Below are 288358 nucleotides of genomic sequence, written 5' to 3'. Positions count from 1 at the left end.
CTAGAGAGCCTTTTTTTCTGAGAAGAAGTATCAGAGTATTTCCGGAGATGTTAGTAGGAACTTAGCAAATGATCCCAAGGAATTCAAGGACATTCAGCAAAACGGTACACTTGGGTGAAGAATGCCATTTTTAATCATCTCAATGGCCTGTTCTTTGTCCATGACAAACACAGTCTTATGTTGCTCAAAAGGAAAGAAGCAAAATGCTAATTCAAAGATAATTTCCTTAGTCTGTTTCTCTGCTCTTTTCACATCTCTGTAACCTTCTACATGCTCCCTCTCCTCTTTCTCACGAAAGGTAGTTATTTATACAACAATACAAAAGCTTACATCAAGACCGTGGTTGCGTATACTTTTCCTCTTATCTCATCTCCTTTAGTCTTAGAAGGTCAATTCTTACATTCATTCAGGACAGTAAGGCCAGCTTGGGATCTCTGTAAATACACACAAAACTACTTTCGTGTTCCCCTTTAAATTCCTCTTTAAAACCCTCCTTTGCATTGATGCCTACATCACCACTCATTTGTCAGTGTTGATCTCACATTTCTACTGTGTTTATAGGCACTGCCTTCAGAAGTTGCCAACATTTTTTCTGTATTTATACAGTATTTAAACAGTCAGTATTGATCTGTCACTAGTGTTCCTCAGCTGCATGCTATGAAAGTAATCAGTAATAAGTTTGTTAATCTAGTTCCAGAAGTTTGGAGGAGCGTCAGCATTTGAGAGGATTTGAGAATTTGAGCAGGCTGATGGTGCCCAGCTGAGAGAAGACCACCTAAACTTGATATAATATCCAGAGGAGGGAACAGAAAATATGGCTGAAGAGGTTGGTGACAATCAGAAATTGCTACAAGGAGCTATTTCCTTCTAGCCTATTACTTCTCTTATTTATGAGTGCTATTATCTAAGACAGTAAGGGGCAGAGACTGCCAAGATTTATACCCTGAAGTAGAGCTGCATACACGCAGTCCCATGAACATCAAATATCTTAGTTACTTAAAATATACAAAAAAAGAAAACAATTACGTTCATGCAGTCAAAATGTCCCTTTCATATGCACTTAGAATTGTTTTATTTTTCAATTATTAGAAAACAAAACTAAATAGAATGAAATGACAGCAACTTATTTACAGGTTAATTTATGATCTAATGGTTTCTGGGAATGTCTTCACATTATGCTCCAGATGGGTTTTGTCTTAAGTGAGGGCTCAGAAACTAAACACAGAAAAGTACACTTAACGTAGAGTATTTAGCTGTGGCTGCATATCTGACCCACAGCATTTGCCATTCCAGGCAGTGAAATTTTATGGATCAGATTCTCATAAAGCTCTATTCTATACCTTGTTCACTTGTGATGACAATTAATTTATTCTTTCAAAGACAAAATCTTGATACACTAATGAACAACATGTGACTTTAATAAAATACTGTGGGTTTTTTTTCTCATCACGGCTAATTAGATTGGGCAGAACCTCACACTGAGGTGTCCAAGCAGTTTTGAATTGCATCCCATCACTGGGGAACATCTGTTTGCACTTGACCATGTGAGGTTGTGTGATCAAGCTAACTGTGGAACCAGGAACCAGTGTCAGACCCTGTAAGATGCTGTAAGCAGCTGATTTTTTCTAATTAGAAATTTTTCTAATTTCTACAAATGTAGAATACACATGTTAGAAATAACCCAAGCTTACATCTTTTGAGGGGGTTCATATTTATTTGAAAAACTGAAAACAAACTCAGATTAATACCACCTTCACTTGGTTTCTCTTATGGCTCAGCACTATGCAATTTTACACATCTTTCAAGTGTTATTTGTCTGTGATCAGGTTAATCCAGCACTGAAACATTTTTTTTTTCCTAATTAATTCCTTTCCTACTGAAAAAACCCTTCCTCTAGACTTGATATCACTAGCACGGGTGATAATCCGCCATTGTTACCAAGTTGTTCATTTCTGTCCCAGACAGAACATGATCATATCCTGACAGATAAACAATTTCAGATGGGGGGGGGAAGTTCTTCCTAGGAATGGGAGATATTGAATTAGCATATTGCCTATTTACCATTCAACTTTTTACTATTACTTCTGAAATTGATGATGGAATGATTCCTTTTCATTAATCAAATAATTTAGTTATAATTAAGTTCAACAATTCAAATTAATCTATCTGTGCTTTTTTACACAGATTTTCTACATGACCAGCAGGTGAAGTAGGCATGTTCAAGACTAGGAACAATCATTTAAATTGGGTCTACCAGTACAAAAATTATTTTGCATGTATTATAAAGAATTTCTGGCCAGAATATCCCAGTTGACAACTAACCATAACTTATCTACTAAAGAAAAGCAATTAATCCACGTTTATTGATATTGTTATATTTTTAAAAATGAGAATTTTCTTAACCACAAGAAGTGAAAGAGTGATAATCAGAAGACTTCTCAAATACCATAAGGCATTCCAAATTCATTTAACAGAATTTGTTATATGTCCTTTAAAAAGGACAGAAGAGGAAGAGTGGACCTTTAAGTATGTACATATAGCTTCTCTTCATGTTTATCTTGGTGCTACAACAAGCAGTCATAGAATCATAGAATGGTTTGGGTTGGAAGGGACCTTAGAGATCACCTAGTTCCAAGCCCCCTGCCATGGGCAGGGACGCCGTCCACTAGACCACATTGCCCAAAGGCCCACCCAAACTGGCCTTGAACACTTCCAGGGAGGGGGCATCCACAGCTTCTCTGGGCAACCTGTTCCAGTGCCTCACCACCCTCACAGTGAAGAATTTCTTTCTCATATCTAATCTAAGTCTACCCTCCTGCAGTTTAAAGCCATTAGCCCTCGCCCCGTCAGTACATGCCCTTGTAAACAGTCCCTCTCCAGCTTTCCTGTAGGCCCCCTTCAGGTACTGGAAGGCTGCTCTAAGGTCTCCCCGGAGCCTTCTCTTCTGCAGGCTGAACAACCCCAACTCTCCCAGCTGGTCTTCATAGGAGAGGGGCTTCAGCCCTCTGACCGTCTTTGTGTCCCTCCTCTGGACTCGCTCCAACAGCTCCATGTCTCTCTTGTACTGGGGCCCCCAGAGCTGGATGCAGTACTCCAGGTGGGGATCTCAGTCATGCTTGTATGTCATGTTCAAAGTACACTAAATAAGAACCCATTATGGGAAATACACAAGCAAACAATATTGTGACCTGCTTGTGTTGCAGCATCAACAGTAGTCGAGATCCAAGAGGAGTAGTGAGAGCCAAGAGGTCTCTGTGATGATTCTGTAGCCTAAGGGTGTGAAATCCATGCCTTTGGAAGCATTGAATTACCTTGATTCAACACAGAAGAGTTTACAAAACAAGGAAAGATTTGCTCCCTTTCAGATTTGGATCCTGTATACTCTGCTTCCAGAGACAAAATGTTAGATACTGGTTTTAGTCTAATATCGTCCAAAAATTATTCTTAAATCAGTGTGATTTTGTGTGCTCCTGAAATCTGTTACATAAATAGATTTGCATAAGTTCTCTTTCTTTCAGTGGAGTAGGGGTCCTGTAAATCTTATTTCACATCTAATTCTTAAGAATAAAATCCTGGCAATATAAACCATAAGTTTCCTTTTAATGTATTCTCAATTTTACAGGAAAGTTTCATCTTTTTAAATGTTGCCTTTGCATATAAATACATGTCTTCTTTACTAAATAGGTCCATTTAGTAGAACCCTGCATTGACATGTTCTTTTTACAATAAAATATTTTGAACTACCTTTTGCATTTATAAATTTTGAATACACTGTACAAAGGAAACTGCGACTTTTAGAGGGAGAATCTACTGAATAGCTCACTAGGGTAATTTACAGTTGATTGATATCTGATATCATACCAAAAAAGTGCAATATTATGCCTTATCTACTGAGAAATACAGCCCTGCTTTGGGCTGACCACTATTTTCATGTCATAAAGATCTGGGCCTTTACTGACAGCATGGGATTTGTTATTCAGAGTTTTCTGTGACCATTCTGGTTAATCTCATTCTCCAAACACAACAGCTTCCCTATATAAACACTAAAATGTGCATTTAATTTATGACTACTTGCAGACTTGGAATTTATTGGATTTATGGAAGAGAAGAATAAAGCCTGTTGTCATCCATCTGGATCAAAGCATTTCTTTGTTAGTAGGATGTGCACAAAGAGCACTGCTGAGGACAAAATTGTGTCTTCAGAGCTAGCACTGTAAAGATTTAAAGCTGGAGTAGTGTTCAGAGGTGACCAAAAAGGGCATGGCAGAAATAAAAACCAATAAGATGGTTTAACTTTTTAAGGATAGACTACATTGAAGTAGAAGAGATTCTGTTTTCTTTTGTAGCAATTTCATACTGACAGCTGTACTTGTTTTCATGTTTCCTGAATATACAGTCCATGTTGCCAAGAGCTCCATATCCAAAGTAAATTTAATGTGAGATATTTCTGTATTAGATTTTGCTCAAGACACTCATATGAGTACAATAAAACAATACATACAGCAGGTATTCAGGTTTAATTTATTTCAATGGGATTTGTACCTGGACCTCAGTGAAATTAGTTCTTTAATTTCTGTTTCTACTTTTTTTTGTATGCAGTGTGATTCACTACAAAATAGCTAGTGGACTCTTTAAAATACCACCAATATGCAGCTGTTGCGCAACACATAAATACAGGGTCTAAAAGTGACTCTGCCTAGAAAGTCCTCTTGCCTAGAGGACCGATTTTGATGGGATTTTCTTTAAAATCTACTCCTATATTTTCAAAGTGACAGGAAGAATTCAGGGTTTTACTTTTCAAAGGTACTATTAGTGCTAATAATACTAAAGGTACTATTTTCAAAGGAATAACTGAAAAATCACAAGAATATCAAGAAAATTGTTGCAGTTTTTGTCTCCTCATGAGAACCTTACTACAGCATGTTCCCTGTATACTTGTGCAAAGCCTACAGATGTCTACATTTTATAATACAGAGATATTTTTAGCCAATCCATCATCTGCACCTTACTGCACAAAGTAGCTCAACACAGGCTACCACTTGCAGGAAACCTTTAAGAAATCTAACACCTGAATCCTCACAAGTGTTAATATTTACATTCACAACCTCATTTGCCTTCAGGGCCTTGCAGATACTACTGCTAAAATGTAGGATATCCAAAGATGACACATTAGCACTGAAAAAAAGTTACAACAAGCGAAGATATTATTTGTGAAGTTTATTAGAGGATTTGTTTAAGTACTGCAAGACAGAACTGCATGAAGACATCAAATCTAACTCTAAAAACACACTGTCACAAAGAGGAAATGGCACAGTCGTACTACTGTGATATTCTGCCTTGGCCATGGCATGTCATTTCTCAGCCAAACTAATTTCTTTGGATGCAATTCCATAGAGATGTGAGCAGCTTTCTAGCACTGACTGAGTTTGACTGCTTTGTGCTAGCCTGGATTGTCTCTGTGATGTTCTGCTTTGCTGTGTAGACTGACACAGGAGAGGAATTTTGAGGGTTTCGTCCACTGCTTGACTTTTTGACGGGACATGACAATTCACAGCTTTTACATGAACTAGCAAGGAGACTAATTATGCAACTACGAAAATCAAGAACTTGACAGCCCTAAGGTCACAGAGGATGAGAATGTCAAAGGATTTTTGTGGCAACAGTTTTGGGATTCTTTTCGAACAACCCAGAGTATATGAGGAATACTAAATTTATATATGAGAAACTAAATAGAACTGTGCAGATGAATTTGAGACCCTCTATCATGGGATTAAGAGACGATTAATATGGCAAGCTGAAAAGCTAAGTAAAAGGTTTATTTCCTTTAATTGGTCTAGCTGTATTTGAACAGAGGAGAAAGTACGACCTTACACAATTAAAAGGCGGATGACATGCTAATCCTTACCAAAGGGTTGATCTATCATGGATCTGTTTTACTTAAGGGGTCTCCTCCCTCTAAAGGATGCTTACTGAGCTACTCAGATATCGAGGGAGTGTCAAAATTGTCCTAGAATGACTACAAGGGGCAATTTTTATGTGAGGCTTGTAGTACGCTTTAAGAATCACTGCAGTTTTCCTTCTTAACTAAAAGTACATGAATGCAAAACCAGATAAGTGAAATCATCTATAACGGCTTTTAAACCTCAAGTTTATGTAGAGATATGGATTAGACACATTTCCTCTTAACAGTGACTTAAAGGACTTTAAAATGCACAAGATTTGTAGAAGCCCTAAAGAACTGCAAAGATTGAGGTGTGGATAAAGAGGATGCCACAAGAAAATCTAGGACTAGGGAGAAGTTCATTTATCCTATCTAACCAGGCTACTGAAAGAGAAAACGTGTTTTGACCTGGAATTCTGCCTTGGGGGTGGGGAGGAGAAGAAGTTATGTTTTAGGAAATAGTTTTGACTAGTAGGTAACTCGAAAAATACAAGCTGCTGCTTTCTGCGATTCCCAAAAGGACATAAAGAGTTTTGGGGGGGGCGAGAAAAGAAAAGAGTGTCCTCTTTTCAGTTCTCTTTCTCCAATATCCTGATTTTGATGAGAAATTATGTTGAGGACATCATTTTCTGTCTTTTCAGCCTGCACTTACTAGATCCCCCTTTAATCCTTATGGTGGGCTGACCTTGGCTTGGCTGCTCTACCACTCCCCCTCCTCAGCAGGACAAGGAGGGAGGAAATAAGATGAAAAAGAACTTGTGGGTTGAGATAAAAGCAGTTTAATAAAGAAAAAGCAAAGGCCATGCACAGAAGCAAAGGAAAACAAAAAGATTTTATTCTCTGCTTCCCATCAGCGGGCTATGGGAAGCCAGTTCTCAGCCACTTCCTGGGAAGCAGGGCTTCAGTATGCGTAGCAGCTTTTATTGCTGAGCATGATGTCATATGATATGGAACATCCCTTTGGTCAGTTTGGATCAGCTGTTCTGGCTATGTCCTCTTCCAACCTTTAGCCCACCCCCAGCCTACTGGCCTTTGGAGGGGGGATGGTTTGGAGAGGCAGCCTTGATGCCGTGCCAGCACTGCTCAGCAGTAGCCAAATCACCGGTGTGTTGTCAACACCATTCTAGCCACAAATACAAAGCACAGCACTATGAGGGCTGTTATGGGGAAAGTTAACTCCATCCCAGCCAGAACCAGTACACCCCTGCATAATTTGAAGAGCATTCAAAATTTACAAATTTACTTCCAGAAGAATATCATGTGTGTATATATATATGTATCTCCACAGCATGAGAATTGCAGCATAATATCACCTCAAGCAAAATGCCAGCTCCTTCTTCCCCAGATTAGGTAATTTTTTAATTTTACTTACTGTTTCAGCTATTCACTTTTTATTTCTTTATTTTTTTAAGGCTAAGAGACATCAAAATTTTCTCAGATGCAAAATAGTTCAATACATCTGCTGATGAATATGTGGCAACTACTATTTCCAACTCAACAACCAGCCCTCAAGACAGCCCTATAATCCCCAAAAGAAAAGCACTTCCTCTAGTCCTGACAGCTAAACCAGGGTCTGAAATCATCATCCTGCTGGAGAACTAGAAGAGAACAGTGGATTAATCTCTTCCATAAATCTTAAAAGGGGTGGGGATAAAACGCATGTATCCTTTCTTGTTGGCAATCCCCATAAAATAAGTTCTCAAGTTTTTCAAATTGTGAATGCTTATGGGGAGCCTATTAGTGTATAAAGCCTGTGTAATTTAATGCATGCCATGTCTATGGTGTTTAACTGCATATTATCCATGTAGACAAGCTATTAAACAAGTATGGGTATATGCACAAAATCTTATCATCCCAGAGTTGGACCAGTTACACAGGCAACAGGATAACTAATGTTACTTTTTCTAATATGGTTTAAGGAAATATCAATCCGTCTGAACAAACACAAAAGTAGATTTATGATTAAACCCTTAAAAGGTAGGTCAGATTTCAGGCTTCTGGAAGAGTTACATAGCCTGCCATAGAAAATAAATGAAAATGTTTATGAACGCACACAGTGTCTCATTACAAAGTAATGTACATATATATATGTGTATATATAAAACAAAATTATATTGCATTACTTAAACTATCTTAAACTGCTACACATTTGCATTGGATTGCAAAAGTACTCTGGAATTACATGACAATGGATGGTAAGGAACTCAAGGAAACTGCACACTGCAAACCTTCCTGCGTTTTTTTACAGTTGTTGCGCAGCCTGGTAAAATGCATGCTACCACATCCATCAGCCATTATCAAACCACAGCCACCACATGTTCCCTAACCTCTGGCACTAGGCAGCTTTCTCTGCACATCTTGCCTTCACAATCTGCCCCATCTGACCCACAAGTTCCGCAAACTCAAGTTTTCTTTGTCTGCTCTGATTTTATCAGGCTTAGCTCCTGTTATGACAAACGTGGGCAATTTTCTCATTAGTGATACTGAAGACACAAGTAACATGTGGTAGCCTCTCACAATATTTCAATGTGAAAACAATGGTTTCTTAATATCTCATTTTTTTCAATATGCAAGTTTCACACGTGAACTGTAAAACATGTCACAGGAAACTAAAACAGATTAATTTTTTTACGCTATTCAGAAGTCTAACTGCCTATTAAATTGCTAAGTTGAATGTAAATTAAATTATTCCATGTAATATTTTACTCACTGATTAGAATTCTCAGTTGTCTTTTTGGGCTAGGATAGAAATGGCAAGAAAATGTTACAGTATTTTTTAGATGTCAGAAACAACTTTTGATGTTGTGTGGCTTTAGACCTAATTTGTTTGGTTTTCCTGCTGTTCTTCCTCAAATTTTCCACATCTTATTGTAATAACATGAAACATTTAATACCTCAAAGTATACATATCACTGGGTTTTTTTGGCTTTCCCTGTGCAAATTCCATCCCATAGGTTTCTATTAGTGCTGGTTCTTGTGAGGTTTTCTAGGCTACAAATAAAAAGGATTTGGGCATACTATGGGACTCTAATCCCCATCTTCAGGTCAAACCAATTAATCTTATTATAGCCTTGTATGATTTTGACCAATTCTTACATAAGACATGAATAGTAAATACTTGTTCCGATAAACTTTTCTGGATCTAAATAGTGCTGCTTCATCAGCCAGAGGTTTTTTTTTTGCCTTGGATGCAATCCTCAAAAAGTCAATACATAAAAATATTTTGCAAGGGTGTCGATAATGTGTTTACACAGTAATTTTTACAGGGAACAAAGCAACCATCAGGGACCACGGATGTGTATCCTGTGTTTGGCCATTTTCCAGACTTCCTAGTCACATTAGAAACTTACGAAATATCTGGATGACTGCCCTTTCATTTTATTTTATTTGTATGTTATTCATTTAGACTTATTACTTAACTATGTCCTGACTTCATCTTCAGTTAGATCTCTTATGCTTTGTTTCCCACAAAAAAATTTGCAATTACAGGAACACAGCCAGATTTCACCTTTCTTTATGAATAGTTGAAGGATGCTCTAAATGTAAATTCTGTACCATATCCTTTTATCCTTACTTTGATAGAATAAAAAAAAGCATGTTTGCACAGATGTTCCTACAGTTTCTCTCAGGTTAAATGAACTGACAAAAATAAGTAGGGATTAGCAGTGCTCATCTTTGCTGCAAGTAACATTTGTACTCAGATCAAATACAACAGTTTGTCCTTTAGTTTTACATATCCCAAAATGCTGTATATCAGAATATGGGAAAACTTCTAAGTCTTCAAGTTTCCATTTTTGTGTTTCAGCCTGGCAGCATAATGATTTAGGGAAGTCGTGTTCAATAGTTCTGCAAAATATTCTGTATTTGACTGTATCTATCCATATTGTTAAGTGGGAAAGAAATGTTTGATTGAATAGCTTAACAAGTCTGTATCTCAGATGAAAATTCCACATTTTGTTCTATGATAGCTTGCAAAAAACAGAGACTTCCTTCAGCTCAAGCATTTTTTCCTGGGCTGCTCTGTTAGTACATCACTAAGCCATAATATAGTCTTCTCATCAGACAGAGGCTTATTAAAGGTCTGCTGCATGTCTTTTTCTACTAACAGAAGACCCTAGCAAGGAGGAGGCTACAGTCAAATGCTTCATTTGGTTATAAATAAAGGATTCAAAAAGCAGTTCTCCATTCTTGACAGATCCATTGATTTCCTGAATTTTTGGCAGATTTGTTATGGCAGATGTGTTCAGTAGAACTGTAGGGTATGCTTATAGCTACTTACAGATTTTTGGAAGCTGCTGTTTCTGCTAAGTTATTCAGTTTAGAACTGGAAACCCACATTTTATAATAGAACTTGATGACATCTGTCACAGCTTGATTACTTATGTTGCAGTAGTACCTTAAGTCCCTTAGTATGAATAAATAACAGTGTGATAGTTTATGTGTAATGCTGCCATCTATCCAAAGACTAAAATCAGTTTTCTATCAAATCATGAAACAAAAAAGGCTCCAAATAGATATAAGAGGAAACCTTTTCACCACGAGGACAGTCAAGCATTTCCCAGAGAAGTTTGTCCAGTCCCGTTATTGGTGATTTTCAACCATGACTGGTAAAAGCCCTGAACAATGTTGTCTGACTCTGCTTTGGAGATCTCTTGAGGTGCCTTCCAACCTGAATTTTCCTATGATTCTGTAAGAACTGTTTTGTTCTTGTTAGAACAATTGGTGTATTATTTTTGCTTCATGGAAATTCTACGTTAACTACACATCATCTTAGTTAGATAATAGTTAATATGGCACATCCAATGAACACCTCTATAATTTATCTGTCAAAGTCCTATTTTTTATATTTAATATCAGAAGAAACTTAAAAATTCAAATTAAAAGTTGGGATTACTTCCCTCTCTAGTCTGTAATTCTTAAACTTTGGTAACAGATACATCAGTAAAACTTTAATTGCTTGAAATATGATGAGGAAATACACTGAAATACCAGAGCTTTATTGATAATCTAGTTTCAGTCTACAACTTGATGGACTTTCCAATGCTATTCCAAAGGAACAATTACTTACTAGTCTGTTTATCGTAGTTAGTAATTCCATGTACTAAGAAGATAATCATAAAAAGATCACAGTGTAAGAGCAGCCATGACTACAAAACAACATCCACAAACTTGAGATATCTCCAGAAACAAGACTGATATGCAGACACAGTGCAATAACAGACAAGGGAGAAGAAATATTGTTTTTCTTGAATAACATTTTTAGTAGCAACTGTGTTAGACATTCCTGAACTGAAATTCCAAACCATACTATATTACTGTGTAATCTAAAAGGAAGGGAATTAAAAAAAAAAAAAAAAAAAAAAAGTTGTAGTTCTTCAGAGAGAGAAACTGTAGAGCACTACATATACCATAATTTGTAACAGTTCTGCTTTCATCTACCAGGTCTACCTGTAAATTGCCCAAAGCTATCATCTACCTAAGAATAAAACAGAACATTTCTAGAACTGGCACTGAAGGGCTAGGACTTCGGGTGGATTGTAGAAGTTCAAGTAACCTTGTAGTGTGAGAGAATCAAACACTAGTTTTGTATTCATCATGTGACTGAAAGTTCTCTCTAGGAGAGGAAAGTTCTCTCTTTAGGAGGAAATTACTTCAGTTCATGTGGAAAGTAAATTGGACTTATCCAAGATCTTTGTTTCTAATTAAGACAAAACAAAAGAGAAACATATACCAAGCATTCACAATGTTAATCTGTTTAATTTTTCATAGTTTAACTATGAAATAAAGAGGAATAAGGCAGTGATCATTATCTTTGGCTAGCTGGAAGCAAATTCTCTTTGTAATCCTAAAATTGAGTAACTTTGGAGTACTTCATGTAGAACTAAACTTGTTCTGCTGAATTAAAAATGATACTTTTAATGTCAGTAGTAATTTAGGATCTATTTATGGAAGTATTGTCATGTGGCCAATGCAGATAACTATCTAGTAGATTTTATAGGAGTCCTCAGGCACCTAATGTTCATTACAAACTCCATCTGTGAGTACCTGTTTGTTGTACTTAGCTGCCAGTAGATGCATCTAACATTAGCATGTAACAGTAACTTTCAGAAGTACTTACACACACACAAAAAAGAAAAAAAAGAAAAAAAAAGAAAAAAAAAGAAAATATCCAGTTTATATCAAATTATTCCCATTACTCTCAGTTTGGCAAATGTAATCATTTTTTCTGGGCAGTGGCCACAGATAGGCTACACCCAGGTACACTGGCCTTCAAGTTTTAAGTATAACACAACTAAATAAAACTACTAATTCTTCTCCTGAAAGGTGGTTAGCTGAGATGGAGCCAGGAACAAGGGCTAAAGCTTTCAATAGCCAAAGTCCCTACAAACTGCTTCATGTAACAGATGTATTCTAAAAGTGTAAGCGTGAAAAGTGTATTTCTGGTATCCTTTAAAAGAAAGCAGACAGCTTAACACAAACAGCCCGTATAGGAATGATTCAAATCAGAAGTATTACTTCTCTTAAAGCCCCTATTGATTTTTGGGGGCAACAGACAGTAAGGTAATGAATGCTAAGAACATAATTGCCTACAATCACTCTGAGAGAAATTATAAGGTGGGGCAAAAACACTGACTACAGTGTCCAGATGAACTGATCCATTTGCACTTGATCACCCCATGAAGGACTGGTGATATTTTAAACTATTGTGTTTTCTTAGGGAGTGCTATACACCAACAAGGCAACAATTGTTCTGTGGAAGTAGGTTATTTCCAGAGAGTAAAAAGGGTGTTCTCAGTCTGTGGATTTATGAAGACTGTCTGCACTGTGGGCTGCTGTGCCTCATGGTGCACCTTCAGTGCTGATGTGAGGGGCTCCTCTTGGAGCACACTGTGACTCCCACCCTACCACACACAGGGGGACTAGAGCTACCAGGTACACCTCAACCTGCACATCTCTATAGACTTGACCTGAGTTCAACTGGTACCAAGGGAGAAGGAAACATGTCAGTCTGCAGCAAGAATGACACAACAAAACCTGTGAGGCCACGGCTGGTTAGAAAACAAACTAGCTTCTCAGTTGGGAGGGCCTGAATTTTTAAGGTTTTAGGGAAAATGATGTGTGTCCTGGTTCTTCTCCTCTCTTTCCCCAGCAAGCTGGCTTTCTTTTTCTGCTGCAGGACTGGCCTCCGTTCCTCTCAGATAAGCCAGAATGCTGAGGCTGCCCTAAAATAATTCCTGATGCCAGTACTCCAACAAGAGAAAGCCATGAGTTGGCCCCTTTCCCCAAGTCATTGGATGAGTTGTAGATGAACTGGGCTAGACTGGGCTTCTCTACTGCTGCCTTTGAAGCTACTGGATCTGTGTCGGGTGTACTGCTCCCCCACTGGGAAAGCTCAGGTGGAGCAAAATCTTCAGTGCAGAACCTAGACCACAGGCATCGCTGTATCCTCTGGATCCAGGGATCACACTTGACACTGTCATTTGCTGGAGATAGATGTGCAGGGTAGGGTTCAATGTTGAGGTTAAGACATCTACATTTATGTGTATATGTACATGACTTAGGATTCTTCTGATCTGCGCTCTTCTTGCCAGTGGGGAGCTACTCACCCCAAAGGAAACACGAAGCAACTATCAGCTGTTTCACTGTATAAGCTCCTTTGGCTGTATGCCAAGATCTCCAGTCACTGTAATTGGAATTTAGAAGAGTATTGCACATCTGGATGTGTAAATGTAGGTGTCTCAAAATCGGATAGAATCCCACCCTCAGTTTTTGCAAATGAGCTTTTCTTCCAAAGCCGTTAGAGGTATAGAGGACATTTTCTGAAGAAATCACACAAGCAAAACAAACTATGGAACTATTCTGCACAGCATCCTACAAGATGGCCTAGTAGGTTTCTGAGTTCATTAGACAGCAATGATAGATTCATCCAATATGAAGATTTATAGACAGAACAGGAATCAGAAGTGCTGCACTTCTGCTGGTATTTTTAACTACGTACTTTCTGTACAGAAAAGTTGCTGTTACATTCCATCCCTGTTGAAGCTGCTGTTGCTCTGAATGGACTAGAGAGGCATGGTTTTACATGTGAGGTAGGTTAGAATGTCTCTAAGGGAAAAGGATAAAAAAACTAGTGGAATGATAGCCAACAAGGAAAGTCTATGACAGGTAGGTAAACATAAGTCATCTCCTATTCACTGTGTCTACTATTTTTAAACTATATTTGTGGTTTTTTTCTACAGTAAAGGACAGAGAACTATGGTTAGGTTCAATAAATACAGGCTTTCATAATTTTTCTCCAGATCTAATATGAGGCAGAGAGGAAGCAATCCTCTTTTAGACAGAAAAAGAGATCTCACAATGACTGGAAAGTTGAGAGATGTCCATATCATTGTTGGAGATGATCCCACTATGAAAATAACTACACCAATGTAGAAATCTTCCTTGAGGAAGATCGTAATAGGGATATCTACATTCTCTGGCACTCCATATGTCAGCATCACCCATGATGCTGTCAGAAGTAGCAAGCTTGAGACTATGCTTATCAGGACAAACAATTCTAGTATGTCTATAATTAAAAGAACTGCCATCAGGGGAGAAAAACTAGAGACTAACTTGCTGTTACTACTGCAAGATTATTCAGTTCAAAGTTGCTGTCAGTGAGCCAGGAATCTATATGTCAGCTCTAACAAACAGAGTCGTTGACTCTTGGCTCCCAGCAGAGGCTCTTAGGCTTCATCTGTATCACAACATTAAACAGCACCAAGCCATGGGCTCTAGCCCAGGTGGAAATCATCCATGCAGCACATCTCCTGGCATACTTGGGCCCATGCTAACAAGCACTCTGTGGTTCAGGTACTGTTCTCAGTTGGCAGCATGGATGAGGGCAAACTATTTTGCAGGAGGAGATGGATATGAACCTTTTCACGATACTTATTCTCCAGAAAAAGAAAGCACTCCTCGTCAGGGCCCTGAGGGCCCTGACGAACATCACCTGTGGCCTCCACTCACAGCCATGGACCTAGAAGTTCTATTTAAGTTCAGACCTAGGGCTGAGTTAGAGGAATGTTGGTCTCTAGTTCAGTCATAGTTATGGTTGGTGGTGGACCTTGTTGATTCAGACACCAACCTTCAGGCTGACTTCCTGGTTTTACCTTGGCCCTGCCTCATCATGATGGGTCTGCCAAGTGATTGCTGAACCTGATCCTCACCTGTAAGTTGGCTTCCAGGCTTGACTTTGGAACTACCTCACCACTGTGCTATAGATCTGGACTGACGGTTGGACCTGGCTGCCACCTATGCATCTGACCTGTTCCCTGGCTGCCCCACAGGAGCCTCTGCTGCTCGCAGACCTCATCTTGGAGGGATCAGCTGGCCTGTGCTGCTCCCTGACAACCTAGGCATATTTGATTTACTAGTGTGCATTAGGTCTGCAGTGCCTGCGCTGCCGGAGTGTCAGATGCCCAGCTTCAGCGCTGATGTTCAGAGTGGTTCCTCAGAGAAGCATTTCCCAAGCAGGGATCCTTGGGCAGTTCCTCTGCCGTGCTGTTAAACCAGATGGGGACATCAGCAGTTCCAGACTCTGGGCCAGAAACAATTTGGGAAAAGTGTTTTGAAAAATAGTTTTGCTGATGATTTTTTTTTTTTTTTGACACTGAGCATTTGTGAGGACTTTTGTCAATCTGTTCTGGATCAAAACTAAGTTTGAAAACGTTGCTTATCACGTTTCTGACAGATCTGGCCAATGTCAAGGCTGGATATGCAGTCTTTCCTTGAGCAGACTGTTTTTGACTCTCAGTGCTACCAGGGTTTAGTACACCTGCTAGTATTCCTGTAGTCACATTTAAGAAAATATTTCTGTGGCATAAGCAGAAACGTGAGGAAAAAAGATATGGTACAGTATAGAGGCATCAGCTGGAGCTTGCAGTGCATATGAACATATGCTGTCAGCCACTGCCACTATGTTTGACTAAAACTTTAACAGGTGATTTTCTAGTGCATTTCTGTAAGACAGCACAAGTTTGTTTGCCTGACAGTTATATTAAAAAATAAGCTTACAAATGCAAGTGTTGGCATGAATATGAAGTGCTAATTTATCTCTTATGTAACTCTACCATATATCACTTGCAGATCTGCCCAGACAAAACTTTTCTTTGTATAATAGGAATCTGCTTCAACAGTGGTCCATGACAGGCCCTCTGGGATTACTTGTTAATTACAGTAAAGGCTTCAGCATTAAATACATCCTAAAATAGCAAGCAAGATTTTGTATCATTTAAGATACTCTCTTCCAGTAACTACTTTTGCAATCCATAAGCAAATAACTTCTTTGATAATTCATCCGTAAACCTTTAGTGTAATTGGCTGTTTGCAAAGGGATAGATTTTACTGGAGATTGTAATTTGTGGATTTAAGCAGACCGACTTCGTGTGGCAAATTATGAAAATTGCGAACTTTGTGTCTGGTGCCTGTAAAATGAACAATTGTCTCTCCAGGAGATCAGACGACTGCAAATCGTCATGCTGTGGGGAAGCCCGTGTGGATTAATCTATTTATGTTCTGTTTTCCTTTTCCCTTTAAACAAAGTGCTGTCTTTCAAGCTGATTTATACTCCTGAGCGGGACATGTTAATTCAGTGGGTGTTAGGCCACCTCCTTTTTTTTTCTCTGATGACTAGATAGGACTTCAGATTGTTTATTAGTGACCCTAAAATCTGAACCGAGACCTTGTTCCTATGAAACAAAGCCTAGCAGCAGGCCTTCCATGATGACATTAAAGCCAAAGAAGTATTAATATGACTAGGAAGCCCTTTATCATCTTCAAAACAGTCACGCGCTAAAAAAAAAGGTCATCTTTTGTCACCAGGGGCTTTTATTTGGTAGGTCTGGACACCTCTGCCCTTTTAACACTTAATTATCTTCATTTTACTGTGTTAATTAAGAATGCAGAAAGATGGTGGCATTTCTTACTAGACTTGCTCTCTAGTGTGAAAATGGATTTATTTTTTTTCCATAGCACTCACACTATTGAGGTCAAGGAATTATTTTTTTTTAAGATATTTATAAATTAAATCACAGTTGTGATGGTATTGTCTTAACAGCAGCAGTGATTTTAGAGAAATATCTTCTAAATTGTTAACTTTTGTTCCTAGTTTGAGATTCTTAATGAAACTGACTGTAAATATGCATAATATAATTGGTTTCGAGGTATTTTAGGAGGTCAGCTGTGTACTGGGCAAGGAAGATGTTAAAACAAATAAATAAGATTCGAGTAGTAAGCCTCGGTCTCGCTGCAGATGATAAATGGTATCACTTGGAGCTTTGTGTCCTTTTTTTTTTTACGTCTCCTTTCTCCTCCACACTAGGTTTACTAAGACCGCTTTTTGCATAGAGAACCTAACACTGATTTATACATCATGTTATTTTCTAGTCAATGAGTGGTTCCATTTGAATCACTCACCAGCCATATAAATGTCTGGTTTGAGCTTTGGTCAGTATCAAAATACAACAAAATACCCTCCATAACAGTTTTTCTTGCAAACAAATAAAAAGATATTGCAGACACAGCCTTAGGCTGCAAATTCTTCAAAGCAAGGATTACGAGTTTGTTTTCATACCTCCTACAGCCCAATAATACATCTAAACACTAAGATGTTTTGATAAACTTGGAAACTAGTGCTAAGAGACACTTGCAGAAAGTCATAGTAAATAAGAGGGCTACTGTTTTATAACTAAGCAATGACAAAGTGATTTATCTTCATCTACTTAAGTAGATAATGATATTTTAATTTCTAGTGAATGTTACAAAAACAATCTGACAAGCATATTTTTATTTTCTTTTTTAATATTTCTCTTGTGGAGACAAAAAAGAAAGTGTTCGTCTTCTGGAAAATAAAAGAAATGTTTCTTCATGTGATGAGATGTAATTATGCAAAATAGAGAGACACACCTTAGATAAATTCCAATATTGTAAATACTGAGAAATAAGAAAAAATACTGTTTATTACAAATAAATACTAGTTACAGCATGTGAGCATCCAATCCCTTCTTGATCCTGTTAGTTCCAGGGTATTCAGCCACTATTGTATTTGGGGTCATAAAATACTGTTGCAAAACCCTATTAGAATGTGTTAATGAAACATACACACTAAGTGCTGGGTCCAGTTCTGGGTTCCCCAGTACAAAAAAAGTATGGACTTACTTACTAGAGTGAGTCCAGTGCAGGGCCATGAAGATGACTAAAGCATTGGAGCATCTGACGTACGAGGAAAGGCTGAGTTTGCTGGGAGTGGTGACCCAGGGGAAGAGAAGGCTCAAGGGGATCTTATCCATGGGTACAAATATGAGAGAAGAGAATAAAGAAGAGGGAGCCACTGGCTTCTCTCGGTGGTGCCCACTGACAGGACAAGAGGCAATGGGCACAGATTAAATCACATGAAATTCCATCTGAATATAGGAAAACATTTTTTTTTTTTTACTGTGCAGGTGGTCAAATGCTGGACCAGGTGTCCCAGAGAGGTTATGGTGACTCTATCAATGGAGATACTCAAAAAAAGACTGTACACGGTCCTGGGAAACCTGCTGTAGCTGCGCAGGGGGGTTAGACTTGATCTCCAGAGGTCCTTTCCAACCTCAACCATTCTGTGATTTCCAAAGCTAAATTATGTATGAGAATCAGCAAAGGTGAATACCGAAGTAATGTCCTACAAGTGTTTTGTAACAATTCCCACCAGGGCCTGCTTTAAGCCACCAAAGTACTCCCCATACTTTAGCAGAACTCTATAACCACAGCATGGTGTTTCAATGCATAACTACCCTTGCACTGAGAGTTCCGTTTCTGGTACTATAACAGTAAGACCAAAGAAAATTTAAGGCTCATCCTTGTGCCTCTTCCTCATCTTTGTGCCTCTCTCTTAAATTCACACACACACACACACACACGTCTTTGTGTCCTGTTTCTTCCCCATTCCGGCTTCCCAGGTCATTATTCCCACATGCAGCACGTTGAGGAAGGTGCTAGCAGGCACTTCTCCCCTAGTGAGTCAGCAGGAGACAGCTGGCATCTCCCTGGAGAGCTCCAGTGCCTAAGAACAAAAGGCCACATTTTTCATGACTGTGGTATGCTGTGTGTTACACAACTCAGCTCCTGAATCCTAAGAAATTAAACAATATGGCAGTCCCCTGAACACAACATTGTTTTTGGGAAATTACAGCTCAAGTGCAATGGAAACTCTGAAAAATTGAGAGAGTGAAAACAGTCTTTGAAAGCATTTAACAGCTGCAGACAGGCTCAGAGCATAATAGCTCTTTGATCTTGTGTATGATGGGAAGAGCACCACTGGGAGCTTAATGCCATCATTTTATGCAAATGTCACGGAAGGAGACTCCACACAGTTAAATTGTTCCATCTCAAGTACAACATTTATGAAAGTCATCACATCTTCATTATCATCCAGGTAGATACAATAGATCATTATATAATAGAAATTAAATCTAAACATTATCTTTGAGTTTGGAGAACTAGAAGATGCTTTGATGAGAAAGTGCCTGTGATATTTACAAGCCTGTTTGCAATAAGCTACTGTTGAGAAATGCTGACTGTAAGTAATAATGCAAACTCTACCATATCATAAGCAAAACCCCATATAAACTAGCAAATGAAAATGTACAAAGACAAAACCCAGTCATTTAAACAAAAAGAAAAATCTGGGATACAATTTCCATTTGCTTTGTGCAATCCTATTGTGGCTGAAATCAGCAGAGATTTTTTTCAAAATGGGCTCTGCAAATAAAATATTTTTGAAAACATTGTTACCAATGTTTTCAGACAATGCCTTTAAATTAAAGAATAGGATTTCTCCTACCTTATCCTGAAAAAAAAAAAAAAAAAAGTACTGACTTCTGACCCTGTTCTAAATTCAGTCTTTTTTTCAGGAGTTTCAAGGATGTTTTTATCTTCTTTATCTAAATAAAAAGGTGTGTGTTTGATTTTAACTTTCTGATCTTTCACAGGGTGAGTTAATTTTAAAACCCCATGAAAACAGACATGATCATCTGAGAAAACTCTGCATCTTTAACTTACAGCAAATGTTTCTAAAGTACATACTGAATGGGTTTCTTTATTGCACTAGAAAAAAGTATAGGAACAATATGCAGAACCTTTAATGTAAAGAATGCATCCAAAAATCACAGAACTAAGTGGTACATCCCTGTATAAACTTATTAAAAAAAAAAAAAAAAATCCAAGTCAGAATTAAAAATGGAAGTTAACTAGAGAGAAAGATAGACTATGAAATGTATCATGAGAAATTCTAGGACAAAAAGCTTAGAGGAAATTTACTTTAAATTGTTTGCTAGTAAAAATAAATTAATTAATTAAATCAAATTCTGCATAAGACCCCTTGCTTAAAAACAACTGAGATCATAACATTTTTGGTTCAATGCTACGCAGCCAAAAACCAAAGCCAATTAAAATATGAAAGTTAATGTTCAAGAAGGTTACTACATTTTTTTTCTCCTGCTTTCATTGTTAAAAGTTACTGGCTTTGACTTAAATTTTAAAAGTAAGAAAGACAGACGGTTATCACTGAAATGTCAGACTTCTGTTTTAAATGTATTTGACAGTTATAGACCGTAACTAACAGTTACTTCCAATACGGTCTGATCCTGTGGCTTTTATGACAGGCAGCATAGCAAATACAGGCAATTCAAAGACTAGGATCCACTTGGTACAGTAATAGCAGAATTTTAGACCATATTGCAGTTAACTAGTATTACCACTTCAGAAATCAAGTATCATTAGATTTGTTATACTGCTTTCTGTGGGAAGTCTACAGTTTTTATTTATTTACTCACTTATTTTTGTAGCAGCAGTAGTAGCACTATCAGTAGTAGTAAATTCTCCCTTTTGCGGTTATCTTACATTAACAAATACAGAAATGAGGAACTGCAGTAGGAAACAAGAATTTGTAAACTGAGCTCTGCTCCAGTGCGTCTATTAATGACCTACAAAGCCTTATTCCTATATGATTTATGATGTATACGTCAGTGTTCCGCTGACCACAAGAAGTAACCAGCTCTGCCCATGAGCCATTCTGCAGGACACACAACTCCTTCGCTGTGTTTCCCTCTTACGCTTTGAATTACCGCACGCTATCACTGGTGACACACATCCAGTTAGGCTGCTTGCTGCACGAACGCTGCTGTGCTGCAGTCATCTCTTTCGTCTCCTGTGCCAGAGCACATCAGAGCACAGTAAAACCCTTCCTTGGCTCTCCTTCAGAAACCTTTCCTAAAAAGGAAAGAAAAATAAATCTCTCATCTACCCAGCTTTAAATTTTTACAAAGCTTATAGGAACCTGGTAGAATTTTGATACCTCTGCCCCTTTGACAAATTTGGTTACAATTAGACAACAAGTTCAAGAACTATCGAGTAAATATTAGTAAGAGACAAATATGCCACCTCCATCATTTTTAGCCCAATGTTCTGAGGGCTTTTTTTTGCTTTTTTTTTTTTAATTACTTTGATTTCATGAATATTAATTGAAATTGTATCTTTCAAATTGAATGTATTGGGGAAAAATAGGCTGTATTGGGGGAAAAAAAATAATTGAATCATTTGTCACTTTTAAAAAATTTGTACTGGGGAATGTAATCGATTAATCAATAATGGCAAGGTTAAAAAAGAGAGATGAAAGACCAAGTAGGCTTCTTATGGAATAAGTAACAGGCAGCACACCTTTCTACTATTCACTACCTACTATTAGAAATGTTTGTAAAAAGCATGTAATTGTTTTTGCAACAGTATTCACTCAGGAATTTTTTTTTCATTTTTTCCCAAAATAAAAGATTTATCTATTACAGAAAGATCTGACTTGATTGCCTTTTTACATAATGCTGATGAGCACAGTATGTTTGCTAAGGTAGTGCCTAATAAAAATTCAGTTTGAGAGCCAATCTCTGGCAACGCTGGCACACTGCTACAGCAGATGTTTCTTACTTTAAGATAGCTGAAATGGCTCTTAACCATATCCTAGAACTGAAGAACACAAGGGGCAGAACTTGGCAAAAACAAGGCATTGTCATTCATAAAAAAATGGGCTTCATAGAAAGACTCCTACGAAAATGGAATTAGCTCAGGGAAGTCAATTGTCATGGACTTTGTTGTCTTGCTCTCATGAAAAAAAGCATTTTAGTGGGATTTACAGTAGTTTTTCTTACATCTTCTTTTAAATAATTAATCTCAATGATATTTCATAAACCAAGAATCTCTACTTCATGGTCTGCTGTCAAAAACATACAACTTGGTATGATGTTTGACCCTGAACCCTGCTCCAACAATGGGCTGAAACATCTACTGAGCCATGGATCAAGATTCAGATTTTTCCTCGTAAGTAATCCTGCTATCCATAGATGCAGCTTATCACTTCTGGGGGGGCTTGAGCCAGTAGTTCTGCACAGTCCCTCACTTTATCAGGAGGACGTATCCTACAGCTTTGAGCAACTCTAAGGTCTGATCTGGTGCACTGTTGAGCCCTGTACAGTTTTAGCTATCCCCTCTGAATTCCCATCTTTGAGGAATTCCTGGCATCCCTGTCAGGGCAGATGATGTCAGTTACTCCATTTCTATATTGCTTAGCACAATGGAGCTCTGTTCTTGGATGTCCCCAGGATGTCACCCTAATACAAACAATAGTATCCTTTTCTGCTCTCTAACTAACTTAATTTCTCCTAGAAATCCAGGAGAGCTGGATACTGATAGTATTACAGACAGAAAAGTTAAAACATTCTTTGAATTTTACTTCTTGACTTCCTTCTCAAAATTAAATTACTAGCTTAAATGGTGTGGGCCATGTCTACAAGTTATGCGTCTTACTGATTTTCACAGGGGTTTTTTTGCAGATCCACCAAGAACGAAAGTGTAGAGAAGATGCATTACAGCTTGCACTTTGTTTCTCTTTCAGTAAAAGGACGAGCAGTCATACAAGTAACTGCTGGCAAGTATTATCTTTCCTTTCTTACATTAAAATACCTTCCACCTACAATCTGAACAAGGTATGTCAAATTACTGCATAGTAAATAATGACTTTCCACTCATCACTCAAACTGATGCTTCCTCTGTTAGTCATTTATTTTCCTCATAAAAGGAATCAGTAACTGTCCGAGATGAAATACAGAGGTTGATGCAAGTTCTGAGCTGTTGCAAGTTCTAAGCTTTATGTGAACTTTGTATGTCCTCAAAACTTAGTAGCATTTCCTCTGGCTTTCTTCTTAATTTTCCTGAACTGAAATGCAAATAGTTGTAAGATTGAATAGTCAATGAGAACAGGCTTACTTTTTGATTTACAGAAGCCATATGTCAATCCCTTGAAATCACTAGATTTTCATACAGGTTGCTGTCCGTAGGCCCAAAACATAATTTTAAAACACATTTTAAAAGATAAATCTTTCTATGTCAGTTAAAGCACAGGAAAAACAGAAGTGTTCAGGTTTTTGCTCTGTTTTACAAGTACACTGTAGATGATTATTCCTAACTTGAGCAGATGTCCCTGTCACGTGTTCTTTCAAAAAAGGAACAATAGAATCAAAGGAAGGTGACTGCTGTGGACATAAGGTATGGCTGAATGTGACTATGCCCATATGCTGTGTCTACAAAGAAAGTGGAAAGAAGCAAGGAACTGCCACTGGGCCAAGAGGTCTGAGATGCTTAACCTTTTACCAAAAAAAGGTAGCTTGGGAAAGAAAAAGCATGAATTAGAAAGTAATTCTTGTTTTCTATATCCACAGCAGAATTCATAGCTCTCTGCATCCCCATGAACCAAGATGTTCCAACATCTGCTTAACAGGATTGATAACACCCACTGCTGTGGGAGGACATGTCCATCTCTAATCACAAAAGCACCTGACAGGTATAATTGCACTGGCAGAGATAAAGCTCAGGAGGTTTCAGACAGAAAGTAAATTGTAGGCATAACACTTGCTCATGGTCTCTTCAGCCCCACCATACTCATCAGAGTCCTGACACAGCTTGTGTTAGTGCTCTCTGAGCACAGGGACAGACAAGTGTCTAGGCGCTTCAGGAGATAAGTCCCAGGGCGATAGACAATCTTCCAGTCCCTATGAGGTCACGAACAACATTTTCTCAGGGATGAGGATCTGAAGACTATGCGGAGCCCAGAATGATCAGGAGTTTCCTGAGCTTAACAGACCTGGGGGGAGAAGCCATGAACAAGGTAGAGTTGGTTTAGTCCAGTAAGCATGGTATTTTACTATTATGATTAAAAGTCCACAGGCTTGGTGTTAACCTGGAGCTCCAGACTTGCCTGGGCTAGCCTATGGCCTATGCTGATTTTAGATTGTTTTAGCTACAATAGCTATTACCTAATAGGTTTGGTTTAAGTTAGCTTCAGTTTATAGTGAGAAAAAGTAATTATTCTTTGGAGAACTGTCTACGATCATAAAATAAAATATGGCTTGCAAAAGTGTAAACACAGAGTGGTACCAGAGATCCAGAACTAAACAAAAATTACAGTGGTCAGTCAGCAGACACCACAGGAATACAATCTTGTTAAACCAGTTTAGATGTACAAAGAAAACAGAAAACTAAGAAACTGAAATCATATGAAAATAACTGAGAACAAATTAAGAGAATACTCATGTATGCTTTAAGAAAATGGATATATGTAAACACAAGTGGACCCCAAAACAAGGACTAAGGAACCCCTTCCCTTTTGCCCAGAAGCATCAAACTCCTGCTGGTATAGAAGTGGGGACGCAGACAACTTGCTGGCACCTTTTCCTGTCTCTGCTTGAGAAAGACTGGTCAACAGCCTTAAGAACCTGGAGGGATACTGGAAAGTGAGCATAACACCAGAGAAAATAGAGACTATTTTTCTGTGTAATTAGCTGTATTACAGACACTTTCCCATATTAATTTGGACTGTGAATAGTAGTAATATTATTAAATGGTAGTATTGTGTTGGTATTATTATAACTCTTTGCTTTATTTTGATTAGACTATCAAATTAGACTTACCTAAAAATCATAGCTCCACAGGTACAGAATTAGTTTCCTTCTGGCAATAATAAGATTTGGAGTGTTACGCTGTGCACGCAGTTTCCAAGTTCATGCTTTATTAACAGCTGTCTCCTCTCTACTCACTCAGAATTTAGAAAACCTCCACAGCAGCAGAGCCCCACCACCAGCCACCAGGAAAGGGGAACACCATGTGGCTGCAGAGTGGCTTGAGCCAACACGAGAGGGGAAGAGGGAGCATGCAGCCAAGGGCAGAGAGAAGGAAACCATTGTTATTTTCCAGTGCTTTATCATATTATACCCTCACTGAACTTTTCCTTTCCTAAAGTATTGTACAAATACATGCATTTGAGTCATCGTCTGCAATTGTTAACAATGTGGACATCTGTCATGTACAATTTTTTAATTCCTTAATAAATATTGTAGGCCTATGAATATTATATCTAGAATTCATACCTCCTGTCAGTTTACCTGATTCATCAGACAAACAACCCAGAAAAACATAAAAATTCAGTGGAAGAAAGCTTGACTTCACCTAAAATCAAACAGATCAGAAAACAATAAAGATTAGTTACCATATGTAGTGCTGGAATGAGATCCTTTTATGTTCACTTGAATTATGGTAGCTTGATGTGTCCAGGTCTTGAATGTGAATGCAATGGGTCTCATAATCAGAGTGTTTCTCAAATAACAAAAAAAAGTATCATATTTATTGAAAAAAGATGCACTGCAAGTTCTGCCTCTGAGTTCCTCTTGCCTAAAATCTATTGGTGGCTCCAAAGCCACTAATGCTTAGCTTCAAACCCACCTCTCCATGGCCTACTGTAAAGCCTTCTAGCACACCCGCCTCTCCACTTCACATGCTGTACCTCAGCTCTCTTCCTGGGTAATCAAACGGCCAGCACAGCATCAACGGCATTTGGTGGGATCACAGATATTGTACCTACCTAATGAGAATTCTGGATTTAGGTTCTTCTTTCTACATCTGCTGTGCTGGCACACTTCAGGGCTTTGATGAAACAAAATAATTAATAGCTATAATTACTAGTTACATGCACACATAAAAAGAATTAGTCTTTTGAAGTAGTTCCTCACCTTTGTTTATTGTTTTGGAATCTTCAAGGAGTCTGACTTCTTCCTTTCAGGTGCTATCACCAGTTCGCATATCTAAAATACTATTTAAATCAGCTTAAATTAGGCTTATTAAGGAAGCAGTAAAGTTAGTATGACTAACTCTCTAGTCTCTCAGTACCTTTGTTGATCACGAGCTCTTGACTCTCAAGACGACAGTTTTCTTACTCATCCCTTGACACTGACACTGGAATGTAATTTTGGGATTTTTGTTTTGGTTTTATAATAGGCAAAATAAAGATTGCAGTTACAGATGTTTATAAAAGATCCATGTGAATATAAAAAGTAATGTCATATAAAAATAAATGTTCATTATTTCTTTCTCTCCACTTAAACACAGCTGGCTGTCCATGTGCATTTAACTGATGCAGCTCTCAGATAGTATAGAAAGCAAAAAGTTTTTCTCTATCAAACCACAGTAGTTTTCTAGGAATAATCTCATTTCCCTCTAGTGATCGCAGCCACATTCAATTCTTCCTACCCAAAGCTTATCACCTTTAACTTTTCTTGGAGGTCATTCTGGCAGTATCCTTCTGCTAAACAAGGGACAGTGTCACCTGTATGAAGATTCCAGTGTCCTTGCACTTGACTCGCCTACTAACGATTCCTTGAGTTAGGAGTTAAACTCCACCCTCTAGTCTATAGCCATCTACAATTCAGTATAAAATGCCTCCATCCATTGAAACTTATTATTTATTTCAATATCTAATATGAAGAATACCCTTCACACAAATGCGTGATTAGTGTTAAGTCATGTAGCTCTTTGTTGGCTCTTGATGGAGAATATTCGTGACGGTAATCACCTACTTTGTGTCGGATTCAAATGGCCTGGATCTCCTGAACTACTAGTGAGAAACACTGTAACTTTAAAAAAAAAATCTAGAAAATGTAATAATCAGGGAGGTAAAGTAATAAGAAAAATAGATCAGAAAAGACAGATACACATTGAAGGAAAGTAGATTTTTACTTGATGCCAATTTATCTCATCCTAATGGAGACAGATCAGACAAGAAATGTTTGCTTCCCTCCACTGGCTATAAGAGGGGACTGGGATAACTAGCAGAAATGCAGCAGTCTACAACGCAGGAGTCTAACATGAAGTAAGTTGACATGACCCTGGATATTTTACAAGAAGAGGCTTGTTATTTAAGCATTTGCATTTAAAACAGCACTGATTTTCCCCTTTTTTTTACACCATTGATAAAGGTTTAGAGAAGAGTAATTAACTTAAAATGGTAAAGATCTTCATTATCTTTTTGAAAATCAGATTTTAAGATCAAATCAGAAAGATACACTCAAGCGTAGGACTCTTGTGAAAGGTGATCAATACGTAAATAGGAAATACATCTGAATGAAACAAAACTTTTGTTCAGTGTTATTCTTCTATGCTGAGTGTGGCATGTGACATCTGCTCTTTGTGGCTTGTAAATTGAACAGATGAAATAATATCTGTAAAAATTGAATATGTAATCGAGTTTTTTCCTCTTCACTAGAAAAATGCTTTAGGGAAAACAAAAAGGAAACTTCCGTAAGTACCTTTTTGGAAAGCATTCTCTTTGTGACACCATCTTTATGAAAGTGGAGAAAATTATCCTACTTTAAGGAAAGCAGAAAAATTAAAAGGAACTTTTAAAAATTTAGAAGCTGTTCATAGTGAAGATGTTTCAATATAATGGGAAAAACGGAATTTGCAATGTTGTGTAGTCCAAACGTTAAACCAATACCAGAAGAAGCTCCATTTTTTAACTAGAATCTCATTCACAATAGAAAAAATACACTCAGGAATATTATTACTTGAAGAAATGTGTCAAAGGCAGGAAGAAAACATTGGTCATGAAAGAGTGCCTTGGTATTCAGTGAAGATGCAGTCAAGATGTGTTGTATATTTTGAGGTATCATATCAATAGGCTTCACCAATTAGCAAATTGTAATCTAAGTCAAATATAAAATGACATTTGACTGTATGCAGTGCGTGCACATTGATTTAGGAGCTGATGAAAAGTTGGTGGTTTATCATTGGAGATGGCAGAGGAGAACAACGAACTGTATGTATGGGTCAAACACAGATGATCATAAGCCAAACTGAGAAATGCAGTTTGACAGTATGCATAGATGGGTGTGAGATGCTCATTTCCTTGGAACAGGGAATCTCAAAATACAGCCTGCCCCCTTGGGTCGAGAAGTAAAGGTGCAATAAATCTGAGGGAAATGAAAACACTTTTTATGGTTTCTGTCCTTTCCCCTTTCTCTTTTCCTGCTCTTTTTCTCTGCAAAGTGTTGAATATATTTGTCCTAGCTTAAAGTAACCATGGCATATAAACATTACATTCTTTTGATTCTTGGCCACAGAGCAGAACAGAATAGCTATAATCATTTGTTATGAACCAAAGTTCATAACAGCTCAGACACATATAGCTGTTGTCACAAATGCAGTCTGTGATTCTTCCATTTTTTAGGCAAGGTTTAAATGCCCACGTAGTTAATGCCCACAGCTGACTTACTGTGTTTGCAAACCCTGGCAGTTAAACAGCTTCTCAGTCGGTTTTCTCTACTATTCAGGCAGGTCTATTAGCTAATCTGGTATTTCTTGCCTTTCTGTTATGTGCGCTCTCTAGACTAAAGAAGCCTTCAATATGTTGGCTGCAGTCAGATATGCCTCAGTTACTCCTTTCCAAAGACAACGGCACAAAGTATGGACAGGAGATAAAAGATTTACAGAAAAACGGAGCAGAGAACGCTGTCAGGTAAAGTGCTGACACAGTATAGAGCCAAACACACTGCCACAGGCTGCGTAAGGCACCCAGCTCCTATCATTTGCACTCAGATAGATATGCTGAAATACATAGTATTGAACTTCAGGCTACAAGAGATATTACTGTGAATATCAGTGGACTTTTCCAGGAGTCTGAAACGTGGGCAATAGCGGTGTTTTCAGTAGTCTTTATTCTTGCTTATATGGTCAGGAATCTACAGTAATATGAAACCCTGGGATTCCTGAGACAGTAGATCTCCCTAACACGTATGAAAAGGCAGCCAGGTATGAGTAGCACATTGATATTCACGATTTACCTCATTTCTTGGACAATGGCTTTTCCTCAGTTAAGTACAAAGCAGATTAGAAGTTTATGAGGTGGAAGAGGAATTCAACTGTGCTGCAGGAGCAGAAATAAATGTCCTAAGATAGACAGGGAGAGGAAGGAACTCCATCACCTGCCATTGCTATTGGAACTGCTGTGCTGGGGAAGCACCCTGTTGCTTTCATTTCCCTTACCCTCCACACCTCCTAAGTGAACTACAACTTACTGAGTTTCTGTGGCTCTGCACACATCCAGTTGTTTTCAACATCTTCATTTTTAGCCAAAAGCAGAAGTGCTTTTGGATTTATTTATTTCAAAAGAATCCATATTAGCTATATTTATTTATATATGTATGTATGTATATGTATATATATTTATATAGTCAATATACAGTCAATGCATTATAGGTGTGTAGGAATACTATAATTAAACACATACACATAATATACACATATTAAAATATATATATTTTATATATATATATGTAATGTTTATAGTGCATTGACTTTTTCAATTTGCCAGGAATCTTGCAAATAAAATAATCTACCTTTTCTGCCATGGGGTTCCCTTGATTTATTGAAAAGTACTAGAATTTTTAGCTGAAGGACTAGCTAGTCTGCAAAACTTCAAGCTAAATAAAAAAACAGTAGCACTTATTTAGCACTGACTTGTTTCCCCGCCAGAAATAAATGGTTATAACTTTCAGATTTATTAGTTTAATTCCAAAACAACTCAGGGGGCATGGGGGGCAGTGAACTTTCATAAGCTAGAATTAGTATGGAAAAAGCTCATTACTGCTAATGCTTTCTAAACCTCACACTATTAAAGTCTTTGAAAGCACTGTGAGATGCCAAGTTTGACAAGAATTTGCCTAGGTACATCTAAACAATCTAGATTGACTGAAAACTGTGTTGTTAATATAACATTTACACTTACATACCCTGTCAAAGTGTTTATTCAACAAAATTTACAAATATTTCAAAGAAATGCAAACAAATTCAAAGTGAATACCAAAAGTATAAATTTAAAGACAGAAGCAATTAAATATATTTCACTATCTGAATGAATATATCCTCTATCTTTGGAATAGTTCTTCTATTTACTACTTAAATATGTTTCTCACAAGTTTTGCTAACTAAATTTTAGCATCCGTTATTTCAAAGTAGCTACTCAGTCATTTTGACATTTCAGATTCCCAGTCTACAATTTATCCATATGATCTCTAACACAGCAGGAGAAGAGCTCATGTGGACAGAAAATGTTATTATCGGAAATGAAAATAGTTAGTTCTGCCTAAAAAGTAAGCCAGAGTGAGTAGTCATTCTGACAGATAATCCCTGAGGGCATGCACAGAAAGAAAAATATTACATAGTTAGAAATACTTTCTGGGATGTCATATACATGCATATCTTAATGTTATGGCTGACTTTTCTGACCTAAAATAAACCTGTTAATGAACACTTTATCCATTGTTTCCTGATGTGAATGCTCCAGAAGTCTCTTCCTGCTTCTGTGTAAGTGAAGAGATAAGAGAAGCAGCATCATACCAAAACCAGTTTGCAATGAACATTTATAAAAGCATTCCTCTTTGCTCTCTTTTGCAAAATTACATAATTACAGTCTTTCTTCCTGTAATGATTTTTCTACAGATTAATGAGAGACAAATTCAGGTGACTGTGTAAGCAGTTTGGGGCGGGGTGTGTGTGTGTGTGTGCATGATATCTCTAATGTGTAAGCCCCAGTGATGTGCCAGAGATGCGTAAGGAGTGTAAATGTTTACACATGATGTACATATATAATTTAAGCCAAAAGAGAAAAGAGTATCGTATAAAGATCTAACGATATAAAAGTTGGCCTCTTCCTTCCAAGTAACCATTTAAAATACAGCTTATTTTAGTTTTGCAAGTAACAGGCAATATATGACCAAAAAGCAACATATGACCAAGAAAACAAACAACGTTTGCTCAAATTGTGCAGTCACTATATTCTTACAACATTTTCTTTACATTATGGATCGTCTACTTAAAAAGAAACAATTGTCAAGCAAATCTTTTTCCTAATAAATAATGCAATATACACCATTAATTTTTCATAGCAGGAATTCAATTTTAACACAGACGATATGGAAGCGCATATTTATCCACAAAAACACATTACTGAGAAGGTCTCACAGTGCTCGCACAGGGATGGTTTGAATGGCAGGGCTGGCCCACTGTAAAACACCTGCAACCAAGCCCTAAGATCAAGCACATGGGAAGGAGGAGCTGCCTGGCTTAGTTAAATTTCATAAAGTTCTGCTTCATTTACTCTCTGACAATTGCAACATTTTAACAAAACACCAGTGTCTGCAACCCTGTCCCAGACATCCTGTCGCCAAAGCTAAGCTGCCTTAAAGATAGATTCCAATAGTACCTCTTCGCTTGCCAGGCTAGGATAGCACCAACAACAGTGAGCACTTACATAATACGGAGCTGTAAATACTTCTAAAATTGTTCAGTTAGCCTCTGAGATACCTTATTCTGGACTTGAAAAACTCCTTTGGTTATGAGTATTGCTGAGAGATGGCAAGGTCATTTGTTCTAACAGTACCATGTCCTGGGGCTTCCATGTTTTAAATTGATGTTTCTTCCCAGAAAAAAAGTGCAGAATAAATATTCCTTATCCTCACCAACTGAACATATAAAACATGTCGATGATTCCTTTCCATTATGCGTCCAGCTAGGGTGGATGTATAACAACTCCCTTAATGTTTCACAGTGTTTGGCAATCATTGATTCCTACCGTATGTATCACCTGTACCGTTCTTCTGCCATACAATACTTATATAGGGGTTTTTTTTGAAGTCTTATCTGTCCATTTTTATTTTTTTTTAATTCACAGTTCTTCTTGAATAACATGTCAGTGGTTGTTAGCATGTTAATGTGTGCTATTCCATAGCAACCATGCTAAATATGGATCAGTGTCTGCCTGCATTCTTTTTCAGTAGACATTTTATTAGGCTGATTATTTTTTCTCCCACCAGTGTAGGACACTGGGTTATAAGGACTAACAGTTACATATCTAAATCCATATTTCATTGTAAACTGGCTAAATCATGCCCACATCTCTCAACAGATAGACCCCTGTGAATGGTATGGTATTAACTGGAGTGCAAGGAACACCAGTTTTTCTTAAATAATTTAGGAATTGGTATTGGAGTCTGTCAAGTGAACCACTCCAGAGAGCTTTTGCATTCTTCTAGCTTGCACAGGGATCTGCTTGGAAGACTCCTATGGGATACAGTCCTGCAGAGAAGAGGGTTCCAGAGGAGCTAAGTGATTTTCAAGGATCACCTCCTACAAGCTCAAGAATAGTCCATCCTGAAGAGTAAGAAATCAAGTAAGGGTGGCAGGAGGTCGTCTTAGATAAGCAAGGAGCTCCTTAAAGAATTCAGACTTAAAAAGGAAACACACAAGAAGTGGAAGCAGGGTCAAGTCACACAGAAGGATTATAAAGACACCATCCAGTTGTGCAGGGATGGTGTTAGGAAATGCCCAGCAGGAGCTGAATCTGGTAAGGGACATGAAGGGCAACATGAAAGGCTTCTACAGATAGATAAGCAGCAAAAGTAAGACAAGGGAAAACACAGGCCCACAGCAGAAAGGGGCAGGACACCCAGTGACAAAGGACATAGAAAAGGCTGAGGTATGCAATGTCTTCTTCAGCTTAGTCTTTACTATTTAGGCTGACCTTCAGTAATCCGAGGTCCCTGAGACAAGTGAGAAAATCAGGAGCAAAGACAACTTACCCTTGGTGGAGGAACAACAGCTTAGGGAACACTTACACAAACTGCACATACCTAAGTCCATGGGGCCTGATGGGATGCACCCATGAGTCCTGTGGGAGGTAGCAGGTATCAATGCGAGGCCACTCTCCATTATCTTTGAAAGGTCATGACAACTGGGAGAGGTTCCTGAAGACTGAAAGAAAGCAAATGTTACTTCAGGAAGGACAAGAAGAGGGACTCCGGGAACTGTAGGCCGGTCAGCCTCACCTCAGTCCCTGCCTAGGAGCATGATGGAGGTAAATCCTCCTGGAAAGCATTTCCAGGCACATGAAGGACAAAAAGAGGATGGGGAGTATTCAGTACAGATTTATGAAAGGGAAATCATGTCTTACCTACCTGGTGGCCTTCTACAATGAGATGACTGACTTGGTAGGTGTAGACACAACAGTGGATGTTGTTTATCTTGACTTCATTAAGGCTTTCCACACTGTCCTGTAGTATCATTAATGACAAACAGATGAAGTATAGGTTAGGCAAAAGTACAGTGAGGTGGACTGAAAACTAGCAGAACTGCTGGGCTCAAAGTTTTGGGATCAGCAGCATGAAGTACAGTTGGATGACAGTCACTAGTGGAGCACCCCAGGAGATAATACTGGGACAAATTCTGTTTAACATCTTCATTCATGACCTGGACAATGGGGCAGAGTGTACCCTCAGCAAGTTTGCTGATGATACAAAACTGGGAGCAGTGGCTGATACACCAGAATGTTGTGCTACCATCCAGAGGCACCTGGACAAGCTGGAGAAATGAGCCAACAGGGACCTCATGAAGTTCAACAAAAGCAAATGCCACATCCCACACCTTGGGAGGAATAATCCCTGACACGAGTACAATTTGAGGGCCAACCAGCAGAAAGCACCTTTGCAGAGAAGGCCGAGGGGGTCCTGATGGACAAGAACTTGGACATGAGCCAGCAATGTACCCTTGTAGGAAAGAATGCCAAAAGCTTCCTGGGCTGCATTATGCAAATTATTGCCAGCAAGTCAAGGGAGGCGATACTTCCCCTCTGCTCAGCCCTGGTGAGGCCACACTTGGATGTCCAGTTCTGGGTTCCTAGTGCAAGAGACAGGGATTTTCTGGAGTGAGTCCTGTGCAGGGCCATGAATATAATTAAAGGATGGGAGCATGTGATGTATGAAGAGAGTCTGAGAGAGCAGGGACTGTTTAGCCTGGGGAAGAGAAGGCTCAAGAGGATCTTACCAATGTGTACAAATATTGGGAGTGAGGAGGGGTGATGAAGTCATACTTTTAGTCACAGTGTTAAAGGCCACAAAGTGAGATAGTGGAATTTCCACTTCAAAAGAAGGAAGGAGAAAATTTTCCACTGTGAGGGTGGTCAAACGCTGGACTTTGTACTTTGCTTAATTGCACTTTTCTAAAATTTTGTAAAGATTCTGTCCGCAACCTATGTTCATTTTCTATTCCATTTTAAACAGCAGCAGTAAGTGGTTTATAATCGGTTTCATCCAGTCTTAATTAAAGACATGAAACTTTCTTATATGCATCAAGTTATATGTTCAAACCAATTATATGGATCTTTATGTATTTGGAGGTACTGAAACAAGTTGGAGTAATATGACTAAATCCTAACAAGAAAAAGTAAGGAAGATGAATCAGGCCTGTTCTTTTCCATTTTCTCAAAGGCCAGGTTGTCCAACATAGATACAGCCATTTTCAATGCAGGTTTCAACGTATGGTAAGAAATATCTTGGGATGAATTTTACTTCAGTTTTTATTAGTGCTCAAAATACCTAAATCTCTAAATTTGATCTTACTTCTTTAGAACAGAACTGTATCCCTCCCTGGAAGTTCCTGTGGAAGACTAAATTTTGTACTTCAGTCTGACTGAGATTTTGAACTTTTGTAAGTTTTCATTTTCTCAGAGTCTTTATTTGCGTTGCATGTCCGTGGGGAAACACTGCTCAACAGCATTCACAAGATGCTGGGTTAAGCAACAAAACTGAATAAAAATTTCCAAGTGTAATCTGTCATTCCCATGGACGCTTTCCTCGCCAGTTAGGGCAGACAACTTGCTGGTGATCTCAGCTGTGATCTAAATGTACACGTCCTGTGTTAATGTCTTCCAGCTCCCTTTTGTTCTCTATTAAGGGTTCCTCTGTTCTCTGGGAGACATTTTTAAACAGCTTAATTGTTCTGGACCTCTGAACCCTCAATGAGGATATCCTCCTGACAATAGCACAAACCTTGGTGCATGGCCAGTCCAGTAACAGCAGCTCTTTTCCTTTGCATTACAATATATCACTTTAAAATTGTTATTCACCAATGTACATATTTCACATGCTCCTTTAGGAGGAATGTGCATCCTCCAGCCTCTATTGTTTTAATTTTTTAATATATCAATAGATCAAGCTCCTATGTCTCCTGTATTCATTCATTCATTATGATTTCCACGGTTTGAAAACTTCTATTTTTTTTTTATTTTTTTTTTTTTTAATTTTAGGGATTAATTCAAAATCTTCCAGTAATCCACCTCTCTCTAAATTTGTCTACAGTGCCAAGTGTCAACAATAACAAAACGAGGAGAAAGTAAGCTTCTCTGAGAGATATTCTGTATATAAAGGTGTGGTGATAATCTGTTGATATCTGCTTCACCGTGAACCTCCGTGGGCTGTAGGGGGACAACCTGTGTCACCATGGTCTTCACCACAGGCTGCAGGGGAATCTCTGCTCCGGCGCCTGGAGCACCATGTTCCTCTCCTTCTTCACTGACCTTGGCATCTGCAGAGTTGTTACTGTCACATATTCTCACTCCTCTCTCTCAGCTGTTGTTGTGCAGCATTTTTTTACCCTTTCTTAAATGTGTTATCACAGAGGTGTTAGCAACATCACTGATTGGCTCAGCCTTGGCCAGCGGTGGGTCTGTCTTGGAGCTGGGTGGAGCTGTTCTGTCCAATATGGGGGCAGCTTCTGGCGTCTTCTCACAGATGCCACCTCTACAGCCTCCCTCCCCTCCCCCCCCCCCCCCGAAAAAAAAACAACCCAACAACCCTGCCAACATAAACCCAATACATTTGGGCACAATCCAGCACCTACATGTCTAGACAGTCACTTCAGACTTCTGCTAGTGTATGCCGTGTTAATTCGCAAACAGTGGGTTCTACCTTGAAAATATCTGTACTTGGTCAGATTCAATTCATAATTTTGTCTTCCATAAGCCTTGGTCAATACTCCTTGTATTTGCCAAATCTATCATATTCAAACACATTTGTCTCTTCTGCCTGAGGTAACTGAAACTTTGTGAACTCAGCGTTTCAAGGTACATGACAGTCAACAATAAAGCTGCCTCTTTCCTTTCAACTGGCCAGCCATGATCTGTTGGCTCTCTCTTTCAGCTTTCAATAAAACCAGTGATGATGTTTAAGTCTTAGTGTGCCATGATTCATACAAACCACTCCCTTCTTTGTTCTTAAAAAAAAGTTACTATATCTATTTTTGCAGTTCACAAACACACGTACACTCACATAAATATGCACATGTATATATTTATATATATAAATAGATTATGCTTCACTAGGAGAAAATCTTTTACTCAAGAGAATTATATATGTGCTAAGGTTTTCTTTCTTGAATTAGTCCTTTTATAGCCTCAAGCTCTTTAGAAATGGAGTAATATTCTAGAGGAATAGTTAAAGTATATGTTTAAAGTATTAAATAAGTGTGTGAGTTAACTTGAACATCCCAGACAAATTCTAATTCAGCCAGTTATACCTTCTATTACACCTTCTGTTGCAGCTCCATCTTTTTATGTCTGACTGAATGATTATGTAAAGTGTAAAGAAATATTTGTAAAGGTAATTCTAAGCACATTTTTGGATTAAAGGTTAAAAATATAATTAAAAACTGAAAAGTACACAAGGGGGCCGGCATAATATTGCAGAGGCAAGTTTATTTCTGATATTTCCTAAGTTTTAAGAGCATCCCTTTGCAACCTAATAATGATATATGAACAGAGGTGCGTATAGGTGGATAAAATATAAGGTAAAGATGATCTTTTGATGGAGTCAGACATGAAAGTCCTACTTGTACTAGAATTCAAAATATTTTAATTCTCAGACCAGCTAAAATTGAAATTGGAAGTGATAATAGGGACATGCTTTGTGTTTAAACAACAAAGACAATGTTAACTTTTAGAACAGAGAACAAGGTACCGACTAAACTAACTGTGTCTTTAAAGATGCCAGACACAATTCTAGGAAGTTCATCAAAAGTATCCATTTTTAAAAACAATTAGGTATAGAACATCAAAGAAAAAGATCTTGCCAAGATTTTAATTAACTTCTGCAAATAATGAAACCTGTATTTCATTTAGGCATTTTTAATTTCCTTGTTGCCATGCTATTACACCTAACAAATATATTCACATACATACACTTGTCTCTGTAACTGCTTGTGCATAAGCAATGTAGCTATGGCATGTCTGTATGTATTTTCAAAATATAAGTCATACTATCTAAATTATTTGGATTAATTTTCACACGAAAGCTATACCTTCATTTCAGTTGTTCCATATGAAAAAAGTTGTCCTTTAAAGGGGAAACCATTAGACATTCTTCAATTTCTGCAATTACTCTATTTGCCATTCTCTGAAAATATCTGTTCTCTCACATTTACAGTAATGGGACCATGCTAACACAGCTTTTAGATAACTTCCTGAAAGAAAATTACTATCATCTTTGAAATAATAGTACTACTGCTTACTACAATATCATTATACTAAAAAAAAAAATGGCTGTGCTGTAAAGTTTTGTATTTTTCTGAGTAAAATAGAGCCTTAGTTTCATTACAGCCAGACCTAATAACCAAATTATAAACCAGTATAATAACTAACTACAGGTTAATAAAAGTATTAAATTGTTCAATATTTAATTAAATATTAATTCAATGTAATTAAGGTTTTGTAAGAAGAGGCTCAAATTTTAATGCCTAGGTAATAGTCATTAAAAATGAAATATTTTTGAAGGAGAAAAGATAAAGCATTAAGTAGCCCAGAAAAAGGGCTCTGCAATCTACCTTTGGCTCAACCTTGGCTAGATGACTTCATCCATCTATTCCTCTGTATAATCTCTCACAATAACACCTTAATGGAAGAAAGAAAAAAAAAAGAATAATCTTTAAGCCTACAAATTCTTTGTTTTCTAGTATCATATTGCCTTTGGTCTTCAGTAATCCCTAAGTGCTTTTTTTTTAAAAAAAAAAAAAAAAAGGACTTGCATTTTCTTCTCCTGGAAAACAAACAAACAAACAACAGAACTGTAATGCTGCTTCATTCTGAAAGATTTATTATTATAAAGGAAATGTCATGTTTTGGCAGAAAGCTTGATAAGGATCAGTGAGTGCAAGAGGTAAGAATTTAGCAATGTCAAGAATAATAATTAATGTCCTTCCTTACAAAATGAACCAATAATAAAAACAGTGAGTTTGGGTTTTTTTAATGATCTTTAAGTGATTTTTTTAATTGTAATAATTAGTCAAAATCCTGAAAAGAATTTTCCTTATATCTCTTCCTTCATATTTCCATCCCACCTTCTTTTATTCTGTTCTCATAATATTCAGTAAGCCAACATTTGAATGTGAAAAGTCTTTCTCTGCCTCTCATCTGTGCTGGTATCTGTGATTCCTTTTGTGTCATTTTGCTAACTAAAAACGATTATGTCAGAGTGTCTGATAAACATCATATGTCTTTGATATGTCTAAGAGAATGGAGTCCATGCAATAAGCAGTTCTAGCATTTTAAATTAGATTAAAATACTGTTCAGAAAGTATATTCTCAGCTTTTAAAAAGTATTATTAATTTACAGCATAGGTGTTTGTGAGTTTTTTTGAACCAGATATTGTCAGATTCAATTCTGATTAAATCCCTCCTATTTCATGTGATTACTTCTTTTCCCAACACATCCAGTCATCAGCACTTACAGACAGGCAGCAGGTAGGAAGATGGTGAAATACGTAGAAAATAAAAGGAAAAATAAAATCCCAGCACCCCAAAATAAGGATTTTTGTAGCTGTATTTAGTACAGTGTTTAAGACCAGAAATTTTAAACCCATTTTTATTTCAAAACTTGGATAAGCAAAATTTATCTTTCATTCTCTAAGAATAAAAAGAAACCACCATCTACCACATAATTAGCACGTAATGCAAAACAGTCTCAGCTCTGTTGTCAGTCTGCTCATCTCTGGAAGGTCATTATATGCAAGCACAACACAGTCTCCTGTGAGAATTTAGAGACTCAACATACGGGCAATACTGAAGCCCCTACATTTTCTTAGTAAACAAAACTATTAATCTGAAGTATCATTACGCAGCCACAATGCCAGCCATTGGCCTAGGTGACGTGCCCTGGCGTTGTGGCTGTGTCCCCAGAGGAGCCGAGATCCACCTGCAGGGACCAGGCCGGGTGGCACAGCCGTGGAGCCGAGGGCTCAGCTCCTCACCTCCAGCCTCCCGCAGGTGCGTCCCCTACAGCCATCTGCTTCCCGTCTGGAGGCACCTTCCTCCTTTCCTTCAGGCACCAAGGAAGTGGAGGAGACTAAACCGCTCTCTACGTCCGCTCCAAACTACCCTGAAGTGGAGCAGTAAGTTAAAGTGCTGCCAGAGCGACAGGCAGCTTTTCTCACGATGGACCTGTCTGTAAAGGCAATTAAGCACTGCAGTAGATAACCGAGGGAGGATGTATAACCCAACTACTCTGCATTTTTAAGCACGAATTGGAAAAACTGCTGCCAACAGCTGATATATTATTGGCTCTGCCCTAGGAAAAAGGACTACATAGTTACTGTTTCAGGAATCCTTAGAGAATACTTTCTCTGACTCTGTGTAACTCACATATCCTTAATGATTTCAAATGTGGTTATTTAAGTATTCCTGAAAAAACACTGTTCATTTGAGAAGTTACACTGAATAAAGAGTTCCAAACAAATCTTTTTTTCTTTTTAATTACTGTACATATCATGAAATAGATATACCTAAGATATGCAAAAAGACATAATCAAATATGTGAAATATATGTGGACGTCTGGTTTTCAGTGATTTTAATAATTAAATTCATAGAAATGATCAACTGCGTTCAGAAAAAATAAAAGGTAGCACTGATGTAGTGATGTAATTGGAACTGACATTCTTTTTGCTGGCCAACTATAGATTATACTTGTAGACTACAAGACATTATTCTGAGACAATCAAAAAGCTTTTGACAAACAAAACAAAATTAATTGAATTCAAATTATCAAACTGAAGTGAATGTCATCTGAAACTTCCTTCTACAGTTCCAGTAAAGGTTTTGGAATTCCAACGAGTTTCACTTTAAAATTTCAACAAAAACATAGAAAGCAAATTGGAATCTTAGAAACAAGAACTTGAAATTATAATTTGCAGCCTACCTGAAATTTTTCATTGTATTTCTTGGATGTCCCAAGTTCAGCATGTTCCCTGTATTGAGCATATCTGTAAACTTCCTGAAGTTAAAATAACTGTTTACATGCTTAGTTAATGAGGATTCCTACATACCTTCTTAAATTGTAGCCCAACAAGAAATAGCTCTCATTAGAACTATTTGCAGACTACTATTTTTGTGTTTATTGCAGGCCTAATTCATTATTCACTAAAATACACACTCCCTGATGAGTCTTCTAAGAATCAGATAAATTCCTGAGTCTTTTAGAACATAAAGTTTAGAGAAATCAGTAGTATTTGTAATACCATTTTCCCTTGAAATTTCTTAGAAACTAATTTATCCTAACAGTGTTAACACAGTTTGGTATTAATGTGCTGCATTAATGGAGTCCTCATTGAGAGGTATGAGTAAAATGTGATTTCTAATCCCTGCTCCAATGATTGCTTAGTATGAAATACTGAAGCATTCCTTGGAAGCAAACATAGGTCTACTTTGTGGTAAATTAATGTAGTAACCAACCAACTCACCATGATTCAATACTTTTTTGCAGGACAGGTAGAACAATGCTGCAAGAAATGTAGACTTTTTTTTTCCCTATCCCTTCTGTTCCCTCTGTTTTTAGGTCCTAATGTTTTAAATCTTGCAGGGTGGAAATTTAAGTTTTTTGGTGAAAGGGGAAAAGGCCATGACAGGTTAGAGAATAGTTTGAGTGAGGATGTCCACACATTGGCCACCGCACTAGAGCAGAGCAAGTCATCAAAAGAGCCTAGCTCTGTACCCAGCTGAGACTGGGGGAAATTAGAGATTTGCACCTCTTTATACCTTGTAGACAGACACAATCCTTGGAACATGACCTCAAAGTTAGTGTCTCAAACTAGTACCTGAGCAATATTTCGCATTGTTAGTACTTGAATGAGGATTTGTGTTCGTATGCTTCACACCAGATGCATGTGGAACACTGAATTCATCAACCCATTTCAACTTTTTTTGTTTGAACATTATCTTCAGATATCAGAAAATTATGCCTGCTGGCCTCTCATCATTAATCAAGATTTTACAAAGAATGTATTTTGTTTCCCTAAGAAAAATAAATTACCTTGTATACAATACTTGCCATGGTTAAAAGTGCCACAGAACAATGCCAGGAAAAATCAGGCAATTTAGATTTCTAGCAAGACTATGTATACAGTGGATGGCATTGAGAAAGTTGCCTAAACTCTATCTGCACTTTTTAGATCAGCAAAACAGACTTACCACATAAACATACCACAAAAACTAAGCAGATGAAATGCATAGTTGCTGCTACTGGTGTTAATTCCAGGGTTGCTTTTCAGTTAAAACTTCTGATCCATATTTCAGTCAGTGCACAGATTCTGTTAGCAGAACATTAGGAAATGCTTTATAATAACTGTAAATACTAACTTCGGATTCCGTTTAACATTGTTATCAAGTACATTGTTTGATTTGATGGCCTGTGCAGCAAGTTCACCTTATCTCAAAAGTCTACCAAATTCACTGTCTATTTTAAGTGGAAATTATTAGCTTGAGTCAACAATAATCAATAGGCTTTAGATCTGATGCAAAAGTTTTAAAACTGTAGAGAATACAGAGAACAGAATAGAAATCCAGCTGGTTGACTTTTGATGTTTGATATACTTAATTTCTTCAGTGCCCAACAACTAGATACATTACAATAAATGAGTTCAAAAATTTTGAAAAGTACTTCTGGAAGAAAAATCAGACCAGAACATTTAAGACAGAGGGAGAATTAAATGAAGGATACCACATGCAGAATCTGTAGAAAAGGCAAGATCTGAAAACAAAAAGTGGTGTATTTTCTCAAGTAAGATTTAGATCCACTTACAAAAAATGTAATGAAATTATAGTTAGTTAAAAGAGAAGGTTGCTCCATCCAAAGGTTGAAATAGGATAAGAACAGCCAAAGAAGTGGGTATGTTTCAAATTCATATAGCAAAACTAATGTTCTATCATTTCTGAATTTCTACTCAAAGAGGGTAGATAGACACGGTCCATAGTTACTCAGAAGATAAATATTTATCGAAGAAGAGCCTCATGTCCAAAACTTCGAATTTCACATCTGTTGGTAACTGAATCAAAACAAATCATGTCATGCAATGAGTGTTTCCTGTAAAAGTGCAGTATGAGCCAGGTTCTCTCTCTTACAAATATCATCTATATGCACTACGTATGGCTACACTGTGCTCTCAGGGTCTGCTATCAGTCAGACAGTGGCATAGAAAGAGGCATTCTGCTGGTAAGCACCACTTGTCCCCCAAATTAGTACAACTACATAGCCTAAAGAAAAAAAAAAAGAGAAAAAAAAGGCAGGCCATGCCAAAAAATAAAGCAGTGCCAGCTGGTCTGCTAAAAATATTTCCGGAAAACAGTTTGGGAGTTGAGACTACTGGGAGCAGGGCATTCACTCCTCACCTACACAGCTTTAAGGGATGCAACACAAAGACACGTAAGCTATACACACCTCTTAAGAACAGCTACTTTCTATTAAAAGAAAGGATAAAGTCTAAATAAATCCAAGTAAATTCAAACACACACACACAAAAGCCCCAAAGTCTTATTTATTACTTCTACGACATTTTATGAATGTCCAATTCTCAGAGCTCTTCCACCAGAAATTAGTTTCAGGACATGAGAACAAGAACTAATCCCATCTCCTGCAAATAAGAGAAGACCAAAATTTGTTTCTCCATAATCTATAGCAGGACTTGCCTAAGTGCAGCAATTAAAAAGCTTGCAGCATTGAAAGCTAACTTCAGTCTCATTTTAAAAAGTATTAATAGAAAAATTAGTTATACACCCTTAACAGCACTTAGTTGAACTCTGTGACACTAAGTAAGACTCAGTAAAGTTAGTATGTTCCAGATACTCCATTAAACTAAAGGCTGATTTTTTGGTACTGTATTATGACTTCTTTCCTCCTTTCAATTGCTTTGCTACTGCTTATAGCTTGCTAATGAAAACTGATCTCAGTGCTGAAAGTGCATAAGCTAAGATTGTGCAGTACAGTAAATTAGAAATCAGAAAGCATAAACAAAGATTCATTATTCTTCTTTTTCCATGGTCTCATCAAAGACGGAAGGTCTTTCTGGGACTTAGTTATACACCGATAATAGACTCAAATATTTTTCAGTTTTTCAAGACTGTAATAAGAATATACTGTGTTCTTGACTTCGGTTTTTTTAGTGCAAGATCCTCTACTGCAGAAAATAGTTTCGCTCTTTTGCAGTGGGAATTAATAAATCATCCTTAATGTCAATGTTTTAGCTATTTTTTGTTTCATTCCACAATTTTTCTGGTGTATTCTTTTAAGTCTGTTAGGATGTAATAGTAATTAAAACTTTGGACCAAATAGTAAATATATTTTTAATGTAAAAAATAAGAAAGTCTTCCTTTGATTTTTTTTTTTTTTAGTGGTAATCAATTATAGTACCTTATTATCTTCTGCTATTTGCACATAAAACACTAGTTTTCACATAAAAGAGGTAAAGGGCTTGTATTAGAATCATAGAATTGTCTGGCTTGGGTTGGAAGGAACCTTTAGGATCATCTAGTTCCAACCCCCCTGCCATGGGCAGGGACACCCTCCACTAGACCACGTTGCCCAAAGGCCCATCCAACCTGGCCTGGAACACTTCCAGGGATGGAGCATTGCCTCTCTGGGCAACCTGTTCCAGTGACTCACCACCCTCACAGTGAAGAATTTCTTCCTAACATCTAAATCTACCCTCTTTTAGCTTGAACCCATTACCCCTTGTCCTGTCACTACACTCCCTGATAAACAGTCCCTCACCATCTTTCCTGTAGGCCCCCTTTAGTTACCGGAAAGCCGCAATTAGATCTCCCGGGAGCCGCCTTTTCTCCAGGCTGAACAATCCCAACTCTCTCAGCCTGTCCCTATAGGAGAGGGGCTCCAGCCCTCTGATCAGCTTTGTGGCCCTCCTCTGGACTCGCTCCAACAGCTCCATGTCTCCCTTGTACTGGGGCCCCCAGAGCTGGACGCAGTACTCCAGGTGGGGTCTCACAAGAGCAGAGTAGAGGGGCAGAATCCCCTCCCTCGACCTGCTGGTCACGCTTCTTTTGATGCAGCCCAGGACACTTGTTGCTGAAAAGGAAAAAAAGTTGCTGAAATGGATTTTTTTTCCAAATAATTCTTAACTCTTACCAGTTACACAATTGACTAATTTTTCAGATTTGTATCATAATGCATCACTGTATTTTAATGCACATATATTTTCATAGCATACTTAAAATTGATTACTAAGTAAATCTTGTCAATGGGTCAAATCAGTGTAACTTCAAAACTCCAAGTTTCTGCTTTTGGGTTTTTTCAGGACTAATAGGCTTTAGAAGAAGAATGTAGCCCAAACTAGTGAACTTGTTACCAAAATAACAAGTATTTTTATCTGTAAGCAGAAGACGGACTTGCCATTACCAAGATATCGTGTGAAATACTGCAATCATACCTCTTTTACTGAATAGCTCTGAGAATCTAGCATGTGTGCCATCAAACTATGTTTCAGTTAAAACACCTTTAGAATTCGGATTTATGACTAAATGCTCGGTTTCAGTGAAGGTAAAAGATATTCACATATGGTATTTCTAATAAAGATATAAATCCCCTGAAAAATCAGGATTCTGCTGTGACAGAATTTGTTTACTTTTTGAAAGTACTTTCCAGTGAATTGGAAGATTTTGGCCCTGACTCTCCTCATATGTTCTTGGCTACTTCGCTGCTAAGAGAATTAGCAAATCTCCTAAGAAGATCATATTTACAAGGTCATTTACAAGGTCATTCACAAACTCAATTACCAGGTCATTACAAATTGGTGGCCATGCTGCTTCCAACAATGCAGCTTTTCTGAACATACTGTGCATCCACCAAAAATCCTGGCAGTTTTTCCCTATCCCAGTGAGACTCCTTGTGTTGACATCCCCCCAAATAAATTGAAACATGAAAAGTTCATTTAAACAAAACACAATAAAGCTTTATAAATTTACTTTTTTCAGCAATGCTTTAGTTAAGAATATTTATTACCCATTCTACTGTCAAATTACTCCCAATGTGAGTCTTAGAAATATCATAAATAATTTTCCTATGCCCTATGATATAATTAGCTCTCATTTTAAACATAAATTTTCTGAAGCATGGGATATTTGTTGCAATTGAGATGACTTATTTTTATTCACTGATTCTCCTAAGTGTTATCATCTACCACTTGTTGTACGACAGCAGTCGTCCAGTCAGAACGTTGTTGCCTTAGGTTCCAAACAAAATATTTTACCATCTGCCTTTGGAGTACATGCATAGCTGCTGTTCTCTGAGATATAAACCTACATCACTACCACCAAGAAAGAAAATGTGCTGACCTGATATGGCAAATGAAGAAATGGAAAATGTTGATCTAAAACTGGACTCAGCAGTAAAGAAGCAACATAATTAGCAAAGGAAATAATTTTGAAGGGTTCCCATTGCCATTTTAATATGCTTTGGTTAACAGTGCCATCCCATTCTCACAAATCAGACATGTCCATAAAGACTGCAAAATACATGTAGAAGCTCAGACTTGAGCATGCCCTTGGATGCATGAAGGGACTCATGCCTGAACATGTCCAACTGTTTGACATCTCGTGGCATGACTGGACAGGTTACAAGCATGGCAGCTGTACATGTAGGTGTATGTCCTTTCTTTGTACAGAAGTGTCCTGGGTTTTGGTGAGGATAGAGTTAATTTTCCCGAGAATCTGAGAGGGAACACAGCCAGGATAGCTGGCCCAAACTAGCCAAAGGGATATTCCATAGCATATGACATCATGCTCAGTATATAACCACGCCAGATACACCAGTCACGAACTCTGGATGCAGCATACAACAATCCAACAGCACACACCATCTCTCTTGCCCTGAAAGACTTATGACGGAGCCCAAAGTCATGAATTAAATGAGCTCAATGGACACTCTAGAGGGATGGCCCACAGAAAAAGGGAATGATATCTGTGTGTGTGTGTACATATATCAAAGACAGGAAGAGTGCTGGTGATTAATTGGAAAGTGTAGGATCTGGACATGGTATAGAATAAGAGGTGGATAATGTCCTGGGTTTCAGTGAGAATAGAGTTAATTTTCACAAGAAGCTAGGAGGGGACACAGCCAGGACAGCTGACCCAAACTAGCCAAAGGGATATTCCATACCATACAACATGATGCTCAGTATATAACTTGGGGGAAGCTGGCCAGAGAGGAGGGATCGCTGCTCAGGAACTGGCTGGGCATCAGGCTTCCAGGCAGTGAGCAAATTGCATTGTGTATCACCCGCTTTGTATATTCTATTATACGTACTGTTCTTATTTTCCTCTTCCTTTGCTGTTCTATTGAACTGTCCTTATCCCAACCCGTAAGTTTTACCTTTTTCTTTGGATTCTCCTCCTCATCCCACCAGGGGAGGGGGGAGGTGAGCAAGCAGCCACGTGGTGCTCAGCTGCTGGCTGGGGCTGAACCATGACAAGAAGGTTGAGGAAAAAGACCTGTCTTAAAGAGAAGTTTGGCAATAATGTTTACCCACCAAATTTTGCCTCATTCGTGTGAGATCTGATCACTTCTCAAATGACACCTGTCTGATACAGTTAGACTAGAAATGTTCATTGCTTAGACACATCTCAACAGCACATTGCTTCACAGAGTCAAGAGATCAGATCTACCATCTACCTCCCATACCAGCTTCCTGTTAAAAAAACCAAACTTCAGCAACATGCAGGGTTTCATCATTCTTTTTCTATAGCCTATAGGGGCAGAATACCTAAAACTGCCTAACATCCAGGACAAGTAACTCTGCTCCAGTGGCACAAGTGAATTGTCATAGGGTAAGATAGGTTCTCAGTCTACTCAGTTAAGGGACTATACTTGTCAGCTGACCTGAAATCCTGGGGTAGATTCCTCTAGGAGGTAGGACCTGATCTGGAGGCAAGACTCATTTCTATAATCACAATATTTTTTTTTTTTTTAAACATATCATCTTGTTTAACATTGAAAATGAAGAGCAGTACTTCCATAGCAAGATTCTTGACTGTGTTACTTGTCCTGAAAAGGACAAGATAAATAATATAATTATTGCTTTTCAGATTGTTTAAAGCAATACTGGCAGGCAGTAAGATACTATATCAGAGCTCCTATTTATAAGTAGACAGGAATATATACTCTTTTCTAAACTTAACATAAAAGAATTATGGAATATGGGGAAATGAAAGAAGAAATAAAACATGGATGTAGCCAAAATATTTGAAGGCTTAGAAATTTCACAAGCTGACATTTGACAAATGGTAACCAATACAGACAAAGCAGAGATTTGTTTGGAATTTCATTCATTGCTCCTTAAGTCCATCATGAGTAGAAAAATTCTATTTCTTAAAATAGAAAGTCACTGAAGGCAAAAGTCATAAAAACTTCTTTTTTTTTGTATAATTATTAAAGTCTTCAATGCAAGTTACATATATAATATGTACATGGAATTCAGTTTTGCTCAGCATAAAAGGACAATTTGGACTTCATTTAGTTCACTAGCTAGCATATCATGGATAAGTCTACTGGAAGAGATTCCACCAAAAATTTTTATGGAGTCCAGTTTTTCATAATAACTTTTTAACATATTTGACCTTAAAGCTAAGAATTTTCATTTTGGTCATGTAAAAGTGCAATAAGGGAGAAAACCGAAGGCCACATCTTCAGTGTTTGCTTCTGATCATCCAACAGAAGTCTGGTGTTTGTTCTAACAACCTGAGATCTTACAGACCTACTACAAAAATGGTCTGCTATATAATCAGAAGTGCTGACCTCTACAAATGCAGAATAAAAGTTGAATCTCCAGTAAGGTCAAATAAACAGGGGTTATAAAGATACTCTGAAGAGTAACTTTTTTCATACTGCTCTGAAATACGTAGTATTAGCAGCATTAATTATTAACAGGCTAACTGTAACAGATTATGAATCAGCATATTTTCAGGAGTCATCTTTCAGGTCTCTTTGCAAAGTATCCCTCAGATTCTCAGTCTGTTAGAAGGATTCATTTCTGAGATGTGCGTCTATATACACAGAAAACTATGTGTAATAGTATTAAAGTTTTTACAAATATTCTTTTTATATATTGCTGTCATCAAAGATCCCACCTGCTGAAGCTTAGCTCTACAGAATTTGTGCTTAGACTTGTCAAAATCATATTCCCCCCATCACCTTATGTTCCATATATAATAAAAATACAAATTTTTTTAAAATTTCATGCCAAATTTAATCTTTGGGCAGGATTTTATTTCAAAGTTAAATGAATTAATTGCTAACTCTAACTTACAAGCATTTGCATAGTCAGATCATTATAAACCCACATGAGCTTCTCTGGGAATAATGTGTTTTCATGTGTATAACTCATTAGAGATTAAAAAATCCAAACAAACACTGTGATTTCACAGCAGAACAGTTTATTTGCATGTGAGAGTTACGAAAGAGGAGATTTAATGCTAGGACGTCCTCTCCTTTCAAGTCCTCTTGCTCCAGATCCCACACAATTTGCTTCCTCATCTGATTTCACTTATTCTTCTGGGTGATAAGCTTACACAAGTTACCTGAAAATATTTGTGAAAATTCCTGTCATTAAAGGAGTGCTTCTATTTGGATAGCGTTCTTTCCAACTGTAATTACTCAAAAGGAAGAAAAGAGCAACCGAAGTGTAAGTAGAAACACAATTTCAATTTCAAATGTTTTCAGTTTGTTTACATAGTAAAAAATGAGGTATCTGTGAGAATAGCTGTCATTATGGCTTAAGAAATCTTTTTAGGAAATGCTATTTGAATGGGGAATACAGTGAAAAACCTACATTAGCTGTACAAAAATCCACTTAATCAAAGTAATCTCTTGCACAATGCTTACTCTACTCAAATATTATGACGATTAAAATTTTTTTAGTTTATTTTACTATTAATTTGAGTAACATGGCAGGTTGAGAAATACCATAACAAAACTTAGGACAAGTTACATGGCTCTTAGTCTCTCAGTGTGAGAGAAAAAGGCAGGTTATGAATCTGCAATGCATCATTTGATTGGAAACTGCCACCTTCAGCACAGTGTTCGATTCCTCTCATTTACTGTGGAATGAAAACATGGGCAAAAGCAATTATTGGGGTGCAGCTAATACATTGCAAAAAATCCATAACTTTCCTTACACTTCATTTTCTACTTTAGTCATACACTAGCTTATCCATGTGACCACTAGAAATCTTTCTGAAAATTTCAAAAACCTCCTCCTACTGGATCTGGTCCAATGTGCTTTTTGCCTTAAAAGAATGCAGAAAAGGGTGAAAAAGATAATTTAACAGTGCTATGAGAAAACAACAAACAGGGGCACAGACTCTCCTAAGAATCTCATTAAAATGTATGAATAACAATGTGGTAAGACAGCCAGAAAACTTTTATATACATATATTTTATATAACACATATATAATAACTACTAGACAATATTGTATATTATATATTAATATATAATAATATATGTGTGTACATATAAATATTGCATATACATATATAAAATATACATGTGTGTATATATATGTATAATATCCCCTCCTCCTAACTGCCCCCATGGGTTTTTTCATCATGTTAATTTTGAATTTCACTCCAATGACATTTTGGAAGAGAAACTGACTCAACAGATTTATGAGTTGCTGTTACTTATTTGCCCTATCAATGGTCATTGTACGTTGTATTACCTTTAAGTTAAATTGCTGCTAAGATCTTAATAAAATATTTTCAATGACTATGGCTGCCCATATCCAATCTAGATCATACTTTTTTTCCTACAACTATAGAAGAGTGCAAGATCTTTTTTATAAATTTTGATAAGTCTTTTCCTGGGTTAATTGTTTGAGTGTTCATGTCTTCTACATTAAGAGATAACTTATAAGCATTTACTTGAACAGACACTTTTCCCTAAAAGAAAATTAAACCAAAACAGCTTTCTTCACCAGATTCATATTGCAGGACAAAGAAACAAAAAACCTACTCTGGATTACTAGTTCACCAGAGGAGGAGGAAAACATTTTTTTCACATCTAGCCTCATCTATCCCACACTTGGGACAAATCTATTGAAGAACTTTTCCTTGTATCAAACATATCTGAGGCCTGAGTTCAAAACAGAATAATTAAGCACTTAGCTGTCGTAGGTCAAGATTCTGAGATATCTAAAAAGTAAAAACCTTATAATAATCTGTTAGATTGTTTAAAAACATTTTATTTCCTTTATAAAATAAATTGGTGCAGCCAGGAAAAAAAAAAAAAAAGGAAAAAAAAAAAAGAAAGAGAAAAAAAGAATATTCCACAGAAACAAGCTCTTCTCTGTGAATACAGGAGAGAATTAAATAAAAACAACGAAACTGTCATTTTCAATAAAGATGAGATAAAACAGATGAAAGATGATGCAAGTTCTCAGATATAATGTGAATGAGTCCAGTGTCAGGGGAATTCCCTGACTCCTAACAGCTTGGGTCCTAATGAAGATCTAAACTAAATCCCTGTTGCTCTCAACAGAATATTCTCACAAGGACAGTATGAGAAGTGTGCCTTCAAATGTAGCCCCTGTGCAGTCTGAGAGTAGTCTCGAATCAAGAGACTAGTTTAAAACCTAAAACTTCTGCACACAAAGCAAACCTGTAATAACAGATTCTTAGACACAAAACTAACCAACCAACCAACCAAACCAACAAAGCAACCCACAGAAAAAAAAAAAAAAAAAAAAAAAAGATTAAACCTCTTTTTCTTAATTTATGTTTTGTGCAAGGCTGGATCCTCCCAATGCATTTTAAGAATGGGAAAGGGAGTAAGTCTTCATAGGAACACAAGCTCAAGTGTGTCCATCTCCTGAAGGCTGAGAACTGAGCACTTTGGTGCCTTGATGACTTTGGGTGGCACGTGTGTGTAGTGATGGAAACTTAAGCCCCGTGAGATCTCAACAAACAGAAGCTGAGGGTGCTGTGGAAGTGAGTCCTGTGTACGCAAGGAAAGCCTCAGCACGAGATGACAGCTGAGCAGGGTTACTGAGGACCTGCACTTCAGCCTTACATCCCTCACACCGCAGCCAGACATTTAAGGTCTAGCATGTGCTGTTCAGAAACAGGTGAAATCGTACATCTTCTAGGAAGCAAAAGTTGTGAAGGCAGTCAAGCCTTTCTGGAAAGACTGCAGGCAAGAGAAGAACAAACCTCATGCTCTTTAAGGGAGGGAGGAAAAAAGTGGGGAAAGCTATAATGTCATAGAAAATAGAAAAAGCTTTTGTTCTGCTTTGATATTTAAATTAATTGTCTAGTAAATTCGCTTTGTTTAAGGTAAATTTGAGATAGAGCTCTATCTGTTTTTAACAGTTTGTTGAACAGGGATGGATGACAAGCTGCCTGTATCCTTTCTTTTGAAAACAGGAACGTGAGGATTGGGCTACCAGCACAGGGTGTAGAGCGCAGGGTGGCCAATGGGAAGTAAGCTCTGGAAAAGAAATGTTTCGACAGTGAGAAAGCACTGTGGGATGAGGATTAGGACACGCTCCTAGGTTTTGGGTTAAACCTCTGCTGCTCAGAAAGTAAGTTTTAAATTAGGCACAACCCTGCAGTGATTTATCCTGTATTCAGCCATCTCTGAGCAGCGGTGGAGGTAGTCAGGGCTGCCTGCACCTATTGTCTTTGTTATGTGCCATGGCATGTTTGTGAGTAAAGTCTTTAGCTTTGCAGTATCAAACCTTTACTACAATACAAACAGGAAATACTTCAAAATACGAATTGTCACCACCAAAATTTTAATAAAGATGATACAATACTGATTCAACACAAATACAAAAATGTGGTCATGTCTCTCGAGTGTTGGAAATTTCAAGATAGACCCTCAACTTGCACTTCAAATATATGACTTCTGCTGGAAGAACCTGTTAACAATGGGAAATAAAATGATAAATTATGATAATTACGTTTACATTTGGATCTTTTCTGAATTACACACTTATTATTCATTTTAACATAGAGCAATTACATTCCTTAGATCCTCATGCTCTCAGAAACAAAAGGGAGTTTGAATGAGGATCAGACCACATTTTCAAAAATGTGTTCAATAATTTCAAAGAAGAAAACCTGGAAACTCTAGGACCTCATTTTATTTTTAACTGTACATTCTCTAAGTTATTTGGTAATGTCATTGCTTCACTGTGATCTTAGAATTGCTTTCACTCCTCTTTTTTGAACATGTAAAAGATGAATCTGAAATATTTTTTCTTTTTCTTTAAATTTAACAAATTGTTTCAGCAACCACTTTTTCCATATTTCCAAAATAAATTAATAAAAAAAAAGTAGGTTCAACTTTTGTTCTGTATTTCTCTATTATCTTAATGGGTTACAATGTTTCTAGGAGACAATCCTGTGCCTATGGTTTACTTTTCACATACATATAAAGTCAGAACTATAAATCATATTAAAAACCAAGAATATGATCCCGTACCAAATAATTCATTTTCCATTTTTTTTATTTATAACCAGTTTTGCATTTTGACTATTATTATAATGTATAATAAATACTTTTTATTACAGATATGGTTGTAGCAAACTGTGTCATCTTGGCCTACAAGCTCGAGGCCATGCAAACAATAAAAGAAAGGGAGTTAGATTTTTCTCTAACTTCGTATTACCAACAATGTTGATTCACTCCAATGTTTTGTAAGGCTTTCACTACTATTTCAAATACATATAAAAAGGGAATACTTGCATCTTCATAAAAAATGAATTCTACTGCAAACTTTCAGTTACTTCATGTCCTCCCCCAGGAACTGCACCAGTAACTCAGCATACTTTGTCCATCAAGAGATTTGTCTTAAGATCATTGAATTCGCTCTTTAAAACTTCCTTTATTTAACTGATAGTGGGGGTTTCTTAATTCAAAGAAGTAAGAAGATGGTAAAATAGTTCAGGAAGAAAATAAATGTGTAAGTTTAGAGAACCGATTTTCACTGTTGTATTAGGATTTCAGTAAGATTATAACCACTGAAAACAGGCAATTTTAATCTGATCTAATTTTGCATTGTTCTATGCAGAAAGATTCCACATGCAAAACATGTCAGTTTGCAATAGACACTGCTACTTTCACAAGAGTACCTCAAATTTAAACATACACTGTGAAATAAACAGAAGATGGGATGGAAATTCCTAACATTTCTTAGCTCAGAGTGCTTTAAGGAAGCACAAAATTAGAATGAACCTCTTGGATCGCAAAGCTTAGTTCTTTACTATTACAGGTAGCATTTTATGCAATCACTTTCAAAAATGTCCATGGCCTTAGCTAAAATAACTTCCCCCCGTTCTCCTTGAAAGACAGTCCCAAAATAGACTACTGTTCCAGTAGTCGGGGCCTTTTGCCTCATTTCCAACCTGAACTTATTTACACGTGTTTTCTCCCTTTTTGTTCTTGTACAAACATTGGCTTTCAGCCTAAATGGCAATTTTTCTTCCAGTTTTCATCCTCCTACTGAATATTTGATAACCACATGTCCTTTTGACTTGTTAAGCCATGAATAACAAGCTCTAGCTCTTTGCAGAAGATAAGCCCCCTGCTTTCCTTATTCACCCAGCAGAGATTCTGTGTATTTGTTTTAGTTTGAATTTATTAATCTTGAACTTAGATAATCAAAACTGAGTATTCCAGATAAGCATCACCACTGTCTCTGTGGTGGGTTGACCCTGGCTGGGGGCCAGGTGCCCACCAGAGCCACTCTATCACTCCTCTCCTTCATTAGACAGGGGAGAAAAAGTATAACGAAAAGCTTGTGGGTTGAGATAAGGACAGGGAGAGATCACTCACTAATTATTGTCATGGGCAAAACAGACTGAACTTAGAGAGGGAATTTATCTAATTTATTACCAAGCAAAACAGAGTGGAGGAATGAGAAATAAAACCAAATCTTAAAACACCTGCCCCCATCCCTCCCACCTTCCTGGGCTCAACTTCACTCCTGGCTTCAACCTCTGCCCCCCTCAGCGGCACAGGGGGACGGGGAATGGGGGTTACGGTCAGTTCATGACACGTTGTTTCTGCTGCTTCTTCATCCTCAGGGGGAGGACTCCTCTCATCGTTCCCCTGCTCCAACATGGAGTCCCTCTCATGGGCTACAGTCCTTCACGAACTGCTCCAGCGTGGTCTCTTCCACGAGGTGCAGACCTTCAGGAGCAGACTGCTCCAGCGTGGGTCCTGCCAGCAAACCTGCTCTGGCGTGGGCTCCTCTCTGCATGGGTCCACAGGTCCTGCCAGGAGCTTCACCATGGTCTTCACCACGGGCTGCAGGGGGATCTCTGCTCCGGCACCTGGAGCACCTCCTGCCCCTCCTTCTGCACTGACCTTGGTGTCTGCAGAGTTTCTTACATCTTCTCACTCCTCTCCAGCTGCAAAAGCTCTAACTGTTTTTTTTTTCCTTCTTAAATATGTTATCACAGAGGCGCTGATGGGCTTGGCCTTGGCCAGCAGCGGGTCCGTCTTGGAGCCAGCTGGCATTGGCTCTATCAGACACAGGGGAAGTTCTAGCAGCTTCTCACAGAAGCCACCCCTGTAGACCCCCCCGCTACCAAAACCTTGCCTCACAAACCCAACACAGTCTTGTAGTAGAAACATCTCTATTTCTACTGGAGTTACCTTTTCAACAGTCATGTAATTCTCTGGCTAAACGACTTCTGTATTTTATAATCATGCTGTTACGTAGGACAGCCAAGTGTATTTCCACCTTAGTTCCTTGCAAACTCCTAGCTTTCAACAGAATTTTGATACCAGTATCAAGGTGCATCACCTTCTAGTATCTATTATTGAATTTCATCCCATTTCTACTAATCCAGTCCTAACAAGTGATTTTTATACAATACCCCACCCTGTATTGACAATGCTTACGATTTATATTGTTAACAGATACAATCAGCATTTTTACTGTATTTCTACCATGGACATTAATGACAATATTAGAGAAGTTCAGTGCCAAGTTCTTTTAGGAACATCACTAGTAATTACTGTGCTACCAGATAATGCAGGGCTGCCTATTGCTTTTTCCCTTTTGGATAGCTTTTATCCACCCTCCAGTAACTCCATTAATTCTTGTCATTTGTAGTTTAACTATTAGTTTCTCCAGAGCTGAATTTCAGTAAGATGGTATCAAGTGTTTTCTTCAACTGTTAAATCAACTATAAAATAGCATTGCAATCTGTGTAGAGAACTTTATGGTACTTTACTTCTACCTTTCACTATATTTAATTTATCCTTTTAATTGTCTTAGTACATCTATGTGTAAAAATCTGCCCTTTACAAAACCAGACTTCAATAACAGGCTTACTTATTTTTTCCATTTAATTTAAAATAAATTAGTTTGTACCTTTTTTCCCGCTAAACTGCTTTTTTACAGTCAGATCCTCTCAAATACCCCACTACTTATAAAAATTCATTTTAATTAATGTCACTTTTGCAGGTTCACAGCCTATCTAACAATTTTCTGGCCAGTATGCACACAAATATCCGGGCTTTACCATATTCCTAGCATTAGTTCTCTAGCCTTTATCTGCAAAGTTAAAAGTCCCATAACATTTATGTGCCCAAAAACATTACAGACAAGATCTTCATCTATATTTATATATACAAAATTGAGGTTATAACAGATAATTGTTTATTCTATGTTACTCCAGTCAAAACTTTTCTGCTTTTTTCTCTAATGATTTTGAAGTTAAGAATAATATTTCTTATGGCATAGGTCAGACCAAAAGTCCATTTCACTTGCTACGCATCTCTGTGTCTACAGCCAAATGCTTAGGCGAAGAGTTTAGGGACAAGTTTAGGAACAGGGCAAGTACAAGGTCTTTTTTTTTTCTCTTGATATATCCTACCAGGCTTTGGGAGTTTGCACACAAAGATCTTCCTGAATCAGAAGTTACATCTATTTCCTTGTGTTTAATGGTGTTTCATAGATCTTCACTTTCATCAATGTAGCTGTTTGGTTCTTGGGATCTTTTCTACCTCAGCGACCACAACATCTTGCAATGAACAATAAAATTTAATTATGTATTCTGTGAAGACATTCGTTTTACTGACAAAGTCCTAATTCATTTAAGTCTCCCAGCCTGGTACTAAGAGAAATAAAGAAAAGTAATTTCCTGTTCACCTTTACTATAAATTGCATGATTCTTCCCCGGATCTCTTCTCCCCTGGAAAACCCCTGCATAAGTAATGCATGACCTTTGCAATGCCTTTGCATCAATTTAGTTGCTGTTGTTCTTCTCTGTACCTTTTTCAATTCGACTGTTTATGCCTGGAGTTCACCCAGATGGTATCTGGCACGGCAAAATGACTCGCTCCAGCTCTGCTGAAGCGGTTGGCCAGTACAGTCCTGTTCTCACAGGGACGTGACTGCTGAAGAGCCTGAAGCAGGCAATACGCCAAAGGGGTGACGCGCCTCTGAATAGCGTGATCATCTGCAAATGGGAATGCTGAGAAGAATTACTTTCTTGCATTTAATTAGAATTTCCCCTGCTGCAACTTGTGGCCATTACCTTTTGCCATACGTCACTGAGGAGATTCTGGCTCCAGCTTCTGTGCAAATACCTAGAGAATTTAAGCTTGCAGTAAGAAGCCCCTATAGTCTTGTCTTCTCTAGGTAAAACAAAATCAGCTTCTTCAGCTTCTCTTCACACATCATATGTTACAGTCCCAGATCACCTTGGGTACACAGCAGAACTCCTTCTAAGAGCAGTCACACCAAATTATACCATAATCTACAAAAACCATTTTCAGTCTCTGAAAGTGAATGCTTAGAAAAAGAGAAGTGAAAAGCAAATTGGAAGTGATATTTCTCTGGTGTGTACTCAAGCACCCAATAATCTGAGTAAACACATCTTGGCACACTGACTGTATCTTTGCGTTCAAAAATCTTGGAATTTTTTTTTTTTTTCCCCCCTCTTAACTCTTTCCAGTCATGTTGTACCTGCAATATTCCAAACGTGGCCTTCACAGCACTTTCACTGTTTGGTGCAATTCTACATCCAGGGTTTTCAGGATGTATGCATGAATTAAAATTTAAAAATTGTGAGTATGGGATTTCACAGTAACATTTAAAAGCACATTACTATTTTTCCTCTAATTATGCACTCACAGAAAAGCTATGAATTCTTAAGAAGAAAACTACAGGCCCAGAGGGATGTTAACAAGTAGTATCATGAAGATCGTCATATTTCAGTAGAATTAAGAAGTTTTGTAACACCCTAGATGCTTTATTGCTAGTCCCCTATACATAGTGGAAATGCCATTTTTATTTATTTCTTAGTTTAGATCATCACATACTTCCATGATGATAAGCTTCTCAGGTCAGAGGCCACATCTTCCAGTGGTGTTATTCAGAGCACTGTAATTTATCCTGTCACATGGAGAACCTGGGTTAGATTGCTGCTTAAGATTTATATCGTTACTGGCCTAAACTGTACCAAAATTGCTACTAGGACTAGAGGGAAGGCTATCTGTAAATACCTAAATGCAGGACAGAAATACAGAACCATGCTAGGTAATTTCATCCTTATCTATAGACCAGCTGGTTTTTGGTATAACCATGATGATCTTGAAATCTTATTCTAGTTTAGCTTGTTGACTCTACCCTCTGCTCCTCCTTGTAACAAGATACTTACCAACAGGTCAAGTACAAAGACAACAGCCTTCACCTCTGAAGTCATAATGGACAGCAGATGAACAACAGCCTGAACAGTTGCTGCCCCTGGAAGCAGAAACTACATTCTCAAAACCCTGCCAGATCCCGAGCAGTAAATAAACCCAATCACAAGATATGACAGCAAAATTCAGTCACAGGGTGTTATGCGCTACATATTATACAACTCTCTAGATTTATTTATGTAAGTCTCTGCACTTAGCTGATCATTTGTGTGATTTATGCAACTGCTTCATACTAGGTAATAACCTGAAACAGTAACTTGGTCATCACTGCCTTTAGGTACTTCTCTGCATTGCTGTTCCAAATAGCAATAATAGTTTTCAATAATAAACCAAAATGAGCACTCTTCCAGTGAAATAATTGTGTTCCAGTTCTTTAGTAAAGACTTACATACGTGATTTTTATATATATATTATAAATATATATTTAAATCAGAAGCAAAAAGCAGAACACTGAAGATGCTTATTAGTAACACAAATATAAAGATTTAAAAACCTTCAGTTAGCTCCTCTGGTTTTTCTTTTCCCTCTTTACAGCCTTCTGTCCTGGAACACTGACAGCCCAGTACCACAGAAACAAAGGAACACACAAAAACAAAGGAAAGAGAACCCAAAAATATTCCAGAAATAACAGAGACTGTGCCACTGAAATTCAGTCTCACCTTCAATCCCTTTATACCATTTTGTCTAGAGCTGAAGAAGGAACAGTATACTAGGAAAAATAACCATATAATATTGCTTTTAAAGTCTGAAATGGAGATGGTCAGTAATTGATGAGTTAAAGTCCTCATCAGCCAGAAGGCTCTTAGGACACCCAGACACTAGTCTAAGATAACAGTGTTTGCTATTTTGTTATTAATTTTTAAAACAAAAAAACCCTAGATGTCTTCTTGCATTTCAGCTGGTTTCTGGTTTGGTTTTTGTTTTTGTTTGTTTATAATCACAATATGTTTTGTGCTTGTAAGCTAAAGGATCAACTGCCAATTTTGTACTTTGTATTTTGCAAAAAAAAAAAAAAAAGAAAAGAAAAAGCTCTTCTTTAGGGGAAAAGGTCTTACAGACAATGAGATAATCAAAAGGTAAAGAAAGTCAATAGAAAGAGGGTTCCTTTTGTTATTTTTATCACAAGATAATTGGAAAGTACTTGGAAAATCCTTATGCATCATTTTAATTTCCTAATCTTTGTAATTTCAGTCTTTCTTTTATCCTTGTGCAATCATATAGTTTTGTTCCTATATAAACTTTTTCGTGTGTATTTATCAGAAGGAAATTACTCCCAAAACTTAATTATGCTTCTTATTTTTGCTTTTCATGAATATTCCAGCAAAACAGTTCTTTTGCAATATCTGTAAAGACAGCTGAAGGAATATCACTGAAAAGGTAAATTTAAATCTAAGTATTTACACTAAAACCTTCACCCAACTAAGGGGCAGAAATACAGTATGACTCATCCAAATAATACTCATCATTACAGCTCATACCTTAACTTAATGCAAACCCACACATATAAATACATCTAGAGAAATACATCTACATTTCTAGAACTACAAGCCAGTCAGTCTCACCACTGTGAGAGCCCAGCAAGATCACGGAGCAGATCCTCCTGGAAACTATGCTAAGGTACATGGAAAATAAGGAGGTGAGTGGTGTCAGCCAACACAGCTTCACTAAGGGCAAATTGTGCCTGACAAATTTGGTGGCCTTCTATGATGAGGTTACAGCGTTGGTGGATAAGGGAAGTGCTACTGATGTCATCTACCTGGACTTGTGCAAGGTATTTGACACTGTCCCACACGACATCCTTGTCTCTGAATTGGAGAGACATGGATATGCCGGATGCACCACTCTGTGGCTAAGGAATTGGCTGGATGGTCGCACTCAAAGAGTTGCGGTCAACAGCTCGATGTCCAAGTGGAGACCAGTGACGAGTGGCATTCCTCAGGGGTCGGTGTTGGGACCAGCACTGTTTAACATCTTTGTCGGTGACATGGACAGTGGGATGGAGCACACCCTCAACAGGCTTGCCAATGACACCAAGCTGTGTGGTGCAGTTAACACGCCAGAGGGAAGGCATGCCATCCAGAGGGACCTTGGCAGGCTGGAGAGGTAGGCCCGTGCGAACCACATGAAGTTCCACAAGGCCAAGGGCAAGGTCCCACACACGGATCGGGGCAATCCCAAGCACAACTACAGGCGGGGCAGTGGAGAATGGATTCAGAGCAGCCCTGAGGAGGAGGACTTGGGGGTGTTGATCGATGAGAAGCTCAACAAGAGCCGGCGATGCGCACTTGCAGCCCAGAAAGCCAACTGTATCCTGGGCTGCATCAAAAGAGGTGTGACCAGCAGGTCGAGGGAGGTGATCCTGCCCCTCTACTCCGCTCTTGTGAGACCCCACCTGGAGTACTGCGTCCAGCTCTGGGGGCCCCAACATAAGCAGGACATGGAGCTGTTGGAGCAAGTCCAGAGGAAGGCCACAAAGCTGATCAGAGGGCTGGAGCACCTCTCCTATGGAGAGAGGCTGAGAGAAGTGGGATTATTCAGCCTAGAGAAGAGAAGGCTCCGGGGAGACCTTAGAGTAGCCTTCCAGTACCAGAAGGGGACCTACAGGAAAGCTGGAGAGGGACTGTTTACAAGGGCACATACTGACAGGTCAAGAAGTAACAGCTTTAAGCTGAAGGAGTGTAGATTTAGGATAGATATAAGGAAAAAATTCTTCCCTGTGAGGGTAGTGAGCCACTGGAACAGGTTGCCCAGTGAAGTTGTGGATGCCCCCTCCCTGGAAGCGTTCCAGGTCAGGTTCGACAGGGCTTTGGGCAACTGGGTCTAGCGGAGGGGTTGGAAGCAGATGATCCTTAAGGTCCCTTCCAATCCAAACCATTCTGTGATTCTATGAAGTACTACCCATTCAGCTTCTTTTATGTTTCTGCATAGTATTTGAATTTGATGACTTTTAAGCTTTCATAGACCTTTCATTGTCTCTATTTATTTGTTTGTAGTTATTTACACTGGAAAAGTAATAAATGCTTATGTATAGAACTGAAGAAAACCCAGCATTCCAGACCTTGTTCAAGAGGGTAGAAAAGGTGATGGGAAGCTCCTTGTAAACTTTTGTCAATTGTCTTTGTCTTTTTTAACTGAATAAGTCTTATCACATTTTTTGCATAACTTCAGAGCACAGCAGTTATTACATACCTTTTATCTTACCCGATTTCAATAACACTTAACATTTCTTATAATTTGGCTTCCCTCACTCATACCCTGCACAGCTTGCAGGTGTGCCCAGTATCATCATACTCTCTGTCTGCTAATGAGAAGGCACACATTTACAGAGAAATTACTGTATCTTGCAGACTGAGGTAGTCATACATAATGTCTGATATTTCTGTAGATGAAACAAGTAGTGTGCTCAAACAAGCATGCAAGCCTTGATTATTTAGCTTGAGGTTGAAGAGAGATAACAACTAATCTCCCTAAGCACCAGTTGTCATAATCTTGTTTGAGCTCTCTTCTGGATAGTTAGTGCTACAGCATCAAGCTCTAATGACAATCACGTACAACAAAAGCGTAAGACTGGCTTAACAATTGCAAATGAAATAAAGGTGAGTTGCATGTTCAAGATGGTATTTTTAAAAAAAAATCAAGATTTATGACTTCTACTTTTGGTAAGACATCCTGTAATTGTTGTATTTTCCTCCTCCACCTACTCTCATTGTGCATGGATGAATACGTGTATAATTAAAAATACCTTGCTATGTATATTTAAAAAAACAATACCCTGATAATTACATGTAAGGAACAAACATATATGCTGAATAGGTGTAGGAAATCTGAAAAATTTGCTTTATTTTAATGCTCACTTCTGTTCTACCTGGAATCATTCAAAGCTTCACATTCATAAGTTACAGCACAGAAAAAAGACACAGAGAATTCATAACCATGTACAAAGCTTGTAAGTTCTATCACCCTCCAAAACTTTATCAATACACCAATTTGTCTGCTATGTTGACCTACCAGTAACTGAAATTTTGGCAAGTATATATACTTGCTCTTTTTCCCCCAATGTCAGTGTGCAGTCTGGCATGGAAAGCCTCACAAACCCAAGCGTTTCTTTTCTTTCTCTGTTTCTGTCCACATCTGAAAAAGGCTGAGCTCACTCAAACAAGCATGGAACCTCTAAACTTACTGTAAAGAATGTTAGTGCCTCTGTATGGAACATTTAAGAAAAGACATTTACTGTTTTGGAAGCACCGGTGAAGACATCAGCTGAATAGAGGCTTTTTACTCACTTTTTTTTTTTTTTTTAATAGTATATTCCTTATAGTGGTAAAGATGTAGCAACTAACAGTTGTATTATGCTGGAGTCTATTATATTAATTTATTTTGTTTTAAACAGAATTTCTTAGTTCAGAGTATATGGTATCTATATAAAATCCAATTCTCTTTCTAGCAATCTTTGAAAGTATGACCAGTATGACTGTGCCAGGGAAGATTAAACGTGTTTTTCTGGAACTGTTTCCTAGCCCAAGAAAGTTATACAGCTTATTATGTTGTTCCCATCCCAAGATAATTATACAGAAGGTTGTGTGGTGGTTTTGTTTTGGGGTGTTTTATTTTGGCTTTGATTTTTTCTTTCGCATCATTGCTTTTTGTTTGAGAGACACTGATGTTTGTATACAAAATTTCTTCCATTTGCAAGAGAGATATATATGCCAGCATGCAGGACAGCACTAAATATTAGACTGCAGAAAGGAGTTTTTAAGTTTTCAAGGAATACTAGCTGCACTACCACTCACTGAATACTATAAAAATAACATGAAATCTATCAAAGATTATTAAAAAAAAAAACCCTACCATAGTAATATATGTAAAATAGTACGCTATGTTATTTTGACCCCAGACAGGAATGTCTTACCTTCTCTTAAGCTATGTTGGAGGTTTGGGGGATAGATTCTTCTTGATCAGTGTAAACACTATAGAAAGAGCATTACAGTTTTGTATGGAGGAATTGAGGTGAAGAATGGGTAGAAGGAGACATGTCTTCCAGCCTTTCCATTCTCAAGCTTTCTAAGTAAAGCAGGATGTCTAGGCTGAAAGTCAGAGCAGCACAATTTTGGTTTCATGGCAGCGGCTGAAGACAGACTTTACAGGAGTAGCAGGTTCACACTTTGCCAGAGGTGGATTATAGAGCCTCTGCAAGGAAAAGCCCAGCCACATGCACTCACCCAAACTGAGACTCTTCCTGGTGCTTTTCTGGGATGCCAACTTTGTATGAGCCTGGGGTAGGCTGCTAACTTCCCAGAATTGTTTTGATCTTATGTTAAGTCTTTCCAAGTAAACTTCAGGAAGGAACAAATCCTTGCACATTCAGCCCAAAGCTCCATACCCTGGAAGAAGGTATGCGAGCAGCTTTACAAGTTATAAGGCACAGCCAGATCTTGCAAAACCCTCATCTGACAATGAAGTGGCAGATGGCTGAACTCCTGTGCCTAAAGAGCTGCTCTCAGTGCTCCTTAGTCTTGGAACGCTCAACAGCTGTGAGGAAGGGAAAGCTGCTGAGATGTTGCGCTGGACAATCTACACGTACAGTACCAAAGTCTTTCAGCAGTTTCTGCTTTGGGAGAGAGTTTACTCCTCCATCAAAAAACTGGCATTTCTTGCAGGTCAGTGCTTTGCTCTGAAGTCCCATTAAACATGAGGTTGCCTATCCCTCAGGTCTGTGGTTCAGCTAGCTGTGGTGAAGACTGAGTAATAAAACATGTTGTCAGCAGTTTAAATCCATTTAGGAGGAACTCAGTAACTACACTGTCACACCTCCTGGAAAACAAAATGTGCATCCTTCACATCCCATGGGCACAGAACAAACCTGTGCCCCCTTCAGAGCAGGGGGATCTTCTGAGTGTGCCCACTTCATGCCAGAGCTAGCAGGGAATCTGGAGCTGGGTAAGTCTCTCTAGGTTTCAGAGCTACACCAGTATTATTTCACAGGTTGAAGTCAAGATCCACTTACCTAAGATTTCAGCATTTAATTTTCTTTTTAAATATACTGAAATTGCTGGTTTGTTCTGAAATAGGTGCAGTTCAGTAAGTGTCCACAACTGAGCAGAAAACTACATCTTCCAATTTCCTCCAGTCAAAGGCTCTGTCAGCACACGTGTTGCTTATTTTCTTGCTTTTTACATGAAACCCTCCATCCACAGCTAACCTTCCTGCATGTGAAGCTAGGAGTAAATTGTCTCTCTCCCAGTATTGCCTAATCAAGGTGCAAACTGCACTGGACATTGACAAGAATTTCTGTCCCACTTAATCCATTGTGACTCCAATCTCCAACACTTTCTACATGTCTGTTTGCAGGAAAGTGTTTCCTACTCTTCACAATACCCAACTATTTCCCTGACAGAGCTGATAAAAGCCAATACACTAGAAAAAAAAAAAATCAGATATGATCATGTTTTTACAAATACTACTACTTAGAAAATAAAGAACACTTGCAATACTTAGAAAATTTAGTCCTAGGATGTTTCATGTGCAAAACACATGAACTTTTATACTCAAAGATTAATCCACAATTGTACAAATTGTCCTCCCAGAGACGTGGTGGCGTCACTGTCCCTGGAGGTGTTCAAAAAACATGTAGATGTGGCGTTTTGGGACATGGTTTAGCAGACATGGTGGTGTTGGGCTGACAGTTGGACTTGATGATCTTAGAGGTCTTTTCCAACCTTAAAGATTCTATGATTACTTCTGCAACTGCACTAACCATAAGCATCCAGTTATTCTAACTATATATGCATGCATATCCAATTAATCCTTACAAGTATTTACTCTTTTTATGCATATAATCACTTGCGAAAGACCCAAAAATTAATCTGACAAATGCATGAGTCTGCACTGAAGTTATAAGTACAAATGTGTATAACAATACGCTTATTGCGGCTGTACATCTAAGGTTGAACAATTTGTGTTGTATGCAAAGATGATATAAGCTATCTCTTCAGGTTTTTTCAGCAACCACAGCAATTGCATTGTCTGAAAAGAGAGCTACAAATTATTGTAGTACATCTGTCCCATCCTTGGAAATTCCCAGTTCTTGTGTATTAGTGAAATTGGGAGCTCTGAAAAGGGATGACTTTTATGGTAATCTTGCACAAGGATAGCATGGAATGAAGAAAAGGCAGGTTGAACTGAAAGGGGAAAAGACACCTGTTGATTATTTTGTTCTATCTGCAAGGGAAGCCAAAATTATTCTGATAGTTTTTTTCTATGAGCAAATGCTATTTTATTTTTTCAGAAGCTGTGCCACTTCAATTTACTGAACCGTTTTTCTCATGAGAGTTTAATTTTAAAATGGTTGACACATCCTAACAGGCTAAATACAACTCAATGCACTGACATTAGTCAAAATACTTATTTTTACTGAAATTTCTTTGAGACAAAGTGGGCATAGTACCTGCTAACAGACTGAAAGATCTACCTCCAGCATCCTTCAGTTTACGTTAGCCTGATGATTTTAGTTAAACCCGATGGCACCTCTTAGCATCAATAAATCTAACAATCCTTGCTAGTCCATAAAAAGCAGCTACTTGGAGACAGAGGCTCAACTGCAGAAAATTGAGAATGTGCCTTTCCTCCCGTCTTCAGGTGCAAACCAAATGAAAGCAGTGTGGCAATGAGATTCTGGGAGATGTTGATATAAGAGAGAGGAGAATCTTGGCCTGCTCCATCAAAGAGAAAGTATCTTTTCTTACTACTTAGTTCCTTCCATTTTCAAATGAATGTTCCTTTGAATCACCCAGAACAATGAATAATTCTTTTGTAAAACAAAGGTTTGGAGGGAAGACTCAATATGCAAGTTACTGTTTCTATACAGGTCAACACACCAGCTATTTTAGCTACAAGTAATTGAGTTATTCCCAGACAAGATAAAACAGCAATTTTCAAGGTGTGGTCAATAGATTCCTGGGAGCACTTCACTACAAGCAGCACTTAAAACTTTTGTATGAAGAACAGCTGCACACCACATACCTGTTCCCGTCTGCAGCTTTTAAATCATGTTTTTTAAAGCCCACTTTTTTTCCCTTCTAGTTATTGCCATGCAAGCAATTGTTGTGGTAACATTACGAATTACACAGAAAAAAGAAAAGTTCTGTGCAAGGCCTTCAACAATTTAAGATCACTCCCATAGAGATAAATATTACATCTAACAGCTGGATTACCGCCCGGGGCAGAAAGCTGAGCAGTTACCGAAACGATTAATTTTAAATAGCAGAGTTGCTAAGGAATACTTATTTCTACATCATGAAATAAGACAAAACATGAAGAGTAAGATTTAATGATTAATTAAATTATCACTGAACTCAGCTCTTACACTTCTTTTTTTTCCTCATAATTATGGAAAACATTTGGTTTAGGTAATCTGTATTTAAACAAAAATACATGCACTGCACAAGGATAAAAGCAACACTGAAATTGCGAAGATTTTAATTTCATGTAAGAAGTTAAAATAATGCATTAGTGGAAAAGTGTAAGTGGGAATATTTTAGTAGTCAAAATAAATATTTAATAAAAAACACACCCCCAAGACAAAGTATCAAAACAACAGAACTTAGTATTTGGAAGGACACTATCTACACTTTCTTGTGCTAAACACTGCTAAATTCAGTGGCTTTATTATTATCACATTGCCTTCAGCAATCATTGCTTGTATTAGTGTTGTAAAAAGCAATGAGAATAGAAATACTGTTCCAATGACACAAATAGTAAAGCCAGTTTGCTATAAACAAGGAAGAATTTACTACACCAAGGAGTCAATCCACAGGCATTGATACAAAGTCAACAAGGACTACTGCATAGCATACTGGTTACTGTACCAAAAGTGCATTTATCAGCATTCAACGAACTGGGGGAAAAGTGAGAAAACCACCCTTTTCTATATATTTTTAAAAAACAACCAGATGATTGACAGTTGAAGAAAAACCTCACATTTCCTTTAAAAGTAAAAGCATAGTGTGAAGATCTTAAGAGCACCATAAAATTTCTATCAGATAAAACAGTACAAATCATTAGCATTGTAAGTAAAGAACAATTAAAAGGTTATTGTATCATTCCATATTTAGAATGTAACTGAAAAATTTAGTGTGTTGTTGCATCCTCCTATACTACAACCAGTAGCATTTTGATGATTTTTTTGTTAAGTTCTGGAAACAAATAATGCAAAGAAAAACTCTTTTTCATGTATAGCAGAGGTCTAGAAAGATGTAAACTGATGATGTGTAAACTGAAATGCAGACAATGTTAATACAAACAGATTTATATGGGGGAAAGCAGCAGTGTCTGGCTTATCCCATTAATTCTCCACTCAGTTCTTATACTGATTCTTTGAAAGTAGCATTACTGAATATCCCTGACTACCAATGATTTTCATGAGTGCTATTTTCTCACTATTAGGATTCTGCATTTCAGATTATTCTCAACCTTTTTTCCTTTGATTCCCACCCCATCTCCCACATCCTATTTAAAAGTTGCAGTTTTCTCACATAAACCATTGTAATGCCTTTTGCTGCTTGCTAAGTGATATGCAGTCAACATTATTTCTATTTTCAAAGTACTGAAACCACTTTCCAGTTGGATCACATATTAAACATTTAAAAATAGTATTCTCCTCTTATTCTATTGTGGCATAATAAAGGCTATTCACCATTTAATATACGTTCAATCTCTTCTAGTCTTTTCAAAGCAGCAACTCTCTTTTTCTCAATGTCTTTGATTTCTTTTGTAGATTTTTTGGGAGTCTCTTTCTCCATATTGTTTTTTTCTGTTTGTTTCTTATTTTTTGAGTGCCCTTTATTGTTATCAACTATTGTTTGGGTGGGTTTCTGCTCATTTTTTACTCCTTTCAAATTCTGAAATGAATTTTTTTTCTCTTCTGCAGCTGCAGTTGCAGTCCCATCTGCTGGAAGCAATGACTGTTCCGTAGCACTAAGTGATGCAATTTTACTTCTGACTATGTTTAAATGACGCTGAATATACTCTTCATGAGGTGCCAGTGCTAGTGTTTCAACCAAACATTTTTCCGCTTTTATTAAGTTTCGTTCTTCAAAGTAAACCACACAAAGATTATGTTTTCCTTGTACATTTTTGGGATCCAGTTCCAAAATTTTTTCAAAACACATTTTTGCTCCAACGATATCCTTCTTTTGGTTCATAAGGATATCTCCTTTCAAAATCAGACCTTTGGTATGATCTGGGTAGTATCTCAGTAGGTCTTCCAGGACAGGCAAAGCCATCAATTCTTTTGCTGTCTGCGAATAAAGCAGTGCCAAATTGAACAAAGCACTTCGGAAGTTTGGCTGTAAGCTTATAGCTTTCTTCATCCATGCCTCTGCTTCCATATCTTTTTTATCATCCATTGCCAGCATACCCAAATTGAAGTACCCATTTGCATCCTGTGGTTCTTCTTTCACATAATGTAATAGTCTTTGTTTAGCTTCGGGTCTAAGCCGAGCATCACCTAAATGACAGAAAAATTCTAGATTTACTCTGACGGATTTTTAGACCAGGCCTCTAAAATGCTAATTTTTATACAAATTAAACACAATTGTAAAAGGGAAACAGTTTAAAATGCTGCTTTTTATCATTGCTATGTAACCGTAAGAGACATCTACCTTCTTTACAGAATGAAACTGCTTACAGTTGACTCGTAGCCAAAGTCAGCATAGTTATTCTATTATCTGTTCAATTATATTTAGGTTTGGTATAACAGATACAAAAAGTGCCTCTAGAAGTTTAAGAGAAGTTATTTCCATGTACGGTTGAGCAGATGGAAGGCAAAGAAAACATCAGTTCTGACAAACCAGCTCTTACAGAGGGAAACTTGGAGTGGAAGATGCCATTTTGTTAAAGATAGATTCAAAGAGTTTAAAGTCAGAGATCACATAGGGTGACTTCAGATGTAGCCAGGCTAAACTATCTTCTAACACAAAACAATAAAATCTAACTCCCATATTTTAATTTGCATCAAAGTTTGGAAAAGATATACTAAAATATTCTTATCTGATAATACTAGGATTAGCTAGACTAGCCTGTAGTCTGTGCTATTTTTTTGAATATTCCAGTGAACATATTTTAGTAAGGAATTCCAGGCACAGACTTACTGAAGGATGGGCGAGCAGGGAGCTTATTTTAATTGCCTTCTTTCACCTCCTGAAACAGCACTGCACCTTCCCGCAGGAATAACTGAATACTAGATAGCTAATACTTCTGCTTGTTTGAAGTCCCTTGTGCTTTTACAGACAAGAAGCAAGGCATTTCTTGTACTACCTAACTTACAATGTGAGAAGAGATGGAGAAAATCCATTTGCATCAGCTCCAATCAACTCTGTATTATCTCTTTCTTAGGAGTAGTTAACCATCCCAACAAAAGGGAAACAAACCTTACTAGGTACTTGCCAAATACTCTGCAACAGCCTGAATTCACAAAAAGGCTTACACTTACCCATACAGCTAGAAAGCTATATATATAAAAAAAAAAAAGAGTCATGAAAATCCGATTTAATTCACCCTAATTAGCACTATTACAGAGGAACCTATGAAAATATTAACATTTCCTAGGGCTAGATTTAAAGCCCACAAAAGTCAGCTATATTTTTAGTCAATGAAAAATTAAATCAATCAATATAAATGTAAAACAGTTACTACACATATTTTACTAGATATGATTTTTCAATATTATATAGGCACAATTTTGAAAATGCTTGTGTAACACTATTCTTTATATAAAATGTTGTTTTGTAAAAGAGCACTTATATTAAAGATGGTGATCAGCTAAGGTACATGTACACTTTGCACAAATTCCATACACGACCAGTAAGTTAAAGCTATTACAATAAACAGTTTCTTCTTTCTAATGCTACAAACTTCTGCTTTCCAAAAATAAAAGTCCATTAAAAAAAATTAAATAGTATGGCTCCTATAAATGCAAATACACAGTATTTATAAGGGACAACTAACATACCAGATTCCTGCATTAGCAGCGCTGAGTTGAATAATGCTAGTTTATGCGCTGGGTTGAGTTCTAGTGCTCGGTTGAAATTCTTCAGTGCTTCTGTTGGATCTTTCAGTTCAATGTAAACAATTGCCAAGTTGTACCACAGGTCTGCATTGGTTCTGTCTAGTTCCAGAGCTCTAAGATAAGCTTCCTTAGCTTTCAGAGGTTTGTTCATTTTTAAAAGTAATTCTCCCCTGTTGAAAAATCAGATTTAACATTCAACTTTTATTCATACTAATATGAAAATAATTGGCAGGTTTTTTTAAAAAGTTTGCCTTCCTATAGACAGTAAACATGAGATAACAGTGTTTTACCTTTTTTTTTGTTCATTCGTTTGTTTTAAGCACAAAACAATACAGGACCTTCTTTACATCCCATTCCCAAAGCTTTCAGCTATCAAAAGTCTGTATACAACAAATGCATATGCAGGACAAAAACAAAAAAAGAAGTGATCACAGATTTCTGATGTGGGCTGTGTAATTGCACTGCAACAACTACAGTTTAGGCATCTTTGCACCTCCCTAAGTCCCAATGGGAATCACAACTAACAAAATAGCGAACAGAAGCCTCAATACCCACAGCCACATTACTTATATCTAGTTAGCTGACATTTATGTGCTTTTTTGTTAAGTATGGCATTTTCTGGACCGCCTTTAACAAAGAAGGATAAAGAAAGCTCCATGATTCAGACTAACCAAAAGCTTTTTAGTTCAAAACTAAACTAGGAGATTAGAAATTTCAGTTTGAGATTCATAAAGAAATCTAATGGAAGCATCTTGCTATACAATGTTTGAATACGCAGCCTCTGTGGAAACACATCACTTGAAGCAGGAATTTAAAAGAACAGAGACTTGTAATGAATAATTGATTACTGCCCCAAATCTTCATCTTCTCATTTGGAAATTAATCCATTCCAGCAGCTAATTCAACTGTACGAACTAAATACTGTTCATAGCACTGCAAATACATAAATGTTTATTCAAGAAAATGTATATAAAATTTAAAAAGATACCTGCTGATGTAAGCCTGCTTGAAATCTGGTCTCATACTAATTGCTTGTCGATATAATTGATCTGCTTCTTCAAGGCGAGATTCATTTGCTCTAATTAAGTTCGCAAGATTGATATAAACATTCAGATGGTTAGGAGCAACTCTTGCTGCATACTTTTTACCTGGAATAATCTGTCAAAAAGAATGTATGTATCAAACACATATGAGTAAAAATATGAAAGAAAATCAGTATAGATCTCCTCTTCACTCTGCTACATTTGTTTTAGGGTTTCACCCCTAAAAATATCAATTCTTCTTTCCCAGAAAATCATACGAAACTATAAACAGAGTATTTTTTTCTTCTTGAATTCTGTAAAGACATACATGACTTTTATATCTTATTTAAGAAGTCAGCTAATTAAGCTCTGGTACTACCTAATTGGGCTCATGCAGACAGCCATTAGAAAGCAACCAGACCTCGCAAAACTTTCCCCATTTAGACAAAGAATATTTCTTAAAGCTTAAATTGACGTTCTATCAGACATTTTCATTCCTTTTGTTAACCCTCCAGCCTAAGAGAAGTGTAAAAAATATTTTACCAGCCACTGATATAACAGATGAAAAGTAGTCATTAAAAATAAAAATGCTATGACATTGCAACTGTTGTACTGCTTATACTTTATCCATCTGGAATCTTCATACTGTTTCAGTATGAAAACATTTTAATGCCATACTTCTACTCAAGGGACTGCTGATTTTTGTTGTCAGTCTCATTTTAACCTCAGCTTTTGTTACCTTCATACGTTCTCCAAAATATTCCTCTCTTTCTCCTAAAGAGCTACAATAAGTAATATTTGCTAGGTATAAATATAACAAATAGTAAAGGTAACAAAACACGTATTTTCATAAGTATGTTCAGGCAGGGATTTTTTTTTGTTGCTGCTGCAGCTACCTTCTCCCACCTCCAATGCTGCATTTAAGCCTTCTCTTGAGGCCTCAGAAACTCAGTCATCATCACTGTATTAGCTGTAATTGAAAATAAACCCACTGTGACTAGAAACTGTAGGTGTACATTTAACTGCTGCTTTCTTTTATATCCTCAATTTCAGAAAAAAAAACCACAAAACCACAGCAGTATAAAATGTAACTTAAAATAGTTTTAACAAAGAAGTTCCAAGTTAGCAGTTTTAACAACCATGATTGTATACAACCTACTCTTTTAATAGGCAGGTTTTAAAAAAATACCTAACGACTTCAAAGTATACAGCAACACAGAGTTTCAGGAAAAATACAAAAAAACCTATCATGAATATAGGTCTGATAGAGTTCCCTCATGTGGTGGTAGGTAAAATAAAGTTACTAATTACCTGTGGCATCAATGATTTAGCAATCATGTATGATTCTTCGGCTTCTTTAGTTTTGTTCAGGTTTTTGTAAGTTCTTCCTACATTCATGTGGGCACCAATATCATCTTAATAAAAAAAAAAAAAAGAATGGTATTTCAAATACTTCCATGCATGAAAATAAATATCTATGCCTTCAGAGTAGCGTGAAATACAGGTACTGCATAAAGGCCAACAACAGAAAAAGCAATTCTATTTTTTATCTTAATTATGAAGCTAATAATTTAACCATGAACCAAAGATGGATTATAAAGTTACTTGGGAAATGGTAAAAAGTTGGAGGTCATACTTCCATGTATCTATCTTTAATCTCTTGCTATAGTAGAGGCACATAAATTGAAGGTTATTTGTTAGGCTTCTAAAAGGAAAAAGGAAAGGTCCTCCAGTACTACCTAGAACTTCTTTTGCAACAATATGTAAAATAGAGTAAATGTGCGCTTTGATACTATCTGGATTTTTAAATTTTTTTATATATCTCAGTTTTAAATAAGAAAATTAAATGATAATTATGTTTCATAAGAAATTACAGTTTAAGTTAATTCAGAAAGAATGTCATCCAGATAATAGTTTTAAATGGAAAGTCTGCATCTTTTTATAGATAGAAGCTTTTCTGGAGGACTTTTTTTGAGTTTATTTCTAAAAAACTATGGATCAACTAAGTATATGACATTGTTTCATGTTCAGTTGGAGGAAAACAGATCATTGAGAAAATTTTGTTAAGCAAGCTAAGTATCCTGAAATTCTAGCAGTGCAGAGACACCATTCAATGGGAACTACTCAAAGCTTTTACCTGGCTGCACTTGTGTGGCTTGTATAAAGAATTGCAGAGCTCTTTCAAAATTCTTTTCATTTTCTAACGCATGCCCCACATTGTTCCATAGTTTTGCATTGTTCTTATTTACCTAAAAACAGGAAAAAAGGTACCAATGCATATTAAGCTGAAATTACACAACTGATTTTTTTTTAACTATGTCTTACAGACATAAAAATGAACAGCACATGACAGATTTCATCAAGCTGCTATATGTAAAGAGTAACAAAACACTACATACAGTAGGATTACACTGAACTTGTTGCTTGACATCCATTTTAGTTATTTGCTCCTAGAAATACTAAACGTTAATACTAACTAATACTAATACTTAACTAATACTAACATTATAATTGTTATAGGATGTTGTACAAAGTATCCTATCGTGCCATATGCACATTGAAGAAATTATTCTATGCAAACTTTCTGTGGTTTTTGTACTGAAACATATTGTGCTTTCATCCAGATAGAGAATACATTCGACTGCTTTAACACAAGAAAAAATTATCATCTATTTCTTGCACGAGTTCCCATGTGTGCATCATACTGCTTTTAAAGCATTCCCAAAAGCAACTAATTAGATGTTAATACTGTCAAAGTAGAAATCAAAGTGGCAAAACAAGCATAATTTCTCTCCATTTTTATCATGCTCTACCGCAGCTTTTTAAGAACAGCAATACAAACTTTCCATCATCCTTTTCAAACAGAATACAGTACCTTTAAAGCTGACATAAACAATGTGTACTCTGACTCCCAATCCCAGTTTCTGTGCAGTGTTTTTAAGGCATGAGTGAATAGTACCACAGCCAAACAAACCCAAGAAATTTTTCTTAGCACACTATTAAAACAAACAAACAAAGACTTGTTATAAGCACACAATCAATTCTAATTTACACTAGAATAAGTATCTCATATACTAGGTGTCAAATAAGCTGAGGACTATATTTGTAAATGGTATATTCCAATTTATTTGCCTCATCAACAAATGGCATACTCCAAAATTTGAAAGAAAATAATGTCCAATTTCAAGTTAATTTTGTTATTTACCTGATGTTTTGTTATCACTGTGTAATTCACTTAAGAACAAAGGCAGTCCGCATAATGTAAACAAAAAATATATAAAAAATTATACTTCTATTAGAGGTTATCTGTAATTTAAGGCCATGAACATGATCACAATGTCACACAGTGAAGTTCTTCAAAACACTGTACAAAATGTTAAAAAATTAAAAAAAGCAACTAACATATCATCCCGTCCTTTCCACAATTCCACACAAATTCTTTACTGCATATATCACCAATCTTTCCCGCACTGTAAAACACATCTTAATAGAGAGATCTGCTGTGGAGACGACCCAATCTTCCATAAGCAACTAAAATAGTAGCGCCTCTGTAATATCTAAATAGGAGAAAGGTTTAGTGTCTTTGTAGCAACTTTATTTTTAAAGCTGCAAATTGGGGCAGAAGTCATTCTCTGTGACAAGCTTGTCAGGAATAATCATCTAAATTTTGTGCAGTTTATTTTTCTGTAGTTTAAACATGACTGACTTTTAACCACAACAGATACAAACAATATGCTTTAACACGCTGGTCATTTGGTCTCTGAATTCTAACTGAATTTGAAAAAACATGTTAAACATCCAGTAGCCTTCCTAAAATTATGAATATCATTTTGTTTTTAAATATCTCCTTCCTGAGCAGACTGTTCACCATTGCCAGCTAGTTCTTATACTTGACTCACATGACAGCTGTTCACACTGCTACATACTTCACCAGGGTTTGCTAAAAACTGAAAGGTTCCCCCCCCTCCATTTTTAAGACATACAAAATGCAGTGCAGACTTAGACTACTGTGCTTGGTTTTAAAAAATATTAAAAAAAAGTAGAACAGCAGAATTAAGAGAGAAATTCTAAAACATTAGCAAAGTGACCAGTGAGAACTGGCACATATAGTAATCTATATCCCCACCAGTCTTATAAAAAAGTTGGGATTTTTTCCACATATTTCTAAAGCTAGGAGCCTTCTAAGACTTTTTAGAGTGCTGGTTCCAGTATTTTTGCAAGAAATGAAACTGCTGCCCAATTCTTCCTCTCCAGCCATCTTCTTCTGGTTCCTTGCTTTCTTTCACATTACTTTTTTTACTGCCCTGTAGTAGGATTTGTGATAATACTTTCTGCTCACTTCCACAAGGTATCACTAATTTCTCATTATCCAGAGCTGTCAGCTTTGGCAGCATCAGTTAAGTTATACTGCAAGGCCTCACCTCTAATGATAGCCGACAACACAGACTGGGAATTGCTGCCTTTCCATTTGTCTGAACTAGCAATAGGATGCCACTGGGGTAACAAGGGTAAAGCATCCAGGTATGTGCAGATCAATGTAGAAGATAACAGAAAAAAAGAAAAGTGTGTGCAAAACATGCTTTTAGAGCAAAATTTCCTACAGAGAAACTGTTATCAAAAAAATTCTTTAGTTTAACAAATACTGAATGGCTCTAATACCCATTCCTAGCATGGCATGTCTGAAAATTTAATCAGTAAAAGATATTTTAATATGCTGCAGACTGATATACATGCATTATATAACCTTCAGACAGTAATCACCTTTGAATAAGTACAAATCAAATCTGGCCAAGAAACTTTTTTGCCTAATCCTTAAAAATACCTAGGATTTAAAGAGAAAATATTTATATTTCTTCACAGAAAAGAGATGGGTTATACTACTAAGGCTAATAGGTAAAGTCTATTTTGTAGCAATGTACAATGTAAGTTACATCACATTCTAAAAATGTTTGGTGCAGTCAGAGGGTTTATATATATATATGTGTATGTATGCTTATAAATATATATATTTTTATACATGCATATGTGTGTGTGTATATATATGTATATGCGTGTATATATTTTAAAGAAACAACTAACATCCTCAGAATAACCCACTGGTCTCCTAATAACTTTCTTCTTGTCATTTGTCCACGACTGCCAAATTGTTTCTTGGTCATTGCTCTGTGTTCATTAAGAACTTGAAACAGATTAAGAGCTATAACATACTGAATTCATAGAACCGTAGAACAGTTTGGGTTGGAAGGGACCTCAAAGATCATCTAGTTCCAACCCCCCCGCCATGGGCAGGGACACCCTCCACTAGACCGCGTTGCCCAAAGGCCCACCCAACCTGGCCTTGAACACTTCCAGGGAGGGGGCATCCACAGCTTCTCTGGGCAACCTGTTCCAGTGCCTCACCACCCTCACAGTGAAGAATTTCTTTCTCATATCTAATCTAACTCTTTTAGTTTAAACTCATTACCCCTCATAAACAGTCTCTCTCCATTTTTCCTGTAGGCCCTCTTCAGGTACTGGAATGCTGCTCTAAGGTCTCCCCAGAGCCTTCTCTTCTCCAGGCTGAAGAACCCCAACTCTCTCAGCCTGTCTTCATACTAGTAAAAGCTCTACTGGGAAAGCTTGCAGTTATAAATATGGTTATCTTTTAAGAAATTAAGAGAGGTAAGTTAAACCAGTTATAGGTACCACTTACACTACCTTACCTTTTATTTGATAATTTCTTCCACCCATGTGCTACTAAAATGCAGAATCCCATGCTAGGAACATACAACACTCGTTCTGCTACGACAAATCCAACAGGAAAAAAGAGGTTTGATGCAGGAATGAATGGTAGCACTATTAAGCAGAGTGCCTAGAAAGGAAATGCAAATGAATTAGTAATGAAGATTAGGCAGTGACAACTGTACCCAAGAAACAAATTACAAAATCACAAAAAAAAATAATCCCAGAAAAACAAACATACATAGTAGAACTTTGAGGGGTTTTTTTTGTTTGTTTGGGTTTTCTTTAAAACATTAAGATCTGTTTTACATTCAGACCACTCTGAAAATGGCAAGTTTTAACCTGCGAATGACATTATTCCTTACTTAAGGGCCTACAAATGTATTTACTTTTCTATACTACAGAAAACAGCAGCTGTATGACAAAACACTAGGATCAAAAGCTCAAATTCAAAACAATGTTTAATGAGAGTTCCACATACAAAAACATGACAGTCTGAGAACCTTGGACATTATTTTTTTATAACAATTAAAAATTTATACTAGCTTATATAACGCATAGAGGAGTTACTTTTACAATACACTGAAGTCCATTTTTAGTTTCTGTAAAAAATGTGAGTAACAAAAACCAGAATCAGCCACTGAATAAACATCGGTGTTTAGATAATACACTAAGGGGACCCTGAAATATCTAAAATGACAGTGAACCGCATAATTGCAGCTCTTATGTTGATGACAGACATCTTAACAACAGGTATGTTTATTAAAAGAAAGAGAAATCCATCTGCTGCAAAGGAAGGGGACATGACCATTCGCTTCAAGTTCCCAGGTGATAGTTAAGTAGCAGCTTTACGATCTCTGGTACCAGAAGAGACTTAAATAATTATTTCAAAATATCTGGCCTCCAGGTTACAAAACCCAAAATCCGTACAGAAATGGAATATTTCTTTGAAGAAAGAAAGAGAAATTTTCTAGAAATTTTCAATACAACTGGCTGTCACCTTCTGTCTATATTTAAGCGTAACTGCCTTTTCCACACTAAAATAATTAACACACCCAGTCTAAAAGTCAGTCTCAGATGTCATATATAAAAATGCTACGCTGATTTAAAACTTCAAGTAAGATTTTAGCTCATATTTCAAGGGAGCAAGAATATGCACATGGATCACTAACACAGCTCAGCTGATCCACAGCAATTCATTAAGCTACACAAAAATCAATACATAATTGAGCCTTGAAGAAATCACAAGCACAATATAGAGAATATGTTGATTACCTAGGGACAAGATTTAACACCATTTCACATTCCTCTCCCTTTCTCTTCTACATTTTTATAGTACATGCTCCTTATAGAACACCTACCGATCTGTAAAAGTAAAAGCCTCAACACAGATCTCTATTAAAATGCAGGATTCATTATGCTATCTGCAAGTCAGTCCTCAGTTTTTAATTTAGTTATAGTAAATGCCTTCACACTTTTGGGGGTGGATTAGGGGAAGTGAAGGTATCATTCTCTATTTCATTCTATTCTGAGAAGCCAAACGCATTTGTGAGTACAAAAGCACGTTCAAAGTGTGCTTTAGAAACAATGTGCTGTTTTGTAAATGTTTTTACTGCAATGTGAATAAACTGTACTTAGCTTTATAATCTAAAATATAACCTAAGCTTGTACATAGGCTTAAATGAATTATTTTATGAAATCTTCTGATAAACTGATTTGAAGTCACCTCTTAAAATCTTAAGAAGTTACTGGTTTATATCATTGCTTAAAAATGTAGGTTGTTTTAATATAGTAAGGACATCGGCCCCACAGCCCCATGAAGTCAACACATGTGTAGTGAAAGCCAATTCTTTCCAATGAGTTTGAACGGAAAGGATTCTGCAGCTGATACAGAAAGTGTTTGGTCTCCACCGAGCACTTATGATCTAGGCATCTAATAAAAAGGTTTTTGCATGTTCTGCTCTGTGCAAGTCCTCTGATGACAAACATTACACAACATTGTGCCGAACTTCTCTTTAGATCCTTTTGCCTCTCCTTAGTACACTGTCCTTCAAGAACAATTTCTTGGGCAACAGACTCAAAGCCCTGCTGCAGGTAAAAATGCATTCTCTTCTGTTCGTTTATGCTTTCTTTTTATCATAGTCTTTCAGCAGATGCAGAGGCTTTGTTCAAAAAATATCCTGGTCAAGACAACTGAGGGAAAAAAAAAAAAAAGAGACAAATGATTAAAATATGTACGAAGGAAAAAAAAAACATATGACACAACTCTAAAATATGACCATAAGCTATGAAGAGTATCTGAACTGCTAAGTAACCAGTCAAAAGTGCACAAGGCAACATTTCAAAGCCTGAGGTGTAAGCATAAATAGTAGAGAAGTAAATATTGCTAAATTTAGAAGTACTGATGTCTTGGCACAACACTTAAAATTTTGTGTTAAAAAACTTGCTCCAAGAAGCCTAAGGATACCTGCCTGTTCCTGACATTTGCACAGTAACAAGACACCAAAGTTTGCAGCTGAGTAGCATGGAGTGCGGTCTTATCAGAAGACAGGTAAAGCACCTTTGTTTGGGACACTTAGCAAATATCAAAAGATACTAAAAAGCTTTTATTAAATTTCGCCAGCCAACAAAGGAATATCTATACCCAAGAAATTTCATGACGAAATAAACAAGGGCCACAAGGGCCACGATCACCACTTGATTCTGAAACCTACTGAAAAGCCACCAAAGTAATTCTAGATCAGTATTGTTCTCAGTACTCAACATTTTCAATATGTAGAGCATAACCTATTTACAAAGGTCACTTAGTCTGACAGTCAAGTGACAGGGCTAAAGTAAACAGAAAATATAAGAGAATTTAACTGCTCATACATTGTTTCCAGGGCATGTCCTTTACTAATGTAAAAATAACTGATTACTTCAAACAGCATAATGACATCAACCTGCCAAAGCATGTGTTCCGATTTATAATATACAATACCATTTTTTGTTAGTTTAGTATTGTCAGTTGGTTAAAAAAAAAAGGCAATTTATCTGTTTTGTCCTCTCCTAGTTCTGTTATTTTGAAAAGACAATTTTAGAACCTATGGCAAAAATGAAAATATGACAAAATGAAATACAATGTACCCACTCACCAGAATTATTTTTCCTGGAGATGACTGGTACTAAACAGATGAAAACTGACTGATAATGAGTCCTTCAACTTTTGCATCTCCCAGTAATGAGTTCATCCTCTGAGACTGTACTTGGGGAGAACTGTGGAATTCTCTGAGAGAATTGTACTTGGGGAGAACTGTTCATCCTCTGAGAACTGGCACTTGAGGAAGTGGGAGAAGGAATCCCTTCTGTCTTGTCGTTCAAGCGGTACAGCACCAAATCCATATCCACATCAACAAATACAGAACGACATGCTTAGACATAATTGTCACTTCCCTTCTCTTCTTCATTTTGGATCCCTCCTTTCCATTTTTTTTTGCAAAGTCCAAATAAACATCTTTAATTCTGCAGCAGGTCTAAAGTTGTACATTTTCTGATCTCATAAACAAAAGTAACTTGAGACATTTCCCTTCAGATCAGGCTTCAGCATAACATCTCAGGGTCTCACTGAGCTAGTTAGTGGAAGAGCCAAAACATGCTAAAGATTTGTAATGGCAGAAGCTCTTTACAAAACCCTTTATTGCTCCTTTAGAGTGAGACTCATTAGCGTGAAACATCAAACAGTGCAGTACCAACTGCAATAAAGCCACCATTATACTAATACCATGTGGCATCCATATGGATAGTACGTAGAATTCATATCTGCCAGGGTAGTAGTTTATTTTGACCAGCACAAATTCAGGCCTTTACTGGCAGAACTGAGAACAAAGTGTGGAAAAAAGTTTTTTAAAACTAGTAATTCAACATAGCTGTCGGGAACGTTGCCATTATCTGTGTAAATTGGCATCATAAATAAAGATTCACTTTCTTCAAAGACACCCCTATGATTTGTCTAGGAAGTCAGATTGAGAAGCCATCAGAAAGAAATTGTTTTCTCCTCCTCTCCCTTGGCAGACTATCCAGTCTACAACAGGACATTAATGACTTACTGGAAGGCAGAAAAGGGGTTTGACCTACAGTGTTGTTGAATGTTATAGTATGTAACAATTAATTTTTAATATAAAATATTGCATTCCCATTTCCTAAGAAATTAGCTTCCAGGTACTTAGATATTACGTCTGAAAAAAACAATAAATCAGCATTGTACTGAAGGTTATATACACAACATAGGTACATATTAAAGGAAAACAACTTTCATTAAAGACAGATTATACTTTGTTAAGCAACACTGAGGCTCACATGCTGGAGTGAATAATCTCAGAAGACCCTTCCTATTAAAAAAACCACTTGGAATATCAAAACAAATATCAAAAAAACACCCTCAAACAAAACCTGATACAACCTTAGCAAAGAAATCCTTAGTCTTAAATTGTGCGTAAACATTCCCATCTATCTGAAACTTTTATTGGCTCAGTTACATATTAAAAAAGTGTATTTCTGAAGCAGACTAAGATCTATGGATGCAGGTTTGCTGTACACATAATTGCAGCACTGATTTAATAAAAACCATGGTATAAGGTAATTACTAATATTGTGAAAATTTGCAATGGAAATAATCAAAAAGATGACTGGATCTGGATGAAAAAAAAAACCTAGCTCATTTGCCGCTTTCCCTTTCCTCCAAAATATTCTTTTCTGTTAATCCATTTTAGTTTTAAGGTCATATAGTACTGAAAAACAGGAACTGATCTTACAGATTGACAAAAATAGTTTTTCCTTAGAATATGGAAAAGACTACAGAACAGTGTCTTTGTTAAAAGAACAACAAAAGAGGAAAACTTATACTCCTAAATACCAAAGTATGTCCTTTTATACCTAAGAGAGAAAATCAAGTCACTTGCTAAATATGCAGCATGACTACTGACATTTAAATGAGGTAGACAATTTGCAGGATTGAAATGCATTCCAATCCTTAAAACATATTCAAGTTCTATTGAAAACCCCCATTTGCTAGTTGAGTTCTGAATACCTGAGAAAGGCTGCAATACAGTTTGCAGAGGAGCACATTTATTCTCATCTTGTGCCTCTTCTTCTCCATCTCATCCCTGACAGTCACATACTTAATTGCAATTTAACAGTTTTGTTGCTACAATAATTTTCCTCTTTTCTTATGTGTTCGTTCTAGCCCAAAAGGAGATGCATACAGTATCTCCAGGTCACAGCAGATTACACATGTGATCAAGCAGCCTGAGCCACTTACACCCCTAAAAAAACCGACAAAAAAACCCGCATCCTTCATACCATCAATACAGTCTTGGAGGAATCCCCAGGATATCGGAGACTGAAGACAATCAAAGATCCCAGAAAGCAAAAGAAGGTAAGGGTGGCAACATTTCTAACATCCAACAAAGACTCCACAAGAGGAATAGTTCCCATTGTCCAGTCACAGCATAATTCTGAGGGGTTGAGAAGCAGCCAAGCATTTACAGGGAGGAGGTAGTTGAAAGTCAGCTGCCTTGCTGGGGATGGACTAACAGCAGCTGGGTTATCAAACCTAAAGTAAAAGAAAGGAGAAAAAGAAGCTTTTAATGAAAAGAAAAAAAAATATGGTCTTGATCCACTTTGTGCTCAGAAACCAGCTTTAGATTCATATCTAGAACAAGCAATTACAGACATGTACAATACCCTAATCTTCCTGCACTTGTCAGGTGTGTAACTTGAGAACCATGCACAATGATTCATCTTAGCACAGGACAGGGCCAGTTTAAGAAATTGGTTTGGGATATAATCAACATAAGTTTGAAGAAACAGAATGATTTACACCTAAAGCTGGGTTGAGTGGTCCTTGTTTATGTTTTTAATAGTTTGCCTCATTTTTCAGGGAAAATATTAGATTCTTGTATTTCTACATTGCTCACACACTTTTAAGATAAATTACAGTTTTTCAGTTCTAACATTATTCATACAAATTTATCCTCAGGCACCATATCCGAAAGTCAACCATGCTTTCTGCATAGTACATATCTAAAAATCAAAAAGTTATTTCCTATGTAGAAGAGGAAAAACTTATTAAGAGGTTTGGAGTATTCAGCCAAGGGTCAAACACATAGTCAATAAAAAATACTTTAGTAATGAAACAATTTCTTAATTACTAAGACAAACTAACAACTGTAAGTTTTTAAAAATTAATGCCTGCTCAGATATCTAAATATTTTGGACATTCTTGTAAACAGGCACTGAAATATACCATTTATCAATTTCACAAAAAAAAAAAAAAAAAAAGTAATATTGTACAGTCAGCACTTACCAATATTAAAATAAGTTCATAAACACTTAAGTTCATGTATCTTTGGCCATTTTATTCAGACCTCATTAAGCCACATCTTATTTATCAGTGTCTGTAAATAGGAGACACTTTACTATTACCTTGTAAACACTGGGAGTTGAGACTGGATAACCTGGACTCTGACAACTACAAGCAGCAGTGTACTGAACATTAGGACTATGAGCTTCAACAGTGTTTGGAGCATAGAGTAAGGAATACTGCCCTTCCCTCGAAGAATCTGTACAGCTGTGTCCAACAACACTGGCAAGGTATACTGCAAAGGAAAAAAGTGTTTATAACCAGTGTGCTCATTAATCTCTTAGATAAATATGAGCTACCTCATCTTTTGTTTCCTTGGTTTTCCCCAAATGCCTGCTCCCAATAGTTACTTAACTCAGCTTCTTAGAGCTTTCACGACAACTCCCCAAAAGAAGTCCACCATTCCAATAAAAAGTAACTCTATTCAAGTACTCTTGCTAACACTATCACACCTGAACTTGTATGCCTGTAGTTTTCTATATTTCGCACTGACAGATTAAAAAAATTGTACCATCTTCAGAGACTTCAATAAATCAAGTATAACCATGAAATAGATTTTTGAAGAGGAGAAATCACTATTTTTAGAATTATCAGCCCTTCTGAAAACTTGTCCTTATAAACAAAATATCTTAGGAATGGTAGAAATACTATTCACTTCCTGAATAGCCCTGGATTTCTATTTTATGCCTCTATTGCAGTTACTCATCTCTCCCTGTCTCATGAACATTACGATCTTGCACCCTTCCCCCTTACATACCCTAATTTCTTGCCTGTGTAGCTCTTTCATAATGTCTTCATGTCTTGTGCTGGGGATGATTTATTCCTCCACATATACTGGTTGGCTGAACTACAGCTACTGATAAGTTTTTGAGAACTGCTCTAAGTCTTAGTTCACACTACACCTGTGCCCTCAGAAGCAGCTTCAGTTTATCTTTTCTACTCAGTTGACTTACACAAACTTGTTAAAATTTCATGGAACTAAGGACCAGATCAAAAGTTACTAAAAGAAAGGAAGAGTGGATTGAAAAGTACGGTCACATACTGGTGATTTCCTCAGAAATCCAGTTTGAAAATTATATGCTTATTCACTAGACTTGCAAAGGCAATAGTTACAAGCACACATATTTCTGTAAGCACAAAAAAATGTGATTTTGATATTTTGGCCTTGAATACGTGTGGCCAAGACAGACAATCTTTCGGCTTTTACTGGTGCAGTTCTTGCAAAATATTCCTTCAAGTAATTGAAGAGTAAACTAAAAAATCTTCTTAGAATATACAATCGTACATTTTTAAATTGCATATGGTTTGACTACCAAAAAGTCAAAAATAATTTCAGTGCAGGAACACCTTGTTTCTCTAAACAAAACCAAAAGTTACTATTAACTTAAAGACTTATCAATTCTTAAGATGAAACCTATCAGATTAGATATTAAATTTAAAAGTATTCATAGAACAACAAATTTCATAAGAATATTATTGATTCAAATAAGACTACTCCAAAATGTCTGGTTATTCATTAGAATGTGATGAAATGCATTTATATATAATATGTTCTCTATTTTTACTACAGGAATTTAAAACAAATAATCCCCCATCTTTATGTACCTCAGACTTTAATCAGGACTGTTACATGCTAGTCTTTGTAAACCTCAATCAATTAAAACCTTAGGTTTCCATTAAGACATGTCAGTTCTTTATTGAGTGTATTTGATAACATCTCTGTATGGCATGTAAAGGACAAAATAGAAGTCACTGGATTTCCTCATCATGAACCATGTATGTTAAACATTAGTTCAGATGAAAAAAATCTGAAAAATGTAACGAACTATAGTTAGCTTGAACTCATAAAAGTCAGTGCTGAAATATGACACTTCAAAGTACTTAATGTCTCATTGCAGAATTCCTAAGAAATTAAATTTATTTTTCAACAGCTTACCCCTTGAGCAATAAACACTTCATACACACAGCATATCCCCACCACCGTTATTCCTTGTTCTTTACACAGTGTTGCAACAGCTACTAGAAACACAGTCACTGCAATTGGAGTCCACACTGCAAATAAAGAAGGCATTATTGAAAATGTTCCATCTTACAACAAACCCAAACATTTAGTAAAGTAAGTTAACCTAAAAAGTGAAGACTTTGGCTCTTTATGTTTGAAGATGCTATGTTCTATAAACTTATTCATTATGCCATTTGTTATTAAAGGGGAAGACTACCAGCTTTACTCTATAGACAATAGTATAGATGTATCCACTTTAAAACCCTCCCTTAACTTGAAAGAACCAAATTAAAGCCAAAGGACTGATCTATGATACAAAACCAAAAAAATCCAATCTTTTCTAATTCACCAGAACACTCTTTCAAATGGAATATTCCATAGGGAGTCATGAATTTTCACAAGGTCAACTTGACTTTGGAAAAGAGGCAAGTCTCTTACATTTCCATTGAAACTTTGCAGCTTACTTGTGACCATCTGAAGCGGCTCAGCATACTTCTATTTACTTGCATTAATAGAAGTCAGTGCAAGAGTCTCTTACTCTAGGTGTTACAAAACAACTGAAAAAGTGCTGAAGTCTTGAAGAAGAAAAAAGGCAATTTATAATGGAAAGTACTATTACATGGGTATCTTGGGGCTGAAGGTTTTTTGGTACACATTTGCTGAATAACCAGTACACCTATATTACCATTTTATGAGCTCTAGTATAAGTGATACAGAGTCAATTATTTACCTATGGTATTATCTGGCCCTTTAGATTTTGTATATGACAAAAAAGCAGCTAGAAAAAAGATAGATGATAAAAGCTCTGCTCTGCCCACAACTCCAGTTACCTGAAAAAGAAAAAAAAAAAAAAGATTATTCCTCTAGTGACTATTCTACTACTAAAATAGTACGAGTGATAGACTATCAGGATATGCACAAACAAGATCTGCAAACCAAGCAGAAAAGGCTAAGAAGAGTAAGGCTGCTTTCAGTTCACTCAGTATTGAATTCAATAACAGGATGATACAGGTGACTGGTGGCCACCTGTGGCCGATGTGCCCCTGAGTAGCACCATTAGCGAGACAACTGAGAAGCTGTACTTTTTTTATCTTTAGTAACACCAGCCACAAATACCATTTGAGGCAGAATTTGGGCACGATAACAACTGCTTTCGTCATAATATTTTGCAGAAACTAGCTTTCATCAATAGCTTTAAGCAAAGCCTGACAAGGACTGTTTTACAGATACATTCTGCAGACAGGTCACCATATTAACGGTTACTGCAGTAGCCATTGTGCTGACCACAGTACCATTTAGGACTGCCTTTCTTCCTCATTTGTCCTCTTCTGTAATGCCTCTGATTGCATCCAAATTTTTTTTGCAAGTAAGCTGGCTGAAAAATGGCATGCTATCCCAAGGTAAACAGCGATATTTAGCTAAGAAAACCTCATAGCTCACTATTTAATTATGACTGACTTTCAGCCACTGGGACCCAGCTCAAAGTTTTTATTGCTAGGTACATTCTTGGTCAAGCATGATTGATCCAGCACATCATAAAAAGAGTAACTCAATATTCAAGGTCACAGTGTAAAGAAAAGCATTCAAATCTGAATTTGAAATCATGCTCTGGTGCTTCCGTTGGGAGTAGCATACGTTTACCAAAGGACTCATTGAATCATGCACAGACAAAGCATGTTTCACAACTGAAAGTACATCAGATTTTATGTTAACATTTTGGATAGTATACAGGTGTTTGTTTCCAAAATGTCTTAATATGTTTCAAGGATTCTTCGTCTGGATTTCAAAATTGTCCAGCATTAAGACAGAAACTAAAGAGAACTTTGTCTATAGATCAGTTGAAAGAGACTGTGAGTAAAGCAAGTATATTGGTGTGCCTCCACAGTCCCCCGTCAACAAAACAGATTCTGTTTCTGGATACAAAGGTGACTTATGAGAGAAAATTCCAGCATTCACAAGGTTATTTGACATCCTGTAGCTGTAACAGTGGTCAACATACCTCTGGCCAGAACAGTAGCAAAGGTGCTAGAAAGACCAAACCGGAATTCCAAGACAAGGACAAATGAGATTATGATGCTGTTATTCAACTCGTTTCCTCAAAAATTATTCTGCAGAAAATTATGTATTACCACAACAAGAGCCCAGCTTCTCTCTGAAGTCAAGCAGAAAATTATTTTCTATTTATCCTGCTCTGCTGACTTCTCCAGGAAAAATCCATTTATCATAAGACAGGTAAAGATTTGAAGTGTTTATGTATTGCATCTGCTGTTTCTCCTCTTGCACAGAAGGAGTAGTAAGTAGGAGACTAATTTGGAGGAATTCAAATCAGATATATTTCAATTATCAAAAGATACAAAAAGTATCATCAAATTATATAAAGACTGGGAATGAGACCTGTTTTGGAGTTTTCACTAAAGTCTGAACAAGTTAAGTTGGCACTCAAGTCCCCAGTTCTCATTATTACCTCCTCTTTTCCATGTATGCAAACTTCCAGTTATTTTGCCTTTTACACACATGCACAAGTCTCACTTGTCAACTCTTATGAAACCTTTCTTGGTTCATGTTAGGCAGAATTCGCAATGCAAACACTTGAAAGGATAAAATGCACTATTTCTCAAAAGCAGAAAGCTTAAATTGAAAAAGGTGAAGAGAGGAGGAAGAAAACCCCTTAACTGATTCTTCACCGAGTACCTAAATACAACAGCAAGGGAATTCAACTACAATTGCACTTAAAAACACAGAGAGAGTCTCCAATTTCAATACCGCATCAAGTTCTACCAATCACAGTCTTAAAGTGCCCTCATGTGGCTAATATCAAGAATTACACACTTATTAGCAAATTGCTTCATAACTGTACTTCATAACTTGTAATACCTTGCCTTACACTATAAGCTTTCATTATACTGTTTTGTAGGATTGGTACCATACTTTTTGCTAACTGTTGCACAGTACTAAAAGCAACTGTGTTACTGTTATCTTATATGGAATCTGACAGTTCAAACATGATAAAGAATCATCATATTTGGAATGAAAGCGATAAAATTACATAGGATGATCTAAACCATGAACCACTAAGGTAAGTCACTAGCAACTTGCTAATAATGCTTTTGTAAAGATATTATCACATTTATCACAGAGAGGCAAAGCCAAACTTTGAAATTTAAAGCATGTTTTCTCAAAGAAACAGAAAACCAAATGAAACTAACAAATTATTGTTTAACCCATACTACACCCAAGATTTTAATGGGGGTTTGTGCTTTTAAGCACAAAAGCAGGCAAAAATTTTTAGGTGTTTAATGTTTACAATTTTAAACATGCCACTAACTACTTCTAGCAAGGACATATTAGTAGCTCAAATAGCAGCCATTTATAAACCCCATAAACATTTCTCAAAATACACAGATGCAGGCTACTGACAAACTCTTTACCCCCAAAAATTAGGACCAAAAAACCACCCAAACAACGTAAGAGCAAACCCTCCTTATTTTCTTAATATCAAGACGTCCCTCCCCCCCCCCCCAAATTACAAAAACCCAAAAATAAAAATGAGATAACACCTCCAAAGAAGCAAAAATTTTACAGATTTTCAGTTTTCTGAAAATCACCTAGTACTAGAAGATAAAAGTGACTGGGGATGCAGTCCCCAGCTTTGCAACCCGTGTAAACTGGAATCTAGGAAAGCCAATCTAAGCGGTGCAGAACAGCAGAAGTAACAGAATTCCACAGATCTGCTTTATCAGGGTTTCTGATGGAAACAAATCTAATGAATGGCAATCACAAAACTCCATTTACTCCACAACATTGCAAGCCTGGTTGAGCATTAAAAAGTATATAATCACACAGCTTCTATAAATAATGCTCTTCATAGCAGTGAAAAACTCCTTCAGAATCAAAGGGAAGGTAAATATGAGAGGCAAGAAATGTATTTCCTCTTATATCAGTTACGTTCAAAAATGGAAGGTTCAAACAGAATGGCCCTAAGCTGGATGTAGCATAGCAACAACAATCCTAGAAAAAGTCCTGCTGAGCTAGATACATTGACATAAGAGAAAATGGACAGAACAGACTTGGCAATTAGCTAGAGGGGAGTGCTTGGTGATTCTGGAAATGAATTAAGACATATTCATAATATTTGCGAAATATGACACTGGATGAATCATTACAGAACACAAGTATCTATGTAAGCTAAAGCAACCAACATCATAAAAGCCAACGCTCACAGCAGAGACCCAAGTTATTGAATAACTAAAATAATGTTTCTTATTTTTCAGTAGCTGCATAGAATACCAAACAACTCTGAGCATTAAAGTTTGTCACCTCCACCACTCGTTGCAAAGGGCAGAGTTAGTACAAGTAAAATCACACACTTTTTGGGAGTTACAATATATAAACAAATTAAAAAACCCATGAAATTTACGGTTAATTGATACAGCTTGAACAGATTAAGCACATCACAGCTATACCTACCGCTTCAGTATGTATTGGGTGCACTGCAAAGAGCAAGGATGCAACCACGCTGCTCCTGTTGTCCAGAAAAAGCTTACAGACCTTGAGGAAGACTACACAAACCACCACATGAAATACCAGATTTAGGAAGTGGTAAGAAACTGCATTTAACTCGCTGAACAAGTAGTTTAAGCGAAACGTAAGAACTGTGAGGGGACGATAAGATTTATGACTCCTCTCCTAAAAGGAAATAAATCAATCAGTCACTACCAACTTATAAAAGGACTTTTACCCCAAAGTATCTTTCTAAAAATCTATGCATACATGATTCCCCCCCCGCTATTCTTAGGAATGTACCTTCAAAATAAAGACCTTTAAATCAGTAACACTTAAAAAAAAAAATCTAGTCAATGAAATGAAAACTTGATTTACAATTAAAATAAGTTGTTAATCAGAGAAGTTAATTCTGACTATTTTTCCTACTTCCACATAGTTTTAATGTATTATTCAAATATTTTGATTACTCTGCCATTTCATGTTTTAGATCAGTATTTTATAAAATAAAAATTTGGTGCACTCAGCTAAACGTATAATCTACGTATTTTCAATATGTCTACCAGTCAATACGTCTATGGTGCCAGTTACTCCATCCATAAACGCTTTTAAAAACTATACTTAATACCATCTTCCTGTTCCAAAACACATTTGTCAACCCACAGCCTGTTGATCTTTTGCTGAATATGTCCATAAAACAAAAGAAGAAAATCTAAGAAAAAACTGGGGGGGCAGAGAGAGGAGAGAGGGAACTGAATTCCAGATACATAGAGACAAAAATACGAGAAGAAAAAATATTTTAAAAAGCCACGAACAATCAAATTAATCTGACTTCATTTAGTTAAAATTAACCTGGCTTTCAGTTGGTTTTAAGTGCAAAATCAACACTGAATGAAATGGCTTTCTCCTGCTCCAAGTGGCTAGGGGTTTTTTTTGGAGTAAAAACATTGAAAAATACTATTTGAAATTTTACAGGTACCCACTTACTCTCAATGACTACAGGCCTAGATGACATCTGAGAGAGTCTGGAAGCTTTCGTTACAGGGTTATACGAAAATTATGTATCAAAGTCTATTTGTAGAGCTAGCAATTAGTATCTCACAAGGAACTAACCCTGTATGTTACAGACATAACAGAAGATTACAAGGCAGAATGCCTTGATAGGCAAAACATCTGTGACTGACAGAGAATGTTTACTCATTTGCTCAGCAATGGCACCATGTGTAACTTTCTTTGCAGGAGAAAGGAAAATGGTCAGTTGTCCAATTTCAACATTGGAATCAGGTAACAAATAGCATCTTGAAGCATGATATGACTTAATTTTCTTACAAGTTCTTTACTGAACAAATGGAAAGAATATAAGCAACATCTGTTCCTGATCTTATAGTACAAAACACTAACACCACCAAATTCCATCAGAAACAAAATATTCTGTTAAAAACCCATTAGGGAAAAAAAGTCTAAAAACTCTCTGCAAGATTTTTTTCCCATTTCCTAAATGCCTCAAAGTGTTTCACCAATAGTTTACCTCAGACATTGGAGTGCCCCAGAAGTCATTCTGAAACAGATTTTTTAACGGAGTAGAAGGATGCAAATCTTTATTGTCCAAAATCGCTGAAACATCATCAAAAACAAAGCCACAAAAGAGACTGTTCCAGTAGCAGGCTGCCACCACACCAACGATTAGTGCTGCTTCCTTCAGGCTTACATCAGCCATCTTCTCTAAGAGTTTTCATGGACAAACACTGAAATACATGGACAGAAACTTGAGTAGTTTTACTGATTAAAAACTAAACTTGATAAAGTCAAATTAAGATATCCAATATTTTAGAAGTTAATTATACTACATGTCTAAAAATCAATATGATACAAAACTTTTCTCAAGTCTCATTCATCTTACAGAATTTAGTGTTTTAATTAAAAAATCTCACCCTTAAAAAGCCCTCACACAAGCTGGATACACTGCTACATTTCATGTTTTACTTAAAAAAAAAAAAAAAAAGATTGATGATAAGTTCTGATGCGGTTTTTAGCAGACAGCTATGCAGTTTAAGTGAATGCTGCAAAGTGGAGAACTATGAAAATTAAGTTCTCTTGAACGGTGAGTAAATTAACATACTGACAAAGAATACTAAGTTATCAAAAAGGCAGACAGTATATGGTTTTTAGGTTTAAAGGTGTTTCTCAAAATATTTCAAAAACAATTAAACCCAAATTTCACACATTCTGAAGAAGAAACAGGAAACTTATGAAGATTTTCATAAATATACGTGTTCACGAACAGGTAAAGAAGGATATTAGTAGTAATAAAAATTAAACTTACCATTGAAGCTCACACCTTGCTCATTTGCATTCTTCACAGAAGTTCATGAAAAAGTCATTTTTCCTCAACTCTGCCAATTTCTCTGATGTCACTGAACGTTCATGTCTAAAAAATAGCATGCAAAAAAGACACTACAAATGAACTTTGTCTTATATGATTTTCTCCAATCTTGCATAAACTTCCTAAACCCTAGAAATTATTGAACAGTAATTTTATGATTATTTAAAAAATATGAGTCACCTGATCAAAAAGTGAAATTACTATTTATTGGGTTGTTCAGAAACACTGTTCTGCCCTAGAAGAGTAAGAAGGTAACCACAGGTCAAAGGCATGCTTTTTGACCACTGGTTGACACAGCATGGATTACTGCCAAGTATTGGGACCAAAGGTACTGAAAAAGCTACAGATAGTTGAACACTGACTTAGTTTGGAGAAAAAGGAGAGATGACTGAACAAAAACATATCCCATTTCCCCTAAAACTAGAGAGGGGTAACATCAGTAAGGACACAAAACAGCTAATACTAGGTGGATAACGTGGATCCATAAACATGTAAAAACCTACCAGTCTTATGCTTATCAGGGTTCACACATTAAAGCTGATTAGTTATTTGGAAGCTATGGTCTGTTTTATTATCATAAGCCCTGAAATGCTGGTGATATTTTTGTTTGTTGTTTGGGGTTTTTTTTAATTGTGTTCTAGTTTAAGTATAGTATCCTCTAAAAAAAGGCCATAGAGATATCTCATCCAGATAGGTAATCTCAGTTGTGGTTTGCAGCCTGGGCCTGAGAGAACAACAATTGCCTATCACAACTAGGGGTAAAGGGGCACTGGTAGAGAAGGAATACATGTGCAGTAAGACGCAGGTGCAGTTAAACTGAAAAACAAGACAAACATCTTTTAAAAGGAATCAAACCAATTAATTCAGTGTTATTCACATAATGGCAGTGAAGAGTATTTTTTTCTTTTTTAGTACTTGGAGCACTGGCTATTGGTGTTACTAAGAGCAAGCCTTTTTTTCAAAGCTGCCACCACCTTTGTAATTAAAAAAAAAAAAGGGGGGGGGGGAGAAAACCCAATGTTAAAGGATGCTGCTACATCTTTTTGCCAGGCTGGATCAGAGTACTTTAAAACACTAAGCCAAGATTAAGTCTGAACATATTTATGGTTGTCTTGGCAGCCAGAGAAACCTTACTAAAAAAAGAAAGCAAAGCATACTGCAGGAATACATGAAAAGACAGCCCCCTTTTGAACTTCAACTCACCAAAGCCTTTTACTTTCTCCCTCAAAGAATGTGGGGAAGAAGAAACTGCTGTATCACACCCTGCTGGAAACAGAGTTTGAAATCCCTTGTTTGCAATAGCTTCTGGACAGTGTACTTCCTGCTTCTTGAAGCTCCCTAGTTCTACTGAAAAGCAGCAACATCTGAGAAGGACCTACAACAAACATGTAATGATTTTCCAACATACAACCCTATATTTTTTAAATACTGCATTCCAAAAGTTAATGGGACAAAATTATATTGCCATACAGAACCAACTGTAAAGTTTATTTAAAATCAGAAAAAGCATTGCAAGGTGAGTGGGTTTTTGGTGACTTGAGACTTCTTTCTTAACAATGTAAGTTTACTGTACTGGTCAAAGTAGCAAGCCCTTGCAGATACTGCCTTGAGCATCAAAAAGTACTCTGAAGTAATTCTTTAACAATCCTATTTCAGGAAGACCTCGTGCTACACAATAAATATAACAAAAGGATGCATTCCTAAGCATAGCCTCCTATCCAAAGGAAAAACCTTAACCAACCTTAATTGCTAGCTCCTCAACTACTTTTTGTAGGTTTTTACTTTTCTTTTTCCTAGAATATCTGTCTAGACAGGTAATTTACTTATCCCTTAATCCCAGGCAATTCTGATGTTTTCACAAGCCTTTCTTTTCACTCTCAATTTCTAGTATTTCTTCTAACCAGAAACCTTATTTTACAGCACTACTGACCATCCTGTTCCCTGAAAGAGCTACATATACCTACACGCCAACTACAGGGAAAATATTGTTTTCATTTGAATGAAAGGAACTCTTAGGCATAAATAAATCGATATTTTAGCTACACCCAAAGCCAGGCTTAAGTGGCTAGCCCACCACCAGAACAATCTGAGAACTCCAGAAAAAAAATTCACCTTTGACATCATCACAATATTTAAATTTGCATTTGTGCTCTCCTTTATATCCTCTACATCCTCTCCTGCTTCCAGGACAAGCACAAAGGAAAAAAAATGGGAAATGCAAAGCCACATACAACCTGTAGATCACACAAAACTGTAGCACAGATACTTTACTACTTCTGACTTGCACTCTGCCAGTGTAAGGTCTTATTTTCCTGAAATACACACTAAAGATAAATGAAGTTTGAAAAATTACTTTTTCCTCCTGGTCTGATTACAGGGCAATGTAGTGTTCTTGCTGAATTAAAACACAAATATGCAAAAGATATTTTTGCAGTCCTTTATGCTAGCATAACAAGGCAGATGTTGAGGAAGACTCACTATCAGAACCACTGCTTCCTCTCTGCTACTACAGGCAGGTCCACCACCAAACTCCAAGCTTCAAACCTGGAACGACATCAACATGTTGAGAATGCAAGACTAGAACAGAGGCAGTCTTACAAAAGTTCATCTGTACTTGGTAAGCCAGGAAAAAGTACACCTGCCATTAATCTCAGAGGAAAACAGCAATTGCTATTTGACAGCCAACACTCTTTTCACGCCAACTAATCTGTTACCAGTTTGATGTTGGAAATTAAGAAGCCACATAAGGAGTATGCAAAACTGAGAACCTCATAGATTACAGATCCACAACCTTGATATGACTGGGCCCCTCAAGTGAAATCATGGTGAGTGGATATCAACATCACATCTTGCTCAACAGATATGTTGAAATTTGCTATCAATTCAAGTACGGTCTTGCAAGTGCCAGTACTTCACCGTTCCCAGTGATAATTGATAAATACCTGTAAAACACACTGCCTAACAACTTGTTTGTTAATATAGGCTTGCTGTGCTGGAGAACCACATCACTGACTGCTCCAACACATTTGAACAGATTGACTGTCCCTCAAGTTATGTTTTCATCTCACCTACCCGCTACTTTCACAGATTGCAAGACTGTCCAACAGATACCTTAACCACCCTTTGTGCTATATGACTGCCAGTTCATGGTCTACGGAACAGCCACAGAGCCCCCATTTTACTGGATGAAATCAGAACAGACAAATGTTATTAAGAAGATCTACATTGGATGTTTTAATTTACAACAATATCTGACTATGTCATAAAGAATATACAGCTGAAAACAATAAGCAGCAAGACAAGACTTGTCAGAAACTGCATGATCATGCGAGTCAATTGTGGAAAGACAGAATGCCCAAGCTGTGCAAAACACCTGACTGTTGATCTAATTTTCTCAAGCTGTTTGGCACAGAAATCTGCATTTTGCACTGTACTACTTTCATGCACGTAAAGAGACATTACATGGAAAAGACAGACAAGAACCAGAGCTCTCAAGCAGGTTTAGCTTGTAAGGCATATAGTCTTCCTCTTCCAACTTGCTGAGAACCCTCTAGGAGCTCATCTAGTCTTCTCATTCAAGAATTACAGACAAGACTAAGCTGAAAAAAACCTCAACCTCCCCCTCCCAACCCAAAACAAAACATAAAAACTCCAAACAAACAAAAATAAAAAAACGCACCCAACTTTTAGAAAAGCAGGAAAACAAAATATTTCTCTACAATCACTACCAAATCCATGATACTACAGACAGCTCAGCACTGCATACTGCAAAATATAGTCGTCTGTACAAAAAAAATTCAACACAAATAAAAAATGCATAATGATGGTCTAAGAGTATTCTTGGTTGGGAGATTTTTGGAGTGTGGAAGCCATCTGCTGCCAAAATGAATTTAGGAAAAAATAAGAAGTATGTATTTAGACAGGATTACAGCTGCAATCCCTAAATATGCAACAGCTATTTAGCACTCCGTAATTACCTATCACCTAATAAACATGCTATCTGCCACAACAGACCCTTACAGGAGCAAATAAATTTCCGTTGATTAGACACATCTAACTTCAGAAACTTGAAACATAGATTTAAAATTTTTCTTTACTGAGTAATGGCACTTTTACACCCTGAAGGGCATTAATAACAACTTCTGCTCTAATGAAGCCTACTTCAAAGAATATGCTCTATGCAAGTCACTTTTTTATTCTTTGGAAAAAGACATGGGTAGTGGCAGTAATAGAGAATTTGAAAATCATGGCACTTTGGTACGGGGAAAAAGCTTGTACAATCCACCTAATCGTGCTCAGTTTCCACAGAAACTGACAGGAAATTAATCTCAAACAGATGTCCCAATTACAAAGTTTCAACCTGTTCCAGCTTTTGTATGAAAGCTCTTACTACTCCAGAAAATACTCGGCATAATTGACATACTATTGATATTTGCAGCTTTTGATAGAGTCAGTATCTGGAAGGTCAGTTCAAGCTGTCAGAAAACTTTTTTTAAAAATTCACCTTATTCACTGTCCATAACAGAACATTAGTTACTACAATCTAAAGATGGATTTTTTTAATCTCATATTTGGAAAATATTTTCTTTCACACTTTATTACATAGTTATAGACATTAAAAATACACCTGACACTTTTCAGTCATACCAAGATGTTAAGATTTTCAACCATAATCAAACTGCAACTGTTCTCTCGAGATGAGGTAACAGAGTCTAACTCCAGAGAGTCACTTTGATAAGCAGCACTTTGCACGTGCAATGTGAAGCATAATTATTATGTAAATCTCAAGGAACTTAATTTTCTGTTATATTAATTAGGTTGCTGGAAACAAAACCCAGACAATTTGCATACGGATCAGGCAGTTTCTTGAAAAGCTTTGAAAACAAACTAATAAGCATTTATGCATGTACCTAATCATAAAATGTAGGCTTCCCACTCCGCTGTTTGGAGTTCTAAAGACAGAGAAGAAATAGACATATGCAAAGGAGCTGCCAAAAAAAAAAAAAAATTATCGTGCATCTCTTTTACTCTGTAGGCATGTACATTGATAACCACTGAAGGTGCAGAACTATTTAAAATATTTACAGTTCACACAGAAAACTGTCAGATTCTCAAAGGTGGAAGAGAACAAAGAACTGTTAAAACCACTCCTAGATTTATTTTTAAACAGGTGAGCCACAAGTTAATCCAAAAGCTGGTGGCCGAGACGTTGAGTATCAGCACAGATACAATGGGTTACCAAACCCAGCAGAACAGTCACTTAAAAATGGCATTTTAATTCAGCTTCTGAGGCTCTGCTTTGCCTACTTTCTACCCTTTCATATTTTTATTTTTGGCTAACTTGAATATTCTTTCTGCTGACTTGATATGAGTGTTAATGACAGAAAGAGATCATAATTTTGTTTCTGTTGTCCCTTTCCAACATAGCCTTTAAATTTATCTTGTATTAAAAATGTCACTCCAAGGTACAACTCCAGTATGACACAACTTAGATGTGCAACTGAGATTTAAATGATTGTGCTTGAATCTCATATAGAAGGCAAGCAGTATTTGGGATGATGGGAGAGGTAAGAATGCAAAACATGCCTGGATTCCCCTTTCACCTTGCTGAGATCCCAGAGCAGAACGAATAAAACAAGAGAAGTTTTATTGTGGCAACCTTCCGCTGCAAATACTACAAGATCAAAAGGAATAAGACTAATCCGAAGTACTTTTCATTCCCCAACAAGGCAATGGCCCCCAGCCTTCTCTTCATACAGTTTTGAAGGATCAAACAGATTAGGAATGGTAGCTCTGACATGGAGTCAGAACACGCATTACAGGCCAGAGGAAAGATTTCCCAGGGGGCAATCAAGCAGCTGAACTAACACTCAGGACATTTTAGGGTACGCTGGTACAAACAAGGATCAAAACATAAAACAAATTAGAAATGGGTGAGATGAAGATACTGGTTTGGCTTCAATTTGTTCAATGCAACGGGTGCAACAATCAGTTGAAATACAAACCACAGAGGTATGGTTTGTATTTTAAAGTATTTTATAGCTAAAAATTATTAACTGGATTTCACATTTCAAAGTCAAACCCTTAGGGGGTTTTTGTTTGTTTTCTACATTCAAACAGCAACAAAATAATACCTTTTATATTTAGAAAAACTAGATAAAACATTATTTATTTCCTCATAGAACACTGATGCAAAAAATAGTGTCTCTAAAATAAAGCTGATGAACACTTTCAGTGTTCTAGAAACACAACAGCAGAAACGGCATGTTTGTTAAATCCAAAGAATAAACGAACAAAAGCTACATGGGTGGCATAAGCTGCAAAGACAGCCTTTAGACTCTGTTATGCATGTCCTTATTTAGTATGCTTGGACAGTATATGACTTCTTGTGGTATTTTTAATAATATTCCATGAGGTCTTTCATATTGCAGTTTTTGTATCAGGTCTTTGAAGTGGCATACTGTTATTAAAAGTTCTTGTTTAACATGGATGCCTAACTCTTCCAGCAGGGTAGGTCAAGCTGTGTACTATGGAGCTAAACTGTTTTTTGGCTCCAGAACTACAAGCATGTATTCCCACTAAAAGAAGATTCACTTATACAAAGTTTGTCACGCAATTAGATATGACACAGAAGAAAAACTAAATCACTTGCTCTAAGTCATTCTGTGTTTTATACCTTTTTTTCCTTTTGTGCGGGGTTAATATTTCAATTCTTTTCACTCTTTTTTCACTTTTGGAAGTTTTCATGCCCATCTCAAAATCTCTTTTAGTTCTGCATCAATTTTCTTTACTAGCTGCACTACACAATTATAACCTAGATGTGGTTTCACTGCATGTGTAAGGGTGTACTTTCTATTGATTCTGTAATAGAACAACACTCAAAAAATGCTGAAGCACATTAAATAGCTATACTGGCCTTAAGAGCTTGTTAACCTGATGTACAGGACTAATAAAGAGTTCCTATTCAGAAGGATCCTAACATTTATGTATTATTTTATTTTCTGTATCACAGGTGGATCCATTTCCTGAAAGCTCATCTTGTAGCAAGGCAGCATTCTCTGTGATACACATTCTCTGTGTATCACCTGCTCCACCTATAAGAGTTCCTCCTGCTAAGAAACTGTTTTACACTTAAACATAATGAATTTTATTTTCAGTAACATTTCCTATTCATGAAATATAATCAGGTCTCTTTCCCTTCCCTAACTACACCATTTGCTTTTCTTACCCAATATAGAGCTGTAATTAACCAATCTCTGGCTGAGGTATAAAAGCCTTCACTTTCAATCAAGAATTAAATTATGCCATGACTGGAACAAGTTACATAACTATAAGGAGTGCCAAGCACCTTGTGTCTTGTCAGCCTTCATTAAATATCAACGCTAATCAAGAGATAGCAAAGAAGAAAATTAATAATCCAGAAAAAGGCAAAAGTCCAAAGATGACATTAAATCAGCTTTCTCTTTCCATTAAGAACCAAAAAAAAAAAAAAAAAAATCCTTTTCAGCTCTCCACAGCAGTTGAATGAATAAAGATACAGACACGTCTCAAATAATTGCTGGGTTTTGGGGTTTATTATTTTAAAAGATGTGTTCAAACCCATTTAGCTAAAACACAGGATCCCAAACTTTTTGGGCCATCAGACCACTACCTACGCTAAGACTCCCTCACTGGCCACCGGTACTCAATAGATCCGAGTAGTCCATAGACGTGATCCTTTCCTGTACTGCTCTGCCAGCTCTCTTCCCGACCACGACATACCTGGACAATGCTGCAGCCCTCCAGCCAGCCGGTCACTCAGGAAAGAGCGCGTTGCCCGCAGCCCCGGGGCAAGGCAGGAACCGTAGTGCCAGTGCAGGGGGCGGAGGGGGGCGGACAAGCGGCCGCCGCCAGGAAGCCTGAGGGAGGGAGCCGGCCGAGCCAGGGCGCCGGCCTGCGCCTCGCTCAAGCGGCACGGAAGCGTGCCCAGGGACCGAGGCCGCACCGCAACCCGGCGCTCAGCAGGCGCGGAAGGCTCAGGGATGAGGCCCGACCGGGGGAAGAGGACCACCCGCTGCCGCAGAAAACTACCGCGGGCAGCAGCTACACCGGACTGAACCCTCCCGCCCCCCAAATCCCGTCTGTGGGGGAACAGCGAACAGCCGACAGCCCACCGCCACCCGCCCTACCTGAGGCCGCAGAGGAAGCGACTTCACCCCTACCGGCGCCGCCGCCCACAGCTCGCTCCGCCGTCGCCAGACACGGCGCATGAGCGCAACACCTCCCCCGCCACCCCCCTCCGGCCAGCACAGGCTGTCGGGAAGCCGCCCCCAGCACGGCCGGCCCCGAGGCATGCCGGGAGCCGCGCGGCACGCTGGGACACGCAGTCCGTTGCCAGCGGCGCGATATTGCGGCCCGGCGCCGCTGCTTGGTGAAACGGTTCGTCCGAGCGGGGCTGCGCTCTGCCGCGCCCGTCCCCCCGCTGTGTGGCCGAGCTGTACCTCGGGATTGGGAGCGCCCGACCGGCACCGTGCGGCCTGTCTTGCCGCGGGGGCGTTGACTTTTCCCCGCGCCCGCGAGTATCCGAGTCCCCGGGAGCGGAGCTGGCGGGAGTGTTTGATGGCGTCGCCTAGCAGCGCCCGCCACCGCCGTCCTCGGGAAGCGGTGAGGTCAAGGGGCGGGGGAGGCGGCCGCGAGTGGGCACGGCGCTGCTCTGAGGAAGGAGGCCAAAGCCGCTGCGCTCTGCCGCCGGCCGGGGCGGCCCGCGCTCCCCCGGGACCCCCGCGGAGAGCCGGCAGCCAGGCCGGGGGCGGGGCGGGCCCGGGGGTGCCAGGCAGGAGCGTCCGGGCTCGGGCATGGTCGCAGCGCGGTGCCCGGAGGAGTTCACAGCCCGCTGTGTCTGCTCTCGGCTGATGCCTCAGCAGTGCCCCGCGATGAAGGTGGACGCAAAATAAGGCAATTTGTTAATTCAGCAGTCAGATGAAACGGAGGCAGAATTGTCTCTCAGCAGCACCCTGGAGGGATCGTGGGCTGTCACTGTATCGTTCCTGGGGCTGGGATATACAAATGGGGAGAAAATAGGAACGCTGCACAAGATCCCATTTTGTTGTGGCTTTGTAGTTAAGATGTAGTGCTCTGCAGACCTAGCGGATGAGAGCTAGTCTGGGTAACGTCATTTGAAAATCAGAAGTAGCTTAAACAAGGTCAGTCCTGGTAAACTAATGTGGAGTTAGCAGAGCACATCTCCTGCATGACTGTGCTGCTGCTTGCTATTCCATCTTGCTCAAGTATATGCAACTCTGTGCTAAACATTAAACACTTATGCAAAAAGAGCAGCTATTCCTGCTGGAGCTTAACTTCACTGTGATGATAAGGTATCTGCAAGGTAGCTTAGGTGTCTCTTTACGTGGTTTCCTGTAGGCAGCACAGGACATTATTGTTGCTGTGACAGTACTTAAACATGCCCACCAGAACTCCTTTTCTATCTGCCCTTGCTGAGCTTTGTAACATCTGGCTATTTTATGTATGTTTGATTCCTTGAGTAAGTCAAGAAAATCTTGTGATAACTAATGTCAAATGCACATCTATGTCACGCTTTTTGTAGAGTCATGATCTCAGTGTCTCACCACACAGGTCATCTGTCAATTAAAAGCACAGGTTCTAGTTGAGGGCAAGGGATCAGCTAAATTTTATGATGAAAAATTCCTCAATTAAATAAGTTCTCTCTTATTGTGCTTTAGTATGTACATACCGTGGAACATGCTATATGCTTAGGTTGTGCCCCCCACACCTTACTATAGCTGGTCTCCCAACAAGTTGGATTATTTTATATAGCGATAGCTCTCCTTTTAGATCAAATTTTAGGACTGATATTTTCTTAAGACGTTATTTTATAAGTTAAGAGAAAAAGCAATTTGAAAGATGGAAGGTAGGAAAAGATTGGCAGTAATCAGGTTGTGTATTTGCTTTCAGAATAGTTTTGATTCTTGGGCATTTCATACCCATAATTCTTACATCTTAATGTTTAAGAAAATATGTTTTTTTAAAAAATAACACTTAAACAAGTATGTTAACGAAATCAAGTAGTATTCAATTAACTGAAGTAGGAGTGCCAAGATCAGTATACACCTGCAGGTGATTTTCTTGTATTTTCCTTTGCCATCTACAACAAAACAGAAAAGCAAAAATGTATATATGATGTCATGATTATGAAGTCATGGATTATATGGAATGCATGTTTTCTAAAACATTTAGCAAACACTGAAGAAATGGTAAATACAGGGAAGCTCTCAAGTAGTTCATATATTCTATAAAGATGAGGAAAGGTTGACTTTTATCCTCCCTTAAGCATTCAACTGGATTTCAAAGTCTTACAGCTCTTCTTTCAGACTGCTTAGACATTTTTGGGAGGAAAGTAAAACCAGTTCAGCCTTTCATTAAGGAAGGAAGTTTCACTTGTTGAGTCTTTAAACTGCTGAATGATGAACAGGGTGCACGATGGAACAGATCTCAAAATATCATACTCAGCATAAAGCATTGTTACATTTATTAATCGAGCTTGATTTTTTTCTATAAAATATATATCCCTGCTATATCATTAGTTTTTTATTAATAAAAAGGGTTTTTTATTATTAAACCAGTTATTTTTATTTCTTTCTTAATTTTTTTAACCATTTATACCATATTCATAATTTAGGGCAATAAGCTGATTTAAAAAAATGTTCTTTTGTTTAATCTTGAGAGAATCTAATTTTGGAAATATTGATAATAAAGGCTAGAGACAGCTCCAGAGAATAGAATAATCCAAGACCTCCAATCCCTTCTGCCTTTTCAGATACTGCATTGACTTTCAGGTATGTGAGAAGTCACTGTGGCCCACAGCAATCAGTAGGTAAGCAGTAGAACAAAACTTTGCACCAATTTCTGATCAGATTTTTCTCGGTTTCCAGATTGTTTACTGTCCTTTATCAATTCAAGTATTCTAATCAAAAGAAAAGGGTATTTAATACAAGAGCTCAATATCTTAGAAATTAATGTCAGGAAATGGATGCTCATAGTATCAAACTAAAGCAGGTGTTGGTTGGGTCTTAAATATTAGAAATAATGATTTTGTGACTGTAAGGAGATGTTTATCCTACAAGGGCTGTTTTAAAGGGCATCCAGTTGTGTTTGTTCATGAACATAAAAATACCGCATTGAGAGGTGGGGAGGAAAAGAAGGATATTAAAGTTACAATAGAGGTTTCGCATGTGTCTTGATCTTCACTGTTAGTGTCACAAATTCATTGAGTATGCATGATGTAATTTTTAACTTAGAGAAAAATTGGGTTTACTATAATCTCCTTGGTTGCTGTAGACCAAAATGTGAACACGATGTTAATAAGTGTTATGAAATCAATACAGTTACTAGAATCATCTTGTGTGGTTCAGTGGCCAGGCTCCTTTAAATCATTTGACATAAAATTGATTGGCACTGATATTTCTGATAATTATTATTTTAATTTTTGTTCCAGGAAAAATCATAAATTCAATATGGCACCCATTTTAGATTGGAAGAAGCTTATGAAAGTTGATCCAGATGCTCTGCCTCATCAAGAGGAACTAGCGGACAGATTGCTGGAGAACATATCCAAGGTACTCAAGGGGAAAACAGAATATAAGGGGTTTGGTATGCATTCTTGCCTAAACTTTCTCTGCTCTTTCACTTAAATAAAGGGTTTACTTTGTAGATTTCATTGATATTTGTATATAAGCCCTGTTGTCTCTTTTTGTAGGTTGATGGCAAAGACTTAAAAACTGAAACTCTGGAACAACTGATACACCTTTTTAAAATTACTCAGTCACTAATGAAGGTTTGCATTAATCCTCACTTTTTACAACTCTACAGATACATTTGGGTTTTTTTTGTTTAACTGAAAGCATCATTACTTTCTCTTTTTTTTTTTTTTTTTTTCTTGCATTGAACACACTGGTTACTCCTAAGAATTTCTTCTTGTAGCTGTTGGGGTTATAGCATGTAGCAGTGGGAAGTGAATAGTATTAACATGGTTATATAGTTAAGGAACCTTAGTTTTATAGATGGAAAATACAAACAAATATCTCAAAAAATTGGTTAGATATTGTAAGTTATTGGTAATGATTTTAACTTCAGTAGAAGTTTTTGTGGTAGGTTGATGGTTTAGAGTAAATAAAAGTCACATGAATGAATACAGCTGTCCTAAAACTGATCCTATAAATCTATCATCCTTTCTTGAATTTACTCATAAATGTACTGAAAGGAAGAAATAACAGCAGCATGGGTTAGCACATTGGTTTTAGAGAGACTTTTTTAGTGTTTTTAATTCTCACTAATATGCTTTTGAATGTTTACATAGCCCTGTAGAATAAATTACTAAAGAAGATATTTCAACAATCTGAACTTCTTGTCAAGAAATGGGAGTGGTGCTATGTTCTTTTGTAAATGTTTTCATCATTTTAAACATGAGGTCTATGGAACAATCTTTTAATTTATGTTAGCGGTAAATATTTCTTCTTTGCTTACTGTACATTTTTTTCCAGATGAAAACTCAAGAGGTAGAGCTGGCACTAGAAGAAGTCGAAAAAGCTGGGGAAGAGCAAGCCAGATGTGGTAAGTGAGCCTTTTTTATGCTGTTCCTGAAGGATTTGTTACAGGTATTTTTTCAGGGTTTTTTTGTGGGGGTTTTTTGTTTGGTTTTTTTTGAGTTCAGGGAAGTGAATAAACTACCAACTACTCTCAAGTCAATCACTTGAGTGAAGCCAGCTATTTAAAGACTAAGTTTAACCATTGTTTTATGTACTTTTTAGCTTGTTGAATAATTCACTGTATCTGTTCTATTTTAACAGAAAATCAATTTAAAACAAAGGTGATGAAACTTCAAAATGAATTAGAGGTATGTTTTAAAAAGTTTTCAGTTTATAGATTGCTCTTTGTTGGGGTTTTTTTAACGAGTTTTTTTAGGCTAGTATTTTAATCTGGTAAAGCGATGTAATAGCCCTACATTTTAGCTAGTACTTTTTATTGGCTTGAATAAATCCCATTTATTTTTAGAGATCTCTGGATTTTGTTGAAAGAAGCTAGTGAGCCCTTCCTGTTGCTTTTTCTGAACATTAGGAATGTTACTCTTAGCATCTGCTTTGTTTTTTTAGTTCTTTCTATTTTGAAGAACTGTGCTATATTTATAATGTTATTTTAATGCTCTTAAGATGGCACAAAGATCTGCTGGTGGTCGTGATACTCGGTTTTTGCGTGATGAGATCCACCAACTGGAAAAACAATTAGAACAAAAAGAGAGACAGTTAGCAGATCTAGAAAAAGAATTGGAAAAAGAGAAGAAAGTGAATGAACAGGTAAGGACTTCAGCTTGACACTTCTAAAAGCAGGTCTGGCACATCTTTTCAAAAGTGGATGTTCTGAAAAGAACCTCTGAAATTAAAAAAACACTGATGAAATAGGACCACTGTACTTTTGTTTTCTGTTTTGTTTCTGGAGTTCTTTGTTTTCGTAGTTTGTGGTGTTAGTGCTACATAATAAAGGTTTTCCGTCTTGTTCTAGCTTGCTCTTCGAAATGAAGATGCTGAAAATGAAAACATCAAATTAAGGAGAGAGGTTAGTAAGGAATTATTACCGATTTACTGTATTTTTAACTTTATTTATAAATATATTATTAACTTTCTGTATTTATAATCGTTGGTGTGGCATGATGTTTAATTCTGTTTTAGAACATTTCCTCGTTACTGGTACAAAGAGTATATGGAATTTTAATCACATTTAGCAAATATATGATATGTCTGCTCCAATGAAATTTAGTTAATGGAGGTCAGGAGGTGTCTACATTTGAATTTGCATAGTCCTACTGTGTATTAATTTTGTCTGGATTTTGTGTTTTGAATTTTTAGTGTTTTTCTTAAATACTACTGACAAATAGATTTGGTAGATATTAGACAGCATTTGGTTTATGCTTGCTGCTTTTGCTAAGATTGTCTGAAATAAAATTATAACAAGTCAAAAGTTAATATAATAATAAATGCAAAGGTAGAGTTAACATTCTTTATTACTGGAATTTTTTTTTAAATCATTCTCTTGAAACATTTTTTTCTAGCTATTTTTAGGGCGGGGGGGGGAAGCATGTTTTATAGCATTTAATACCTGTAATCTTGGCCCCTGAGAGAATAAAACAGACAGCCAAAGTTAAATTAATGTCCTGGGGGGGGAACCTTGAGAATCATTCATCAAAATGCCTTTTTACATGTGTGTGTATATATGTACATGCATGCACAGGTATATAGAAAACTATTTTATTTTGTCTCTGTGTTGATTCCTGTTGAGTCTTCCTAAAGCAAAGATAATTTCTAATATTTTTCATGCGTCGTTCTCATGATCTTGTTCTCTCCTTTTTAATCTGAAGAAAAAACGCATAAAGAAAAAGGTGAGGCTTCTCAGTTTTTTCAAAGCAGACTGTAGGAATTTAGATAGATTTGGACTGTCTTACCTCTTTATGTTAGCTTACTAGAAAAACAACTGCTTTATCTTCAACTCTTCGAAATAGGTTTAAGTTTGGCTTGCTTTCTGTGCAGAATGAACAATTGCGTCAGGATGTAGTTGACTATCAGAGGCAAATAGATTCTCAAAAAGAAGCAATTCTATTACGAAGAGGAGAGGATTCTGATTACAGATCACAGTTGTCCAAAAAGAACTTTGAGCTTGTCCAGTATTTGGATGAAATTCAGGTAAAACCTTTGCATGCTATTGAGTATTTATTAGACTCTTACTGACAATAGTGTTTTTCACAAAGCTATGTCAATTTACAGATCAAGTCATGTGGAGTAAGGGAATTCATAATGCAGTTGGGTTCTGTGATGCATATACTCTGCCTCTGTGAATCTGTCAGAGGTAATGAAGTTACTGGCAATGGGAGATGTGTCTTTTATTTGCTGTTAGGATTTGTGGAAATTGATGATCTAGAGGTGAAATACTGTCTTGTGTGCTAATTTCATGTAAGACTTTCAAGTCTGACATTTAAGGTAGCTGTCAGTTAGTGCTTATTAAGGTGTTAAGGTGTGCACTTTTTAAAAGCAAGTTTTTCTTTAATTTTGCAGAATTTGACTGAAGCTAACGAGAAGTTAGACATTCAAAACCAAGAGATGAGGAAGAATCTTGAGGAATCAGTGCAAGAAATGGAGAAGATGACTGATGAATACAACAAAATGAAACTAATTGTGCAACAATCTGATATTGTTATGGATCAGTTAAGAAAAGAGAAAGAACAGTACAAATTTCAAGTAAGAACTGACTCATGTTATTGAATGTATTTTTTTAAGTTTATACTATTTTTGTCTTTTAGCTTAAATTAAAAAACATTCAACATATCCAGTTAAAAACACACGCTCTGCTGAAATAACACTCTCTAAAAGTAGTGTGATCTTTAAATTTGGTGCAAATTTTAAAACTTGACTGCAGATCACAAGGTTTTTTTTGTGCAAAATGTTAGTCATACTCTGTTCTTAAGAGTCATGACCTTCCCTTGCTGCTGTAATGCTAATCTGTTAAATTGTATGTGCATGATGTAGTGTGTTTGGACATATACATTTGTTAAGCAAAACATTTTTGTGATATGATGTTCATCCAAATGGCATTTCTAGGTTCAGGAGCTTGCAGACCAGCTGAAAGCAAAGAATGAGGAAGACGATCCACTCATGGCAGCTGTAAATGCAAAAGTTGAGGAATGGAAGGTACTTTTTAATATTTTTTTATTATTTTTAGGGATTGTTTCAAGTGTCCTGATGATATTTTATCTTCTTTTCAGAAAATCTTATCTTCAAAAGATGATGAACTCCTACAGTGTCAGCAAATGTTGTTTAACTTGAAAGAGAAAATGAAAATGGCCCAACTTGATGTAGACAGAAACAGTATACTGGCCCTTCAGCAGGTACAGTCTATGTGAGAAATTACCCACATAGAAATTACCATTCACTAAATATGCTAGTGACCAAATAATTATTTAGTCTTTCATAGTTTGCAAATACCACAATATGTATTATGTACATTTGAGAAATATGAGGCAAGTTGATTCATTCCAGTACAAAGTTAGCTGAATAGACAATGCACAAAGGAAACTTTTCTCTTGCTCTGCGTGTGTGAACAGAGCTCTTGGTAGCTGGTTCTGTTACTTTCCTAGTTATGTCTTCTGACTATTGGCAGAGTGATTGCTTTAACATCTAAGCTTCCATAATTTAATGGTTTTTTAATTGTAGCGTAGTTTCTGTCCTCTAAGTTTGTTAGTTAAAGGAAGAGTCTTACCTGGCATTTAATTTTCCATTCCTTTCTGTCACCTGATACCATACTATTAAGTCTGTGGTTCAGCCCATGATAGAGCTAGCTGAAATTAAGTATCTCATATTCATGCAAAATTGCATAGTTCTTTATAATTTTGAATTTCCTCACTTTCTTGAAAAACGTAAAAAGAATAAAAAAATACATAACACAGCCCATTAGGAACCCTGAAATATACATTATGGAGAGCATACTGTATGATACCAGGATGATTTTCTGCCTTGCTTCAAGTTTTTTAAATAAATAATGTCATCACATTTGTGTTACATATTGGGGCCTTGTAGACTGAGCAGTATGGTGAGATATATTTATGCAGTCTTTCAAAACTAGGAACAGATAACTTCTCAGGAGGAAAAAACCTTAAGTACAAATCAGCCTTTGATGATCAGAAGAGGAAGGCAGCTGAAAGTAACTCTGATAAGCAGTTGAAGAGTTTGGTTTTAGTTGACTAGATGGCTGTAGAGGTTGCTTTTATGGATGACTGTCATTAACATGACATTTTGAACAGTTTTGTTGAAATAAGCATATTTTTAAAGCAGATACTTTAGAATTAAATCAAGTTGTTGCACTGAAAATGGACTGAGCATGTTATGATTCGGTGTATGTTTACATTCTAAAGGGTTATGTTTAGCTCCTTTCAACTTTGCTAACTCTTTAGCTTTGAAATGTGGTTATATTTGTCCTCTAAGAAAGTCTGAGCTTTTGTTTTTCGTAACATTAGTGTAAAGTAAGGTTGGCAACTCTTGAGATTTTTACATTATAATTTCTTTCTGTAACTTTTTTCCAAGTCTCTTTTTTAATCTTTGTCTTCATTTTTCATTTATCACAGAAAAAATAGCATTAAGCTCTCTGTGATATTTCTAAAGTTCATGTATAAGTGCAGAAAATAGTATAATATAAATAGAAGTCACTTTCAGAGTCTCTGTGTACTTATAGATGTATATGCATGCAAAACAAGGTGTAACATGGATTTTTAAAAGTTGGATGACTTACTGAAAGGCAGTCTGCAATACAGGTGTCATGTATGATGGATTGTTAGTCCTCCCAATCTTGAACTTTTATCTCTTGGTTTCCACTGGCAATTGTTTGAGGAAGCTGTAAAAAATCTGTATTGTCTGAAACTTTTCATCATACATTGGCTAACTCTTAGAGAACTGTTCCATTTAAAACTGATGTACTAAAATACTGCTTTTATTTTTTGTGTGCATTTGAATGCTTTATTTTTACTCTTTCTTTTATTTTTCCTGCTTTGCCTTTATATACCCAACTTCTAGATAATATCTGAACTCTATGTTGTAAGTATAGTATATTTGATGTTCTAGAAATTGTTTTGTATTAGCTACTTTTAATTTCTTCATTTACTTTGTGGTGGTCTGTATTGGTAGCTTGCCTGTCAGTAAAGAAAAATTCTTTAATGGAGTTTCTCTTTTTGGTGTGTGTAGGGTGTGCAAGAGCGAGATGCTCAGATAAGATTGCTTACTGAGCAAGTTGAACAGTATACCAAAGAAATGGAACAAAATGCATTTGTTATTGAGGAATTAAAAAATGATCTCCAAAAAGATAAAGGTAACATGACCATTTTATTTTAATATCTATGGAAAGGAAAATAAAAACCCACAAATTTACTGTGCATTCTTTATTCTCTAGAAATACAGAAAAAAAATATTTGCAGTATTTGAGTAATATTATTCTCTAATTTTCTTGTTTAATTCCATTTATAAAACAATCGTGAAGAGTTTAAATTTATTCACAGTAGTCCAGTGGGTTTTATAGGTATTACAGTGCCTAATAAAACTGTACGTGGTCTGTAAAGGTTACAGCATAACATGTAAGGTCTCAGCTTTGTCCAGAATTGCAAATGAGAAGTAGCGTGCAATTACAAATAAATTCTGATGTCCCTTATGCACACTTACTTCTTATAAATATTGTTTGAATGAACAATTAGGAAAAAAAAAAAAGCTCTCATATGTAGTCTTTTGCAATTAATTAAAAAGAGCAGAAAATCAAGATCTCCTTCATAACATCATCTGAAGTGTTTCTGTCTTGCTTAATGGCTGATAGCAAGAATTCGTAGTTGAACTGTAAACAGATCAAGGTTTTTCTTTCCAGGTCACTCATCTCTTGCTCAGCAGAATCGTATTGGCGATATGCAAGAAAAGTTAAAAGTGCTAGAAGAGAGAACTAAGGAGGCTGAGAAATCAGTGGAATTAGCAGAAGCAGATGCTAGAGAAAAGGACAAAGAGCTCGTTGAGGCTCTGAAACGAATGAGAGACTATGAAATGGTAAACAGTTTGTCAGAGTGGGCAGGGTATTTCATCATATTTTTAGGAGATCATTTTGTCCTTCTATTTTTTTATTGACTGTGTTCTAATTAGAAATTAAATTAATTACTTCTGACATCCTCTCCTCTCCTCAAACAACATTTAGTGGTCATTGACTGTATGCAGTTTGTTAGCCATACTTATTTTTTACAAGTTGTCGGTTTTAACATATTCATATGGACTTCTGAAGTCCATTGAACAGTAATTGAGCACTCAAGATATGATTCTTTGAAGGATCATGTAGTAAGAGGACTCAATTTTGAAATATACAGAGACTCCTCTGTAGTCAAAAGACAAATTTGTAGGATCTCGTTTTTATTCAGTAACTTTTTTCCCTAAACATAGTGCGGAAGAGTGACACAGGTTGGAAAACATTTTTTTCTTATCTGTGTAATGATGAAACTCAGATTCATCATTAATTTTCTTACATCTTCTGTTGGTTGGTTTTACTTTCCATTTGGGTTTTTACAGGGGATATATGGTTTGGAAGAGGCTGTTGCTGAAATAAAAGATTTAAAAAATCAAATCAAAATACGAGATCATGAGATTGAAACATTAGTTAAGGAAGTCAATAAACTTGAACTTAAAATAAATGATTTTCTTGATGAAAATGAAGAACTCCGAGAGCGATTAGGTATGCTATATCCATTATGTTTTCAATTATGTATTGTGTAAGAATTGAAATAACATTATATCATGGAAATCTTTTATTATACCAAGTAACTACTTGGAAATAATTTTGTATATTCTGCTAATATTTGCATATTCTGCAAATATTTTGTATATTCTGCTAATATTTGTTATTTAGGACAAACTGCATTAATGTGACTGAACATGAATGTACATGACTAAACTTGGCTTACAGGTTGCTTTGAGTGAAGGAGAATAGATTTTGTTGTGCTTTTTTGGTTTTGATTCCTCTTTGACTGTACACTGCTTAATTAATTTCATAATATGGTATTTGGAAACCATAACATACTGAAGTTGTAATGCTAGATTGGAAAACATAGAGAAAACTTTGGACAGGCTTATTTTTACATAGAAGATGCTAAACGTAAATATAGTTAATTTTAGGTGGCATTTTATTGCATTTTGGTTTTTGAGTAATGCAGTAAAATTATGCTTTCTTCTGGTGTTACTACATGGAGCATAAAATGTGTGTACATATATAGAAATATATATATTCAACTATCAACATATTTTAATTTTTTAATTCTATTTGACTAGTTATGTTCTGATTTAAATTAACTGCATTCTAATGATTGCTAACATTAATGTTCCTGCTTAACAAATAATTATACAGCATATACTGTGTTTTAGGTCTTGAGCCAAAGACAATGATTGACTTAAATGAATTCAGAAACAGCAAAGCACTGAAGAAGCAGCAATATAGAGTTGAAAACCAGATTCTTTTGCAAGAGGCAAGTGATAAATCCTATCTTTGTGTAAGTCCTACATAATAAAAATGTATTTGAACAAAATGAAATACTGATCTGTGAATAACAATATGCAGATTGAAAGACTTGAAGAGGAAAGGATTGAACTGAAAAAACAGGTTCGTAGGTTGGCTCAGGAGAAAGGAAGAAGAGTTGCAACAATAGGTGGGAATTTTTTTTCTATTATAAACTGTTATTTCAAAAACATAGTGTCTATACTTATTAATATAGCTATGTAATATTTACTCATTTGTTTACATTACAAGGCTAAACGCATTTCATTGAATGTAGGAAGAGGTTTTACATTTCCATGGTCTTACAGCCGAGTAGCTTTTCGACTTACAATGGCTAGAAATGCGTCACTGAGAATAGTGTCATTGGCTTGCAATTCTTAGACGCAGGATGATCTCGCCACGATTTTCGGTAAATCTGTATAATGTATGTCTTTCAAAAATGTTAAAATTTCAATTCTGTGTTAACCAGGGAAGCATAATGTGCTCAGATGGAAAGTTATACAGCTCCTTACTTTGCAGGTAGAAAACTAGAACTCAGACATACTAAATGAAATATATCCCCTTAGTTGGAGACCAATTAAAAATTGATAATAATTTATTACTTGTATGTTTACTGGCAATTAGGACTGGATGCTGATGATATGCAGATAACTGATAGCTTTTCTGAAGAGAAGGGAATGCATAAGAGGAAGTTGGATTTCTTGAACAGACATGATATTGCTGAACTAAAAGCAAAGGTAGGTTCGTAAAACAGATTCATAAACATTTATTATATTTCTCTTTCAAAATAAAAATAATGTTATTTTGTAAATGTTCAAATATTACTCTAGGTGCTTTTATTAACTGCTTTTAAAAATTAAAACAATAATTTGTAATATTTTAGAAGACTAATGAATATTCTATATTTTTTGTGAATATAGGCTAGCAGCTTGTGTAACATGGAAGGGAGAAACACACATGTAAATAGAGAAGCACCAGTTAGACTTCTGAAGTCAGAGAAAGATATAGCTGAAAACAGTAAGGCTGTGGGAAATCTACCTAGAAGAACTTCTGACATCCTTGAGAATTTAGATCACTTGGAAAAAAAATAGAAATACTTCTTCGGTTCATTTAGGTTCAAAACATGTGACAGAGTGGCATCTAGTTAATGACAACTGTAATTCTGAAGCTGTTAGTATAAAAGAGCTTTTTGTATCACCAGAGCTACAATTTACACAGACATCAGGGATAACAGATTATACAGACAACAGAGAGATGTCAAAAGACTTAAAATCAGACTATGCAAGTTCGTTTTCTGCTTGTCAGCGTGTCAGACCTCAGAGGTAAATAACCGAAATTACAGAAACAAACCATCTTTTCAGAATCAAGTGTCCGTAACTTCTAATTCAGACCAAACAGGTCAGGAAAATTTTCACCCAGGACTATCTCTCAGCAAAAACTCTCTGATTCCTTTTGCATCTGCTCTTGGAAAGCCAGTAATGCACAAAACACCAATAATGATATTGAAGAAGCAAGACTATTTGCAAGTAAAGCTTTCTGATTTAACTTCCTTTCAGGAAGACAGAGAAGGAAAGAAATACTTATCAGAATTGTTGCAAGTAAAAACTTTGGAAAGTGGACTTGAAAATGGGCAATCAGAACACTCAGGTCAGGTAGATCCTATTGAAAATCTCATAGAGCAATTGAGGAGAGAATTAGCCCCTCTTAGATCACAAGTGAGACACCTTTATACTATGTATATGTTTATTGCAGTTATTTAGAAGATAAATTCAAATAATAAAGATGTGTTAGTTTACTTTCATCTTTATTAATTAAAGCTATAGGATAGTTCTAATAGAATTGGGCATTTTTTCTTCTAGTAAAAAAAATGTCAAGTTATTAATTTGCAGTTTATTTGTTGACATAGGACTGAAAAATGTAGGCATATATTCTGTCAGTGGAAAAAGTTTACACAACACCTGTGCACATGCAGATAGATGGGTACAAAGAGAGAAGTTTTTATTCTAAGACTGTACAAATGTCTATGTAAATAAAGTACTCATCACTTTTCTTATTAGTGCATACAGCCTTGCATCTCATACAAATCAATTGTTGCAACTGTATTTTAAACAACATAGTTTGAGGATTATTTTTAAAAAATTTTTTAAATAAATACAGAGAAATACACATGGTATTTTACGAGTGTAATATACTGAATCAGTCCTTTGGTATGAAGGATAGAAGATGAAGATTTCTGTTAAAAGATGTAGATGTTATTTGTCTAGAGGAGGTCTCCTGCTTCCAGAGAGAATAGATGGTGTAAAGTTAGACTTTTGGAATGAGAAAGGCCTTTCCTTCTGGGAAACACCTAAGAAGTTCCTGAGGTGGTTCTTCTATCCTTTTATTCATTTCCCTGCCAACTGACAAAGACAATGTGTATCTGTTTTCAGAAAAAAAGATCTCCAATGACAAATTCCATTATTTATTAAAATTATCTCTAATGATAAAATCTTTTAGGTTCTCAAAAGGGTTTTTGCAGATTTTTTATAATCAGTGAAAGAACGAGTTGATTTACAAAAAATTATTCACTGGTAACTTCCTAAATTGGTACCTGATGTTGGTTTTCTGTATAGTGGAGGACATTGCTTTGGTTACTAGAAATATGTTTGGGGCATGGATCCAGCCAATCTCTCAGAGTCTCACAGACTTCTGATCTGTATAGCAGACTGTTCCAGCTGCTGCATGAGCCAAGAATACATGTTTACCCAAACAGCGTTATATGGGATATATCTTGTCTAATTCTTCCAGTGAATCCATCTCTGTTGCCATTGCATTTCAGGCAGGAGATTCATATGTGTACTGGGAAATTTTCATGAAGGCATGCTCCAAATTTGAAAAAAAGGCCGGGACTAGAACATTAGATTGCTAAAATTAGAATCTGTATATTTTTTGTCTGGGAGAAACCATCTAAGAATATGATAGGGAAACATCATGGTTACAATGTATAAGATAAGCAAATAGATCTTTCTTGTCTTTAGCTGAAATGTCTGGAACTGACAACATTTGTGTTGAACCCATTGAGCTATGTAATTGATCAATGGAAAGTATAAGTCTTATACATCAGGCTTTTTTCAATTATACAACATTTTTTTCCATGCTACAGGAGTATACTTTACTTTTGTGATTTCTCTTAAAATACCGTGTTAGCCAAGCTGTGGAATGAATAATGCCTATTAATTGCATTTTCAGTAGAAAAGAAATGGGTTTTTTATATTTTGGAAGATAAATCTTGGAAATACAATTTTTTGTATATAAGTGGAGATAGAATCCTATACTAATAACTTACTGTTACGGCCTTTTTAGAATGAGCAGGTATCCAGAGGTTTGTTGATCAAGAGTATGCTAAATAATTATACAGAATTAAATCTTGAAAGATGCAGAAGCCAGGCAGTGCAGGTAGTACAAGATTTAAAACAAAACCAACAAAAAACCCCAGGATAAATATTTATATAAAGTTTATTCATGGTTTAAGTATTCTTTTCCTGATAATTTTGTTGCTGTGAAGATGAGGCTATTTCTTTGATTGCTGCCTTCTGTATAACACCTCATTTTGGTTTACATACTATGTAGTTTCACTGTTGGATATATATGGATTAGCAGTATTTTCAAGCCTTTATTCTTATTTAACCACAGAGTCTTAAAGAAAATTCTAATACTAAAATTCCTACATGACAGGTTTTGAGTCTTCTTTGTTCTTTTCTTTAGAATGAGTATCTTGCCAATGAATTAAGTGTGAGAGAGAGAGATTTGGAGAAGAACAGGACTGTAATAGCCAAATTTCGATCTAAACGTAAGTTGCAACCTGTTTTAAAATGAGGGAATATTATCAGGTACCTGCAGATAATTTGCTTATTTAGTTGTTCTGGTTTTGTGGTTATGACCACAAATACCTGTCTTTACAGTTTCTGTTTTAAATGTGGTTTCATAATGATTGAATTAGTTGTGTACATAGAAGGTTATTATACAATTATTCTGGTATACTTCTCAACTGTGGAAATCATGGTTGTGAACTAGTCCAGGTGTGAACACAATGATTACAAAACAATGAATATAAATGGCATTTATTGAATTGGAATTTCTTTGAATTCTCATTAATGATTTTTATTAAAATTTTATGTTTCTATTAGTGTATATCTTTGTGTGTGTATAAATACACAGAGTGTTGCTAATTTTAAACTTAAATTAGTGATAGTACATGAAACATAGTTTATTCATACTATATACGTTAAAATAGGATCTCTCATGTTTTTCCTTCCTGAATCAGACCCAATAAGGGCTTTAAGTCTGTGAGTGATCCCAATTATAATAATTATACAATTTACTTGTGTAATTATAGTGCTTTCCTGGCTCCAAGGAAGTGTTGGGGAATTAAACCCACTTGTTGCTTACATATATATGTATGTTAGCTGAAGTGGACTGCTTGCAAACTCAGAAATAAAAATAATGCTAATTTCTATAGATGGGAATCTTAATTTTTTTGCAGACAATGCGAATTCTAAAAATTCTTCTTGACTTTTCAAAATAGACTTGGTGAAACTGCTCAAACTGCTCCAAATTTTCCAGTTCACTCCTGGATTTTCAGGACAGTTAGCCATATTGTTAAGATCAGAGAATGTCCTGACAGGTTTGTTGGTTTTTTTTAAAGTTTCCAGACTTCTTGCTCTGTGCTGGAAACTCTGGAATTCCACTGAGAGACTAATGGTGGCAGGAAAACTGTATGTCTTGAGACTCCTTATTATGGTCAAATAATTTAAATGTTCTTTTTTCTCAGTCTGCAGCAGGAATTCAGGCAATTCCTATATACTTCATTGTTACACCCAAACCCTTCCAAGATAGCCACATTTCTGGATTTATGAAAGCCAGTCAGACAGGCTATACTAACGAAGTGAAAAAAGTGGCAGGAGACATTTAAGACTGGGAGGTTCAAATAAGTCAAATGTGTTCCTATGAAGCATTTCATTATTGTTTTGTTGGTATTTCTCCAGCAAAATACGCTCTCAGGATGTTCCTAGCAGCTCTGCTTTTAACTTCCTAACTGGTTATGTCTGTATGTAATATGAACATGCTTTTTATATGTCAAATCAACAAGTATTATGATGAAATGTCCTAGGAAACCTTAACTCATTTTTTAAGTGCTTTTAGACACATTTACAATTTATATTACAGTAAAAGAATTATCAGAAGAGAATAAACAACTTGAACAAGGAATGAAAGAAATATTGCAAGCTGTCAAGGAAATGCAGAAGGATCCTAGTGGGAAGGGAGGAGAAACAGCCTTAATAATCCCTAGCCTGGATCGTTTAGTTAATGTAAGCTTTCTTTCTAAAGTATTATTTAGCTTTATAGGATTTATAGCCTTTTTTCCCCTCAATTATTGAGTTGTATAATTAAATAATAGCTTCCTTATACATATGCTTCCTTAGTTATGAGTACGTAGTTTGATATGTCTTTAAAAATGCAAATTAAAAATATACAACTACAAGAAATTGCCAATAAAAATTAAAAAAAAAAAATCTTCAGTCAGATAGTATAAAACTGTCTTTGGCAAGTTTATTGTCCCAGTCATAAAGCTTAGGTAGAAGTTTATTTGCATGTCTGTTATCTCTATGGAACCTGCAGGATATGTTTAAGAAAAGTTCTTTATTCAAACATCTTACCAAAGAAGTTAGGTTTTTTACAGGAAAATTTAACCATTGAAATGTAAACAGTCTATGGCAAATACAGCATCAGGAAACTGATCAGTAGATTTAAAATGTTAAATTTTCATGCTTTTTGCTAATTTCTTGTAGTCTAAACTTGAGGCCTGCATTTTATTATGAAAGAAAAAAACCTTTTCTGCACTTTTTTCTGTTTTGTTAAATGTTCACTGCATTAGGCAATGGAATCAAAGAATTCAGAAGGAATCTTTGATGCTAGTGTGCACTTGAAAGCTCAGGTTGACCAGCTTACAGGACGAAATGAAGAATTAAGACAGGAACTGAAAGAGACTCAGAAGGAGGCAACAAATTTCTCTAGTCAGCTGGCAAATGCAAATGAAAAGGTATACAATTTATTTTATACAATTTATTTTGTACTTGAAAAATGGCTGCTCTGATAATTTAGAACAAAACCACACAATGTATAAGATGCTCAATTTAGTCTATGTGAACAGTGTAATTATACAAATCTTAATTAAATTTATGTATTGGGTCTACCAATTTGTCCATTTTAAGTTCAAGTCTTACTTTTCTATAATGTTACTTTATCATTCAAATACCCTATCATGTTGAACACGAAGCATGCCTATCTTTTGGTGAGAGCTGTGCCCAAAAAACCTCGCAGATTTCTTTCTTCAAAAAGCCAGTAGTAGTCTTGCATTTGTTATTTATGAGTAACAGATTAAGTGTTCTAAAATGATGAATTGTTCTCTAAAATCCTGTATCTTGTTTTAAGTTTTACAGTTGGTTCTGAGGAGTGCTTCTTCCAGGTCAGGAATGAGGAATGGAATATTAGCTTACAAGAAGCCAAATTAAAATTTGCCTTTTAGAACAGCTTTAGTGATGCAAAAAGATTTGCTAGTAACTAATATTTTAGAAGAGTGATTTATGTACTGTTAGAGTAGAGAACCAGAGAGCTTTTAAGATGTTAAACGAAAAGGCAAAGATTTGTTTGGAATAAACCATCAAATAACCACTGCAGTAATTCTATCCAAAATTTCATCTTTTTAAATGGAATAGAAATGCACTGTGTTTTAAACCATTTGGAATAAACCTGTGGTGAATCCTCAGATATGTGAAGCTGCCCTGATTGTTGGAGTCATTTGATAAATTTGGCTTAAGATATGCATTTAATGACTTAGGGAATCACAGCATTTTTTAAAAGGTTAATTTAAAGAGTGTTTGAATGCATTAGAATATAAGTGGAAGTGAATTAGGTTGTTAATAACAACTGATGTAGCACAGGAAAACAATATATTTCCATTAGTGATTTTTTTTTTTAATTGAATAGCAAGAGCTACTTCTTTATGTTTTTGTTTCTTTTCTTTAGATTGCACAACTGAAAAATGAAATTTGCTTATTACGTCATTCAGAAGGTGCCAATACTGTCTTCCGAACAGTGAATCTTCCAGAAGGAATGGTTCCTTCCAGTGTTAATGTGATTAATTCTTTGAATGAATATTTAATACACCTTTTACAGGTAACTTATTTACTCCTTGATATCAAGAATATTTGTACCATATAGCTAATTCCTCCAAAATCTAGTATGATGCCATGTATGGACATGGGAGAACTCTCCAAAACTATTTTGAAGTTCTGACATCCAGTAAACTCTGTGGGCTGGTTTTTTTGTTGGTTTTTTTTAAGCTCTAAGTATTTTGCTGTGTTTTAAACCTGGAAGCTAATAATTAAGTTTTCGACAACAATTCAGATTTTTTTTTTGTTTAAATCTGAATTTTGATCTAAATATTTGCCCACTCTTCCTTCTACTTCCGCAGTTGCACTCTTTCTATGAGAAATTCTCTCTATACTGCTGTCTGGATTCCACACCTGGGTCTGCATGTGCAAATCCTACTCTGAACAGTTTTTCTCTATGCAGCAAAGGTCTCTATTTATTTACCATATGAATTTCCATTCCATTATTTGTCAAAAATATATCAACATTTGTAAAGAGGCATAAATACATTGAAACCAAAGCCAGTGATTTCCATGGGATGCATAGCAGACAAGCATATAAAGAAGAATCGATTCTTTGAGAATTGGAGTAAAAAGAACTTACCTTTTTATTATTATTAAATTATTTTTTTCTGTCTTTCTTCACTTTACTTTTGTTGATTAGAGAATATTTTTCAACTGTATATGATTATAAAGTAGAACAGTATTTGGGAACGTGAGAAGAAATCATCGTTTTCCAGTTAGATGTTCAATTAGTATTCTTTGTGGGCTAGCAACGTGTCATGGTGTTTTGAACTTTGAGGGCTGTAATCCACAGTGCAATTATGCACTATTTCACACCTATTAATATAAATGCTAAAGATTATTGGACTTTTTTCCATCTGTTGCTTCTAAGGAAAAGACACATTTCATATCTGCAGTTCACACAGTTTATGACAGAAGCATCTATCATAAAAGATGCAAGGGAGAACTGGCATTTTGATTGATCCTTTCATGTTTAAAGCCTATATTAATCACTTCAATATTTTTATTTGGAAAATAATTATTAGGAACTGGAAAATAAAGAACAGTTACTTAAACAACTAGAAGATGCAGTAGAGGACTACAAGCGAAAATTTGCAGTAATTCGTCATCAACAAGGCTTGCTGTATAAAGAATATCAAAGGTATTGTTCTCTTTTCTGAATTACGAAAGTTCAACTATCTAAATGTTTAATAATTTTGAATACAAGATTTGCTGCTCTGTTGAAGTAGTTCTTTGGTTAATGTAATAAATGCTGCTGCTGTTGGATGTGGACTCCATATATTTTCTTTAGTCCTGTAAAGATTCAGAAAACTCTGACAAAAACATTTTCTGCTGGACTCTTTTCATATTGCATACTTTATAATGAAGATTGAATTGTGCTTTCTACATCCAATATCTTGTATTTTTCTTAGAACCTGGTATTATGGACTCGTACAATCTCATTTTCTTTTGCTTTCAAGTATGGGTCCTAACAGTTTTTCTGAGGGGAGAAAAAAGAAACCTGTATCCAAATACAGAGATCTCTGTTTCAATATTTCATATTGTCAAGACTTCAGAGTTGGTTCACTTTCAGACTCTTAGTTCCTTTATATGCTTCATTGAATCTAATTTCTATAAAATTATTCTTATGGTCAAAAAAAATTATCACTTAGAAGCATAGGGATAAATCTGATGATTTTGGGTTCTTCAATTAACAGACTTTTAGTTATGTCCTCTCTGTCTTTGGATTGGAATGAACAGTCACTGGACAGGTTTTGGAATAATGGTGTTTTATCTTCTTTTAGGACCTTCTATTTGTTCTTCAATCAGTTAAGACTTCCCAGATAACATTATCTCTGAGGCATTAAAGCTATAGCTTTTTGAAAATATTAAAGGTTATAATATACTGTCTCATTTACTACTAGAGTAGGTATCTCCAATGACAGGGATAAAATGATGATTCAAGGCTCCTTCTCCATACTTGTTACAGATTGAAGTTAGGGGAGGCAATTCTTTGACATCCTGTAAAGACTCTCTTTAAGAGCATTTTTTTTCTTTTTCCTCCATTTTCATCCATTATGGAAGAAGCTAAGACATCTTCGAAGAGAAAATACTACTTCTGAAATACCCTTGGTTATTTGTTTAAACTAGCCTAAACTATCCTATACAGTCTATAGGAACTTACTTATTAGACATGTATAAACAGTTCATAATCTTTTTTGTTTCCAAATAAATAAATAAAAGTGGATAGAGGAGAGTAGTTTGGGCGAAAATGAAGCTGAATCTTTTTATGTTTTTGTTTGTTTTTCACTGAAGTAGAAAAATTAGGGTGGGAAATTAGGTCCTTTATGCATGTGAAATAAAATGAAGGTAATCGAAGGAAAGATTTGCAAAACCATTGAAAAAATTGAGTTAATATTACAACCATTGCCTGCCCTTTTGTTTAGAAGTCTGACCTCTAATACAGAATTTGAATATGGGAAACCTAAGCTTAATTCTGTCCACTTCCTGAGGGAAATTTGAACCAACTTTTTTTAAAGAAAAAGCCAACTACTGTGCTGTGGGGAATTCTCAGAAGATGAGCGAGTAATGTTTTCCTTACGATACTATACCATTCTGTATGATTAATTAAAAATACTTCACAATCAACTTAGGTTTCCTGTCTGTCAGGAACTGCGGAAGCCTTGTTCCCCTTGCAAGTTGTCCCTCTTAACTGATGAACGTGCAAGTACTTCATGCAAAAGAGACCGTTATAGAAAGAGTCATTGATTATTTGCCAAACCATTTTATCTACCTGTAAATCTCATCAGCCAAATTATTGGGCACAATTTTGAATACCTGTTGAAATCTGCTGGCCCTAGTCTCCTTAAAAAAAAAAAAAAAAGGCCCGTTTCCAGGCTTACAGCATGGTAATTGCCAGTAGTATGATTTTTATCTCCCTTCCTATAACAGGGAGACCTGGAGTTTCCAAGAGGTACTTAATGTGGAAATGTTTTTATTTGCAAAGTTTTAAACTTTGCCTATTTTTACGAAGACACGTGCAAGAAAGTAATTAATTTGAAATACAAGTGTGTGATTTAAAGCAGATTAAATCCCATGTGTGTATATTTTGGGGAGTAAAGCATTTCTATCTTTTGCACTGTAGTACACATGTGAAGAAGAGATAAGACACTTTATCTTAAGAATTATTTTCCTCATTAAGCCAGCTGCAGCCTAAACAGAGGGGATAGTTTTTCAGTAATGCATCTGCAATTTATAATGTCTTTTTCAAATTACGTTACTGCTAAAAATAAGTATCTTGGTTTGCAGTACTTCAGAGTTGCTGTTGTAGTTACAGTTTTAAAAATCATCAAGTCTTTCACGATTCTAAATGAAAGTACTTAATTACTGTTTTAGTCAAAAGGAAAGCTGGCAGAAAGAATCAGAAGATATGAAAGAGGAAAAGAAAAAGCTAGAAGAGCAAAAAGAACAGGATGCTACAAAAATAAAGGCATATTCTGTAAGTAATTTTGTTGCTTTAATTTTTCAAGAAGGCTTTAATACATAGAACAGAGGTTTTAATACAATACTGCAATTTGTTAGATTGGGAAAATGTTGCAGGGAAAAACTGCTCAGTTCAAATCAAATTAGAAGGGCAGTGGTTTATTGATTTATTACTGGAATGTAAATAACTGGCAATCAGTAAACTATACATTCAGAATCAGTATCAACAATACAAAAGGTAAATCACAATATTAAGACAAATAGAAAATGTTACTATAGACCTAAAAATCTCTAAGCATTATTCAGGAATTAATCTCAAATATTTCTCATCTCACACATCCACATTCACACAGTTAGATTCACTCCCTGGCCCCTTCAGGTTACCAGCACATACACCCTTTCCTGATGGTGCAAGTTCACTGTGTACACACACCGCTTACATTTACTCCAGGGTTCTGTGTACCCGTGGGTGTGATCTGGTGTTATGTGTACCCGTGCACCTCTCTGCAGCCTGCTAATCCATGCACTGGTGAGGAATCACCCCAGGAGGTCACATACACACACCCAAGTATGGGTCCCTATGTGTTGCACTTGTACTGCCAGTCCGTTAGCTGGAGTGCCAAGGCTCATGGTGTCCAGCAGGGAGGAAGCACTCACATCTCTACAGAGGATGCAGGGACAGTGGGCAAACTTCTGAAGCTGAACTAGGTTATGAGTGCCGCATTACAACTCTCTCTGCCCCCACTGTTAAACGTTTTCATGCTTTCATACTAATTTTCAAGGTCACTAATTCTTAATTTCAGGTCTCTAATTTTATGATTACTATTCAATCGGGTTGATGGCCATCTTCCTCTTTAACATTATCAGTTTTGAGCAAATGCCCTCTCAAGTCAGTCTCAGGTATTCTGTTCACACACACTATTAACACTCACACTGCTCTCTTAGCAGCAGTTGTTAACCAGGCTGTTTGATTGGGAGGAGGAGCTATGTAGGCACCTCCATGGAAAACACATTAATTCATGCTAAGAATTAAGGTTATTACTTTGAATTACATCTTATTTATATATACCTGTTAATAGATATGTATCAGTGTTTCACAAAAACAGGAAACAGAATTCATCATTCTATTTTGATTTACTTCCACCAAGACTGAATTTAATATTCTATTAAGAAAAGTGAATTAAAAAGGTGATATTTAAAAGTTCCTGGAATTTATGCAGGTGCCTAATTGCAGACACAGTACAATTTTAGATGGTTTTGGGTGTCTTTGGGCAGATACCAAAAACTGCTAAATACTACAGAAGACCTATGAGACACATATGTCCTTTTAGAGAAGCAGACACATGGCAAGGATATCACAAGGTGTTGAATCACAAGGTGATTGTGGATGCCTGAGTTTAGACAGCTGAGTTCTAACCCTTTTCTTCTGCTGAGGGGTGACTGTAGTAGTATGTGGTCCTGCTTATGATCATGTTCATAACTGTAATTGATTTTCAAAATCCTGAGACAACTAAGTCAAAATATGTGTCCTGAAAAGTGGAATTTAAATTGTTTTGCAGACGTTTCTACTAGTATTTTAAAAAAAAACAAGGAGGAGGGGGGAGAAGCACGGACCGTCTTAATTTGTTCAGTATCTCATTCTGCATTTCCAGAGTCACAGGAGTAGATTGTAGCGGCATTAAAATAATTCTGGGATTTGTTTTTTTAAATGTCTTTAAAATATAATGGATTTTTATGATGTTATAATAATAACTTTGATGCTATCAAAGTATTGCTGAGATCTTTTAAGAACTTACTATTTCCCAATAGTTTTTGTTTCCAAAAACACATCCAAAGATAAGAAATGTGTACTATTATTTAGTATTATTTTTTGTAAGTATGTAATTTTTATTAGAATTAGGTGAACATTTTCAGATCAAACATTTCTCTGAAATTAATTCACTTTGACTAATCAATGAAAATGTGTTGCTTGCTCTTAAAATCTTAAGAAAAACAGGCTTCTTGATCAGAAAAGATAAATCTTTGTCAGTTGTCACAGAACTAGATTTTTTTCATGGCTTCAGACTTCCAGGATTCAGGAGTATTTTCTAGCTAGCTGCTCACTCTTCTTCAGTAGACTTACAGGAATCTGGGATTTTACAGCTCCAATTTCTACTCCCTGTCTCCTTGGCAAGCTTGGCAACAGCAAAGCTAAAGCTCACGTGCCTTCTGCGACATGAGTCGCTGTAGTTGCCTCTCCCCATCTGCCCACCCACCTCAGATTTAGACGTGTGCAAACACATGCGTGTATGTGCATACATGCAGACACACAAATGTTTCCATAGGAGGCGTCCTGTGGTTATTTCACAAATACTGGTTTAGTCCTCAAAGTAGGACATTATTAATGTTTGTTAGGAACCACAGGAATTCTGTTTGATTTAGAAAATTGATCCAATACGTTTGTTTTGATTCTAGTAAAAGGAAGGAAGACTGATGACAGTGTATGCAGAGAACTATTTTTGTTCTAAGTTTTGAAAATGTCAGCATTAACTAAAATTCCAATTTGTCAGTCAGATGTATTTAGCTTATATTCCTCAGAAACTAATGATTTTCTTATAATAGAATATTGTGTGCTTACGCATGTGTTGAGTGTGTGTATATGTTTTATTAGCAAAAAGAAATTATTTCCAAGAGATTAATGGAATTTTTACACCTAGATTAAAAAATATGCAAGAAAGCTTGTCTACGTAGTGGATTTTTAACATATTTCTGTACAAAACTCTTGTTAAAAAAATTATTTTACAGAATTTACTCAACGCACTTCAACTGGATCCTGATGAAACAAAAAAAGCACTTGCAGAAAATAATAGAAAAATAACTGTTTTACGAGTTAATGAAAGGTCACTAACAAGGCAGTATACTACCTTACTTGAAACGGAACGGCATCTTAGAAAAGAAAATGAGAAACTAAAGGGTGAAATAACAAATATGGAGACTGCAGTTATGGGGAAGATTGGAAGCTTGCAACGATTCAAGGTATAGTTTATAGTAGTAATAGTACACATTTTTATTTTTACAATTTGGCCATAAATACACTTTTTTTTAAATGGAGACAGTAATAGTTTCTTGAATCACCCAAATTTTTGTTAAATGCTGCTATAAATTTTGTCAAAACATTCTTTGTATTTAAATAAGCATTATAATATGAAACTTGTCAGTGTTCCCTTCTGAAGTTGCTTCAACAAGTTCTTTTTATTCAAAGTGTCATATGAAACCAAATCTTACTGTTTGGCCTTGCAGGTTGCTAGGGCCTGTATTAACTCATCTTTATAAAATGTGTTTTTGATAGTGCGTTATGATTGAGAGGGAACTATTGATAAAATTACCCAGAGACTTGGAATACCAGAGAAATTTTGTCAATGTCTATTGCAAGCAATTTATAAAGATGGACAGTAATTTAGTAAAATAAACCAGTATCGTGTTCTAAAGCATTATATGAAGTGGTATTCTTTTTCCTTGGAGTAATTTTATTTTTTCTATTTAAAGATCTAGCAGACCTTAGTAACCCATTGTGTTGATTATTTTCATAGGAAATGGCTAGCTTTAAGATTGCAGCTCTGCAAAAAGTGTTGGACGGTAGCGTGCCTTTGTCTGAGCTAGAACTGGCTAATAAGCAGTATAATGCATTAACTGCTAAATACAGAGATATGTTACAAAAAGATAACTTGCTCGTCCAACGGACAACAAACATGGAACACATGGAGGTAATGTTTGCATTGTGTTTGAACCCTAAGGGAAAAAACGCTCTTTATATATTTGTTCTGCATTGTTTTTTGTTCTCATTTAATAGAAAGATAGAACAGAAGACCCAGTGCTAGCACTGCTGGTTGTAACAATTCCATAGTGGGTATGAGATGTTGGACCAAGTCTTACTGTTGGTATTTAATTTTAATTTGCTTACCTGGCATTTTTCAGTGGATTAAGAAACATACACAAAATCCCAGATTTTATTTCAGTAGGCATACATAAAAGCATCTTTGAAATTGTTTTAGTGGTTTTGGTTGGTTGTTTTTTCCCTTTGTTTGTTTGCTTTTTAAGTTAAGTTCTGGGTATGTTCCCTCACAAAGTATTTTTAGTTCCTTGATTTCTAAAACAAGGCTGCAGACGGAATATTTGCTATCATCTTCAGTTTTGGAGGTCATCGGGAAAGTAGAATGAGTGTAAACACTTTCAAAGCTTTCTCTCAAAGTAAGTGCTCTTACTAATTCCTGACTTACTGGAATGAAACATTCAGTTCCAAAGGTAGTTAAGCTTTGGAATTTTACTTCCATAAAAAAGGTAAATAACCAAAGGTTGTTCACAATGTGTTTGCAAAATGTCATAGGGACTGCAAATATATGACTATTCCTTTGAATTTTTATTCTCAAGTAGAAGAGAGTTTCTTTTCAAGTACTGTGAAGCTGGCTTCCAAGATACATTACTACCTCCCACTTTTCATTCATGACAGAAATAATAGCCCAAGAAAGTAGTAGTTTACACAGTAGTTAAAACTCTTTTCTGTTGGATTTCTGGGCTTGACAAGGTGGGTGGGTAAACTTAATGACCAATGTGGTGGGTAAACTTAGTGGACTATTAATATTAAATTTGTCTGCTTGGGAGCAGGTACATGCATTTGTGTTAGCTAAAGAACAAATGATTCCTTCTCTATTTTATGAAATTTCATGTATATGAAAACTCTCATTGCTTATTTCAGCAGTTTCACAGAGCTAGACAATAGTTTATCAATACCAAACTAAAATTGTGTTTAGAAAATTAGAAATTGAAAAATAAGATTAAGTACTCAATTTGCATTACTGGTTAATGTGGAAATTTGTGTTTCTATTTGGAGGAGTGAAGGAACATGTAGAAAACTAATGTTTGGCATCATATTAGATGCCTAAATGAGCTAAAAGAAGCGTATGATCTGTCTCGAACATGTATGTATTGTGCAAGATGGAGTATCCTGTGCAGGATGAAATATTCTCCAGAAGTACTTTCTTTCCAGCTGTTAATGGGGTGTTTAGTATGACAAGCATAGACTTCTTCATCTAATTCTTGACACTCTAGGAATCACAGTCACTGATGATGAATATTCACAGTAGTACTAGTTGAGAGTTAGATACAATATAGAGAGCAAAGACTAGCATTTTTACGCTTAGGAGGAAACTTAAGCTCTTCTGTTGCCATACAAGTAGGTTATGGGTTGTGCATGAATCTGTTAATTTAAAAGATTTTATAGATACTAAACATCAAGTCTGCTACAGTTAAATAGTTTGCTGTTATGTTGCAACTTTTTTGTCATACAGCATGAGAATAAATCCTTGAAAGCACAGATAAATTTATTGAATAAAGAACTGGAGATCACGAAAGAGAAACTTCACACTGTAGAACAGGCTTGGGAACAGATGACTAAACTTGGCAAGTATTAAAGTTATATTGCAACATTAAAAATCAAATGGGATGTCCTGTGTAAAAGTAATAGTTTAAAATGCTTTTAAATTTATGTTTCATAACCAAAAAAAAAGGTAAACACTTAAATTTTTTTTGTGAATTTTTTGTTTGTTTAATTTTACTTATCTATTTGACCATAACCAAGTTTGGTATCTTCCTCTGGAAACTGTTCAATGTTGACTTTTCTTGGGTTACTGGGTCAGTGTTTTAAAAGCTGGAACTTGTAAAGCAACATCACCTGATTATTTTTTTTTAATAAGGTGCAATATATTCTAACTTAATTGTCATAGTCAATTGTCATGTCAAAGTACTTCATAAGTTGTCAGAAAAATTACTTTTTTTTCCTGTTTCATGCTCTGTAAGAAAGTATTTTTTCTTGATAGCTGGGGCTTCTTTGTGGACAGTTTACATTGCCATTATTCCAGAACTCATCCACATCTATTCCTTTTACAGATTTTAAATTAAATTTCCTGAAGATTTACCTGCTGAATTAAGGATAAAGTGAAAGGCTACATTGAAAGTAGTTATCAGTCTCAATAACCATGGTCACAGATATACACATGTATAATTGATAATAATATTTTATTCAAATATGTAATAACAAACATGTAATAAGGCAAGATAACTATGCCTGCAGTTTAAAGAAATAATACAGGTGTTTTGATAAAGTTTATCTGACAGAGATAAAGCAAAAGTCATGTTCTGTTTCATGGTGCAAATAATTTTCATAGTTGAATCTGTTTGTGTATTCCCTAATTTAAATATTTTTTTAATACAGGAGATGACAATGCCTTGGACAAGGCCACAAAAGCTATAACTAACAGTGAGATTTTGTCCATTTCTAAGAAAATCACGATGTTGGAAATGAAGGAACTAAATGAAAGACAGAGAGCAGAACATTCACAACGAATGTATGAACACTTAAGGAACACTGTAAAGCAAATAGAAGAACGTAATTTTGAATTGGAAACAAAATTTGCTGAGGTAGATCTGTTGAAGTTTAACGACATAATCTAACACATCTTAAAAGCATATTTTTGAGCTTTTCAGAAAGAATCTGTTTTGTATCACGACTGGCAAATAAGCTTATGGTGCAAAATATAGCTGCCTTTAAGAGGTGCAATTTTGCATGCACAGGACATTTGTAAAAAATATAACTAATTTGTCAGTAGTTTATTTCAAACATTAGTTAATCTCTGTAAAATGCATGACAAGCATCTTAACACATAGTTCGCTAGTTTTTCAGCAGACTGCTAGAAAAAAGTCTGTTCTTGACCTGTTGTTTCTTGTATTTAATTCAAATGATCATTTTTCTGCTAATTTTCCCTTAATTACCAATGATTAAAAAAATGTTAGACCTTTGCATCCCTTTTGCAAATGATAGTGTCACAATTCTGTTACAGACTGGCTATGTTCTCTGTCACATGGCGAACATTACCTATAATACAGGAATAGAAGACAAGTCATGTGCCATTGAAGTGCCATCCTCAGTATTCCTGTCATATCAGTCTTAATCTTGATAAATTATTTTGTCCCGACTATTCATATTTGAAGTTTGTTCCATAAATTCATTATTTAATAGTAGGAGACCTTTTTATAATTTCCAGTCTAAATTTATTTATAGGCAGTTGTACATGTTTGTTCTTGTGCCAGTATTGGCCTATAATTTAAACACAAGGGAAGAAGAAGAATAGTTATGTTGACGGGAATGTTGACAGATTGCATTCATTTCCACCTCCTTGTGCTTTGCTAGACTTTAGCCTAACTGTTTAGATTGCTGTTTTCTGGAGTCCCCATTTCTCTGTTGTTTTAGTAATATTTGTCACACTGTTTTGATTTGAATTAATTTGGGACATGGAGTAGCTGAAAGTGTATAAAGCTTGTCAGCAGTGTATTGTTAAAGACTTTTTTGATGGCATGACTTCGTTTATTTCATTAAGAAATACCTCAGGTGATGCACCCTAGGATCACATTTCCCTTTTTCTCTTTTGCATATATTATTATCTGTCCTGTGATACATTTAGGTCTGATGGTCTTCCTTCACTTTGAGTTGATGAACTCCTAATGCCACAATTTTTTCATGTTAGTTCCTCCGTACATCCCTTTTTTCCTTATTTCTGTAGCTCTAGGACATATATTTTCTGTTTCATAAACTCCTGTTGTCAGTGCCTCCTAATCTGGCATCACTGCTTGTTTTATATGTATGTATATATATAACAAGATTGTGCTAAGGTAATCAAAGAAAATTGTGATACCAGTTTAAGAACTGATATATAGAAGTCTACTAGACATCTCCTCCTAAACTCATAAATCTACTTCAACATTACTGTTAGTTCTGCAGATAATATGGCTTACTCGGTAACATTGGTTACTCAGTATTTAATAATCGACTTGAAAAATCAGACTGCTTGAAAGAATATCCCTTAATTATGAAAGTTCTTTTTTTAGAAAGAACAAAAGAACTATACTGTCACAAGTCTTATGGCACTTATAACCTGTATTTGTGTTACAAATCCCTATATAGTAGACAGTATATAAATATATAAGTAAGACTGTTCATTTCCTGAAGCATTTAGAGACTTTTCCTGTTTATATGTTCCTATGTGTATGCAATGCTGCAAACAAAAAGACATTTAAGCAGAGAGGAAAGGAAATGTGGGGTTTTTTTAACACAGCTGAACAGTGTTTTGTAATGACTAAAAAGAAAAGATGCTTTTGGCACTGCTTTTTTCTTTGCAGGGTTGGGAGCAGTTGTGTGCTTAGGATTCCATTTTGTTTGTTTCTGGTTTTGTTTTTTTTAAGCTCACCAAAATCAACCTTGAGGCACAGAAAGTGGAACAGGAATTAAGAGATGAACTGTCAAAGAGTGTAAGTAAGGCAGTAAGCGATGCAGACAGACAACAAATCATGGACCTAGAGAAGCGTGAGATGGAACTCAAGCTTGAAGTATCAAAGTAAGTGTTGAAGTAACAGATTTCAAATGCAGTATATTCAGAAGCATGCAAAAATTAGGCTATATAGGTTTATGTAATACACTACTTACGTATTACTAATGGATAATTTTCAATGCCTAATTTTTTTGGCATTTATATATGCCAAATTTGGAATTGAAAATGTAGCATTTAATCCATGACCATAAAGAAAGTAATTTGCTTCATTTTGATTTGAACAAGGAGTTAAGTGGTTCCTGTGGTGCCCTGGATAGACATGAGTAAGTGTGCACTTAAATACTTATTACTAGTATTTTTAAACTAATTAATTAAGGTTTATGTTGTTCCTGTGCCACAATCTCCCTTAAATGGATGAAAATCTCATAAGTTGAAAAGCAATTCTTACTTTCAAAGAGTCATAGATATCTCGAAGATTAAACTGCAGTGAGGGTTTTTTTGCCATTTACTTAAGAGATTAACTTTGTATGCATAAATTGAAAAAATGACCTTTTCTGATATGTTGATATGGACATTTGCCTGACTAAATAATGTAATCCTGTCATATTCCTAAACCAGCAAAGTCTGTGGGGATATTTGCAGTGATTTTTGACACTGAAAATGAGTGATTAGACTTGGGGAAACAGAAAGGAATTCACAATGAAACTTCTTGAGCATTTATGTCCTGAGGTGGGAGAGAAATAGAGGACAGAGATGCTTAGTTCAGGTAAAAACCATGGCATTGTTTTCCTGGAGTTGGTTACTGCTAGCAAATTTCTGTATAACATACAGGAAAATGTCCTGTGAAAAAGTTGAGAGGCAATACGGAATAATTTTCATAAAAAGGACTCTGAGTAGTAGAGGAGAGTATGCTGAAAAGAACAAAGTCTTCAAATGTTTTGATATGAGGAAACATACTAAACATCTTTTTGTAGTATCTTCTGTGTAGAAAAACGTAATAGGTTATTCAGTGGTTTCAAGTGACACAATATTCTTGTTTTTCCTGCAAGGTTAAGAGAACTGTCAGATGTAGCAAAAACACAAGTTGAAGCTCTGGAGGCACGCCAGCAATACAGAGATAAAGAAGTGGAATCTCTTAGAATGCAAATTTTAGACTATCAGGTAAAATTCAGCCTTTACTAACACTGCAGTTTGGAATTTTTTCCCTGGAGTGAGAAGAAATGAAGTAATTTTACAGTGAATTAGGAACCTGCAAAAGCATTTCAGAAGGATCTTAGCAAGCTGGTCCTTGTAGTATACATATCCTTTCAAGATTTCTGTATTAATTATTCCCTTCTCCATTTTTCCATTTCTAGCTGTACAGCTATTACAGATCCTGAGCTTTTTTCCATGTTATTTAGGTAATATTTATTCCTATATGATTAGTAGCTCATGGTCGATATTTAGTATCAGGAAAGTTTGATCATTTTTTTATAAGACAGGCATGTTCTAGAAATGTTTGAATCCCTAAATACAGCACTTTTGTCAGCTTTTATGCTATCATATTATCTAAGTGTAGGAATACATTTTTACCTCATTTCCTGGTGTTTTGAAAAGATACAGTTTTTAAGATCAGTATCTGAAAATGTGTACTTTTAAAATTTGGCTGTAGAAACAATAGTGGAAAAAAAGCTGGATTTAGAGGCTAATTCTTGCTCTTATCTATGGAATAAAATACATGCAATATATAAAATATAAAAAACCCCCACCTTGTTTATATTTACATATACACTGCATTAACATATTCAAAATTAAAAATAAATTTGTTCTATATATTTTGTTCTTAGGCACAGTCAGATGAAAAATCAGTTATTGCAAAACTACATCAACATATCATAGCCCTTCAAGGTAGTGAATCTGTTGCTGTGGGCAAATTGGAGATGCTTAAATCGAAATTACAGAAGATGGAGATTCATAATCTACGTTTAGAGCAGAAGCTTGATGAGAGAGAACAAGCCTTGTATTTTGCCCGACTGGAAGGAAGAAATAGAGCCAAACATCTGCAACAGACAGTTCAGTCTTTGCGGCGACAGTTTAGTGGTGCTCTGCCTTTAGCACAGCAAGAAAAATTCTCTAAAACAATGATTCAGCTACAGAATGACAAACTGAAGATTCTGGAAGAAGTTCAGCATGCCCAGCAGGAGCGTCGAAGTGCAGAAAACAGAGCATTAGAGATGGACTTAAAACTGAAAAGTTTAGAAGAATTAGTAAGTGCATTGAAGGATACAAGAGGAGCTCAAAAGGTTTGCTATTTTGCAACTTTGAATAGCTTTGTTCATCTGATCTGCATTTGAATTACATTTCAATTCAGCTTGTTCCCTACGTCCGTTTTAATGTAGAACTTAATGATTTCAAAATACACTTTGTTAGAATATGACAGCTATCATTTTTTTGTTTCCTATTTTAAAAAAGTAATACATCATTAGTTATTTGTCCTGTAAAAGTCAGCACAATCAGATTTACTAATTTTCTTTTGTGCCCAGTTAAGTGGCATAGAAAGTAGAAGCTAACTATTAATTCAGTTATATTAAATTGAATTAAATTATGAATTAAGTTGAATTAAATGCAGAGTAGCATTCTGAAGTTCTGTTCCATGAGCTTGCACTTAAATCTTCATTACAAATCCACGTCATCTTAAATAAATCATAGAATCATAGAATGGTTTGGGTTGGAAGGGACCTCAAAGATCATCTAGTTCCAACCCCCCTGCCATGGGCAGGGACACCCTCCACTAGGCCACGTTGCCCAAAGCCTCATCCAACCTGGTCTTAAACACTTCCAGGGAGGGGGCATCCACAGCTTCTCTGGGCAACCTGTTGCAGTGCCTCACCACCCTCACAGTGAAGAATTTCTTCCTAACTTCTAATCTAAACTGACTCTCTTTCAGCTTAAACCCATTACCCATTGTCCTGTCACTACACTCCCTGATAAACAGTTCCCTCATCATCTTTCCTGTAGGCCCCCTTCAGGTACTGGTAAGCTGCAATTAGATCTCCCCAGAGCCTTCTTTTCTCCAGGCTGAACAATCCCAACTCTCTCAGCCTGTCTTCATAGGAGAGGTGCTCCAGCCCTCTGATCAGCTCTGTGGCCCTCCTCTGGACTCGCTCCAACAGCTCCATGTCTCTCCTGGGGCCCCCAGAGCTGGACGCAGTACTCCAGGTGGGGTCTCACAAGAGCAGAGTAGAGGGGCAGAATCCCTTCCCTCGACCTGCTGGTCACGCTTCTTTTGATGCAGCCCAGGATACGGTTGGCTTTCTGGGCTGCAAGCGCGCATCACTGGCTCTTGTTGAGCTTCTCTTTGATCAATACCTTCAAGTCCTTCTCCTTAGGGCTGCTCTCAATACATTCCTCACCCAGCCTATAGTTGTGTTTGGGATTGCCCCGACCCGTGTGCGGGACCTTGCCCTTGTGGAACTTCATGTGGTTCGCACGGGCCCACCTCTCCAGCCTGTCAAGGTCCCTCTGGATGGCATCCCTTTCCTCCAGCATGTCAACCACACCACACAGCTTGGTGTCGTCAGCAAACTTGCTGAGGGTGCACTCAATCCCACTGTCCATGTTGCCAACAAAGATGTTAAACAGCGTCGATCCCAGTACCAACCCCTGAGGAATGTCACTCGTCACTGGTCTCTGCTTGGACATGAAGCCATTGACCGCAACTCTTTGAGTGCAACCATCCAGCCAATTCCATATCCACGGAGTGGTGCATCCGGCATATCCATGTCTCTCCAATTCAGAGACAAGGATGTCGTGTGGGACAAGTCCAGGTAGATGATGTCAGTTGCCCTTCCCTTATCCACCGACACTGTAACCCCATCATAGAAGGCCACCAAATTTGTCAGGCATGATTTGCCATTAGTGAAGCCATGTTGGCTGTCACCTCCTTATTTTCCATGTGCCTGAGCATAATCTCCAGGAGGGTCTGTTCCATAATCTTGCCAGGCACGGAGGTGAGACTGACTGGCCTGTAGTTCCCTGGGTCTTCCTTTTTTTCCCTTCTTAAAATGGGGGTTATGTTTTCCGTTTTCCAGTCGGCAGGAACTTCACCGGACTGCCAGGACTTCTCAGATATGATGGAGAGTGGCCACATCTGCCAGTTCCCTCAAGACCTGCGGATGCATCTCATCAGGTCCCATGGACTTGTGCACCTTCAGGTTCCTTAGATGGTCTCGAACCTGATCTTCTCCTACAGTGGGCAGTTCTGCATTCTCCTAGTCCCTGCCTTCTGTGACCTGGGCAGTGTAGCTCAAGGATTTGCCAACGAAGGCTGAGGCAAAAAAGTCATTGAGTACCTCAGCCTTCTCCGTATCCTGGGTAACCAGGTCACCCATTTCATTCTGGAGGGGACCCACATTTTCCTTCGTCCTCCTTTTATCACTAACATACCTATAGAAGCTTTTCTTGTTGTCCTTAACATCCCTGGCCAGATTTAATTCTAACAGGGCTTTGGCTTTCCTAACTTGCTCCCTGGCTGCTCGGACACTTTGTCTGTTTTTCTCCCAGGCTACCTGCCCTTGCTTCCAGCCTCTGTTGGCTTCCTTTTTTTGTTTGACTTTCCGCAGGAGCTCCTTGTTCATCCATGGGGGCCTCTTGGTGTTTTTGCCTGACTTCCTCTTTGTTGGGATGCATTGCTTCTGAGCTTGGAGGAGGTGACCCTTGAATATTAGCCAGCTGTCTTGGGCCCCTCTTCCCTCCAGGGCTTTGTCCCATGGTATTCTACCAAGCAGGTCCCTGAAGAGGCCAGAGTCTGCTCTCCTGAAGTCCAGGGTAGTGAGCTTGCTGTGTGCCCTCCTCGCTGCCCTGAGGATCTTGAGTTCCACCATTTCGTGGTCACTGCAGCCAAGGCTGCCCTTGAGCTTCACATCCCTTACCAGGCCCTCCTTATTGGTGAGAATAAGGTCCAGCATGGCACCTCTCCTTGTGGGCTCCTCTGTCACTTGGAGGAGAAAGTTGTCATCAACACATTCCAGGAACTTCCTGGATTGCTTGTGCTCTACTGCATTGTCCCTCCAACAGATGTCAGGGTGGTTGAAGTCCTCCATAAGGACCAGGGCTTGTGAACATGAGGCTGCTCCAGTCTGCCTATAGAGGGCTTCATCTGCGCAGTCTCCCTGGTCAGGTGGCCTGTAGCAGACCCCTGCTATGACGGCCCCTGCCCCTGCCCTCCCTGTAATCCTGACCCGTAGGCTCTCGATGGGCTCCTCATCCATCCCCAGGTGGAGCTCCATGCACTCCAGCTGGTCATTGATACAGAGGGCAATGCCCCCTCCTCATCTGCCCTGCCTGCCCTTCCTAAAGAGCCTGTACCCTTCCATCTCAACACTCCAGTCATAGGAGCTATCCCACCATGTCTCCGTAATGCCAATAAGGTCATACCCTTGCAGGCACACACACGTCTCCAGCTCCTCTTGTTTGTTCCCCATGCTCCGTGTGTTTGCGTAGAGGCATTTCAGTTGTGCTCCCGATGAGGCTGACTTACTGGCTGGAGTGGCAGGAATTCTTTTGATGTATCTTCCCAGCGTTACCCTGTTGGTTCCTGTTGCATCAGGGGCCCCTGGTTCATCTCGTCTAGGTTTTGAGCGTGCTCAAATCCAGGGGCAATAATTTAGGCAGCATGGTCAGAAATGTTCTTATGTAATTCTACGTAATCGTATTTTGCTATTGTAAACAATGTTGCCTTGAAATTTGAATAAGGCTTTCTCACTTCTCTTTCAAATCACTGTGTATTACATAATATGGTTATATCTGTCATGACTAAAGATGTCTGCATGTAAGCAGTGCTTGTAGTGCTCTTGGAATGTTTTAGTTTTAAGCCAGTTTTCGAATATTTTTCTAGAGCATTTTGACAAAAACATGTTTGTTATTCCTAGTACATGTACATTTTTGAATACATACTGGTTTTAATTGTTTTAAAAATCTTTTGCTGATTTAGAAAAGGCAGCCAAACTTCTTGTATGCTTTTTTGTTCAGTCTTGACAGATGCATAGGGTATAACTTAGGTCATCTGAAAATTATTTGCAATGCACTTCTGTCAGTGTAGGGGAACCCTGTTGCCTTTCCAATTGTTTGCTGCACTTTTCAGTCATTCCTCCTGCCGTTTTATACTCTTGTCATGCCTCCTCACTCAAGAGAAGTGAAGAAGCTTAAAAAGGCAGAATGTCTTTCTTCCTGCTGGTTGGATAAGTGCCATACTGCCTCAAAATCAAAGAGTGTAGCTGCATCTTGTTGGCCTGTGGGCTTGGTAAATATAATAGTGTATCATTCGTTATTAGGTAATTGAATGGCATATGAAGATGGAGGAACTCCATCTGCAGGAACTTAAACTCAATCGAGAGTTAGTCAAGCAAAAGGAAGAGGTGAAGTATTTACGTAATATAATTTCTGAATATGAACGTACAATCAATAATCTGGAGGAAGAAATTGTACAGCAGAACAAGGTATGTATTTCTGTATGCTATTAGAAAAACAGCCTATTCCTTATTTCGCTCAGTGATTTTTAAAAAGGAAGATTCTTCTTACTAAGTTTTTAACACAGATGTTTGTATCTTGGTTCCATAATTCTTTTTAACAGAACATTTGAGTATTTTACATTTTGGTATCCCCCCCCCCCCTTTTTTTTTTGTGTTTAAGTTGGTCATAAAATTCCCATTGCCTTCAATAAATAGAATACCTTTATCAAACATTTGTTACAGTTTCATGAAGAAAGGCAAATGGCTTGGGACCAGAGGGAAGTAGAACTGCAGCGCCAATTAGACCTGTATGATCATCAACAAAATGAAATATTTAGTACAGCTCTAAAGGTAAATTTACTGAATTAACTAAAAATAGACTCATAAGCACGTTTTTCGGAGCTGTCAGATTACATGAATATGAATCTTTCTGTGCAGTTAGAAGAGGCTACAGGATCAGTTCCAGACCCTAGTTTGCCACTCCCACAACAACTTGAGTTGGCTTTGAGAAAGATTCAGGAGCATATTCGAACAATCCTGGAAACTAGAACAACCTGCAAATCACTGGAGGAGGTAATTAAATATATATATTATCATATAAAGGGACAACATCTGTATTTCTATGCCCTTTAATTTTTTTTATATACAATAAATATCCTTTTATAAATGTCACTCGAATGTGACCAATCGCTTAGAATTATTTAACACAGAGCAAATGTAAATAATATAATCACACCAATATTTTTCCGTGGGAACAAATTATTGGGGACATTTTTTGAATATTTTAGAATAATCATTTAGTAGGGTAAGATGCTTTTGCTAATCAAAATTCAGTTGACTATAGCTAGTTAAATTTAGCAAGCGTTACATTAAATTTAACAAGTAGCATAACAAAATCTTCTTATCTTTGGTTGCTAAACTGAAACTCTGTTACTGAAGATACTTTGTGGTTCTTCTTAATTTGGTATCACAAAATGAGTGTCTTGTGCGAAGCAAATAACAGATAAAGACACGGTAATGATATTCTGGGACTTTTTTTATCTAATAGTAATCCCATACAGCCAGAACTGAGTGCGAAATGTTTTCTGTTTGTAAGTCCATTTAGACAAATCTTTATGGTATGTTTTTTTAAAAAGTAAGATCTTTCTGCAGTGTTTGAATTTTGGAAATGCAACAATTGCCTTTCGTTGTAGAAATTAAAAGAAAAGGAAACTGCTCTGTGGAAAGCTGAACAAAATGTTTTATCAAGAGACAAAGTTATAAATGAACTAAGACTTCAATTACCTGCAACATCAGAAAGAGAGAAAATAATGGCTGAATTAAGCAAACAAGAAGATGATCCAGAGTACCATCGTGCCGTAAAAATTGCTCATCAAACCATCACAAATATGCAAGCAAGATTAAATCAAAAGGAGGAAGTGTTAAAAAAATACCAACATTTGCTTGCTAAAGCAAGAGAGGTAGTTAAAGTTTTTGCACAAAATTTCTTTCATTTTTAAGTTGTTTTATTTGATTCTTTGTTTATCTCATTGCTAGTGAAATCTTTAAAAGTGTCTGACCTCAGGTAACAGAACAGAGACAGTAATTGTTATGTAGAAAGTTCATGTGGAATTTTTTAACTTCTTAAAATAGGAGGCTTGCTCGGTCACAAGGTTATGTATATGATGTCTGTCTAGGAATTAAATTAGTGTGACAGGAAGAAAATTAAAATTCTGCTATGAGAAATGGTCTCAGTATATTGTATATTTATATGGGATTTTCCAGTACTTGCAACAATGATCTCTGTACTGCATCTTGTAGTGAATTTGGAAGGTACAGCAAAGATGCATTTATCAAAAATATGCTTCTTAAAGCATATTTTAAATTAAAGCATATTTTAAATTAAAGCATATTTTAAATTAAAGCATATTTTAAAGCATAAACCTTGTGTATAAGAGCTATTTCGAGACTAAACATGCATCAGTCTTAGTGTGTTTGAATCAGAAGCACATTTCCAAAGCGAACTTCTTATCATCTTCGCTTAGTGTGCTCTGGTTAACATGTGTAGCTTTTTCTTCTGCGAGAAATCAAGTTTTTTTGTTTGGAACTAAATCAGAAGATGCAGTCTAAAAATGAGCCTACTGTGCTCTGTCTGCCAGCAGACATTCATTTCACAGGATCACACTATAGTCCAAAGTAAACAGACCTGAAAACTATATAGTATGGATATCACTGTCCATATTGATAATCGTAGTTGGTGAGGACCAACACCAACTGTTTTGCTCTCCAGCTCCTGTCCTGGTGCACCATACTACTTCCTAAATAGCTTAAAACTGCAATAGTAGCTTTTTTTTCCAATAGTGTGCAAAAGGAAAAAAAAATCATTTATTATAGCAAGAAGAAAAGAATTTTTAAAACTGCCAGAATTAGAGAAAAATTTGGGGAGCAAAACTGAGCAATGAGTGAGAAATCAACATGAAGATACTGTAGTTTCATGACTTTCTGGAATAGTGTGCATCAGTAGAGTTATATTTTTATTTTGAACTAACAGGAACAAGAGGAAATGGCAAATAAGCATGAGGAAGACCTTAGAGTTCTACACCAGAAGTTAAATTTGCATACTGACAATTCCCTTAATAAATTCAAACAGACTGCTTTGGTGAGTAATGTGTATTTGTGGAATTATTTACATTGTTCCCAGATTTTTAAAATTGTTGCCCAAAAGAACAGTTTTGCAGTCAAAAGTAAGTAATAAATGATGACAGGATAAGCAAATGGGTGGTTGATACAGAATTATTGTATTCTTGAGAGAATTCGCAACAGATGGATTAGAAGTGAAATGTAAAAAAACCAAAGTTACCAGCTTATGAGCATTTTTTGTATCATCCTGATTTATGGAGATTTCTAGGAGAGAAAGGTGTATTTTGTTTTCTGTTCTTTTCATTCAGTCTGTGGTTATGTTCAGCTAACCCATTTCAGTACAAATTTTCTCTTGACACTTCAGGCTAAGGTGAAACCTGTATTTAACTGGTTATTCTGAGGATCATTAGATCCACAAAGCTCTCTTCAAACCAGTGTGGCTACTTTCTCTGTGGACTAATAATCCCATCTCAGTAAATAAACATGTTAGATATTAATACTTGGTTATATTCAGGATTTAGTTTAAAATGCATCACTAATGCTTATCTTTGATTTAAAGTTTAAAATATTTATCACGTGCATTTGTTCTGTTTTACAGGAGTTAGTGAAAAAGACTTCTTTATCACTTTCCAACAACAAATATTTTCTCCACTTGGCTGAAATGGAGCAAACTGTAGCAGAACAGGATAATTCTCTTGCTTCACTTGTTGGAAAATTAAAGAAAACATCATCTGATTTGGAGAAACAAAAACAAATTACTTTAATGAAAATCAAAGAGTTTGAGACTGTCAGAGCCCAGTAAGTTTTTTAGGCTGTTAACATAAGTCATAATTGGATTGAATCAAGTCAGTTATGTATTGCTGCTACAGGACTCGTCTATCAAATTGAACATGTTTTTGCTGAATTTAAGATTTGGCTAAAATACTAACTCAGAAGAGTTACTATGGTTGGAAATTGTAAATTATCTTTAATCTGTAGCCCTTCATCAAGGCTAATATAGCAAAACTGGCTATATTAGCTTGGAAAAATGCCTTTCAGTTGTTAGCTTTGTCCCATTCAGTGGAAAAGAAAATATTCAAGGAGCCTTGGTATGAGAGTTGTCTTTAAGCTACTGTGATACTTGCTGGTTTGTGTGTGCGTTGGGTTTTTTTCCCTGATACATCCATTTGGGCTTGCTGCCTAACAAGTTTAAAATCATGAAAATTCAACCTCTGTTTAAAAGGAAAAAAGCATGATGCTTTCTTTACCTGTTAGGACCAGGAATTAGAATGAACAATGCTCTAATCTCATTTTGCTAATCTTCTTCAGTAATTTTTCTATTAAATGGAAGCCATCTTTATTGAGTCAGTCTTTTTTTTGCTCTTTCCAAATCTATATGTCATTTGCTTTAACAATAATAAAAATATAACATTGTGCCTTTTGGTATTTATTTGGAGTTTGCTAACTTAATTATTGCAGTGTACCCTATTAATGCTTATTTTTTATTAGGCTTCAAGAAAAGCACACGGTTGATGTGGAACAACTGAAAGATGAAGCAAATGAATTGAGGAACATGTTATCTCAGATGGAGAAGGAGTTAGCAAATGTAAAAGCTGAACTAGAGGTTCAAAAAGAAGCAAATAATAGAGCACCCACAGCAACACTGAAAAACCTGGTGGAACACCTGAAGAGCCAGTTAGCCATAAAAGAGAAGCAACAGAAAGTTAGTCAACAAAAATTAATCCCTATGTCACATAAATGTTTTATGTTGCTTAGTGCTTAAGAATTCTATGTATAGTACAGCAGGAGGTAGAATATAATTGCATAATATAACATAGTAAAATATAATTGCCTTTTCTTGTAATCTTCATATTAGCAGCTTCTTCACTTAAAAGAACTTGAATTTATTATTTTCAGGCTTTGAGTAAAGCACTTCTAGAACTCCGAGCAGAAATGACTGCTAATGCTGAACAGCAGATTATTTCTGCTGCATCACAAAAAGAGGCATATATGAATGTCCAGGAGATTGTTGACAGACAAACAAAGGAGCTTATGGTGAGTACTAGGTAATATTGTATTGCAGTGTTGTATTGTTGATTATATTGATTTGGGGGGTTTGCTGGTTTGTTTGCTTGTTTGTTTGTTTTCTTCTAGACACAGATAGAGGAATTAAATAATCAGATCACAAAACTTACATATAACCTAAAAATAAGTAAAACTAGGGAAAGTTCTTTGTCTGATGAAAGGAATGAATTGAACCAAGAACTTCAGAGGAAAGAAAAAGCATTTGCTAAAATGTTAAGAGAAAAAAATGAAATCGAGAAAGAAAATGAAGAACTGAAGAAACGGATTAGGAGGCTAAGCAGTACCATTCAGGTAGAAGTGATTTTTAAGAATACATTCAATGTTGGTCAAGTTTCTGCATAGATGTGCTGAGAGGAAAGATTAAGTACTTTTGGCAGGCACTGAGACTTACACTATTTAAAAAGTTATGTTTGCTCATCAGCTGGGTTGCACGTGAGCTATTAGCTTTTGCTGTTGGAAGCATGCCTCAAATAAAAGGAAGAGATTGAAAAATACTTGCTCTCTGAAATATGTTTGCAAGAGTCTGAGGAATTGAACTGCTGCTTTCAAAGCTTCTTTGAAAAATGGATTTTTGTGATCTTCCTGGCTGTCATTATTTCCCTTTTCAGAAGAAAAGGGAAGGATTTACAGTAGAATTGTCTGATTTATTTTTTTGTAATTCAGCTACTTGCTGCTGATTATTCAGTTTAGAATGCAAAGTTATATTCAAATACTTTAATAATTTAAAGATACTTTTAAAAAGATCATTTAGGTCATAAACTAATTCTACCTATTGGAATTAAAGTCCTTATTTTTTGAGTGGAGGGAAATACTTAGGTAGTGTTCATTAAACTTTAAGTTTCTAAAAGTTTGTAATTTTTCAGAGCAAAGCTGATGAACAAAATCTGATTGATGCACTTCAGAAAAAAATTACAAAGTTGGAAAGTGAACTTGAGAAGAAGTGTGAAGAAACAGAAAAAAAAGGTGTAAGAGAAGACAAGGTATGTGATATTTAGATCATGGCTTAGAAAGGCACCATCAGCCTAGGTCTAGGCTGTTCAACTCTCCCTATTGCCTCTAAAAAACCCCAACCAACCAAGCAAACTTAATCAGAACAAAAGCAGTTTCATGACTGTAACTTCATGTTTCCCATGCTCTTTGTTACTGCTCTTGGTGCTTAGTACCAGTATATTAATGTTTTCCTGCCATTGTTGTAGAATTAAAGATCCCTTACAAATCTTAGAAAACTAAGATTTTATAGGTAGCAGTGAAATCGATTACGTAAGTGCTGTCAAATGTGCATTTGTGAACTCAATGCAATGATAAAACCATGAAGTACTTCAGAGCAAAAGTGTGAATCCTAAAAGGGATGATGTCTGTATAAGTGATTGTTCTCACAATAGTGATCTACACATAGAGGAGGTTCTGAGCGATTGGAGATATGTTTGTTTTACCAGTTGTTTTGTTTGGTTTTTTGCTTGTTATTTTACTACTTCAGTAACTAATTAGTGGCTTATCATAGTAATCATAAAGTATACTGGAATATTATAGCATGCTTGTATAATGACGTTCAGACTATTTATGATATCAAATATTATTCTAGGACTTCACTTATGCTTCCAATTAATTCGAGGCTTTTTAAATGCCTGTTGCTTAGTGTCTAGAGATATTTTTCTCAAACTTGGCATGTTTTCTTTTCCTTTTTCCAAGATTTTGCTGTCTGTCCCTTAGTAGCAGTAACTGTTTAGAATGAAGACAGAAAAGGAAGTACAGGGGCTAACTGGAGAAGGGAAAAGTCCATTTAAAATGAAACAAAAATTGCTTATTGGAATATTGACTAATTTTTCAGTAGCCATTTGTGATCACATAGGTACAGTTTTTAACTCAAGTATAATTTATCATTACTGAATTGTAACTTTAAGTAGAGACTCCATTTCTCATAGGAAAAATAAACTAAAATGACCAATTGTACAGCTGTGCAGCAGGGACATATAAACTGATGAGCTGCAGAAGACAGATCTGCTGTAAAGTGGCATAGAAAAACACTACTTCTTTTAATCTGTCTTCTTTACTAACATGTAATTCGAAGTGAAAGGATACATTGCACTAGCACCTCTAATTTCATAAAATGTGTCACTCCTTTTTTGTGAAATGAATATGAAAAGCTAAGGAAGAATTTGGTAATAGCATTAAACTGCATCAGCTTTATATATCAGTTGATACAGCATTCTTAAGGTATCCAGCTGGGCCTGCTATTTACCTTATGGCAAATAAGGTAGATAATACATGCCTGCTATAGGTACATGTCTTAAAGTGATAAAAGAAGAATATATAATTCTTGATTTTCTAACGTGTTTGCTTTTTTTTTTTTTCCCTGTTTCTTGTTTGTCTGCTTCACAGACCTCCAAGGAGGAAATAATTAGATGGGAAGAAGGTAAAAAATGGCAAATCAGACTGGAAGGATTGCGGAACAAACTAAGGGAAAAGGAAAAAGAAGCAGATGCTTTAGCCAAACAGTTGAATACATTGAAGGAAATTTATACCAAGTGAGTTGGTTTTAATAGATTCAGCTACAAAATGATGACATAAGGGAAATCCAAATATGTTTGCCACATAATAATTATAACAGTTTGTTATGTTTATAAGATTGATGTCTAGAATTTGGCATTGCTATTGAGATTAAAAAGATTAGTTAATTCTCAAGCAGAGAGCTATTCCTCTAATATCCTTTCCCTTCTAGAAGCTAACAACCTTTATTAGAAGAAACTGTCTCTGAATAAGACAAATTAAAGTCCTTTATTATGCTTCTTGTATATAGTATTCTGTTATTCCCATGAAACAAATAACAGCTTTATGAGGACAGGCTATTTTTCACTGCTGTGTTATTTAACCAGGGTTGCTAGGACTGGATGCTGTGCTACTGTTATGTGTAGTGCTACTGCAGTACTGATGGTTCTAGGATTATGAGATAGAAGCCTTTAAAAAAAACACATATGCAAACCCTCTGCAAATCTTACGGTTACTTCAGTATAGTCATGGCAGGGTTTTACTGATAAAAGATGCAGAAGAGAGAGGAAACTGTGATTGTGATTGTAGCTGCTGTTAGATTGTGATTTGAACCTGCTTCAAAATGGCATTTATTCTTAGCAAGACTTGCATGAAATTCACCTAAAACACAGGCAAGACCAGCAAGTGGTTTATGACATGCATGATACTGACTTAATGTTCATTGTTTTTTCCAGGCTTAGTTGTTTTTTGTTTGTTGGGTTTTTTTACAGTAAAGCTATACTGTCTATAAGATAACCTTATTAAACAGAAAAGGGAGTGTGGTTCAGTGAGCAAATAAATTGCAAATGTGAATTCTTTAAGACAGAAAATATTTTCTCCTAAAGAAAGCAAGTTAGGAAATAAAGTTTTAAATGTAAATTTACTGGATGTTGCAGGACTGAGAAAGACAAAATTGCTCTACAGAAGAAACTGAAAATTACTGGTGTCACTGTTGACCGTGTTGTTGGAGTAAGAGCCTCAGAGACTGAAAAAGAACTGGAAGAACTAAGAAAACGCAACCTAGATTTAGAAAATGAAATTGCTCACATGAGGTGAGAGGCATTTTAAAATAATCTATAAAGACTAAAAAATCTAAATGAGAAAAAAATCTGTGAAAAGAGAAAGATAGTCTCTATTAGACCAACTGATTCAATAAGGAAAAAAACAGGCAGGAATTTCAAAACTCCTTCTCCAAGTCTGTGATTAGCAAACTTAAAACTACTTCAGAGCAATTATGCATGTTCAGAGAAGATGCAGCATTGGTTCATTATTCTAAAAAGCTAAATAATATAAAAAACGTCTGGCTCCTATTGTGTAAAATTATAATTACAATTTAAAGTTGGTGAAAGTTACTGGAACTGCTAATTTGCAGTTAGGGAATGTATTCTTAATTAGTGTATCCACTATCACAGTGGATAGCGTACCTGAGTAGTGGAAGCTGTGCACGTCTCAAAAGAACAGATTCCTTTTGCCAACATACTTTCAATTCACAGGGATTATTTGAAATAGTGTATGTGGCTAACATTGGTTTAGAATAACTACCTCAGAAATACTAGAAGATCCAATCTAGTAATCCAGAAGTTCATGGGTTTTTAGCTTAAGGAATGTTTTTTCTGCATTAATAGCCATTTGTTTTGGCTTGATTAATTTTTTGATGTAGAACACAACAAGCAATCCCACGAGATTCTGTTGTAGAAGAATTACATTTCAAAAATCAATACCTCCAGGAAAAGCTTCATGCATTACAGAGACAGCGTTCAAGAGAGACATATTCTAGACCCTCGGTAAGTTAATAATGCAACCATATTACTTAGAAGAATCACACCTACTTAACAAAAATATTTGTTATCCCTTTAGTATTCTGTGTCATTTAGCTGGTTTTATTTCAAATTATAGTATTCTAGAACAGGATATGAAATACTCAGCTTTTAATGTTTTTTAAAAAACACAACAAAACAAACCCAAAAAAAACCCCTCAAAACCAAGATTTACGGTTTCTCTGTTTTACAGGTAGAAGCTGAAATATTCAGCATCCTAGCATATGTGGAGAAATAAAGGATATATATTTTTAAATATGTGACTCTGAAACTGAGAGACTACTTTTACATTCCATATTGATTGAAAAATTGGGATGCACAGAATTTGCAGAAATACTGAGCAGTTATTGTTGTGATTTTGGTGATTTTGTTGTGTTTTGATTTTTACAAGGTTTGTTGTATTGCAAATATTGCATTATTGGGTTATCTTAGTCTTTCAAGAAATAGATTTGACAGTACATTCTAGCTTTTCTTTATTTCCTGCTTTGTTTTACTGTCTTCTTTTCTTTCATGCTTCATTCTGTCTTCAATTTGAATCAGAGTACATGTGACCAAACTGAACTAACCAAGTCTGTTCCTATCGGTATTGGTAAACAAAAGTATTTGAATTCCCTTCAAAAGAAACCTATTTCAAATAGAGATGAAATCAAACATCAGACTAATCACAGCATTACTGATGGCAATGAAATAGATGAGGAAGCAGACAAGCAAACATGCATCATGCATGATGAAGGCCGTGAGGCTACTGCAGATGCAAGCACGGAAGTGTCTCCTGGACAGAATCCTGAAGATAGTGAGAAATGCAAGGACACACATATTGCTAGGGATGGATTGAAAAACAAAAATATAACTGAAGCTGATGAGGAGAACTGCATTGAAAAAGAAAATATAACCCAGCCTGAAAATGGAAAACTTCATGAGGAATTTGAAGAGGAGAGGAAGCAAGAAATACTCAAGCAATCAAATGTTGATGAAAGTGTAGAAGAGCCTTATAGTGACAGAATGAGCTGCAATCAGTCTGATCCAGGGGAACCTTCTAATCAAGCTGATGACTATGAAGCAGAAAAAATAAATGTGAATAATGAAATGAATCAACACACTGCAGAGGACAAACATCAGACTTACCAAAGTGATACAGAGGGGGTTGAAACAACCCCAGAATTTTGTGAAATGCCTAAGGTTTGATACTGTAGCAGTCCTCTAGCATTTCTTCTGTAGAAATGATGTAGAAATAGAATAGTTTGATCTTGATAGTGCAGTGGTTTCCTATGCATGGTCTGCAGGGATATTGAAGTAGTCACCAAGTGATCCATAAATCAAACCGTATACTTTCACGATAGGCATACTTGTCAGCTCACAAGTAAGCTACTATCAATTCTAAAATTGTGATCCAGGAAGTTTACAAATGATCACACTGATACGTGCAGCTAGTTGATGACTTTCATTCTTTGAGACATATGATGTGTTATTACTTACCTTAAGAAAAAATATACTTTATTGCTATCATTATTAGTGATGAATTAATGGATCGTATGGTTAATTTCATAATTACATAAGTAAAACCTGTTGATTATTATATAACCAACAGGTTTTACTCTTTACTAGTCAGGCTTAATAATTACTGTACACTTATGGTTTGAATTAGCAATATAAGGTATGCAAAGCACTCTGTATGTAATAGAAATTACTAGTCTCCATGGATAAAGACTTAAGATAGTAAGAACTAACAGACTGAGAACTAGAGTTATGTACTACTCTTCCTGACTTGCTCTGTGATCTGTTTGACTTCAGTGAATTTCCTTATCACCATATGTACTATTTAATAAACATGTCAGAATATGTCCCTAAAATTAGATGCTGTTCCCAGGTACAGTGTCACAGCTGACTACACTCAGCTTTTTTTGTCTTTTAGACTTTGAGATTTAGTTCTACCCAATAATTTGATAGTTAATTTTGGTTTGACAAAATTTTTACTGGGTTATACTGATTTGTAAACTTCCCTTAAAGGTTAAGCAAGTTTAGAAAATGTCAGAGGAGGAGTTAGAGCAGATTAGATCAAAACTGGTGATACAACTGTCATCTGTTTTATTTCTGTGAAAAATACTAATTCTCTGTTGCTTTTTATCAGTTACAACTGATACAATGACTAGTGTATTACCACTTAATAACAATTTTTTTCCCCTCTGTTTTCTCCAGACATCAGGAATAGGATCAGATGATCAATATCGAAGAGAACAAGAGGCTTTAAAGGAAAATTTAAGATTGTCAACTGAAAACATTGAGCTAAGATTCCAGCTAGAGCAGGCCAATAAAGATTTGCCAAGACTAAAGGTAACATCTTTCTACCTGTAGTCACCTTTACCCTTGCACAGGTTAGAGGATTGCTTGAAAGAGAAATGGATATCTTTTCTGTACATACTGTCAGTTTTTCATATTTTTATGGAAGATGAGAAGGTTGAATGGCTGGTAGAAATGATGAAAAATGTCATTGCAATGGGAAATTACTTTCTCCTTACATTTTTCAAAGTAAACCAACCGTAATTTTGTTACTGTTCACCTCAAATTGAAGTCTATACAAGTTGCTTATTACTTTGGTTTTGTAGGACCAAGTAGGTGACTTAAAAGAAATGTGTGAACTTCTCAAAAAAGAGAAAGCAGATGTTGAACGAAAGCTGGGCAGCATTAGAGGGGTGAGTATTGTAACAGCATTTTTCGTCATAATTAAATGAAATTGAAATAGAAAAAAAGCAATATTTTATTAAAGCCAAATTATGAATTATATGAAAAATGAAAATTATATTAATGTATTTATGTTAATGCATAATACAATTAAAACTTTATGATGTAAAAGATAGGATTTTGATTTGATGCAGATGTTAGAAAGTGTCAGTTAGTGAAGTTTTTTGTTTGTTGTGCTGCGCAAGATGAGACAGTTAAATTTTACCCTAGCTACTGTAAGCTACTTTAATAGAGCAGTATTTCAGAAGTTATATGGGAAAAAAGGCTTCAGCAGTGCCCAGTATCTGTCTTGCCAGTAACTTGTCAAACTATTTATGTGACCTTTTAAAGGAAACTGCTTTAATAAAAACTCTTAAGTGGCTTCATAGCTCTTTCAGTGTACAAGAAGAATGGGTTCTGCTTATGGGTACCTGGAAGAGATTGTATATTTCCCATTCTTTTACTTGTACCTTGCATGGAGTGTTTGTGTATCTGCCTGTCTCTTATGCAGTGACAGTTTTTGGATAAGGAAATAATGGATTGAGAGCAGCCTTGAAGAGAAGGACTTGGGGGTGTTAGTTGATGAAAAGCTCAACATGAGCCGGCAGTGTGTGCTTGCAGCCCAGAAAGCCAACCGTATCCTGGGCTGCATCAAAAGAAGTGTGACCAGCAGGTCGAGGGAGGGGATTCTGCCCCTCTACTTTGCTCTTGTGAGACCCCACCTGGAGTGCTGCATCCAGCTCTGGGGGGCCCAGTACAGGAGAGACGTGGAGCTGTTGGAGAGAGTCCAGAGGAGGGCCACGAAGATGGTCAGAGGGCTGGAGCACCTCTCCTATGAGGACAGGCTGAGAGGGTTGGGGTTGTTCAGCCTGGAGAAGGCTCCAGGGAGACCTTAGAGCAGCCTTCCAGTACCTGAAGGGGGCCTACAGGAAAGCTGGAGAGGGACTGTTTACAAGGGCATATACTGACAGGGCGAGGGCTAATGGCTTTAAACTGCAGGAGGGTAGACTTAGATTAGATATGAGAAAGAAATTCTTCACTGTGAGGGTGGTGAGGCACTGAAACAGGTTGCCCAGAGAAGCTGTGGATGCCCCCTCCCTGGAAGTGTTCAAGGCCAGGTTGGGTGGGGCTTTGGGCAACGTGGTCTAGTGGAGGGTGTCCCTGCCATAGGCAGGGGGGTTGGAACTAGATGATCTTTGAGGGTCCCTTCCAACCCAAACCGTCCTATGATTCTATACTTTTTTTTTTTTTTCTCTCAGACAGTATTATATTCAAGCAATTGCATAGTCTGTTGGATCAGGGAATTGCTCTATCAGAAAAGATAAAAAACCTCCAAAAAACAAACTAGTACTTTGATCTATTTTCCTGATGTTTCAGTTCAGTTCATAAAGTCCAGTAGATTTTGAGATTAACTGCAGCTTTCTTGGTAACATAGAAAATGAAGGAGCTTATATGTTGACTTTGGGAGTGAATATATCATTTTGGGGAGCTAAGTATGCAAGAAGCTTTAGGGTTCAAGTCACACCAATGTATAGCATCTTTTTTATAAATATAAATTGCAATGGGAAAAGAAGCAGTAAAGTAAGATTTGGAGTATCTCAAAATGTTAATATGACTTGTTTACTTCCTTTTATTTTTTTTTTTTCTTCCCTCTCTGTAGGCTGGTAGAAGTGGAAAGACAGTCCCAGAACTGGAAAAAACAATTGGTTTGATGAAAAAGGTTGTAGAGAGAGTCCAAAGAGAAAATGAAGATCTGAAAAAAGCTCCAGCTGTGGTTTCTAACGAGAAATTACTTGGTCTTGAACAGGAAAATGAGAGGCTAAAGGTACTGATTTATCTCCAATAACTGTAGATAGCTGTTTATATGCAAGTTAGTAGGAAAATGGAGCAGCAAGCCTGTTGTTGACATTGATTGGCACAAAAGTGCTTTAAAAATATGACATGTGAAACGTGCAGAACACAAAAGCAAAACTTCATTTTAGCATAACATACTGCATGATTTATTTAAAGATACTCTGTACCTTAATGATATATTTAAATCTGTGATGAAATGTTATGTTCACTATGCTAGGTAGCTGCAACTATGCTGTGCTTTAAAAATGGAAATCTGAAATTCTCTACTAAGCAATGTATATGTGTTTTAACAAACTGTTTGATATTTAGTCTGAAATGGAAAAAATGAAACTTCATGTGGGGGGTCAGCTGAGTATGCGTTATGAATCTAAAACCAAAGGAATGGAAAAAGTCATTTCTGAAAATGAGAGGCTGCGTAAAGAACTGAAAAAGGTACGACCATTGTAATGCATCGCTTTATTTCCATTAGTTACTGGTTGTGGCAAGTATCTTTAGGGTTTTTTTAATGGTTGGTATGGAATGGACACTGTTCTATACACTAATACGGCTATGACAAAATTTTTAATTATATATGTGGAGAGGAGACATCCAAGGAGCATCCCGAGACAGAATTCAGAAGTTGTAGTGCTAGTGATCTTGGATGCACTGTTTTCCTCTAAATCAGCACTGACTCTGCCTCACCATTGTGTTCGATAATCCTGTGCTTCACGTGAGGTTAAGTATTCCATAAACCTTGTTTTTGTTGAACAATAGGAAGCTGACAGTGGAGAGAAGCTACGAATAGCAAAGAATAACTTGGAGATATTAAATGAGAAGTTAACTGTACAGCTGGAGGAGACCGTTAAGAGGCTAAAATTGGCTGAGAGCCAGTTTGACGGAGCTGACGGCAAAAGCTGGAAGTCTGTTGTAGCAAGGTAGGAATTGAGAATGAAGTAAAGAAGGTAAACACAAGTGTGAATTCCTCTTTAAATATTAGCAAACAAATTAGACTTTAATTTTCATAATTTTTCTTTCTTCTTTTGAAGACAGTTTTATATTATCCGTATTTTTTTTCTGATTCTCTATTAGTACGTAGAATCAACATACAGGTTTCTGGATGAATCCAGAAGAGATCTAGTGTCCCCACATACTGGCCTTGTTAGCTCCTTCTGTACAGAAGCCAGTTACTTACTTACCTCCCTTCTTCAGATCAGCTGTAGACTTCAGGATAGTTCCAGAAAAGGAAGAACTTTGTGTTCCGTGCTGCTTAAATGTATTGTATTTGTGCTTTGTGGAATAATGTCAGCGTTTTTGCTGAACATAGAAAGGATTTCAGTACAATCTGAAACAAAAACTGGAAGCCAGCAACCTGCATTTTCCAGCTTGGCTGCATTCGAAACTACATTTGACCATGTGAATATGCAGAGAAAACTCACTGGGATTTCTATACTCCTTGGGACATGTAGGCATATAAAGATCCTTTATGTGTGTTCTGAAGGCTCTGAAAGCTAATGGCAGTCATCCAGTTGATTCTGTTATCTGTAGAAGAAGGGAGAAAAACTCGGGAGACTAGCACTGCATTATCTTTTCCAATACATAAAATGAAGTGTGGGAATTACCGTTTCCTAGATTTTTAGATAAAACTCAGACTTTGAAATCAGAATCAAAAATCATTTTTGGTTTAGTAGTAATAGTAAATGTCCTCAACTTTTTACCAATAAGTTACCTGAAAGTTACTGATCAGTTGTTTTAAAATTCAAAGATCACTTGCATCATTCAATGTGGAACAAACTAAAGAAAACAGTTTTATGACACCAATTTCTGCTTTGCAACTTAGGCATACATTTTTAATTTATCTGTACTTACGCACTTAGTTCGGGTGCTTTTTCTATGACAACCTACATACACAGTCTGGAGATCTTAACTCTACAGCCTGAACAACTTTAATTGCATTCATTTCTTTGCTAGAAGCAAGCTGTTTAGTTCTGTATTTTGTGGTTTGCTTACAGAAGTTATTTTGGCAGTCACCCCAAAACCATTGCCAGTCCAAAAAGCATTACTATTACACCCATTTTCAATAATGAGCTATGCACAAAGATGCTAGTCATACATCACACTAGCATGTTTAATAATGAACAGATTGATATAGAATATGTAGTTTGATGATACATTCACATGAAACATGCCTGCGATTCATCAAAGTGGATGAGGAAGGAGAATTTTACCCCTCTTGAGACAAGAGTTTTTAATTGGATATCATCTCTTGTGCTGCTGTATCTCAGAAAAGGACAAGAAAATGAAACAATGCTTATGTTATTAAAAGAAATAAACAGCCCGTGTTCTGCATAAGGATGGAACAGAGTAAATTCTTGGGAAGAAATACTTAGTCTTGGCTCCTGGATGACCTCAAGATGAAAAAAGATTACATGTTGCAAAAGTACTCTTTAATAAGTGTCAGCAGAGGTGGAAGGTATCTACAAAAACAACCTCTGACCGCAATCTTATTGAGGCAGAAAAATCAGCTGGTCAGGAGAGAGACTTGTCTGGTTCCATCTCAGGTCAGATCACTGTTGAACAGTCTGCCTGCTGATGTCCAAGATTTTACCCACTTCCCAGTCTTGCACTCCTACAGGATCCCTTGGGGTGTTCTGGTGCTTTTCTGACCTATTGCTGAGCTATTTAACTTCAGTGAGACCTCAGAAAGCCATTCATTTTAACCTTCCCTCTAACTATGTAGTGAGGTACAATGTCTTTATGCAAGGACCGATGACAGTCATATTTAGTGTAAGGAAGGAGGGCAAAACTAGCTGCCAGCTGGAGGAGGAGGACAGGAACATGCAGTGAACATGGTAGGCCCTTAACAGCTAGTATATCAGCTCAGTAGTTTGACTACAGTTTTTCAGTTCTCCACTTTTTTGAAAAACATTTCTACTTAGTTCTATTTAGTTGATATAGATAGGTAGTTGTGTATAGATAGATGGATATAAAATATATGGTTGCGCTTAATTGTACTTGCCTATTTCAACTGGTGTGAATAAAACCTTTTATTTCCATTTACTTTAATGTGATTTTAAAGTAAGTGAATAACATTAAGACATCACTAATTTAGAGGAGCTGACTGGGACACTTTCACATGCAAGCCAGCTCACCAGCACGTCTTCCAAAGCATCTACATGGTAAGAGAAAGTATTTGATCAGGCAGACAAAGGTGTCATCCAGGTGATCCTTGGGAAGGCTCTTCGGCAGGCAGCAAGGTGTTGGAGATTGTATTGCTATCTATCTGAAAACCCACTTCAGATGGGAGATGGGACTACATGATCTCCAGAGGTACCTTCCAACCAACATTTCAATGATTCTACAAAACCTTTTTGTAGCCTTGTATGGCTCAAAGCAAAACAGAATCCTCTTCAGACTGCTGTTTCTCCAAGGTAAACATAATTTCTTGCAGAACATTTTTGTCCTTGGAGCCTTCATCTTCTGTATCTGTATTAGCCCTTTTCTCAGTACCGTAATTTATTTTCCGTAAATTATTAAATCATAAGAAAAATACTGTCAGAGGTATGACACCGAAGTAAGACCTGAACAATGTGCAAACTGCATCAATGAGAGACATGCGTGTTTTTAGCAGGAAGTAGGTTGGGTTTTATGTGCAATACCTTAAAAAGATTCCAGCCCCCCTTTAATAAAGCATAGGCACAAAGTAAGATCCACAAAGGTGTAACATTTGGAAAAGCCTTTATTCTAAGATTAAAAATGTATTTTTCATTAAGCTTCTTTCAGCTCACTTATAAATAAAACCAGTGGTTATTCCAAGGCCAATACCGTAAACATATTTTAGAGTGTATTTTATGGTATTTAATATCCTAAAGATATTTTAATCTCTATTTCTGCAAAATTATTAGCTTTTGCTCTTATCTTTTTCTAAATAAAAATACTAACAGGATGCATGAAACTAAGATGAAGGAAATGGAAATGGATATTGCTAAAAAAACCCAAAGCATTACTGACCTTAAACGGCTACTTCAGGAAGCAACAGAACGTGAACACAATGCTGATAAAAACTTACAAGATCTAAAAGAACAAGTGAGTAAAATTTAGCCAAATAACTCTGAGAATAGATTGCTTAATATTAAATAATTTCTTTCTAATGTCTATATTGGCAGAGTATATTTTTTTTCTTAATCCTTGCTTGTATGGGTTTATTCAGTCCTAGTTGTAATTGTACATTTACATATTTTAGCCAATTAATGAGGTTTACCACATATTATTAATATATATTCTTGACTTCAAGTCTTAGAGTAATATGAATTTTTTCTACTGTATTCTTCTGTAGGGTTGTTTTTACTATAATTTCATTGATCACATGAAAGCCTGTACATATAAATGCTTCAAATGGCCTTAAAATTTTGGTAGCTTGTTCTGTGGAGTGAATTTGCTGCAGGGACTTCCCTCTTCCTTCCAGGTCATTTTTGGGGGATTCACTTTGCTATCCTAAAGGGGATCTTCATGCCTGTTTCCAATATGGCCTCTTACCTGCAGTCCCTAATAAGTCCTACAAATATTATTTCACACATGGAAGAGTTGATGAATTTTAAACTCAGGTACCTTTGAAAAGATACATCAATTTTGGTCTTTAAGTACTCCAGAGATGTAGAACTATTGACCTAGATTAGCTTCCATCTTCTTATTTATTAGTATGTGCATGGTTTTCTTCCCCAGACATCTTGTACTGGCCGTTCCCAGTGTAAGGTATCAAATACACACCTTTTGATACAGGAAGTCATATATATTATGTCAGTAAGTAAATGTGTTTAATAAATAGAACTTTGAATTCAGTCCTATAAAACAATTCTTTTTTTGTTAAGTTTTGCTTGTTTTCCTTTTTCTAAAGTCAGCATTATTAACATGAAGTGTGTACCAGCAGCAAAATTGAGAGAGAGATAAAGTGCTTTCATTATTACTCTGGAGCAACACACTTTCTAGTTTCTTTCATGTCTCAAATACTGATGAAGGGGTGTGGTCAAGGTTAACTACAGAGATTGAGTGTGAAAAACCCCAAATCCTTACCATTTTAGGTAGCAATAGAACAAAAGCCTGTCACTAACAGTAGCCTTGTGAGAGTTCATAAATTGTCACTGCATTCAAAAACCGTAAATACCCTCTATTAAGTGCCTTTCAGTAGAAGATGCAGGTACAAAAAATTAGTGTTTTAAATATGAGACTAACTCCCTCTCTGGCCAGGGACATGTTCTAACTTATGACTGCCGATCATTTCTAGTCAGCATACACTCATTTGGGGTTTCATTGCAAAATCACAGGCTTTTCATATGATGTTTAAAAAGGAACTTGGACACCTAGGTATGCAAATAAACACATCACTAGTATTTTTAAAGCACTTAAATGATTTAGGCGTATCACTTCCTTAAGCATATGTATAAATTATGTTAACGTAGCTTTGTGTCTAACTTTCTTTGTAAATCTAACTTTTGAATACTTCTTTCTTCACCCTTCATGAAATATGTAGCAATGATCTATACTAACTTTAAAAAGACTGTAGATAATTAGCTTTGTGGAAACTGTCACTAGATGAACACTATCACACTGGGTGATAACCCAGTACTTGGTTACATCTTTAGTATTATTTTCATTCATTCTGTAATCCTGCATCAAAGAGAACTCCATCTGAACTGCATTATCCATGGATACTGTTTTCAAGAGTAAAACTTTTAACTTTTGTTTTAAGATTGAGCTTCTCAAATGCTTTCCTGAAGGTGCAAGGACAGAGCAAAGCCTTATGAGGGAGCTTCAGCTATTAAGGTAATGTACTTTTAAATAACTAAATAAATACCTCAGCCAATATACAGGAAATAAGAACAAACAGGAAATGGCCATTGTAATTTTTAGTTATATATTTTACATACTAAAATATTTCAATTTTTTTAAGTTATTCTAAAATTGTTTTATGTTCCAGATTAACTAATAATCGATTAGAGAAAGAAAAAGCAGAACTAGCTTACCAGGTGGAGGATTATAAGCACCACATACATACATATACAAGTGAAGGTCCTGCAGCCGGTAATCATTTTCAATACCTAAAATAAAAATCTTCTTGTATTTTGGGCCTAAAACTATTTTTACTTAATATGTGTGTGCAAAATGGTAAAAAATCTACAGAATTATTTGAATTACATTAATGCCAGAGTAGTGTGAACTGGAGCAGACTACAGTCTTGGATTTTTGAGTACTTATACAAGCTTTTTACAGAGAAGTGTTAGTAAAAATCTCCATAATTAATTATATTGAACAAGAGGCTGTAACCTTTGTGAGATGTCCCTTTCCAAGAAGTGGTGTAGTTCATGCCACCATTTGCTCTATAACGCTCAAAAGATTGCTTGTCAGATGTCAGTCGTTCACTGAATGCTCTTGCCTACCCCTTTTGCCTTGGGTTCCAAGCTGCCAATTTCCCAATACCAGCTCTGCGAATGATTTAAGACTTCACTTAGCAGGCATCGGTCCCATGGGAAAAGTAGAGCACTGTAGAGCAGTACATTGCTATATAACTGGGGAAAAAAATAAAAAATTAACCCTCTTGAAATTACGAATACAATTAACAAGATCCTTATACTACATTATTTCCAAATTTCCTGCATTTAATTCAGAGAAACTGTACATGTCGTGTTTCTCAGAAGTATGCTGAGAGACTGGCCATGGGACTACTGCATTCAGTCACAGGAACTAGACACTGCCACTGAATTTGTACAAGAACTAAAGAAAAGCCCAGATTACTTGAATTCTTGGTGGTTGTTGATCCCATTTGGGTTTACATACTTAAACTGTTTCAGCTTTCAGGAGATGCAGAATTACTGTAACAAGATTATTCATGTCATTGATTTTCATTCCCTTAAGTTTCATAACAAATTATTATTTTTTACAGGACATGATGAAATTGTAGAAAAGGATAAAAATGACAAGTTAATGACAGAAGTGGCTGACCTCCAGACACAGCTGGAAGCCTCAGAGTTGGAAAACCAGCAATTAAAGGTGAGTTGCAAGGATCATCCTTGGCAAGATAATGACCAGAATTATGGTTACCTAGAAAGATCTGTTTAATATCTAAACTAATATTTAATGACAAAGTCAATTTCTAAACATTATATTTACAAAGTCTATTTTGCTGTTAGTGAATGTGCTGTCCATGGGTAGATTTTTGTGTCTGTAGAGACGTGCCTATTCTCTCATCATTTAGCCTCTTATGAAAAAGGCCAAAAAAGCTGCTGTTGATGTGTGTTCCTAGGTTCTGGATAAAGCTGGTACTCCATTCTTTTTAATAGGAAGAAACAAAAAAGCTGAGAAGAGAACTAGAAAACTTTGGCCCTTCCTTCTTTGAAGAAATTGAGGATCTGAAATATAACTACAATGAAGAAGTAAAAAAAAATATTATCTTAGAAGAGAAAATAAAGCAGCTTTCTGAAGAGTTTGGCATTCAAGTGGATAGTCCAGGCAACGTTTCTGTTGATTAGGCTAGTGTTTAGCATCCTCAGTATTGATACAGAAAATAAATTCTGGGGCAGTTACACAAGTCTATTAAAGTTACAATAGTCTGGCACATACAAGTGCAGAATTGGATTAGTCAACAGATTATGGTCAGTATTTATATACACCAGTCAAAATAAAAGTGAGTTTTACCTCTCCCACTATTCCACCTGATATTTACTTCTCCCAATATCCCACCTTTGCAATATTATATTTTAATTCAGAACAGTAATTTAGGTAATACACAGGTGTCAGGTGAAGTTGAAACTTTGGACTTATCTTAAAAGTTGAGAAACTCTTAAAATGTGCTAAGTATGCTAAGTTTCTGATCATTAAGAATATGTAATTTGTTCTTGCTGTCTTGTGCTGTCATACTTCTTAACTATGGACTCAGGGTCATTGTGCTGCATGTCTGTTCTTAGATCCCTGGTTATTTTTACCTCAATTTTAGAAAATCCAAGAAGAAAGAACTGAAAGTTACAGTATTTCAGCCAAACTAATGGTATTTTTGTAGATAAATGATTTTTCATTTTGTATATTTGATATAGCTGGATGTATAGTTTTATAGCACAGATAAAATACAGCCAACTCAAACCATTGTGCAGTCTCTTTATTATTTATATGCCATCTTACTTAATATGCCCTTGATGAAGTTTCGTAATTGAGATGCAGTCTGAAAATGGGTATTATTAAGCCAAGTCATGTCTCTCTCCAAATAGAACTGTTATACGTTCTACTATTTACTCTTTTTGTCCCAAAATAGTGGAAGTACCTGTAGGATATAGCTTAATTAGGTTTTCAAGTAATAGCATAATGCTGCAGCTTACCAGTTAAATAATACAGTGAAAAGTTTTTCTCCAAAAGAAATCATTAAAACTTTACCAAAAAAAACCCCCAACAAATTTCAGGACTAATTCTGGTCCCACCTGAAGTATGTCCTTTACTGTTAAGAAACAACTAGATCCTAAATCTGAATCCTACATGTAACACTGTCATCATAATTATATTTATAGAAGTGCAACCTATGGAACATTTACAGCTGATTGCATTCATTAGTTAAGCTATTAGGACCAGCCAGTGTTAGACAACATACTTTTTACACTTAATTTTAACAGTTTCCAGAAATGGGTTCAAAAGTTAAGGATTTTTCAGAACTGAAAATAAACATGCTGAAAGCTAGATCTCTGCTCTGGATGTCGGATCTCATTATATAAAAACAGTCATTTAGGAAAATCTTAAACTTGTACAGTACCTAGGCTGCTGCCTAAGCTAGAAGATTATTTGTGAAGAGTTCTGTGGTAGACACAAGAAGAGGAATGCAGCACATACGACAATTAACTTCAAAGAGAAAAATAATTTCAAGCATCAAACTTGATATCTTTGAGTCTGTCAAATCTTTGACCATCCAAGTTTGAAAAACGGTGAAACAAACTCTTTGGTTCAAAGTCACAGTCATACTTAGTTCTATTAAAAGAAATTACAACAGGCTGAGAATTCAAGTATGTCTCTGCAAGGGGCCAGCGTAAACCAAGATGATGGCGATGGAGCTAAAATAAAAAGAAAGAAAGGTCAGTTTAGTGATTTTGGTATTGTAGCCCAACAGTTACCAACCCAGGGGCTGTGGTGGTGTGTGCTTTAATTCTAGCATCCTCTGCATTAGGGGACTTAGAGCCATTAATCAGTTATCTGAATAACATGAGCAACAACGAAGCACAACAGGCAAACCAGACCCAAGGTGTCCTCCACAGCTTCAGAAATTACAATATAAACTTGCTAATTAATGAAAATAACTTCTTAACAATACTTGTTCTGTAAGTCATCATTACAAAAATGAATTTTTTAGGTAAAATAAGCTTTAAAGTGTTGAGTGATTTCTATGCAGAGAGGCAAGAAAATAGTATTTTATGTTCTCAATTACATTATTAGCATAATGTAAATAATGAAAAAGTTTCATATGTTGTCATTGTAGTGATTCACTGACTTGACTAATTCTATTGTCACCTGATTTGCTAGGAGAACATTTACTACTAAAGAATTTTGAAAACAAGCCAAAAAGTGAATACCTCACAATACTTCACATATTATGAATTATTATAGTGCTTTCCACATGTCCATCTATATATTTACCTTGATTAAACACCCATCATGGCAGTGCCACACAATTCCTTCAACTTTACCCTCGCTGCAGCCTTCAAACCAAGACAGTATGTCATGTTGTTTCAAAGCAGGTGGATTCTTTATTTCAAATGCTCCATGTGGTACAAGAAGATGTACAGGCTGCTTCTTGCTTCCTAACCCTACGTTAAAAGAAACAAAAATCTTCCTGCTAGTTACGTGTGATAAGATTTTCCTCACTTTTGTTATTAGGGCTATCTTAAAAGCACTCTATAAAGGAAGATTTCTATTAGGTACTACAACATTGTCCTGCCTTTAAGAGAACAGGTAAATATACTTTTAAGTATAAAATGTAGCTGTCTCCTCCTCATGTAACTTTATATACAATAAACATGACACAGAGATTTATACAGTTGTCTGCTTTGTCCTTGTGGTCACCTCCTCAGTAACAATAAAGCTACTAGTTAAATTCTTCATGCTTCAGATCATGATCAATAGCACAAACATCTTAGTTCCTGAAAATCTGGTGTATTTTCTTATGAATATGGATTTATACTTAAGCAAGGCTGTTAATAAATGCCTTGCCTCTTCACTGACTCTTCAGCATAAATCTTCATCTAAGAACGCAGCTATTAGATTTTTTTGTTGCAGTTCCTTTACATTCTGAGAAAATGCTTAGACCAGGTACTACTATTTTTCCTATCCATTCTTGCAAGTTATCCTAACAGCAAGGCTCAAGAGTTAGAACTCACTTGTGCTCATACCTAATTGGTTTTTTTTTTTGTTATAAGGCTTTTAAAGGGAGAAGCCACAACCAAAATTTAGTTTAAATTACATTTCTTTTAAAAAAATTCATAATGTTTCATAATTTAAAAATGCAACTTATGACTAACTCTAGAGACTCAAAAAAGTGGCTGAATAAAATTTTCTACTTTAATGGACTAAACAGTATAAAAAGAGCAAGTAAAAGCAAGAAAAGGCACCAACTAATAATCTTTAAAAAATATTTTAATATTTTAGTAGTAATATTTAAAACAACTTTTCCATTCAGAATATTTTTTGAAAGACTAAAACCAAAGCATTTTTATAGTAACTCTTAAATAACATGCAGGTGGAAAGAGGTTTAATATAAACAGTCTCAGGAAAATTCAGGTTTCTGAGGTGAGTTTTTTTGGGTGAGTATTCTTTGAGCTAGCCCTTTCTCTCCTTTGTAGAAAGGTTACGTTGCTACCGTTGAAGTTTTTTTAACTTAAACAAAGAAAATACATAATTTTCACTCAAAATATCAGTAAATAAGTATTTAAGTACAGACCGAACAAACTTACCATATGGATTTGCATTAATATTAGTCCCAATAAGCTCCAATGTTTGTTCTAAAATTTCTGATAATGGCACCGGACTGATTTCCAGAAGCCCTGGGTCAGCATGGTGTTTCAATACGAGTGCTATTTCAGCCTCATAATTTACAACAGATGAGTGCCAGCAATACTGCTTACTATTTTTCTCCACAGGCACCCAACCTACAAGACAACATTGCATTTTACCAAAGTAAATATGTGACGTTATCATATGCGTACTAGATCTGTACATGCATTAAAAAAACCCCACCCTTAACTACAGACAGAGTAGGAAGAAAAACTACGTTGTATCTCAGAGAAATGTCAGAGGAATGCAAATGTGACAACTATGCCTTCAGCTGAAGCCCTGAAAGACTGTAGAGCAAGCTGCAATTATTTTCAATGTCAGAAGAACAAAGCCTTTCTGAATAGTGAATGAATGACATTCCAATTGCTTTCTGAATATCTTTACTACTACTTTTAACTGTGGAACTAATTCTAATTCACTTAAAAAATGGATCCCCCCTATCATGTTACCTGTGCTGCATCATAGGTACCTGGCATATGTCCGTTTTCATCGGGCAAAGGATTGCCATTAGAGAACTCTATGTCCTTTGCTGGAATCCAATTATCTGGAACAGGCTTGAAATCCTCTTCAACATTCCAAACAAATTCTAGACACATAAACGTGACAGTTTTTGGCAAACTGTTCGCCAATTCTACGTGTTGCTCATCTTCCAATGCAAGTATTAAAATGCCATTGATCTAAACCTTGGTTTACAGTTACTTTGTACAAGCATCAACATCTGGCACACTCAAGCGGTAAACACTTAGGAGGGTTTAAAGAAGCATAGTAGCTTTTAAGTAGTTCAAAATTTCAGCACTAACATTAAAAAAAAATAGCTACCTAAATAGCCAACATTATATTTAAACTAGAGCAAGAGAAGTAGAATAGAATAAACTATTTCAGTTGGAAGGGACCTACAACAACCATCTAGCCCAGCTGTCTGACCACCTCAGGGCTGACCAAAAGTTGCAGCATGTTGGTAAGGGTACTGTCCAAACGCCTCTTAAACACTGACAGGCTTGGGGCATCGACCACCTCTCTAGGAAGCCTGTTCCAGTGTGTGACCACCCTCTCAGTAAAGAAATGCTTCCTAACACCCACTTTAAACCTCCTCTGTGCAGCTTTGAACCACTCCCATGTATCCTGTCACTGGATACCAGGGAGAAGAGCTCAGCACCTCCCTCCACTTCCCCTCCTCAGGAAGCTGCAGAGAGCAATGAGGTCACCCCTCAGCCTCCTCTTCTCCAAACTAGACAAGCCCAAAGTCCTTAGCCTCTCCTCAGAGGTCATTCCTTCCAGCCCTCTCACCAGCTTTGTTGCCCTCCTCTGAACACATTCAAGGACCTTCACATCCTGCTTAAATTGCGGGGCCCAGAACCGCACACACTACTCCAGGTGAGGCCACACCAACGCTGAATACAGGGGGATAATCCCCTTTTGACGGGCTGGTTACGCTGTGTTTGATGCACCCCAGGATGGGGTTTGCCCTCTGGGCTGCCAGGGCACACTGCTGACGCGTACTGATCTGCTACCAACCAGCACCCCCAGACCCCTTTCTGCAGGGCTGCTCTCCAGCCACTCCTCTCCCAGTTTATACATGTGTTCGGTATTTCTGTCCTAGGTGCAGAATTCGGCACTTGGACTTGTTAAATTTCATCCCGTTAATCATCGCCCAATGCTCCAATCTATCTAGGTCCATCTGCAAGGCCCTTTCTCCCTCAAGAGTCAACAGCACCTCTCAGTGCAAACTTGCTAAATGGTGCATTCAACTCCTGAATCCATATCACTGATAAATACATTGAATTGGCCCTAGAATTGAACCCTGAGGAATGCCGCTGGTGACCGGTCGCCAGCCAGATGTAGCCCCAACCCTTTGAGCTCTGCTCTTCAGCCCGTTATTCACCCAGCACACCATGAACCTGCTCATCCCACAGTTGGACAACTTGCCCAGCAGGATGCTGTGAAGGACAGTATCAAAGGCCTTAATGAAGTACAGAAAAACTACACTCACCACCTTCCCGTCATCCACTAGGCAGCTAACCTTCTCATAGAAGGTTAAGCAGGATCTTCCCTTGGTGAACCCGTGTTGACTGTGCCCGATGACTGCATTATTCTTGAAATGCCTTTCAACAGTACCCAGTATAATCTTCTCCATGGTTTTTCCAGGAACTGAGGTTAGACTAACAGGTCTGTAGTCCCCTGGGTATTCCTTCGTGCCCTTTTTGTAGATCGGAATAACATTGGCTAGCTACCAGTCAGCAGGGACCTCCCCAGACTCCCAAGACCTTTGGTAGATGATCGAGAGGGGTCCTGCCATAACATCTGCTAGCTCCTTCAGTGCTCTGGGAAGAATCCCATCAGGCCCTACGGACTTGTGAAGATTCAGGTGATACAGCTGGTCCCTTAGAATTTCAGTGTCCACAAATGGAAAGTCACTGTTCCCACACCTGTGGTCTTCTGACTCGGGGGACTGGGCAGCCCAAGGTCTACCAGTATTATTAAAGACTGAGGCAAAAAATGCACTGAATGCATCTGCTTCTTCTTCATCCCTATTAGTCACATGACCACCTTCAATAAGTATTGGTCCAGTGTTTTCTTTAGACCTTCTCTTGCTATCAACATACTTTAAAAAAGCCCTTCTTGTTATCTGAAACAACACTGACCAGTTTCAACTCTAATTGAGCTTTGGCCTGTCGTGTTTTCTCCATGGATATGTGAACCACAGCTCTGCAACCTTCCTGTGAAGACAGACCTCGCTTCCAGAGAGCGTACAATTTCTTTTGCCTCTTGAGCTCCACAAGGAGTTTCCTGTTCAGCCAAGCTGGTCTTCTGCCCTGCTTGCTTGATTGATTTACAACACAGTGGAACTGCCTGCTCCTGTGCTTCTAAAGGGTGGTTCTTAAAGACTGACCAGCACTCATGGACTCCTGAGCCCCCAAAAGCAGGTTCCGAGGGTACTCTGCTAAACAGCTCCCTCAATAGCTTCAAGTTTGCTCTCCTGAACTCCAGGGTAGCAACCCTGCTTGTCCTTTTTTCTCATTATACTGAAAATTTTAAACTCAAACATTTCATCATCACTGAGGCCAAGACAGCCATCTACCATCACATCCCCCACAAGTCCTCCTCTATTGACAAATAGCAAGCCCAACAGGGTGTTGTTCCTAGTCAGCTCACTGAGTACCTGTGACAAGTTATCTCCTACAAACTTCAAGAATTTCCAAGACCTCCTCGTCACAGCATGATGATAGTCTCAGTTGAAATCTCCCATAAAGACAAGGGCTACTGATACAGAACTTTCTCCTAATTGCCTATAGAATAACTCATCAGTGCTTACATCCTGGCTGGACGATTGGTAGTAGACAGCCACTACAACAACTCCTTTGTTTTCCATTCCCCTAACTCTCAACCACATCATCGCTAACTGCAAGGGCTGTGCAACCAAACCTCTCCCTTATGTATAGTGGGACACCTCCACCTGCCCTGCCTTTCCCCCCCAAACAGCCTGTAGCCTCCATCCCAGCACTCCAGTCGTGGGACTCATTCAACCAAGTCTCACTAGCACCAATGATACTGTAGCTCTGGGAGGTGACCAACACTTCCAGTTCATCCTGCTTGTTGCTCATACTGTGTGCACTGCTGTACAAGCATTTCAGATACACTCCCGAACCCTCCATGCACCCAGGAGCGGTGTCAATGTTCCCACTAGCATTGCCACCCCCCGGTGATGCCATGCCAACCCTTGGCTTACCTACTGCTATCCTGGTGGTATCCCCTTGCCCCATTGATTCTAGTTTAAAGCGCTCTCAAAGTGAAGTTAAGAGTGACATTGAAAAAAAATGGAGCAGGATCACTGACATTTCTTGTGTTAGACTAGAGCTGTTTTTCCAACTAGATGAATGACTGCCAAAAAGAAGAAAACAAATTGTCACAAACCTTTGCAATCTTCCAATGAATACAAGAATCGTTTAAACCTTTTTTCAGCTTGCTTGTTGGGTTTTCGATCCAGCCTGGCCCATAGATAAGGCTGCCCTAGAGTTTCCAGAAGGATAAAAACAGCACTTAACTGATGTAACCATACTCTGTAGAGTACTGAAATCAACTACATAAAAGGTAGTTTGAATATGAGTTCTCATTTGCCACTACAAATTTTATGTCCAGACACTATTTAAATTCATAAATTCATTACTGTATATGTATCTAAAAATCTATTTGTGGAATCCTGCCTAGTTAAATACAAAGTTTCCTTACAATTTCAGATGAAGTCAAGAACCCCAGTGATGCAATGAACCACAGTCTTCTCATTTCCTCCCACTCTCCACACTTCTTAATCCTCCCCAAAGAATTTACACGCTCTTTATTATACAAGTTCCAGTGTGCAAGGAAGACTTACTATTTTTAAAACTGGAGTAGTTCCTTGATTGGCACGTTCACTTAAACCATTCTTCATGTATTTTAGAGAGTAAAATCCATGACAACTTTATAAACACTTACTATCGTTATGGTAACTATTACTCTGTGGTCAAGTTGTTTAATGAGAGTTGAAGTCACAACAGCTGTAATCCAATAGATCACACAATAAAAGTGAAAACCAAGTAAAACAAGGCTTCTAGTCAGCATAAGAAACATGCATATGGATCTTCCTTATTACCTTTATAGGTAGTTACGTAACAGCAGGTTCCATCCACCTTTTCAGTAGGAATTGCATTGTATATATCTGCCTCTAACGCTTTTCCAGTTATAGTTTCAGTTGCCAAAACTTTAAATGGCTGAAAAGAAGACAGGTATTTTAAACCCTCATCTTGGCCATACTACTGCCTTGTTCTCATATTGATTCTTGCTCCTTACAGCTGGCCTCTGGAAGTCCAGTATTCTATTGCTGATTTCTAATACACTTGAAAGACATCATTTTTTTCTTCAAGACCTAACAGTTTGGAAAATGCTCTATGAAAAAAGAACTAAGGCAATCTATTTACAAACTTTCTTCTCCTTTTCTATTCTTGCTTATTATTTAGAGATGACTTTGCCTTCCACTTTAAATAGTGTGTTTAAACTAGAAGAGTTCCAGCCCAACGCTGCAAAATCTTGAGATGTGCATTCCTATATTACAATGGCAATAGAAATTTATCATGACTAGCTAGTCCCAACTTGTAGTTTGGAGTGAAAGTCTATAACACCACCATAGTGCAACACACAGAGCAGTGGAATGCAAGGTGGCAAAAGCATTCTGGTGTTAAATACTTAGCATCAGTCCTGCCAACTAAACACTCTTCTGCTTAAAAAGAGCAAAGAAAGAAGCGATCTGAGGCTCTGAAACAAATATCCAGCCACAACTAGTGCAAATTTCAAGGAGGGCTTCTATAGCTAGGACTTCTGTAACAGTTTCATTGCAAACATGTCATCGGTTGCGTTTGCATTCAAATACTTTCCTGTATAATCATCACCCTTGCCTCCTCTCTCTCTAGCCAACTTTACCTTGTAAGTGGGTCACCGTCTTTCTGCTAGCAAAACACAAAGCAAGTCCTTGTCTTGCAAAAGTCTCAAAACTGAATTGGGAATTCATAAAATAAGAGCCTTTGATGGGCTTTTGTTAGGTTACACGGCTGCTTTGTACTTTAGTCATTGTATTCCGAACCATAACATTCAGTGTATATGAAGGTTTTATGACAATGACATGAAAAGTAAATTTTCAGGGTAGTGAAAACACATACTCGTTGGATTTCTTACCACCAACCCACCGCTTCTTCCTTACTAGTCCCAAAACGCTGTATTACCCTTGCCTGTGCATTGATAAACAACAAAAAAATAGCATATACCAGTGGCAGGTCTAATGCCCTGCCAGCTTTTTCTATATGAAGCAACAACAATGTAGAGAGGTGCCCTTACATGACCACCATCAAGATGGCGCTGGTACTCAGAGCTGAACAATGAAGTTACTGACGTTTTGGCAATCGTCTCAGCTCTTCCATCCAGAACCCAAACACCCGGGGAGAAAGTCACCCAGCTGACAGCAGTAGCTGCTGCTACTAAAACCAGGAAACACGACTTGCAGGCCCACAGCCAGACAGGTGAATGCCACCCCAATCACGACAAAATAAAACTGTGAATGGGCACTATAACTTGCTACTTTCAACTTGCTAAGTATTGCACATCTTGCTGCCTCAGATGAATTCTTCTGTCACAAGCCAGATATTCCTTGGATCACCAAATAAAACAGGAGAAGAGGAGAGAGAAAGAAGAGGAGAGAGAAAGAAGAGGAGAGAGAAAGAAGAGGAGAGAGAAAGAAGAGGAGAGAGAAAGAAGAGGAGAGAGAAAGAAGAGGAGAGAGAAAGAAGAGGAGAGAGAAGAGGAGAAAGAGAGCGAAGCCTATTATTCCCCCACAAGGCTCACAAGCTCCCAGTGCCGTCATGTTGGAGCGGCCCCGTTCCTTGCCGTGGCTGTTCCCTACACTTGGAAAAAGCAAACGCAACCTCAGGGCCGACACCTGGGTGCACCTGGCAGGAAAGGAGCGGGACAGAGCTGAAACGGCCCCCAAACGACCTTCCTTTCCCGCATTCCAGGGGGGAGCCCTACGGAAACCTCTACCCTGCCTTTCGCTCCAGGCCTGCGGCGACACCTCCCGCCACCCGGGTGTCCCCCTCCCCGCAGCCGGGCCGGGCGGACCTGACACGGTCCGTGCTGCCGCCTGTCTCGGCCCCGCCGCCGGCACTGCGGCCCCGCCTGCCTGCCTCCCGCCCGGCCCCGTGCCGCCCCGGCCACCTGGCGCTCCCGCTTGGCCGACGGCTCCTCCTTCACCTCGGTCACGAACAGACACGGAACCTTCCGCTGCACCGCGCCCCGCCGGCTCATGGTCACAGAGAGCCGACCACTCCCGCACCCGGCCACCAAACGCCCACCTCCCAGCGACGAGGCGCAACTGCGCCTGCGCCGACCCGCACCCGCTCTGCGCAACGGGAAATGGAGTCCCCCGCCATCCAGCCCGCCCGCCGAGAGCCCCGCCACACGCTCGTGCGCCGGGGACGGCGGGGCGGGGCGGTCGCCTCTCTCCAGCAGCCCTCAGCGAGGCGCTGGCTTCGCCGCTCTCAGCCGCCCGGCGGGGCCCGGCCGCGGGCCTGCGGCTGCTCCGCTTTCTACAGCGGCGGCTGCCGCCGCGGCAGGGCCGCCCCGGCCCAGCTGTGCTCGGCGCCGGGCTGAGGCGGCCGCGTGGTGGCCCGGGGCGCGCCGCGGCGGCGGCCCTTAGCCGTTGGTGGTGCCGTTCCCCTGGCCGGGCAGCCTTTCCTCAGGCTGTCTTTACTGCTTGCTGGGGTGCCACGGGCCTGGGGCGTGGAGGCCCTGTCCCCAGGGTGGGTGCGGGGACCTCTCCGCGCCCGATTTGGCCTCCGTCAGGACAGCTGCCTCCTCTTGTTTGTTCCCCAGGCTCTCTGCCTCGGTACGCGGCCCTGGGCCCGTCTGTGGCGGGTTGACCCTGCCGGTGTAGCCAAAGAGATAGGCCTGTAACGAAGGCCTGCTTATATGACACATAATAAGAAAATGTAGCCAAGAAGAAAGGCCTGTAATGAAGGCCTACTTGTATTATATGTGATAAGAAACTATTCATTATTACTTTAGGTAGAAGGCTAACGATTCTTAGAATGAGCACCTGCTACACATCATGAGAAAAAGGAGGAGCTACAAGATGCTTCAAGGTCGTTATGTACATACCTTGCAGAAAGAGAGCATTGCCTCCAGCAGCATCCTTATCTTGCTGAGGCGTATAGCAACCAATTACCAACACCGAAATATTGAGAAACTAGGGGAAAGGTAATTTGGGCCAGGGTCCCCACGAGCACTGACCCATAAGCCCCCTACCCAGACTAGACCACCTACTCAAAAGATAGAGGTGGAGAAAGGAACTGAGCATGCATTCTAGTTTGCATACTAGGCAAAGAAATATGAACCAATTATTGTAACGGGGAGTGTACCACTTTGTAATCTTTGTAACATTTGTGTATAAATATGACAAGAGAACCAGCATTAGGTGTGCCTGGTTTGAGGAACTATCCTCCTGACACCCAGCGCTGCAATAAAGGAAATGCCTGCTTCTTAATGCCAAATTGGTGTTAATGAGGGTTCTCTCATTCCCAAATTTCGGTGACACCGGCACGCCAGGTGCCCACCAAAGCTGCTCTGTTGCTCCCCTCCTCATTTATGACCAAGTAAATCCCAGTGGGCTAATGAGAAATAAAACCAAAACCTCAAAACACCTTCCCCCGCTCCCCCTTCCTCCCGGGCTCAAGTTCCCACCTGCTTTTCCTCTATGTGCTCCCCGCGAGCGGCGCAAGGGGACGGGGAGTCGGGGTTGCGCTCAGTTCATCCCACGTTCTCTCTGCCGCCCCTTCCTCTTCACGCTCTTGCCCTGCTCCAGCGTGGAGTCCCTTCCACAGGGGACAGGCATAGAATCACAGCTTGTTTTGGGTTGGAAGATCATCTAGTTGCAAGCCCCCTGCCATGGGCAGGGACGCCCTCCACTAGACCACATTGCCCAAAGGCCCATCCAACCTGGCCTTGAACACTTCCAGGGAGGGGACATCCACAGCTTCTCTGGGCAACCTGTTCCAGCGCCTCACCACCCTCACAGTAAAGAATTTCTTTCTCATATCTAATCTAAGTCTACCCTCCTGCAGTTTAAAGCCATTAGCCCTCGCCCCGTCAGTACATGCCCTTGTAAACAGTCCCTTTCCAGCTTTCCTGTAGGCCCCTTCAGGTACTGGAAGGCTGCTCTAAGGTCTCCCTGGAGCCTTCTCTTCTCCAGGCTGAACAACCCCAACTCTCTCAGCCTGTCCTCATAGGAGAGGTGCTCCAGCCCTCTGACCATCTTCGTGGCCCTCCTCTGGACTCTCTCCAACAGCTCCATGCCTCTCTTGTACTGGGGCCCCCAGAGCTGGATGCAGTACTCCAGGTGGGGTCTCACGAGAGCAGAGTAGAGGGGCAGAATCCCCTCCCTCGACCTGCTGGTCACACTTCTTTTGATGCAGCCCAGGATACGGTTGGCTTTCTGGGCTCCAAGCGCGCATCGCTGGCTCTTGTTGAGCTTCTCATCAATCAACACCCCCAAGTCCTTCTCCTCAGGGCTGCTCTCAATCCATTCTCCGCTGCCTGGCCTGTAGTTGTGCCTTGGGATCGCCCCGACCCGTGTGCAGGACCTTGCCCTTGGCCTTGTGGAACTTCATGTGGTTCGCACGGGCCCACCTCTCCAGCCTGTCAAGGTCCCTCTGGATGGCCCAGAGCTCCTTGCTCAGCCATGCAGGCCTCCTGGCGTTTTTGCCTGACTTCCTCTTTGTTGGGACGCATCGCTCCTGAGCTTGGAGGAGGGGATCCTTGAATGCTAACCAGCTTTCTCGGGCCCCTCTTACTTCCAGGGCTTTGTCCCATGGTACGCTATGAAGCAGGTCCCTGAAGAGACCAAAGTCTGATCTCCTCAAGTGCAGGGTAGGGAGCTTGATCTGCGCCCTCCCCACTGCCCTGAGGATCTTGACCTCCACCCTTTCCTGGTCACTGCGGCCAAGGCTGCCCTTGAGCTTCACATCTAAGTCATCTAACAGTTTAGTAAAGAAAAAGGAATCAGCCAACTGTTTTCTCAAAATACCTTTGTCTGCTCCTGCATTAGGGGAATTTCTTGGCTCCTCAGAAATCCATTTCTGCTCCTACCTGTCTATAGAGGGCCTCATCTGCCCAGTCTTCCTGGTTGGGTGGCCTGTATCAGACCCCAGCTATAATGTCCCCTGTCCCAGCCCTCCCTTGAATGCTGACCCATAAGAGAGCACGAGCTCTCCACGGGGTCACAGCTGCTTTCGGGCATCCACCTTCTCCGGCATAGGGTCCTCCACGGGCTGCAGGTGGATGTCTGGTCCACCAACAACCTCCATGGGCTGTGGGGGGACAGCCTGCCTCACCGTGGTCCTCTCCATGGGCTGCAGGGGAATCTCTGCCCCAGCGCCCGGACCACCTCCTCCCCCTCCTTCCTCACTGACCTCGGTGCCTGCAGAGTTGCTCCTCTCACACATTCTCACTCCTCTCTCTGGCTGCCGTTGCCCCGCAGCCCTCTCCCCTCCTTAACAAAGTTCTCCCAGAGGTGCTACCACCGTCGCTGATGGGCTCGGCCTTGGCCAGCGGTGAGTCCGTCTCAGAGCCGGCTGCCATTTGCTGTAGTGGACATGGGGGCAGCTTCTAGCAGCTTCTCACAGAAGCCACCCCTCTAGCTCCCCGCTACCAAACCCTTGCCATGCAAAGCCAGGACAGAATGAATTCCTCCTGACCGTGCCTTCTTCTGTGCCTCACTGAGGCACAGCTACACAGCTAAGAAGAGCCCTGGTTTGGATAGCTGTGGTGGGTTGACCCTGGCTGAGGGCCAGGTGCCCACCAGAGCCGCTCTATCACTCCCCTCTTTCATTAGACAGGGGAGAAAAGGTACAATGAAAAAAAACTTACGGGTCGAGATAAGGACAGGGAGAGATCATTCTCTAATTATCATCATGAGCAAAACAGACCGAACTTAGAGAGGGAATTCATCTTATTTATTACTAAGCAAAACAGAGTAGAGGAATGAGAAATAAAACCAAATCTTAAAACACCTCCCCCCACCCCTCCCATCTTCCCGGGCTCAACTTCACTCCCGGCTTCAACCTCCGCCCCCCTCAGCGGCACAGGGGGACGGGGAGTGGGGGTTACGGTCAGTTCATCACGCGGTGTTTCTGTCGCTTCTTCATCCTCAGGGGGAGGACTCCTCTCATCATTCCCCTGCTCCAGCGTGGGGTCCCTCTCACGGGAGACAGTCCTTCACGGCCTTCTCCAACGTGAGTCTCCTCCACGGGGTGCAGACCTTCAGGAGCAAACTGCTCCAGCGTGGGTCCCCCACGGGGTCACAAGTCCTGTCAGCAAACCTGCCCTGGCGTGGGCTCCTCTCTCCACGGCTCCACAGGTCCTGCCAGGAGCTTGCTCCAGCGCGGGCTTCCCACGGGGTCACAGCCTCCTTCAGGTGTCTCCACCTGCTCCGGCGTGGGGTCCTCCACGGGCTGCAGGTGGAATCTCTACACCCCCTCATCCTCCCTCCATGGGCTGCAGGGGAACAGCCTGCTTCACCATGGTCTTCACCACGGGCTGCAGGGGGATCTTGCTCCGGTGCCTGGAGCACCTCCTCCCCCTCCTTCTTCACTGACCTTGGTGTCTGCAGATGTTCTTACATCTTCTCACTCCTCTCTCTGGCTGCAAAAGCGCTCTCTAACTGTTTTTCTCTTTCTTAAATATGTTATCACAGAGGCGCTGATTGGCTTGGCCTTGGCCAGCGGCGGGTCCATCTTGGAGCCGGCTGGCATTGGCTCTGTCAGACACAGGGGAAGCTTCTAGCAGCTTCTCACAGAAGCCACCCCTGTAGCCCCCCCCGCTGCCAAAACCTTGCCACACAAAACCAACACAATAGCTCTTGGCAGCGTTAACACTTTCTTACTCGGGCTGCTCCTGCCCACTGGCACTTCATTATTCATGGCCCTCGCCTGCTTTCCGGCATGTTCCTTCCCCTGTGTGCCCCAGTCAGCTGTAGGGCTTACGGACCTGTGGGAGCCCTTTCACATTGTTTCTCTCTTCACAGCTCTTCGGGCCATCTGCTGATACCTGAGTCACAACCAAATTGATCGGCTCCTCGAGAGACCTGAAAACTTCCAGTCTTTTCAATGTCTCCGTACTTCTCCCCCAGCTTGGGTGTAACCACCGCTGAGCCAGCCTCGTACCGTTTGTGCCCGTGGAGTCTCTGGCACCTGAAGTGTCATCTCCAAGTCATTGATGTCACTCAGGGTGGGAACCGTGACCCCATGTCCTGGGGATCACAGCCTGCCTGACCGCTTTCCAGGACTGAAGCTTCCTTTCCCCACCTAGATATTGTCTGTTCAGAGGCAGCCTCGGACGGGAACCAGAACAGAGGTGTTAATTAGGGACACAAGTGTACGCTGTTCTTTCTGCTTTAGCTGTGGCAGTGGACATCATGGAAGCAAGAAAAAGCAATGAACCCCAACAATGTCAGCCGTTAGCAGCTAGCAGTGTACTAACACAAAGCAGCAAGTTTCTCCATCCAAAGAAAGAGGTGCTGCAAGAAAAACACGGGCCAAAAGGGTTTTGGTGGAAAAACTAGTCAAAGGATAAGGTTTGTCTTTGTGGTATCAAAGATTTGTTTCTAAGACCACAGCTGCTACAGCAAGAAGTTGGGTATTCTTGTAGCCCTGCCAAATGGGTTTGTTCCGGTTTACGTTAAAGAAACACCAGAATGGGAGACCCTTTGAAATGGTCCGATTTTCCGTGCTTTACTCTGAAGCGATGGAGAGAGAGGAAGGTGTTCAAGCTGGACAGGCCACATAGCACCATCATGCTGATGTCACGAGCTGGAGGAGCAGTTGTAACATTTTATACTGGCTAGCAACTGCCTTCGTCGGTTCAACAAGCCTGGAGAAGGTAGCAGCTCCTTCGTTCAAGCGTCTTTCGCCGTCTGTTGGAGTTTTGTTTCCAAAAAGCAGCCGAGCTCAGGTCTGAAGGTCCAGGTTGGGAAAGAGAACTACTGCTTTCAGGACACGATTACGGTTTGCCTGAATGTTGAGAGCTGTAACGTTTTCAGGTATGTTCTGCCGGTACTAAGAGAGTGGAGGAGAAGCCCGAGAGCTGGAAATGGCCGCAGCTGGGAATGACCGCTCTTTCCATTTTTGTTCCCCCTACACACAGGTAAATGCTGTAGATTGTACAGTGGTTTGTATCCTTGATTTTCTTGACATATCCATCTTGAAAGGGAGGGTGGTTATGTAAAGTTAGACGTCGCTATGCCCCTCTGCGTGGGTCCTGGCCCCATCTGTAGGTCGAACAGCTGATTTTTCAGAAGCAGTGAGAAGAGCTCATGAACATCTAAACAATGGACAATTTCTCCCGTGAACTCGGCTCAGATACACTCAGAAGACGTCGGTTAATAATTGCCCACATAAAGATCTCCCATTGCTCTCTTACTGGCTCAACACAATATTGGTTGTGTTAATAAGTAGGCCACGTTTATAATTTCTGCTTATAGCGACTCCCTGAATTTCTGCAAAATCAGTTATTTAAAACAAAGTCCTTCAAAACGGGTTTGTCCTTCAAAGACATATTTCTCTTCCACCTGGTGCAAATCCAGGGGTGGGTGGAGGGCGCTTGCTTACTGCATGCATTCCAGCATCGGGGACTGAGGCGTTAATGCCACGAAGATGGGCTTTGGCTCCAGACCCCAGCATGTCTCGGGGGATGGCCCAGCTGTCCCGACGACAGTCCAAAAGTGGCGTGTTTTGGAGATGCTGCTCCGAGACCCAGCTGCTAATGTCTGGAACTGGGTGGAACTTCCCGCCACGTATTCAACTATTTTCAAGTGTGACTTTGATGTCCTTTAAAAAATGACACAGAAACTCATTAAGAAACCACTGGTACCCCGTGATACTGCACGCACTGCAGTACAGCAAGGAGACTGCTTTGCTCCTATTCTCATCTACCAACATCACAAAAGCTCCCTTGCCCTAGCTCAAGATAACTTTAGAGTTACCTGGAGCTTAAGATAACTTGACATGTTCTAAACTAGCAGCGCGTGGTCCCACAAAATCTTAGTCATGTGTTCACAGCAGTACGCTGTATATGAATCCATTTAGTCCAGTTTTGTTGCTGTATTTACAGTACCTGAAACCTGTTTTCTCCTGCAGCAGAAGTACAGCAACATCTCCTGTTTCTGGGAAACACAACCCTCAGGCTGTTTGAGGATCACTTGTGCCTTCCATCATAGCAAACCTTGTAGTATAAATGGACTTTTTTTGCCGCCGACTAACAGTGAGTAAAAATATTTTCTCAGCCGTGTGTCCAGTAGAGTAAGTAAATGCACAAAAACGTCCTTCCAGCGCTTACGTAGCATACGTGCAGGTCAAGAAATGTACCATGGCAAATCAATCAGGTATGATCCGCGATCCCGGCAAGTTGAAGGCAAAGAAAGGAATTGTATTGGCATTTGAAGAGGGTTGCCATATGACTTTTTTTAGCTGTCTTCTTCCGAATCTTTGTAACTATCGGTGACATGAAAGATGAAGTCACAAAAGGCAATTTAGGTTGCTAAGATCCATGGCATAAAAATGTTGCCTTCCTTGGGTATTTGCTAAATGAAATCTCTCCAGGAGTGAAAATGGTTAGTGGGCAGGTAAGCACTTAAGAGAAATGAAAAGCAGCGTGTGTGGTTGGAGGGAGGAGGTTGTTAGGGCCACCAGTAGCAGTATCTGTTGATAGAGCACAACATGTTACATGGGTGAGACACCCCTTGTATAGACAACATCAGATTAGAGTGCTGTGTGTGCAGATGTATTTCCAGTTTGTTGTTTGGAATAAATTAATAAATTAAATCAATAAATAAATTACTAATGAAATTAATAAATAAAGGCTCTACCAAGTTAAGCATTGTATCTTAATTTCTCTTGCATGAGATACAACAAATCTGGTCTGCAGGAGTGTTACTAAAGTGCCTTTAACATGATACGCATGCTGCTCGTGGGCAAGCAAGAGATGCACAAGCATCTAATTAAGCGTAAATTAATTTCATGAACTTCATATTCTTTCTCAAAATCTACACTTTTCACTTAGTAGAGAGAGTTGTGGTTCAGAAAATTGTGAGAGAAAAAAATTGTCGACAAGCTAAAAATCGGTACTCGTGTGCTTAGCATTGCTAAACTCTTCAAAATTGATGCCATGGCCTGCCTAGTATTCGGCATGTTTAAACAATTTTCACAGGTGGGGTTCTAAACTCATTGACTCATCTCAGCCCCTGTATTACTAATCACGTGTTGTCCCATGGTGTAAATATCTACCTGCTTTTTCAGACTTTCTGTACTTGGAAGATGCTCTTTTGTCGACCTCAGCAGAAGATTTTTCCGAAAAGGCATAATCCCTCTAGTTAATGACTCCTTCAGTATGGCAATGATGGCAATGATTTCAAGAAGATACCTGCTGGCCTGAACTTGGATTTGATCTTCCAGTTCCCTCCTAACAAACTGAATATAATGTTCTTTTCTGCAGCTGCCCCATTGCAACAAGGTGTCCAGGAAGGGATTCCACACCCAGCCCATGGTCAAGAGTCACTCAGACTCTTGAAGAATATTTTACTACCAACTCACCCCCCACTGGTTATAAACCTCAACGATGAAGACAATGATGAGGATGATGATGAAGAGGAGGAGAACAGTAAACAATTTTTTCTTTCTTTTACCAGGAGGTAGAAGGGGTTTTCCACTCTCGCAATGTACTTTGCAACTGATTTATTAGCATAGCCATCAAACCACCCTGTTTTGAGAAAAGAGATGTTGACGGGTTTTTGACATAATCTCCAAAATATTGGAACTGGTAGTCACTCTTCAAAATTACTCAAAATTTGGGGACGAAATGACAAATTCAGGAGGTACTTCTTTTCTGGGAAACAAACTTTTGAACAGGGGCTATACACACTCCTCACTGAAGGTGAAGTCACGGGTTGCTTTACAAAAGGTAGTTGTGTGACTTCTTCCCCTTAAATAATTTGTTCAGCTGATTTCCTAAACTCTGTAGGCGGTCTCATTTTACTACAGAAAGATATTTTTCAATCTAGCAAAGAGAATCCCCTCAAAATGAGTTTAACTGAATGCGTATGTGTATACATTTATTGATATATTAGATTTTATTTAGGTTTTGAAATGTAGTTAAACCCTTGACTGAGAGACTCATTGGGAAGGAATGAATTGTGCAGTCCCAGGGAGTGAAAGCGAGAGACCGACCTGCTGTCATGCGTGCACTCCGCAAATTCCTGTGCTAGTTCTCAGGCCGCCCCAAGCTGCTTTTCACTTTCCCCCTGCCCTTCAGGGCTGCCTGTTAGCACTTCCTAACTCGGTTTCAGTCCAAGCAAGCCACCTTAATTTAAACAATATAAAAAGTAGGGCTTTGCTGATCTTAGCGGCCTTAACTGAGACAGACAAGGAGCACTCCTTTCACCAGCTCTGCTGGCAGACATTGCAGCAGAGTAACTTTGGTCAGAGCTTGTTGTATACATGTTGCAACTGCAATTCCACTGCAGCTGGAAACTCCTGCTATTAAGGAATCATTTTTCTGTCCAGAATCAGGGGTTGCAGTCAGAAAAAAACAAACCCTAACCAAAATGAAACTCACGTTGGTATTTGACCATTAAGAATTGTGGAAGGTCTTTGTACAGATACCGCGTAACCTTTTAAAAATACTTCTTACAGGTGTTCCTGACTGGGTGCCTAAGACTGCTGCAGACATTGAAGAGGAAAGAGCAATAAAGGAAATATGCTATAAATTGGGTAAGTAGGAAATTAGTCACTCTTTCCTAAACAGCAATATAGTCACTCTTTCCTAAACAGCAATACTGCCGATACAGTAAACGTTGGGGTTTTTTTTTCTCCTCTTGGGGTACGTTTAGGAGAGTATTACGGGATTCAGTACCCTCAGGAACACCAATCAACAAAAACTCTGTCTTCACCTCGGGAAAATGAGCTATTACCCTTGGAAGCTACCGAGCGAGACTTGCAGAAAGACAAGTGCTTTTCATCTTCTTGGACAACGATTACCACTTTTTAAATTACTGTCACAGGGAGAAACTACTACATCGCTTGCCCCTCCTCCCCTCTTCTTTAATTTAGTGACAATGAAGGATAGCGTATTACAAAGAACGTCAAAAGATTTCACTACTTTTTCCCCATATACATGGGTAGTGTCACACACGTGGCGACTACCTGTGTCCACTGGCGAGGGAAAAGGTAGAAATGAGCTTAATTATTAAGCCTATGTCTACTTTCCTGAGACACACAAGAGAGGTCTTCCCTACAATTTTTCTTCACGATCAAGATTTCTATTGTCTAATTTGAACCATCCTGAGGTTAGGAATGTAGTTTCAATTTCTCATTGCAGCGCTCTCAGGTGTCTTATAAAGGATGGTAACAAAAGATTTCTATTTTGTTTTGAATGTTGGGCTTGATCCAACAGAATTAAGGTCAAAGAAATACAAATTAATAAATATTTACCTCCCGTGGTATGTTTCTCCTTCATTCTTGACCAAGTGGCATGACTGAAAAAAATCCACATTAGGTTTTTTTACTGAATAAGTAATAATACAGCTCCGTGTTAGGAGAGAGTTATGTTCTTACTGTAAGACGACACCAGAGCAATCAGTAAATCAGTCATCAAAAATTGCTGGGCAGAAATATGACCTGCTACTTTTACTAAAAAAGAATATTATTGTTTATTTTGTGTAAACTTCAGGGATAAAATCTTGATAATGCTGTTTCCAGTAGAACAGATTTGAGTAGGATGATGTGCTCATCAAAAATGGGAATGGAAAACTTGTCTCCGTTTCGAATAATGCCGTCATGCGAAGTCATGCTTTTTTGACTGACCGCTTTTGCCAGCCTCAATTGTTCAACAGAGGTGGGCAAAATGATTTCCTTCTCATTTCTACCTTTCAGATGTTTCTTATTAAACTAGTTTTGATAAGCCATTTCTGGCAAGTATTGAGATATATTTAGACTATCAACAAGGAAATCAGCAACAAACAGACGAATACAGGTTTTAATATAGGTCTTTCTTTAGAATTAGATACATTCCGAGAAAAGGATCGAGATGTTTCCCCAAAACATTTCTTCCAGACAGTTCTCTGAGGTTTTTGGTACCACGATGACATGCATCTTGAAAATACCAGAAATTCAGTCAGATAGGATCATTGATGAATATCATTCATGAAAAGTGAGAAGCTAAGGACCGAGCAGGTAATTTGTAGCTGGTTCCTTAGCTCTGGAACCACAGTCGTCTTTAACCTGTGCATTATGGAACTTTCTTAGACACCATGAGAGTTATTCATCAGGTGCTCCAGTTACACTAGACGGAATCCAAATACTTAGGAAAAGAGAAAGAAGAATATAAAATGAGAGGTTCAAGGAACTAGCACTGAACTAATCACGAGCTCATAGAGGTGGGAGGAAGAGAATGGCAGCGCCATTCCCTGTGCTTACACACAAGCAGCTAAACCACTCTTTCTGGTGCCCTTCCAGGCGACGGTGATACAATTCCTACAACGTTTAAGAACGCCAAAGGAGGACGAGAGAGTTCAGGAATGACAGTACCAGCAAAGAGTATTCCCGGAACAGATCGTGGATCCTTTGAAAATGGAGGTAATTAATACACTTTAGCATCAGCTTCTCATTGCTGAACATCATGTGCTAAGTAAAAAAAACCTGAACGTGCACGCATTGAGCTTCACCATTTTAGATCTGAGTTATTCTTTCTTTGTTATGTTCTAGAGACTCTTTCTCACGCTGCATCATTAACTATAACAATCAAAAACACTCTTTACCATTCTGCTTGGTTTAACATTATTCTAGGGAAAAAAAAAATCTTCTAGGCTGATTCCAATTGAATTTTTCCTGCTTAATTTTGGAAAAGAATTGGTTCTGTGAAGTTATAAAACAGACATGTCCGCAGTAGAATACCCTTACCACTAGGTACATTGACATCGGAGGTAAAGCCAATGTGACAAGGTTGAAGCTTTGGCCGTTCACTGGTAGTTCTGCAATGCTCCTTGTCACCACATCAGCAACAGCAGTTCAGCTGTTACAACTATGTGTGGGCCCATGCTGTAAACTGTATCACTGATGTGCCTCAGGATTAAACTTATATAGAGTTATAAACTGAAGTTATTTTGCATGCCACGTCATTTCAGTTGTTCAGCTCGCAGGACAACACGTAGCTGAACTGATGATGCAGCTGAGACAGAGGAAAAGCGTGCCTCGTGCAACACGTGAGAAATAAGCACCGGTAGGCAGGAACATGCCAATTAAGGTTCCTGGTTTGTTGCTAACGGAGTTACCTTGTAGCGACACGCAGATCAGGGTTGTCACCCCATGCTGTGGAGCCCCTTTGCATTGGGTTCCCATGTAGATGTTACACTTTGACTTTGGAAAAGGATTTGTTCCCCTCTGTGACACACATGTAAATTGCATGCGGCTTTTGGTTCGCAGTTATTACAAATGCGTATGTGGATTAAAGCCAACGTTTGTACTTTTAAACTGTAACCCCAACATACGGTATTCATGAAGATTTTCACACTCATAATGAGAAGCATTCTAAGCCAGAAGCGGTCAAAGACATTGAATGAGTCCAACATCTTTGTGTTTATAGTCAATTTTTGAGTTTCCTGTCAAGATTTTGCAACCGTGAACTCTTCTAGAGGAAACATAACCACTTGCGCTTTCCTTTTGAGGAACGACACTTTTAACATGTACAGCCCAAGAAGACCTGTGTATGAAGTGGGAGATCAGGTTGAAAAAACAAAACAAAACAAAACAACAAAAAACAACCAAACAAATAAAAACCCAAAAGCAATTTTGGAGGAGAAGATTGTGCCCACTTTTGCAAAAAGTAAATATGCGTTATTTTAATCCCTCAGGAACCAACCACATGGAGTGGGTAAAGACCTATCCCGGTAAAGAAGCAAAGGAGAAGAAATGGATTTCCAAGGAAGAAAGAAAGTCCCATAACACAGGAAGAGGAAAAGGTATTTTGAGAAAACAGTTTGCTTACTCCTTTTTGTTTACTAAACTCACAGATGACTTGGCAGGACCTAGTTAATTTCTGGTCTTAGTCCCAGATAGGGACACTCCATATTTGGATTGGACTAGCCACAAAGAGCATTTTCTTTATCTAGTCCTTCCTGCCTCCAGTCTCCTGCAACATGTCCAATTTTGCAGGAATAGCCCAGCATGTTGGTCTGAGTTTGCTGCTTCTCTTTTAGGAATTCACACTCCAGACCCCAAAGCAAACAAAGGGGTCAAAGTAAGGACGAGGAAACTGCTTCTGCTGTTCCTCCTGTGAGAGAAACTGGAAGAGAGACTTATTTCAATTCTTCAGAACCTCGAAGATCGGCATATGTAGTCTACCGTACTGCCACCGTCACCCAAGAAGCAAAGTGCAATGGACCGACAGGTGGGTTCCTGCTTACACAGGATCCTTAAACGTTAAGAAAGTGATTTCTTCTTGCCCGTTTCAGTCACCTCTCTTAAGCTGGGCTGAATCTCCACCTAGACGTGCCTCCCCCTCTTAATTTCCAATCAAAGGAACCTCCTTCAGACACAGTAACCCCCACTTTCAGACAAATGAAGTTAAGCAAAATGAATCCCAGCATCACTGCTTCGTCTCAGGGGCGAACAGTTGTGGGGTTTTTCTTTTTTTTTTTTTTCTGTTAATGTTTGCTTTGATTAAATGTGGACAGATTGGCATAGAGATTACAGAGAGAACATTTTTAATGCGAAGAATACGTCTTATCGAATTCCCAGGTTGAAAAAGGATAGAGCGTTTAAAAAAAATGAAAAAACCAACACCCCCAAAAACAGGCGATTAGCATTTTTGCCGTAAAAACAACCATTAGCACTTTCGCTACCTTTCTTTTCAGCAGTACCTGAGCCGTATGCTGGGAAACGCTCCAAACAAAAGAATCAGCTTGAGGCAAATAGACGATTTTGGACCCAAACCGAAAACTATGGTAAGACTGACATGCTGTGTGCAAAAGCAAAAATTTAGGACTATTGTGGAATTAGTAATCTGAATTAATAGAATTAATCTCGAATTAACAGAAAACCAGAGTATTCATAATAATGATTTCTAGGGGAGGTTTACAGAAAACTAGTCAGCCATTGGGCAGCATACTCTGATGCAAAATCAACCATCTGGTACAAAAACATAACACTGCCTTGCATCTAGTGCTTTCCCAGGCAGGGATAAAAAAGGAGACTGGATTGTGGATTAGTCTAATCTAAAAGCAACTGATGCCTTTGGGCAGGTTTTCTACACAGGAACATTCACATTGTCCAAGTCAAGGATGTCCGTGGCACAATCCGCCTCCTTTGGAAGATCCTGTGAGCCTGATGGAAACGCTGCGAGATTAGTGATGATCTTTAGAGCTCTAGAGGGAAAATCTATATTTAATACTACCTTGTATTTCAGAGGTGGTGTCTGAGTCACCCAATGTATTCATTGATACTTCAGCTAATGTAATATTTAATTCGCGTACCAGGCCAAGAGAGTCTTTCCCTAACCTGCAGCTGAAATTAAGAAACAGTGCCTGTCTTTTTTCTACAGACAAATATACTTCAGGCTCTTACAATGCACCAACTTGGACGAAAAGAAATCCACACGCTAAAACATTCTCAATGTTTAAAAAAAAACCATTCAGGTAACTGAGATTAGAACCTCCATCTTGCATCTTGTGTTGGAAGTTTAATTCTTAACACGTTTTGAACAGAGCATAGACTTTCCCTCTAATAAGTGATGCACAATATGTTCTGTCTATCTATTTTGACAACAGAGCCAAGAAGACATGGAAGTGAATAGGAAAGGAGAGCGATACATAGACAGCAGAAAGAGATGAAGCGAGTTCTTCAACTTACAAGAGAAATCGAAATTGAAATGCGGAAATTATCAACTGGAAAATCCAAAGCTGACACAATTGCAAATTCCAAAAATAAGATGCAGGAAGTACACTACAATGTTTCAAAACTGATTGAAAACATAAAATATACGTTCTGTGTGGTCACAGATTCACTAAGTTTAATTTGTTATGAAAATTTGACTGTTGAAATGACTTTTACAAACTATGGCTCTACACGACAAAATTGATTGTAAAAGATGCCCATAGAGAGCAAAAAATCCCTAAGCAGAGTCTTCCTGTACTTTGTTTTACAGATGGTTAAATAAAATCTATTAGGTTTAATTAGCAGTTTCAGAGGACTTTTAATGTGAGCAAAACCAGTAATGTATTCTAGAAAGTATCTCTTTTGGTGTGAAAGTCAGATTCTTGGATGGGTTGATTCAGTGTTTGCCAGATGCCTGAGGGCTCATTCTCAGTTTCCTCTTGAGAATTTGTCATTGTAGTAGGGCAGCAGAACTGTGTCATGAACTAAATGAGCTTTACCACAACAACACTATCAGAATTAACTGAAAAATGCATTTACAGACATTTTAAATTAAAGTAGAAAAGATTGGGTAAATACTGAGAGGTAGACTGGTATGAAGGATACTGTAATATTGCTTTCTGAAGAAACAAACTGCATTCTAGATTTTTATATATATTTAGCTTGGTATCTTTGTCTGAGATGTTTTCTCATTTTTGCATTTACCTGAGCTTTGGTAATTCTTTGAACATCATCAGTGTTGGAGAAGAGCCATTCAGACTTCTTTCTGTGACACTGGGATCCAGTAATTATCTCACTGCCACCCGTAACTGTGAGTACAAAAGCGTGTTGCTTCCTTGGAGCCTTTTCTTCATTGTGACTGTTTAGAGCATGAGTATGAGGATGGATCAGACACCTTCCAGGGTGCCTTCTAGGTGAAATGATGCTATCATTCTATGAGAAATACAGTCATACATTTCTTTATCCTACTTTATCGAGAATATCTTGCATGAACCTTGGGTGGTTTTTATTCTATATATGAATTTAAATTTCAATAATTTAAAATTAAAAAATGCTGTAGTGATTATAAACATTTATGCAGTTGGGAATCACTTTCCTTAACTGAGAGAAAAATAGAAATACCTGGAGTATCTGGTTTAGCTGAAAGTTACAAAATGTACAAAACAGACAAGAACCATCTTTTTAAAATCAAGGAGTAAATGTTTTGAAAATGTTTTCCCCTCTTCTAATTAGACATTTGAATTTCAAATTGTAGGACATGATGCCTTATGGCGACATTTTACATGTTGTCTGCCTGAGGCAATTTTAAATTTTAATTCAGAAGGATATTGTGTCCAGTTATGTAAGACCTCCTGCCTGGCCTTGCCTTTATCTAACAGTGCAGTGAGAAGAAGTTCTCATGGGAACATCCTTTTTGTTTGACAGTAGAAATGTGGAATAGAGTTGGCTTCTTTAGGAAAACCTTGGAAGAGCTCCAATGACTAAAATGGGGTACCGTTTCCATGGACAGATCTGCAGGGTGCCCTGGGCCGTGGTCAGAAGCCCATTTGATGCTGCACAACTTGGGGTTCCCAGCATCTGAAGGGTCATATGATTATCTGTACTATCCTCCTTTTCTTTTTAGTGTGATCTCAAAAACCCACCATCTGAAGAGATGCTTTAGAGAATCTGAGCGCCTTTCTGAGAGATGCTTTATAGAATCTGAACACCTTTCTGACTGGGATCATAAAGAACTAGCATCTCCTGGTGCAATTTAACCCACCTCTCTGCCCTGAAAAGCCAGCCCAACAAGCCAAAGCCAAAGGAAAATAATTTTCTAGCATCTTAACATGCCAATATTCTCAGCAGAGGATTGGGCTAAGTGGCAGGCCCACCTCAAGGGAAAGACAAAGAAATGCAGGAGAAGGATGTGGCCACGAGGGCAGTACTTGACTGATCCTGGATTGTTGTGGAACCACAACCTCAGTACATGATCTCTTCCATTTTCACTGGAGCTTCCTGTAGAGAAATTACAAATACTGTTCTCTTAGTCATCACTCGCTCAACCCAGCAAGTCACAGATACTAAGAAATACCTCATAAATAAATGGCTCAACGAGGTATTAACAGTTCCTGTGAAGTGTTACCTACTCTTGACTGACATCAGAGGAACAGAAAGTGATCAGTGCTTTGTGAGATCAAATCCTTATTGAAGATTTCCCTTTCACAGCTTCAAAGGCACTAAGATCCACGAAAACAAAAATACGTGTGTGTTTTCCAGATCACAGGTGCATACCTTATTATACTACTTCATCCCCTTCTGCCTGGTTGTCTCTGTCATTAGGGCCCCAAAGAGGACCCAAAGTAAATTGAGGATATTCAACATTTCATGCAGTGGGGCCCTGAAGATTGCATGTCTGTGTTTTCACATACTCACTGCATGACAGATCCCCACACTGGTTTAAACTAACAATACTTGAAAATAAGTCCTGAGATAATGAGCCAAAGATCAGAGGTAGAGGCCTACTGAAGGAGACCTGAACTTGCCCTAGTATTATGTATGCATATACATAATCTGCTGCTGAATTGAAAGGCCCAGGAGAAAGATACGCTTTGTTGCTTTCACCTTATACATGTTAAAATATGCTAATGTTTTTCCAGACAGTCCTTCTAAAAGCACATCAGACATCTAGTATAGGTGATTCTTATTAGATAGTAAACAAATTAACAGAGGTACGACCTGCATTTTATTAAAAGTTTGCAAAGCTTCCAGCCTGAGATCTTGCATTCCTGAACAAACTTACATGGCTGAATTAAAACCACAAACTCCCAGCATCTTAGCAGCACTGTTTTTTAAAATAAGCTGTTTATTAATTAAGGTAGCAAAGTTCATCTCAAGTCAACACATGAATGAGAAAAAAAGGTTGTTGTAAAATAAAAACTGAACAAAACTTCCCTGGGAATTGTAGAAATTTCTGAAAAAAGAAGTATTTTGACAATTTCCTCCTAATAAAGAAATTTGTTGATAAAAGCTCCCTTGTATAGCAATACTTTATGTAAATATACGTATTTATTTTAAAAAAAAGGGGGTCTGTAAATTATTTACCTGTATCTTCAGTCACTAGGGGTCAGTGCAGTCACAGGAATGGGCTTGAACAACGCCCAGGAGTGAAAATTCATTAGAGTGTGCTTGATTCCAGCTCTCCAGAGCTAAAGCCTCTTTGCAGTGTTCTGCAACGGCTTTAAATTAAGAGAAAAGGGCCCAATAGGCTTGTTATGCTTCCTAATGGCCAAGTCAGGGGAGAGGTACAACCACCTATACTCAAAATCACTAAATAGCTATTTTTTGTCTCTTAAAACACAGTGATGAGGTAACCCCACTTCTCCCTCATCCTACATGCTTTCCAAAAGGCATTTCTATTACCTTCTGACCTGGCAGACTTCACTGCAGTTTCTTCTCAGGGAAACAGTCTTTGAAAAGAGGTGTTCCCACACGGAGAGTCTCCTTTAACCTTCCCAGTCTGGAAATATTTTAGATAATTTTAAATGCCTTTACTTTTCCCATTCTGATTTTTTTTTTTACAGGTGAAAACAATTATAGAAACATATACTACTGTGATATGTAATATGAGGCCCCTGAGAGTATGCTTAAAATACAAGGGAAGTCCTGCTGCTTCTTTCCTCTTTTTATTTCCTTAGAAATAGTCAAGCAGAACTAAATACTAAAATTTACAGGATCTTTTGAGAAGGTAAGGTGAACATCCAAGACTTTTGTTTTGGTTTAAGGACACATATGAAAAAGACACTTTTGGGGTTTTTTATGACAGTTTGCTTCTCCTGGACAAAAGCAATGTCTTCCAAGATTGGTATCCTTGTTGTTGCTGTTCATACATGATGAAGGCTTATTAGTGAATTTCCACTGTAAGGATCAAATGTGCTTCTTACATCTTCACAGCTCCTTCTGGCCCCCAGAAGAATTTGCAGAGCAGATTTCGAAGATTATACTGCCGTACAGGAGTATGCACCAAGCACAACAAACTCTGACTTGACCCATGGTAATTCTATTGACTTCAGCACAATTATTCATATTCTTAAATTCAAGTGTATTTTGACTGATCACAGCAGAGAACTCAGTGGCTTCCAAGGTTTTCATTGCAGTATGCATTGCAGCCTGCCAAATTGATATTGCTCTTGGAGATGAATGAGGATGTAAAATCCAGCAAGACTTTAACTTCCAAAGCAAAATTTGCAAACTGGGCAAATAGAGTAGCGACTTGTAGGAGAAGCAATAAATTACAGAAATGTGACAATCATTTGCAAGTTAGATAAAACATGCCTCATACCAGCTCTTTCAGTCGGTCAATGCCGATCAAAACCTTTGTTCTGTTGGCACAGGGAGTCCCTAGTGGTGAGAGGAAGAGAGACGTCTTGAATAGCTTGTGTTCATAAGTACCAGACCATTATCATTCAGAAATGAAATATTTGTTTTGGGGGGTTGTTCAGTTTATTCCTTTAACTTTACTTTGTCAGGTCTTTCTCATAGGCCAATGTACATGTTGGCAGGAATAGTGCCAATATAGCTTGGACGGATGGACTGCTCAAGTAGACACTGATATGACTTCTCATGTCACTGCCAGCTGTCAGGAGAAGTCTCAAGGTTGTTAACGAACTAAAACTGAATAGTTTGTAGCTGTATTTTTGTGGCCAGTATAGGAATTGAAAAATATGATAACCAAAATATTTTGCAAATTACTTAAAATTGGATCTTTGGTAGAGGGAGTTTTTCAATGTGTTGTGAAGCGACAATCATGTATTCCTTAGTGAAAATGCCACATCACATCAGCACTGAGATTCCTGGAACGCTAACAGTAAAATTTCCTTCAGGTAAGGCAGCTGCAATGTTTCAAGTCTGGAAACTGGCAGATGTTTAGCATTTCTTACCTTGAGGCCACAGATACCTGCTGTTTGATTTAAGGCATTAGAAAAACTATCAGCATGGCTTGAGCTGAAGCTTCTGCAGAATAAATAGCTGCAGCAGTTGAACTCTCCTGATTTCCTACTGTTTTATTTGCCCTAGAGTGCACCGCACTATTTTAAAGTGACACACCTCAGGGATTCACAGCAAACCCTCCTCCCCTTATTCCAGCATGACTGATCCAACATTTGGTTTGCTGTTTTAAAAGCCATTATTTTAAAATCCCTAGGATGGTACACACTAATGTTATTTAAAACCCAAGGAATAGCAGTGCATAAGATCTACTCTAATAGACTAGCAACCACTTTTTATTTGGGAATTTGATGGAAACAGGTTTTAGCTTACCAGATCATATCATTCATTTCTCAAGAATTTGATATATGACTCTCATCAGAGCTGCTCTAGAGGAAACCGATCTCTTAATTCCTATGTAAACTCCAGGCAAACAGTACAAAAGAGCTAATACCCTGAAAAGGTTTCCTGGTTTATATATATATATATACACACACACACACACACATATTTTTAAAATGTACGCTATTTTACTGTTGCTAAAAGTACTATTTTCCATGTTACACAGCTTGTTTCAGTGACGTCCTTGTACTGTAAATTCATAACCTGTACCTCCTTTTTCTTAGAATCTGCAAGTTGCAATGCCTGCAATTTGTAGTCCCTGCATGCATAGAATATCTTTGCTGACTGAAATTCTACAGCATAATAAACTGTGATTTCTTCAGGCAGATTACCAGTCTAGATATCCCAATAACCTGTTGCCAAAAGTGACCAAAAGAAGGTGCTTCAGAGAAACTGCAAGCATTTCCAAAGCAGGGAAATAATGAGCAGTAGATGCATTGGAAAGTTTCTTTGTTTAGTAGTGATCTTATGGCTTGAACTGAGCCATTTTAATTTTCTTTCTAAATATATTTTCCTCCTGCCTAGTATAATTAGAATGGTGAGTTCCACAGCTTCTTTTTTTTTGTGATGTTCTAAATGTATTTTTTTTAAATCAGGTTTCAACTTGTTTACTTTCCTTTCCATTAAATGATGTGCGCTTGTTCTATAAACAAGTAACTACACTGAAGACAGACAATTGGTATTTTTATTCTGTTAAAAATTCTGACATTTCAGAAAGGTTATAATTCAATATTTCATTTTGTACGAGTTGTGTCATGTCCTCCCCTTGTCATTTTTGTGAAATTGGAGCAGTTTGCTATCTCAGTTCTTAGGAATTTTATAATGCCACTATGCTTGTGTTCCCCTGAATCCTGCAAGGACAATTTTTTTACAGGCTGTTGTCAGAGAACCGGGAAACTGTAAAAATTTCTTGGATTTAAGATTAAAGTAGGAAGTTTCGCAGATTATGGATAGAAAGTCATAACTGTGCATATTAGAGCGCTCTGGGGAAAAGATGCATTCCCAAGCACTCCCAAAGGACATTTTTTCCTACAAACTTTTGCCATCAGGACAGTGGGCCTCATGAGGATACACTACTGTGTCCTTTCGCCTGATTGCACATCACTGTCCCTGTGACGATCATTCTCAATGAAATGTGAATTCTGTTCCTGCTCATCCATTTCTAGCTTTCTTGCAGACAGCGTTGCAGTGCCTGGTGCCTGAATCGCTGCTGACCACTGCAAAGGCCCAGTGAAGGGTGAGGGAATGACAGGCTTGCTCACACAGCTGCAGCATACCTCTGAGAGGACACCTTGGTGGCCCGTTCCCAACCATCACAGATCAGGAATATAGGTTAATAACATCCTCAGAGTCTCTGCAGTTGCTCTGCCCCTTGTTGATCAGAGGCTGTATCTAGAGGATGAGGCAACACCCAGCTTGTGGCGCAATGTTGTCCTTAGGACGGGGACAACCAGCAATGGATGCACATCCCTTTGGATGTGGAGAGGCACAGTGGAGGCCTTCTGCCAAGAGCTAGAGCCGTGACTTTGTCATTGCTTAACAGCATTTCAGGAGATTTCAAGATGGTGGCTATCACCCTGCATGGCCTTGTTAGACCCCACCTGGCTACTCAGCAACTGGCCATTTTGAGGTAGGTAACTGCAAATGAAGAAAACAAAAGCTATCATCAAGGTATCTGAAGCCATTCTCCAACCCTGTTCCTATGGATACTGTTAATGGGAAACATGAATAAGATCATCCAAGCCTTTTCTCACTGGGAATGCCTGAACTATTTGGATTTTGCAGATATCATGCACTCCCAGTCCAGCACCTAAATCACAGAAGCAGACCTAAACTATGTGGTCTACCACTAAGTTGCTCTTTGGGCTTTGGAGGGCTATTGGTGTAGATTCACTGATGTCTTAGAAGGATTCTTGGGAAAGACACTGTGCCTCCACTCTTTGGTTCACCTTGGATTTTGGTCTGTGTGTGCCTACTCATTGCCTTTATGAAGAAGAGTAGCATAAATGAACAACAAAGGATGGTATGTGCTCAAGCTATACTTGTGAAATCTTGAGAGACTCAGGGGGATTTAAGATTTCCTGCCTTTCTACAAGCACAGTGCTATCAGATCCAAAGCTCCCAGAGCACTGGAAATTTTGAGTTTCAAATTCTTGGTTGTCTCTAGAGAGGCTTTGCCTTGGAGTTTTAAACCTCTTTAAATAATCGCTTGCCCTGTGTCTGGGGAGTCCCATGGCACAGATCTGCCACAGAAAGTTTGGATCCCAGGTAGCCTGCTTGGAGGAAATAAGGCATGTTTCTAATGGGAGAAAAGTCCTTGACAGGCAGAAACCTTGGCTTTGAAATATTTTTTAAAAAAATACATGCCCACAAAATACTTCTGTTTCAACAAATTCACATTTTCTGCTGGAACCAGATGGTTAGAAAATTCCCAGCTCTCCCTAAGTTCAATTTAGTGAATGTATTATTCATGGCACCCTAAATAGTACCTCTAAAAGCTGAACTGTCCCGGTCATTTCATTCTCCACAAAATCAATGTTTTCCTAAGCCTCTCTTCATTTTTGTTGTCTGTCTGTAAACCTCCTACCACATCCTTTTTTGATGAAGTGATCAGCACAGAACAGTGGTTCACAGGAAGATCTCTCATTGATTTATATGATGGTGTTCACTTTCAATATCATTTTCAACATCGCTCCGTTTGCATCCTAACATTCTGTTTGCTCTTTTGATCGATGCCGTATATTGAGCAGAGACTTATCGAGTTGTTCAGAGAAGTATCCGAGTCCTTTTTTCCCCTCTGTGGTTGCAGGTAATTTAGAGCCCTGTAAGGTGCATTAGTAGGTCAGATTATTCTTCCCAATGTCTACAATTATCTTTTGTTTCTGAGCCCTGTAAGGCAGGCAGGCAGTGGTACTGCAATCAGGCTTCCCCCAAAGGAGCACAGCTTGAAATTTGGTCTGGGACTCTGTGAGCACACTGCACCAGCAGCCATCCGGGAGAAGTGCAGAGATAATGTCTTCCCCGCAGAGACCTGTCCTCTTTGTCATCAGCGTGACCCCCTTTGCTCTCATAATTACACAGTCCAGCTGCAAGTTACCAGAGGAGCAAATACTAAGGAGAAGGCAACATGTCCTTAGTTTTCCTCAAAAAATTGTGCCTCAGAAGCCTAGGTTTTACTGCAGACTGTATGCTGTATGAAGAAATTATTTCATACTATTACCCTAAAAATCATCATGTACATTACTGGTCAGTGCTATGGCTTAAAAAAAGACATGGCAATATAACTTCATTTAAATTGTCCATCCCAATCTTATAAATCTGTCTCTGGCCTTTGGTTAAATGTTCTGTTTTTAAGGGGCCTGAAGGCTTCCTGAAAAAGTAACCACTTGGCTGCTGTGGAAATGCTCAATGTTTTGGGCTTTTGTTTTGTTTTGTTTGGGGCTTTTATGGTGTGCTTTTAATTGGGCTTTCTACCACCTGTCTGCAAACTATGCTGTGAGTTGAGCACACTAACCAAACAACACAGGCTGTTTCCTACAGGCAAATACAAAGAGCAAATAACACACTGGGAAAAAAAAGCAAATTACATTGTGACATGGAAAAATAATTTTTAAAGGTTTTTTGCCACACACACACACAAAAAGTTTAATATTAGAGTGTTCAGCACAGAAAGACATTTAAATGGATAAATGATCTAGATTTCATGTACGAAGATTTTCTCCATCCAGTAGGCAACTTCTGAGAGATCGGTTTAGCCTCTTGGGCTTTTGCAGCATAACAGTTTGCTGCTTGAAAACAAATAACATGGATTAAACTAGATTCATTTTTTCTGGCAGATTAAGCAGCTGTCTTCTGTCAGGTTCCCTGTTCAATCTTTCTTGCCAGTGCTTGTTCATAAAAGAAATTTGTCAGCTACTAAAGCATTGAAGTAGGAATGATTCTTTGCATACATTTATAGTTCAATAGCAATACAAGTTATATTTGCAATTTACCTTTCAATTACTTCCTGGAAGAGTACTGTCCAGGAGAGAGCCGCTCATCATAACTTTCTCAATCATGTCCTGGCAGTATGATTAAAAGCAAGTGTCAAAAGAAACTCTTCCTCCTAAAGGAGGGGCATTACAGATCCTATTGAATGTTGCTCTTACAATGGCATGAAATATGGTATAACTGAGTGTTATACATTAATAGTTGACCCACTAAAAAAAAAACCAACCCAAAACCTCCAGTCTTATGAGCTGCTAACACTAAAAAGTCAACCAGGCCTCCAGAAATATAAAAGTTTTGGTTTTATTTTTCTTTTGCAAGGAATGATCAATATTGAAAATGAGGAGGACTCAAATTAACTTCTCTATGTCTCCTGTGCAAACCCCACTATTCTGATTAATTTATTAACAGCACCTTGGCAAATGCTCAGGATTGCTGAGGTATTGCTGAGCCGGAGTTTAGCAGATAAGCTTCTTAATGAAGCATGAGAAGCAGCAGCATCCTGCTCAGTCTCTCTGCTGTGTTGGGGGGGAGTACATAAGCATTGCTTATTTTGCATAAGTTTTTGTTTGTTTTTTGTTTGGTTTTTTTTTGTGTGGTTTTTTTGTTTTGTTTGGGTGTTTGTTTGTTTTGGGGTTTTTTTGTTTGTTTGTTTGTAGCTGAATGGCATTTAAATGCAGAAGTGTGAGACCAATTGGGTAAATGGTGCCTTCCCTGTAAGGTGAGACTTCCATTATCCTTAGGTGAAATAGTGCTTTTCTGTTCACTGATTTCTCCCCTCTTGCCTGCCCCCAGGATTTTCACTTACAACCAAATGTAGAATGGCTACACCATTCTCAGGGGCATCAGGGAGGACAGTTGGTTTGGTCCAGGTCTTAAGGAGAGCTTTCTTTGCAGTGTGAGCTGTAAATTAGACAAAGAGAAAACTCTAGGTAGCCTAAAAGGCTGCAGTGGTTTACAGTCATTCTCCAAGGCGTGATCTGGGCACCAGGGTGCAGAGGTACCCCACAGGTGAGAAGTGATGAAGATTTAGCCTCATTCTGGAATAGAAAACCAAGGTGTAACCAAGATAACCAAAGTGCTAGGTGTGGGTCAGGTAGACAAAGCATGAATCACAGAAATTATTTCAGAGATGTTGGAGGCAAAATAGCTAAGGAAAACTCATATTGGGAGAAAAAAATCCACAGGATAACTCAAATGATGTACTACCTGACCCTTTGGCAACTTCTGCCTTATACAGTCCCTAACCATGAATATGCACCTGGGCTGCCAGGTAGATATAGTGAAAATGCTCTGGGAAAAGTCTTCAGGAGCAGCTGGATGGGAAGCTGGTCAGGCAGGAAATGTGAGAAAAGCAGCAGAGCTTCTGTGCCTTTTAGAGTAGTTGGAGGTACCTCCTGAGATTGAGGACTTCTGTGGGTTCTTTGATATTTAATAATGATTGAGTACTTACTGTGACTTGGGAAGAGGTGGCAGAATTAGGCCAAGAGGAGGTTTGCTTTTTGGTTTTCTCCTTGTAATTGGCTGCCTACTTTTTTGTAGCATTTATGGGAACTTTGATATTTTGTTATACTCTTGTTCTTTTGTTCTACAAGTTTCTTGGCAGTCAAAAACATTATTTTGCATGAGATGGAATAAAAAAATTTAAAAAGTATGAATCTTATGTGGTCATTTCTTTTGGGAGCTGGTTTCTTTCTGAAAGAAGATTAAAAACTAGAACAAATCATAGAGTGTAGCTATAAAATAAAACAGAAGGTAACTGTTTATTTATACCTCTGGATCTTTGAATTAAAATAAATCCTGAATTATAATCACTTCATTTGAGCTGCTAAGTAGTGATCAAAGTCTTAATCCTTCTCACTATCCTCTGCCCTTGATACTCTCTACTGAAGTAGAGGAAAAAAGTGCTATTGTACTTTACCCAACTTTTCATAAATGCCTGCTGTCTCCATTGTGTCAGTACTTAATAAATACAAAATAATTTTCATTTTGCCAAAAGAAAGTTCAACAATTAGGACATTTCTTTAGTGGCCAGCCTTCTCTGGCCTTGCCTGATCTTCTCCTGTGAGACTCTGCTATATCTTTTATGAGGTTAAACTCTCAGGTCTTGTGAGGTTCTGCCTCTTGAGGTCTCACAGGCAATCATTGTAATTATATTACTTTCTGTCCAAACTTCGCTCTACGAATGAATCACTCATGAGCTGAACGCCATTATATAATCTCAACTTCAGAGTTTAAGAAGATTAAGACTTTAATTTTCATTACATGATATCCGCTGTGGGCAAAAGGATGTGCTGGAAACAGAATTGCTAGCATTGCCAAATTATGGGGAAAGAAAAAGGTAGGATGCTTATATTTGAGCCTTTGTAAAATACAGATTGAGAAAAAAACAGAAGTATAAATCTGTCAGAGTGAAGAAAATAAAAACAATTTAGTGAAGAGGTAACACAATACAGCTTCTTTGTGAAACACAGACAGATACAGCACAGGATTTAATTCTCATTATACCAGGTAGGTACAACCCACATATTCCTGTAAACTAGGAAGCAACTCTACAACAGAGTGAGCTTTTTTCACCAAGAGATAGTAGCTGTGTGGGGGCTCCATCAGGAACTCCACTGGCAAATGCTGCCTCTTAAATGCATTGGTGCAGTGGACCTCTTAGTTTTCTCCTTGATTGGTGTTGATTATGTTCTAGGGTTAGGCACAGCCTGTGTCTCTCCTGAATAATCAAGGTTAGAGCAATCCTGTACTACTGCTGCAATTATGACCAGGACTGATTTTTTTCACTCTGCTGCTTTAGTCTAGTTGTTGTTTTCCTGTCCTCTCCTCTCCTCTCTTTTCTTCTTTCTCGTCTCTTTTCTTTTTAATTCTTCTTCTATATAAATTAAATTATTCTGGATCATAAATATCCAGAATGAATCCATGCCAGATACTACAGTTAATTACATTCACTTAAATAAACAGAGTGGACTACAGCATAAGATCTAAACTGTACATGTCTATTTATTAACATCTTGCAATTTTTGCATGAAGGAATGTAGATAAATTCTAAATATTTGGTGCAAATTAAAACTACTAAGGTGTAATGGAATGTGTGTGAGAGAAATGCTTTTGCCTTCTCCTCTTTCAAGCAAAGAAGGAACATATAGTTGCATATCCTTGTAACAAGGTATGTTTTGACAATAAAGAGATTTTTGGCAACTGAATAAAGTGATAGACTCATCTGTTCAGGTTAGAAGAAATGCCCAGACTTCTCTATGTCTGCACCTCCCTGCAGGATCATGCACTTGTTACCAGCCCCTTTCTGTTCCCCCAGCTATTTTAATCCTTTTGGATACTGATGTGGTACTGATTGCAGGTGTTCATAGGCTAGGATAGATCTACTACACAGTTTCTGAGAGGTTCTTTATTGCATGCTGAGTATGTCTGATGTGTCAGGTTTGCTAAGTGTGCACAGATCAAAGTTAGACTTAACACTGAACTTACTACCATGTATGATTTATCTGAGGAATACTTGCTTTTTCAGAAGTCTGATAGCTTGTGCTGTTAGATGTCTGAAAAAAATGCAAGTATCACAAAAACACGAGGAAAGTTATATCCTTGTGTTTTGTTTTACTTGAGATGGAACATAGGATTTTGATGTCTTCTGTAGGATATCTGATAATAATGCCTTTGACTGATAGATTTTTGGAAAGAGAGGAAGGAGAGGAAAATCAGAAAAAAGAGGTCTTTCCAAACCTGTTATCATGGAACTGCGGTTTTGTTTCCCAAACTGAAAGAAGAATGGGAGGAGAAAGTGACAAATACAGCTTTCAAATGAAGGTCATTGTGGCATACACGTTACCTCAATAGCTGTATTTAAATATCTTTGTTTTGGGAGCAAATGACCTTGGAGAAATCCTTTTGAAAACTCTCCCTTGCCCACCATCATCCCTCCCTGGCAAATTCCTGTGGTAATTGGCTTACTGATGTGTGCTGTTTCAGTGCAGTTAGGCTCTTATTTACAAAGATTAGACAAACATCTGCGCAACTTCTCCTAAGGGCAGTAAAAAGGATGATTAAACATAAAAGTGCCGATGTTTGAGTGAGTGTGCATGGTAGACCAGGGGAGTTCGCAAAGTTCTTCAGACCAAGCTTAGAAGGAATATACTGCATAAATTTAGGAGAGGAAATACCGTGAGTTGTTTGTAACACCTGCACCTGATGGTGCAGAAGTCTCAGTTGCAAGGCTTGCAATAGGAGCTGGGTTTTGGGTACATTTTACTCTTTAGAAACAGATCTTCTAACTACTGTTGTTTATTTGCATTGTAATACTTGTGAGAATGTGTAAAATGCACAAGTCGTTAATGGTATATGGATATATTCCAGTTGTATCAACATAGACACACAAAAAAATTGAGTTCCAAAAATAGCTTTTTTTCTCCTCAACCAGAAATACAATTTTTTAAAAAGAAAAAATGCTTAGTAAGAATAGTCTTGATACAAAAGGGTATAAGCGTATAACTAAATGGGGTTTAATGAAAGGTGAAGGTGAATATTGAGTATAGTATTGCCAGTGAGGATAGATTCATTAGTGAATAAACTATTAGTTTCTGGGGACTAGCAGCTGTTAGAGATGAGCTGAACAGATCCTTCCTTAAATAATTATAAGGCTGCTGAGAATGACGTAGGATTTATGATGTTAGATAGCATGGATATGGTGAAGTGGATAAGGCAAATGTACACAAGATTTGTTTCTCTCCCATATATTCTTCAGAGTTCCTTCTTTTTTCTTAACCTTTTAAACAGCCCTAGCCTGCTAGCTTTTCTAAAACACTTCTATTTTTAACATTTCAGTTTTAATAATATTAACTATTTAAGATGTTAATGACATCTGTTGCCCAAGAAACACTGCAAGTATTTTAGTGGAATCTGTTCTTTCATGTTAAGATAGGAAATTCCTGTTTTAAAAGATCTTTAATTGATAACCACATAAATGGTGTCAAGAGCTTTTTCAGTTCAGCTCTGGGTTTAGCCTGGCTGACAGTATGAACTTCTGTATTCACGCTTTGGTTCCAAGAGTTGGAATTAACTGTGTTCATGTTACTGACAAACACTCACCAAATAGTAAATGGTAAGAGAAGGAAATTTCAGATGCACCAGCTTAAGATGATAGAATCACATGAATGTACGTTCAAGTAGAGGCAATGAGCATAAAGACATTTGGATTATGTAACTATTAGCTTCCACTAAATATAAACTGGCAATCACCTAGTTAAAAAAAAAAACACACACAACACACACAAATGGAAAATGATTGCTTAATTAAAGTATGTTGACTTTTACTGTAGTTATAGTACTGACACTGTTTTGTAGAATGAAGTAGAGAGATGCTAGATTTGTCACTAGTCTCTCCTTTGAGGAATCATTCACTCTCTCTCAGTATCTCAGTCTTGCCTTAGTTCTTCAGTATCTGTCTTCTGGTTTTGGTGCAAATCAATGCATGTTATACATTCCTGCTCTTACAGCTCCACAGGAATTTTGTTCCTATCTATATTATACAAGAAATAGCATACTTGACAATGAACTGTTATTTGCAATTTGTTTTCGGTCTTCTACCAATGGAAGAGTAATGGGACTTATACGTGTTTATGTTTAATAAAACCACTGAAGCTTGGACAAGATTTTCTACTTTAATGTTTTTTTGTTGTGTTTTTCTTTATGTAAATATTGGTTTCAAGAACTGTAACAGAAGATTTCACAGCATTTATACAGCAATCTAACGAATTAAGAGGAAACCTCCTACTTTTTGCATAAGTTAAAAAGGCTCTTCATGGATATCCTGCCTTTGCCAGACAACTGTCAGAACCAGGGTTTAAGTAATATTGTTGAATTCAAATGCCTTTCTTAAGCTTTTTTTTTATAATTAGAAATGGTCAGCATTGACACTCCAGTTGAGACACTTTGCTTTAACAACACACGGTGAGGTCTTTATTTATTTTTTTTTTCCTTCAGTCTCTTGGGGGAAGAATTTTTTTTTTTACATTTGAATTTAGTTCTCCAGAGTGTTACTCAGTTGCTCACATAAAATGATACTTCAAAAACCTTTAATGTGGGTTTTTTCATAAGATTCAAAAGTAAGTTTACTTTCTAATGGCAACTGCTAACTCACTTGCTTTGAAGTGCTATTAATGATGCCTGAACTGTATATCATTGATACTGTGACCTTTCTATAGGCCTGTTTCTGGATCCTTAGAGTCATGAAAAGTTTTGGTGTTAACTCCAGTGAGCATCAGAAGATCCATGCTACATCATGCTTATAGTATTAATCTCCCTTGTAACAAGGCAGTATAAGATCAAAACACATTTGATTATTTTTTTATAAATTTCATAGTTCTCATCTTCTTAGCTTGTTTCCACCTCCCACAATGTTTAAAGCCTTCATGACTTGTGCTGATCTGGATTTGTAAAGTAATTATTAAAAGCCTTTGATATTTATAAGAGATCTGAAAAAATCCTACTAATTAATTATTGACTTCCCAAGTGATTCAATCCTACTAATTTATAACAAATATTTAAGATTTCCATGGAATAAAGAGGGTTGGTTGTTGGTTGCTTTTTTATTTTTATTTTATTTTGCCTTCATAGTTTTGAAGTTTGAAGCAAGAGAACTTTTAATACAACTCCATGTGTTTTTATCCATGTGGATTTTAATGTGTACTATATATATTTGTGTTAGTGTTGGCTTGTTCTTGAAATTAGCCAAACAAATCAGTTGTTCTGTCTCTGAAAATATGCATTAGGTCAGGCTCCAATCCTGCAACAGTTTACATGTGTCCATAATTTCACACACTCAAAATCCTAAACTGTAAGTGAATGATCTCAGAGGGGATTATGAAGGCTGATGAGGATCTTTGTTCAGCGTGTTGGGAGAACTAAAACTTCAGAAAGTGAATAAAATACATCCAAAGCTTGGTTGGAGGCCACCAAGAGCTGGTGAAACAATAAAGACAACATTTAATGTCTGTTTCTTCTGTGGAGCTTTGGCGCAGAAGTCAGACCATTCTTCGGCAAAAGACGTGATTCTGCTTGAAATTCAGAAAACAGAATCTTATCCTGAGAGTAGTCCCCTAACTTTTTTAGCACTCTCTGAAAGGACCAATAGTAGCTAGTCACTGAATTTTCAAAGCATGACTGCTGTGGAAGGAAAAGGTAGTGACACTGTGGTATTGCCTTCCTCTTAGATTATTTCCTGACAGTTAAAATAATAGGACATGGAAAATATGGCTAAAATAATAGGATGTGGAAAATATGACTTTGTTATCTCATTTTCTTTTAAATAATTCAGTGTTACCTTAGCTGGAAGGAAAATAAGATATAGCCAGGACACCAGCACACTCTGCTGAGAGCTTTTTTTTCACCCGCTTTGGGACCTTTTGCCAGTCACAGAGAGGGTCTGCAAAAATTGTTATTGGTGACTGCACAAAATAGATAGCTAAGATTAATTAAGTTGGAGGCTAAGTATTAGTATACTTACCAGATCCAACGAAGGGAATGTCTGCCAACTCAACAGTTGCCTGTCAAGTGGGGAGGCATTAGCCTCTGTTGGTCTTTGATATAGGCTAATCCTTCATGCTGTTGAGTAGCTGTCTTATTCTCTGCTTTTCTTTTTATTTTCCCTTGAAGATTTTTACCCTTTTATGTCAGTATTTTTACTCTTGAATCACAGAGCTCCTTACTGTCCTATCTCAATAATATTTACACTTCTGAAAATGCCTTCATACAAAATTTTGTCGAGCTCACTTTTAAGTCACTTTTTGAATGCAAAAGTTTGAGACTTATTATTTGTAGGTAGCTCATCTGCACTTTCAAAGCTTCTTGATGAAATCAAATATGTCAACAAGGAAGGTTTTTTTGGGGCCAAAATTTTTGCCGTCTTTTTTTTTTTTTTGTTTTGCCCTCTTTGATCCTACCATATGAGGGCCACCTAAGCATTGGCTAGGCTATTATCTTTGTAGGCTGCATTTTCTGGCGTGCTCTTTCTGTTTTTGGAAGATAATATACAGGCATATTTTAAAGATGACTAAAAAAAAAATCCTCTTTATTTCAGACAGTTTGCCAGCATATTTTTCTTTCATACCACTGTCAAGCACAATCCTGTATTGTCATGGCAGCTATTCACAAATCTGTTCTGGGTCCTCTGCTTACAAGGTCCTTGCCAGCCTGGGCAAAATACTGCTGTTAGCATTGAGGCATTCTAATGTTATTATTGCTTCTTTTTAAAAATCAAAGCTGTCCTTTCCTTGAGAGAGACTTAAATTTATGAAGCTAAGCTCAAAACGGATGTCTAAATCGTGTAGTCTTACTCCCTCACTATGAAGGCTATCAAATTTTACACTGCTGGCTTACATCAAACCCAAACACTTGTTAAGGCTTGAAGTCCTACACTGCTTGTGGTAGGATGCTATCTGTAATTCAGCTCACTAGGTCACTTTTGTTTGAGGTCTTTTACTATGCACAATGAAAACAGGATATACACAGCTTAAGAGCTTTATATCCTTTCATGTCAGTATTTTTCCTCCTGAATACTTGAGCCACTCACTATCTAAGCAACTACACTCTGTTTTCACTGTTATTATCTGGAGTGGCTTTAGCTTACTAACTTTCTTCGAGCTCAGCAACAATGTTCTTAGCAGATCTGAGCCTTGGCCACGTAGCTGTGCTATATTAGCTGAACCCCTGTGCAGAAGGTTGCAATATCACTGTCCACCTAGGAGGAACCGATTATGTGAGACATGGTAGACAATCTGAGCAGTGTCTGATGTTGCAGAGACATGACTATTTCCCACACAAACTGTTCTGGTTTAGATCTTTTAAGGTTATTGTTACCTCTTTTAGAAGATGTTTTGAAGTTGTGAGACAATTACAAGATTGTTGAAACTCTTCTGAGACAATAGACTTTTATCCTAAGGATGTAACCTGCATCTGAGTTCTTGGTCACAGGTCTCCAGTATTTGACTGTATTGTAACAAACATTGTAGCACTGTGATCATTTATTCAGTGATTCATGTTCCTCTTTAATAGTAACTTTCTAATTATTTACTGCTCTTTTGTGAGGTCACAATGTGATGTACCTCAGTTTCTGGGACAGTACTGAATAAATTTTCTGTATAATTATTTGTATATACTCTCTTTTGATCCATACTTTCCATAAAGACACATCCATAATTAATGTCACAGGTCTGTATTTATTTCCAGAGATAAAGAAAATATTAATTCCCATAGCTCATTTGGACCTGCAGGGGAATAGCAAGTCTTAGACCTAAATAAGCTATTAAGCATTCCCCTTTGGGTTTTTTTTTCTTTTATCTTTTTTTTTTTTTTTTTTTTTTTTTGCAACTACTTGAATATGGACTAAATGAACATATTTAGCACTAAGATTAACTACATTCAGATGACTCATTTGTTTTAAAAAACCCTGAGAAACACATGCACATAGATCTTTGCAACTCTGAATGTAAGCAAAAACAAGGAAAATACAATCACTGAGTATAATATTGTAACAAAACATCAAAACACATAAAAACCTCAGTCACCAAGGTATTGGCTTCATATGGACTCATAATTAATTCATAGTCTGCCTCAACTGCAGCTGGGGGAAAGGACATAAACAAGGAATGTGGGGTTTTGTTGTTTTCCCCTCTGTGACTTCTTTTCTGCCAGATTCCAAATGAAATGAAGCGAAAGCTGGCACTACACAAAATTTGATTCAGACACTAAAGCCATTAAGCATACATTTCCTAAATAAAAAATGAGTTGTCTACAAGCTACCTTGACATGGTCTGCAAAGTCTAGTACATTAAAAAAACATCCCAGTGAATTGTCAAATGCTACTGAAATAAATAAAAAGAAAACAAACCTCCTCTGCCCCCTCCTCCTTTATTCTCTTACAATTTCTGTGTGGATGTAATACTCCAGATAAAATAGACAGTTGTAAGCCTGAATGCAGAAGCAGAATGATTTTCTCTATTGCCTAGTCATCACAATACAATGTGGAAAAACAAGATGTTAAAATTTACTATTTAAAAAGTGTTTACACCATTTCAACTTTTCATTCAGCAAATGAAGAACTAGGACTCTTGCCTCTTCCCTGCAGATGTTAGCTGTGATCATACCTTCTTAGAGGTTAAGTAAGTCCCTTTAGCGTATCCTAGGTGTCCAAACTATGGTACTGAGAAAGTAACAATGAGGTTTTTTCCTATCTAGGTACTAGTAGTGCTTTCTAACTGGGATCAGAGGCCATGTTGAAAGCATATAGTGGCCAACCTAAAGAGCGAGGCAACTGGCAGTGGGTTTCAATTTGCTGTACAAGTTCTTGAGAACTACTGGTGCGACTGTAACTACTGCTACTATGACTCCACTCATCTTGATGGAGTCAGTCAGTAAATTTCACTTGTTCTCAATCAGCTGTAGCTTTATGCTCAGATCCTACAATGTATACGTGGGGCTAGTGATGAAAATAAACATTTAGTTGTTATCATGTTGTAACCTGAACTCAACTGACTCACTGCAGTTGTGCAAATTCCTAAAAAATTGTTTAACTGATAGTGTCATGAGATCCATTGCAATGGCTCACAACAGTTACAATAACGTCCATGGTTCTGTCTGACAATTTGTTCATCTATAAATAACCCACAAAGAACATTAATAAAACAAATGGGTAGTGAACAGACCTTCTCCTCTTAAAAAGCTTTCAGTGGCTTGAATGATGGCTTGACTCAATCAGCTTGAATAAAATAAAATATAATACAAAAATAAAAAAGAAATGTCTCTACCTAAGAAGACAAATCCAATCATTCCTGAGGATCTTTAGGGAAGTGCTGTTATTGTTATGTAGAAGATGTTTGGATCATGAGAAGATAAGCTACAGAATGATACCTCTAGTAGCAAAGAATACAAGATGTGCTATATTATAATATCTATTTTTATTTTCAACTATTTTTGTTCTGCACTATCCAATTAAAAACTTTCAAAAGACAGGCTTCTCAATATAGATGGGGTGAAAAGTCTTTAAATGGAACTTTAGTAAGGAAGAGTCTTTAAAAAGTGTTAATGTTCTTATTGTTAAACCTCTATAATTTTGACCTTGTACATTTAAAGAGAGAATTTTTTGTCTGTATTTTGTGTTTCATGAGAAGTATCTGTGCATAACAGATAAAGAATTTGCATGTCAGACCAAGAAGTAGAAAAAATAGAAATGTAATCCAATCTTAAAATGACATTTTATTTCCTCTCATGTTTTTAGTCTCAACTTGAAGCTTTTTTCCAAATGTTTGCATTTTCTTTTTTTCACTTCTATGTGGTATGATGTCTCTGATTCATATAACCTGAGAACAAACCATAAAACTGGAATTCAGAACAGCAATGGCTAAAGAGGAAATCTAATAGAGCACTATTTTGTAAGTTGTATGATAGTGAGGAGTTCTGAATTAAAGCCTAACCATGAAAAATTTAATTAGTTATAACAAAATGTTGGTTATCAATTCCTTCTTTAATGCCAAACAATATGAATGAGGAATGTACTAAGATACAGTGTCTTTAACTCCTTGCACAAGTTACAAACTCTACTGTATCTTGTGCTCTTTCTTTTTTGTTGCCAAGTGAAGCAATCTTGCCAAAAGTGTATTTAAGTAGGCAAATGGGATAGTATTAAAACACTTTTTTCCCCCTAGAAATCACCACACTAGTTGTTTTGTTACTCACAAATGCCATGTCAGTTATGTGAAATCACTTTTAAAATAAAGCTTATATATATATATATGAAATATAAGGCAGAAACAAACTTTCTTAGATCCATAGTTTACTGCAAAAACAAGGACAAAAATCTTTGTGTTTGGTATTGTGTGGTTTTGTTTTTTTTTTTAAAATAAATAATTAAGGAGGCTGCAGCTTTACATCTGAGGCAGAATGATTAGACTGCTGAATTTACTCACAAAGGCATTGTTTAATCCTAATGGTATTACTAATAGTAGTATTCTTAGATCATTATCAACAGAAATTACCTTTGTTTGCCAGTTACGTCTCTGATTTACATGAGGTCTTCTGGAAATGTTTTAGGGGGGAGAAACACAGTGAAGCATAGACCTAACCAGCTTCAGAATTGGAAAGATCAACATTGGAGAGAGACAGAAAATTTAAAACTGTAAGAAGAGGAGGTTTACACACACACTTGAAATACATACTCTATGCTGACACAGAAAATCTTGGATATTGAAAATGTTTATCAAAGTCAATGAGAATAGCCAAATGTTGTAACTGTAAGCATGTACATAAATCTTTGCAGGATCCAGGCCTTTGTTAATAAGACTTGTCACAGTTTTCTTTCATGATGAAATGATATTTTTGAACAAAATGGACCTCACCACTTTGAGAATTTCTTTATTTCAAAATGAGTTGAAAACAAAGTGATCTATAGATATATTGATTTTTAAAAACTGTAAACTGGTTAGTTTACTTTCCTTAAAAATGTAATATTTACTGGAAATAAACCACCACTTATTTTTCCTCTCCTCCTGCCTCACTCTTCATCTAAATTAGTGAAAAAAGTATCCTTAATAAGACACCTTTTTTTTTCCCCTCAGGCACTTTACATTAAGGTTATGTGTTGCTCTTTTGGCATCTATGAATAATATAATTCCATTTAAACTTCATAGGTTTCACACAGTGACATAAATTCTAATACTGCATGCACATATGCAAGTTTAACCATACCATTTTGAATAGTTCTCAGTACTACAGTTAGGAAAAACACGTAGGGATGCAGTTAAATGTCAGCAAGTTAAAGACCTGGGGGTTAACATTTTACCTTTATTCTCTTGTAGCAGATTATTTCCCAGACTGCACCTTTCCAGTGGGGTGAGAAAGTTTAACGGCAGATTCAGTCAAGAGATATCCTCACATTAATTTTATAAAATGCGGTAGGTGGTTTAAAATTTAGGCAACTCCTGTCCTTTTGTCTTCATTTTCAATCCAGTGCATCCCTCTGTCTGTCTAAGTTTTTGACAGAAACAGATTATAAGCAAGAAATTGGAAGTATGTTCTTGCTCTGTCAGACACATACGTGACTTTTTCATGACTGACTACAGACTTTTCTCCTCTGGATATGAATATATGCTTTGGCCAACCTGATATTTCTAATCTCCTTTTGGTAAAACATGTCTGTGTCAATTTCATAATCTTCCACTGGTCTGCATTTAGAGAAACCTTTCTTGGAATTGCTTCTTTTGTTGAGAGTTTTCAATTTCTGCTCCTAGGTTGTGCTGTTGAAAGTAGTTTTCTGTGATTCTACCTATTCTCCCACAAGAGGCTTAAATCAAAGGGATCTTAGCTCACATTCCCTACTTCTTCCCTGAAATAATACTTTTCAATCTTTGCACATTCATTTTCTGTATCTTAGATCCTGGCCTTCTCCATGCATGCACAGTGCCAGAAGGAAAAAATGTTCTAAGGAGAAGACAGCGTGGTACGCTGGCACGTAGACTTACAGGCTGGTGAACTTCAGATGTTTGCTGAATAGAAAAGGTCTGTGTTGGTGGGAGAAGGGAAGCAAAGGAAAGACTGAAGGCTGGCCTCTGGTTGAAATCAACCCTGAGGAAATGCTCAACACTTATTTTAAGATCACACAGACAACCCCCGCAGAGTGAACTGTGTTAGTCTGGAAGACATTTCAAAATGGGGCAAGCTGTTTGTGGGCGATGCTTCCCTCAGCCCAGAAAGGAAAGTATGGAAGCTGAAATGTCAGCTCTTCTGGCTGTAGATTGCTTATATCTCTGATAATTATGTTAACTGTTAAATGATAATTAATTTAAATGGCAAAATTGTGATCATTTTTTGGCAGATGTTTAGGTAAGATGAATGATAGCTGTAACTAGGCTCCCCTGTCTCTGAGTTAATGAATTCTCTAAGGGGAAATATAAATCTCGTTCAGGCGATGATAAAAAGCAGTAGCTGAGTGATGATGAGAACACAGCCAACAGGGCAGTCTGCACAGCAGCTTTGCTCAAGAAGGGCAGAAGGAAGAAATCCTTGGTTTGGAGGACAGGGAAGCTCAGGGAGTGTTTAGCTCCTGGGAGCAGAGGACGTTTCTTTGGTAGCAGTCCTGCACTTCAGAAGAGCAGTTGGGAAGTTTGCTAGATGCGAATAGCTGAAGTTGTGCCTGCCTCCCAGGGCTATGTGAAAAGGGTGTGAACTGACTTAGAAAGACTCTTATAAAGGGATGAAGCCTTACCATGCCCAGGTAAGGGTAAAGGGCTGTAGCTCAATGACTTGCAGGCAACCAAAATGGCAGTTTGCACTGGGAGCATGTATTGGGGAAGTTGCAGAGCACCTCAGGTCAACCTATTTGTGTTGTCTTGATTTGCTTGGATATTTCTCATATATTGGTAGCTAGCCTAGTAAGGGTACACCTGTGTAAGAGAAGAACAATCCGAAGCATTACTTGAAAAGACTAGTTAAATTAATATAAACTTCCAAACCCCAAAACATTTTTGGCTCAATCTACAAGTATAAGTCCCCCAGCAGAATGAAGGCTGCTAGATTTATTGCACAAAGCGCAATAGATACTGTGTTGGGCAGCCAAATGCTATGTCAGTGGCAAGGGCTTCAAGTAGGATGTTATAAAACTGAGGGACTGGACTAAAGGTGGCAGCTGAGCTTCAGTTTCTACTACTTTAAGGTAAGACATCAAAGGAACGCATCCAGGCCAACAAAATATTAAATTTGGAATTGGTGTTTACAATTCAGGAGAGAGATCTTACAGTCATTTTTGACAGTTCTCTGAAATCATTGCCTTAACATGCAGCAGCAACTAAAATGGTCAACAAGATGTTGGGCATGATCAGGAAGGACATGAAAATTGGAACAATCAATGGGGTAGAACAGCTGCCTAGTGAGGAAAGACTGGGACCTTTCCGCTTAGAAAAGGAAGGAAGAAGATGAATTTGGAGCTGTTATTCACTAGGTCCCATAATAAAAGAATTAGAGGGCACTTGAAACTAGAAAAGGTTGATCTGAGCAGGGAGAAGAAAGTAATTCTTTATACACTAGACAGTGAGCCTCTGAATGTTGCTACCATAGGAGGTTATAGAAGTAGAGGGTATCATCAGGTTAAAAAAGAATTAAGCAGATTCATAGAAAAGAGTTCTGCTAATGGAAAATAAGAGAACAGGCAACTATGCACCCTCTAGTATCACAAGTACAGTAGTTGCACATACTGGGAAATAGAAGGGAAGCAGATGTAAGAAGATGTTCAAGTTTGTCTCCCCCAGAGTAACGTCTCCTGTTGCCACTGTCTAAGACAGTGCTAGGTGGACAAGTTGCCTGACTCTGGCAGACACTTATGTTCTGATGTGGGTGATCTTAAGTTGGAGTTTCTGAACTAACAATAAATATAGACAAGTATTCATGAGAGAAAACTGTAAAGTTCTAACATCTGTTTAAGGCCATTTTAGAGCATAACCTGATCCACATGTGAATGAATGCACCAGAATAGCCCCTCAGTACTGAAAACAAGTCTTAACAGGACTCCTCCTTGCTCTGTGGGCTTCATAAATCACAGTATCCTAGTTTTGGATGATGAAAGTCAACTTGGTCTTGTATGCTTTCTGTCCTGCAACGGTAAGACCATATCATGCCTACAATTCAGAGGGTATATAGGAAATATGTTACTTTGTTTTGATTTGAACCCAGCTGGTAACTAAGCACCACACAGCCACTTGCTCATCCTTCCTTCCTCAAGAGGATGGGGAAGAGAATAGAGAAAAGAACTTGTGGGTTGAGATAAAGACGGATTAATAGGATAACAAAGGAAGAAAATAATAATAATAACAACAACAATAATATTTTTATATGTATATATAAAGCAACTGATACACAAGTGCAATTGCTCACCACATACTGAAGTAAAAAAACCAATCTGATGCCCAGTCTGCTTCCAAGCAACAATCCCAGCTCATTTACCCAGTTCTATGGCAGGGAATATCCCTTTGGCCAATCTGGGTCAGCTGTCCTGGCTGTGCTATCCCAGCTTCTTATGCACCTGTGAAAAGATACCTATAGACAAGGAAAGATGAAAAGGTAACAATGACAAAATGCTCTTTAGCAATATTGCAAAGAGGCTCTGTGAATACATTTGACATTTCTGTAGTATGTCATTAAATTTTCTAAGTTTATTCGTCTGTTTTATAGTTTTTATTTAATGTAATTTTCTACACTTGTGAATCATTGTAGATAAAATGATCCTTCCCTTTTCTGTTACCATTGTGAAAGGATATCACCTCTTATGCAAATAACCTGGGAAAGAATTAATTCTGATACTTAAATACTACAACAAGTATTTTTCAGGTCACTTTGATAATAGTACTTTTCAGCACTACAATAGTGGTACAATAAAAAGAGTTTAATTGCTACAGATGAGGCAATGCAATGTCTTTGTGCATATGAACTAAAGTAAAATCTTCACACAAATATTTGTATTTTGTACATTTATGGCTGTCCCTCTCTGGCTGAGCATATCTTAGTTATTTCATCCATGCATGTAAATTATTGCCTTACAGCTGTATAAGCAGTAAAAATCAGGTTGACTAATTGACTAATCTCTTCCTGTGTTTGTTTATGTTAATAGGTTTACTCAATTATGCTATCCTAATGTGGGTTGGAAAAGACTGACTTTGTGATTTTAAGCAGTTTTGAGCATAGATAGTTTTTCAAGAAAGGTTCTACATAAAGATGCAAGACCACAGCAGAGATTCAGAGGGCAGTTCACTTGTTATTGTTTTATAGCTACTCCATAATGCTTCATTATAATGGTGAGAGACAATTTTGATAGAATAATTTGGACAAAAGAATCAATGATTTCTATACATAGATAAATGCTGCTAGCTCTTTGGTGAAAAAGCTTCTTTGATAAAGCAGGCTTAAGAGAGGCATGTGAAAACATATGCAGTTTTATGGAGAGATAAACTTATGATGCAACAACATAGTTGCACAAAATTTCTGTATTCTGACATAAAGATGAACAAGTGATTCCTATCTGCTCTCTGTAATGAGTTCAGTGAACTTTCTGCGTAGCTGATGATGAGATCCAGCTGATAAGGGTTGTTAGTCAAAATGATGTTGGTGACTGAGTTACATGAGGTAATTGAGGAGAGTAGGATTAGTGTTCCCTTTTTGCTTGTGAGGAGCGGGTTGAATGACCAGAGCTCTCTGGCTGCTGGGAGGTGATTAATGAGCCTTGGGGAAGCCTCTGGCTTTTGGAGGTGAACCTCTGGAGGTATTAGTACAGGATCATATGATAGGTGTGTATTTGGATTTAGACTGTAAGTCTATCTTGTCTTTTCTGTTCCTAAGCATGATAAAACTGTGCTGTATTCCCATAGAAAAATCTGGTTTTGTTTGTTTGTTTCTCTGATTGCCTAGAAAGCAGCTGCAGTGCATGTTACCAGACTTGAAGACTCTGTTTAGGATCTGCATAGCCCAGTGGAGCTGGAGTAGACGTATTATATGCTGCTGAATATATCTAGGTAAAACAAACAAAAAAACCCCCCAAACCCCAAGAAGCTACTTGAATTCATGAATTAGTAATGATATGGTTAGAGCATAAGGTTTCTGAGCAGTTGGAGAGCTGTTGGTAAAATGTTAATAATTGAAGTATCTGTGTCTTTGGCACCCAGAATGTGCCACCAAATAATCCGTAGGCCAAAACTTAGTGCCAAGGATTCTGTGAGGAGGAAGGAAAACATCCTTATATGATGTGTCTCTAGGAACTGTTGGGATTTTGCTCTGTAGAATGAAGGCTTAGGCAGACTGCTTGCCTGAAGAAGCCCTGGATGTTTTTCTTCATATGGGCCCTGGGCAGAAACAAGGAAAGGAAAAACAATTTGGCAGAAGAATCTGGGCAACTGATCAGGGAGAAAGCTTTAAGGAAGACAACTTAGGGGTCTTACTGGAAAACTGCAGGTAGAGTTTGAATAGAAGAAACGAAGCATAAAAGCTACAGAGTGGCATTCTCTGTTCATATAAAATGTTTAAATTTTAAAATAAGGAAATAGTTTATAAAATATAGATTTGTGAAAAACTTCTGTGGAAATCTTGTGCTGGGTTGTCAGAAGAAAATACCTTGTGCTAACATCAGCAAGAAGAACATAAAAAGAATGCTACCTCAAATACAGACAGAGGTCCTTTGTATTGTCTAGGATACTCAAAATGCACTCTCATCTAGGGAGCAATAGCATTCCTTCATCACAAGGGAACACCAAAAGCTGTTTATGCTGAAAATCCTTTTTTTTCCCTTGTTATAGCCACAGTGTTCTGTTTTAAGAAACTTTCTTGCAAATGGAAAAGTCATCTTTTCCTGACTTTTGTAACTGTTGCATATATTATGATGCACAGCTTGGGATGAAGGAGAGGAAACTGTTTTCCAGATGGTCTCCTCCTCACTGTATCTGAGCACAGCTTTGACATAATTGGCAATCTGTCCCTGCATGGTCCTTTTCTGATGGAGGCAAGGAAAAAGAGATGGTGGCGTGACTGATCAATAACCCCCCCACTGTGGAAGACTGCTCAGAGGAGGTGGGCACAGGCAGTTGTCTCATGTAGATCAGGGAAGAAAGCAAGGAGTGACCACAGCTATTACAAAGCAAGCTGAATTTAGGTCAACACAAAGGTGACTGGAGGGTCGGCTTTGTTTTAGATCAGCTGGCTGTATCTGTTCAGTGAATGAACTGGTTGTGTAATTGATTTTTTAAATTGTTTTTTTCTTCCCAAGTTAATCAAGAATGTGAATGTTTTCCTGAGTTAGCCAGACCAGCATGGAGGAAGCGTGTAAGTTGCTCAATGGACTATAAAAGCTTAACAGCCAACAGAATGAGCTTTGAAGATAGCAATGGGCTTGAGCTGGGTTCAACTTAATTATTCCCCCCTGGTGACTAGGGAAACCCAGAGCCATGACAGTGAACATATAAACACTAGTAATAGAAATCACATTTGTATTGTGGTCCAACTGTATCATGAATTGCTATGTTCTGCTTGTATTGTGATTTTGCTACATTGTCATATCCCTCTGCCATATCAAAATCCAGTGTTACTTGAAATATATTCAAATAAGTAACTTTGGTATTAAACATTAAACCATCCTTGTGTGGAATGTCTAAAAGAAGCTGCTCAGAGAGTAATGGGGTCTGACAGGGCATACAAGATAAAAAGGGTTTTTATTTTCAAATGCTATTTTTCAGCTCCTGTAGACACATGTCAGTCTGGGGAGGGAGAAGAAGAGGGGGGAGTCAGTGGAATTGCCAGTCTGTTAGGTTTGTTTGTTATTTATTGATGTTGCTTTGTGATGAAATTCATCTTACACAGATAAGTGTTTGTTATGCAAGTAAGAGAATAGTTCTCTGAAAATAAAAGAATACAAATTTCTGATAGCTGGCAGACAGTTATTTTATACATAAATATGCTTAGTTTGCCACTAGGTGCCCCCACAACCATAGGAATGTTAATTTTAAAAGATGATACAATAAAATGTTTTGAAGAAAGTGTAGGCAGTCAGAAATCTTTCTGACAAGTATTATTTATGCGATAGCCTATATCAAAGATCCAATAATGCTATAAAATTGTTGTGTTTTACGAGTTATGTAGCTTTAAAGTGCTTTCTAAATGCAGTTAAACTGTGTTCTTTTTTCTTCTGCATCTCGAAATAGTCCATTATTACCATATTTCTACTCTTTTTTTTTTTTTTAAGAAATGAAAACAGAGTAGTGTGTATAAATGGTTGTCCAATTAGGTTGGTATGTTAGTCATAGCTCTGTATGGCATCAATTATCAAAAAGAATCGTTCTTCTGAAACAGAAACTTCTATCTGAATACTAATTCAAGGTTGTATATGTAATCTTTTGGCTGGGATAGGATGGCTGAAAACTGGGGATATGGAAAGTTTTGGCTTCTGTGCAACCAGCTGTACTTGTTACAGCTTAGAAGGGTTCAAGGCACTACTGACTGTATGATGAGATGTCTAAATAAAGTGACATGTGGGCTGATTAGAAACACTTATTATATGTTGCTGAGTCATGGACTACGTTAAAGTGTAGCAGAAAAAGGTTTTGGAGAGGGAAAAATAATTAGATTGGTCCCTGTGTTTACACTTTGAATTGCCTCTTATTAACTGGATATTAACAGTTGGCATTGTATTAATGCTTTTACGGGACTGTTCATGTGTTAGCTAGGAGTGTGTTCTTTTTGCCAGTTCTAAATGCTATGTTTGATATTGACACTAAAAACAATACACTATTGAAAAGAGCCCTATGTAAAATCTCTAAAGCTATGGTAAGCACTGAACGTTTATGTTATTTGGGAGTAATCTTTATTTGTCCTGCATCTTGCTATGTATAATTAATTTTATCAATATTTTGCCATCATCTTTCCTTAATATGGTAGGCAATAATAACATTTTACAGAACCGTAAGATAGGAAATTTGAGGGAAAGAAATGGACACATTTGATTTGGGGTAAGCAACACTTTAAGTCTTCAGCTGTGAGGGCTAGAAACAACAGTCACTGCAAAATAAACATTTCTATTTCCAGAGACAGAGAATGGACTGTTAATCCATGTAGTCCATCAATCAAGAGCACAGCTCAAGAAAACAGCTACTTAACTATTCTTTGTGTTTGAAAATAAGAACGGTTAAGATGGTGGTTGCACTTTGATCCGTATGCCTTAGCTTTTCACTTCATGGTGGATTAAAAAAAAAAAAGACACTTTCTGACTTGGTGCGCTATACAAGCAGTGTATATCAACTAAGGAGTTAATTTGACCATAACACACCTGGAATAAGACCCCTTTAATACTTTCTTGTGTGTAATACTTTCTTGTTTCTTGTAGTATATCTCTTTCCAGAGTGAAGTGGTACCTGACCCTCTTGCGTTTGTACTTTCATCTTTCACTCTATCTCCAGTCCCACTGAGCAGCTGCACCCTTCTTCCTTCATCTTGAGATCTTGCTGTAGTCATCTCTCTCTGTTTGGCCCCTCTGAGGTGAGGGACTAAACAGGGGAACGGTGTTGGGTGATGGGCTGGAGTGGTGGCAGGTGGAAGGGCTGTGGATGGGCCAGTGGCGGGGACGGGGGGGAGGTGGACTGTAGAAGACAGCACTGGGGTGATGTTGTGGGGTTTGCAGGCTCAGTAATACAGCATTACTCTAGCTAAACTGTTCCTGTCTTCTCCCTCCAGCCACCCATTTTTGTTACAATGTCCAAGGAACAAAAAATTACTACAGGTTGGGAGGCCCGGGGATGTAACCTGGCTGGCTGTATGGAACAGGCAGAGTGGGCCTGGGCATGGTGTTACGCCACTGCCCTTCTGCCTCTTAGAGATGTGTCTGTGCTGGGTGTCTGTTTTTAAGTAGCAGGGGAAATAGTGAGTGGAGCTGCCAGAGTTGAGCTCCACCTCCTCACTAATGTAGGCAGATTTGTGTTGAAACTTCTCACTTCGGTTCACTGTTCAACTCCTTTCTCCCTTCTACTTTGTAATGATTTTTTTTTAAAGTAGAAAATTAAAAATAGTTAACCTAGTTCCAAGGAAACTAGATCCTCTCTTCCTACTTCAAGAAACATTCCTGTAGTTCTTATCTTGACTCTTGACTAGTCAATGATCCTTTTCCTTCCGCAAGCACAGGAAAATTGGAAGGAACTATTAAGAAGTAAACTTTAAAAAAAAAAATAATAGTTATTTAGTTTAAAAGTTGTTCTCACAGAATATGAATTTATATATTTGGGACTAAAAGTGAAAACTGATATAATTTCCCAAAACCTGCTTATGCGTTCTTTAAAGATGTTATTCTCATTTCAGGAGGGTGGGAAGCAGCCTCTTTTGTGTTAAGACTGTGACAGTCAGAGAGCTTAGAGATTACCTTTCAGAAAACTGGTTTGTTTTTTTTTTCCAGGAGATTCAGAAATGTAGATTATCTTAATATATGAATTTAATGACTTCTATCCTCTAATTCTTTTATAATGTATGAAAGAAGTGAAAATATCAGTGGGGGAAAGGCAAAGTGTGCCTTGTCACGTGTGTATATAACCTTCGCATGTGTGGAATGAAGAGGTAGAAGGTATCTATTGTTGACTTTGCTTTTTCTTTCTAATGGCATGGAAATTCCACAAGTGAAATATTTAACAGCTGGGTAGTTAGTTCACAACATGTGAGCACTATAAATAATTACAGAAGTTTCCAAAAATTATGCAAATTAGCTGATATCAGCAGTTCTTACAGGAAAAAACACACAGTTGGATAAATGGAACAGATAGATGATGATCTGCAGTGTCATTAGTTTGAATTTTGTGCGCTTTTATATGTATTTTTATATTCCTTCCAATGCAACTCTAGTTTGTGGTTGCCTTCTGTGACTTACATTTTCTTGCTGTGAGGGTGTTGGAAGATTTTGTGATGAGAAGACTGAAAAGACAGGTCATCTCTGAAATTTTTCATTCATATCCTAATATCACATCTGTTATGTATTTATAAAGAATTAATGAACTAAGTGTTACCATTTCAATTTTTCATGCTGCTTAGAAATGGACTGAGCGTGTTCAGACGTGGCTTGAAATATTTAATCCAGCTGTAGTGCAACTACAGTCTAATGTGGTGAAATCTCTAGAATAGTTTTTTATTTGTATATCAAGGGCAGAGATTGCTTGTTTACTTTCTCTGACATCTAAAATTACTCCTTTTAGACTGGCGGGTGGGAGGCTTTGTAGGGTAAGAATACCTAATTCCAGAATCTTTAAAAACGTACCTATTGCTTGTACTTTATTTCCCACCTCTCCCACACCTGGCTTTGTATGAAGAAAGGCACTGACTCCTGCATCTGTACTCATATCTCTTTCCTATCATGTAATTGTTTAAACTGGAAATCACTAAAAGCGTAGGATATACTTTTCTAAGTGTTTACACTGGAAACATAATAAAGGAATCTGATCTTTAAGGCTGTACTACAATGGTGATTTCTAGATAAATAGTATATGTTTGTGCCCAGTAGAGAGGGAAGTAAAAATGGGATAAACAGGAAAAACAGATAACAGGTGAACTGCTCTGTTACTTAATATTGCTTTTCTTGTAAAATGTTCTGTGTTTTGCCCAAAAGGCTTATTGGCCGCTTCAGCTGGGGTACTTAAATTGAATGAGAATGTCTCAGTGTGTATCAAGCTGGCATCTGACAATACCCATAGAGGTAGATATTGTATGTCATGATATTTTGTACTGTGGAAATGTCAGCATATATTAAGCAGAAAAAAAATCATTGCATTAGCAGTCAGACAAAAATATTCATTTATATAAAATCCGTTCAACTTCCCTGAATTATACAGATAATGGTAAAAGAGAATAAATTTCAAGTCTTCATCCTCAAGAGCCCTTTCTGGACAAAAGTGTCCTCTCCTGAAGAGTTTCTGTTGTGTTTCAGGCCTCAGTTCAATAACTTATCTCCCTGACTACACTAAAATGCTGAATATTTTAGAACTGAAAGATTTTCTTTATTTCCTTCGCTTACTTCATTTCAGTTTTTGTAGGCTTTCTTCTTTGAGTCACTGCTGACTTGCATGTTAGGACTTTTAAAGAAAGCTGCATCTTACCTTGGGAACACAAGTGAGCTAATTTCCTACCTAATGCTAAAGTAATATAAATTACCTTTTACTAAGTATTCCTTGCTGCTTTGATTTCCTTGAAGCATCATGGGGAAATAGTGAATAATCTTGTGTAACAGGTCTGACCGATACCCTTAATCAGTAGAGAAAATAGATGGAATAAAAAGGAGTCAGAGTCCATCGGATTGTATTGTGCTAAATATCACTAGAAAGTATATATGTTGAGTGCCTGACTGCAGTTTCCTGTGAGCTGTTTTTCATTCTTTGCCCAACATCCTGTAATTTAGACCTGAAGAGCAAAATTAAATTTGCTTACAGAAGGTCTGCTGGTTGCACAAAACCCAGCAATATTAGTACAAAGGGAATTTTCTCCACTCTTGTCAGTGGACTATGGTACTGCAGGATCTTGCATATTTAAGCATAGAAAAGGAAGGAGGAGAAACAGGTGATTGGGTTTTTTGCAGCTCTTTCAGTTGAGTCAGAACCTGCAACTGAGAGGAGCCCAGGGGAGCAGTGCCAGCCCTTCCAGCACAGCTTCTCCAGCTGCTGTGGGATTCTGCAAACAGGCACTTCTCCCAACTCTGCCTTGTAGCTGACTCATGTTCCTCCATACAATGAGCACCTGCAGATCTGAGGAGTTGCTCTGAGACTATTCTTCCAACAGGAAAAAGTACAAATTCATAAGCTGTGAAGGAAACAATCCAGTGGTGAAATAAGCATCTGGCATCCTTCTAAGGACATAATATCTGCTCTGTGAGGGGGGGAAGAAGAGATTGCTTTCTGTTTTAGTTCTTTATGATTTCCATTCTTATTTCAATTTAGAGTTTGTACTGTTAGTATCTCTTACTACCTATGACTGATTTCTGGGTATTCCTACCAGCCTAATTTGAATTCCATGTGGGGATTGTTTCATTGGATGAGGCATTAAGTGAAGATAAACCAATAATTCTGGTTTCTGTGGAGCTGGAATTTGAAGGGAAAAGAACTCTAGCTTTGATATCTGAACAGAAACATCTGTCTTAAAAGTGGCTAGTCTCTTTAATGCTTGCCTGACCAAAGGATGTCTTATTGTTTATAAGGGTTAGCAAATGATAAAACCTAAGCATACTGCATTTACAGCTCTTTTTTTTTTCTTCTCAATGTATGAGGCACATTGCTTCAGCAACCAGTACATCTCTCCTTGTCCTCATATTTGTACAATATCCTGAAGGTTTTAGGAAAATGAGTGGTCTGAATCATCCATTGAAGAGTAAACAGAAATATTGTAAATGGCAAGTTTACAGGAAACTACCTGAATTTTCTGATTTTCCTGTGAACTATTTCTGTTTCAACCAGAATTGGTTTTAATAAGTAATCAAAATACATTTTTTGTGATAACATATGAGAAGTTTAAAGCACCTCCGATCAAGGAACACATTCCTCTTCATAGTGCATTATGTGTTTTTGTTTGTTCTTGAGTCTGTCTAATAATAATAAAGAGTTATTAAAATACTGGATCCAACTATTACTTTTCCTAGGTGAAAAAATTTATCTGTGGTAGTTTCTTTAATAATTCATAGGAAAATAGTAATTAAAGAAAACTTCTATTATGTATTTGAGAGAGAAATTTGGACCATCTTGTCTGAACTTTCTCAAATGGCAGACCTCATGTGCAAATTCAAGATCAAAGAGGAAACTAAGGTTTCAAGTCTTGAAGATCCATTAATAGAGAACATTTTCTAGTATGGCTTCAGACAGGAAGACTACAGTGTGTACTTTTCAAGGCCTTTTTGCAATGGAAACCAACTTGTTGTGAGTAGTGATGATTGGGAGATCTTCAAACGCTCACTCCTAATCTGAACTAAAACACTGAAGTTTGGGCACCTGTTGTTTGTCATCTGAATAAGGTACTAAAGGAGATGAGCTATTCTTCAGTTCTCAGCATCTTCAAATTAAGTCTTAAAGCTTTTGGCTAAAACATTCTTTCCAAAAAGGCAAAATACAAAAATGTTAATAGGGGGAAACATAAGGTGGAACTTGATTACTTAATGAACATATAGAAGACCAGATCTTTGGAGCAGAGTTGAAATAGTCTAGGCAAAGAAAAATAGATATTGTAATTCTAATGTCTGAGGAATTTGAAAGCCAGGGAGGTGAAGTTGACATATTGTAGGAGAAGTCCTGATTGCTGGTAATGCTGACCCAGTTCAACGGAAGTTTTAAAACTTTCATTTAATAGAGTTGTGGTCTGGGAAGCTTGTTGAGACAGTGTTGTTACCTTTAGTTGCAGTAGCTACAATGGTATGGTAGTAACATGTGAACAGAATTCCAGCCCCAATTATTATAAGCACAGGATACAAAGCTATTTTTTTTTTCCATCTTTTCTTGATCTGTTTTTGCTGTTATATACAGAAGATGGAAGTGAGAGCACAGGGCTGCAGCTATGGCTCCAACAAAAAAGGGGCTCAGGACTGAAAGGTTTTTGCAGCCCCACAAACACCGGGACTCTGCGCTTTCTGTCTCCAAAACCAAAGTGTAACCATAACCCTAGACAGAGCCCTGGTACAACACTCCATCTATGGCTCCCACACAAAAGTTGCCAGGACTGAAAGCTTTTGGCAGCCTTCACCCTTCCTCGGCAGGCCCTTTGCAGCCCTACAACCAACCACTGGGGGTCTGCGCTTTATCTCTTGCCAAACCCTTACCCTAACCCAGACGGCGTACATGCTCTTCTATGTCATGCAGGCTCTTAAGGAAAGGCCAGATTGTTAGACTCTACTTTGGAAACATGTCATGCTGTTGCTTGTCCAGCCCAAGCGCATACTTTGCTATCAAATTCTTTTTTCCAGAGGGGAGATTTAGGTTGGAAGTACTGAGCACTCTCCCTGTGGCTTTCTACTTCAATAACGGCTAGGCTGCCTGGAGCTTGTCAGGTTTTGTGGCTTCTAAAATCCAATCTTGTGGAGAAAGGTATGGTGAAAGTACTGATTTGTCTCCTTCCTGATATGATTCCTGCAGTTTCTACTCCTATTTATCTGGATGAGAACATGTTAGTCTATGTTTCGTCTTGAAAATTAAGTTCACTTTTCCAAATAAACCTTTGTAATTTGAAAAAGTAAATACAAATTGTTAGATCTTTATCTGTTTAATGAATCCTATGTGGAACTACCAACTGACTATATAAGTATCTAAAAACTAAATTCTCTTTCTGTTGAACTTAACCGTTCATGACTTTGCCAGATGAGGTTATTTGTGGGCCAGTGATGGCTGATGGTATTGTTTACGCCTCCTTCCCAAGAGTGATTAAGTTCCAGAACTTTACAAGTCAGTGCCAGAATCAAGCTGCCTACTTAGTTACAGCTGAAAACATGCATCTGCTCAGTATCAGAGGCACAGAACAAGATAAACACTTGCATTGGTATGCTGAGCTGTACACATAATGTATTAAAATTGCATTCACTTACATGTCATAGCTTTGATTTTTTTTTTACATTATTCACTGTAATTTTTTTAACATCTCTTGTTACTATATTATGCTTTGCTGTGCTGTTATTTTGCTTCATTTTGTAAGTAAATGTGTTGCAATATAACAAGATATGGTATACAAAAATCTGTTAAATTGGCAACTTTTTAATTGCTTATAAGTGAGTCATAGACATGTTAATAATACATGTATCCAGATGGATTTTTAAGGTAGCTACAGAAAAGGTATGGAAAGGGAATATACCAAAAAAAGCCTAGACTGTCTCTCTCATGGTGCATCCTCACCGTATACAGTTGCCTGATGAAAGAAATATTTATTAAGGAGCTGCCACTTCTCATTTTATTGTATACGTTTATAAAAATTCTTGACAGTGCCCTTCAGACTATTAGAATTTGTCTTCATTTTCTGGGGGAAATTTCAAGTTTGATTAATTTGTTTAACACTTATTTGTCCCAGTGCTTAATGTTCATTTAGATTAATTTTCTGTGAACTGGAAAGTTTCTTACTGTTTTTTGTTGCTGTCTATTCAGATTTATTGTGTCTTATGAGGGAATAGGATTTGGTGCTTCATGTCTAGCATGATGCTGTGGTTTAGTTATGTTTTTAAATACCTTCTAGCTCAATATGACTTCCAAGGACTACTCTGAGAAAGCATGTAAAAAATCCTGAGATGAGGTCATGTAGTTGTTTTTTTTTATAATGTACAGAAAAAGAATTGTATAAATGTAGCTGAAACAATATGTAGATGGGTTTTTCTTTTCTGTTAAATTCCTCAGCATTTCTTTAACAAATTGTTATTTTGCCCTCTGCTGTTATTTAAGCCTCAGAGGGATCTAAATTTTACTTGTTCTCGTTTACCTCATGAGATGTTTACAAAATTTTAGTTTGGGAACCTTTATTTTTGGAGCTGATGGAGGCCTGGCCCCCTTCTGGAATTAAGCTTAGCATCCATTGTGCATTTAGCTTGACATCAGCATTTTACTATACAGGCAGATCTAGTTCCTCTTTGATGTGTGAAGGGTGTTTGTTCCCTCACGGTTTCATCTGAATTTAAAGGCAAGCAAACAAAGGAGAAGCAAGACACGGTGACCATAGGTTGTAATTCTCCGTAGGAACTTTTTTTTTTCTTCCCCTTTGCTGTTCATTTGCAGTAGCTGATAAAGAGAATAATCTGGAAAACTTGCTTTTACTTACTTTTATTAACTAATTATTCCTTCCATGTTTTCTGTTTGATACCTGTAGTGGTTGTGGAAGAGTAAGCAGATCCATCCTTCAGCTGACTGAGAAACTTTGCTAGGCCCTAGATCCTACAGTGGTGAACAGCAGTAAGTCCCACTGAAGCTGGAGTTGATTGAATCCTTACAGATAGTTTGGGAGTCCATAGTGGGGATGGATTGTTTGTTTGGGGTTTGTTTTTGAGGATCAATATAAGTGATTACCCCTTTATGGGCATTTTAAGGAAGAAAAGAATATTTCTGGTCTAAGTGCAAACTTTCTGGGGACGTTTGCTTCTGTAGAAGATATAGAAGCTAACAGAAGATGTGGGGTAAGGGCATAGGATATGAAAATAGGATGTTTGTTTAGAAAGGGAGAGAAAAAAGTCAGGAAATGGGGATTAATAAAGGTCTGGGTCTCTGGGTTTTTTGAAAATGTCTGAAAATAATTTAGGGCTTTTTTTTACATAACTAGTTACAGACAGTTAAGCATTTCACGAGAGTTAATGTTAGATTTAAAACATCATGAAAGGTCCAGGAGAGGGGGGTCATAAATCAGCTTGTCCAGTCCAAGTGGCTCCACAGCCAATCGGACTCCCAGGGTCACCTTAAGAGAGAGCCTTGAAGGAATGTGGGAGCAGGTTGTGGACAGATTGGAGGGTATATTTGTAATTTCAAAGGGATTACTTTAGATTTTCTGCTTTTGGACTTTGACTAAAAAATGGCTAAGGACATTTTTAAACCCTTTGAGAATTACATGGGGCTTTTGACTGTCCAGTAGGCTAAAATTATTGTCTGTCTTCAGTGAACTGGAAGACAAACCTCTTGTGAGAGGTTCTGAAGTGATCTCGAATTTGAAGGATAAGTCATGTTTTCAGTGTTTTGACTCTTATTTGGCATTCTGCTTGCCTTGTCTGAAAATTATTGATCTTTAATAATAGCTAAGAGAGAAAAGATGAACAGTATGATATAAAGTACACATAACTAACTTTCCATTTATATACCAATTCACACACCAAATAATAGGGCATTGAAGGACAGAAAATGAATGTGAATCCATAGAAAACTGTGGGATGTGACTGGTTTTTAGACACGCTTTCAAAAAAAAATATTACTGCATCCAGTAACAAGGCTTTAGTTTGATTTTCTGCAGACTATTTTTATTATTATTTAGAAAAAGCCTAATTACAGTTTTTTCACACATAATTAGAGCTGTAATTATTAATTCTGTTGACCTTTTACAGGATAATTCAAAATTCCAACTGTTCTCAGGAGTCACAAACATAGTTCATGTAGTAATTTTTTTTTCCTGCTAGAATGTCTTCTGAATTCTAAGTGCTGAACAAAACAACGTACTTATGGTCTGTGTATAAGTGTGTATTACACCTTTTCAAGCAACTGTTTTAAAATGCTTCTTCACAGTATTTCATATAGCAGAGACAATATTACTGATAAGTACCAGTATGTTAAAGACCTCAATTCCGTGAAGGTTTTCAAAAACCATATAGCAATTTTGAGGAGAGTGTAGTTCAGGCAGTCTTAAATATTTGGCGCATGCCATTGTTTTAGGACAAAACCAGACTATACACCTTCAGAAGCAAGTTCTGGTATCCAGGAACCCCCACAGGGCACAGCTGAGCCCCTCAGCTAAGATGGTGGTACCCCTGGGAAAACACATTTAAGAAAGGCTGAAAACACTGGACAGAGAGAGAGGAGTGAGGGGAAAAACACCTGAATGCAGTTTCAGTGTTTCCCTTTGGTATTTTACTTCAAGTATAGGTCTTTGACTTTGCCTGAGATCCCAAACCAACCTTTTTTGATATTCCACTGGCTTCAGAACATCAGTGTGATGGAAATTTTAGTTTTCCAATTACCTACTGTATAATTTGCTAAGGTTAAGTTTCTGAACCTATATGTTTTGTAAAATGAGCATATTAAATGAACAATGATATAAAACCAAGTTTCAGCTCTGTGGGAGAAACATACTTTTAAATTTTCCCCTATTTTCCTCTCTCCTGCTGCATCTTGGTAATATTGTCTGAGAAAAGAGCATCTACAACTAATGTTTGTTATCATTGCGTATCTTTCTTTAAAAAGTGTTTCTTTTCAAATCCATCCTTTCCTCTTATTCTGTACTGAGATTTGTTCCGTTTCTGACAGGCAGTGCTGGCAGAGGTTCATTATCTGCTGCCCAGAGATTGCCCCACTGAACTGGTAAGAAAAGGTTTGTCAGAACTTGATTGCCCCCTCAGCTGGGCAGAAATCTCAAACAGCAGCTCCCGGTCCTTGTTTTTGCTAACATAGCAGGGGAATCTATTATCCCTGTATGCAGCAGAACAGTTGAGGTGAAAAGGCTAAATTTATGTCCCATTTTTGATCTTCTGAGAAAAGACAAACTTTCCAGTTTGTCACACACTTGTGGAAACCAGCAGATTTGTCAACTGAAGGCTGGGTAACTTGAAATGTTTATTTTAAAACATCTAATGTGACAGATGTATGGGTGATAAAACAGTGTCACAAATTTAGATGACTATTAACTGGATGTGAACAATTAAAGGCAAAGATCAAACTTGTTATCTGAATACTGTTTTTTATTATTTATTATTGTTATTGTAATATTGTGTATAATCTTGCATAAACTTGAATTTTACTGGCAGCTGTGTTTGATCATTAAAAAACCCAAACAAACAAAAAAAACCCTCTGCTAAACTTGTACAAGACCTAGATGTATAAAACATTTATCTGTCTGGGGAGAGAAACACCACCATATGTGACTCTGACCAAAGATAGCTTAGTCAATGAAGTACAAATTTATTGTTCATAAAGAATTTGACTTTACATCTGTGAATTAAGTATCAGCTTACATATTTAAGGATACTTCTGTTTTCTTTTAAATTACTTTCATTTTGCTATACATATTAAAAAACCCAATTTTGTCTATGTAAAGACTTTGGTTACCCTTTGCAATTTTTTACAAATGTGAACTGTAGAGGTTGTGCACTTTAAAAGCATGGAAGTATCTTTGGAAAGAAAACCTTGGAAACAGTGACCTCACCAAAACAGTGAGAACTATGAAAATGTAAGGGAACCAGTAAAGGATGGCCATAAATAAATATTCTTGAACAAGGTATTTTGATTCACCATCTTTGTTAAATGTAATGCTTGCTGGGATACTTGGAGGGAGTTTCAGGACAGGAACTAATATATATGGTTATACTGGCATTTTTTGTTAAACTCTGGCAATCTTGTCTGTACAGGACAAATCTAACTCTAAGTATTTCCTTGTATTAGCTGTGTGTATTTTCTCCTCAAGGAGGACTGGTGGTACTTAAGGCATTTAACAATTGATGACCTGGCTGAGATTTGCAGCATCAGAGCATATATGTTAGTTTGCTCTCTTCAGGGAGAAATTGAAGCACATTGTTTCATCATATTCCACAATAGAGGGGTTAGAATCATCTCGCAACAACCACATGCACCATGGACTAATTAGCTGTTCCTGGTCTAGTTGCTGCGATAGCATAATTCACCAAATTAGTTCTTGCATTTTAAGGAAGCTGCAAATTAGCATGTTTGAGCAACAAACAAATCTGACTACATGGAGAGGCCTCCCCTTGTGTTGCCTTAATTACATTTTTTTAAATGACATTAAGCTCCTTTTTTAGCAAGTATTTTGTCATGCCTTCTTACTTTTTTTTTAGCAACTTTCATATTTAGACTTGCTAACAGTTTGATTAAGGAGCACAGTAATTATATCTACCAAAGACAGGATCATCCTGTTACGCTCTCTGTTTGAAACCAAGCCCTAAAGAGGTGGGAATGGGGGAGGGGAAGTTGAATGAATTTCTTCAGAATGGATGCTGCTGTTGTCCTAACATCTATAGCAATTGCTTTGTCTGGCCTTAGCGATTGGGTATGTTGTTGGGTGCTGTTGTCTGTGTTTCTTCTGAAGTGCTCACCAAATGCTGAAGAACTCTATTTCTTTGTCCACTTTGGAGAGCGTTCCTCTTGTGCTGACACTAGGCGAGGATGTCCATTCGGACTCTGTTCAATCCACTTGAGCCTTCTAGAAAGTGGAAGCTCTAGAACAGTTTCAGAAATTACTCCTAATGTAAGTATCATTTATTATCAGAGTTCATTCTAGTATTCAAGTCCAGATTTACTAATTGCATTGCTGTTTTTAATAGAGATAATTGTTTATAGAAATGTTCCATCCAATACCTTCCATGGTGAATAACTTGGTCTTTCAGATGGGATGTACTGACATTTTCAGGGAAATACAATTATTTTTTCTTGTTTTTCTGAGCACAGCTTGTTCCTTTTATGATCACAAGATAACTTCAAGTATAAATCTTTTACCTTTGCCTTTAGTGGAGAAAACCTGAGGAAAATAAAAGAAAGGTCTGCAGGTAGATCATATTTTGTAGAGAGGTACAAGTAGGAGGTAGTCTCCTTGTTCCCTGGTTTAAAGACTGCCCTAATTTATCTCGGCTGTTGTTTTTCATCAGTTCCCTTGGCATCAAAAATTAACTGCATGGGACAAGGGTGTGTACGTGTGGCTGCATTCCCAGTGCTGCCCGAGGCTTGTGTGCTCACCACTGATGCATGTGTAGTCTTTCAGTCATCTGCACTTTGGGCTGCGTCTCTCTCTCTGTTGCCTCTGTTACCCCTCTGTCTCCATCTTTCTCTAACTTGTTCTCTTACTCTGTCGTTCTCTGTTGCTCTGCCTCTTTCTCTCTTTAATAACACCTCAAAACATTTAATCAAATTTGATGGAGAGGTTTATATGTGAAGCAGTTTTGATCTGGGAAATTGTACTTTTTGTTCCCTGTGAAGACTATATAGATTCTGTATGTGAACATATAGCTTGAATAGGTTCCCCTGAGGTATCTGAGCTTAAAAGAGAACATGGGGACTTGAGGTAGCTATGCTTTTGCTCTGTGCCTGTGGCATAGTTGAGATGTGGTATCTGTTTTATGAGCTGTGGAAACAATTGGTTGTAGATTTGTGTGTGTGCACGGTTATGTTTTTAAGTGCTGAAGTAATTAGAAGTCTGGAAGATTTGTTTTTAACTTGTTAGATTCAGATAAGTTAACTCTCATTTCCAAAGTCTATTTCAGTGTGGATTTTAGTTTTGTTTCCATGCTAGCTAATTATAATCTGAATTGGGGAGACATTAAATGTTCTTTATAATGTACTTTATCTCTCTCCATCTCACTCTGTTTCCATTCTTCCCTTCATTTGCATTATGTAGTAGTGAAATGTCTGTAAACTAAGAGTCTGTCCTAGTTTTGGCTAGGATAGAGTTAATTTTCATAAGAAGCTGGGATGGAACACAACCAGGACAGGTGACCAAAAACTAGCCAAAGGGGTATTCAATAACATATGATGTCATGCTTAGCATAAAAGGGGGCTCGTTGAGGAGGGGCAGTGTGGCTCTGGGATGGTCCAAGTGTATGGGTTGTATTGTCAGGTGAGAAAATGCATTGTGTATCACCTTTTTATATAAGTACTGTTTCTATAGGTTTGAATTTTAGATATGACAGACTTGCTCCAGTTTCTTAGAATGTGCAGAGGCAAGCAGTAGTTGCTGCCTTGTGGAAGAGCTGTGAGCTGGAAATTGAAGGTGGTTAGTAGCATAAAGGAGGCAGAAATATTTCTAAACAGCTTGTTGTTAACATCAGTTATTCTCCTAAGGAGTCCTTATTAAGGAGCATGAGTCAATAGCCTTATGAATTATTATCATGTCCAGAAAAAGTATAGACCTGAATTGTGACCAAACACTCTTAATATCATAGAATGGTTTGGGTTGGAAGGGACCTCAAAGATCATCTAGTTCCAATCCCCCTGCCATGGGCAGGGACGCCCTCCACTAGACCAGGTTGCCCAAAGGCCCATACAACCTGGCCTTGAACACTTCCAGGGATGGGGCATCCACAACCTCTCTGGGCAACCTGTTCCAGTGCCTCACCACCCTCACAGTGAAGAATTTCTTCCGAACATCTAAATCTACCCTCTTGCGGTTTAAAACCTTTACTCCTTGTCCTATCACTACCCTCCCTGACAACGAGTGCCCTCTCCATTTTTTCTGTAGGCCCCCTTCAGGTACTGGAAGGCTAATCTAAGGTCTCCCTGGAGCCTTCTCTTCTCCAGGCTGAACAATCCCAACTCTCTCAGCCTGTCCTCATAGGAGAGGTGCTCCAGTCCTTTGATCATCTTCATGACTTTATAAGATTGACCTATAAGAACACAGTACAATCTACATAACAGCTAGAGCTGTGTGAAGTAGAGATGAAGGTGAAATATATTTATATTTTTTTCCCTAGATGTTCATCACCTTCCCAGCCATGCACAGCACTCTTTCCTCTTTAATCGAGAAGATCATACCTAGCTGAGCTCTCAAGAGTAGACTTCATTGTGCCGCCATATTTGACAAATGTAGCTCTACATTTGTTGTAGAGATACTGTTATCGTAATATACTTAATGATCAGAAAAAAATAAATTTTTTTTACACTATCTAGTCTGACATCAGTCCATCAGAAATACAGATTTTTTTTTTTTTTTTTACTTTTTAAGGGTCTGAATAGGATGCCTTTATAATTGCAATTGCTTGTATGTATGATTTAGTGATCACTACTTCCTAATATTAACTAATTATTAATTAAACTAAGTATGTCATGAATTATATTAGAATGTTTCTGATTTTAAATTAATTTAACTTAACTATGAAATGTGAATTCTGGATAATAAACTTTCTGTATGAAATACAAAAGGCAGATAGCTATACATCTATTTATCTGAAATAGCTATTCAAAGAACTCTATAGTGAAGAATGAACTCAACAGTTAATTAATTTTTTTAAAATTGAATATTCACGAATATCTTCTAGGAGTAATAGTCAAAATAACTGATTTTTATTTTGAAGAAAATAACCAGATATGTTGCTGCTGCTTGTCTGCAAGTTCTGTTTAAGTCAAAGAGCCAAAGAGGGTAAATAAAATATATTTGCAGTTTTCATAAAGATGGATTTTGTGACAACTGTTTCACCAAGCAAAACCATCATTCTATCAAATAGACAATATCAAAAAGCACTAAAAAATTACTTGGAAAAGGGACAGATGAAATTAAAGTAGTTGAAATTAGTTTAGTGGCAATTCTGGAATTTTAGAAAGCAAGTTAATAAATAACACCTTATTCATGGCGAGGTGTTTTTTGCTCTATTAAGGGAAAAACTGAACCAGAACAGATGCTGAGAATATTGAACTTTAGTCTTGATTTTAAGATATGATCCTAGACAAAGTTAAATGTCTAATTGCCTGTTGCTAAGAAGCTAATATGAAATACAGGCTTATTAATTGAAGCACTGGAAAAGATGTGTGTCATGGTTTAACCCAGCAGGCAGCTAAAACAACCACACAGCCATGTGCTGACTCCCCGCTCCCACACTGGGATGGGGAAGAGAGTCGAAAAGTAAAAGGTAAAAACTCATGGGTTGAGATAAAGACAATTTAATAGGGCAGAAAAGGAAGATGATGATAAAAGAATGTACAAAACAAGTGATGCACAGCACAACTGCTCACCACCTGAAGCCAATGCTCAGCTAGTTTCTGAGCTGCCCCATCTCCAGACCACCACCCCCCCCCCAGTTATATACTGAGCAAGACCTCATATGGTATGGAATATCCCTTTGGCCAGTTTGGGTCAGCTGTCCTGGCTGTGTCCCCTCCCAGTTTCTTGGGCATCCCCTGCTTTCTTGTTGGCAGGCTGGTATGAGAAGCTGAAAAGTCCTTGACTGCTAGGCAATAACTAAAAACATCAGTGTGGTATCAACATTATTCTCATCTTAAATCTAAAACACAGCATTAGACCAGCTGTTAGGAAGAAAATTAACTCTATCCCAGCCAAAACCAGGACAAGTTGCTCACTTGGTTGACTGCTGTGTGATCCAAAGGATTTAGAACATGTAGAAATTAAATAATCATGGACAACTGATAGCAAAAAAAAAAAAAAAAAAAAAAAGTCAAGGATTTTCTTAATGAGGATGATCCTTGGAGTATTGATAGCACAGAGGGGTTGATCATTCCCAGTATTTCTGGTGAGACCTGTAAGAACTTATTTATTTATTTTTTAAATCACGTCTTAGATGAATCAAATATGTTAAAGGCCAGGATTAAAAAAATTAATTGTTATATATTCTTCTTTATTTGTCTTTAGCTCCCTAAACAGTATTTGTGTGTAATATATTATCACTGTTAAAAATCTTATACCTTGAGATATTTTTTTCTTAGAGAATTATTGAACTAATCTATGAGCTTTCTTGTTATAAATCAAAACAATAACTTTTAATTATTTGAACTAAAAAATTCTACATATCTTCCAATGTCTTTCCTATGATTTAATTTTTAATTTCTAATATTTTACCTGATTTAAATATTTTTATTATTTATTCATCACTAATGTTTCCCTCTGACATTCTCTGAAGTCAATGAAGTTCAGTGAGTTTCGCAGATGTTGAATTCAGGTCTGCAAACCCTAAAGGTTATACCTGGCGAAATTTGAAATCTAGTTTTAAGTTTGCAGTAAGTTTCAGGAAAAAAATAGAGGAAAATCTTACATTTTATGTAAAATTTATCCTAGCCCTGAAGTGGTGAAACATGTATATTAAAAAGTAATTGTAATATAAGAAATTTGGGTAATGTCTATATTTCCTTTTTTTTCCCCTTGTGACTTCCCGAGCATACTTAGCACACCTTCAAGTATAAGAATGGTTCATCCTAATACTTAGAAAAATGTACATATGTATATCAGGAGGCTAGCTTGGCTGAACAGGGAGCTCATGACCAAGCTCCAAAACATAAAGGACATATGCTGGAGATGCAAATGAGGACATGCTGCAAAGGGAGACCTTAGAAACATTGCCTGGGACTGCAAGGATGGTGTCAGAAAAGCCAAAGCTCGGTCAGAATTGAAATGGCAAGGGATGTTGCAGGCAATAAGATCTTCTACTGCTACGTGAGCAGTAAAGAATAAATGAAAGTGTGGTTACGTGATGCAAAGGGCCAGTCATTTAGTGATGCAGATAAGGTAGAGACGTTCAATGCCGCCTTTGCCTCTATATTCACTATAAGGTCTCAAAACTTTTGTGCCTAGACATAGAGTTCAAACAGAGGCACAACCAGCAGCAGAGGTTGATCAAGTCAGAGATCTCTATTACTTTTAAAATGATGTAGAGATTGGGAATTCCCAATGACTGGAGAAAGGTAAATGTTGGACTTATTTTTCAAAAAGGAAAATGATGGAGGGAACTATAAGCCAGTCAGTTTCACTTTTTGTCCATGAAAGGTTTTTAAAAATTACTTAAGGGAGTTTTAAAGTTCTTTGTTAGAAAACAGTATATATCTATGTGTACATTTTTTGTTAATTCAGTTTCTTTACTTTTTAAAATAAGCCTTGATGTCTTGTATTTTAACACCCTAGTTTGAAATACTTCAGAATAGTGGATTTCTGATAGAAGTAGCTTTGAAAAAACCATTTGCTTAAAAAGTCTTTTCAACTTGGAGATTTCCACACTTGCCTCATCGTAAACTGAATGTCAAGCTATTTGTAGAATATGCCATAAGTTATTTTTTTCTTTAATGTGTGTGAAAAATGTAATATGGGAGAAGAAATTTGGGCAAGAATTACTTTAATTTTTGCCTGTGGGTAGAGAAGATATTTTAATAGAATCTGTGGGACCTGCTAATTTCATCACTTTGGAGCCACTCAAATTCTTGTGAAATAGGATCAAAGATCATGCTAATTGTGAAATGCAGTGCATTATATCCATTTAGAGTGCCCATGTGTATTCCACACACAACTGTTGTAATAAACTATTGTATCTTGCCAGGAATTTGGAGATTAGAACAGGGAAGAAAGATACATTAGCTGCTAACTATAACTTCAGAAATGTCCTATAATGTTTCTGAGCTTGCTCATGTCAGCATTGTATTCTCTTCAAAAGAAATAATTCTAAGACTTCTGTGATACTGTAAAACGTGTCTCACTCCTTCAATCTGAGACATGTCATTGCTTATAATACCAGTTGTTGGATCACATCTAGAATACTGCATCCAGTTCTGGGCTACCCAATACAGGGAAAATATTGATAAACTGAGGAAAGATCCAGATAAGTATGAGGTGTGTGGATGTAACCTTTTGAATTCAAAGTTCCCTTAGACTCCTTCTGGAATTGGTCTCCCACTTGTATTGAGAGATACTTTTCTCTCAAACTTATGTACATTAATTTAGCCTTATAGCAGGTTTTATTTGAGAAACGTGAGAGATCTGCAGTAGGAGTATAAGTTTCTTTGAATAGACCGTAGTTGTCAGGCATTAAAAATTATATTTGCAGAGAAGTGATAACCAAATTTAATAGAAAAATAGATAAGTAATAGCTAATTCAAAATTGATAACAATTTACAAGTCTTTAAGTCAAGTCTTTTCAGGTGTGATTTTCTTCATTTCAACTGAATGGTTGGCTGACCTATTCATTACTTTTTATGTATAAATTAATAAATGGGTAGATACTGAGGCAAGACAAGATGAATGATTCATGCTTTAAGAACAGCAAATGTCGTTTGGTTATTGCAGAGGAAAGGCCTCAAAGTAACTGTATATGCTGGTGAATAACATACCTTATAATAGTAATTTTCCCCCTCTACAAAACTTATTTTACTTTGTTGTTGCTTTTTTCTTCTCTGAAAATTACTGTTTTTCACATACTACAGGTGAACAGGTTCTTTTTCACCTCCCTTTGATGTTTTTACCTTCAACTTAAATTAGTTGCAATAAATTAAGTAACACAACGTGACTACTAATGTTGGATGAGATGAGCAAGCCTCCATAGGGACTACAAAAAGGTGTTGTGGGGGTGTGCTTTAACAGATATGTTGACAGACTTTTTTTAATATCCATTTAGATAGCTGGTATCTTCAAAACCCCTTACCTAGCTGACATCTGCATATATTATGAAACTACTGTTTATTTGTTTCCCCACCTTCCATCCATCAATCAGATGTTCAAACTTTTAATCAGCCAAACAGTCAGACTGTTTCTGGCATTTCCATGCCGTGTATAACAAGAAACAAAAAGCAAAAGGAAAACTTCTATTGTAACAAACTGAGGAAAGAATGCGCCTCTGAAATTATCAGATTTCAGAAATTAAATAGGACAGCTAGATGTACTTAACAGACTGATACTAGTAATATATTGTAACATTGCAGTCACATGGCAGTCATCTCCAGAAATGAGAAAAAGTGAGTGGGAACAGGCCAGCATGGATTTACCAAGAATAAATCAAACCTGACCAACTTGATTGCTTTCTGTGAAGAGACGTCCAGGTCTGTGGACCAAGGGTGAGCAGTGAATGCATGATAGCATCAATTATTTCAATGATATGCAAAAGTCAGTATTTTATCTGTCTCTACAAGAATTTCTAAGTCCATGTTCTTTATCTCTTTCCTCACCTAGAACACAATTACTCTTAAGATTTATACTTTTCAAAGCTTTCATAGTACAAAAAAGCATGTGTATTTACACACATGAGTATAAATTCACATGACAGTGAATAATGGGTGATTGTATTTTCTGTGCAGTTTATTGTGCTCTCTGTAATGTCAGTCATTATTCTATCTGACATGGATAGCATTTTCAGATTGATGTGTTTAAAATTAATGAGGCATTTCTTTTCTCAGTGAAGAAGCTAATAAAGAACACTTTCGCCTATGAATTATATAGATAAATTAATACAAATCAACTTCATTTTCAGAGTTTTGTGATTTTTTTTTTTTTTCTTTCCAGCAACGCATCCTAACATTTAGAGGTTGAAAGAGCTGTAGTGACTGGAATATTAAATTTCAATGAAAAATGTTTTCTAAAAAAGTGAAGAAAATGCTGTCATTCTTCAGGGAAGAAAAAGGAAGAGCTTAATGATATGCATCAGCTTTTCAGTGTAGAAAAGCAAGTTTAAAGTTACCGAATATTTTTAACAGGGTAGAATTTGGGAGTTCAGTTGTCCACATAATTGAATCTGGTTTTGAAAGCTAACAATGTTTGGTTTTGTGGTTGGTGTGGTGGGGTTTTTTTGGGTTTGTTTTTTTTTTTGAGAAGATTACTGATATGGTGAGAGAGAACTTCAGTAGGTGGAGGGTATAATCTTGTATGTCAAAACTATGGTGCATTGTCCAATTGTATATATTTTTCTTCATATGTATTTGTTGGATAAAGAAGCATATGTATGACAGTTGCTGATTGCAGAGAATCACATACAACATGAATATAAGGCAGATAACCTTCGGATTCTGGAATAATGATGTGAGATGAAACTTGGTGTTTACTTTGAACTGTAAAATTTTTTCAAGTATCACAAGAGAAGAGGGGAAGAATTGGAGACAGAAAAGCTTTGAATACAAAAGGGCGCAGATTATTAGGTATCTTTGTTGTTGTTGGCAAATAATTCTACCAACTTGCTGCTCATTATAGTAACATTTTGAGATAAAAAAGGGAAAGAGTCTTTGAATTCTGTCTCTAAATATCAATCTCTGAACTAAAATGCACCATACTATCTCCTAGTGAGATCTCTGTATGTAACAGATACCCTAAAATATTATAACTTCCTAAAGTCTTTACGTATAAACAGAAACTTTTAATGCAATGTCACTTATCAGTTTTATGCATTTTTTTAGACTTTATTTTTCCTAACAAGATTATTCTCTAAAGGCATGATAACTGATATACTCCATTATATTTGCGCTTGGGAAAAGCTATTATTTTCAATCTTTTGTTGCTTTCATCTGATGACCTTCTTAATGAAGAATCTCTGTCACTGTCCCACTTTCTTGATTTCAGTAAAGCATGGCTGTTTACACCAGATTAACCTGTGGGTATTATTTGGTATTTTGCGAGATCAGATTCAATTATATGCCAGTGTGAGGCACTGGTTTTAAGCATAGTATCTTCACTCATAAAGAGTGCCTACAAAATTATATCCAGGAAATAAAACAAGCTCAGTCTGACCATGCTGCAAAGTAGCCCTCTCTTAACTACAAGGACTGGGTGAGCTCATTAGCTTGGATACAGTAATATGTTAGATACAGCTTGAGGTCTCTGGCTAGGAGCTGGCTTAGGGCAATAGTGTGCCTGACAAGTATGTCTTCATTTAATCACATAAATATTCTTATGCGTATAGTTTTTAAAAAATAGTTGGTTAAAAATAGTTCCATTCTTGTAAAATATTTCGTTCACTATACATACGTATACGCGTATCTCTATATGCTTGAAAGCATATATTTGACTGTTCTGATCTGGATGATGAGGTTTTAGTTTTAAGGATTTATGCAATGATGTCACTGATCTGAAGTGAAAAGGTGAACTGTTTAGACAATAGTATATTTGCATGTTAAATTATTTGCACATGCAATGCCATAGTATAGACTGGAACACATGCTACTGTTGTGAAAAGGCAAGTAAATAATATGTTTTTTAACATACAGAAATTCTAGCAGAGATGTGCAGGATGACTAACACTTGGTTGAATGTTTTACACACATGGGTAACTTGGTCTTGCTAGTGATAAAGCAAGCTAAATTACTTCAGTTCTCATCTTCTTCCATCACCTTCCAAAGTGTCTAGAAATACTGACAAGTTATTTCACAGTTTATTGGGAAGGAACTGGAATAATTCATGCAAAAAGAATCATAGGATATGTTTCTAGAAGACTCTACAACAGCAAGTGCAGTATCTGTGAGGAAGTGGTTGCTCTCAGATATGGCTTTTCATTTTGATGGCCTACATTAAATAACCTTGAGCAATCTAATCCTCTGAGCTGACTTTGTAATGAATTAACATCCAAAAAGGATTACATGCTTAAGTCCCATCAGGTGTCTGACTGAATTTCTTTGCAAACTTGTAAACTTCAGAGAGAGAAACATTATAAAAGTCCTTTTATAATGTTAGCTTCTTTTAGATGATTCCCTAAATTACTTGAGGATTTTGAACCCTTATGCTACCTAGAACCTACATATTGTCTTCTTTTTTTTTCCTAATCTTTTTTGTTCCTTAAAGCTTGCCATTCCTTTCTAAATGTCATCTTGTACAGCTGCCAGCTACACAAACATAAGTGCAGAATAACTCCTATAACTGTTGCCTATTAAATTTACACCTAATTTAGATGATCCTGTCATTGAAAAAACATCTGGGCTACTACGTTCCTATTTAGTTCTGCCAAACAGTTTAGAGCAATGGTGTGAATGGAGAATACGTTTCTGCTAGATATGCAGTAATTTATCTTTGTTGCTCTGCATGTGTAATTATGCAAATATCACCTTTGGAAACTTATTACATCAATTATGGAAGAGAATACAGGTGATACAAAGTTCTCACTAACTAAAATGTGCAAAAGACAACAGTGGGAGTAGAATTTATGGTGATAATCTTCCTACATGTTTCCAATCTTCCTAGGAATACACCAAATAAGCAAAACATAACAAAATCAGCTGGAAGCATTTTCTACTTTTATTATAAGCTTCATCATTCCCTCTCACCTTACTTTTTCTGTCTTTTAGTACTTGTTAGGCATTTTGGGTTCAAATTATGAACAGTTTGAAAGAGGGGGATGCCTCCTCTGATTGGAAAATCTTTATATATAGGATCTCCTAAAGCTTCTTAATAATAAGTATAATTTAATACACAGCATTAAAAATTCCAGCTCCAGTACATTAATCTGTTACAGAAATTAGAATATTTGAGTACTGCTCTCATCTCAGAGAGTAGCAAAGAAGCAGCTTCTAGAAATCTAGATCAATATTAAGCTACTGAAATCACACTTAAATTTGCAGAACAGTTAGTGTCAATAAGAATTTGTCCTCTTGTACAACAGGATGCAGCGAGCTGGATTACACTTCCAATGAAGTTATGATTTCAGCTGCAACACTGGTGTAAATCTTGAGTGACTGGATTGCAGTAATTAACAAAAGACAATGTAAAGGACACCGCTATCTAAAATATAGACTGTTAGAGGACTAAGAGGAAAATTAGAGAACTGTTTAGTTTTAGAAAGAGAAGTTTATTGGCTCTGCTCTGTATACGTAATAATCATGGAACTGTAATTTGGTTTGGAAGGGTTGTGCAGAGGTTTTCTAGTGCAAACTTTTGATCTACATAGACCTGTTTAGAGCAAGTTGCTCAGAGTTATGTGTACTGCCTCTCCTCCTATGGCTGTGCACCCCCAAGAAGAGTCTGGCTCTGCCTTCACTGTGTGCTCCAATTATGTAGTTGTAGGTAGAAGTGAGTCCTCTCATTGCCTGAGCCTTCTCTTCTTCAGGATGGAAGAGCAGAACTCTCTCAACATTTCTTCACAGGTCATGTTCTCCACCCCTCAACTATCCCAAGATGGTGGCCTTCCACTGCACTTGTTCCAGTATACTAACATTATACTTGTACTAGAGGGTCCCAAACTGGATGCTGTACTCCTGATGCACTTGCCCAGACTGGCTACACTCTTGCCAGTACAACCCAGGATGCTTTTGGGCTTCTTTCCTGCAAAGGCATACTGCGGCTTTCTGTTCAGCTTGTTTTCCACTACGACGTCCAGATCCTTTTCTACAGAGCTGCTTTCTATGTAGTCAGACCCCAGCCTTTAAGTCTGGCGGTCCAGCAAATTTTCTATCCTCTGCATTCTTTATCCAGCCTGTAGCTTATGGATGTGTTGATAAGAGGACTATGGGAGACTTTCAAAGGCCTTGCTAAAGCCAAGTTATGAAAAACATCCACTGCCTTCCCCCTGCTCATAGAACCATCCACTTCATTACAAAAGACAATGAAGTTGATCAAGCATGACTTATCCATGATAAACCCATGCTGAGTCCTCTTAGTCACCTTGTCTTTCACATGTTAAAAAAATCTTAGAAAAGGATTTGCTCCACAGCCTTCCCAGACACTGAGGTAAGGCTCCTTCTTGCTGTTCTTGAAGATGGGTGTGGCCTTTGTGTCTTTTCTGTCAACAAGAACCTCCCCAATTACTGTCACCTTTCAAAGATGATAGAGGATAGTAGACTTGCAATGACATCAGCAATCTCCTTCAGCACCCTTGGATGTATCCCATCTGGTACCTGGGATGTGTGCATGTCCAAATATGTTAAGTGATACTGAACTCTTTTCTTCTACTACAGTCTCCTTACCTTTCCTTTTATTACTGGTGCACACACCTTTCACTTTACTTTTCTCATTTTCTCTTGGTAATTTCGGTTCCAGATGACCTTTGGCTTTCCTGACTCTGTTCTACATGCGCAGGCAACGTCTTTGTACTGCTCCTTCCACCTTATGTCCCACTCGCTTTTCTCCATCTGAGCTCAGACAGGAACTCCATGTTCACCCATGATGGCCTTCTGCCATACTTGCTTGCCTTCCTTAAAAGTGGAAAGGACCATTCCCCCACTCTGAGGAGACAGTCCTTGAAAATCAGCCAGCTGTCCTGCACCCCTTTGCCCCTTGAGGCAGTTTCTCATGGGATGCTGCCAAGCAGGTCCCTGAAGAGGCTAAAGCTTGCTTTTCTGAAGTCCAGGATTATAATTCTGCTGTCAGTCTTGCTCACTTCCCTTAAACTCCATGGTCTTAAGGTCACTGCAGATCATATTCTAGGGATATTGTGATTGGAAATACCTAAAATAAGATTAGCTGATACTGAGAGCTATAGCTGTGAAAGTATTACATATAATGTAAATTAGTTTACTAGAGAAATATTTCTTACAAAAATATTGAGAAAGATGACCTCCAGATGGCACAAGAAGGAAAGCTGTAATGGTTGTCCCAGTCTATGTATCATACCAGTTTCATGTATAATGTTAATTTTACTCCCCTGAAAGCCAAATAACTAGAAACTGAGTTTAATTAATGGCAAAAGGGTCTCTGCATCCAGATATGAGAAAGCAAGTAGTACGCAGGTTAAATTATTTTAAGGGAGGCAGTTCACAGACTAAGAGCTCACAAGGATGAGTAAGGGTGCTACAAAGACACAGTCTTTCCTGTGGTAGAAGATTAATTTTAGTTCTGAGTTCTAGAAATGAGTGTCTGGAATGGTGCAGGATAGCCGATCTTGGTTTGGATGATGGGAATGAAATACCCTGTTTTTAAAAAATGTTCTTATGATTGATGATTTGGTTTTCCCTTTCCACCCTCACTTTTCTAGCATACAGTAGAAATGATTAGCTCTTCCTGGCTTTATCCACTTTTTCTGTTGTGGAATATATTAATACATTTATCAGGATTACTATTTTTTAAAAACTGTACATTCAAAATGCCCTCCTTACATTGTTATGTAATTTGTGCTATTTTCCTATTGTGTCCCTATGCTTACCTTACCATTTTTCTTCAATTTGTTGTTCCTGATTTGCATTCAGTTAACATTATTATCCTTTCTACTATTCATTGTAAGCTTTTAATTTGGCTGCACTTTTAATCTAGTGTGATTTTTCCCCCCCCCTTAATCCAATGTGATCTCTTCTTTGTGTATCTTGTAAAAAAAATCTTAAGTGATTTCTATGTATTCAGAGCATTTGTTTCTTTTTTCAGATGATGCTTGCTGAATTTATGAAAGCACTAGCTCTTAAAGCACCGTGTCTGTGTATTTCAGCAAGACACTTTTTTTGTTTTTTTGACTGCATTTAAATCATAAGCACTTGTTTGTGAAATCTCACAAATTATCCTAAGGGAAGGAGCTTCTCCAAACCCTGTGAAAACAGAGAAGACAGATTTCAGTGTTTTACCTCTTGCTGAATGTCAGATGTGAGATAGATACTGTGAATGTTTCAGCTATGAAAAAGTTCAGAGCTGGCATCATTTTATATGTTAGAGAACTCACCATGAGACATAAATCTATAGAAAACCACAGTTTTGCTCCTGCCACTCCCAGATTCACTTGTCAGTGCTGTGATGAATTCCTGTTCTTAGTGAAGAAAGGTTTGGGATGTAGAATGCTGCATCCAATGAAAGGGAAATTTGAGATGAGAGGATCTGTCTCTGTCAAAGAGTTCTGAGAATTTTATTCCAGAACTAACATTAACATTGATTAATAAGACTTAACAAATCACTATTGATCATACTGAAGTCACTTGTGACAGCATATGTGCTTTTTACACATTACGGATAAATGTTAAGGCACAGTGTATTTCCTGATTTCCATCCTGCCCTGTTAGCTGCGAAGGACACCAGCAATTCTGAACTGCTCTAACCTTATAACGGCGCTGCAAGGTAAAGTGGCATATGTGGTGAGGGAATCAGCTGGCCAAAGAGCTGATACCTGCAGAGTTGATAAGATAGGTCAAGTCAAGTTTAAATTGATTCTAAATGTTATGGCAGACTGAAGTTTTCTTCCCTGCCATATTTCAGATGCTGACTGCTCAGGCCTGAAGTTTTGATTCAAGCACAGATGTGTGCTGACAATTACTGTCTGTAGGAGGCCTGTCTTTAGGAGGAGTATTATTATGTCTTCAATGGCTACTGGTTATCTTTTGGATAAATTGCCAGAATTGCTTTCAAACCACTAGTTGAGGCCTAAACTCTTTTTGAATTTTTCAAAGAACATGAATGTTTATAAGTAAACTAAGATACTTACATTTTTTCCTCAGTTTTTCCCCCCCCATACTTTCATTCTCAAACTGTCATAAAATGTACACTTTATCAATATAATATATATGGAATTTTACATGCAAGTTTATGTAATTTATACTAAATGTAGAAAATGATTTTTATGAAATGCAAGACACATTTGAATGTACATTATCTCTTCTCTACCTTTGGAATTTTTAATATCCTTCATTTTGCTCTCAAACCTCAAGATTAACGCTTCAATACCCTTTCTCATAACCCAAAGAATTATTGTTGCTGCTGACTTATGTATTCCTTCAATAGCAAATCTAAAATGGAAGGAAAAATTTATCTTTTTCTTTTTGATATTTGCATACCATTTTCAACGGTTTCCCTAGTAAATGATAGAACACAAAATTATACTGAATAAACCCTCCTCCTACAAAAAGTGGTATGAAATTATAATAATTAAATATGATTTTTGCATGTAAAATTAGCTTAAGAAAAATAGAAAAAAGATCTTATTTTTTTTCCCCGTTTGGTGCGAGGTGTAACTGTTTCTAAGTGTTATTTAAGCGTGTGTTTAATGTAATCTGTGTCATAGTATGTTTTATTTTTGTATCTATCCAGTTAATAAGTTTTAATGTCCGCTTCCCCACTCAGTTTGGTATCAGCAAACTTCATCAGGGTACACTTGATCCACTCATCCAGATCATTTATGAAGATATTTAAGTGTCAGGCCCAATATCAGTCCCTGGAGGACCCCACTTGTGACAGATTGTGAGTTTGAAAAAGAGCTATTTACCACCACCATCTGGGTGTGGCCTGCCAGCCAGTTCCCCACCCACTGCACAAACCACTTGTCTAGACCGTAAGACATCAGTTTCTCTAGGAGGAGGCTGTGGGAAACTATATTGAAAGCCTTGGAGAAAAACTGAAGGACTTGGGGGGCAGGCTCCAAAGTAGCAATGCTCACGCCATTGCAACTAACTGGGGAATAAGCCAGGCCAACCAAAGCAGTGACAAATGTTCCTTAGCTGCCTCCCAAGATGAGAACCAGAAGACCAACCACCTCAAGTGTATATATACTAATGCATGCAGTCTGGGGAACAAACAGGAAAAAATGGAGCTCTGTGCCCAGTCAGAAAGCCATGATATGATAGGAATAACTGAAATACGGTGGGATAACTCACATGACTGGAGAATCATAATGGATGGCTATAGGCTGTTTTGTAAAGACAGGCAGGGAAGCAGAGGCGAAGGAGTTATGCTCTATGTCAAGGAAAACCTTGAATGTCTAGACTTCAACAACGGTGATTGTGGAAGCCCTATTAAATGCCTCTGGGTTAAGATCAGAGCAGTCATCTCTGAGGGGGATCTTACAGTAGGCATCTGCTACCGACTCCAAACCAAGACGATAAGGCCAAAGAAGCAATATTTGGGTCACTTAAGCAAGCTTTGGGTCAACAGAACCTGGTTCTTATGGGTAACTTCAGCTACTGAGACATTTGTTGGAAGAAAAATACAGCAGCTTGCATCAAGTTCCTGGAATGCGTAGAGGACTGTTTCCTTATACGAATGTCAGATGTATCAACCAGGAATGAGGCACTGCTGGACTTGCTACTCACAAACAAAGAAATCGTGCTTTGTAGCATCTCGGTTAGCAATAGCCTTGGCTGCAGTGATTACAATATCGTGGAGTTTGGGATTCTGTTGAGCACGCTGAAGGTTAGTACTAAGACAAAGGTTTTTAGTACTAAGAAAGTATTGTCTTGCTCACATAATACATTTAATCCTGGACAAGAAAACATTAAAAGACTACACAGCGATGTCTTGTCCTAGGTGAGATGAAAGAATGAAAAATATTATAAGGATCCTGAATATTTGTGCATTTTTTGTTGAGAAGATCTCTTAAGGTGCTAGTAATAACACATTCTCTGGAAATCTATATGGTGGCAGTAGCTTAGTATTGTTTTTCATGGATGGAAAGTCAGAGGAGAAGGTTCACTGCTTAATGAAGTAATGAAAAATTCCTTTTCTAAGTTAAAATACGTACATCCCATGCAAGCTGAACTGGCATATCGTTTTGAATCACTAGTGATTATGTCTCTTTCCCTCTTTTGTGTAGATAGTGTGGAGAAACTGATAAACCCTTGGATGAGAAGATTTGCCTGACCCATTATTATAGAGATGAAGACTGAAGGGTAGGTATCTTTGTACTCTACTACAACCATCTTTCAGTTGCTCTGATTTTATTGCTGTAGACATAAAGACAAAGACTCAGATCTGTACTCTTCACTAGATTATTTTAACACCTTTATGGATCTTGAGTAGGAAAGTCAGTTCTGCATCTGCAAGCACATTGCCTATCATTCTGAATAACAATTTTAGGAAAAAACTAGAGGGCTCAGTTATTGATTGTGAGGGCTCATGATCATTTGGTGATTTAATAAGTAATACCTATGTATTAAGAAATCCAGAGAAAAAGAAAAGGTGGAGAAATATGTACTTCATTTTCTGTCTTAGAAAATGCTCAAATGATAGTTGCAGCAGGGTGCAGGCCATAACTTGAAATCTAAAAACCATTGCCTAAAGAAGAGAAAATCTGCCCCACACTTCTGATTTCAAGCTGCCTGCTGCCCTGGTAGTAACATGGAGCCGTATAACTTTTGTGTTCAACTTTCACAAATATCAAGAAGTAATGCATAACATGGAGTTTATACTGTAGTGACAGTTTTATAAAACTAAGTGGCAACCTCAGATTTTATGCATCAGCAGGACATTGACTGATACATTTTGCAGGTCTGTGAAAATAAATTTGCTCTGACTTTATTTCTATTTATATGTATGTCACCAAGAGTAGTATAAGACTGCAGAAAAAAAAATGAGAGATTTTTACTTCTCCACCTTATTTTCCATAATTTCAGAGACTTTAAAGGGTGAAATAAACCCTTGACAGTTCTGCTGCTTCAGCTAGCTTTTATGTTAACTTCCAGTCTTATAAATTGTGGTAACTGTGTGGCTAGGATTCACCACCACAGAATGAAGGGAAAATTACAACAGCATCCACTGATTAACTTTCCTAAATAATTTACTAGTGTGTAAATGCCTCAGACTATTTTCTTGCACAGCACGTTAGTAGTGCTCTAAATGATATTGAAAAGGGATTGGTTTTGCACTATTTACTATGTTATGACATCTGTGCCAGAAAGAATCTGTGAAAGACAGTATGTTTCACCACCTGAAATGGGCTGTTACCTCTTTATCTTATAAAAATTTGCAAAGATGAATGTCCATGCTGTATAATTAATTCTGGATACTTTCAGTTGTGGTCTTTGAGAAACATTTTTCTCCATTGCCAAACTTATAATTATGAAATCTGTGTGAACAAAATATTTGACAAAAGTCAGAACATATTTAGGTGTCTTGCCATAATTCATATATTTTAATGAGTATTAAGTAAAAACTGTATTCTGAGGATGACTTTTCATCACTGAAGAGCACTTTGTGCTCTTAAGGTAAATATTCTGTAATAGCCTGGGATTTTTGTTTGGCTGGGTTATTTTTTGGATGTATTAGACGTGAGTTCTGACTTTTTTCCAACGGGTTGCTGACAGGTTCAACAGCAGTAGATTAGTTCTAGGAACTCCAGATGTTACTAAGAGGTCTTTGTGCTGTAGGACTTACGAAATAGATTTAAGGTTGTTTATTGCCTGAAAAAGGTGTTAGGTACCTGTATCTTGCAACTATGGAGGGACATCTGATTAGTAGATCTGAAAATGTCTGTATACGACCTTACATAACTTATCTATATATGAGGGACTAATATATAAGTGGGACTGTTCTTTAAAATCTATTTAGCATCTTGTGCTTCTCTAGACCACTTTGATAAGGAAACCCCCTAAACCACCAGAAATACTACTAAATACTCTTTTTTCTCACCTTTCTAGAGTTATGTAAACAACCTCATGAGAGATAACAGGATGGGGAAAAAAAAAGGTAGTATCTTTTCTCCTGAATTTTGCATCAATATAATGGCAATTTGGTTTTGATTCACAAGAAAAAAACAGATGCGGTGTTTTAATTACATGTACAAGTGGTGTACCACTACACACCATATAAATGGTGTACAGCTTTTTTCTGGTGTCTTGAAAACACTACTGTCCCAATAAACATTTCTGAATATCTACAGAATAAAGATATATTTTTCTAGATTTATAATTTTTATTTTCAGAGGGCTTTTGATTAGTAAATGGTGTACTTTTTATCTTGTTTGCTTTCTTCCTCTCCTAGTTTATAATCAGGGTTATTAATTCCAGTCTCTGTGTAGTCCTCTTAATTGACACTGAAATTTGTAACAACTGGGAGAACTTCTGTTCATGTCTAGGCAAATATTTTCCTTAGTGTGTCAAGCCACTGCTCCTGCCTTCTGAGGCTTTCTTCCTTGAGAATTACCACTAATCTGTCCTGAGTAACTCTTCTTTTTCTTTAAATATAATGTGGGTTAAAACCCCATGAATGCTACTCTGCATAGCTGCTCTGATGCTGCAAATGACAGTTGGATAAAATTCTGGCTGTTTCTACTTAGATCCTTGAAAAATTAGAAAATAAAGCACAAAAAGGGTATAAAATGTCAGGTCTCTTCTGTCTCCTTTGGACCAAATATGGTAGCTCTGTAAGATTCTAAACCCCTCACTTTCTAGAATTCTTTACCAGATATATGATTATATGCTGCTATGTCACCTCTCCTTTAGCGATCTACCGCAAAAATACTTGACCATCTGAATACAATGGCCAGAGAACCATCTGGCACCTGGTATTGGAAAGAAGGGACAAACTGACATAATCTTGAAACCACATGAGCATGTGAGATTTTGGGCGGATCAGTGTCAAAGATGCCATTGCACTATTTCTACACAAAACATGAGAAAATGAAGTAAAAATATCAAAACACTGCAAACCCCCTCATATTTAGAAATGTGTAATAGGACATTACACATTGGAAATGTAATAGGACATTACACAATAGGAAAAGCATGTGTTTAAAGTAATTCTGTTTGGGGGTGGGGTGTTTGGTGCTTTACTGTTTACAGTCCTGAATATTCCTGTGACAGTGGCTGCCAATGCTATTATTTCAAAGAAATTACTATAACTCACTATCTTCTTTTAACACTGTGGTAACGGAGAATATGTGGTTTGTATAGTTTTTCATAAAGGGTCTTCTGTTCAGAGTGCTTTCCAGAAAAGTAAGAAATGTTTCAGTCAACTCCTCTGCTGAACAGACTCAAACACCCTGTTCTTACTTTCCGAGATTACTTGGAAAGCAAGAAGCTAAGCAATTAGTATGCATCCCACTCTCCCTACTGATACTATGAGACTGGGCAGAAAGACTTCTGTAAATGCATGAGGGAGACTCCAGCTCAGCTCTTAGAGACTTCAGTGTGGAGAAGGAGTCTTGGTTCCAGTTCAGAGCCAAAAGGCAGGAGCTGACAGGTATTTGTATCATGAGTTTTAGCTTGGAGGTATTACAGCTATGTTCTTTTTGAGCATCAGGTTCTGCTAAAGTCTCTGGTGGTGGTAGTGAATGTATCTCATCCTGTATATGTTTTTAACCCCCGCAGAAATGACTGATTTCTGTGCTATGCAGAGTAAGACACCTCACTTTTATGCGACTGCTGCTCAGTTTGATGTCTGAGCTCTGCTTGGATTTAGGTGGAGACAATTTACAAGAGCCCAGCTCACCATAAACCAATTGACTTAAATATTTGCCTTATGGATGAAAAATCATTGTCTTATGGGTGAAAAATCCTTCTCTGGATTTCCAAGTGCAACTACGCTCATATTGATATGGCTCCTGCTATAACAATGTGGAAAGAAACAATTGATCTTTGTTTTCTATTGTCAAGTTGATAAAGAAATGCAAACCTTGACTCTGTGTTTTTAGGTATTAATATGTTTGCTAGCATGTTATGAACAATATGCTACAAATATTACCTAGGTAGTAGAACTACAGATGTTAATGTTATTAATTAATAGCATCAAGTTGTTAATCATAATTTTAAATGCTAGGTCACTTTTCATTGCAGTGAAGAACACTGGCAGTTTTCCCATGGCAGGCTGTTCTGAAGAAGTGACAATTTTTTGATCATTCTTGTTTCCAAATATTGAAGACAATTGCAACTGTTCCAAAAATATGCTAGCGAAACTACCTCAGGCAATATTTCATGTTTAGCGTTTAAAAGTCATTAGAACAGTGGAAGCTCATTAGGTATCTTAATACATATTTGTTTCTGTTAGAAAGACAGCCAGATGTAATTGATCTTGAAATTTTTGCCTATTAACATTAAAATGGAGGTACACACTGGACAAAGCTGTTATGTCTGATATTTCAGAGCACTGAACTGACAGCAGTTGTCAGGAAAGACTGACCGGCTGTCACGGGATGCACACCGTGCCTGCTAGCAGGCTAACCTGGAATTCCAGTTCAGCAACGTACCTAAAACATGTGCTGAACTCTAAACCTCAATGAAATTAATAGGCTTTAAAGAGGAGTTTAACCTGAAGCAAAGTTAATTACTATACTGAATCATTATCTGTGTGTTATTTCATTGAGTGGAAAAAAATTAGTTAGGAAGACTGATTCTGTAAGTATTCCTGTAAACTCAAACCCCAAACTTTTCTGGGTGGCAGATAAGATGGTTATCGATGACATTCCTGTTTTTCTCCTTCCTGTTGACTGTAGCAAATGATAATGAAAGTTTGAAAACAGGCGTGATATAGAAATTTGAGGGAGAGAATAGTGACAGTGGTGATATGATTTCTGAAACAGGATTTTGTAGTTCAGCTTTTCCATTCTGTTTATTTTTAGATAGTAGGAAAAAAATTCTTTAACGTTTGAAGGAAAGTCTTTCCAGTCGATGTCATCCAGTTTGACTGCACATAAGAGAATCTATGCTGCAAGCATATCAATGCTATCTGGTGTTACTGATTTAACTCAGTAGCCCTTGTTACTATTTAAGTGCTACCACCTTAGCATTTTTTCCTATAGGCTACCCAGAACAATCATTTCTTTGTGTATGTTCAGATTTTTCTTAAATTCTCTGCAATTTTTCCATGTATTATATTTTTCAATAAATAAAATGTCGTGTGCAGGTTTTCAGTCATACTAAGGACTAACTCCTTTTTAGAAAAATGTTTTGGAACTCTGGAACAGGTGTATGTGTTTGCTAAGTTACAAACTGCTCTAGAAGTATTGAAGATGCCAGTCTTATGGAGAACATTTCTTATATTGCATCATCTAAGAATATCTCTTAATTTGGAAATTGAAAGAATGATTTCAAGCAATTAACCTGAGAATGTGGTAAATGAAATTTCAAAGAATTAAATACCTCTAAGCAGCTTCATCATAGTAATTTTTGTTAGTTACTTGTATTAATTCTAATACACTTGTCAATATGTATTTCTTAGTAAGGAAATGGCTTTTTGCATTTTTTTATAAACATTAAAACAGAGGAAGTTATATGGTTGTTCATCTTTGACAATTTGCGCATTCTCTCTTGTACTTGTTGCTAGTGACTCATCTTCAGATCATCTCAGTTATTTCTTAAATAATAGAAAACTTGATTCTACTTAGAAATTGAAATTGTATTTTTATATATTTATCAGACATTAGAATCTTTGTGCATTCATTAAGCCTGCACATAGTTTAAACAATGTGATTCGAATATTAATAAAAGAAGCTTTCAGGGTTCAGTATCTCTGCCTGTACATAGATTTTGAGGGTGTTTGTTCATGATATACTCTATATTTCAGAAGTCAAAATTGTCATGTATTAATATTACTATGTAAGAGATTAATTTTCAAAAAGAGCAAGTGGTTACACGGGCAAAAATGGAAACCCATCACTATGGCGATGAGTAGCAATATGTCTGATTTTCAGATTATCTGGTACTGGCATGGATTCTAATGTAGGTAGCTATAACGAGCAAGTATTTGATAGTAACAACCTTTCACTTATTCGAATGGTTCGTGAATCATTCTCTGGAGGCAGAAAAGGAAACAATCCTGCTGCTGGCCAGCCTTGTCGAGTGTGACTGAGAAAGCTACGGCAAAATGCTGGTGAATAGAGACTACGTATTTTTTCAAGACTGAGAAAAAGCTGGGAGCTGAAGAAGGAATTAATGTAGGAAATGCTTTTAAAACATTGTAAAAACATCTTATAGACAGCTAGAATTAAGTGAGTCTTTACTGATAGATCTTCACTTATCACCTCACCCCTGCTGAAATCTTTCAAATTCAATCCTTTTTGGAAAACATCATGAGTTTTCTGTGCTGTGACTAGGGTGAGCTTTATCTGATAATTATTTTATGAGATTCCTACTAACAGGAAAAAATCATGATTGAAATTAGTTTAATCAGCCCGTGCTTCATGTACATTCAAAATTTGAAATGCATAGTTGCAAACTTGGTACTCTTGAAAATAAATTCTAACCTGTGTGAACCATAAGGTCCTTTGTGGTTGTACGCAAGTAACAGTGCAATTTTGGTTCTTATTTAGTACACCATTTGGTAATACTGGAGAAATACTGAAAGTTAAGACGACACTCGGGCCAAGATAATTGGCCTGTCATGCATTCTTATTTTGGCATTCAGCCTTACCTAATATGCCAGTGTAACAGGGCATGACGTGCTGTCAAGATGATTTGACAAGCCTGGGAAATTTCAAAGACAGTATCTTACTGCATAAGACTTTATTTATTAATACACTTCCAAGGAATTGTTGAAATATGCTCACTACCCTGTTTGCATAGTCCATTGGAGTTAGTGAGCACAGCAGCATCACAATGTTTGTTTCCAGCAGCTCAGAGCTGGTAGCATGCAGGGAACTACTGGGAGTAAATAGCACAGGATCTGTGACTGATTTCCCTTTACTTCCTCAACTCTCTATTTTTAGTATGCATAATAATGCCTCATGGCCTTGATCTCGATTAGATCATCTGACTGTTATGAAAATATGAATACTAATTGCAGAGAACTTTTTTTAATTTGAAACTTGCATTTTTTCAAACTTTGGCAAAGAACTAGGAGACAGATCCTATGTTTTCCTCAAGATAAATTGCTGAATACTGAAGTTGAAAGGACAAATACCTTTGCTGTTGAATGCCTTCCCTGCAAGATTAAATTACAGTGGGAAATACAAGTAAACCTATGCCTTTTCTCTTGACAGACAAAACTCTAAAAAAATCCCATAAATCTTGTTTAATAATATACAATTACAGATCGTGATGGATAGGTAGTGCAAGTTCCTATATTATTAGCCGAACTCAAACATATTATATAGTTCCCACAATTTGTGCTGAAGCAATCTGTATGTTATCATTGAACAAGGAATTATTATGAATAGAGAATTACAGGAATATAGCTATATCTAATCTCAGGCCTTCCAAATCTATTGATGCATGAGTAGGGTTGACATATATTGATCTCCTAGATGACCATAATGTGCTGTTTATCACGTGTGGAGTCTGATCCTTTCCTGAAGCATCAGACCTACTCTGTTTCTGCATTGACTGCACAGCATAGATTATGGCCATTACATTCAGCATTTTCAGAAAATAGACATACCTTTCATGTCCTACAACTACAGTGTGTGTACAACATGTTTCTGGATGAATGCCAGCCACTGGTGAAATGTTTGATGCTATTAGCTATGTAATAAGTACTGTATGAGTAACTTGCATATCTGGAATTCCAAGGTAAACGTAACAGTTCCTCAGAATTTGCACAGAAAGATTTCCAGATAGAAAACAAGGGCATGTGAGGTAAAGCAATGCTATGTAAATGCAGAAAAAGCTAGTCAGACTGCGTGTTACAAATAGGAATGGGCTTACTTTCTTCGCCAGGAGAGGAAACAAGTTAAGGATGTTCTAATGATTACGGGTTTGGCTTTTTTTTTTTTTTTTTTTTTTTTTTTTTTTTAAAGTATAAGGATAAATGTACGTAGGGAAAATATTACTGTACTTGAATGGAAAGTCAAACCCTCCTTCCTCTTTTACTCTGCATGCTTTTTACTCTTAACAATAAATGATCAGTGTATAAACTATCTTTGGAAAGCTAGAAAGAACATTTTGCTTGGTGAATATATGTCATATTTGTACTTTGGTTGGTAATAGGAAATTGTATTTGCCTATGAATGGGAATACAGAGTAAACCTGCTCCTTTTTTACAAATGTCTTATAAACAGTGAGTGAAATTCAGATAAAAATGGAGAGAGCAGCTGTAGCCATTCCTCCATAACAGTTCAGTGGATGCTATGTGGGAAAAAAACTCTTTAGGGGATGCTACTTTGTTACATCCCGCTAACACTGGAGTTGTCCTCACCAGAAGTTAGGTGGAGCTTGAATAGCTTAAATGTCACCTACAGCAAATCCTCCATGATACTGTGGCTGGATACAGATGTATACCATGTTTTTTAAACTTGTCTCTTATGTAGGGTAATTGAATAGTCACAGTACTTGAGTTCTTTCAAATGGAAAAGTGAGAGATACTTAGGTAACCTTTTCTCAGATAAAACTTGTAAGCCGAGGGATATCATTTTGTGCAGGAGAGAGGAAGGCTCTAAATCACATGGCATTTATGGGTTGTGTTTTCAGAGTTGCATTAATGCGTTGCATACTCACGCACAAAACTTTATTCATGTTGTATTTATGGGTTACATTATATTTATCATGCATCTTTATTTCTTTTGATATTGCTGTTAATCTCTCTTCAGAGGTTTCTTGCAACATTTACCAGACTTTAGCTGGTTCAGTCACAATTTGTAAACAAACAAACAAAAGACAATAAAAGTACAAGACAACTTATTTTGTGATCCTGCAGGATTTGTGATAGGAACTTCTTTCTTCTAGCTTTCTTACAGGATCTAAAAGTTCTTTGGCTCCTATGTTGCCTGGAAAGCCACTCGTTGTTTTTGACATCTGACCGTAAGGTCTCTGGAAAAGCAGCTAGGCAGCATTGAAATACCTGAAATTATGCACATATGGTTACCACAGACAGACACAATTAGTTTGATATTGGTTCAGTAGTAGATCTGTGTGGTCCTAAGTAAACTTAATATGTTGGATTCCAGTATGTGTATGTGGTACATTATATCGGTCATCTGACTATTCCCAAGTTGGCTGTTGGGTGTTGGAGGTTTGCGTTAGGTCACGTGGAGCCATGTCTTGTATCTATTTAGCTTAAATGACCAAGTTTTGGCAAGTAAGAAAGTGCATAGACTTTTTTTTTTTTAACCTATGCTGTTGGCAGAATACAAGCTGAGATGAGCTGAACTTTTTCCAAGACAGTATTGCACTTTTAGAACTCCACTGAGAACAGCTTTGTCAGGAGTCCTGCCTTCCCTGCAGCCTGGAAGTTTTCCCTGAGCTGAGCAGGCAACCAGAGGTCTCCACATAGAAGCTGATTGTCCAAGACCCAAAGTTACAATTCAAGACACAATTCTCATCTCTATACATCTAATCTGCTACTCTTGATTCTGTAAGAGTCTAAAGTAAGAGAGATGTACCTGTTAATAGAAAAAAAAGTTTATTTGTAATAAAAAAAAAAAAAAAAAGTAAAGCTATTTCAAAATTCAGAAAAAGAATCATTATCCAGGTGGCTTTATTGCTTGCTTGGCAAAACACTGTAGCACTCTGAACTACTTTGTTTTTTTTCCAGAGGCTGCTTCTTTCTAATACAATATAATATTTGTCAATGCAGAACCAGGTAAGTTGCTATGTTTCTTAGCAAATGATACTAAAAGATCAGCAAGTAACCAAAATGTTTTGCTTTGTTAGATATTTCCCTGTATCATTACTTTCAATTTCCTTTCATATCTTTTGTAAATGGACATTTGTCTTTAATAACACTAGATCTCAGCTACTTCTGATATTATAAGTCTCCATAGCAAATGTTGATAATCATATTCACAGTGGTTCTTTCTTAAATACATTAGGACATATTAGTTTTAATTCTGATCAAAAATCCTCTGGAATTATTCTAAGGGTGGTTTTTGTTGTTGTTTTTGGTTTTTTTTATGTTGGTTTCATTGGAGTTTGGATTTGAGACTAATGATCTGGGTTGCAGAGAGTGTGAAAAATTATAATCCTTATTTCCAATTTTTAATTATCCTTGAGATTTTTTTTGTATCAGCCTTTTCTAAAACTTTGTATTCATTATGACTGAAAACTGGAAAGGATAACAAAAAATTTTTATTACTTCATTTTGTTTGCCAAAAAATAAACCAAAAGCAACAGAATCCTGTGGTGCTGATATATATATTTGATATTAGTAGTAGCTTAAACTAATTAGGAAATCATGTTTCCAGAAAAATCAGTTTTCTTTTTTTCATTGCATTATTCTGTTTGTACTCTGGTAAAAGCATATTACACTATAGAATTTTGAATTTGGCCCCTTTGCTCTGGCTGATACTATATCTATCACTTCATTATTTTTATTGTAAATTTCATTAATGAGGTCAAGGAAGAGTCTTATGTTATTGTTTGAGTGTCTCTTTTTTTATGAATTAATTTTCATAGGAATCAATTCTAATCATTTTTGCTATTGCTTGTGTGAGTGTTTTGCAGACTGCATTAATTACAAAAATTGGCCTATAATTACTGCAGTTACCCATATCCTACCAGGTTTCAAAATTGCAGAAATAATTATGATCCGAAGAGAGTCAGGCAACTTTTCAAATGCTGCATTATACATGCTACACTAAATGCTATGAAAGACTTGACTAAAATATTAATGCGACTCAGCTGGAAAACCTAATGTGTCTTTCTGCAAAGAGCTTTGCCTATAGAGAGAATTATTTTCCTTGAATTTCCAGAAAAGCCTTTGGTGTTGAAGGTCGGTGTGTTCTGTTTTTCAGCTGCTAAATTGAACCAGTGATATCCACAGAATACATTTTTTCATAATAAACACCTAATATCAACTTCACTTGTGTTTGCTTCTGTATAAACTTCAAATGCTGAATGGAAATGTCCGTGAAGCCATTGAAGAGAAGAGGAGAAAAGAAACAGTAATTTCTTCAGCAATGGTGAAAAACTTAGGTGATTTTTAACAGCTTATATTTTACTATATGCACTATTTTAATATTTTTCTCTTATTTTCTTTCATTATAATGCCTATAAAACAAAAGACAAACGATGTGTGACAAAATTATATACAGACTGCTGAATGACCTCTATATTTGCTATTACTGTATTTGAGCTTTTGGATGCTAGTGGTGACTTCTGTGTGGTGCAGTCAATTTGCACCACATTGTTGGTTCAGTCTCAGGTTCAGTGTTGCTGAAGGAAGGGAGCTCGTGGAGCAGAGCAGAGCTGTAAAGACTGGCTTCTCTCCTGCTTCTGGAAGAAGTAAAAACAGGAAAGGGAACGTGAAAGGAAAGCAGCTGCAGAAAGTGCATATTCAGTCCCAAGGCAGTATGGTGATCCAGGCCGTTAGACTTTGGCCTTTTGTGTGGTTACCAAAGTCAGACATTATACAGAGCCTGTAAGTTCCTCTGTTGCAATGATTTTTTTTGTGTGTGTGTGTGTGTCTGTAAAACACAAAGGTGATCCTGGCACTTTGTTCCTAATTAAGTCTTCTTACCTGAGTGGTTGAAAAGGTAGGCAACGGGGCCATGAGCTCTGTGCTCTCTCTGTGAATCCCTCGCATCTTATGAAAAGTCTGCTATTGTCACTTTTCTCCCCATTTCTTCCATTGGCAGTTGAACTTTATGCATTTTCAGAAAGATCCGTTTATCACTGGATCTATTATTTCAGGGCTGGCACAAACCCTCTATTCTTATCTACCCTTAATCCCTGCCTTACTATACTAAGGAACATTTTTTTTTTTCCCCTATGATGATTGTTATTTTTATATTCACATGCTATTTTATATTTGTGTTTCAGCTTTACCTGCTCCATTTTCTGAGACTTTGAATAGACTCTGTTTGCCACTTGGCTCATGACCAGGGCAGTCACCCATAGCCCCTTCGCCAGCCTCGTGTCTCAATGCATTTCAGGGGAAAAAAACCCAAACAAACAAGCTGAAAATAGTTTTTACCCTATTACCTTATGGCAACTTTGTACATCAGTAGTTCAGAAAGAAGGTGATGGAGGATTTAGTGCCAGTTGCAGATGAGCAAGGGTGAAACTCTGCTCTCTTAAAGCAACCTGAACCTTCCTTGTGTCTGTCTTTGACATGGCCCTACCTCATGAATAACTGGGGTTACTGCTGAACATGACAACATGTAGCAAGTGGTCAGAATTTCCTTATCCTGTTTTTTTTGAATCTCTGGAGGCAAGGATCAAGTATCTCTCCAGACAATAGATGCAAAACCCCCCCCCCCAAACCCAATCTACCACATGAAACAGTTGACTAAAAGCCTAAATACTGGGACAAATTCAAGGAGGAAGGATATAGAGACATCCCATCTTCAGAAAATCTTTTCCTTAACTTCATATTGCAAATAGAAAGACTGAATGTAGAATTTGTCCCTTATGCTCTTGGACAGGTTTACAAGGAGGAGGGCTCTTTGGCCTAAGTAATTTTACATTAGTCTATGTGAGGTGCAAAGACCAATCTTATTTTCTTGTCTAAGAACCAATGAGATAGCATAATTATTTTCTTCCATTTCTGTGCATGTGATGTGTCCTAGAATTGTGATTAATCATTGCTCTTTCTGATAATAAGAAAGCATATATATTTGATAAAAACCTATTTCCAGACATCATATAGTTCTGTAAGTGCCTCTGGCTCCAAGAATTTGGAATTTTTCTGTTATAATCTTAGCAAGATCGGATGGGTTATATTATAATCCATACTGAAATTTTGAAGAATATATAAAATTTGTATTCAACCTCCATATTGCTGAAGACCCAGGGGTCCTAATTTTGTAACAAGACTTTGGCTTCATAATAAGACTTTCCCTAGCTTTAAAATCATCTTACTACCATGCTTGGAGGAAAATCACTTTATAGAAACTTCACATTCTGAGAGAATGCACTAAAATTGTTACATTGCACTTCTGTGTGGTAAAACACCATCTTTTAGAAAATTGTCTCATTCTGAAGTTGCTTATCTATTCTCATCCATTTTTTTTATTTCTTAGCTTTTCACATTTTTACTGTTTTTGTGGTTTATGACTGCTTGCTTATTCATCAGTGCTTATTAAGAAGTGATGTGTGTCATGTGTGTCCCATCCCATCCACCGCCCCCCCCCCCCCCCCCCCCTAATTTTATTTTATTTTTGAAGCATTTGAAAATTTAAGTCTGCCCCACAATTTTTTCGTGAGTGGGAGTTTTACTACTCACACGGAGAAGTTCCAGCACACTCACAGGTTTACATTCGTGTCAGGAGCTGCTGATGCAAGAGAGCTCTAAGGTCTTAATGACAGAGTTTGCATTAGAAGAGGGAGTTACAATGCATAAGTAATTGAAAGTATCATATTGCATGAAAAATGCTGAATTTAAAGTATGGAAATATTAAATGAAGTATTTTTAATCACTGAAAAGGAAAACAAGTAGGATCTCTTAAACCTCAGAGATTAAGTACTAAGAAAATTAATCAGGGTGGAAAAAACTTCCACGCGTTTGCAGTTCCTGTTTTGTGTAGCTAATTACTTGAGTAACCTAAATAATACTGGCATTATGAAGCTGGATTAGCAAATGTATATACTAGCCTGACTGTTCAGCATGTCTGCGCTGATGAATATACGCATCTTGTGGGAAAAGGCTGAATTTGCAAAGACTTCAACCTACATTGTATAACAGGACATAACTTTTTAATATTTCTGATTGCCTAAGATGAATTCTAATGAAAGCATTTTTATAACCTAGATCATTAGATGGACATAAAATGTTCCTCTGGTAAGTGTTTGTGGAAAGGATTCTTAATAATGAATCACTAAACCTTTGAGAGCTTCTTCATTCATTTACATGCATTTATAATAAAGCAAGCATGGTTTGCTGGAATATAAACATGAACCCTAGAATTCAAATAAATTAAGGAATATTTTCTGCCTTTGCTTACTGTTTGAGTAAAGCCTCACTTGGATCACTTTCTTCAAGGCGCGGGAGGACTGTCTCTAGAACTGACTGGAGAAAAAAATGAGGAAGAATTGTATTTGTCACATGTCTGCTTCCTACCAAAATGTCCCTAAGGTGATACTTCTGGACCCAGATGAGAGTAAACTATAGCCTATTGGATGGGGCACCCACTAAGAGGTGGAAAGCTGTACAATCCTCGTGCACTTGATTCAAAGCAGGAGTAGGAACAAAGTTCTTCACCATCTGAAGCAAATGACCTACATGACAGGATATTAATATATGTTGAGCCAGAGGAGAATAGATGATTTATGTCAGGTAGAGCAACTATAGAAAGGTATTACTATGAAGTACATTCATTAGGGCACTCTTTGAATAAACACATTTCAATCCTTCTCTCCAACAACATCTGAATCTGAATATCTCTTATCTTGCTTGAATGCCATGGATCTGGCGTTACTGAGTGTGGAGGCTTGTATTCCCAAAACGCAAACCAACTGAAACCACCTAATAAAACATTGACTAGATTTGAAATTTACAAGAAACTCTTTGGAAAAATTTGCTCAACCCTCTTGCCAACTCACCACAGTTTATTGATGATGAAGAAAGGGGTTTCTGCAAGAAAGTATAAAAAGATTAATTTTTTATAAGTTAAATGTTAGATGATTGAGGAAGAGCAAATTTCCTTTGAACTGGAACTTTATGCTAGATTTATATTCTACAATTATAGAATTTGCATCAGTCATAATTCAGTTTTTATTTGTTACCTAGGAAAATTATATGAATGCATAGTAATTACAGTACAGAAAAAATATTGCTAAGAACAATTGAGTGGCTTAATGGTACAGAGAACAACTTGAAACAGCCTTGACCCTGGTGAGTTCTTCTCTCAGATCTCCTCTGTGTTCTCTTATCATGATTTTTAGGAAGCACCACACTTCAGTACTAAAGATATTTTCAATATTTGAGTTCTTTCCTGAATCACACGCTGAACTACATTCATTGTCTGTCAGAAATTTCCTGACAATTTAATTAAGAAGCACAAAGACATTTAGACATTCCTCTAAACTGTTTACCAAGAGTGAAAACTGATGCAGTTTCTATTGAGAAACTCAAAACTGGACTTTGAAGCCTTGCTATTTTACGGTGTGCTATCCTGTACTCTAAAACCAATTCACACTCAGTGACACGCAGCTCCTGTGTTTTCTCCCCAGAGCATTTCTACCAATGATGTGTACAATGTAGTGACATAGTGTTTTGCACATAGATTTGCAAAGCATCAAAAAATAATGAAACTGTCAACTTTGCGCTGTTCAGTAAGGCAGTCCTTCCACATACAGCACACTAGGACACTAGGTGTTTATCTTCTTGGTGTACTTCTACAGACTCTATCGAATATAATACATTGAAATATTTTTTCTTCTTTATTTCCTTCTGTGTTTTCATAATAAACAGATATGACTGGATGCTTTGCATTACACCTAATTTCTTCTCTGCTTTGTGTTCCTATGTGTTTGTAGAATTTCTAGTATAACAAAACAAACAACAACAAAAGACCCCACAATGAACTGATATAGGTCCTGCGCTTCTTTGCTCTCCCATATTATGGAATAAACATATAGAGGAATCTATACCAGGCAGGTGGGACAAAGACTAAGAGCTAGGGCTGGTTGATAACCGAAGATGTATGCTGTTTAAGGTAAGGCAGACCAAAACTGGGAAACCAAAAAGATACCAAACTGAAGTTCTTGGAAAGAAATGTGGTAAAATGCTGAGCCAAAGGGCTAGGTTGAGAGCCTGGCCAAAAACTGAGCTAAAGATTAACTTCTGTATTGCAAGGCAGAGAAAGAGGAACAACGGAAAGGCTAAGGCCAATTTGGAGATGGTATCAAACAAATGGGAGGCTGGAGTAAGGTGAACTTAGGCCAGTCAGACCAGGAAACAAAATTACAGAGCAGGTTCCTGGAGTGCATCTGCAGCTGAATGACACATTTCATGGAGTGCAGCTGCTTGGACTGTGTCATGTATCTGATGGGGGGGAAACTATGGATGCGACTGAAAGATCAATCTGAAACTCTCAAATAGACTCAGCAGATGAAATTTCTCTGATCTTAAAGATGGGAGTGAACTCTGCAATACAGAGATGTCCAGCACAGATCAGTGCATCTCTTAGAAGGATGGTTACTGAACATTGGATTTTTCTTTCCATCATTTTCATCACTGGGATCTTTCCCTCACTATGTTTGAAATAAATGTGATATTTACACTTTTTTTTTTTCATTTAACATCCATCCCCAATGTTATATTTATTGTGATCAAATTTTGCTTAGACTGTGCCTCAGATTTCTTTCCAAGATGGAATCTGGATAAATTCAAAATACTTTAGCTGAAACCAGGGGTGCTAAGCTGGTGTGGTTTGTGGTTTTGGTTGGTTTTGTTGTGTTTTTTTTGTTTGGTTGGCTGGGGTTTTTTTGTTTTTTGTTTGTTTGTTAAAGGAGTACCCTAATGTAAATCCAATATTTTTATATTTTTGCTTGTCTTGGATCAGAGGTAAGCAGCTATGATTATTTTTTTTTATTTCTATAGAAAATAAATGATCCTACTGTGGGGTTTTTTTTGTGTGAAGAGGATCACATCCTGAGCATCAGAAAGCGTTGTGTTGTGTCTACATTGGGGGTTGGAACCAGATGATCTTTAAGGTCCCTTCCAACCCAAGCCATTCTATGATTCTATACATGGATTTTTTTTGGTCTGTGGGAATGTTATTTGTTTGCTTTTAAAAATAAACATGGCAGTATATAACAATTGACCTGCAGAAGTACATTAAAGGTTCTTTTTCAGCCATCCCTTTCTCTCTTTCAAGTTTTGCACTCCTTTGACATGCTGAGTACTGAAGAGTTCCAGTAAAATAAAGGACTTCAATGCAATCAAATCCCATGTCAGCCTTGTGATAAGAGGCTTGATAGTTCTCTTTGTTTTGTTGCTTTAAGCAGAGCATTGTGCTAGATACTGGTTACTCTACCGTCAATAATTCAAGCATTACACCTCTGTTTCTCTGTTCTCCAACATACTGCTCAGCAGTCAATAAGAGTGAGGGCTGTCCATCTTTGTCAGCCTGTCAGGCCCATGCAGCACTCCAGCTGCTGCACTCCTCCCCTCACCCTCCATCTCCAACACGAATGAGAGCTCTTGCTAAGTGTGGCGTAATCTGAAAGTGCTGCCGCCTTGTGATGCTCCATATTTATCCATGCACGCTGAATTACCCAGCAAACATACTCAGAGAATCTTCCCAGTGCTTACCAGTACAGATTCTGTTTTGGTTATGGTGGTCAGGCATATTATTGAAGTGTCTTAATTAAATTAGTAGCTGCTTTTTTTTGTTGTTTGTTTTTTTATTGCTACCCTTTACACCAGTCTGAATAGTGTTTTTTATAATGTCTGGGCAATATTAACATTTGGCCACATCTTGAATTTGGGACTGTTACAGTTCCATATGTGTAAGAGTAGAAGTGAACACGTTTCTGTGTTTTTGTGTTTTTCTAATGACAAATGATATATTGAAATGTATAATCATACCTAAATAAGCTTGTTAAGCTTCAGTGGTGTAAATCACTGATATTGAATGATTTTAAAATGCTTCTTAGTTCAGCAGCCAAGGGCAAGGAATGTTGGGAGAAAGAGAGGAAATAAATTAAGAGTTACTTTTCACTTGTAGACACCTAGGGAAACCTTGGAGTAAGAAAAATCTATTATAATGCTAACTGTAGAAACAGCAGGTGATGACAGCATGAGTGCGTTTTTCCCCTTTAATGACTAAGATCCTTAGCAAAATTTTGCTTGAAGATATTAATAAATCTATTCTATGAAAAATCTGTCATGATACAATACCTTACCTTACCAAGAAAAAGTTTTTATTTTTTCCTTCTCTCATTCATTACTTATCTAGGCTTTAACCTTTCCAACATCCCCTGAGTTAACTTTCAGTACAGGCTTTTCTACAATGATTTATATATCACATTATGAAATATTCATAACTAAGTAGACTTTTACTCAAATAACCCCCTAAGTCATTTTGATTTGCCCTTTTGTATAGCTTTTTTTAAAGCAGTTGATGCCATTTTATTCACTGATGAAACAGAACCACTTCTGAAGTGTATAATTTTATTAAGTTGGTGAACTTGGCTGACAAATACGTATAAAGTTGGTAACTTCTTAGAAATAAAGTAATATACTATTTTCTCATCACCACACAAATTAATATTATTGGTATAAAGAAATAATAACATCTTTTTAGCCACCAGCCAATGTTCTGAACTGAGACACATATGGCCAAGGTGGTGGTGGCTTGTGCCTGGAGACTGGAGGACTTCAGCTGCTCTGGGGCCTGGGACATCTGGGTCTTCCTTCTGCCAGCCAGGACGTAGCTTCACCTCTGCTGCTGCGCGCTTTCGCACTGCGGGCCTGTTTTCCTTATTTTGCCAGGAAGTCGTGTACCCAAGTGAAGTGAAATGGAAAAATCAGTCATTTTAAATACAGACTATCTGTCTAGTGCATGCTACTTTACTTTCAGGGACACGCTGTTACTGTGTTAGAGCTGTTCTGTTGAAATGTTTTGCCACAGTCAGATTCTTGGCCAGAGATAAAATTGATTTTGGGGAGGTCACTGATAAAAATGAAATAAAAATGTTGAATGAAAAGAGTTTATAACATCTTTTCATTTATTTTTACACTGTCTTATTATGCTAGCAACAATGTAAAATATGACACACGAATTCTAATATTTCCTTTGGAAATGATGTTTGCTTTAATTTCATCCATTTACAAAATGCTTTTCTGATGTGTGTTCCACAGAAGATATTGGGAACTTTGAAATGTTGAAATTTTCCATAAAATTGATATTTTCAGTTTTTTGACATGATCAGTAATAAAAAAGACCACTCACACTTAGAATCAAGATAAGATACAAAAAGGCAAAGTCTGATGCATGATATCTGACAACGTCTAAATGAACAGACACAGGGAAGAAACTGCTGGAACTGTAACTAGACAAATTATTTCCAGATTGTCAATTACTGCACATAACCAATTAAAAACACAACTAAACCATAGTAAGATAATTATTCATAAAATTAATATTTACCTGTAGTAAAAGATTATTTCTCATATATTAAGGGTTTAATTTTTAAATCAATATTCTATCCACTGAAACAAAATGTTTACCTGATAAGAGGTGTAGTTTCTTAAGTCACCAGAAGAAAATTCTATAAATAAAATGGGAGATGAGTTCATCCGGAGAGAAAATTCACCAGAAAGATGTAAAAAGGAACTAATAAAACAGCAGCTTTCATAAATTGTAGCTTGTGATACAGATTGCTATAAATCTGGAACAAAATATTTTGAGTACATATAAATATTTTTAATTGGAAAAACATGTAAATGAGACAAGCAGACATATCTAAATTATATTTTATCTCAAATTTTTTTTTTAATGCAATGATGTTAACATTGTCTTGATTAAAGGGTAACATCAATGTCTAAGTATAGCAAACAATCTTAGAGGCAGAAAATCCAGTTTGGGGTTTTTTTTGTAATCGTCAGACTACTGAAGATAATTAGAAGCTTGACAATCATCTAAAGATACTGTAACAGTCACTTCTTATCTCACTGCTAGAGGTCTATTATCCTTGCAGCTAATGTGATTTGACTGTTCTAGTCAGAATTCTTATGATTTTGGAGAGAGAATAGGCCTCCCTTGTTTTTTTTATCTTTTCATTATTGAAGAAACTACAGGTGGTATCTATACTTAGAATAATATAGTAGCTTTCATTAGAAACTAGAATGTTAAGGAATTGGGTGTAACTCTTCAGTGATGTAAAGCATATTAATTATAACTTAATTGCAATTATAAGCCTAGGAGAACTTACTGCAGTTAGGAGTTTGAAAAAAGTTGTGGATGTCTAGGTTTTTAATCCAACAGTATTGCTGTCTGTTGTTTTATTTGCCATAAAGAAGAATAGCAGGACTGTCATCAATTTGTGTTTTATATTCTAGTTTGTTTTGTGGGTTTTTTCCCCACCCACCTAAAATATTTTGACTGATGAATGGGAGAGATTTGATGCTAGTATATATCTTAATTATTTCTCCAGTATAGAATTCTGCTCTGAGACCTTTTAAAATACTCTGTTTTGATCCTTTCTGCCAGTGACACAGGAAAAGCAGAATTTGACCAGAGTTAATGTTTAAAAACTTCATCACAGAGCAAGACAACTGAATTAAATACACTCCTCTTAATAACATAATGTTTCTGGAAAAGGTGCAGTTAAAACACTTCATCATTTTTAACATATTAAATAATAGGATGCTGTCACTGTTAGATTGTTACTGAGATGCATCCAAACAAGCGAGAGCAAAAATGTCTGACTATGTCTTTAGATCTGTATATGGTTTGATGACATTTAATGTAAAACAAGAATATGATATGATCTGGCATATTGTTTATTGTTCTGCAGTAGATTTTTTTTTTTTTTTAATATTTTGTTGAATTGCTAATGTTTAACCTGCAGCCCATGCTGCTTCCCTGGCAGGCATAAAAAGTATGGTTTATGGAGACCATATTTCTGGGTAATTTTGATGATGATAGTGTAATGAGCTTTAAGGTGAGATTCATATTTACTTTGTTTTCTGGTCCAATGTAACTGGATAGCTTCTTCCCATGTGGAGTGGACAGATGCTCTCGAGAGAACAAGGATGCATTACCTTGCATCCAATGCAGGAGGGGGGCATCCAAGGTCCAGTTTCTGTTCAGTACTCAGCACTGAAAAGGGCATTACCCCTTCTTAAGCTTTTCTTTTTGGGGAGGGGTAAGAGCACATGTGTATGTGCTTATTCCCTCCAGCCCATATGTGCAAATCTGTGTTAGACACTGATGTTCTTCCTCTTTATATTAAATTTCTTTTCTGTGATACTCTTGCAAATATATCCAATATAAATACAAATTTGAGCTCTTCAAAGTGTATTGAAAACTTACCCCTTTCATGTATGTATATAAAGCAAAATCCTAAGAAAACAGCATGCTAAATACTGGTAGTTCTCCAGGCAAGTCTGTCATCAACAGTCTATGCCTCTGGAGTTAAGAACCAGACCATAAACACAAATTCAGCATATTTTATTGTGTATCATCACATTCTCCTCAAAGTGAAAGAAAAAAAAAATTATGGTTCTGCATCACACGAACACATAGAATCAGATGGGGATATAACCTTCATATTCTGGTTATGTGTTTTTCTTGAAGCATGCTCTTCTCTGTTTCTCCTTTTGCATGTATACAATATCATCTGTATTTTTCTCTTTTTTTTTTCAACCATTTTACTTGAACTAGTCTTCAGAAATTCCTTCAGAATTCATAAGATAAAACTGAAAGGGTTTTTGTTTTTTTTTTTAAGGCTCCTATCTTGTTTCCAACTAATCTTTTGAGAGAAGGAATATTTCAAAATGTGTTTCTGGAAATGTACTAATTTCTGTATTACCAGCGAAAGCATCGCAATTATATTTATTATGCCCTCTAAAGTAGGTTCTAAAATATTGCAATTCCTGTGGAAAGCTCTACTGAGCTTTTAAAACTAAATAAGTAAATGGATGAATGCATCATTACATAGCGCAAATTAATCATTGAGTCCCTCACTACTAGAACCGTTTTGATCCTCCTTCTGTTTGAGACAGGAAAATTCTGTTTCAGGATGAGAACACTGGTGATCATAAAACATATTTTACATATTTGAAACTGTGCTGAACTAACTGTAGAAGCTTTAAAAGACATGAAAATATTTTCCAAAATGTGCTTACACTTTCAATATAATTAATACTCATCCTTACTCTGTTTTCTACAGCACAGATTTTTCTCCAGTGATTGATTTTATAGCAAAGATTTGTTCAGTAGAATGTTTTCATATAGAGAGATGTTTTATTCCAATAAATGACTGTTGCTTTGGAATTTGTTTGGGGCATTTATTTTAATGTTTCTGTGGAAAATGTGCGTGGTTTTGTTGTTTGGACTATTGCTTTGGTTGTTTGCACTATTGGCTAAACCACGACAGCCCCTATGCCAGACTGACTAAAATATAACCTGTAGAAATGCATTTGAACATGTAGCTATTTCATTAAGGTTCTTCTTCATGTACATTTTCATGTTTCTTCACATGTAGAGATTCATTCATTTTACAGTGAATTACTATCTGCTATGTAAGAGCATAGCTTTGGGTAGGAATGAGCAGAAAAATTAATGAATCTACAAATAATAGAAGCTCCAGCTTAGATAAAAAAAATCAAAACCTTATTTGAAGCAAATCTTCTTTTCCTCAGTGAAATTCTGTTTGATAATAAGATATGTATATTTAGATGTTCAAACATGATCAGTAGGTGTAAAAGAAGTATTCAGCTGACACTGCAGGGCATTCACTCAGGACAGGATTCAGTTGCTTCAACAGCAGTGTCAAATGCTGTTTTAAATGTCTTTGAGTGATGCCTGCCATTTCCAGCAGTCTTTACAGAAGGATGTAGGTCTCTTGAAGATACTGTGTCATGGCAGTTGTACCTAGAGGTAGCTTCCAGAAAGTTGTTTTGCTGACTGGTCAGTAGAAGTAGCCTTTAGTTGCCTAAATCTAAGTATCAGGTACCATTTGAGAGACAGTACCCATAACTGCAAGACATGACAGGGACAGGACTGCTGAATTGTCACAGATTTGTATCTATGGCTAGAGACTGAACCCTCTTTCATACTTTGATATGTTTTTCTCTTTTTTTTTTTTTTTTTTTTTTTTAATTATCTTCTCAGGGAATTAGTCTGCTAACTTGAGCTTAGCCTAAGTATAAATATTTATTCTTGGTTTTGATTTATTCATTGCTTTTTGTTTTTCACTGATGGGATATATTTTTGTTTCCTTGTTTCTGACTTGCTATTGTGATTTCTCCATAAATCCATACCTAGGTGGCTATCGTGATGCAGTACTACAGGGTTCATTTGTCTTGGAGATTGGCAGTAAGGGGGGAGATTCTGGAAGTAGAAAATGCATCAAAAAGTCTACATTGACTGTGTTATGCTCAACATCTTGTTTATGGGCAAAAAGGAAGCATACCTGATATAAAAAATCAATAATAAATTGTTAGTAGAATTCAAATCTTTACGGCCTAATCCAAGAAGTATTATTAGTCCTGATCTGATTATTATAGAAAAGGAAAGAATATGCTTCTATACAGAAAACCTCTTAATAATAGTAATAATACAGTTGAAATTATTATGCACACATTCAGTTTCTACCTCTTTTCCTAGCAATTCACCTGTCACCTGTTCTTCTGAATACTAAGGTCAGTAGTCTTATTTCAGTGTTTGTGGTGGGGGTGTTATGATGAGTTGTCAGCACTTGGAGGTCTTCACTTAGTTCATGTTGATGTTTTCTTCTTTCTCACTCCAGGATCCACTTGGGGTCACTTTTATGTTTTCTAGCATGCTTTTATATCTTTGTTCCTTTTTTCATTGGCCTGCAGTTCAACTTTCCATCTGAACTTACCATTTATAGTGCCATCTATGTAAATCAGTAACTATTTCAATGTTCTTTTTATTATTCCTCAAATCAGTGTTGTCCAGCTTAAGGTTTGCATGTCGTTAACTGACCATGGGTGAGTTGTTTATAGCCATGATGTCTTCAATGCCAGCCTGTGCCTCATCTCTTGCCAGCCTGTGCCTCTGCACCTCTGTGCCACATCCTATGTTTCCGCTTCCCAAGGTCTCAACTGTGATACCAGGCCTATATTTCTCAATACAGCATCATTATCATAGAATCATAGAACCATAGAATGGTTTGGGTTGGAAGGGACCTCAAAGATCATCTAGTTCCAAGCCCCCTGCCATGGGCAGGGACACCCTCCACTAGACCACGTTGCCCAAAGCCTCATCCGACCTGGTCTTAAACGCTTCCAGGGATGGGGCCTCCACAACCTCTCTGGGCAACCTGTTCCAGTGCCTCACCACTCTTACAGTGAAGAATTTCTTTCTAACATCTAATCTAAATCGACCCTCCTTCAGCTTGAACCCATTACCCCTTGTCCTGTCACTACACTCCCTGATAAACAGTCCCTCATCATCTTTCCTATAGGCCCCCTTCAGATACTGGCAAGCCGCAATTAGATCTCCCCGGAGCCTTCTTTTCTCCAGGCTGAACAATCCCAACTCTCTCAGCCTGTCCTCATAGGAGAGGGGCTCCAGCCCTCTGATCAGCTTCGTGGCCCTCCTCTGGACTCGTTCCAACAGCTCCATGTCTCTCCTGTACTGGGGCCCCCAGAGCTGGATGCAGTACTCCAGGTGGGGTCTCACAAGAGTGGAGTAGAGGGGCAGGATCCCCTCCCTCGACCTGCTGGTCATGCTTCTTTTGATGCAGCCCAGGACACGGTTGGCTTTCTGGGCTGCAGACACACACTGCCAGCTCATGTTGAGCTTCTCATCAATCAATACCCCCAAGTCCTTCTCCTCGGGGCTGCTTTCAATCCATTCCTCGCCCAGCCTATACTCGTGCTTGGGATTGCGCCGACCCACATGCAGGACCTTGGACTTGGCCTTGTGGAACTTCATGTGGTTTGCACGGGCCCACCTCTCCACCCTGTCAAGGTCCCTCTGGATGGCATCCCTTCCCTCCAGCGTGTCGACCACACCACACAGCTTGGTGTGGTCAGCAAACTTGCTGAGGGTGCACTCGATCCCACTGTCCATGTCACCGACAAAGATGTTGAACAGTGCCGGTCTCAGTACCAACCCCTGAGGAATGTCATTCGTCACCTTTCTCCACTTGGACATTGAGCCGTTGACAACAACTCTGAGTGTGACCGTCCAGCCAATTCCTTATCCACCGAGTGGTCCATCCATTGAATCCATGTCTCTCCAATTTAGAGACAAGGCTGTCATGCGGGACAGTGTCAAATGCCTTGCATGAGTCCAGGTAGATGACGTCATCTACCCTTCTCTTATCCACCAATGCTGTAACCCCATCATAGAAGGTCACCAAGTTTGTCAGGCACGATTTGCCCCAGTGAAGCCGTGTTGGCTGTCACCAATCACCTCCTTGTTTTCCATGTGCCTGAGCATAGTCTCCAGGAGGGTCTGCTCCATAATCTTGCCAGGCATGGAGGTGAGACTGACCGGCCTGTAGTTCCCTGGGGCTTCCTTTTTTCCCTTCTTAAAAATGGGGGTTATGTTTCCCCTCTTCCAGTCGGTGGGAACTTCGCCAGACTGCCAGGACTTCTCAAATATGATGGCGAGTGGCCTGGACACTTCATCTGCCAGTTCCCTCAAGACCCGCGGATGCAACTCATCAGGTTCTTCATAAAACCATGGTGGTACCACCATACAAAGATAAACAAAATAAAACGGATTAACTAGAGCCACTTGACCAATTATAAAAAAAATGGCATTTACTGCTAAATCAGGCAGTTCAACAAAAGTTTAGACAGAACAAGCCTGCCAAACCTCAGTCCTGAGGCCTTGCAAACTCCGTATGAAGCCTGCAACCTTTTTATTAACAGCGTCAATACTGTATTATGGGGCTGTAGGGTTATGACAGGAGAGAGGCTTGAGTACCCAGAAGCTCATCTTTTCCACAGAAAAATGTATGTAATTTATACCAATGGAATATGAATTCTTACAAAACTTGCTCTCCTAGGTATTCTGCAGGCAAATGCAATAGAGGTAGCATCCAGGCTGACTCAGCAGAAGTCATGCTGGTTAGTATGTTGGATAATGCAGGAGGTTGAGAGCACTAGAGAACATTTACTAATGAAGGATGATGTATTCGTGCTGGGAAAACAACACCCTCTGCTTCAAACTTGTTCAAAAAATTCTGACCCAATATTTCATGGTTCAAAAGTGTAGAAATGAACAGGAGAAAGGTTTCAGTGAATCTGTGAGTGTCAAGGTGATTTATAGAAGAAATATTTCTTATAGTAGTACTTCAGCTTCTGTTTCAATGCTCTGTACTCCTTTCTGAGCAGGCAGAATTAAGTGCTTTTCAGGGATAATTCAACACTTACTTTACTCTGCCTTATATGTCTTTTCTTTTTAGGAAACATCTGTGATCTTCATTGCTCAATTGCAAGGCTATTGAAGAGTGTTTTAAAGTGCCAAAAAAAGCATTCCCTTATTCCTTAATAATTAGTGGAATCCAGGTCTTTTCTCAAGCAGGTGAAACATCTTTTGCAGAAGTACATTGTGTTGGAAGATACTCCTTGTTGCCATTAACTCCTCCTTAGAACTGAGAAATGAAGATGACCAAGAAGGATTTTTGGGGAAAAAAGTATATAGGTTTTGTTTGGAAATCATTATCTTATAAAGTACTTCTTGCTGGCCTTTTATTACCCCCAAAACTGTTGTCTAACTCCGATGCATTCACAGTTAGATACTCTTGTATGTGGGAATCTGCTTTATTTACCCATACTTTTTTTTTCTGTTTGTCTAATTCCATTACTTCGATGTCTCCTGGAAGGATTCTTGGCAAGTACAATGATACGTTCTGACAATGAGCATAATCACCTGTTAATATACTTGTCATTAGTGTCTTTCCTAACTCAAGAAGACTTTGGTTTTTAATCTTTACTTCATGTGGACTGTGAATACTTAGGCTTAGTAATTCCTGGAAGGGGAATATATATTCAAAGAACAAAAAGGATTACTTTTATTATAAATAAGATGTGCCTACATTTCTGGGTCTCCTGGTCCCTGTACACCCTGGCATACACACACACACATTTCTGAACCTGACTTCCATGATTTGGGTGCAAAGGAACTAAGAGGTGTCTGAGTGAGCCCTCCTCTTTAGTTCCTTACTGGAATGAGGTACTCATACTGCTGCCCAAAGGCTTCCAGTCTGAATGCTCTACGTATGCATAATAAACACTGACGTACATACGTAGACATCTACATTGACACAAAGAAATAAAATGTATTATCTACAAGGAAATAACTCCTAGGAAATTAATTGGAAAGCATACTGAAAACAGATCTCACTGAATCCATCCCAGAGATAGGATTATCTCCAGGGATTTTGCAGAGTGAAGTTTTCAGGAAGGGCAGCCAAGGTTGAAACAAAAATCTTCTCCAAGATAATTATTGTAAAAAGTTATTAACTTTTTCACAGGTTTTTCTTTCACTATAACATCATTCAGAAACCTGGACTAAAACGCCACTGAAGCTTTTAGATCCAAGTAAAACAGAAAACATAGGAATGTGACCGGTGATTTTTGATACCTTTCCCATCCACATGTTTAAAGCATAAGGCTCTATCAGTTTTCAGAATCTTGCAAACAAAATGCTATACAGATCATATTAAGAAGCACTTAATGATTCTATGAAGACGTATACTTCACATACATAAACATGATGGACATCTTGTGACTATTACTACCAGGCAGTTTTAGTGCTGTCATTTTAAATGAGTGCAGCTTTTGTTGAGATGCCATTACTTTTTATTTAATTAATACCTTCATTTTAAAGATTAGGATCATTCTGAAGCCACATTATTATTCTATGCAGCAGCTCACTTCAGGCTTATTTATTTTCATGTCTGCATTCTTTGGGAACGTCAGATTTGTTTATTCAGAGTAGATAAATCTGCCATGTGGTAAATGATAAAAGGGAGATGGTCAAGTATATTATGTTTCTAACCCTCTGAGTCCTGTCAAAATTATTGTAAAAATGTGTGATATATTTTGAAAGAAAAAGAATAATGTGTTGTTTTATTCTGTGGAACACTTATGAATTCCATATAGAATACTATTACTCTAGAAATTGGATATGCCAATGTACTATAGAGAAATGAGTTTTTGAATATAGTGTTCTGCATAAAATGAAGAATGCTATCTATCATAATATTTGGCATTTAAATAGAACTTTTCTGAGTCTCTAAGCATTTTATTAACATTTATTAAGCAAGGCACATGACACATTCTTTGAGGTAAGCAATTCCATTAAATTAAGAAAAAAGATAACAGCATGAGGATTTCGTGGTTAGTCAGAACCATCATGATCTGCCTTTTCTAGGCTTCCTGCTTTGGTTTTGAGACCACATTCCTTTATTTCTTGAAAATGAATAGCATGTGCTAACAAGTCAAAGCAAAGTTAAGATTAAGTTTATATTGGGTCACTTCAATAAATGAAACATTAGGGAACTCAGTTTCTTAGTTTATATTCTTTTTTTTTTTTTTTTTCCCATTCCAAGATATGAAATAAAATGCTCTATTCATTCTTGACCGTCTGGTGGGTGATGATCTTTTAAACTTGTGCTAATAATAACAAGGAAATATTCAAAAGTAGTCGTCTTTTAGTTGAAGACATTTCTTAGCATAAGAAATATAGGGCCCTATCACATTTATACATGCTTTCATTTAGAATAGCACATATTTAGTTAAACATATTCTTTTACCAAACAGCCCTAATGACTCCTAGATATTCCAGATACATATTTTCAGAAATTAGTGGCAATTATCCCACTAATTCATTGGATATGAAGGATTTGTTACAACAAAACTTTAAAAAAAGGAAGACGACTGTTTGTTGTGATATCTTTGTCTCGAGACTGAATTTATTTTTGACCTCTTAAATACTTGTGATTGGCCAGGTGCCAGTGTGCCTGTGTTATTTAAAAAATGCAGATTAACTAACAAACAGAAATGTGAATCAATTTACTGCTGTATGTCATATCCCAAACAGTGTTGGAACTACATTATGTTTTTAAGAGTAGTAAGTAGCTGTATTTCTGTAGTTTGCTCTGAAGGTCCAGTTGGTAATGTGGGTTTAAGAGCCTTTAGGTCCCTCAAGGAGAGACACAAAATGAAGCTGCTACATTTTATATTGAGGTGAGGAACAAATCCAGATGAATTAACAAAGAGTGTGTTGTAAAATTGGTGCTCGCCCAGAAAACATTTTTCAATTGACTGATTAAAAAGAAAATAAAAGTTTTATCTAGTATTCAAAATGTATGATAAGAACAAAAAGCAGCTAAAGATTTCTTATGCTAATAAAACTACTACTTCCTACTAATCCTTATATTTAGATGCACAGGGTTATAGACTAGAGCTTCAGAAACAAATTGAACCATGTGCTTCCATTTTCAAAAGGTATTGCAGAGCCCTAGACATCATGGAATATTTCTGTATAGAAATGTTATCTAAGTAGAAACTGAGAAATGGATGGTGTCTTTCCATAAGAACATCTGCAAGAGAGATTTTGAATAGGAGCAATTTAAGTATCTGCCTTGCTCCTTTTCATTCGTAGTACCACATAAGGCAAAATACTCTGTGCATTGAATTTTGCCTTGTGAGTATTGAGATTTGATAGACTGCAGAGAAAGAATAACCAACAACATCAGAACAGGGTCCCCTTGCCTCCTTCTAGTGAAATATGGTTCAGGCTATCCTTCTCAAAGTACACATGAATAGGTTAGGTTCTCTTATAAAACTTGTAATGAGTAGAAAATCCATTGTTTGCTAGTTCTTTTCTGTTCTACCTACCTTTCCTGGGGTTGTTTTTGCCTCTGTTTTGTTTTGTTTTGTTTAGAGGGCCCTTAAGAATCCCCTTTCATTTTTCTTGTAACAAGCCATACACCAAAGAGTTGGAAGATTTTTTTGTTTTGTTTTGGTTTTGTTTTTGTTCTGGTTGGAGCCTGGAAGAGATTTCTGCACCATTTGGCTCATACTGAGCAGATTAATAAACCCCCAAACCTAAAAGTTTGATGCACAGTCATCTAGACTAGACAGGGTGACATACTTTTTATTAAAAAAAAAAAATTAAAAAATATTGAATGTAATCCACAAAAAATAGTTTGACCACTGCTTTTTCTATCTGTTCATCCATTCCTATATTGCAGTTTTATGCTAAAATCCCAAAATAATCTGAAAATAGCAAACCATTTCTATTCAGAATCTCTGTCTCTCTTTCTCTTTCTCTTTCTCTTTCTTCTCTCTTTTATTCTAGAACTGGACACAGTACGCCAGGTATGGCCTCAGCAGTGCTGAATAAAGGGGAAGGATAACCTCCTTCAGCGTGCTGGTAATACTTTGCCTAATGCGGCCCAGGATGCCATTAACCTGCTTTGACACAAGGGAATATTACTGGCTCATGCTCGTTTTCCCAACTACAAAAGAAAACATCATGTCTTTCTAGAGAAAATAGGAAGAATTAACTTGTCCACTGGAGATTTTCAAGTGTTTATTTTCTTAAAAGCAATTTTTTTTTCTTTGCTCCTTTTGAAAAAAATCTCATCTAGAATCTCTAATTTTAGTACTGCAGGTTTGCTTGGCCTCTCTGTTGCCAAAATATTGTGCTGATCATGGTTAATATTTTACTTTTGTAAAGGCGGTTTTTGTCTATGTTGGAGAGTAATATCCACCATAAAGGTCATGACTTGTGAAGATACATGAAGTGAAGTGAGTGGCACAAAACAGTAGGTAGCAAAGCATCGTACAATTCAGTGAACAACAAGGTCAATTACTTCAATCAAGTACAATCTACTTGCAGTTCAGCACAGCTGGACTGAAAAAAATCGTAATGCCTGACTGGCATTCTGCAGCAGCTTAATGCAGAATAATAATGGACTTTAAATCGCCAGCTTACCAAAAAGTATCATTCTGACTGGGCAAGCATAGAAATGAGAAGCAAGCTGTCTGTCAGAAAAGTATTATGGAAAGAACTGAAAAGTATTAGTAGAACAGAAAAGGAGGAATGTAGCAGACAGCACGTTGCTTGTTAAACTATGGGTCTGACATCCTAGTTTTTCCACACATTTTTTTATCTTTAAACTCACTGGTCAGACTATTACAGGAATTCTTTACTATTCAAACACTGCTGGTAGCTTTTTACAAAGCTAAATTACCTCAGTAAAGGATTTCCAAGTAATCAACATCTGAGTTCGGAAGTTCAGTTGCACTAGTAAAATCCTTTAAAATAAACGAGTGTGATGTTTATGCACATTATTTCAAATACTGTACTTCACTGGAAAATAATTTGAAACAGTAAATATTAACTCCTAAATGCATAAGAAACATGAGGCAGTACTTTAATAAGGAGAAGGATAACTAGACAGGAATAGAGGAAAGTCAAAGACAGATTTGGCATATATTGATAACAGTGCAGAGAGAATCTCACAGTATGACTTTAAGATCATTATAATAAGACAAACCTGTCAGGTAAAGCCATATATATACTTTCACAAACTTTGTAACTTTAAAAAGTTGACAGGAACTGTTACATAAGTACAATGCATTTGAGATGTTCTTCCCAAATTTTATATCAAGTCCACTGACAGAGCATTTTAATGTTTGTATTCAAATTCACAAAGAAAGTGATTTTAGAACTTAGACAATATTTTTATAAGAATATTTTTGGCATTACATGAAATAGATAAACTAAGGTGGGAAATCTTCGTTAGTATAAAGAAAGCTGCTGTAATTTAATGGGTTTTAGGTGTTCATACACAGTTTAGGATACATCCTCAGGTTTATTTTGGCCAGAAAATAGGTGATAAAATTGTTAATGTCTTTCATGATATCATTTTTATTGTGTAGATTAAACATGATTTTAGTGATGACTCAGAAACATAAATGCAATGATATGATTTGGAAATCAATTTTTCCTTTCAATATTGCTTGTTTCCCTATTCAGCTAGTATAGTGCTGCAAAACTGTAAGAAAAAGCTTGATTATGAAATTTATGCTTTCTCTACAGGATTTCTAATTTTCTCCAACTAAGACATCCCTTGCAACATCCTCTCTGGACTGTCTTTTCATTGGAGTTTCCAGCCATCCCATATAGTATAGTATAGTGTAACATATCATGATGTAACGTAATGTAACATGAGATTTTTGTGTTGCAAGTTCAAGCCTTGGGTTCCTTATTAAAAACCATACAGCATAACACTTCTTCAGTTTTTCTGAACCCACCAAATTCTGACTCTTTTGATGTTGTAGGTGAAGTCACTATGTGGAAAATCTGGTAGCTAAGCACCACACCGCCACTCACTCCCCCCACAGTGGGATGGGGGAGAGAATCAGAAGGGTAAAAGTGAGAAAACTCGTGGGTTGAGATAAAGACAGTTTAATAGGTAAAGCAAAAGCCACGCACACAAGCAAAGCAAGACAAGGAATTCATTCACCACTTCCCATGGGCAGGCAGGTGTTCAGCCATCCCCAGGAAAGCAGGGCTCTGTCACGTGTAACGGTGACTTGGGAAGATAAACGCCATCACTCTGAACATCCCTCCCTTCCTCCTTCTTCCCCCAGCTTTATATGCTGAGCATGACCTCATATGTTATGGAATATCCCTTCAGTCAGCTGGGGTCAGCCGTCCCGGCTGTGTCCCCTCCCAACTCCTTGTGCACCCCCAGCTACTCGCTGGTGGGGTGGGGTGAGAAGCAGCAAAGGCCTTGGCTCTGTGTAAGCACTGCTCAGCAGTAACGAAAACATCCCAGTATTAGCAACACTGTTTTCAGCACAAATCCACAGCACAGAGAAAATTAACTCTACCCCAGCCAAAACCAGCACAAAATTCTTGTTACCCATATTTCTGTCTTCCTCTTCACACCATCATCCCGCTGTTTCACTATGTCAGCTGGGAAGCAGAAGCAGGAATGCCAGAAGCAGGTGATGGGAATGATTGAGATGGAAAGGGCATCTGATGGCAGAAAACTTTTGTTGCTAATTGCTTATCTTCAATTAGAGTGGCAGCAGTGACTACACAGATTAGAGGCTACTGTTCTGGCTATTTTCAATAAGAAAGCTGGCAACCAGATTTCCATTTTATGCCATTTTAGAAGAACACATGTTTTCCCTCAAACAGGTAAAATATGAAGTTTCTTTACTCGGGGGAATAAATTGTATACATCATAGGGAATTCTTTCTTACAAATCTTTTCAAATCTAATCAGTATAATTTCACCTGCTTGCTTCTTCTGAGTTATAGGATACTAAAAGCATTGTAGATGCCAGTTCATCCACCTCAGAAACTAGATTAGTAACTAAGGATGTTTCTGCTATTAGCACAGCTTTTACTTTCATACTTTCAAACGAAGAAATTTTTTCTGGCTGGTTATTAGGTCAAACACTAATTGTAATTTAGTTTTCCTTGATGAAGAACCACAGAGTTTGTGCCAAAGATATTAAAATCTCATTCTTTTAGACAGAGGGTAGTCATTGCACTGGTAATGAAAGAATTGTTTCTTATGCGAATGTAGTAATTCACATTTGGCTTTTTGCAGCATGAGAACATTCTTTTACAACAGATATTACCCATTGCTAGTAGCATGCTGCCAGATTAAATGGATAAATGGTCTAATCTAGTGTGGCAGCATTCCTAAATTGACTAAAACAGAATTAACTTCAGTACTGTTATCAGTGTGCTTGGCTGTTGTGTATATGGCAATGCCCTGGAAAAATTATGATTGACTACTCTCAAGGCAGCAGTTCTAATACAAAGTGTAATGGACACAGGAAAATGAGACAAAAGTGAACAAAATTGTGTGTTCACACACAATCAGCAAGTTATGATCTTATCATTCAGTCTTGCAACATACATAAGGCTTTTGACAAGCTGCCAAACCATAAGTTTGACTGACTCTAGCTACACTGCCTTTATCAGGTAACTTTTTTTTTTTTTTTTTGAGCTAAGTAATGCCCTTTTTCCTCTGTCATCAGAAAAAGAAAACAACTCTTTCAATCAAAATTTATAGATCAGGAAAGAAGCAATCATAATTACATTCTGTTTGGTTGCACCAGTAGTTCTGGGAGAAAGGCGACTGTCAGAAGTTTTCACTATGCAGGGTACAGTGTCAGAAACAGCACAAGATAAAACCGGACAACTACAAGTGGGCTTTCTTCTGAGCTTCAAATGAACAGGTTTTAGCTTGTTACCTGTGGTAGGGATTATGAAGTACATAAACTGTAATTCTACCAATTATTTCTTTTTTTTTCTTTTCCCATATCACTTAGTAACAGTCCATAAAAAAAGTAAGTATGAAATGTAATAAGTCCTCATTTTTCTACATTTTATTTCCCATGTAGGAGATTTTTTTTTTTTTTAAAGAAGTGTAATTTAACTTCCTTTTTTGCCTTCAAGTTCTTCAAAATTGCCAGATAGTTGATACTTTCCAATATGAAATTCTGAAGTGGGTTGGGAAAACCACAGTTGCTAGATAATCACCTTAGTTAATTTTTCAAGAGTAGGATTATCTAAGATCTCAAATACCAGAAGAATTTCTGTAAAAAATAAAATATTAGTTAGTCTTCTCTGAAATAAGGTCATGAAACTCACTATCAAACAAGTGAACAGATTTTTTTAGTAATAGGAGCAGAATGATGCAAATTTCAAGGGCTGCATTTGTCCATCTATGCACTGAAGGGCACTAGTGTCTAGAAACACCTCAGAGGTTGCTCACTGCAATTGTAACTCTGAAGTTGTTCATTCATTTACAGCATTTTGAGGATACACAAAATTCTCCTTTTCTTTTTTTCTATAGGCATGTCCTTTTCTAAAACCAAGATGAGTCATTTGCTTTAGAACTTATTTATTAAATTAATTGAGGTAAGTTTTTGGATATTGTTTTATTTAATTTTCATTAAATTTATTCTGAGAAATTAAAAATAAGAAGAATAACCCACAACATTCTCAGATATAACCTGAGGGTTATATCTGCAGATTATCTTTGATTGATAGACAACAACAGACATCACACACAACAGTCTGCACCCATTAAATAAACTGCTAGAGATAAAATCCTACATAATGACAGCTTAATGAAGAGTGATGTAGAAACTCTTAAATACACTCAACCTGCATCTGCCCCCAATGGTACATCATTCCATATGTAGTCCCATTGAAACCAATTGTGAGGAGAATTATTCTGTTAAATTTGGAGAAAATGCATCTAAAACATGTATGTTTGGACGTATATATTTATCTTATATTGAATTTCAGTATGGGACTGTTAAATGACCATCTTAATATGAGTTTTATCTGAGCAAAGACTAGAGGATCTAATCACCTTAATATACATTATCAGTGACTACCTGAGAGAATCAACTGAAAGAGAGAGAGATGAGGAGGAAAAAGTGACAATTAACTGTCTGTCCTTCTGCAAGCAAGCAAATAGCTCCAGCAACCTGCTGGTAAATTATTACACAAACCCTCAGGTTATAAAAGGAAGGTACAGCCATTTCACATTACTTTTTCATGTCCTTTTGCGAGGTCGGAATGCCACTAAGTTGGAGTGATGGATCCACTGGGAATCTTTCCAAAGCATATTGCCCTCTTGCACGTATACTGCTGGCGTTTTCACAGATGTATGGGAAATTACAGCATAGCAGCAGTAGCAAGTTTATAGGTGAGACGAAGGGACTCTGAAAGTCTCAGAACAGTGAGGGAACACCTGGGTTTTGTGTAAAACTAGCAGTTGGTGCTCAAATTTGTTAGCTGTAACCTCTCCACAAAAGAGTGGTCTCTGTGGTCTACTTAAGAGTGTTAGTATAGTAAATATATGTAACTACTCTTCAAATTGTTACATGATACAGATTTCCAGCATTTTGAAATAATCTGAGAACACATTATGGAGTTTTGCTTTGATTTTGCTTTCTGAAACATAATAGAACTGGAGAGAGATGACAACAGGAAGACCAGAGGATTTAGTAAAAAGCCTACATGAATCTTCTCAGGTTCAGATGCATGTAACGACCTCCAAAATGCTAACACCTATTTTGTGAAAAATACTGTCCTCTGGGGCCCTGCAGATCCTTACAGATTTGGTGTCACAGTCTGTGGCTTAATAGCTGACCTGAATGGAGGGCAAAAGAAAGCTGTATTGTCTGGAAGAGCAGGGGAAAGACTGTGGTAAAGGCACCTTCTCTATCAGAGTGCAGGAAAGGTGGTATTAGCTCCATTACTCTTTCTAATGACTGCCTGCTACCTTTCCCCATCAGCCTCCTCTGGGGCATCATAAACCACAGCAAGGCACACTGGCTGAGCAAGAAATCCCTTCCCCTTCCCAAGCACAAAGCCTGTAACTGGGCCTAAGGGTCTGCCTGAGGATCCTCAAGAAAATGGACTTCCATTAACTTTTTTTTATAGTCTATGCTTTATCATGACTGATTGTTTAATGGTCATTGTAATTCTATGTTTGCAGATAATGTGGTAATTGCTTTCACTGTAGTCTGTGTTTGAATATAAAATTTTGCATGCAAAAGCTTTTGCATATGAGAATTTGCATCCATAACACATGTTTAGACTATCTATAGATTTTTCTTCAATGGAGTGCATATGCATGATGAAGTATAATTTATTTTTTTTAATTTGGTTTCTTAATTTTTTCTCCTCTTCTTTCCATTACAACTTTAAAAAAGCTTATTTCTCTGTGAAGATAAAGAGCAATTTTCAATGAAAATAAAAATGAAAATAGGGAATAGGTATGCTTTATATTTGACCTTCCTTATCATAAAGTAAATACATGCATCTATACTGAAGGATAATTGCTGTTCAGTATCCTTTACATGCAGCAATCATCTTCATTAAATTTTCAAATGATCTCCTGAGCAGTGACAGTTAATGCTGTAGTAAACTCACCTAATTGTGTAGTAAATACATATATACACCTAGGTATGAATTAGCTGCTTCAGTTAAGACAAATAATTTAAAATTAGGTTTTCAGAGTTAGGAGGTGCATGTTTGCAAAAAGTGCATGTTTAGAAAAAAAATGCATTTAGCAGCCCAAATACACTTGACATGGACGTGTGCTAGTCTCCACAGGAGTGGATGACGTGACAAAATTCTTACCTCCTCCATGCACATCCTGTCTTGGTACTCCTTCTACAGGAAACATTGCACTCTATGCTATATCAGCACCACATCATCAGAAAAGGAAAAAAAAAAATCTGTTTTAGATGTTTTCTTGTGTGTGGAGGTTTTTTTAAAACAAGCAAACAAAAAAACCAGGCCTTTGTTCAAATCCAGGCATCAGAAGATGTTTGTTTATATATAAGTATATAAGTTTAAGTATATATACTTAAACTAGAACAGAGTGATCTCTAGGTATTCTGTTCTTAAAACTGAAAGACTCTTGTGTGACATGTGGCATATTTCCACACATTCTGCTCACATTTTTTTTCCCTAGACATTGCCATATCAATTTTTTTCTATAGTATAAAGTGTTTATGGAGTATCTGCATGCAATAACTGGTTATCTGTGCAGAACAGGTATGCAATTGTTTTTCTGCTTGGATAAGAAAGAAGTGCAAGGTCTGTCAAAATAACAAGTACACACAAAATGTAGTAGATCCTTCAGCTAATTTACCATGCAGGTCTAATTGTGAATGGAAAAATCCAATTTTAAATCTCATAGTGAAAGTAGTATTTATTGGGGTGATGATGGCACAATATGTTGAAAGGTTTTCTAATCTCCTTGAAGAGTTCAGCTATACTGCATTGCAATAGTCTCCTATTAATTCCTTAATTAGAATGTCTCATATTTTGGGGCTTGTAACTTCAAGTATCTTTGCAACTCAATACAAAAAAATTCTTCTTTTTTAAAAAGTTAGTGGTTGGATGATCTTATTTGGTCAAACACCGCATAGACCATAGATAGGCTAGAACACAATCCCAACCTCCCCTGATTTCTCAGTAGCTAATACCAGAGAAAGATTGAAACTTTGAATTTCCTTTCCACCAAAAAAAAGCCTCACTTAAGCCTAGGCTGCTTATTTAAGCTATCCATTTGGGGGTGATGGTGAGAGCTGGGGATCTTCTCCGTAGAGGGCTGTTTGCATAAATATCTTGCAGCAAGGAGCCATCCACATTCTAGGCAGTAGCATCCACATCTGCTAGATATTTTTAAATGAGAGCATAATCCAAATGCAGATCAAATTGTATGCATTAGTGCACATCATTGAAAAAAATTCTTTTTACAAACATACGGAGAATTCCTTTCTGTGCTGTGAGTGTTTACACAAATGATGTGGATGCTGATGTTGTTGCATATGTATATGTATATACATTGGAACAAAAACATCTAAATCAGTGATGAGAAGTGTTACTGACAAGATTATATGTTATCCTTGTTTGCTAGGAATTAAAAAATTCTCTAAAATATTAAAATCAAAAGATATGATCTTGTGTATGTGACATACAACACGTAAGTTTAATGTATTCATTTTTGGTGCTTGCTTATGGCTTGCAGCCATTGCACTTCCTTAACGAACATTTCACCTCCTCTAATTTGCCCTAAAAACCAAATAGGGCATCATCACTCCATGTGCAGAAGTTAGTTCATACATTTAGACCAAACGGAAGATTTTCTTGCAGTCAGTTGCCGTGTTGTATGTATACCTGTGCACTTCTACACAAGCTTTTCCCTCTTATCTGTGTCTACAACCAGATTACAAGTGCAGAAATTCAATTCGCACATTTGTTTTATGCCATGAAGAACACATGGATCCTAAATTTACTCTGAGAATCTGAAGATATGGGATTTTAAAATTGCTTGGCACTAATAATGCTAAGTTTCCTTCTTAATTAGATATCCTAATTTCACTCAAGAGGAGAGAAATTCAGTGAACCTCTTATGCTAATTGTGGGTCCGTCAAGCTGACAAACAGCATGTTATTAATTTAAAGACAGTCAAAATGATCACACATCTCAGAGATTATAATAGGCAGTTACTGACATTGGTGACACAACACATTTCATTACTAAACCTTCTGTCACATGTTGGTAGCTATTCTGCCCTTAAAATAAAAAAAAAACCCTCAGTGATGGAATTAGACTTATGTTGTCAGTCAGAACAGCCAATAAATCAACTCTGTCTATAATCCTGAAATCTAATTTTATTGCCTGAATATGCAGGCCACTTAAAAAAAAAAAAAAAAAAAAAAAAAATCCCTGAGGCCCAATTTTGTATTACACGTCGGCTATAAGGCCCACTCTTTTTTTTTTTTTTTTTTGGCTGATTCAAAAGAACCAATACATTTAAAATTTGGATGCATCAACTTATCAAATATTTTATAAGTAAATTACCTCAAATATAGTGCTGGCCAAAAGCAGAATCCAGCTCCATAGTTCATTCATATCTTGGTATCTCACATCTCTATCTAAGTGGAATTGCATAGCTTGATGCCTCAAGTATGGGTAACATATGATTTATATTGGTTTTGTACCTGACATTTATTTGTTTCTCTTCTCTGACAAGATGAGAAAATAATGTGTCTTGTCTTGTCTCAACACATACAACTCAAAATCCAGCTTACAAACCTGGAGAAACATGCATCTTTTTGTCATATACATGACTCGCCTACAATCAGTTTAGATATTTGTGGACAAGATTATACCCGCTCTCTTGTTCAGTAGACACTGTACTTTCTCTTTCACCCAAAACCTTTAAAATCTACAGGGTAGATGCTGAGTTCAGTAGTTATTTTGGTTCCTTCAGATTTCATAATAGTATCTTGCTTTTGGCAGTTCATATACAAATGATGACGATTCAGCCGGTATTACCACTAGTGACTTCACACATCTTATGTTCTTAGTGAATTCATGAGTAGCTTGGCCACCGTTGAGGAGATCTCTTTCATACGTCTCACCTGGAAACAGTAGAACACACTTCAGAATGATGAATTAAATTTAGGTTGGACTAGCAGAGATTAGCAGTAAAATTCTTCTGAAGATTTCAACAGCAGCACAGAGAAAAGAACAGAATGAGTTTAAATGATAATAGAAACACAATTACACATGCAGAATATGCAGCAATGTCAGAATTACATTCTCTTGGCTGCGTCCAAACGCTATTCAGCAACTATTGTAAAAATCAGTGATTCTAAGTGTCAAAAGTCACAATTGCTGCCTGTGGTATTGTTTGTCTCACTAAAGAAGACAACACATGACTCAATTAACTCATGCTGTCTTTAATCAGAGTCAGGAGATCACTCAAGCAGAAATCACGTAGATCTTGTGCAGAGGCCGGATTGCTGAACTCAAAATCAATTATTCACCTTGTTCATCTTAGCATGTCCTGGCAGGAGTAGGAAATTATGAGGACTAGTAACTTCAGTCTTCGGAAAGATTTGAGAGAACTATCCCTTTAAATGTATGTTTTATATTTTATTTATATGTTTGCAAAATGCCTTAGGTGTATTAGTTAATATGTTAAGATGTTAATTGCTGATAAACTTAATATATGCAAACTATTTTATTATTGCAATTTAAATTGGAATTGCGTTATTAATTGACCTAATATTTCTAATTTCTCTTTCCATCATTAACCTGTAGCCTTTCAGAAAAACAGGGCCACCATTCTCTGTCGATGTTCCTAAAATATTACCAATTTCTGTCAAACTCCTAATGTTGATAATTAACCAACTTCCAATTCTGTGAAGCTGTACTCCAACAAAAGTCAAAACGAGCAACCGTTCTTCTGGCCAAGACTTTACCATGTTGATCTAAGACAACCTTCATTTAAATTTTTCCTCAAATCCCAAAGTCAATAACTGAAATAGGTTGAAACTGCAGGAAGAGTTCTGGCTACAAGAACTGTGAGAAGGAGAAAAAAATGGAGCTGTGTTTCTCCAAAGCAGAAGAGGACAGGAGAGATTTTTCTGACTGCTTTTTGGCAGGAAAGGGAAGAACACCGGATGGGCTCAGTCTCCCCTCGTGTCTCAATATGTGTTGTCTCCAATGTAGTAATTTTCTAATTAAAATCTGTTTGGAAAAAATGCCAAATGGACATAGGCTGTTAAAGTGAATAATTGGCAATGTCCTTGTGATTGATACAGTCTATTGGTGAAACTTGCAATTCACATCTTTCTACTGGTTTTCAGTCACTTTCACAGCCATCTGGTTTAGGTTACGTTTTAAAATACTCTTACTCCAAGTTAATCCAAGTAAGACAGTTTTCAGGTATACTGCTCTAAAGAAGAGAAAGAAAACCAGTCTACATGGTAGTTAAAATGCAGTCAATATTTTACGTGCTTATACTTTAAATGCAATTGAAGTTTCATATAAGCCTAGAGTGGTAATATTTAATTTTACCATATTGTATCATGCTACATAGCTTTATATTACAGCTTAGTGTATTTTGGAAGAAAATTACCTTGAAATTCAATACTTCAAATACTTTTGAAGCAGGAAACTGATGTATAGCTTGAAAATTAATTTAGACTTCTTCTTGAACCCTGTATAGCCACTGAATTACTATTCCATACACCAAATATTTACTCACGTAGACAAATGGAAGATATATTCAGAAAGCATCACAAAGGAAAATAAACTAATAACATGTAGATCCTATCTTTCTTTTGCCTAGCAAAAACTTAAAAAGAATTTCCAACTTAATTTAGAAGGCAGGTCTATGCATGCTGCAGTTCCTCAAAGCAGCTTTGCTTATCTTACATATTTTCTATGTAAAAAATAATTTTTGCTGCTGTAGTTCAGTGTAAAATAAAAAATTTTCTGGATGGTCCAGTTAGTGACATTTTTATTAATATTGTTCTATACTTTTAATTAAAAGTTTAAAGTTATAAATATTTAGTAAAGTGTAACTATTTGAGATAAAATATTACAGACCAAGTATATTATTAATAATAATCTGAATGATTAATTTGTTATGTTCAGTTGACTGATTTCTAAGGATAAGTTGAAGGAAAATACACAACATTTTTGGGAAGAGACAACATAATAGAAATAGGACATTACCTTTCCCTCTAGAAGTTTTCTACTGAAACCATGAACAATCTGCTTCAGTTTGGCACATTTGGGAAGAACATTGTGATCTGAATAAACTCAATAGAGACCTTTATGTATGTCAGGGGAGATATCTGTTCCAGGTGTACTGAGAGTATTTTGTCCTTGAACAGTGGAAACCAAAAATGACTTTTGCTATGATTGCACCTCACAGCTGACAGGGTTTGCTGTGTAAACAGGATCAAACACAGGAACTGAAAGTGGACTTATTATTTCTTCTATGAAGAGATAAAAAAATTGTTTCACAAATAAGATCTACACCATTTCACACATACACACACAAATCTTGATTTTCTTGTCTATTTCTTTATAGAACTGCAAAACGTTTTGTTCACGCCTGTTACCAATGGCAAATTGATTCATATGCTTGAATATCCCTCAGGTAGATGCTGGTAGCACACATGAGAACTAATGAGAAAAATCAAAGTGATTATGGGAAGTAAATTCAAGTTTGAGGCAAAATTGTGATTAAAAAACTTTTTTCAGACTTTTAAGCATGGCTAGAGATATTTTCTCTCTAATTCAAATTTACCATGGCAGTGTATCAGTAAAATGCTACTAGTTATTCTACAATATTTGAATAGATTTTTTAAAAAATGAAATTATTTAGAACAAGGTAAAGAAGAAACAAAAAAAATATTTACAAAGAGCACCAATAAATAATTCTGAATTGATATGGAAGATAGTACAAAATAATGCAGATATGTTTTACAAAGATACCTGTAATTATAAAGGTAAATGCAAAACAGTAGAAATATTAGAGAAATAAATTTTAAAGTTATCTCCAGAAATACATGTACTTGTGGAATTCCATCAAAAAATCCTTGTTCTCTAGGCAAAGAACTATCTGGTTGTCTGACTGGGTTTAGATTAAATGTAGGATTTTTGAACTTATAAATTTCAGTAGTTGTTTATAGACTTACCATTCTGCATAACTAATTTTTCATCCAAAAAGTGACTTGTTTTCTATTAACCCAACTGTAACATCTTTTTTTTTCCTAACTGGTTGGAATTTGATGAAATACTTTCTAATATATTATCAGGCATTTATAGGAAACTAAAGCAGTTAAAGAAAGTCCCTCTAAAGCATTAAACGAAGAGAACAGTAAATTATATGAGCAATAAATATTTGATGTTACTATTCCTCTTTTTGGGTTGAAGTAAATACCATATGACCTTTTATTTGTATGAGTTATAAGCCATGCTTATGCAACACACTTTCCAATTTATGGAGTAATTCCCTGAGCCAAAGAAGTATCACACTGTGATGTGACATCAGAGTGAGCTGGTGTACCTACTGCCCACCTGCTGCCTTTCTGGTCCCATGCAAAGGATATTCTGCCCACTGGAAGCTTCATACCTCAAGGTATGGAACACACAGGAAGGAGGTTGCACATTGACATCATGGGCTTGGGACTGGTCTAACTAACAAGAGCTATGAAAGACTCTTACCAAAACAGCACTTGACTTACATGAAAAAACAGAAAATGCCAGATCTAGCAGCAGATGAAAGGAAAACATGACCAAAAGAACTGAGCTGGATTAAGACTGTGAGAGTGGTTTGATATGCTATTTGAGAATTATTAAAAGTATTGTATCCAGACCTAACAATCCTCCAGTGTTTCATGGGTCAGAACTTCAAAGGGGATTTCAGGACAACTAAGTTAGACTCCTGATCTGAATTCTGCTTTGAAAAAGTCTCTCTTTTTTTTTCTTCTGACTATAAAAAACCACCTCCCTTGGCTCAAGTTATCTTTTGAAGGTATTTTCATTTAATTTAATTTAATCTAAAAGATAGTAATAATGGCTAGTTGCATCTTCTAGTAGCATGTATTTATCCATCAAATAAAGCTATTGATGCCAAAATTTTTGGGATTATTTGAGTGTAAGTGGCACTGTTTCTTTGGAATGGATTCATTTTATTAAATGGTGCATTGGTTTTGTATTCAAGACTTTGATGATGATGCATTTTTCTCACATTTGCTTTAAATATGAGTACAGTTGAACCTGGCCAGTCAGCGCCTGGCTAAATAATATTCTGGCTGTGTGGAAGTGATACATACTTCTGCACCGCACTGGTAGCTTGATTGAATGGCACACTTTTTAGTTAAGAATAAGTAAAGGATTTTTCAAATTGCATGGGTAATCTGAATGAGTTAAAATTTGAAAAGCTTGGACAGCCATTTCTGTAGGAAGGAGATGAAGGTTACAGTTAGACTATATTACTTTGAACACTTCTTCAGCTTCCAGTCTATGTTCAAAGTTAGATCCATGATATGAAAATAGGAAGGTATGCTAATCACAGTACAACATATAAGAATATGAGATAATGCAGAAATATTTATTCACACACCTGTCAACTGAATATGAGAGCAAAGAACTGGAAGAGTCATTCAGTCCAACCACTACTACAATGGGGAGCTAATTCATGGGTTCTGTCATAAACTTAAGAATTCCCATGATAAAACTATTAGTAGGCAGCACTGCTGGAAAGCAAATAAAAAATTTCTGCTGGATAGAAAACTTCTGATTTGCAGCTTGAACATATTCATGGTGAGTTTCTACTCACTTGCTCTTGTGCCAACAGTGCCCTTCAGCTTAAATAACTCTTATTCCTTTCTAATGTTCACCCCCCGGTGTTTTTAGAAATAGCAGTCATATTGTCTCTCAGTGTTTGTTTTGTTAGGCAAAACAAGTCTTTTTCCCTTATTCTCCACTCATAAGATAGACTGTCATTCTCCTGCTGAGAGGCAGGGTATGATTAGCTCAAGACCAGTGCTACTGCAGCTGCACAGCTTCTGAGCAACACTTGGGTTGAATCTGCCTGGCTGGAAGCATGTGAATATATATGTCCACCTATGTGGGCTAACCTTTCTTAGTATTTTCTGTATCTTGATTTGAATTAATCTTTAATGAAGATATATGGCCAGAATTGGAGACTGTATGTGTGAAAGAAGGGGTGTTGGAAGGATGAATGGACCATGTGAGCAGGGACTGAATTAAGTCTGCTGAAAGAATGGGTTGTCACAACATTTACCTAGTTTAAATAAGCACTTTAAAACATTTTCTTACTGAGTGGAATTTTGAAATTTGTTAAGAATCAGCAATAACTTGCTTTCATGTGAAGAATTTATGCAATGGATGAAATATATACTTCTAAAATCAATTTTACTATATTCTGAGGCTGCAATGTGATCCAAGCTCTTCCCTCTGCAGGAGGAAATGACTGCAGGATTTTTAATATATAACGTAGTGCTACATATGTCAAAAAATCAAAGTGAAAGCATTTAGAAACAAGAGATAATACTTTTAACTTGTCATAGTATACTTTCATTAAAAGATGACATTAGGGTCATAGCTTGATGTTGAATAATTTGATTAGTGTGGAGATGAAAGAGTTGGGTTTTGTGTGGTTGTTGTATTTTGGTTTTCTCTTTTTTTTCTCTCTTTCTCTCTTTTTTTTTTTTTTTTTCCCTTTTATGGACACTCCTAAAATTGTAATTTCTATATGGAAATCCATATTTTTATATGGATTTTTTTTATTCATTCCATATTTAAGGGTTTTGGTTTTTTTCAAATTGCAAAAATTTTATTCACCTCACTCATAGACAGCTGAAGTGACCACACCCTTCCTTTTTCCCTTCTTCTAAAACAAAAACAAGGTTACCCGAATTTTGCTGAAATGTTGTCTATCTGGGAGAATTACAGAATGGAATGAATGCTATTTATGAAAAGTTTGGCCTACAGTTTGATTTGATTTCATTTCTAGAGTATTTGGAGAGGAAAGGACCCAAATAATATACTCAGAGTCTCTCCCTTATCACAACTGAATGCTCAGCAATGTCAAACTAGGAATATTAATGTATTAACTGTTTAACTCCAGTTTCAGAAAATTCATCTTGTTTATGTTTTGTGTTAACTTGCTTCTGATACATGGGATAAGGTAAGCAACAATAAAGAAATGCTTGAAGGATCAGGAGTGTTAATGGGACTCTGACATTCAGATTTTATGTCTATTTCTTTTAGAAGAAAAGAAATCATTCTCTTGAACCAAACTGATCACATTTCTGGGCGTATGGTTAAAACCCAATATT

At 37.3% G+C, this 288358-nt stretch overlaps 5 protein-coding genes and 1 long non-coding RNA gene across 20 annotated transcripts; 3 read left to right on the top strand and 3 right to left on the bottom strand.

Moving 5' to 3' along the window:
• Nucleotides 1-66520: 66520 nt before the first annotated feature.
• Nucleotides 66521-100600, bottom strand: TMTC3 (transmembrane O-mannosyltransferase targeting cadherins 3). Of its 12 annotated transcripts, none has more exons than XM_075748117.1 (18): nt 100471-100589; nt 97213-97254; nt 94781-94846; nt 93180-93276; nt 92243-92347; nt 91448-91664; nt 89887-90105; nt 86150-86249; nt 85354-85469; nt 83480-83652; nt 82355-82607; nt 76999-77147; nt 74172-74292; nt 73434-73545; nt 72608-72711; nt 71263-71432; nt 70218-70444; nt 66521-68714 (listed from the first exon to the last, which is right to left on the bottom strand). In XM_075748117.1, the coding sequence occupies exons 6-18, from the start codon at nt 91634-91636 to the stop codon at nt 67894-67896; spliced, it is 2754 nt and encodes a 917-aa protein (XP_075604232.1). In that variant the 5' UTR covers nt 91637-91664; nt 92243-92347; nt 93180-93276; nt 94781-94846; nt 97213-97254; nt 100471-100589; the 3' UTR covers nt 66521-67893. The 12 variants fall into 12 exon arrangements, with proteins under 12 accessions (XP_075604232.1, XP_075604240.1, XP_075604210.1 ...); XM_075748125.1 differs by having other exon boundaries at nt 97213-97290; nt 100471-100568; XM_075748095.1 differs by lacking the exon at nt 93180-93276 and having other exon boundaries at nt 97213-97290; nt 100471-100595.
• On the bottom strand, nt 78799-80281 carry LOC142601004 (uncharacterized). Its single transcript, XR_012834549.1, has 2 exons — nt 80152-80281; nt 78799-79210 (listed from the first exon to the last, which is right to left on the bottom strand). It is a non-coding gene; the product is annotated as an uncharacterized LOC142601004 (long non-coding RNA).
• Nucleotides 100601-100633: 33 nt separating the features above from the next.
• Nucleotides 100634-220064, top strand: CEP290 (centrosomal protein 290). Of its 3 annotated transcripts, none has more exons than XM_075748061.1 (55): nt 100634-100945; nt 103116-103172; nt 103794-103914; nt 104055-104132; nt 104839-104908; nt 105145-105191; nt 105505-105648; nt 105854-105907; nt 106876-107028; nt 107398-107580; nt 107941-108030; nt 108105-108227; nt 110074-110197; nt 110741-110913; nt 111424-111586; nt 112273-112373; nt 112466-112553; nt 113027-113139; nt 116147-116231; nt 117608-117750; nt 118317-118481; nt 119468-119617; nt 120642-120757; nt 122992-123094; nt 125863-126093; nt 126648-126821; nt 128403-128514; nt 129326-129531; nt 131350-131501; nt 132485-132596; nt 133262-133717; nt 137747-137911; nt 138167-138274; nt 138362-138496; nt 139117-139383; nt 140454-140561; nt 141141-141340; nt 142031-142244; nt 142439-142576; nt 142676-142897; nt 143470-143586; nt 144986-145131; nt 146029-146184; nt 146793-146916; nt 149146-149280; nt 149553-149639; nt 151328-151492; nt 151831-151953; nt 152275-152435; nt 155442-155583; nt 157244-157317; nt 157472-157575; nt 158435-158541; nt 158832-159079; nt 220052-220064. In XM_075748061.1, the coding sequence occupies exons 3-54, from the start codon at nt 103813-103815 to the stop codon at nt 159018-159020; spliced, it is 7398 nt and encodes a 2465-aa protein (XP_075604176.1). In that variant the 5' UTR covers nt 100634-100945; nt 103116-103172; nt 103794-103812; the 3' UTR covers nt 159021-159079; nt 220052-220064. The 3 variants fall into 3 exon arrangements, with proteins under 3 accessions (XP_075604176.1, XP_075604166.1, XP_075604186.1); XM_075748051.1 differs by having other exon boundaries at nt 103025-103172; XM_075748071.1 differs by lacking the exons at nt 155442-155583; nt 158832-159079; nt 220052-220064 and having other exon boundaries at nt 103025-103172; nt 158435-158542.
• On the top strand, nt 147377-148381 carry LOC142601002 (uncharacterized). Its single transcript, XM_075748216.1, has one exon. The coding sequence runs from the start codon at nt 147460-147462 to the stop codon at nt 148132-148134; it is 675 nt and encodes a 224-aa protein (XP_075604331.1). The 5' UTR covers nt 147377-147459; the 3' UTR covers nt 148135-148381.
• RLIG1 (RNA 5'-phosphate and 3'-OH ligase 1) lies at nt 157106-169477 on the bottom strand. Of its 2 annotated transcripts, none has more exons than XM_075748203.1 (7): nt 169345-169477; nt 167201-167318; nt 166486-166581; nt 163043-163159; nt 162474-162668; nt 161161-161330; nt 157106-160580 (listed from the first exon to the last, which is right to left on the bottom strand). In XM_075748203.1, the coding sequence occupies exons 1-7, from the start codon at nt 169396-169398 to the stop codon at nt 160392-160394; spliced, it is 939 nt and encodes a 312-aa protein (XP_075604318.1). In that variant the 5' UTR covers nt 169399-169477; the 3' UTR covers nt 157106-160391. The 2 variants fall into 2 exon arrangements, with proteins under 2 accessions (XP_075604318.1, XP_075604308.1); XM_075748193.1 differs by having other exon boundaries at nt 169309-169461.
• On the top strand, nt 175837-182825 carry C1H12orf50 (chromosome 1 C12orf50 homolog). Its single transcript, XM_075742796.1, is given in 8 exon segments — nt 175837-175939; nt 176257-176406; nt 177637-177801; nt 178833-178910; nt 179030-179141; nt 180652-180773; nt 182393-182413; nt 182416-182825. Coding segments are annotated over 8 exon segments (948 nt in total). The 3' UTR covers nt 182613-182825.
• Nucleotides 220065-288358: the final 68294 nt, after the last annotated feature.

This window comes from Balearica regulorum, chromosome 1 (assembly GCF_011004875.1).
Source record: "Balearica regulorum gibbericeps isolate bBalReg1 chromosome 1, bBalReg1.pri, whole genome shotgun sequence".
Lineage (NCBI taxonomy): Eukaryota > Metazoa > Chordata > Aves > Gruiformes > Gruidae > Balearica > Balearica regulorum.
The sequence above is the reverse complement of the archived record's forward strand: the minus strand, read 5'-3'. Positions and strand labels throughout refer to the sequence as shown.

Coding starts and splice junctions, on each gene's coding strand:
- TMTC3 (XM_075748143.1), bottom strand. CDS start 91,636: ATGGCTGATGTAAGCCTGAAGGAAGCAGCACTAATCGTTGGTGTGGTG. Junction 86,250..89,886: donor ACCCAATACATACTGAAGCG/GTAGGTATAGCT, acceptor TTTCTTTTTCAG/GTAACTGGAGTTGTGGGCAG. Junction 77,148..82,354: donor CCTCCAAGACTGTATTGATG/GTATGAAGGATG, acceptor TTTCCTTTCTAG/GCACTCTGCTTAATAGTGCT.
- CEP290 (XM_075748061.1), top strand. CDS start 103,813: ATGGCACCCATTTTAGATTGGAAGAAGCTTATGAAAGTTGATCCAGAT. Junction 112,554..113,026: donor AAGAAGAGTTGCAACAATAG/GTGGGAATTTTT, acceptor ACTGGCAATTAG/GACTGGATGCTGATGATATG. Junction 146,917..149,145: donor AGACATATTCTAGACCCTCG/GTAAGTTAATAA, acceptor TGTTTTCTCCAG/ACATCAGGAATAGGATCAGA.
- LOC142601002 (XM_075748216.1), top strand. CDS start 147,460: ATGCTTCATTCTGTCTTCAATTTGAATCAGAGTACATGTGACCAAACT.
- RLIG1 (XM_075748193.1), bottom strand. CDS start 169,398: ATGAGCCGGCGGGGCGCGGTGCAGCGGAAGGTTCCGTGTCTGTTCGTG. Junction 166,582..167,200: donor TTACGTAACTACCTATAAAG/GTAATAAGGAAG, acceptor TGGAAACTCTAG/GGCAGCCTTATCTATGGGCC. Junction 160,581..161,160: donor ATGATGGGTGTTTAATCAAG/GTAAATATATAG, acceptor TTTTTATTTTAG/CTCCATCGCCATCATCTTGG.